Source organism: Diabrotica virgifera, chromosome 4 (assembly GCF_917563875.1).
Source record: "Diabrotica virgifera virgifera chromosome 4, PGI_DIABVI_V3a".
Taxonomy (NCBI): Eukaryota; Metazoa; Arthropoda; class Insecta; order Coleoptera; family Chrysomelidae; genus Diabrotica; species Diabrotica virgifera.
The window spans coordinates 243,582,553-243,851,766 of record NC_065446.1 but is presented as its reverse complement, the minus strand read 5'-3'; the positions used below and the strand labels follow the sequence as shown (position 1 = coordinate 243,851,766).

The 269,214-nt window shown below is 33.2% G+C and overlaps 3 protein-coding genes across 10 annotated transcripts; 1 reads left to right on the top strand and 2 right to left on the bottom strand.

The window, feature by feature from the left end:
* Positions 1-12,792: 12,792 nt before the first annotated feature.
* LOC114347184 (probable cytochrome P450 6a14) lies at positions 12,793-47,611 on the bottom strand. 2 transcript variants are annotated; one of them, XM_050649931.1, is made up of 4 exons: positions 47,524-47,611; positions 38,605-38,927; positions 24,480-24,679; positions 12,943-13,031 (listed from the first exon to the last, which is right to left on the bottom strand). In XM_050649931.1, exons 2-3 carry the CDS (start codon positions 38,914-38,916, stop codon positions 24,482-24,484), a joined length of 510 nt encoding a protein of 169 aa, XP_050505888.1. In that variant the 5' UTR covers positions 38,917-38,927; positions 47,524-47,611; the 3' UTR covers positions 12,943-13,031; positions 24,480-24,481. The 2 variants fall into 2 exon arrangements, with proteins under 2 accessions (XP_050505889.1, XP_050505888.1); XM_050649932.1 differs by lacking the exons at positions 38,605-38,927; positions 47,524-47,611 and adding an exon at positions 17,801-18,052 and having other exon boundaries at positions 12,793-13,031; positions 24,480-24,641.
* Positions 47,612-51,388: 3,777 nt separating this feature from the next.
* On the bottom strand, positions 51,389-203,841 carry LOC114347172 (probable cytochrome P450 6a13). Of its 7 annotated transcripts, XM_050649925.1 has the most exons (9): positions 147,868-147,971; positions 142,508-142,565; positions 138,450-138,772; positions 131,651-131,884; positions 124,088-124,271; positions 123,083-123,252; positions 122,818-123,016; positions 103,909-104,160; positions 100,007-100,246 (listed from the first exon to the last, which is right to left on the bottom strand). In XM_050649925.1, exons 3-9 carry the CDS (start codon positions 138,759-138,761, stop codon positions 100,083-100,085), a joined length of 1,515 nt encoding a protein of 504 aa, XP_050505882.1. In that variant the 5' UTR covers positions 138,762-138,772; positions 142,508-142,565; positions 147,868-147,971; the 3' UTR covers positions 100,007-100,082. The 7 variants fall into 7 exon arrangements, with proteins under 7 accessions (XP_050505886.1, XP_050505887.1, XP_028153987.1 ...); XM_050649929.1 differs by lacking the exons at positions 100,007-100,246; positions 103,909-104,160; positions 122,818-123,016; ... (4 more) ...; positions 142,508-142,565; positions 147,868-147,971 and adding exons at positions 51,389-51,620; positions 54,627-54,878; positions 61,265-61,463; ... (3 more) ...; positions 83,096-83,418; positions 203,565-203,841; XM_050649930.1 differs by lacking the exons at positions 100,007-100,246; positions 103,909-104,160; positions 122,818-123,016; ... (3 more) ...; positions 138,450-138,772; positions 142,508-142,565 and adding exons at positions 51,389-51,620; positions 54,627-54,878; positions 61,265-61,463; ... (2 more) ...; positions 72,308-72,541; positions 83,096-83,418 and having other exon boundaries at positions 147,868-147,978.
* Positions 203,842-215,934: 12,093 nt separating this feature from the next.
* Positions 215,935-265,408, top strand: LOC114347470 (protein spaetzle). The gene is made up of 6 exons (XM_028298172.2): positions 215,935-216,117; positions 227,513-227,582; positions 253,654-253,860; positions 257,353-257,512; positions 261,615-264,830; positions 265,248-265,408. Exons 1-5 carry the CDS (start codon positions 216,067-216,069, stop codon positions 261,808-261,810), a joined length of 684 nt encoding a protein of 227 aa, XP_028153973.1. The 5' UTR covers positions 215,935-216,066; the 3' UTR covers positions 261,811-264,830; positions 265,248-265,408.
* Positions 265,409-269,214: the final 3,806 nt, after the last annotated feature.

Sequence of the window (269,214 nt, the reverse complement as noted above, 5' to 3'; positions counted from 1 at the left end):
TTGATTATACATTTGACGCACTGTTCGTCAACGTGTTAAAATTTTTATGTGTATAAACAAAATTTGTGCAATGCAATACATTTTTACTTTGTCGACAGTGAATGGAAGAGGTCGTAAAATTTTATTACCATCTGTGTGAGATAAGATGAATGCCTGACTAACTGGAATATTTAGTTACGGAGAAACATAATATGTAATTAGTCTATTTTGTGAGGCCGCTTCCGTCTGAAAAAGAATCTGATTTGGTTTCTTTGCGGATTCCTATTCAAAAATGTCCCCTTTAAATAAATCAGAAGGGTGCCGGCGAAATTTTTGGGCAGAAATTGTTTAAAAAATGTTTCTAAACAAATTCACAATATTACCATTTTTTGTCCAGGAAAATATTTTTTCTTGTTTTTTGGGTCATTCTAAGCAAGAAATATATGTCATTTTTCTCAAAAGTTGATAGTTTTCGAGTTAGAGGTGAATTAAAATCTGAAAAATGCGAAAATACACATTTTCGAGGCGTAAAAACTCATATTTAAATTATTATATTTAAGGTTGGCAAGTCCTTAAAGTAAAGTTTAAACATTCATTTTTGAAATTCTGAGTAGTAATCGGGTCTAACTTCAATTTAGACGGTTGTTTTTTAATTGTTAATTATGCGCGTCCATCCGATTTTAATGCCAATGCGGCAGGCTCTATTTCAACCATCTCCTATTTTGCCCTGTAATTTTTTAGGTTTTTTGTCTCCTTCTAAACAAAAAAGATATCTTCTCATTTTTCTGAGAAGTTAACAGTTTTCGAGTTACAAGGGATTTAAAATCTGAAAATTGCGAGAATACACATCGTTTGCTGAGAACATTAGTGACGTAACTTCAAAAACGTAGTTTGTAGCGCCGTAACTGTATCATGTATGGATATTGCACGGAGAATATAATATTATGTTTTAATGTAATACCGCCACATGTTGCGAGTTCTAGGGGTATTTTACAGAAACGTTTGCACAATATTCCGAAGTATGGGAGAGTTGTAGAAGGAAGTAATAGGACAAAGAATTTATGTTTTTATTTAACTATAAACAAATTAAGGAGAAGAGCATGCAAAATATTTTTATGAATACCCTTAATATTGGAAATCGATTTCTTCGAACAAGTTGGGCTGAGTCAAAAGATTATAACATCGTTCAGAAAGATAATAGAGGAAATCATCAAAAACGCACGATAGACGAGAAACTTAAGGAAACCGTCGTAAGAAAACACATAAATAGCTTTGAGCGCGTAGAGTCTCACTATTTAAGAGCTCAAACTCGTAGAGAATTCCTTGATGGATCATTAACCTTAGCTCAGATGTATAGATACTACAAAGAGTAACGAGAAGAAAAGCAGTTGCCATCTGTCAAAACATGTACATATGAAACATTTTCTAACACAGAATGTAATATCTCTTTTTTTAAACCGACGAAAGATCAGCGCGCAACTTATGAGGTGTATAAACAACGCAATCAAGAAGAAAAATACAAAGGCCAAGAACAATACACACGTCACATTCGTAGTAAAGAAAGAAGCCGAGAAGAAAAAGCAAAAGATATTACAAAGCCTACATAAAAAATAATAAACTCATAGTAGCTTGCTTCGATTTGCAAGCAGTATTACCTACGCATTGCGGAGATATTTCTCTCCATTTTTTTATAAGTCCTGCCTCAATTGCTTTAATTTTACGATTTTCGAAGTAGCATCGCAAACGGTTCCTGCTTTTTTGGCACGAAGCCACTGCTATGCGAGGAGCAAATTAAATTGCAACATGCCTCTCTAGCTATTGGAATGAAATGGACGCTGAAGACTTTTTTGACTTCAAGTACCTTTCAAAAATTTTTGGACAAAAATTCACCAAAAATTCGGATAACGAGAAAGTAATATGGAATAATATACAAATTCTTAAAGTAGAAACGTGTTTTCCTACAAAAGTTTTTAACAAAACTAACTTTGACTATACAACCTATAAAACTATTGACCTTTCTACTCGACGTTTTTCTGATAATAATAATATTTTAGAGCAATATAACTTAAAACCAGCCTACGAAAAGCCTCCTACTGTAGAAAACAAAAGAGCATTTACTGGAACTATGCAAAAAAATCTTATTGCAAATGTACACCAATCATTTTATTTCAATTTGTTGAGTTAATTTCTTGTAAGTGATTTTTAATAATATACAATTATAATTATTAGATTTATCTAGTAAACTACCATTTATAACTTTGTCTGTTTTTTCATTGTTAATCTGTATAACCATAACAGTAGCAGTTATGGTTAATGAGTTATTTAAAAAGATAATGCAATACGAATACCGCCATATCTTACAAATATTTATAACGGTTAAATATTACTTGTTTTTGAAAAAAGATATCCATTCGTGTGCTATTGAATTACTAATATTCTAATATTCAATTACTTGTCTTAAAATATCTATTTTGTAGAAGAAGAAACCCGCAGTTGTATCGGTATTGAATGGGATGTGCGATATATTAAGATAAATGATCTTTTAAGCTTCGAAAATGCGTATTATCGCATTTTTCAGATTTTAAATCGCCCCTAACTCGAAAACTATCAACTTTTGAGAAAAATGACAAGATACCTTTCTTTCCAATTTCTGGCCAAAAATTTCGCCCTCAGATTTCCTTCCGCAAAGAAACCGAAACATAATTTTCTTTCAGACGGGAGCGGCCTCATAACATGGACTAAATGTTTCTTGCTATTAACATTGTTATTAGGCGTTGATAAAATTACTGTTTAAACAATTTGGCATCATAGCCAATTGAGCCGATGGGTGTAACGATAAAAAAGTGTTCAGGTTTCTACATATTACTGAGTCATCATGTAGAAATCTACAATTAAGTTGAAAATGTTACCACAATGGCATGCTACAGTAGAGCCATCTCTAGGATCAGAAACAAATTAATTGAGGGTTCATATCAACCTTAATCAGCCGTGTGATGGATGACCAAAGTTATCTTTAACGTTTGAGTTAAAGTTAAGATTACTCTAAGCCAAGCCGCACACCAAAGAAACATGAAACGAAAAACATGAAACGAAAAACATGTTTCATGAAAAGAAAACACTGCTAAAAAAATCTCAAAGTCCGCCTACTAATGAAACGAGTGTGATTCATGCTCATGACACATTTTTATTTTCGGAGAGTCTCATAAATGGCCGGATATATATTTGTTTAGCAGTGGTTTATTTCCATGAAACGTAATTTACGTTTCATGTTTCTTTGATGTGCGGCCGGGCTTAGGTATAACGATGGTCATAACTATTTAGGTAAAATTCAGTGTGATGTATTCTGCACAGTTATGAAATAGTTAGTTCTTCAACGTTATATTAGAAATAACATTTGAGGAACAAAGTCTGAAGTAACAAAGAGAACCTTATGTAGAAATAGTACAAGTTGGAGTGAGTGCGAGAGAGCGATCGGAACATGCTACCGAATGGGTAGATGGGTAAATACCCATCGCCGGCCACTGCCGATGACCGAACAGCAAACAGCTGTTAGGGTTCGGTGGTGTTTCAAACGGTAGATAGAAACAGAGTTGCCAGATTGGAGTATTTTCCCACAATTTTGGGATAATTTGAAAGCATCTAGGGAAATTTTTCTAAGCAGAAATTGTAGTGGGATTTTTTGGGGGCGAAAAATTATGGAGGATTTTAAGGGCTCATGGTAAATTAAATTTGCGAATGTACATAGAACTGTATATTATACTTCCATATAAGAGAAGACGATAGGAACTATGAATTGTTTCCAGGGCCCTCATTGATAAGTAGTATAATTTTGGTTTAATACCTCTTAATTTGACTACTAATTTGTTAAAATGCGGCAAAAATTTAAATTTGGGATATTTGAGCTTCAATTTGAAGGAATTTTAGTTTCTAAGTGGGGGATTTATAAAATATCATCTGGCATTTCTGGATAGAAAGCACAGTAGGTACTTAAAATAAAATTTCGACTTATATCTCTCGATTTAATTTTTGTATAATTTTTAAAATTGTATTACCCTTCTATTCTTAATTATTAAATTATTAGCTTCTAAATTCACTTGATTTCTGTCTAAAAACAAGTCAAAAGATGAACCTAACCTGACATAACTGCAGAGTTATCTCATAACTTGAGGTTTAACGTCGTGTTATAAAGTGACAGTTGATATCAGATTACTCAAGAACTGTCAAGGAATAACGCAAGTAGTTAAGTTAAATATGATACATCACACCAATTCGAGGATTATAACTTACCTACAGGATAACTATGTTAAAGATAACTTCGGTCGTCCATCACACGGCTGATTGTGGAGATTTAGTCAATGAACCACCTAAATAAAGAAATAGAGACAAATTGATGGAAAATATGAAACAAACAAAATGTCGAATATATGCATATAGATGCATTCACTCTACCAAAATGGGATCTATCTATCTAATTAGCCTTCTTCAATCCATCTTTGGGCATAGGCCTCCCAAATCCTTTTACATTCTTATCTGCCTGTCACTACAGTCGTCCACATGCTTCTTGATATCATCTGACCATCTTATTTGGGGCCTTCCTCTGCTTCATTTATGTTCCCCTGGTTTCCAATTTTACAATTTTATTCCATCAGTCTTCTTTTCATCTTATGTTGTGCCCGGCAAATCTCCATTTCAATTTGGCAACTTGGGATATAAAGATAAAAATAGGAGATTTCAAAGCAAATATTGGAAAGGAAGAAAAGGTGTAAGCCTGTAAGACCATGGGTACATAATTCGCAAATATTTTATGGCTATCCCTACTTTTTCTGTCATTACACGGCAAATTATGTGTAGTAAAATTCACACTGGTATGGATATGTAAACATTACTAGAATGTCATTCTACTTGACAATGCCATCAATAACTTTAAAGAGACGGCTGTTGAATGTTCTTGGATAATTGTTATTTGTATAATTGCAAATTATTAATTCAGTTAATAAATGTGATTATTTCATTCATAGGAGATTCTGACCAATAGAAAGCTACAGAAATCTGAATTAAATCGATAATTTTTGATAATCTCCCGTCGTTAAGTATATTACGTCAGATGCCCTTCGTTGCTAGGAAAAAATACATTCAGTGACATTAATGACAATTAATGTTTTAAAAATTATAAAAGTGATGACTTTCAATCGTCAAATATTTATAAAAACTGTGTGTTTAATGGTACTTACATAAATAAATTACAATAACATTTTGGTTTTGAACAGTTTTATTCATGAAATAATCGCAACAAATTGCACTCGACCTCTGAAATTAATATAGAATTTTTGCTCTCGTGACATTTTGACATAATTTCACTCGCCTTCGGCTCGTGAAATTAAAACTGTCAAAGTGTGACTCGGGAAAAATTCAATAATTTCAGTGCTCTTGTGCAATTACTACTGATAATTTTTTCATTAACTATGTATTCAGTGATTGTAATAATTTATATGTACAGCAAAAACTAATACTCAATCGAGAAAAGAGGAAAAGTGTTAGTGATTTTTTAATAATATATTGTTACTATGGAACACCTACAATTTTGAACATCTTTAACAACAAAATACTTGGATCACAGAATATATTATCCTGATGTATTCTCTGCTTGGATCTTCCACAAATAATACACAATAAATAACTTTTTATTAAGTTCATGTCTTAAATAAATTATTTATCAAATACACTATATATTATGTATATCAATATTATTTAATCAACAACTCTATTCGACTGAGTGCGTTGTAAGACAAAGATAGATTTGGAAAATATTACCAGGGACATTGTGTTCATTTTTTTCGAATCCTGAAAAACTTATAAATATTTTTGAAAATTTTAAACGCAGAATGAAAGACTAAATTATTACCGAGGACCGAAAGCCCCTTAGAATAAATAAAAAGTTTATTCAAATCTTGAATGGGTTGCATGTGAGAGTTCATTTTAAATGAAGTAAAAGTCAGACTTACTCTCAATCTTTATTATAACTTCCGACGACCGGTTTCGCGACGACAAAGTTTAAAGAGCGAAACCGGTCGTCGGAAGTTATAATAAAGATTGAGAGTAAGTCTGACTTTTACTTCATTTAAAAAGTTTATTTTGAATGAGATATTTGAAATTAAAATCACACTTAATTTTCTTAGTTTTTCACCCCTGTAACTTATTAAATAGAAGTTCTCAGGGACTTTCGGCCCTCGCTAATAACGTAATCTTTCATTCTGCGTTTAAATTTTTCAAAAATACTTATTAGTTTTTTCAGGATTCGAAAAAAATGAATCCCCCTTTGAATAGCATTGCAGCCGAAAATAAGTACCTATCCCCTTAATAGGCAGTTTTAGTAAACACAAAATTACCAATGATAATGGACAAAGAGACAAAGACTAGTAAACTTAGCAACAACAGAAGGACTGTCTGTTATAAGTACAAAGTTCATCTATGAAGACATCCAGTTCATGTGTGGATCCATAAAAATTTTACCAATTCCAAGAAAATAAATAGATATCAAACCAAGTGGTTTGATACCAAAATGCCAAAAGAAAAGATATGCAAAATAAACATGCTATATAAAGGAGAAGAAGAGCATAAGGCTAAGTATGAAATAGAAAAAAGGAGGATAGGACTAAATAATATGAAATGGGAACAAGAATGACAAAAAGTATCTGTATATCCAGAAAAATAGTTTATTGAAAGAAACAACGAAAGTAGAAATATAATTCATACAGAAAGAAATACTTTAGGAAGTTTGAAATAACGGGAGTGTAATAGGAGAAATAACCCTTTTTATAAATAGGAAAAATGGAGAATTAACATCAGATGAAGCAATGATTGTAAATAGATGTAGGAAGTTATTTTGAGGAAGTAGGTACTAAAGAAAATATAAACAAAATAATCATCCACCTTCTGGAGGAAAAATAAAATAAATTTAAAACGGTAAAAGACCAGGAGAAAATGGAATAAATCCAGATCTTATTAAATATGAAGGAGAAAAATTAGGAGAATGACATGAGCTCATGGAAATTATATGGGAGAGGGAAGAAATGCCGGCATATTGGAACAGATCACTCGATACTGGTATATAAAAAAGCAATGTAAGCATGAAAATTAAAACAACAGAAAACTGTCAGAGAGTGCCGAAACCAACCAAGGTTTAAGCAAGCAGAACCTCGAGTCTAACCTGTATCTAGAATGGGTGCTAAGATACTAGTCCTGTCGCCAGGTGGGGTACAACGGCCTCCTTAATTCAGATGGACTTCAGTTAATCCGGATGTCGATAAGATTGTTATAAACAAAGAACTTGAGGAATTACATAACAGCGATTTTTCGCAAAACAACATTTTTTTTGTATCTTTTGGGTAATGCTAAGCAAAATTTGTCCTTACAAGTTTTTTCGTAGGATGCATAGTTTTCAAAATAAACGCGATTAAACTTTAAAAAAATCGAAAAATTGGAATTTTTGAACCAGAATAACTTTTGATTAAAAAATAAAATAGCAATTTTGCTTGCTGCATTTGAAAGTTAAATTCTATCGGTTTTATTTATTTTCATTGCTAAAAATTAATTTTTTTATTGTTAAACAAAGCTATAAACACATAGTGTTTCCCGTGCCCGATGCATGCGTTTTAATGTACGTAAATCTACTTAGAAATTGTCTGTATGCGCGCCTACTCATTCGATTTTAAAAAATGTGAAATGCATTGAAAACATCATTCAAGCACTATGTGTTTATAGCTTTGTTTAACAATAAAAAATTAATCTTTAACAATGAAAATAATCAAAACCGATAGAATTTGACTTGAACTTTCAAATGCGGTAAGCAGAATTGCTATTTTATTTTTTGATCAAAAGTTATTCGGGTTCAAAAATTGCAATTTTTCGATTTTGAAAGTTCAACCGCGTTTATGTCGAAAACTATGTACCCTACGAAAAAACTTGTAAAAACATTTTTTGCTTAGAATGACCCAAAAAATACAAAAAAAATGTTTTGTTTTGCAAAAAATTGCTGTTATGTGATTCCTCAAGTTCTTTGTTTATAACAATCTTATCGACATCCTGATCAACTGTTACCCAAAAAATTCGTGTTCTACGGGTCAAAATACATAAAAAAACTTGGGTAAGTCCATCTGAATAAAGGAGGCCGTTGTACCCCCCCTGGCGACAGGACTATACAGCAATTTAACAGAACAGGGACTTTAAGAACAAAGCGCTATCAGATATTGGCTTTTGTGGATGATGTGATTCTGGCTAGATCTACAGGTGTATTGAGAGACGTATGCAGTGGATTGCAAACCTTAGTAGAAAAACTCAACTGCATTAATGAAAAGAAATCAATTACATGAAATTTACAGTAGGTACCTCAAACAAGATTAAGAGAACAGGTAATTTTCAACATCAACGAGAATGTAGACATCGTCCTAGAATTAGCAGAACAAGTTGAAAATTTCACTTATCCTAGGAAGGAATTAACTCACATGAGAGAGAAAAAGGTGACTGTGAGCTGGACGCAAGAATACGTAAAGACAATGTTAGGTCAGGCGTTTTACGGTTTTACGCAAAATCCTTACATCTAAAAAAAAATGTGTCGAGACGATCCAAAATACATAATATATACACTAAGCGTCAAAATTAACGCACCACCTTTTAAAAATGGGACATTTTTAATACATATCTCATATTTCCTAAAGCTGTTGTCCGATTTTGGCGATTTTTTTAATATGTTATAGCTTTATTATTCAAGAATATCGATATAATAATTTTGTTGTTAAACAGATAAGTGTCATTGTATACCGGGTGTAACAATGATAGTGTGTTTTTTCCTCAAAGTTTGGAACACCCTGTGGAATATTCTGGCATATATAAAATATTGAAATTAAAACTCAACTGTAGCCTTAGGCTTTCTTAACATTTCGCTTTTTGATTTATTTGATTATGTTGGATAGTAAAAAATTTAGATACTTTAACAACTAGCAACGTTCTTCATCAATACAGGGTGTTTGGGTGTTTCTAAATAAGTGCGACAAACTTTAAGGAGTAATTCTGAATGAAAAAATAATGACCGTTTACTTTATAAACATGTGTCCGCAAATGCTTCGTTTCCGAGATACGGGATGTTGAATTTTTTCTTACAGACTGACGATTTATTTATTGCTCTAAAACCGGTTAAAATATGCAAATTAAATTTTATATTCACCATTCGCGTGCATACGGGTCATATCACCCGTATGCACGCCAATGGTGAATATAAAATTCTTAATTGTATGCCAAAAAATGCCCAATAACTACCTCTTAAATCCTACCAAATTTCATTTGCATATCTCAACCGGTTTTAGAGCAATAATAGCTCGATCAAAGAACAATCTGACCCCAAAAAAATAAAGGAAGGATGAAAATTTGGGAATAGGTAGTTGAAATTGTCTATTATTATTATTATATAAGAAAAAGTTTACAATTCTACATCCCCTCCATTTTACAAAAATGGAGGGGAATACCCCCTCTCGAAGATGAAAAAAATACATTCAAAATAAGACCGGAATTGGATAAAATGACTAATTCTAAACAACTTTTCTTCTATGGATTTTTTCCACTAAGTCAATACTTTTTGAGTTATTTGCGAGTGAATATGTTCATGTTTAACAAAATAAAACATGTTTTTGGACGGTTTTTCGGAGATAACTCAAAAAGTAAGTATTTTAGCGAAAAAAATATTCTTAGTAAAAATATAGCTTATAAAAAATTGAAAAAAATGGTGTATGCGTGAGGTTTGCAGAACTAGCAGAGTTGCAGCTAATGAAATGTAGGTTCTTCTTCGTCAAATTCCAAATCGAATATTTCAATGTGAAATAACCAAAAACCGGAGCACTTTTCGGGGAAAATTCATTACAACTTTTTTAAACTGTTTAAAAAAAGGTTTATTTTTGTTTAAAAAAAAAACTTCTAACATTAAAAGTAAGTGAGTTACGCTCAAAATATTGTTGGTCCCTTTTATTTTTTGGTAAAAAAATCGCGGAAATCACCCCCTAATCTAATTAGCATCACATACATTTTAACATTACCACTTCACAAGTTACTTTGTCTATGTATTATTTCTGATCTGTAAGTTTCATCGGTTCAAAGTGCTTCGTTTTGAAAAGGCAGTAGTTAAATGGCTTGAACGAGTAAGTAATCACGAGTTTAGGCAAATTTTGAACAGCCATAGCATAACCAATTTTTGTCTAACAAGAAAACAAAAAATCAAAAATATTCACAAAAGCAAAACGTACATTTTATTACTCTTTGAGCTTTTTGGTATTCCTAATTGTTTTTAAGTTAATTCCATAAACAATTACGGTTTTTTTCAAAATTAAAAAAAAATGTTTTATTTTAAACCCAATTTTTTTCAAAACTGAACACTTTGAACCAATGAAACTTATAGATAATATAAACAATACATAAGTAAAGTAACTTGTAAAGCGGTAACGATTAATTTTATTTGAGAAGCTAATTAAGGGGTGATTTTCTCCATTTTTTTACCAAAAAATAAAAGGGACCAATAATATTTTGAGCGTAACTCACTTACTTTTAATGTTAGAAGTTTTTTTTAAAACAAAAATAAACCTTTTTTTAAACACTTTAAAAAACTTGTAATGAATTTTCCCCGAAAAGTGCTCCGTTTTTTGGTTATTTCACATTGAAATATTCGATTTGGAATTTGACGAAGAAGAACCTACATTTCATTAGCTGCAACTCTGCTTCTACTGGGTCTGCAGACCTCACGCATACACCATTTTTTTCAATTTTTTATAAGCTATATTTTGACTAAGAATATTGTTTTCGCTAAAATACTTACTTTTTGAGTTATCTCCGAAAAACCGTCCAAAAACATTTTTTTTGGTTAAAAATGAACACATTCACTCGCAAATAACTCGAAAATTATTGACTTAGTAAAAAAACTCTATAGAACAAAAAGTTACTTAAAATTAGTCATTTTATCCAATTCCGGACTTATTTTGAACGTATATTTTTTCACCCCGTATTTTCCAATTTTTGTAAAATGAAGGGGATGTAGAATTGTAAACTTTTCCTTATATAATAATAGACAATTTCAACTACATATTGCCAAATTTTCATCCTTCCTTTATTTTTTTGGAGGTTTTCGTAAAATATTGCGTTCCCTGATCGGGCTATAAATAAATCGTCAGTTTGTAAGAAAAAATTCAACATCCCGTATCTCGGAAACGAAGCATTTGCGGACATATCTTTATAAAGCAAACGGTCATTATTTTTTCATGCAGAATTACCCCTTAAAGTTTGTCGCACTTATTTAGAAACACCCTGTATTGATGAAAAACGTTGCTATTTGTTAAAGTACCTAACTTTTTTATTATCCAACATAAGCGAATGAATCAAAAAGCAAAATGTTTAGATAGCTTAAGGTTGCAGTTGAGTTTTAATTTCAATATTTTATATACGCTAGAATATTCCACAGGGTGTTCCAAACTTTGAGGAAAAAACACACTATCATTGTTACACCCGTTATACAATGACACTCATCTGTTTAGCAACAATATTATTACATCGATATTTCTGAAGAATAAAGCTATAAAATATTAAAAAAATCACTAAAATCGGACAACAGGTTTAGGAAATATGAGGCATTAAAAATGTCCCATTTTTAAGGTGGTGCGTTAATTTTGGCGCTTAGCGTGTACAAAGCAGTTGTGAGACCGACAGTCCGAAAGGAAAATATTAAGCAGAATTTTTGGCGGTATTAAAATGGGGGTGGTATATAGAAGAAGCAATGTCTAGATCATGAGTCTGTTTAAAGAGCCTGCGATACCTATCAGAAGTAATAAAAGCATCAAATGTTGAGATTGTTGGGGCATTTAAAAAAAAGAAAGAATACCTACCAAAAATATTAATAAATACAGAAGAGGAAGGTGTTAGGCATCGGAGAGGAATCTTCTTTAAGGACCGTGTCCAAATTTTAGGCGTGGGTAGCTTCCATGACAATTTGCCGATATCGTTCTCGATCTTGCGCGGCATGTAATAGTTGATCTGCTGATAAGCCAGTCCATTGACGAAGGTTTCGGAGCCATGAATATGTCTTCCTACCAATTCCTCTTTTTCCGTCGATCTTTCCATTGAGTATCTATATTAACTATAGCATCCTTTATCTGCTACCTCTCATTATATGCCCGAGATATTCAAGTTCTCTTGGCCGACGTCTTGTTTGCTAACCACAAACTTTGTCTTTGTTGTATTTATGCTAAGTCCGTTATTTGAGCATTCTCTAGTGACTCGATCTATAAGAAATTGAAGATCTTCGATACTTTCAGCCATGATTGCGGTATCGTCTGCATATCTGATGTTAATAGTTTCTCCCCCGATTCGAGCTCCACATTGCCCTTCCAAGGCTTCGTTAAAAATTATTTCTGAGTATACGTTAAACAAAGTTGGGGATAACACACAACCCTGTCCGACACCTCTTTGAATGCAAATTTTGTCTGTCTCTTTGCCATTTACCAGAATAGAAGCTTCTTCATTAGAATATAGATGTTATAAAAGTCTCAGATCTTTATTATCATTTATTCCAATCATTTCTAGATATTCAAAGAGCCTATCATGTTGAACCCTATCAAACGCCTTCTCAAAATCTATAAAGCAGACGTAAATTGGTTTCTGTACTTCCCATGATAGGAATACGGAGCACAATAAACAATGGAGAATAACTGGTGCATAGACAATTTAAATAGGAATTGTGTGTTATTATTTCATAACTTACCAAAAATAAATGAAACTACTAAGTCTTATAAACTATATTTTATTATTACTAAAATCACAAGCTGATGTTAAAAATCACTAACAAATTGTTTAAATTCATTATATTGGCTCTGCTTGCAGATAAAGGGTTTCTCGTGGCTGTAAGATAAGCAAATCTGTATCAATTTGTATGGGCATTTTGGTACTTGGACTAATTGTCAATTTAAATCTCCGTATAGTCTCTATAATCCCTACTTTGGTTTGCATGTATGCAAATCTTAATCCTATAAAAAAGAAAAGTTAATACATATAGATAAAAATGTTAAATATTTGTAGGCGGGTTTATTTACATATAGCTAAAATCTAATTTTCATTTAATATAAACATTCACTTTGTGCTGAAACAAATCAAAAACGCCAGTAAGTCAAATTAATCAAAGTAAGTTTTACAAAGTTTATATGTGTTACAGTTTAAGTTGATTATCCAGTTGGAGTTGACTTTTCCTAGTTCGAGTCGACTCAAACGGCTGGTTTTAGTAAAAGTTGATTATAAATATAAAATGAAGATTTTTATTCAACATTTACTAGTAAAAGTAGACTCCAACTAGTTAAAGTATACTCTTCGCCAATGCCATTTAGTAAAAGTTGATCCACACAAACAACCAATTCTAGAAATACTGTATATTATGTTCAAATCGTGATATTTATAGTCCGCGCTGTATCGTCGCCCCCTTTAGGTAAATTATTCCAGTTCGATTTTTTTGCACAAACTTACTCAAAAAGAGGTCCTTATAACGAATCCACAGGGTGTCAGGTGGTACCGTAATCAAAAAATTGTACTACATCATTAATTCGGGTCATTCGGAGCAAAAGAGGTCTTTTGTGATTTTTCTGTAAAATTTATTGTTCTCGAGTTATACGCGATTTAAAATTTGAAAAATGCGAAAATGACCATTTTTAAGGCTTCATAACTCAGTTAAACATTATTATTATGAAAGTCAGAAAGTCACCAAATCAAATTTTAACGACCCCCCTACAAGGTACTGAAGAAATATTTGTCATTATTTTATTACTAAGCTGGTATTTTTAATTATTAACAATGAGCGCTAGGATGAGCGTATTGGGGCGGCTGTCAATGTGAGTGCGACTGAGATGCACCATTGGACGGTCGGAATGGAGGATCTTACTCACACTCACATTGACGGCCGCCTCAATACGCTTTTAGCGCTCATTGTTGATAATTAACAATGACAGCTTAGTAATAAAATAATGACAAAAATTTCTTCAGGATCTTGTAGAGGAGGCTTTAAACTTTGATTAGGTGACTTTCTGACTTTCATAATAATAGTTTTTAATCGAGTTATTAAGCCTTAAAAATGGTCATTTCGCATTTTTCAAATTTTAAATCGCGTATAACACGAAAACTATCAATTTTAGAGAAAAATCACGAGACCTTTTTTGCTCCGAATGACCAAAATAATCTAAAAAAATTGTCCGGAGTGAAATACTTAGTTATTTATAAAACAGTTCGTGAAGAATGCTTTTTGCGCACGCACGCGATGTTTAGAGCACGAGCGGACCGAGTGCTATACATCGCCTAAGTGCGCAAAAAGTACTTCACGCACAGTTTCATACAATATTTTATCTACCAAAAAACAAATAAAAAAACTGCAACTCTTCGTCACTGGAATACATTTCTATTATACAATGTTTTAGAACTTTGGCATTTAAAAATTCAAACTTCTGTCAAACCACAAAACTGTCAAAACTTTTTTTGTAATTTATTGCTCACATGTCATCACCATGACAAGGCGAAAGTTAAGGATATTTGATTATATGAAAGTGTGCTAAAAAACAGTGCGAAAAAGTAAATCCCATTTAAAATACATTATTACTTCAGGCACACTTACTTTAAACCCTTCATGTACTGCTATCTATATTTACAATTTTTACACAATAAAAACTTATACATAATATGAGGTAGAGTAGATAAGAATTATTTTTGTGAATTTGGTTAACAAAAATTGGTTAAACAATTTTTCGACCGCGGTACCGTCTGACACTGTGTATTTGTTATAAGGATGTATTTGTTTGAGTAAGTTTGTGCAAAAAATCGAATCAGAATAATTTACCTAACGGGGGCGACGTTACAGCCTGGACTAATAAGTAGTTGAAACGGTCAAAACAAAGAAATGCACACTAATCAAAAATGCACGTGAGATTATACTCGTATAAATTGTATACTTTTACCAACAAGAGTTAGGAAGAGTCAACTTCAACTAGTAAAATTTAAATTTTTCAAATCAACTTTTACTGCTCGTTTCAGTTGGAGTTGACTCGAACTAAGAAAAGTCAACTCTAACTGAGAATCAACTTGAACTGTAACATATGCACCGATTCCTCCAAACATGAAGTCGAAACTTTAACAGCAATCTACTCATCAGGTTGCACAGCAACCTACAAGCTAATGCCTTTATCTGTGATAACCTCCTCTGCTGAACTGTTTGCCATACTAAAAGTACTACTTTCGAATGTTTTGATGATAAACAAAAATAAAAAGAGACATTCAGCCCCTTCTTGGGCTGTGGAAGGACCTCGACGTGGTGAGTAATTGGCTTGATTCCTACTAATGTGAGGCGAGCACGACCGATGAAACCAAGAACGTATATAATAAATATAATAATAATTCCCAATTGCTGCACCTTTCTTTCCAAAAAACTTTCATCTAATTGTACCAATCCCTGACAAAAATTTGAAGGCCCTCAGATCCTCACTGTTACCTTCCAAATCTGGCACAAATCCCATTCACCAAATAGTCAACGACCAAGATATAGAAAGATCTACATTAGACTTGAGTCCGAGTACAATCTGAAAAGTACCACCTACTCCTTATCCATCCTTTATCCTTTCCATTTCCCCACAGTGTAGGGTAAGCAGCTGCAGCTGAAGAACACCAGGCGGTATAGGTGCGTTGCCCGAGAAAAACGTAAACGAGAAAAAACCACGATAATAAAATCTGCAATCCCGGTTCTTGAGCCACCGTGGTAGGCGATGAAATGTTGCCTCCGTGATACCTGACAACCTTCCGGGGTGATAAATGTCTTAGCTGGATAAGGGGCCACTATTCAGCAGGACCTTTGTTCTTCCCGACGACGCGTGGGAACATATATGAATGCGAAACAACCGACTAGTTTTAATAAAACAAAATATAAGGAAAACGATGACGACCTACATGAGGACACGGAGTAGAAACATATTGAAGAACTGGGGGAATCTCTGATCTTGGGAAGGCGAGAGACTCCATAGGAAGTTCACCTACCGAAGGAGAGAACGGGAGGATCGGAAAAAAGTCAGGGACCGAGGAGAAAAAGAATACGGACGACTCGGGGGAGGCGGCTAAGGCTGTAGAAGAGAAGAGAGAAAGAAGAACTAGGCGCGTTGAGAAAGGCGTTGGAAGAGGTCCTAAAGAAATCGAAGGCTAACAAAGGAGCACGTGAAAACCAAGGCTGAAATTAAGACTGCGATAACGGTCCTACACCTGTCAAAGTCACTATACAGACGAAAATGGAGGAGAACTTCATAATGAAGAAACAGTGAAGAAAGAAGACATGAGCGGCCAAGCAGAAAAAGACGATACAGAAAAATATATGGAAAAGAGGGAAAAAACAATAGAGAGGGAGATTGCCGCTTGCGTTCAGCTCCTAAATTTGGTGGTACTCAACTACAGTATAGGCGACCTTTTTCAGAGGAGAAAGTCAAACAAATATCGACGTCACAATGGCAACGATGCCGATAAGTACAAAAGCAACAGTGAATATCAGCAGGGTATACGAGGGTCATGATCAGTGTGTAATAGACAAATTGGTTACAGTATGGCGAAGTAGAGACAGAAGTACAGACGATAGTACAGACCGAAGAAATAAAGAGAAGAATAAGGTTGGCCTGGGCATCATTCGGAAAACTGTCTTATATTCTAAAGAACAGAAAATACCCGCAATACCTAAAAACAAAAGTCTTCAATCAATGTATACTCCCTGTTTTAATATATGGCTCTCAGACATGGACGTTTACAAAAGAGGATATGGAAAAAATAGCAAAGACAGAAAGAGCCATGGAAAGACAAATGCTGAACATTAAATTATCAGACAGGAAAAGAAACGAATAGATCCGTAACAAAACAAAAGTGAAAGACGTCTCTACCCAAGTAGCAAAGCTTAAATGGAAGTTCGCCGGACACACCCTACGGCAGAAGGATGAAAGATGGACTAAGATGGTAATACATTGGAGACCATGGAACCACAAACGAAAAAGGGGAAGGCCACAGATGCGATGGTCAGATGACCTGAAGAAACACACTGGGTCAAAATGGATGCAAATTGCCCAAGATAGAGAGGCATGGAAGAAGGAAGAGGAGGCCTATATCCAAGGATGGATGTTTAGGGCTGATTAGATAGATAGATAGATGGCGAAGTACAACGAAGTGCTTCCAAAGAAGAAAACAAAATCATTCTTTCAAGTTGCCTATACTTGTCTAAATGCCGGATTTACACTCAGCTTTTGCCACTGCCGGACATATTGCCCGAAATACAATATCGACGTGAGAGAAATTTTCACATCAGTCCTCACCAATGTCCTCACAACTCATTTACCGAACGACTCCCAAGGATGGAATGTGATGACAGCATCGTCTTGCTCACTTACTCATTTGCCGCTTTAGTGAGCGAGAGTGGCTGAGTGTGAACATGCACTCAAGCTGGAGCTGCCTGTCCTTTGACTTACGTTCCAAAAAACTGACAATTGAGGGAGCGCTGTGCAATGGCAGCGGCATGAGCAGTGTCAGCGCGAGTGACTTACACACTCATGCTGCACACTTCCCTACTCAATTCCCTGTCCAACTGGACTGCATGAATGTAGTGAAGTCCTAAACTAAGGAGAATCTGTAGAAAACGACCTTAAAAAAGAGTACGTCTAGAATTTATAAGAAAAAGAAAAAATACTAAAGAGAAATTACAGGATTACAACAAAAAATATATTAAAAAATAACATACACTTACCTATGCAGTTTCGAGGTCCATCTCCAAACGGCAAGTTCGAATACGGAACAATATTATTTCTATTTTCAGGACTAAATCTGTCGGGGTCAAAGATCAAAGGATCTTTAAACAATTCAGGATCTCTTTGTATACTAAATACCGGTATTACACAAGTTACACCCTTTTCTACAACCATATTAGTGTTTTTTAACGTGTAGTCTTTTATATACTTCCTCTGAAGACATGAAACTACTGGATACAACCTTAAAGTTTCTGGAAGAAAAATGAAATATTAAATTGGTTACAACCAACTATTGTGATTGGTGGGATATTTGCATACCCTTTGTTGAACAATATATAAAACAACAAAACAACTTCCAACGTCTTGTTTACAGAAAACTTGGAAAACTATTTGAGATTCTTAAATAGATTGACCTTACTTTAATTTACTTTAGCGTGTCCGGATATGCCATTCACAGAATTTCGGCCCAGTATCGGGCTACGTCGGTTCCATATCTTTGTTCATGAGCCACAAAATCTTCGAGGGTACACCGATGAGGATGAGGACAGTTTCTGCATATAAGAAGATGTTTCATATTCTGTATTTCTCCACAGTCACAGATCACATTATCTTGGTCAATTTTAATCCATTTTACCATGTTTGATTTTACTGGAGCGACCCCCGTTCTTATCCTATTCATAGTTTTCCATGTTTTAAAGTCTATATGAGATTGACCGGTCCATTGAACCTATGGGGAAGAAGAAAATATTTAGGCGGTTCATCCTGAACTGTTCCAAGGAAGCTTTTCCTGGATTTTAGGCGTTTTCGTGGTGTTCGAGCTTTGTCTAGGGCATGTCCCTCGTCCGCGATCTGTTTAATTTTCTCTATGTGCTCTCTGAAGCAAAACAACACGCACAGGAGGGAGAGAATTGGACAGAAATAGTCAAACGACTTACATGACGCCACTACATCCTTACGAAGGAGAAAAGATAGAGGAGGAGGAGGCTCTGCAATGCTTCTGCAAATCGAGGGTTCTACAAAACCCGCTGCTTTATATAGATTTTAGAGTGGCGTTGGTTTCATGCACCTCGTTGCTATCCTGCATGTCTTATCTGCCCAAAACGTGGGACGCACGTTCAGCAGTTAAAAACACAGTGCCTGTGACGTTGTTCTTAAGACGCCAGGACATGCACCCCATTTACTTCCCGTTAGCTTTCTCAGTATGCTGTTCCTAGTTGTTACTTTTCCTCTCGTTTTTATGAAATGTCTGTAAGTGAGGGACCGGTCCAGAGTTACTCCAAGATATATAGGTTGGTCTGTGTGTTCTAATCAGTGATATGGGAGAGAGAACCCTCCTCCCTCCCACATCACTGGTTCTAATACTCGATTCTAGATCCTGACCCGTTGCTTAGCGGCGTGTAATTTGTGTTGCCTATATAAACTTGAATCGCGAAATGTGCCTGTTTATTATTCAAAAAATATTACAAATGTATATACAAAGTACCCACATAACAATGATGTTCGCATCATGTTCTAAGCATATCCTACCAACATTCGTCGAAGTATATCCTTTTTAGTATATGCGTAGTACAAGCATAGCATGTACCATAAAAAACATTCTAAATTTCATGTTCTTTGCATGTGCTTCAAAGAATATTCTTGCACCGAATATACTAAGCACATACGTGTACGTAGTATCTCAGAATGTTCGTAAAACTTTATTTTTAGAATATACCTTAATCAAATATTCTTAGTATATGCGTAAGTGTATGGAAAAGTATATGCTTAACACATACTTGTATATACTTTTAAAATATTTTAAAAAGAATATACTGTATGTACCTATAGGAAGAAGAATAATGTTAGCCTATAGATTATCAACTTCGCGTTAAGAATAATTAATAAAATTTAGGTATTTTGGTAGGAACTATACTGAACTATCTAATTCATTTTTTTAAACCGTTTTAATTGTATGGTAAAAAAGTTTAAAATTTAATTCTATTGAAGAAAAATGAGAAATTCTCGTTTCGTTTTCCATTGAAATGAATATACCATTTTTATTTGAGTTTATACCATAAGTATTTTTACCTATAATTTTCGGGAATCCGGAAACGGCCATTCATTGTCATTCTGACCCTTGCATTGCATATTTTATACCTGCACAAGGGAAGGGGGTAGGTAACAAAAGGGCAAAATATGAAAATAGTTTCCAGTCAGTACAGTTCTACAGTTAGGTTAGACATTTATGCCTACGCTGTTAGGACGAAGCGAAGACAAGTATTTCTAGCTACAAGGACTAAAACATTTTTAAGAACATAAAAAGCAGCTTGAAAATAATTCATATTGATACATATGAAAATTCATATTGGTACTTCAATATTTCCTAAATACCTAGTAAGTAAAAGTATGTATAATGTATATAGATACCTATAAATTTTAGTAATTTACATACATATTATATATATTTGGCTATTATATAATATATAAGCAGCATTTTTATTTTGATGTGCACATAATAACTAAATATATTACTTATATTTTATATATTATAGGCTACTTACCCATATAAGTTCGGCAAAGCGACCTCTATTTCTACGCTCTGTACTTTTATTCGCACTTTTAATTATATTGGCCAATTATATTAGTCCTGGTTGCTGGATAATTGTCAAGACCATAGTCCAAAAAAATAATAAGAAGAAAAAATAAGATGCAGGTTATGTTTAGCAAACGTAAACAATTGTATGTAGTAAATAAAATCAGTTATTAAAATGCAGTACTGCAAGCAAAATACAATTAATTAAATTTACCTTTATATAATAATTGCATATCATATCAATATTGTGGAGCAATATATAATTTTTCTGCGTCAATGACAGAAGGTATGAAATATACGTCAATTTGACAATTTCAATTGACAATATGAATTATTTAAGATAGTTGCAATATTTCTCCGCGACTCGCGCACGGTCGTTTCTCGTTTCCCTTTCCAAGTACTTGCACACCGCTACTTTTTACGTAATATTGTAGAATGTAATAACTACATTCTCATATGCAATTAGAATATGTAAATATAATATATTAGTAGAACCTGTAGCATGAGATTGGGTGATGTTGAAAACATACCTCTGAGAAGTATAGCACATCCTTGTAATTTTCTTCCCATATACATACTAAAAATATGTGCGGTAGTACATTCTAAGTATATACATAGAAGATATAGCACTTCCTTGGAATATTCTTCCCATATACTAAAAATATGTGCGATAGTACATTCTAAGTATATAAATAGAAGGTTTATAGCACCTCCTTAGAACCATCTAAAAAGTATGTTCTTGGTATATACTGAAAAGAAGTGCGGTAGTACATTCTAAGTATACAGGGTGTAACAAAAATACAGGTCATAAATTAAATCACATATTCTGGGACCCAAAATAGTTCGAATGAACCTAACTTACCTTAGTACAAATATGCACAGAAAAAAAGTTATAGCCCTTTGAAGTTACAAAATAAAAATCGATTTTTTCGAATATATCGAAAACTATTTGAGATTTTCTATCGAAAATAGATATGTGGCATTCTTATGACAGGATCATCTTAAAGAAAAATTATAGTTCAATTTGTGCTCCCCATAAAAATTTTATGGGGGTTTTGTTCCCTTAAACCCCCCAAACTTTTCTGTACGTTTCAATTAAATTATTATTGTGATACTATTAGTTAAATTAAATATTTTTAAAACTTTTTTGGCTCTTCATATTTTTTCGATAAGGCAGTTTTTATCGAGTTGCAGCTTCTTTTTTAATATGTTTACATACAAATTTTATGGGGGTTTTGTTCCTTTAAACCCCCCAAATGTTTGTGTACGCTCCAATTAAACTATTACTGCGATACCATTAGTTAAACAAAATGTTTTTAAAACTTTTTTGCCTCTTTGTATTTTTTCGAGAAGGCACCTTTTATAATACGGTTCAAAATATACCTAAAAATGTAAATCATATAATAATTTTTCATATTACATATTACCAAGTATCCGTAATCGTACTTAACCATATACAAATATGTGGTGGATTTGACAAATTATTCAAAATATCTCGATAAAAACTGACTTTTCGAAAAAGTACTATAAGAACCAAAAAAGTTTTAGAAATATTGTGTTTAAGTAATGGTACTACAATAATAATTTAATTGGAACGTACACAAAAGTTTGGGGGGTTTAAAGGAACTAAACCCCCATAAAATTTTTATAGGGTGTCCAAATTTCCCTATAATTTTTTCTTGAGATGCTACTGTTATAAGAATGTTATATGTCCATTTTCAATAAAAAAACTTTAATAGTTTTCGATATATTGAAAAAAATCGATTTTCATTTTGTAACTTCAAAGGGTTGTAACTTTTTTTATATGCACATTTGTACTAAGGTAAGCTAGGTTCAATCAAACTATTTTTGGTCCCAGAATATGTGGTTAAATTTATGACCTGTATTTTCGTTACACCCTGTATACATAGAACTTTTTAAGTACTGTAATGTAGTATATACTCAGTATATGCTTTGCACATTCGCAATGGTAATTACGCATATTCTAAGTATATACTTTTTCTGAAAAGTATGTTCTATGAATCTACTAAGAACGTGAAATTGTTATGTACAAAGCAATGTAGCTACTTACTACGTACCACAGCTTTGACCACAGCCACCTTTGTTAAGTAAAGGTGGCTATGCTACTACCTAATAATTATTATAATAACATTTAAAAAATATACATAACTTTAATACAATTTGTTTTTTTTTCTGGTTCATACTGAACTAAATAAGTATTTTAAAGTTCATTATTAATAAAAATAATGTTCATATGGCTGTGGTGTGCAAATATTTCGAAAACTTCTGAGAAATGGGAAAATTCTTGATTTATAGATATTACAAAGAAAAGGTACCTAAAAACGTTTTTGTGCAATTCATGCTGCATGAAAGAATTTTATAAAGAATAAAATTTTGCTATATATGTACCTAGATAACCACTTTAAAAATTCACATTGTACCTATAAGGCATGAATGACACAAATATTTTTTGAATATATATTTTGAATTATGAGTCTATACCTAAATACTTGTTATTTAAATACTTTTTAACATTGGTATTTGTATTTATGATATGTACTTTCCCAAATTTAATAAAATTTGTGATTTTTTTATATTATCTAATCGTTGTTTTATTTAAGTCAAGCATAGCCACAGTTCAATCTTTATAGTAATAACTTTTCAGTAAGTACATCTAAAAAGGTACTACCTACATAATTTAATTTATTCATGCCTTACAAATGTGAATTTTTAAAGTGGTTAGGTAATAGGTATACGCTCTGAGCTTCGCTGGTGGCGCTCCTAGCGGATTACTGGAATTATCTTTCACCGGTAATTTTTAAATTTATTATTTAATTGTTATCGCTTAACATTTGCAACGCAAAAAATTAAATAAATTGTAATCGATTTTTTTAAGATTTTGCTAATCATTTTGACGTTCTATTGATAAAATATGAATTTCTTACTTCGGATACTTTCACAATTATCGTGTAGATGGCGCTAAGATTTTTAGATTAAATTATAATTACATATTACGGAACATTAAAAAAACTTAAATTCAGTATTTAAAACGTAAGTATATTTAAGGTAAAAATATATACCACAGCTTTGACCAACTAATATTTTTTATAATTAATGTTTTTAATTTTAATTTTACATTAATCACTTTGACATTTATGTCAAATTTCCGGTAAACGTTTACAGACTTGCCACTACTGGCGCTCGAGAATTTGTAAATATCCCCTCTACGTACGAGCTCACAGCGGATAGCAAATTTTTATTATTTATAAAATTCTTTCATACAGCATGATAACTTGCTCGAAAACCATTTAGATACATTTTCTTTGTAATATCTATAAATTAATAATTTTCCCATTTCTATTTTATTCCAATTTCTATTTGTATGTAATATTTTTTAAATAACTCAAAAGGCCTATTTCGCCGATTCAAGTTTATATAGGCAACCCAAATTACACGCCGCTAAGCAACGGGTCAGGATTTAGACATAATCTGTTCTATCTTCTATCTAATGTATTAGCATTCCACGCAATTTGGAGCTTTCGCTTGGCTTCCTTTGCGCGAAAGTGGAAGGCGCAAACTTGCGTTTTAGAAGGATTGGGTCTCAGGGAATTCTACAGGTAATACGAGGTCATTGTTTTTAAGGCGGTTTCGAGTTTCTCCTCCACTTCTTCAAAACTATTTCATTGAGCACATATTACGAGATCGTCAGCATCGGGGAAGTGCTTGGTTTCAGTTGACGTGGTTTGGTCGTTTGTATAATATGTTGAAAAGCATTGGTGCTAAAACACTTCCGTGGGGGAGGTCGTTCTTGATGTATGAATGCGGAAGGAGAGTATAGTGATGGGGGAAAATGAAAAATAAAAAAACTGCAAAATAAAGATGTACCAACACCCTTGGAACTTAATTGCCAGATATATGTCGTAGGAGGGCAGTTCTAAGAAACATATCAAGCCAGGATATCTATATACTTAGTGTAGGTATGTCCTGGATAAACAATCCGTCTGTGAGGTTGTTCTTGAAATTTGTAAAAATTTTGAAAGTGAAATTTATTTATGTAAAAGTTTTGAAAGTGAAATTTTGTTATCCTATAAAATATCTGCACTAACCATCAATAACTTGCTGAAGGTACTTCATTTCGTTGATGGACTCGATAAGTTAGTTCTTTTTTATCGTTTAAAACTGTCATAATCTCGTCTCTAAGTCTGTCTTGTAACTCTGGATGTTTTGCTAACTCATATAAAGCAAATGTCATTGTTGACGATGATGCTTCAAAGCCTCCCACGAAGAAGATGCTGACTTGAGCTATCTGTAAAATAAAAATTATTCAATACATACAAATGGATACTTGGATACAGTGGCAGGTCCAGAAATGGGGGGGGGGGGCGTTATGGATCTTGGCGTTATGGGCGTTAAGGTCACTTAGCCTTACCACCCCTATGATAAATGGGTTTTCAATTATTTTTTGGATGAGCCTAAAATTTTTTTTGTTTGACGGCTCTCGGTGTTTTTAGGATTATTTGGATATTTTTTTCATCGGGGGGGGGGGGGGGGGGGGGTGGGTTAGGGGGACGTGACCCCTGTGACACCCCCCTTGGATCCGCCACTGCTTATATAGTTATTCAATTAAGAGGATGGGTACGTATTTTCGGCTGCAATGCTATTCAAATGGGGATTCATTTTTTTCGAATCCTGAGAAAACTAATAAGTATTTTTGAAAAATTTAAACGCAGAATGAAAGATTACGTTATTAGCGAGGGCCGAAAGTCCCTGAGAACTTCTATAATGTTTATTTTAATAAGTTACAGGGGTGAAGAACTAAGAGAAAGTTAGTGTTATTTTTAATTTCAAATATCTCATTCAAAATAAACTTTTTATTTATTTTAAGGGACTTTCGGCCCTCGGTAATAATTTAGTCTTTCATTCTGCGTGCAGATTTTTCAAAAATATTTATTGGTTTTTTCAGGATTCGAAAAAAATGAACACAATGTCCGTGGTAATATTTTCCAAATCTATCTTTGTCATACAACGCACTCAGTCGAATAGAATATTGTCAGCATATTGTCAGTCAGACACTGACAATCAGTGACAATTTTAAATATTTGACATGGATCGGGAATATTTTGAGTTGTTTATTAAATAATATTGATATATAGTGTATTTGATAAATAATTGATTTAAGACGTGAACTTAATAAAAAGTTATTTATTGTTTATTATTTATGGAAGATATAAGTAGAGAATACATCAAGATATATTCTGTGATCCAAGTATTTTGTTGTTAAAGATGTTCAAAATTGTAAGCGTTCCATAGTAACAATATATTATTGAAAAATCACTTTAACACTTTTCCTCTTTTCTCGGTTGAGTATTAGTTTTTGTTGTAGGTACATATAAATTATTACAATCACTGAATACATAGTTAGTGAAAAAATTATGACATTTATTAACTGAATTAATAATTTGCAATTATACAAAAAATAACAGTTATCTAGTTTAGAGTAAGAGACAGGTTTCAGTTTTGCTTGTGTTAGGACGTAAGCCTGGCGTTTTTTATGTTTATGGCAAAATGGGAAATAAGACCTTTTATTTAGGACTAGGTACGTATATCAGAGCAAAAGTCACATAAAAATATATTGTTCTTCTCTGCGGTATGATAAAACGCTTCATATATCTATTTAAAAAATTAATAGGCCAACAAATAAGTAGGTAGATATAACGGGACATAAGAAACTGTATCCCATTTTATCCAACTTATAAGTGTCCCGTTTTGTCCAACTCAGACATTTTTCAAAACAAAAGTGGCTGCTGCCTAAATGTGAAAGTAAAATTAGGTAGACTACACATGAGAATATTCGGTAATGACTGCTTAATTAAATGTAATAGTCACCGGAATTATATTTTTATATATGTAGGCAGTATAATGTAGAAAACAACGCACTTAAAAGTACAATGTATCAAAAAATAGAGTAAAACAATTCTAAATACAACAACTTTTCATCAAATAGTGGCATCGGGGTAAAACGAACTGAGAGTGTTAAAATGACGACTGATAACAAGTTTCCGTCGTTGTCCGATTGATAGCAGCACTAGTTGGGTCTCTAGGCTAGGTATCCCGTTTTATCCAACTTTCCCCTAATGAATTAGTCGAAAAGGGATCTATAATCGCATCCACGACCTGTCGTTCACCGTGATAACAATCTTTAGCGAACTAGTTCCTTTTATACCCACAAAAGTGAATACAAATAAAATGAAAGTAAAGATGATTCAGATTTGATTTCAGAACAGAACCTCTACTACGTGATACGTATTTGGGCTTTAACTTAGCGCTTCATCGGAGCACTTGTGTAGAGACACTAAACTGTAATCAAATCTAGTTAAAGCCGAAATACCTCTAAGCACATATTAGAGGCCCTGGACCTCGATTTTTGACCCTTCGCTTCGTTATCGATCATTCGCTATCTTAGGCCAGGGTCGAAAAATAAAAACGGGAAAAAAATCGATACAGGTATTTGAAGGTGCTAAATCGTAGGGGGGATATAGTTAATTAAAAATACATACAGAGGTACTCGTAAATCGACTTCATTTTTTTATAAACAAAGGCCAAAGTCAGAAAATATTGCTTTTTGCCTATAGCATTTTTAGTATCATATTTACAGCAAAAGTTGTTTTATGAAAGTTGTGTATCATGAAAAAACGATTATTTTGAATTTTTATAAGTTAAAATCCATAAAGAATTAACCGAGATAATTGCAAAAACCACGTTTCTTGCACTATTTTGTAAATGGTAATAACTTTTAACAAATAGGTCGTAAGGAACTTATTATACCTTGATCATGAGGCAAATAAGTGACTTTATTAGTGTACAAAATTTCAAGAAGATCTGTTTGTCAGTTTACGAGTTATGTTAAATGTTTATCCCAGACATCGAATGTTTAAACAATCATTGTTGCCCTAGGAGTATTTTCAGAGCTTTTTGGCAAAGACTAAAAGTACTAAGGAAGTTAAAAAAAATAATATATTTGTTTCTTAGTTGTTGTTGAACAGGTCGATAAAAAAATGGTGAGTTTTTTTCCTTATAAACAATTAGAATATCTTTGTTATTTTTTCCGATAAATAATTATAATTGGTTGTACCAAAATTCTGGTAAAAAACACACAGGAAAAAAGAAAAACAACTTTCTAGGACCAATAATAGCCAAGTTATACTTTTCTTTTTGAAAAATCACATCTCGAGTCCAGTTTCGCTCGTCGAGATTTTGCTATAGAAAGTTCAATTTGGAGCGCTTGAAAAATTGTATAATATCTCAGCTTCCAGAGAACGTACAGCCTTCATTTTTTTTAATTTGGGTAACCCGACGAAAAATAACAACTAGCTAATTTTCATTTACCGGAAAAATCGGAAAATTCTGGAAAATGGACTTTTTTATTCACAATGTTATATTTACAACGTTAACACTAATATATTTTGATAAATATTTCCCTAAAATATTATAAATGTGTAAATAAATATTAAAATATAATTATAGTATATATCTATTTATATACAGGGTGGTTCATTTTATTAGCGTCGGTGTCTGTACGGAAAACGACTTGATTTCAAAAATTTCTTCAGACATAATACAGGGCAATTAATACTACAATCTAAAAATAATGTGAATTATTCTATATAAAAGAGTGGTATATCAAAGATATATTTTTTTATGGAACATCCTACAATTGATGAAATTTTTAAATTGCCTAATTTTTAAAATTTTTAAAAAATAAGCTAGACTATACTTAAGTACAGGGTATTTTGATTCATTTAAATTTTTACAAAAAATGTAAAATTTTAGAAAAAAATAAATATTTACAAATCTAAGAGTCGGTAACAATTTTTTTCTTAGATCTTCATAATAGACTATATCCAAGGCCCTTAGAATAAATAAAAAGTTTCTTTTGAATGAGATATTTGAAATTAAAAATCACACTACATTTTCTCTTAGTTTTTCACCCCTGTATGTAACTTATTAAAATAAACATTATAGAAGTTCTCAGGGACTTTCGGCCCTCGGCAATAACGCAATCTTTCATTCCGCCTTTAAATTTTTCATAAATACTTATTAGTTTTCTCAGGATTCGAAAAAAAAATGAATCCCCATTTGAATAGCATTGCAGCCGAAAATACGTACCATCCCCTTAATAAAATATTAAATGCGTACGGACGCGTTAGCAACATCTATCTAGAGACGGAGAAAATTCTCTATAGGTCGGAATGCAGAAAAATTTAATTGTTGTGATTATCTCACCAACAAAATTAGTCTGGGCTGATTATCGGAGAATAGGCCATTTTTGAGAAAAGTTATTTACCAGCAATTTTATTGCTGGAATCGAATTATAAGATCCTATATATTAATAATATAGGTATGCAAAGTCCTCAGATAGTGTGCTACTTTTTTTATAAACAAAATGGCTCCCGAAAATCGTGTTTTTTTCAATTATTGCTCTATAACTCCGAAGATTTTAACTTTACAACAAAAAAACTCAAATAAAAATTTACCGTGATTAAATTCTGCATAGAGACGTGTTTTTCCTGATCTGCTCCGACGAAAATTTTCCTCGAAAAATGCGGGTTTTCCCAACAAAATCTTTAATTTTCAAAGAAAATTTTAGATAAGTAATTATCTACCAATAATTAAATAATTTGGTGACTTAAAAGCCTTCTTGGTTTAGATTATAGTTCCAGAAGCTGGTAAAAATTAAACGAATATTTTAGCAATAATTCAATTGTTAATTATTAATTTACGGTCGCAATAGTAACCAAAATAATTATGATACACTGATCAAACTTTGAAATCTTATAAAGATGAGATGCCTATTTAACATTTTGTCGACAAAATATAGATTTTTTATTTTTTTGCATAATCTTTAAATGTTTAAAAAAAATAGTTATAAACAAATTAACGTTTCTCAGAAAGTTTTTATTATATTATAATTTTAAAAAATAGCTAAAATGCGCATTTCAAATATCTTGAAAATTAATGCTTTAAAATCTTTTTGCAACCATTTGCAAAAAAGTTATGAAACAGCAAAGTAAACATACGATTACTACGGTGTTAATAATTCTTGAAGTTATACTTCTTTACCGGCGATAGAGGGTAAATTTTTATATGGGAAAACCTAGCGACCGGGCGCATGCGCATTATAACTTTGTTCTGATTGGATGTTCAAATGACATGTCAAAAATTATTCAATATGGTGGCTGTGGCACAGCTGTAGTTAGATTATTTATGGTTGTTGCGTTTTAAAATTTGTGTGAAAAGAAACAACAAACAAAAGTTAGTTAATAGTTATACTGCCTTTTTAAATAGTTTTCATATACCTATATTTTTGGACTTTTGGACTATTTTGGACAAGGAAAACTCATTCTAATTTGGTAAGTACCTAGTTTTTATTATAATCATATTGTAATTATACATTTGGATTAGGTTGAAATACATACATTTATGTTGTTCTGAAGCTATTTCCTTGTGGCATTTTTATGATTAATTATTTATATGGGAAATAAGCCACAATTAAAATGAAAAAATAATTTTATTAACGTTTCGACGCCCAAATCGGGTGCCGTTGTCAAAACGTTGTCGAAACGTTAATAAAATTATTTTTTCATTTTAATTGTGGCTTATTTCCCATATAAATAATTAATCACATACATTTATTTTCTCAAGAATGCGGATTTTAGAGAGAAATCCCAAATTAGGTTCGATTTTTATTTTTAAATTATGATTTTTTGGCGTAGATTTATTTATCTAGTAGGTATGTCATGCTTTGATTTACATACTTAATTTGATTACCAACAAAAGTTCTACCAATCTTCATCTAATATATTGTTTTCTTACTGTTTTGTTATATTTTTATATTTTCTTCCACAAAATTTAAACTACATAATTTTCAAAACAATTGTCAAACAGTAAAACGTTCAGTTACCGTATTTTTCCACATGATAAATAATGTGCGATTGGACGAGTGAGTCTACGCTTCGATTACGAGTCAAAGAGGCACGAAATTCAAGGGTTCAATTCCCGATGCAAGTTTTATTTTTTTATATTTTTATGCATATTATGATTGTAAGTATATTTGTTATATAATTTTTTTTTCAGCAAATACGTATTTAAAATTTTTGCCAACAATTATTATCGTCCAGAAATCATTTTTTCTTTGTGGCATTTTTCAATGTGTTTGTGTGCGTTTTATTCTTTTATTTTTTTAAATTTTTGGTATAGTCTTAAAAATCACATAATATGTAGTAGAAGTATAACTTCTTACGTGCGTACAAAGTACACACACACATTCTTGTTTTTAATTCTTTCAAAGCGTGGAAGTGAGTTTAAAGTACAAGCTAATTATTTATAAAACAATATCGATTATCAGCTTAATGGTTATATTTTAATTAAAGATTATAAATATATTTTTTTGTAATTAACACGCGCGAAAGTAGAATAATACAGTATTGTAGCTAAAATTTTCACTCGGAACGACGACCGGCCGCGCAACGTACACTTTTAATAAATAATGTATGCTGCGTGTCAGTCGCTTCGAGTGAACATTTTAGCTCCGACTCTGTATCAGGCCTACTTTTGCGCTAAAAATTACAAAAAAAAGTTTTTTTAATCTTTGATTAAAATATAACCATTGCACTAATTTTTGACATTCTTTGTGAGTAATTAGTTTGTACCATAGCCTCAGATTTAAGCTTTGAAACAATTAAAACAAATTATACATAACGGAGAAATTGTATATTTACTTTGCTGTTTCATAACTTTTTTGCAAATGGTTGTAAAAATTTTTTAAAGCATTCATTTTCAAGACCTATGAAATACGCATTTTAAGTATTTTTATTGCAAAAGATTATGCAAAAAAATGAAAAAAATTATATTTTGTCGACAAAATATTAAATAGGCATCACACCTTTATAACCTTTCTAAGTTTGATCAATGTCTCATGATTATTTTGGTTGTTATTGCGACTGTAAATTGTTAATTAACAATTGAATTGTTGCTAAAATATTCATTTAATTTTCACCCGCTTCTGAATTTATAATCTATACCAAGAAAGTTTTTATTTCACCAAGCTATATAATTATTGATAAATAATTACTGGCCCAAAAAATTTATTTGAAAATTCGAGATTTTGTTGGGAAAACCCACATTTTCCGAGAAAAATTTTCGTCGGAGAAAATCGGAAAAAACTTGCCCCTATGTAAAATTAAATTGGGGTGAATTTTTATTTGAGTGTTTTTGGTGTAAAGCTAAAATCTTCGGAGTTATAGAGCAATAATTGAAAAAAATACGATTTGTCGACGCCATTTTGTTTATAAAAAAAGTAACACACTATCTGCGGACTTTGCATACCTATATTAATAATATATAGGATCTTATAATTCGATTCCAGCAATAAAATTGCTGGTAAATAACCTTTCTTTGTACTTTACTAATTAGACCAGCGTATTATAACTATTTTTTTTTCAAAATGTAAAGATTATGCAAAAAAAAAGAAAAATTTATATTTTGTCGATAAAATATTAAATAAGCATTTCATCTTTATTATCTTTATAACTTTGATCAATGTATCATTATTATTTTGGTTATTATTGCGATCGTAAATTGTTAATTAACAATTGAATTGTTGCTAAAATATTCGTTTAATTTTCACCGGCTTCTGAATTTATAATCTATACCAAGAAAGTTTTTATTTCACCAAGCTATATAATTATTAATAAATAATTACTGGCCCAAAAAATTTATTTGAAAATTCGAGATTCTGTTGGGAAAACCCACATTTTCCGAGAAAAATTTTCGTCGGAGAAAATCGGGAAAAACTTGCCTCTATGTAAAATTAAATTGGGGTGAATTTTTATTTGAGTGTTTTTGGTGTAAAGCTAAAATCTTCGGAGTTATAGAGCAATAATTGAAAAAAAAAACGATTTGTCGGCGCCATTTTGTTTATAAAAAAAGTAGCACACTATCTGCGGACTTTGCATACCTATATTAATAATATATAGGATCTTATAATTCGATTCCAGCAATAAAATTGCTGGTAAATAACCTTTCTTTGTACTTTACTAATTAGACCAGCGTATTATAACTATCTTTTTTTTTCAAAATTTAAAGAGTATACAAAAAAAAAAAAGAAAAATTTATATTTTTTCGATAAAATATTAAATAGGCATCTCATCTTTATAATCTTTATAAGTTTGATCAATGTATCATTATTATTTTGGTTATAATTTATTGCGATCGTAAATTGTTAATTAACAATTGAATTGTTGTTAAAATATTCGTTTAATTTTCACCGGCTTCTGGAATTACAATCTATACCACGAAAGCTTTGATGTCACTGAGTTATTTAATTATTGATTAATAATTACTTAGGTACCTAAAACTTTATTTGAAAATTAGAGTTTTTTTAGGAAAACCAGCATTTTCCGAAGAAAATTTTCGTCGGAGCAAATCGTGAATAACAGATCTCTATGCAAAATTTAATTGCGGTGAATTTTTATTTGGGTGTTTTTGTTGTAAAGTTAAAATCTTCGGAGTTATAGAGCAATAATTGAAAAAAATACGATTTGTCGGCGCCATTTTGTTTATAAAAAAAGTAGCACACTATCTGCGGACTTTGCATACCTATATTATTAATATATAGGATCTTATAATTCGATTCCAGCAATAAAATTGCTGGTAAATAACTTTTCCATGAATTTTGCTAATTAGCCCAGAGTAAATGCATTATGTAGGTATCATATTTTTCCTCACAAAACTGTAATATCGAAATCTTAACAATAGGTACCTACTTTTAGTACTTATAGTACTTTTAAAACCTATACTTATCTAATTTGAATTTGTGTCAAGAAGGTGCGTTAGTTTAACGGCCATATAACATCAATGTGTTTTAACGTTTTTTTTTCGGGAAAAAGTGTCGTAAATCAAATTTTTGGAGGAAAACTATTATTTCGAATCAAATGTTCTTTTAAAAAATATTTTTCCTCCCTTACTCTACCCTAGTTGTAACAGGTAAAATATTGATATAAAAATTAAAACTAATATACAAAATATATTAGAAAATAATCAAAGCAAATATTTTGTTTTCGCTCTTATGTAAAATTTTAATATTTTGAGTTGCTATGGTTTAGAACGGGATGTGTGATTTACAGGTAGGTACCTGCCTGTAGGCGAGCGGCACATCCCTAATTTGAGGCTTAGAAATCGAAAAAACTACCATGATAGCTGAATGGCAAATGTTGGTCATTCTTTATATTTTCGAGGTCGCTAAATCCCAATATGAAGTTTATTTTTATCTAGAATTGGTGGAACATGTTCAAAAATCAAATTTTATGCAAAAATGCGAAAAATCAATTTTGATGATTTTTCATATTTACGTCGCTGTATCTTTGGTCGCGGTAAATATTTCCTTTTGAAAATTTTACTGTGTCATCTTTGAAGTATTTAGATAACAATGGGCTTTGTCCAAAATGTTAAAACAACTTAAAAGATGAGCATAAAACATAATTTAATTTAATTTTTAAACATTTTATCGTCAGATTTCGTTAGTTTCATGTTTACTGAAAAAAGTTGAGTGACAAACTTTATAGTTTATAATTTTAATCAACACAGCAATAAAATATATAGGCCAGGGTAATAAGACAAAAATATACCCTGTTCGTGACACTCGAGCAGCCAGGGTACTGAAGCGTTTTTTCGACAGGTTATACCTATAAGAGCAAATTGTAACTATTTCCTGCGTAGGATCTGGCAGCCATTTTTATTTATAAACAATTAAGTGTCAAAAAATGGCATTTTTCCCTTTTTTTTTTCAAATCAATGGAAAACAGTGAAACTTATGATTTTTTTAGTACAGATATCTTTGAGATTATGGAAAAAGCTTTAAAATGACATATTACAAAGTTTGATATACTCATTTATTGTTAATATAATTGCGAAAAAAGGTCAGAATTGCAAAAAAAATTATTTTTGCATTAACTGCTGTAAAAATTAGTGTACAGGTTTGAAATTTTTGTCAAATGAGGGTTCTTTGGTGCTTAATATGTGATAAAAATTTCAAAGCGATTCATTCAATTTTTTAAATTTTATTCGAATTGTTTATCTCAGTGAGCATTTTTTTTGCACTAACATAAGTCAGAAAAAAATGACGTTAGAACCATTCCACAGGTGTCAAATGGAAGAGCATGAACTATATTTTCAACTTGGTTTAAAAATGCGAATAAAAAATGCATTTATTAGTAATAAATAATAATGCAAAAGTATCGTAAATATTTCCTTATAAACTTTTTGAATAACTTTTTCCAAAAAAATTAACTTTTTTACCCTGTTTTAAGTGCACAACTACCAAATAATGTTATTTATATCATAATTGATAAAAAATTGTAATAAATATATATAATTTCTTATATAACAAAATAAAAAGTTTATAAGGAAAGATTTACGATACTTTTGCATAATTATTTATTACTAATAAATGCATTTTTTATTCGCTTTTTTTAAACCAAGTTGAAAATATAGAAGTACTCTTTCATTTGACACCTGTGGAATGGCTCTAACGTCATTTTTTTCTGACTTATGTTATTGTAAAAAAAATGCTCTCTGGGATAAACAATTTGAATAAAATTTAAACAATTGAATGAATGGCTTTGAAATTTTTATCACATATTAAGCACCAAAGAACCCTTATATGACAAAAATTTCAAAGCTGTACACTAATTTTTACAATAGATATTGCGAAATTAATTTTTTTTGCAATTCCGACCTTTTCTCGCAATTATATTAACAATAAATGAGTATATCAAACTTTGTAATACGTCATTTTAAAGCTTTTTCCATAATCTCAAAGATATTTTTACTAAAAAAACCATAAGTTTCACTGTTTTCCATTGATTTGAAAAAAAAAAGGGAAAAATGCCATTTTTTGACACTTAGTTGTTTATAAATAAAAATGGCCGCCAGATCCTACGCAGGAAATAGTTACAATTTGCTCTTATAGGTATTACCTGTCGAAAAAACGCTTCAGTACCCTGGCTGCTCGAGTGTCATGGAAAAAACCTTATTACCCTGGACTAATAATTCATGAAGAAGTTTTGTGAAAAATTTTAAGTCAAAACATGCAATAAGAAAAAAGTTATGTGACTTTATAAACGAGTGGCACTCCCCCCCCCCCCCAAAAAAACGCTTATTTCTAGAGATACTGAGCACGGTGTGGTGAATGGCTAATTTTGGTCTTACTTAATGTTTTTGATGATGGTGAAAACGAAAATGAGATTCATTGTGAATTTTAGATGGGGGAACATTATCAAAATCGCAATTTTACCTTAAAAATAATTAAGAGGATCGGTACGTTTTTTCGGCTGCAATGCTATTCAAATGAGGATTCATTTTTTTCGAATCCTGAGAAAACTAGTAAGTATTTTAAAAAAATTTAAACGCAGAATGAAAGATTACGTTATTAGCGAGGGCCGAAAGTCCCTGAAAACTTCTATAATGTTTAGTTTAATAAGTTACAGGGGTGAAAAACTAAGAGAAAATTTAGTGTTATTTTCAATTTCAAATATCTCGTTCAAAATAAACTTTTTATTTATTCTAAGGGACTTTCGGCCCTCGGTAATAATTTAGTCTTTCATTCTGCGTTTAGATTTTTCAAAAATATTTATTGGTTTTTTCAGAATTCGAAAAAAATGAACACAATGTCCGTGGTAATATTTTCCAAATCTATCTTTGTCATACAACGCACTTAGTCGAATAGAATATTGTCAGTCAGACACTGACAATCAGTGACAATTTTAAATAATTATTTGACATGAATCGGGAATATTTTTAGTTGTTGATTAAATAATATTGATATACAGTATATATATTGTATAGTGTATTTCATAAATAATTGATTTAAGAGGTGAATTTTATAAAAAGTTATTTATTGTGTATTATTTATGGAAGATAGAAGCAAAGAATACATCAAGATATATTCTGTGATCCAAGTATTTTGTTGTTAAAGATGTTCAAAATTGTAAGCGTTCCATAGTAAAAATATATTATTAAAAAATCACTTCAACACTGTTCCTCTTTTCTCGATTGAGTATTAGTTTTTGTTGTAGGTACATATAAATTATTACAATCACTGAATACATAGCTAGTGAAAAAATTATCACATTTATTAACTGATTTAATAATTTGCAATTATACAAAAAATAACAGTTATCCAAGAACATTCAAAAGCCATCTCTTTAAGCTAGTTATGACATTGTCAAGTAGAATGACATTCTAGTAATATGTACATATTCATACCAGTGTGAATTTTACTACACGTAATTTGCCATGTAAAGACAGAAAAGGTAGGGATAGCCGTAAAATATTTGCGAATTATGTACCCATAGCCTTAAAATTAAAAGTTGCACCATTTTTTTTCTATAAAACATTTTATTCTCTGTATTTTAACATAAACTTGATTAAAAAGCTAAATTTCAAATTTTGTCACTCAACTTTTGCGATTAAACTTTGGCAATTCAGGAATGTGCACCTTTTACTTTAAACAATTCATAAATTTTATTATAATAAGACAGAACGATTGAAATGGGTACCATTGTCTTCAGAAAGGTAAGAAATATATTATACTAAAAAAATTTCAGAAAAAAATATAAAAATTGAACAGAGTTGTAGCGAGTTAAACGCAAAAAAATGTTATTACTTTTTTTTTTATTTTTAAAGGTAAAATTGCGATTTTGCCAATGTTTCCCCACGTAAAATTCAAAATAATCCTAATGTTAGTATTCAGCACCATCAAAAACATACAGTATTACCAAAATTAGCCATTCACCACACCGTGGTCATCACACCACACAGTATTTCGAGAAATAAGCATTTTTTGGGGTATGCTGCTCGTCTATAAAGTCATATAACTTTTTTCCTATAGCATATATTGACTTAAAATTTTCCAGAAAACTTCTTCATGAATTGTATTTGATTTTTATGTTGGTTAAAATTATAAACTATAAAGTTTGTCACTCAACTTTTTTAAATAAACATGAAACTAACGAAATATAAGGAAAAAATGTTTAAAAATTAACAACTCCTCCTGTAATTTTTTGAAACATTTCGGAAAAAGATCGTTGTTATGTAAATACCTCAAGGATGACTCAGTAAAATTTTCAAAAGAAAATATTTACAGCGACCAAAGATACAGCGAGGTAAACTTGAAAAATCATCGAAACTTGTTTTTTCGCATGTTTGCATACAATTTGATTTTTGAACATGATCCACCCACTCTAGATAAAAATAAAATTCATATTCAGATTCAGCGACCTCGAAAACCTAAAGAATCACCAAAATTGGTCATTCACCTTTAAGTTGAAATTCGTGGTCGGTATAACGTAATTTCAGGGGTTGCTGCCGTTCGCCTACTGGTTCACAATTAAAGAGACATTTGGTATCTAGTTTTCTATGAAATGTCAATAACTGTCACACGCATACTTCACATATTTCCAGTGTAATAACTGTTCGACGTATTAAAGTAAACGTTTAGCGATAATTTACGACTATTTTTATTAAATAAAAACGATTAAATTTTTTTCACAATGGAAAATAAAGTCGAAGAAGAGACAGAACTTATTGAATTGCAAAGAAATTCAGCCGACACCACATATGCAGATATTATTCACAAAATGCATATGTACACCGAAAGAATAAGGGAATTGTATAACGATGTTGTTATGTTGAGGTTCGAAGTTCAAAAATTTAAGGTGGATTACTTTAAGATTCAAAAATTGCTACAAAACAACTGCCGAATTTCAGTGCTAGAAGAGATTTGTGATTCACAAGATGTTCCAAAAGAAGAATCACCAACAGAAGAATTAATGAACAATTGATTGTAGATATTTAATGCATAATGTTTAGTTTAATTAAATAAAGCGTGTAGTTTCACAATACCTTGTTTATTTTTGATGAAAGGCAAATATTCATTGGCACTGGCAGTTTTCTTAACACAAATTAAGCAGTAAACTTAATCATTACAAGCGAGACCACAATTACAAAGCATTCATATTGGAAACATTTTCCAAAAAAAAAATATAAAATATTGTGGTCATAGGTACACTTCTTGAAATTAAAACTATTCGCCAAAGTTAGGCAACTCAACTTACTCTTTTCAGAATATTATACATTATACAATATTACAATAATCTATAAAATTATACTTACCTTTATCAAAATATCTCTAACATATTCAGGATCCAATACTAAAAGTGTCGGCCTGGCGATTGTGAAAAATCCTCCGACTTTCCATACTTTCTCCCTAATTTTTTTGTAGCAGCTGTCTGAAAGTCCTACGGGATACCCTTTACCCTTAACGAAAAGACTAGTACAGTTTCCGTATGGAAACTTTGGCTCTAGATACGGTACTCCCTTTTTAGACCAGTATGTGTAGGAATACAGGAAATATGCGTGGAATGATACTGCTGCCACGAGAAGTAGAGCGATCCCGTTACCCAGGAGGGTAAGAAACAAGCTCATTTTGGTAGGCTCTGGAAAAAGACAGTCGGTGTTATACAGGGTGTCCCGACAAGATTGGTCATAATTTTTTCCACAGATTCTGGGGCCAAAAATAGGTTGATTGAACCTCACTTAACTTTGAAGTTACAACATGAAAATCGATTTTTTTTATATATCGAAAACTTTTAGAGATTTTTTATTGAAAATGGACATGTGGCATTCTTATGGCAGCAACATCTTACAAAAAAAAATTAAAGTGAAATTTGTGCACCCCATAAAAATTTTATGGGGGTTTTGTTCCCTTAAACCCGCCCAAACTTTTGTGTACGTTCGAATTAAATTAATATTGTGTTACCATTAGTTAAACACAATGTTTTTAAAACTTTTTTGCCTCTTAGTACTTTTTCGATAAGCTCGTGTTTATCGAGATATTTTGAATATTTTGTCGAATCCACCACATATTTGTATATGGTTAAGTACGATTATAGAGACCTGTTAATAATCTGAAAAGTCATTTATAATTTACATTTTTATGTATATTTTGAAAAAGAAGCCACATCACGATAAAAGGTGACTTATAAAAAAAAAGACTAAGAGACAAAAAAGTTTTAAAAACACTGTGTTTAACTAATGGTACCACAATAATAGTTTAATTGGAACATACACAAACATTTGGGGGGTTTAAAGGAGCAAAACCCACAGAAAATTTGTATGTAAATATATTAAAAAAGAAGCCGCACCTCGATAAAAACTGGCTTATCGAAAAAATACTAAGAAACAAAAAAGTTTTAAAAACGTTGTGTTTAACTAATTGTACCACAATAATGAATTAATTGGGACGTAGACAAAAGTTTGGGGGGGGGGGGGGTTTAAGGGAACAAAACCCCCATAAAATTTTTATGGGGTGGACAAATTTCACTATAATTTTGTTTTAAGATGTTTCTGACATAAGAATGATACATGTCCGGTTTCAATAAAAAATCTCTAATAGTTTTCGGTATATTGAAAAAAATCGATTTTCATTTTGTAACTTCAAAGGGCTGTAAGTTTTTATGAGCACATTTGTACTAAGGTAAGTTAGGTTCAATCGAACTATTTTTGACCCCAGAATGTGCGGTATAATTTATGACCAATCTTTTCGGGACACAATGTATAACAGAAAAAAAATGCTGTATCGGCCATAATAATAAATAGTGCTGAACATTTAAGGCCGAGTGTCAAGGCAGATGAAAGGCAGAATACCATTGAAGACACTGAATGCCAAACAGACCCCCGATTACCATTGAAGAAGTCACGTCAGCAATTAAAAAAAACTGAAGATGGTAATGCTGTAGGGCTTGACCAGTTTTGTGCAGAATTCCTAAAAGTTATGGATGAACAGGGGATAAAATTGATAACAACTGCAATCAACAAAATATAGGTACGTAACTGGATAAATACCCCATGTGTAAAGTCGACTTTACACTACATGATTTATCATGTGATTTGTCATATGATTTTTCCCATGACGAGCCGCATGACAATGCTTATGACAAAACGAGCCGTATTAACAATGCAAAATCATATAACAAATCACACAGTGTAAACATGTAAATTTCACTCCATGACCAAATCATATGACAAATCACATGATAAATCATGTAATGTAAAGTCGACTTAATATGTATCTCCTTGCATGGAACATGTGTCACTATAATATTGTCTATGTCTAAGTTGTCATCGTCTCATGTCATGTGTCACTAATGGTAATGTCAAGATGTCTTGAAATAAAGTATAAAAATAAGTGTCTATAATTATTGTTTAAATATACAACAAATATAAATTATTATTAAAACATGGCGCAGTGCATAAAGATCTAAATTTGTAGAAGAAAGTATGTGCTTAAGTTTACAAGTATAGTAGAAGTTTATCCAAATAAACTCCAGTGTTCAATATAAGGCATAATGGCTTCTGGCCCAGTAAAATTGCCGCCCGACTTCAATATCCAAGCCCAGAATGTAGAGAAGATAAAGTAGATTTTAGGGAATGTATACTTGAATATAATAATTCTCCTATAATTAATCTTGACGCTTCTCCTGCACAAATTTTGCAAAGTAGAAATTTAAGAAGTCAAATACCAGTAACTCTGAATACCTTAGAACCAGAAATTCAAAAAAACGTAGTAATAAAATAATAATAGTAATAAAATGTAAAAATGATAGAACTTGGATAAAAGCCACTGTAATTGAGAAAGCTTTGGAGCCGAGATCTTATTGGGTGAGAAAAGAGTGTAATAATAAAATTGTTCGTCGTGATACATCTCAAATGAAACTGTCAAAAACTAAGTCTAATTCAATAGCTACTCTTGAACATAACAATTGTAATAACTATAGTAACTCCGCAATTAATTTAAGTAATCATGAAGAACTTATCAGTGAATCTCATAGTGCAGTGAATGTGCATAATAAGAATAGTTCGCCCAACAGAAATGACTGTAATACTCGCTCCCGTTATGGTCGCGTAATAAAGCCCCCCTCTCACTTTGATATATATACGTCTTAAAGGGGAAGGTGTGTAATATGTATCTCCTTGCATGGAACATGTGTCACTATAATATTGTCTATGTCTAAGTTGCCATCGTCTCATGTCATGTGTCACTAATGTTAATGTCAAGATTTCTTGAAATAAAGTATAAAAATAAGTGTTTATAATTGTTTAAGGGCCGGTTGTTCGAACGCTAATCAAAAATGGAATCAACTGATAATTATCAAATATTTAATTACTGTCACCAACTGTCAATGTCAACTTTGTTTGGGTTGCTGAAAACATAATTGATTACAATTATGAGATTTATTAATTAATTATGTTAATAATTGTTATGTTAATTAATAATTAATAATTAATTAATCAATCATAATTAAATTATCATAATGATAATTAACATAATTGATTACAATCAACTGATTGACGTACGAATGAGGGGTGTTTTTATTTGATGGTTGTTAAGGGGACTTAATTATAATCAACTTCTTGATTAGCGTTTGAACAACCGGGCCTTAATATACAAAAAATATAAATTATTATTAAAACACCCCAGAGCTGGTTAAAGTTGACCTTCGTAATTATACCAAAAAAAGTAAATGCCAAAACATGCTAAGAATACAGAACAATTAGCCTAATGAGCCACTTACTTAAAACGTTTTTAAAAGCGATACACGGCAGAATATATAAAAAATGCGAAGAACAAGTATCATGGACACAGTTTGGATTCCGCGATGCCTTAGGCACCCGAGAGGCTCTATTCGCTCCAAATCACACAACACTTTTTTCTATGATTCGCTCTCTAAGTGCTTATGCAAAGATGCAGGGATGTTAACTGTGACGTGTATATTTGTTTTATCGACTAGAAAAAGACATTTGATATAGTAAAACATGACAAAACAAACTCATAAACATCTTGATAGAAGCGAAATTAGATGATAGAGACTTAAGAATCATATATAATTTATATTACAACAAAACTGCCAATACTAAAGTGGATGACCAATTGACCAGAGGCAGTCTCCATAGATAGAGGAATGAGACGAGGATACATTCTGTCCCCGGTGTTGTTTAATATATACTATGAATATATCTTCGAGAAAGCGCTGGGAGTACTAAAGGAAGGTGTATTAGTCAACGAAGTGCATCTAAACAACATTAGATATGCCGACGACGCAGTTGTTTTTGAAGATAGTCTAGATCAGTGGTGGGCAAACTTATTTAATGGAGGGCCACAAGATTCAAGAAATTCTATAGAAGGGCTAGAATTATTAAAAAATGCATTTTTTGTTAAAGCTATATGTATACTATCCGTATGTTGTTGGACCCAGATTAAATACTTTCCCGGGCCGGAGTTGGCCCGAGGCCGTACTTTGCCCATCACTGGTCTAGATGGTTTGCAAAGAATAATGTCGCGCATATTATGTAGATATAAGTAGAGAACACGGACTTGATCTCAATACGAAAAAAACGGAGTACATCGCAGTCAGTAAGCGCGAAAGATAAAATGCACAGCTTTTGGTTAACCAACAACCAATTGGCAGGGTGGACAGCCATACACATACCTTGGTAGGGATGGGAAAACCTACCGGTTATAACCGGAAACCGTTTTTTTTCCTCGGAAATAATCGGTTTTTTCGCTTGTTTTTTGACCCGGTTATAACCGGTTTTTCTTTTTAAAGTTCACCAAACCGGTGAAAAACCAGATAAGTTGAAAAAATACTGAATCCAGAGGAAAAATGGGAAAATTTTTTGCTCCCCGCCGTAAATGAGAAATTTTCAGCTGACTGAAACCGATTTCACAACACTGATGACTGATTTCTATACTGATATAGACTGATATCGATTCGAATGGAGTATCGCAAACTAAAGCGCAATGTAAATGTAACCTATTGAGTATTAGCTATGAATAAAAAAACCGAATACCGGTTTATGGAATAACCGGTTTTTGGCCGGTTATAACCGCCAGGTTAAACCGTAGGTAGAAAAAACCGGTATAACCGAAAACCGGTGTTTTGTCATTTTGTCAATAACCGCCATCCCTATACTTTGGTACCAAGATAAACGCCAATGGAACCACTCAAGTGAAATAAAACAACACATAGTAAAAGCGAGATCAGCGTTAATAATGATGAACTCTCTTTTCAGAAGTCACGATGTACCACTACTTTCTACCAAAATCTGTATTTTGGCAATAAGATGCTATGTATTTTCTACGTTATTATACAGAGTAGAGGCTTGGACACTTTCCGAAACTTCTTTAAGAAAATTCGAGATGTGGACTCATTTTAAGAATTTCGTGGGTGGATCGTGTGACTAATATTGAGGTCCTACGTAAAATAGGCAAGGAATGCGAGATTATTAACACCTTCAAAGAGCGCAAACCAGAATATTTTGGCCATGCTATGACGAATGAACAGAGTTATGGCTTGTTAAACCTCATTCTTCATGGCAAGGTATTTGGGAAGAGAGGACCAGGGAGAAGAAGAATATATTGGCTTCAAAAGCTTAGAAAGTGCTTAATACATCGACAACCGGACTATTCAGAATAGCAGCAAGCAAAGTTTGGATAGCCATGCTAATCGCCAACATCCGGAACGGATAGGCACGTCAGAAGAAGATGTCAAGTCAATGAACCCCTGATGTGAATAACTACATAAGCAGAATACCACAGGCTGTGGGTGAAAAAACGTGATATAATTCAGGAATTTTTGAAACCTATCAGGTGTTGTAAAGGACGATGCCAGGAATAACTTCTACTAAAATGTAACCAAAAATATTGTGCGCTTTTTTTTCTATTGCGATTTTCATTTGTTAAATTTGCAATTTTTAATGATTTTTAATTTTGCAGCTTAGGATATTGATTTTAGAGAAAAACTTTTTAATAGAAAGTTGTAGTAAATTAAAAAATCTACAATTCGAGCTATGGTAAGTTTAATTTCGTTTATTGGTTATTACAAAACAGCCTGCGAAAGGTCCAAAATGGCCGTTTTTTACAATTGCGTTATGTATTGTACAAATAATTTTTTTTGATTGTTTAAAGCTTTAAAATGAAGATCTTTCAATTCCAAACATAAAAAAATTGTAAGGCCGGATTAACGAATTTGTTGCTTAGACATTATAAATTGTTTATCCCAAGAGGTCAAATGTCGAAGGTTATAACTTTTTGAAAAAAAAAATCGTAAAGAGTTGGTGAAACATCCAATCTCCTCCTAAAGAGTTATTTTTTCATATTCTGATGTAAAACATTTTTAAACGTCTAATTTTCGGGTTTGAAAATAAGAGGGCAAATTTCGTTATAAACATTTAGAGCTGAAGCGGCCCTGTACATCCTATGAGTTTATAACTTACAGATTATTGTTGCTGAAGACGAAACGAAGATTTATAAAAAAATAAAAAATTTCTACGACCAACTGAACCCGAGCTAAATGTTGGGTTTGAAAATAAGGGGGCAAATTTCGTTATAAACATTTAGAGCTGAAGCGGCCCTGTACATCCTATGAGTTTCTAACTTACAGATTATTGTTGCTGAAGACAAAACGAAGATTTATAAAAAAATAAAAAAATTTTACAACTAACTGAAGCCGAGAGAATTGTTTCTTTTTTCTTAAATCTTAGTGCCTTTATTTATAACAATTAAGAAATTATTTTACAGTCATTGACTAAAGAAAGACTTATATTATCTTAAAATAAAAATTATTATAAAATATAATTTCATTTAATTATTAAAAATTATTTTTAAATTCGGTGATTTTGCGAGCGGCCGAATTTTGCAAATCGCCCGGCTCGCTTCAAATCCGCGCGCTCGGAAAATTTTTACGTAACTTGTATTACATTTTGACCGAAAACAATTTAATAATATTAATATTACCATTATAATATACAGTGTATTTACCACTGTATTTGTTTTTCTTGATAAACTTTTATATGTGAAATCTCATTTCTGAAGAAATAATATATTGCAAAAATGATACATACATATGAAATATATAACTAGATTTTTAATTTTTTCATTGTTATATAAATACAATAATAATAATGTTACTTCTTATTGTACAATATAGGTGAAACTTTTTCTTCTTGTAGTGACTATCCGTTTTGGATGTTGGCGACCATCATGGCAATTTGGCAAACCCCATTTGGAAACTGAGAACCAGGAAGGCGAAGGACTACCTTGCTAGAAAATTTACGTAAGTCGTTCAACACAACAACTACAAATCTTTTTAGAGCAGCAGTACCGATTTGGTGTGCAAGTACAGATTGTCATGATGGTCGCAAACATCCAAAACGGATAGTCACTACAAGAAGAAAAAGTTTTACCTATATTGTATAATAAGAAGTAACATTATTATTATTATATTTATATAACAATGAAAAAATTAAAAATATAGTTATATATTTCATATATATGTATCATTTTTGCAATATATTATTTCTTCAGAAATGAAATTTCACATATAAAAGTTTATCAAGAAAAACAAATACAGTGGTAAATACACTGTATATTATAATGGTAATATTATTAAATTGTTTTCGGTCAAAATTTAATACAAGTTACGTAAAAATTTTCCGACCGCGCGGATTTGAAGCGAGCCGGGCGATTTGCAAAATTCGGCCGCTCGCAAAATCACCGAATTTAAAAAGAATTTTTAATAATTAAATGAAATTATATTTTATAATAATTTTTATTTTAAGATAATATAAGTCTTTCTTTAGTCAATGACTGTAAAATAATTTCTTAATTGTTATAAATAAAGGCACTACGATTTAAGAAAAAAGAAACAATTATCTCGGCTTCAGTTGGTTGTAGAAAATTTTTATTTGTTTATAAATCTTCGTTTTGTCTTCAGCAACAATAATCTGTAAGTTAGAAATTCATAGGATGTACAGGGCCGCTTCAGCTCTAAATGTTTATAGCGAAATTTGCCCCCTTATTTTCAAACCCAACATTTAGCTCGGCTTCAGTTGGTCGTAGAAATTTTTTATTTTTTTATAAATCTTCGTTTTGTCTTTAACAATAATAATCTGTAAAATAAAAACTCATAGGATGTACAGGGCCGCTTCAGCTCTAAATGTTTTTAACGAAATTTGCCCCCTTATTTTTAAACCCAAAAATTGGAGGTTTAAAAATGTTTTACGCATTTATTTACATCAGAATATGAAAATATAATTCTCTAAAAGGAGATTGGATGTTTCACCAACTCTCTACGATTTTTTTGAAAAAGTTATAGCCTTCGACATTTGACCTCTTGGGATAAACAATTTATAATATCTAAGCAACAAATTCGTTAATCCGGCCTTACAATTTTTTTATGTTTTTAATTGAAAGATCTTCATTTTAAAGCTTTAAAAAATAACAAAAAAAATTTTTGTACAATAAATAACGCAATTGTAAAAAACGGCCATTTTGGACCTTTCGCAGGCTGTTTTGCAATAACCAATAAACGAAAATAAACTGGCCATGGCACAAATTGTAGGTTTTTTAATTTACTACAACTTTCTATTAAAAAGTTTTTCTCTAGAGTCAATATCCTAAGCTGCAAAATTAAAAATCTTTAAAAATTGCAAATTTAACAAATGAAAATCGCAATAAAAAAAGCTCACAATATTTTTGGTCACATTTTAGTAGAAGTTATTCCTGGCATCGTCCTTTACAACACCTGATAGGTTTCACAAATTCCTGAATTATATCCTGAAATCGACCTATTTTTCACCCATAGCCTGGAGTAGAATGGTGGAGACACGTTTGGTCAAAATAGCAAGAGATAAATCACCAATCGGTAGAAGAAGTATCAGACAACCGTGTAAAAGATGGAGTGACAACCTTCCATAGAGCTATCAATCCGCCAATGAACAAGCAGAATTGATTATAAAGAGGAAGAAGAATAAGTTTAAGGCTTTATGAAAAAGGCTGCATATTTAGGGTAAATATTACGGGGAAAACAATATGAGGCAACAATAGGTAAAAAGGTCTAGGGCATAGAACGATGTCATGGCTGCATAATATTAATATTCGCCAGTGGACAGGAAAATATAATGTTATGAAATACTTTGCAATGCTGCAAAAATAGAATAATTTAATTTAATCTTGACTAACTAACATCTCACCTGACAAGACGATGTATGGTTGACTCCTACACGGAAATGCACGGCACCTTGAGGAAAAAGACTAAAAAGCGAAAAAAAGGTTATTTTAAAATTCTTTATATTCTCTTATCTTGGGTAATATGTCCAATCAAATATTTACACTGTTATATTTTTCTAAAATTAAAAAAAATCGTTTACCTATGTTAGACTGTTAATAAAAAAAATATATATAATTAAGACTTAATTACAGAACAAAGTAGGTGCAATGTTTGATAAGTTGATGTCTTAGAATTCAGGAATATTTTTGATTAGATTGTATTTTTTTGTTTTTAAATTGGACGGAAACGTTCATAATATTGCTACAAATTTTTATTTTCAATTTTTTGTTCATTTTTATGAAGGCTATTTTATAAGTTATAAATAATAGCACTTTGAACAGCAAGTGAGAAAAAAGACATATTTCTCACGAGCGTAGAAGTTTGTTGGCACGAGCCGAGGCACGAGGCGAGGGCCGCAAATCAAGCGAGGGAGAAATATGCCATTTTCTCATGTGTTGTACACTGTACTTTTTTATGGATGCGGTTTTGTCAAGAGTTCAAACTTCAAAATTAAATAATTTAGGTGCTTTTAGGTATATTATATGCATAAATTGAAATAAAATACTTATACATGTAGGTATTTAATATTCTTAAAATTTATATAGGTACCTTATTTTTTAAAATTCTAATTAACAGTTTTGAAAGGCAATTCCTGGTAGGTTTTGCTTTAACACATTTATTTGACAACATTAATTGTATTTGTATTGTGCATGTTACCATGTAAACGACGATCATAGTATGGATGACCGTAGGATAACCCGTGAGAAAAAATATTTCTCACTGCAATGGTCGACTTTTCTCACTGCGTGAGGAATTGTTAGTTTTGAATGTATGTAAGTAGTGAGAGAAGTTGCATATTGTATAGAATCCATAGAAAATAGTATATTGCACAACAAGTGAGAAAAAAGACATATTTCTCACGAGCGCAGTAGTTTTTTGGGACGAGCCGAGGCACGAGACGAGAGCAGCAAATCAAGCAAGGGAGAAATATATTGTCATTTTCTCATGTGTTGTACACTCTACTTTTTCTATGGATACTGTTTTGTCAAGAGTTCAAACCTCAAAATTAAATAATTTAGGTGCTTTTAGGTATATTATATGCATAAATTAAAATAAAAAAAAAATACATGTAGGTATTTAATATTCTTAAAATTTACATACCTACCTTATTTTTTAAAATTCTAACCAGCAGTTATATTTGAACAGTTTTGAAAGGTAATTCCTAGTAAGTTTTGCTTTAACACATTTATTTGACAGCATTAATTGTGTTTGTATTGTGCATGCTACCATGGAAACGGCGATCGTAGTCTGGAAGACCGTAGGAGAACCCGTGAGAAAAAATATTTCTCACTGCAATGGCCGACTTTTCTCACTGCGTGAGGAATTATTCGTTTTGGATGTACGTAAGCAGTGAGAGAAGTTGCGTATTGTATAGCATCCATAGAAAAAATTATTTGTTCATATATTTCATATATTTAAGTTCGTTTGACAAAATTTAATATGTTTTAGATGATACATTACTGTCAATAAACGATGGAGGAGCTCGGTAATCAACCTAAAGACAACACCTGCTGCAGACTGTAGTCTTATTCTTTTTCTTTTATATAGGTCTTCAACGGTGCCTTTTATTCTGCCCCTAAAAATTGTCGTTAGATCTTTTCCTTGGGCGTCCTATACTTCTTTTGCCTAACGGTGACTTGTCCCTGGCTATTCTGACCATCCTTGATACAGACATCCTGCTTATGTGTTGATTCCACTCTTCTTTTCTTTACAAAGGTATTTATATTATCAAACCCACATATGCGTCTTTTGATCACTAAACATGAGTTTGAAACATATTGACAAGTAGTATCTGATGAATCTAAGGTCAAGTATGATAACTGAAGCTACTACAGGAATAATTGAGCTTGAAAAACCGTTTTCCCATAAGAAATAGATTTGATCATATTTATGAAGCCTATAACTTAAAAATTAGAATATTCCCGGATATGCGAGGTATACACCGTTAGATCCGCCTAGAGTCCTTCTATAAACGCTCAGTTATTGGCGTAATTCGTAGGTTGAAATTTTGAGCAATTGTCGAAAAACCAAAATTTTCAAAGTTTAGTTTTTCAGTTTTTCGGCTATACTGAGCCGTGTCTATGTCTGATCCTGGCGGTTTAGATACCATTTGAAAGCTTAACTCAATACTATTGTTTTGGTGTATTCTTGGTTCTCCTATCTCTTCTCGAACCGAAGATATATACCCCCAAAAATATGCCATTTTGTACCTACCACGTCCTATAGCTGGCTTATGGGTGGTCAAAAGTCACAAACTACATCGGTTCTGAATCGGCCCTGACCCCCTCTTCAAACACAGAAAAAAAATTCAGATCGGTTTAACTTTTCCACACACATACATGCATACATACATATCGACAAACATTTTCCCTTTTTTAAATAAAAATTGAGTCATATTTCTGAGCTCGGTAACTTTTGAATGGTATAACCGATTTTCAAAATTAGACATGTGTTAGAAACGTAATGATCAGTACTATCAGCAGCCGCAAAGGTCGGAGGTCAAATTTTCGAAGTTTTTAGGAGTTTTGGGGACGAGAACGAAAAACAGACCCTAAATAGGAAGGGCCGTAAAATCCACACCCGTGGACCAAAATGGATGGTTGACATATGAATGGTTGAGTCTTTTCCTGAACATTAAGATGGGAGTTAGCCCAATTTTCAATTCAGTCAGATTTAGAAAATCGAAAATTTCGTATATATATGTATAGTGTTGTAGGGGAGTGTGGATGTGCGCCACTGGCGAGAACTGCCGTTCTCTGGTAATATAACAAAATAAAATGACGTACTGTACCGGACTGACTGCTTGACTTGTAGCATTAGGATTTTATAAGATTAGACATGTAGGTGTATTATTGAGACAGATTATAAAAAATAGTTGGGAGTGATATAAAATGACAGTTTGACTTAAAAAAAAGTGTTTGATAATACCTAATGCCCGTCTTCTTTGTGCGCCATGCTCGTTTTTAAGCGTTGGCTATTATCATATTGACGTGCTGCTAGAATCCTTATGTATATGCCAGGCTAGATGGTAAAGACCTAAGACAAATCGGACTCTATTTTCCAAGAGACTTTAGAAGATATAGAAATAGGAATAAAGCTGCATGGAAAACCTATTAATAATATCCGATATTATGACCACTTGCCGAGGATGAGAAAGAGTTATAATTCCTAATAAATAAAGTCAATAAAAAAAAATGAAAACCATGGATTTACAATAAATTTCTCTCCATAATTCGAGTGGTGTGGGGAACAAGCTGCATTCCAGCGAGCTGGAAGAAAGGTAACATTATTAAGCTTCTAAAAAAAGGGTAGCCTCACATTGTGCAGAAATTAGAGAGGAATAACCTTGCTTCTTCTTCTTCAGGTACCATCTCCGCTACGGAGGTTGGCAATTATCATAACTATTTTAATTTTTGAGGCAGTAGCCCTAAATAGTTGTTTCGAGCTGCATCCAAACCATTCCCTCAGGTTTTTCAGCCATGAAATTCGTCTTCTTCCGATGCTTTTTGCAGCGTGACACAAAAAGGGATCAACAGCGGCGCATTTGACGTACGAATTTGGCGGCAATGGGAAAGTCACGTGGTCGATAAACCCAACGTCATTGGATAAACCTAGCCGATTAGAAAGATATGCCTACCCTAAATACAAACACTTTTCTCTGTCTAACTGGAGGAACAATTTTAAATTGCAGCGCCAGTCTAGGTATTGATGAAATGAAACAAAACTAATAAGTCTTACAAACTATTTTATTATTACTAAAATCATAAACCAATCACTAATAAATTGTTAAAATTCATTATATTGGTTCTGCTTGCAGATAAAGAGTTTCTCGTGACTGTAATATAAATAAATCTGGATCAATTTGTATGGGCATCTTGGTACTTGGACTAATTGTCAATTTAAATCTCCGTATAATCTCGATAATACCTATTTTGCTTTGCATGTATCCAAATCTTAATCCTGTAAAAAAAAAGAAATGTTAATATATGTAGATAAAAATGTTAAATATTTGTACTTTTTTGTTTGTTTTCTATAGTTAAATCGTAAATTTCATTCAAAGTAAACACTTACTTTGCGCTGAAACAAATCAAAAACGCTAGCAATATTAGTCAAATTGACTACAAGTCAAATTAATCAAAGTAAGGTGTACACTTTCAAGTGTAAGTCAAGTCAAAACTGAGACAGCAATCTACTCATCAGATTATACAACAGTCTACAAACTAACTTTATATATATGTAATAATTGCGTCGTCTGCAGAACTGGGTGATACAGTAGCGATCAACAGGTAGGCAAAACGCGTTCCAAGATTGCGGCTGTAATTTTGAATATTTTTTCGAGATATTTGGCACACGTATTCGTAATATAATAAAGAATGGCGGTACAGAGCCTAATTTGAAAAATTTATTAATATGTGGAAATTACTCTGTAATTAAATACAATATTAAAAAAACGAGCCTGTACCGCCATTAAGAAGAACAAAAAAATATACTTTCTTCAAATAAACTTTTTTATCCGATGCCTAGATTTTGTGTTATTTTGGAACTACTAATGAAATAAAAAATTTTAGTAGTTCCAAAATGACACAAAATCTAGGCTTCGGATAAAAAAGTTTATTTGAAGAAAGTGTATTTTTTTGTTCTTCTTAATGTCGGTACAGACTCGATTTTTTAATATTGTATTTAATTACAGAATAATTTCCACATATTAATATATTTTTCAAATTGGGCTCTGTACCGCGATTCTTTATTAGATTACGAATATGTGTGCCAAATATCTCGAAAAAATATTCAAAATTACAGCCGCAATCTTGGAACGCGTTTTCGCTACCTGTTGATCGCTACTGTAAAAAATTAAAAAATATATCATTACAGCTTCCCTCAGCGTAATAATGGCATTAATCCAACTCTTATCCTTCCTGGGCTGTAAATTGACCTCCACGTGGTGGTAGGCTGAATAATTATTGTTCTTAGTCCCTAATAATATGAGGGGAGTACGACCGATGAAACCAAGAACAGTCCAAATAATCCAACTCTTATCCTTCCTGGGGGGTAAATTGACCTCCACGTAGTGGTAGGCCGAATAATTGGTCTTGGTCCCCAATAATATGAGGGGAGTACGACCGATGAAACCAAAAAAATTCCAAATAATCGAACTCTTATCCTTCCTGGGCTGTAAATTGACTTCCACGTGGTGGTAGGCCAAATAATTGGTCTTGGTCTTGGTCTTGGTCACTAATAATATGAGTTGGGCAACGCGGTGGTAGACCTAATAATTGGTCTTGGTCTTGCTCCTTAATAATATAAGGGGAGTACGACCGATAAAACCAAGAAGAGTCCAGATAATCCAACTCTTATCCTTTCTGGGCTGTAAATTGACTTCCACGTAGTGATAGGCCGAATAATTGGCTTTGGTCTTGGTCACCAATAATATGAGTTGGGCAACGTGGTGGTAGACCGAATAATTGGTCTTGGTCTTGCTCCTTAATAATATAAGGGAAGTACAACCAATGTAACCAAAAACAGTCCAAATAATCGAACTCTTATCCTTCCTGCGCTGTAAATTGACTTCCACGTAGTGGTAGGCCAAATAATTGGTCTTGGTCTTGGTCACTAATAATATGAGTTGGGCAACGTGGTGGTAGGCCGAATAATTGGTCTTGGTCTTGCTCCTTAATAATGTAAGGGGAGTACGACCGATAAAACCAAGAACAATCCAGATAATCCAACTCTTATCCTTCCTGGTCTGTAAATTGACCTCCACGTGGTGGTAGGCCGAATAATTGGTCTTGGTCTTGCTCCTTAATAATATGAGGGGAGTATGACCGATGAAACCAAGAGCAGTCCAAATAATCCAACTTTTATCCTTCCTGTGCTGTAAATTGACCTCCAGTTGGTGGTAGGCCGAATAATTGGAATTGGTCCCTAATAATATGAGGGGAGTACGACCGATGAAACCATGAACAGTCCAAATAGCGTCCGGCGTCGGTGCACCGGGTGGCCGCCGGACGCTTAAAGGCGCAGTAATAATTCCCAATTGCTGCGCCTTCCTTCCAAAAAACCCTCTTCTGATTGTACCCTGATATCCTGAAGAAAATTTGAAGGTCTTCAGGTACTCACTGTTATCGAAAGATATATCAGATCTGAATCCAAGTACAATCATCGAAGTAACACCTATTCAATCCATCTTTTATTCTTTTTATTTCCCAACAGTTTATTGTAAGCAGCTACAGCTGAAGAACACCAGGCGGTATACGAGCGTTGCACGAGAAAACCTTGACAAATCAAGAAGGGTACACCATGATAAAAAATTGGCAATACCTTCTTATGAGCCAACGTGGATACCTGGTAACCATTCGGGGTGATAAATGTCTTAGCTGGATAAACTAAAAGCCAAGTCTAAGCTAGACCTTTGTTCTTCCCAACGGGTGGGGACATATATGAATGCGAAACAACAGAGTAGTTTTAATAAAACAAAACACAAGGAAAACGATGACAATCTACACGAGGGCAAGGAGTGGAAATAGGTTAAATAACTGGTGGAATCTCCGATTTTAGGATGGAGAGACTCCGTAGGTAGATCATCTACGAGGACTGAGAGAACGGGAGGATCAGAAAAAAGTAAGGGACCGAGGAGAAAAAGAGGAAGAATATGGATGACTCAGGGGGCCGTTGAAGAGAGGAAATAAAGGGAAGAGCTAGGAGCATTAAGAAAGACGGTGGAAGAGGTCCTAAAGAAATCGAAGGCACTCCTTAACATGACAATAAAAGGAGAACGTGAAAACCAAGGTTGAAATTAGGACTGCTATAACGATCCCACACATGTCAAAGTCACTACCGATGAAAATGGAAAACTACAAGGAAAAAACTGATCCTAAAGAACTGTCCAGAATTTACGAAAAAAGCAAAAATACTAAAGAGAAATTACAGGACTGCTGCAAGAAATATATTAAGATATAATATACTTACCTATACAGTTTCGAGGTCCTTCTCCAAACGGCAAGTTCGAGTACGGAACAATATTATTCTTATTTTCAGGACTAAATCTGTCGGGGTCAAACGTCAGAGGATCTTTAAAGAATTCAGGATCTCTCTGTATACTAAATATCGGTATCACACAAGTTACACCCCTTTCTACAACCATATTCGAGTTTTTAAATGTGTAATCTTTTACACACTTCCTCTGAAGATTTGAAACTACTGGATACAACCTTAAAGTTTCTGGAAATAAAAAGAAAATAATATTAAATTTGCCACAAACTTTCATTCTGATTGGCAACACATTTGCATATGCTATTTCAATTATTATACTTTATTGAACAATATATAGGACAACTTTTAAAGTCTTGTTTACGTGCAAATGGAAAACTATTCTTCCTCTTCTTACTGCCTCCTCTCCTTTCAAAGGTTGGTGACCCAAATGGCAATTGCAGCTTTGGAAACTGCTGCACTAAAGATTTCTGTGTATGAGCTGTCAAACCATCCTCTCATGTCTTTCAGCCACGAGTTCTGGCGTCCACCTACTGACCTTTTGTCCTGCACTTTACCTTCCAATATGATTTAGAGTAATTCATATCATTCACATCTCAACACAAGACCCAAGTATTGTATTTTCCTGTCTTTGATTTCTTCTAAAAGTGCCTATCTTCTGGAGATGTTGGCGACCACATTGACCCATCTTATTGTATTTACGGCAGCTCGAAATAGATCAGTTGACGTTAGACCAGTCCACTTCCTAAGATTGGCCAGCCAGGATATACGTCTACGTCCAGGGCCTCTCCTACCCTCAATCTTGCCTTGTAGAATCAACTATAGCAGTCGGTATTTTTCATTACGCATAATGTGGCCGAAGTAAGCCAATTTTCTGTTCATTACGGTGTTAATTATTTATTTGTCTTTTCTTAGCCTCTGGAGAATAGTTATATTAGTTGTGTGGTGTATATATGAGACCCTCAGCATACGTCGGTAGCACCATATTACAAACGCCTCTAACCGTTTTATGGCATCTTCTGTCAGGCTCCAGCTTTCAACTCCGTAGAGGAGGACACTAAAGACGTAACATCTAAGAATTCTTATGCTTATATTGATACTTAAAGACAAGTTGCACAGAATTTTCCTAAGACTCTTAAAAGAGCTTCTGGCTTTTTCAATATGATTTTTTATTTCGTAGCTATGATCCCGAGTATCCTTAATGTTGCAGCCCAGATAGCATATTTTCTGTACTCTCTCTAGAGATGTATTCTTCTTCTTCTTGACTGGCTTTACAACTCGGGGTGAGTCTTCGCCGCATCCACTATGGCCCTCCATCGTCTGCGATCTTGCGCTTCGATTTGCCATTGTTGTACCTCAATCCTAGATAGATCGGTTTCAACATCATCCTTCCATCTTTTTCTGGGACGGCCCACTGATCTTCTACCGTCTGGTCTCTCGAAGAACACTGCCTTTAGCACTCTGTCTTCCTCTGATCTTACTACATGACCTGCCCATCTTATCCGATTAGCTTTTATATGTCTGACGATGTTTTCAGTACCATATAGAGTCACCAATTCAGCATTGCGGCGCCTTCTCCACTCTCCTGTCAATTCATCTCTTTGAGGACCAAATATCATTCTGAGGACTTTCCTTTCAAATATCAGCAATTTATTTATTTCTCGCTGATGTAGAGTCCATGTTTCACTCCCATATGTAACAACTGGGCGAATAATTGACATGTACAGTCTTAATTTAGATTGTCTTTTCAGCAGCTTAGATCTTAATAATGATGATAGGGAGTATAATGCTCTATTTCCCGCAGCTATTCTTGCTGAGACCTCTTTTTCTATGTGATTGTCCTCTGTGATTACTGCTCCCAGATATTTAAACTCTTTTACTACTTCAAAGTTGTGGTCATTAATAGTTACGTTCTGTCTAACTCTTGGTCTTGGATTTTTGGTCACCAGCATATATTTCGTCTTCTCTTCATTTATTCGAAGGCCCAGGTTACCTGTTTCCTCCTCGAGCTGTGAAAACACCTCTCTTACGTCTCTTGTAGAATGAGCGACTGCATCTAGATCATGAGATGTATTGTTTACGGTAATTTGGACGTTTATGTTGGTGTTTTTACTAACAATAATTATTATTTTTGTCTTCTTAGACATTTGTCTAATTTAGTTTTAGGCCGTATTTGTTACATGTTTCTACAACATTATCCATGACCCTTTGGAGCCCCTGCTAACTATCTGCCAGCAATACTGTATCGTCTGCATATCTAATATTATTTATAAGTTATCCATTTACTGCAATACCGTCTTCTGATTCGTCCAAGGCCTCTGTAAAGATGTTTTCAGAGTATATGTTAAATAATGCTATGTTAAATATGTTAAATAATGCAATTTCAGTAAAGTCAGTCAGTAAAGTGACACTTTATCGAACGAGTCTGATATTACGAGCAGAGGAACAGACGCGTTCGATAAAGAGTATAGAGGTGGTGCGTACAAAATTGTATCGTCAATCATAAAAACATTAACACTTACTTACAACTTTGAGGAAATTTTTTTAATTTTAGACGAAATAAAAATTTCGTATGACAGTAATGACAGTCATCACAGATTGATGACTTTTGCCTGATGGCCGGTTTTGATGTTTAATCGATATTTATCAATATTGTATACTAGGTCTGGATCCCGCGTATGAAAAAAAAGTTGATTAATAGCAAGCTGAAAATTTGTTAATAGTTTAAGGGTGTCTAGTCGGACAAACTTTGATATATGGGAACACTGGAACAGGGAAAGTTTTAATTGTGGAACAGGTTAAAAATTTGGAACGGTCAGACCACGAAAACGGCACATGTATTTTGTCCGACAGAACAGACTTAAACTCTTCGAACAGAGGCTAAACTCTCATGCAAAAATCAGACTGCTATTTATCACCAAATGGGCGTTTTAATGAGTGGAACATGCAGCATATGTCAAATGACAGGAATTATGACAGGTGATAAATAGCAGTCTGATTTTTGCATGAGAGTTTAATCTCTGTTCGGAGAGTTTAAGTCTGTTCTGTCGGACAAAATAAATGTGCCGTTTTCGTGGTGTGACCGTTCCAAATTTTTAACCTGTTCCACAATTAAAACTGCCCCTGTTCCAGGGTTCCCATATATCAAAGTTTATCCGACTAGACACCCTTAAGCTATTAACAAATTTTCAGCTTGCTATTAATAAATTTTTTTTTCATACGCGGGATCCAGACCTATACCTACCTAATTACTAAATCTGTAAAGTTTTGATTTATTTTGTATGAATATAATTGAGAAACACTACAGAATTTTACTTTTTGACATAAATTTGATTAATAATAAGATAAATTTTGTACAATATTTTTCATAATTAAAGTAAATAAATTTTAATTTCACTCAAATAAATAATCGATTGCTGCCATTGACCACTTACATTCAATCTCGGTTAATTTGATTAATTATCGCGGCAGGTAAAGTAACATTCTTCTTTCAATACATCAAAGTGTTACTTTACTGTCGAAAATGAGGGCAAATGAGTACAATAATGAATGATTTTAGTGACGTTTGGCGATAAACAATGATTTTAAACAAATTCGCAAAAATACACACACCGGCAAAATTAGCCGAACACCTTAAAAATGGGACATGTTTGATGTCTCGAGTTTCCTAAACCACTGATCCGATTTTGGTGATTCTAGTATGTTATAGCCTTATTATTTAAGAATATCGTTGTAATAATATTGTTGCTAGACAGGTAAATATCATTTTATACCGAGTGTACAAATCATGCTGTGTTTTTTCTTAAAGTTTGGAACACCCTGTGGAATATTCTAGCACATGTAAAATATTAAAATTAACACTCGATTGTAGATTTAGGTTTTCTCAACATTTTTCTTTTTGATTCATTTACTTATGTGTGATAATAAAAAAGTTATGTGCGTTAATAACTATCCTTGTTTTCATCAATAAATCCTCATAGTAGGGGAGGAAAGTATACTAAATTTGCAGTTACTCGAGCTTTATGGGAACCTATTGGATTGTGAAGAGTATGTGCTAAAATCAGAAAAAGGTTAAATTTTCCATAAAGTGGGGAACTTTTCATTTTTTAATTTAATTTTCCATTTGAAACAATCATTTTTCTCCGATTATAGCGCTATATATCCATAATTAGAAAAAATGTGTCGAATAAAAGTTGCTTATTTTTACGTAAAGAATCCAAATCTGCAATAAAAATTGGGGGCTCCTATTTTAGATTTTAAATTAAATCCCCCACCTCACCTCCGTGGGGGTTCGTGACACGCCACGGTGAGGGGAGGGGGTAAATTAAAAATTTTAAATACGAACCCTGCGATATTTTGCGAAATGAACATCAGATCGTAAAACTGCAAAATACACCTATTCAATATTTTTCAAAAATCTACCGAATGGCACCAAACACGATCCCGACGGAGGTGGGTTGGGGGGTTACTTTAAAATCTTAAATAGGAGACATCTTTACAAACTGCAAATTTAGCATACTTTCCTCCCCTACGATGAGGATTTATTGATAAAAAACATGGCTAGTTGTTAAAGCACATAACTTTTTTATTTTCCAACATAAGCAAGTTAATCAAAAAAGAAAATGTTAAGAAAGCCTACAATCGAGTTTTAATTTTAAAATATTATATATACTAGAATATTCCACAGGGTGTTCCGAACTTTAAGAAAAAAAAGACAGTATTATTGTAACACCCGGTATAAAATGACATGTACCTGTCTAGCAACAGTATTATTACACCGATATTCTTAACTAATAAGGCTATAACTTACTAAAAGAATCACTCAAATCGGACAACAGGTTTAGGAAATTCGAGACATCAAACATGTTCCATTTTTAAGGTGTTCGGCTAATTATGCCGGTGTGTGTAATTTTTTCACTTCGTACAAATTTTTTTTTAGATCCGTTGTGCCTTTTTTTGAAAAACGCCAAAATAACCATTTTCGAGATTTAATAACTCGGTTAAAGATAATTATTGTGAAAGTCGAGCGAGCGGCCGTGGAGTAACGGCATAATCGCTGGCCTCATACGCCAGTGCACGTGGGTTCGAGCCCTGCTAATGACAAACCATTTTCATTTCCAATAATGACACGCGCCGTCTCACCGTGCCTCGGAGAGCACGTTAAGCCGTCGATCCCCCTGGGCTAGTGTACATCGTCACTAGTTACTTGAAACAGGGTTAAAGATGTAATTGGCGCCGGAACTGTCCGAAAGGCAAAAATGCCATACGATATTATATATTATGAAAGTCAGAAACTAAAAAAAAATCAAAGATTAAAGCTACCTCTATAAGATCCTGAAGAAATTTTTGTCATTATTTCATTAATAAGATATTATTTTTAATTATCAACAATGAGCGCTAACCGTGTATTGAGGCGGCCGTCAATGTGAGTGCGAGTGAGATTCACCATTGGACGGCTGGAATGGTGCATCTCTTTAGCACTCACCATTGACGACCGCCTAATACGCACTTAGCGCTCATTGTTAATAATTAAAGATAAAGCTTAGTAATAAAATAGTGACAAAAATTTCTGCTGGATCTTGTAGAGGGGGCTATAAACTTTGATTTGGTCGCTTTCTGACTTTCATAATAATGGATTTTAACCGAGTTATTAAGCCTTAAAAATGGATATTTTCGCATTTTTCAAATTTTAAATCGCGTATAACTCGACAACAATCAATTTTAGAGAAAAATCACAAAATACCTTTTTCGCTCAGAATAACCCAAATGATTTAAAAAAAAATTGTTCGAAGTGAAAAAATTATTTTTGTGAATTTGTCTAAAAAAATTGTTTAAACAATTTATCGATCAAGGTACTGCCTGGCACCCAGTAGATTTGTTATAAGGACCTCTTTTTGAGTAAGTTTGTGCAAAAAATTCGAATCGGAGTAATTTACCTAACGGGGCGACGATACAGTCTAGACTAATTTGAACATATTCAGTAACATTTAATTTCTAGAATCGGCTGTTTGTGAGAATCAGAATCAACTTTTACTAAATGGCATTGGGAAGAGTATACTTTTCCTAGTTGGAGTCTACTTTTACTAGTAAATGTTGAATATAAATCTTCATTTTATATTTATAATCAACTTTTACTGAAACCAGCCGTTACTCCAACTAGTTGGAGTCAACTCCAACTGGATAATCAACTTGAACTGTAACACATACATCATTTTCGACGTCTAATAACAAATAATGAAGTTATGTTCTTTGATATACGGGGTTTAGTTCACGTGAAATGTGTACTAAACATTTCACATTGAAGCATTGCTTATCACATTAGTATAGTGGGAAGGAGGCTATAGTGGTGGGGAAAAAGATAAATTAAAAAAAAGTGCAAAATAAAGATGTTGTACCAACTTGGAACTTAATTGCCAGATATCGTAGGACGATATTCACTCGTCAAGACTCTTGGAACTTAATTGCCAGATATCGTAGGACGACAGCTCAAAGAAACATATCCAGCCAGGATATCTACATAGTTTGTGTCCTGGACCTGCTGTGAGGTTGTTCATGAAGTTTGTAAAAAATTTGAAAGTGGAGATTCGTTACTGTAGGTATAAAACATCTGCACTAACCATCAATGACTTGTTGAAGGTACTTCATTTCGTTGATGGACTCGTAAGTTAGTTCTTTTTTGTCGTTTAAAGCTGTGTTAATTTCGTCTCGAAGTCTGTCTTGCAATTCTGGATGTTTCGCTAACTCATATAAAGCAAATGTCATTGTCGACGATGATGTTTCAAAACCTGCCACAAAGAAGATGCCGACTTGAGCTATCTGTAAAATATAAATAGTCCTGTAGTACCTACATGTATATAAGTAATATATCTATTTCTCTCTTACCACTTGATCGAACGTTAGATGATTTGGACCATCCTCTGGTTGATCTAATAAGTTTATCATCAACTGAAGAAAATCTTCCCTTCTTACGTTATTTTTTCTTCTATAATCAACTGTTGAACCAATTATATTGACGAAAAATTGGCGTTGTTCCTTTTTCACGCCTTGAATTCCTACAACAGAATTGTTTAAGTCCACAAATAAACTCAATCATTTAGTAGCAAAATGTTAGACGACCTTGCAATGCCAGTTTTGCCATTGATTATTCCTCATCTATATTTTATAGTACCTAGTACGCATTAATTAACTTTTTTCTATTATAAAACATTCTGACGTTTTTTTTACAGGTAGCTGTAGCTTCCTCCGTGGATGTATTAGTTCCAGTAACTCTGGAATAGGGATGAACTCGAGCCGAGCCGAGCAGAGGTTTTGACAAGCTTGAGCTCGGCTTGAACTTCGAGCTGCTCGTGTCGGCTCGGCTCGAATATTGCGAGTCGAGCCGAGCCGAATTCGGCTCGAATTGATTCCATAATTTACGGACACGCTGTACCTATATTGTAAATAAATCTTTGTAGTCTGAATTACTTATTCTCAAACAAAAGTATCAGTAGTAGCAGAAATAAATGAATTAGAAAGAGTATTAGAGTATTTGCTAAAATATTGACAAGCTCGTCAAGGAAGGCTTGGCTCGTTTCGAGTTCAGCTCGACTCGGCTCGAAAAAATTTTGATTCGAGCTCGAAGCTCGGTTCGTCAAACCGAGCTAAGCACGAGCTAGTGACCATCCCTACTCTGGAACATCAGAGTCTTTTAACATTTTGCCACAAAATGGACGCATTGCTCCTATAGTGATCCTTTCCCGGATTAATTCTTTCCTATTCTAACTTGGCTGCACCGTACTGATGACGACCATAGTCATAAATACGTATTTACGGATGCCTTCCACCCTTTTTATCTATTTCCCTTTTTATGCACGTTTTGAGTTTTGCCATTAGGTAATTATTCCTTATCTATGTTTATACTAGTACTTACTCGCTTTAACTAAATTCTTTGAATTCCAATACAAATTAAAACATACCTAATTTTAAAGCTAGCTCCGGAGCATAATTCATCACCGATACTTTAGCTGAAAGTAATACATCCTTAAAACTGAAGTACGACTTTCCTATATTTCTGAATTTGCTTTCTTTATCTGTAAAACAGTTACTGTCGAGCCCTAATGCGCAAGATACTATCACATCTGTGGTAAACATGGCCAAACACTGCAAAATTAAAAAAAGGATAAGACATTTAATAAAAATTGGAATATAATGCAGTATTATTATTTTTTTTTATTCAGAACAAAGCTGCATCCTCCCAAAGGATATTAGCGACATAACGGTTATAGTTTACAATGTACCTATACAAATTAGTAATATAACAATAGTAATACCTAGTACTTACATGATTAAATTTTGTACAACATATTGATACAATATATGTAAGTATATGTATAACCTATTAGTTTTCTGTAATCAAAGTTCTTTCCCAGTAACGTTTGCAAGCTGTTCGAGATGACATATAGACGTCTTTTAATAGTATATTTAGGATAATCAATTATGAAATGACCTGTACTGTCTGCTACATTACAAACGGAACATTTTGGAGCTTCGCTGTTTGTAAATAGGTGTGCGTACTATGGCCCAGTCTCAGACGTGTTGAGATTATTTTTGATTTTCTGTTTATTGCTGTCGGTTGCCACGGAGAAATGTCACTTTTAATCAGTGTTAGTTTCGAAACAGAATTTTGCCACTCCCGGTTCCACGCACTTAACACTTTATTTTTGAAAAAGGATTTTAAATCACTTGCCACACTCCGATGTTCGACCTCCGATTCGTCATTACCAATAGCATCGCGAGCACTTACATGTGAATGTTATTTTTTACTTAATTGAGAAGTGTCACTGTCAGAGTCAGAAATTTCTCTACCAAGCTGAGCATACATTTTCTTCTTAATAGACGTTAATTTGCGCTTTATACTTCTATCTTTTAAGTGGGATATACTTTTGTGAAAATATCAGTTAGACTGACGTAATCTTTTGTATATTCTTGAATGATACTCAAGGGATCAGCAGAACCGGTAATGTTAGTTAGAAGCATATCCAGTTGGTTATAATCAAGAACGAAAGATGGAGAATGATTTTCAATAAACGTTTAGCGGGTTCTAGTAGCAGTGATACAGAGTTATGATGTATTCCACGAATATACGACTGTTTTAGATTATCGAGACAACGAATATTTGAGTGGCAACATAAGAAGTACGAAAGTATTTTGATCTAATAATTACTCCAATAAACAACAATATAATTTGCAATTTACTTTCGTTCTTCATATTTTGCACAGTAAAATATTCGTTGTCGCGATAATCCAAGAGTGTCATATATCCGTGGAATGGGGTATACTACTACTTTCTGTTGAAATAGTTTTAGTTTTGATTTTTTGCCGAATTTTAGGCTCAAGGAACAACTTGCATTCTGCTGAAGAAGACTCGATTTCAGGTGAAGTTATATCATCAACGGTGCGCTTATGAGAGTTGGATTCTTGAGCAATGTTTATTATCATGGTTGTTGGGTTTGAATCGTGGGATGCTAACATTGGTTCTTCTAAAAGTTGATATACATGTTGGGAATCTGCATTGCTGGGAACGTGGGAGATTAAAATTGCTTCTGATAGTGTATGTGTTGTTGCGAAACTGCATTATCTAGGCTGGGTAAAGATTTTTCATTATTTAAATGTTGATCTTCTAGAACTGTTGATTCGGAACACTGAGATGCCTTGTGGCCACGCTTCTTGCAATTGTAGCAGACCAAACCATCTTGTGATATGAAAATCCTATCCAGAGGTATTATCAAACTCAAGTAAAAATTATTCCGGAAGTGTTAAATTGTGGGGACTGATGTATATTTGTCTCCTGAATATGGTTACCTGAATATCGTTATATTCAGGTAAGGTGGCACTAATTTTAAGGAATATCATAGGTGAAGCCGGTACTAAACCAATATTTTGTAATTCGTTGATAAGTATTTCATGAGGTATGGAGGGGCATAGGTTGGAGAGGACAATCCTCTCTGCTGGTGTTATTAATTTCCTAGCTCGAACAATTTCGCCTTGAATTTCAATGTATCCTCTGTTGGTCGTGAAATTTTCTACCAGTTGTTTGCTAGATAGGTACATACAGATGCGATTGTTAGACAGTCGAGAGCAGAATATAATATTTTTGGGTTGGATTATATTTCCCAGGGGGATAAGGTATTCTTGGAGTTTGGTGTTGTCTAGTACATCAAAAATGATCGCATGCTCTTTAGACGGAAACTGAAGTTTTGATGTTGTTAAAGAATATGTTTGTGAGACATTTTGTTGATATTGAATATTGGATTGCATTGTGGTAACATTATTTTCCATTGTTAATTAATTTCATTAAACACTCTTTGTCAATAAAAAGGGTCCGACCCTGACCACCTGCAAAAACAGGGTCTGTATCAAGACAGGTGTAATGGCAGCTATGTACGCTTGTACGCATTTGATCCCGCTTGGCGGAGCTAGTGTAGTTGGAGGTCAACGTTTTGACAATTCGTGAAGTTTGTGTATTATGGTGTTTTTGATGACGATTTAACAAATAATAAATTATGGCCGAAAAATACGGATCTTGGGCTGTTTGTGCGTTGAAAAACGAATTGAGGAGAAGAAATGTGAGAGTACTGGAAAAAAGGAAGCCCTTATCGAATGATAAACTATATTAATCATCGTCTCAATGTTTTATTTCTATTGCTGAGGGTATAGATCTGAGGGTATTTATTTGGTATTGACTCACTCCCCCCACTAGTCTAGTGTGTATATGATATCTGCCTTACTTTTTTATCACTTTAAAATTCAAAAATAAGTACGCTCAGCATTAATTTTTGTGTTTATCTCATTTAAAAATGTGATATTTTCAAAATATGGTTTAAACATGGGTTGAGTGCAGTTGATTCTGCAATGTTGCCTTATTTAAAAAAAAAATATAGTTCCTTATAGAAATATATGGGTCTGGATCCCGCGTATGAAACAAAAGTTGATTAATAGCAAGCTGAAAATTTGTTAATAGCTTAAGGGTGTCTAGTCGGATAAACTTTGATATATGGGAACACTGGAACAGGGGCAGTTTTAATTGTGGAACAGGTTAAAAATTTGGAACGGTCAGACCACGAAAACGGCACATTTATTTTGTCCGAACAGAGATTAAACTCTCATGCAAAAATCAGACTGCTATTTATCACCTGTCATAATTCCTGTCATTTGACATATTCTACATATTCCACTCATTAAAACGCCCATTTGGTGAAAAATAGCAGTCTGATTTTTGCATGAGAGTTTAATCTCTGTTCGGAGAGTTTAAGTCTGTTCTGTCGGACAAAATACATGTGCCGTTTTCGTGGTCTGACCGTTCCAAATTTTTAACCTGTTCCACAATTAAAACTTCCCCTGTTCCAGTGTTCCCATATATCAAAGTTATATTGGAAGTAAAATCTTTAGTCGCGCATGGCGACCGCGCAATGTTCTCAGTCGCTTTTGCCCCACTCGCTCATTGCCAGTCGCATAGAAACAGGAAAAACCCGCATCCACCACTGGTGAATTACCAATTGCGTACTGCCGATATTACTTCTTGAGATCAAAGTGCCGACATGGAAGAGGTTTTACTGTCCACTGTCCCTCTTTATACTGTGTCACTGATAACGAGAAATTGTTCATAATATAATTAACAAACTATCCCAATATATTAAATTCATAACGTTTTTAAAAAGAAATTAATTAAATCTTGTACACTTACAGTTATCGACTATAATTAGGCACAAATTCACAATTTATTACTTTGTTTTATCGCTTAAAAATAACAATTTTACGGAGCCCGTGTTAGGAACAACATTACTTATCTCCATGCAGGGCCGAACCGCAGTATTATTTTTACTATGCAGTAAACACCGAGAAAACTAAAGTGATGGTAGTAGTAGTAACAAAAAACAACACAAAAATAAACATTAACATTGAAGGAAATGTAATCGAACAGATAGAAGTATTCAAGTACTTAGGGATAAGTTTGAATAATAAAGGAACACAAGTAGACGAGATTGGTGCCAGTGCCAGAATAAACTCAGCAACTAGAATATATTATATCATGCACTATACAATAACTTCTTGAACAGAAAAGAAATAACAACAAAAACTACAATTATAGTATACCAAACAGTGTACCAACCTGCATTAACCGATACACGACAATTAGACCGAACTCATTAGACCGAAAAGCACTTTACCGAAACCTCACTAGACCGAAATGGTAAATAAATTTAAAAAGTTTGCAGTAAATTATGCTAAGATTTTGTATATCTGTCTTTTTGTTTATTGTATTTTTTGTATTATCTTAAATATAGACTGTGTAAATTTTTACTCTGTACAGTCTGATATGAAATGATTTTTATCCGTTAAACAAATTAGTGAAGGTAAAAATAAATTAAGGGTAGAGTGACGTTAACACCATTTTAATTGTTTATAATAACCATCCAAATAACATTTAGTTGTAATTACATTAGTCTTATCTCTTTTACTGCGACAACTAAAAAGAACTAAGCCGTATTAATCATGGAGCAGAAAACTGGTTAGTTGACGAAAGACAAACAAAGCGACTGCAAGCAAGTGAAATGAAATACTTGAGGAAAGTGATGGGTGTTAGAAGAACAGGCAGAAGAAGAAAAGAAGACATTAGATAAGGACTAGGAACGAAATCACTAAAGGTTAAAGTAGAAGAAAAGAAACTGAAATGGTGGGGACACATTATCAGAATGAACGAAACTAGACAGATGAAGAAGATATAGAAAGCGAGAAAAATAGGGAAAAACCGTAGAGGACGACCAAGAAAACATGGAACAAAAGCATAAACGTGATTCTCGAAGAAAGAGGGAAGACATGGAGTGAGGCAAAGGAACAGGCTAGAGATAGAAAAGAGTGGCGTAAATTTGTAGACAAAATTTAAGAGAGCTTGTACACCTCGACACCTACGGGTATAAGAAGTTTCCGATTATGTATGTATGGTTGGAATCTGAAAAAATTCACGAGGTGGCCCGATTCGATGCTTCGGGGTGAGATAGACAGAGGTTGAAGAGAACGCGCCAAATCCGAAGCGAATTCAGATCAGTTTCACGAAGACCACAGAAACTCAAAAAAGCACGCGGTCCAAACTCAAATATGAGCGTGCTGATGAAAGCGTTGTTTGGTTTAATTTGTTACCCTGGCAATAAAGAATTGTAGTTACCAGATTAGAGTACGGGATTCGTATAATGATTTGTGTTCTTTCGTGACTGGCTAGGGGAAATGGTCCATTTTTGTAAAGGATTTGAAACTGGAGGCTCTTACGACCCAAAACGAATCGAATGTTTGAAGATATAGTAACATGGTTTGAGATGGTTATTATGGCTTCCGGTGTATGCCTAGTCATTCAAGATCTGAAGTAACGCAAAATAGGATACTGTCTTTCCCCCTTATCTGTTCTTCTTCTTTTTCACAACCGTCTTCGCCACTCCTAGCGTAGATTGGAAATCATTATGGCCATTGCGACTTTGTTAGCAGCGTGCCTAAAAAGTTCAATCGAACTACACCCGAACCATTTACGTAGATTTCGAAGCCACGATATTTTTCTTCTTCCCACACTTCTTTCGCCCTTAATTTTGCGCTGCATGATATTTCTTAAAAGTTCGTACTTGTCACCCCTCATAATGCACCCCAAGTATTCCATCTCATTTATAATTTCGCATCTTTTGTCTAAAGTTTGGAGTACTTGCGTGTTAGTGACGTGGTCCATCCATGATATTTTGAGAATGCGCCTATAACACCACATCTCGAATGCTTCGATGTTTTTTATGGTTGACTGTTTTAGTGTCCAAGCCTTATTAACTCCATATAACAGGGTGTAAAAAAGACATAACACCGCAGCATTCGTATTCGTAACTTTATATTGATATCACGATTGCAAAAGAGTTTGCGCATTATATTAAAGACTTATCTAGCAATTTCTATTCTGCATTTAATCTCTTTTGTTTGATCAGTATCGTCTGTGATCCAAGCACCTAGATATTTATAACAGGACACACGCTCAATCGTTGTATTGTCTATTACAAGATTAGCTCTGATGTTCTTTGATTTCGCGATTACCATAAATTTAGTTTTTTTCAAATTAATTTTCAAGCCGTTACTGTTACAGTATATATTGAGACTTTGAACGAGATGTTGTAGTTCTACTAGCGTTCCCGATAGGAGAACCGTATCGTCGGCATACCTTATATTGTTGATCGTCTCACAATTTATTATCAGACCAATATCTTCTTCCGCGAGTGCTTGTTGACAGATGGCTTCACTATACAGATTAAATAAAATAGGCGATAAGATACATCCCTGTCGGACTCCTCACGGATTTGAATTTCTTCTGTTAGCCTACACTCAACCTTCACATTTGCTGTTTGATTCCAATATAGCTCGAATATCTCGGCTGTCTATATTTTTGTTGGACTTGCCTTAGTGGTTCATGCTGTACTTTGTCAAAGGCCTTTTCGAAATCAATAAAACAGGTGTAAATTTCTTGGTTCATGTCTAAGCATCTTTGTGAGAGAACGTTCATTGCAAACAGAGCTTCCCTTGTACCCAGCCCTTTTCTGAATCCTATCTGAGTGTTACTGATGTCTACGTCTAATTTCCTATAGATCCTATTATGGATTATTTTTAAGAATAGTTTCAGAGCGTGACTCATCAAAGCTATCGTACGATATTCGTTGCATTCCTTTGTATTTGCCTTTTTTGGAAGTACATAGTATAAAGGTCGAACGGAGCCATTCCTTAGGTATTATTCCAGTTCTATATATTGTGTTAAATATTTATCAAAAATCCACAAGGAAAAAATTTTCCTGTAGTTGGCTGTATACCATGTAAATCAAAAAATAGTAAATCCTTTATAAAAGGTATATATTTAAAATCCCTAAAAAGGGCTACATCGCAATCACATAACTAGTTTTCGACTGGTTTACCAGTCATCATCAGTGCTTACGTGAAGTTTACATGCTAACCACCAAGATATAGTTTAACAAAACTATGTGGATCAAAGCCCCGTATAAGTGGTCCGTTAAGGAAACATCAGTTAAAAATGCCAATTAAAGCATGGATGTTTAAACTATTTTAATATTATGCCCCAGGTAACATCTGAGCTGTGGTGTGACTTGAGTACATGGTGAAAGTCTGGCAGAAAATTTTGACCCACATATTTTTGTTAAACTATATCTTGGTGGTTAGCATGTAAACTTCACGTAAGCACTGATGATGACTGGTAAACCAGTCGAAAACTAGTTATGTGATTGTGATGTAGCCCTTTTTAGGGATTTTAAATATATACCTTTTATAAAGGTCTTGAATGGGTTGCATGTGAGAGTTCATTTTAAATGAAGTAAAAGTCAGACTTACTCTCAATCTTTATTATAACTTCCGACGACCGGTTTCGCTCTTTAAAATTTGTAGAGCATCTTCAGGTCAAAGGTAACAAGTTACAAAATGCTACAAATAAACAAAAACCAGAGTTAGGACATTGTCTGGTTGTAAAAGATGCTAAAGATCCATAAGATCAAGCCAATGTTGAATAACATACATAAAAGTAGCGAAATAGCATACCAATGCACATGCATGCAATAATGGGGGGTGGTAAAACTTCCCCCAAGCGCACAAACATGTGCAGAAGTATGCTATATATAATCATGCAATTATAACGTGTCGTACTTACATTCGGATACAAGGTGCTACCAACTCAGTATTCATTATCATGATGTTTCTGTTAAAGATATGTTAACGGGATATGGTGGAATAGACGGAGGATGCAGCAAAGGTAAACAAATTTATGGGATTTAGGAATTCTTGAGGGTGATGAGATAGTTGGTGTAAGTCAACCAACAAATCTGTGCCTGTTATAATGTTTGTGTAGATCAAATTAGTGAATGACATATATACAATTTTAATGTGTGTTGATTTTAAAGATTTTGTTTTAATTTTATATATATTTATATATTAAAGAATTCTATTTATTAGTATATGTAAGATTGACAACGTTTGGATCACAAATGTAGCGAGTATTTATTGTGTATGTCAGAACTGGATGCGCAGTTGCAAACTGAATATTTAAGGTCCGTACTTGATCTTTGACGAGTTCTGCTGTAGGATTATTGTTCGCATAAGAGTAGGTAGATCGAAAGCTTCAAATTGTAGTTAAAATGATATATTAGCAGTCATATAATAAAAAGCAATAAAAGTAAAAATGTGAATGTGAATTAAAATGTGAATTAAAACAACAATGTAGGTAAATAAAACATTATAAATTAAAGGGTGGAGAATTGGAATAGAAAGTAAATAGGAATATAAATGTAGTAAGAAGTAATTGGTTGTGAATGGCAACTATGTTTTAAGTTATATAAGCTATGGATAGATATTAATAATCTATAGATATTTAATATCTATCCTTAGCTTATATCACTAGATTAATAATATAGATATAAGGATAGATTATTAATATCTATCCTTAGCTTATATCACTTAAAACATAGTTGCCATTCACAACCAATTACTTCTTACTACATTTATATTCCTATTTACTTTCTATTCCAATTCTCCACCCTTTAATTTATAATGTTTTATTTACCTACATTGTTGTTTTAATTCACATTTTAATTCACATTCACATTTTTACTTTTATTGCTTTTTATTATATGACTGCTAATATAGCATTTTAACTACAATTTGAAGCTTTCGATCTACCTACTCTTATGCGAACAATAATCCTACACGAGCAGTACTCGTCAAAGATCAAGTACGGACCTTAAATATTCAGTTTGCAACTGCACATCCAGTTCTGACATATACAATAAGTACTCGCTACATTTGTGATCCAAACGTTGTCAATTAAAACAAAATCTTTAAAATCAACACACATTAAAATTGTATATATGTCATTCACTAATTTGATCTACACAAACATTATAACAGGCACATATTTGTTGGTTGACTTACACCAACTATCTCATCACCCTCAAGAATTCCTAAATCCCATAAATTTGTTTACCTTTGCTGCATCCTCCGTCTATTCCACCATATCCCGTTAACATAACTTTAAGAGAAACACCATGATAATGAATACTGAGTTGGTAGCACCTTGTATCCGAATGTAAGTACGACACGTTATAATTGCATGATTATATATAGCATACTTCTGCACATGTTTGTGCGCTTGGGGGAAGTCTTACCACCCCCCCATGATTGCATGTATGTGCATTGGTATGCTATTTCGCTACTTTTATGTATGTTATTCAACATTGGCTTGATCTTATGGATCTTTAGCATCTTTTACAACCAGACAATATCCTAACTCTGGTTTTTGTTTATTTGTAGCATTTTGTAACTTGTTACCTTTGACCTGAAGATGCTCTACAAATTTTAAAGAGCGAAACCGGTCGTCGGAAGTTATAATAAAGATTGAGAGTAAGTCTGACTTTTACTTCACTTTTATAAAGGATTTACTATTTTTTTTAATATTTATCAGTTATCAGTTACCTTATCTGTTAGTAGTTACCTATCAATTAGCCCCAACCCCCTTCGGAGTAAGCATCCCTATTGTTACACTACTTATAACAGAAGGTAAAATCATGAAACATATAAAAATGTATAAGAGTTTTATGGATAAGATTAACCTCTCTAATATCGATGTCTTGTTTCTTTTCGGCCAATTGTTCCATGAATTTCGTCATTTGTCCACATGCGTGGGTTATAAGAGGAAACATCATTTTCATTTTTCCTGTCGTGAATGTAGGGGTTAGTTTTGTTCGAATATTTTTCCAATTTGTTTCGTCCACTACGAAGAGACTTTCTGATATCTTATCATGCTTGACGTAATAAAATCCTCTGTCTACGAAGTTACTGAAGTCCTGAAAAAGAAGAAATATTATTACTTAAAATTTAGCGGAAAATTTTTTGAAGTTATACTTCTTTAGGTACGAGGGTAAAAATTTTGATTTTACTGGGCGCATGCGCACACCGACAGTATGGTATAAACGTTATACGGGATCTGATTGGGTGTTAAAATTATCTGTCAATAATTGTTCAATATGGAGATTTTGGATAAACCAATTAATGTTGTGTATATTCATATTAGTTTTTATTGTTGTGATGGCAGAGAAAAAGTTTATAATTGTAGTGACTTTTTAAATAGTTTTTAAAAGCGACAAGTACATAATAATTGTAAATGTTTCAGTATCCTAATAAAAAATTTCATAGGTACCTACACCTAATTAAAAAATTTAAAAAGAACCTACTAAAATACATAGTATGTAATGCTTTGATTTACATAATTTGATTACCATCAAAATTTCTATCAATATTCACCTAATATATTGTTTTCTTCCTCTATGTTTTGTTGTCATCCTCAATGGTGCTATAGCCCTATGAGAGAGCCTCGACCTTCCCAAGTCTATTACGCCAGTCAGTCCTATCCATTGCCAATCATTATCAGTTTGCTGCGCCTATTTTTCTCCCATCCTCATCTACACCATCTTTCCATCTAAGTTTTGGCCTACCCTTGTTTTGTTGTACATATTTTAATATTTCAATTCTAAATAATTTGATTTAATTCAGAACTGTCAAAAGTTTAAATCGTTTAGTTAGTTGAGATTTGCACATGATGACGCATGGTCTCCGTCATTCACGTTTAAGGTGAATGAATTTCAATACTAACTGCGCTGATAAGCGGGTTCGAACCCCAATAGAAACTTTTATTTTTTTATTTTTTGAAGTTATACTTCTTTAGGCGCGATTGGGAGTGAATTTTTATTTTACTGGGCGCATGCGCACACCGACAGTATGGTATTAGTCGTTATACGGGATCTGATTGGGTGTTGAAATGATCTGTCAATAATTGTTCAATATGGAGGTTATCGGTAAACAAAAATGTTGTATATATTAGTTTTTATTGTTGTAAGGACAGAAATAAAATCAAATTTATAATTGTAGTGACTTTTTAAATAGTTTTGAAAAGCCACAGGTACGCAATTCTAAATGTTTCAGTTGTATTGCAATAAAAAATTATCTTTATACCTATTTGGAAAATGTAAAAAAATAATGTACTTACCTATTAGTAGGCAATGCTTTAATTTACATAATCTGATTTCGAACAAACTTTCTACAAATCTTCTACAAATCAAACTAATAATTTGATTAAATTCATATAAATAAACAAAATGTCAAAAAGTGTATGGTGTAAACGTTCAGTTGGTGTATATTCCCATATGACATATAGGTACGCGAAGGTGGCGCAGTGGGAAATCGCTTTGACTTTCGTTCGGCAGGATCGACGGGAAGCGGGTTCGAGCCCCATTGCAAGTCATTATTTTTTTTATTTTTTTTATACATTTTATGATTGTAAGTATATTATTATTTAATTTTTTTCAGAAAATACGTATTTAATTAAAATTTTTGGCAACAATTATTATTCAGAAATCATTTCTTTGTGGCATTTTTCAATGTATTTGTGTGTGTTTTATTCTTTTATTTTTTTAATTTTTGGTATTGTTTTAATAAAAATTTTTGGAAAGTTGTAAGTATTAAAATTAGTTTAATATTTAAATTAAATATAAATAAACTGTTTAAAATATATTGATTTCGTTGAAATCATATAATAGAAGTATAACTTCTTACGTGCGTACAGAGTACACACATTATTTTTTTATACATTTTATGATTGTAAGTATATTTATTATATAATTTTATTTTCAGAAAATACGTATTTAGTTAAAATTATTGTTCAGAAATCATTTGTGGCATTTTTCAATGTGTTTGTGTGTGTTTTATTCTTTTATTCTTTTAATTTTTGGCACTGTTTTAATAAAAAATTTTGAGAAGTAGTAAGTATAAATTAGTTTAATATTTAAATAAAATATAAATCAACTGTTTAAAGTATATTAATTTCGTTGAAATCATATAATAGAAGTATAACTTCTTACGGCGTACAAAGTACACACACATTCTTTTTTTCTATTGAAAACAATTGACCGATACAATAGTGGCGGCTCGTGGCCTTAGAACCAGGGTCGGCAAGATTTTTTTGTCTCCTCATACAGGTATACCATCTAATTAAAAGGCTTAAATCATCATAGGAGATCTTTTTGTTTTTTTTTGTTTGGTTTACTTGACATTCTCTCTTGTGTCATAGTGTTTCGACAATATGTTTTGATTATTTTGAGACAAGAGAAATCCCGTTCATTTGAGGCACAAGTTAGCGGTAATAAGAGAATTTATGAACAGTTTGTTGTAGTGAATTGCAGTACTTACTATATAAAATTATACATATTTGCAGGTCAAAAATTGGCAAATCTTCAAACTTCCAAAAACGAGTATCTATTTGCATAATAGCAGGTATCCAAAATTTCAAAATATAGATACTTGTTTTTCGAGATATGTATCATGCCTTTGGCTTTTTTGGGGTGTTTCGAAAATATCAAGCGAATCCAAAACGTCATTGCGTATATATTGGAAAATAATCATTACGAAAATCTCTGAGATTTTGCAACAGCTTTCTTATTTTATTTTTGGAATAAATAATGACAATTGACTGATTTTGAACAACAATGAATATCAAATGGGTTTGGGTAAACACTTTCTTAAAAATATTTAAAAGAATATTAAAAGAGTAATCATTTAATAAAGTTCTCAAACCGATTGCTTCACGTATCGAGATATCACCGCTTTCAAAATCGTCGCCTTCGATAATAAAATAAAAAACTTCCAAAAAGCTGTTCACGAAAATCTGCTACAGTGAAAACTAACCGAGATTTAAAATTTCATCGCGTCTGACAAACTGTTTGCATTTTTTTCGAAACAAATTGTTCTAAAACAGTAGTTCGTTTAGGCGAGCTAAAATGGTAAGAAAAGACGATATTCTTTAATTTTTTTACACGTATCCTGCAAAACTATATTCATTCTATGCGCATGACAGTGAGTAAATATTCTTTTGCCTGGAGACCATTCAATTCACCGGACATCACGGCAGCGCCGTCGTAAATTTGCCTTACCAATTTATTTTTGATATCCAAAAATTTTAATCTGTCCTTTAAAACACCAAAAATATATTCTGCCTTATTGCTTTTACTGACGTCTGTAAAACCTAAAAACCTCTCATAAATATTACTACGTAACGCCTATCGAGCAACAATTGATAGTTGTGAATGACATGATAATCAGAAGTTTCATCTACTTCTAGCGAAAAGCAAATGGTTTTCAGAATCTCAGATTCAATAACGTTATTCAAAATGTAACTAATTGATTATATTAGTTCATTCTGTACTGTTTTAGACGCCGCTAAATATCTCTGAATCAGAAAAAAAATTGGAAAATTTCAAATCGTATTTCTTAAACAATTTTATTATTTCTCTAAAATTACTTTCATTTAACGAATGCTCCTATTCATCATGTCCCGTAAATGATAATTCCTGACAACTTAAAAAAATTACAATATGTCAATTATTACTGACAACTTAAAGAAATTACAATATGTCAATTAAACAACGTAAAACGGCGTGATTATTTTTTACAATTTCTGCCGATGCTTCGAAATTAAACAGATTTAAATGTGCCGTACCTGCCGCTTAATGCCTACGGAGAGAAAATATACGTTTGGTTGCTCTTCGACTCGTATTTTGTTGAGTTTTAGTTACGTGTAAATCGTCAAGCTCGAGATGAGCTGGGGTCGGCTTGCCGAAAACAGTCAGATAAATGGCTCGGATCATTCATTTTTTGAAAAGTCTCTTATGCGCAGGGATCACTTAACGCTCGGATTGGCCGAATCCTTTAAAAAACCATGAATAAAATTCAGTCTGTATTATCTGACAGATTTTTTTTATTTCACAGATACAAATGACATCAACTCTGATTAAATTAAATATTAAAAAATACATATCTATAAATGTATGGATCGGCACTGCCGACCCTGCCGACTCTGACCGGCGCCACTGAGATACAAACAGCTTGATTAACAAACAAAACAACGCAAATAAGAACAAACTAAGGACTTGAATTTTTCTATAAAAATCATATGTATTGAAATATTACAATAATTATAATTTATTTCGTACATCCCGTTCAAAAATGTATTAACTCAAAAAATTTCATTTTTGTGTTTGCACTTGCATTGGAAAATGTATTATGCCTTTACTTTTTCTAAAGAAAACTGTAATATTGAAGCCTTAAAAATTCTTTAGTAGATGAAGCGAAACGATATGTCACAATTCAAAGACGCCTAGCGGCCAAAGCCGAAACGAGCCGCCTAGCGGCGAGTTTCGTATAAAGTATAGAGTACGAACATCATAATGATAATTAAATGAAAGTTGTATACACGATTTTTTCTATGATCATTCACAACAAAAAATATATTCAAAGGGCCTAGCCGGGTAAGATGATGAAAAGTGCCCCCAACTCGATTTGAATTCCATATAGATCACCGTTTAGCATATATAGTGAAACTAACTTTCTGAAATTTTTAGCCTCCTAGGTGGACATGTGACCCACCTAGAGCCTAATTAGGCTTTTTATGTTTTTATTTTTTATCTCAGCCGCATCGAGAACTAGTGAAAAATTTTAAATCAAAGAGTTGTAAGTTTTAAAAAGTTCTGTCCGAAAAAATTTTTTTTTTAATTTTTGGCGGCAAATTTAAATTTTAGAACGATTTTAAAATTTTAAATGAGTATAAAAAAATAACTAAGACATTCGTTTTCACGAAAAAAATATATAACGTGTATTTTTGCCTAATGTTTCACCCTGAATTTTTTAAAATTTTTAAAATTGGTGAAACGCACCTTTAAAATTAAAAAACCGCATTTTTCGGGTTTTTTTTTTCGTTTTTTGATACAATTTTATACATATTTTTCAAAAAAGTTAACACCGTTACTGGAGTAGGTAAAAAACTGAAAAATAATTGGGGTTTGCTTAATAAAAATTTTTTGTAACGCCATCCATTTTCAATATACAGGTCGTTGAAGAAAACAAAATTTTACACATTTTTTGATTTTGACGAAACTACTGGCAACATTGTAATAAAACTTAACGGGTTTTAAGAGGTAGTTATTGTCCATGTTTTGACATACAATTAAGGATTTGATATTCATCATTGGCGCGCTTAGGGGTAATTGTCTGAACTTTTCAAAGATAAAAGATAGTACGCTACTGCCATATTTCAAATTAACAATCATTTTTAAATTCCTCGTTCAATTTGCGATAAAAAACTATCTTCTCATTTTTTCATACAAGGCGTCGTTTTGCTGCAAATAATAAAATATCTTAACGCTTCCAAAGCATTCGAATATGAAAAAATAGGAAGACAGATTTTTTGTTACAAATTGAATGAGGAATTCAAAAACGATTGTTAATTTGAAATATGTCAGTGGCGTACTATCTTTTTTCTTTAAAAAGTTCAGACCATTACCCCTATGCGCGCCAATGATAAATATAAAATTCTTAATTGCATGTCAAAAAATGCACAACAACTATCTCTTAAAACTTGCCAAATTTTATTACAATGTTGCCAGTAGTTTCGACAAAATCGTAAAAAATGTGTAAAATTTTGTTTTCTTTGAAACTGTTGTATCTTGAAAATGGATGGCATTACAAACATTTTTTATTAAGCCAATCCCAATTATTTTTTAGTTTTTTACATATTCTAGTGACGGTGTTACCTTTTTTGAAAAATATGTATAAAATTGTATCATAAAACGAAAAAAAACCGAAAAAATGAGGTTTTTTATTTGTAAATGTGCGTTTCACCAATTTTAATAATTTGAAAAAATTCAGTGGTAAACACTATGCAAAAATACACGTTATATATTTTTTTCGTGAAAACGAATGTCTTAGCTATTTTTTATACTCATTTAAAATTTTAAAATCGTTTTAAAATTTAAATTTCCCGCCAAAAATTAAAAAAATAAATTTTTTCGAACAGAACATTTTAAAGCTTACAACTTTTTTATTTAAAGTTTTTCGCTAGTTCTGGATTTGGCTGAGATAAAAAATAAAAACATAAAAACCCTAATTAGGCTCTAGGTGGGTCACATGACCACCAAGGGGACTAAAAATTTCAGAAAGTTAGTTTCACTATATATGCTAAACGGTGACCTATATGTAATTCGAATCGAGTTGGGGGCACTTTTCATCATCTTACCCGGCTAGGCCCTTTATTAATTTTGTAACGCAAACAAATGAAGTAGTTTGTCAGTTTGACAGTTTGTTTACATATTGAGAACTGTCAAAGCGTATGTATTTGACTCGCCATTGGCCACTACGCGTGTGCCACCTTATCGCGAATGCCATATCGCGATTCTACTGGTTAAAAATCTGTATCGTAATGAAAATCTGTATCATAATGAAGTTCATTATGATACAGGTAGTGGCATCATAATTATTGATATAGTATGAGAATAGAAAAATAACTATTAAAGCGAAAAGTGGTTAATGTTGAAAAATAAATGACAAAAATAACAAAAATTGTGTCATTACTTAGACTATGTTAAGGTTAAACCTTCGTTATATTATTTAAGATATTGCCTGAGTAATTCATAAAAGTTTACATTGTACGTAATTTGTCTTATATCAAATTGTTTTAATTTATATGATTGACCTTCATCACAATTTTATACATTATATGTAAATAAAAATACTCATGAATATATAAATGCTACAATTGATTTTTAATTGATTTTTTAAGACGTTTTAAGTGCCGATTTTCTCAATTACTGATTTATTTTGTGCTAATAATGACGGTGCATATACTTTAACATTTTTATCAAAAATGATTTAGTAAAATTTGCCTGTATTTATCAATTTCAAAATAACCGCATATAAAGCAAGCAGTGGCAGCCAAAATAGTGAAGTGGTGCAATAAATCGAGAGTTACTCTCCATCCTACCAAAATTCAATTCATTTTATTCAGATATACCATCAGCATCCGGTATGAACATGCAAGGAGTCAGATAGTACTCCTTGGAGAAAAACTCTCCTTCTCCTTCTTCTTCTTTTTCAACCTTATGTAATCCAACTTTGGACATAGGTCGCCGTCATTTCAATCCATTTTCTATTTTGCGCCATTTGCTTCCAGTTGTGTCCTTCAATCTTCTTAATGTCATCAGCCCATCTTATTTGTGGCCTTCCTATGCTTCTCCTTCCTAACCATGGTTTCTATTGTTGTATTTCGTGATACTATTTTTTATCCTTCAGTCAGGTATTGTGTCCGGCTAAGCTCCGTTTTAATTTGGCAGCATGTTCTCCTGCGTCTTTTACTTTGGTTTTGCTTCTAATCCATTTGTTTTGTTTTTTTTTTGGTCGATAAATCTCACCCCAATCATTGATCTTTCCATTGCTCTTTGTGCCTTTACTATCTTATCCATATTGGCCTTAGTGAGTATCCACGAATGTCGGTCATACGTGAGTATAGGAAGGAGACACTGATCGTAAACACTGGTTTTCAAATATTGTTCTCTTTTAGTGCTTTTCAAGTTCCAACTCAGTTTTTCAAATCCTGCCCACGCTAACCATATTCTTCTGGTAATTTCGGCAGCTTGTTTTTCTTTGTTAACTTTCATTATCTGTCCCAGGTAGATGTATTCGCTTGTTGTTTCTAAATTTATGCCGTTCAACGTTATTTTTCTAATGTTCGGTGTATTCGTCATTATTTCTGTTTTTTCGAAGTTCATTTTAAGACATACTTTTTTCCTAGCTTAAAGTAGTTGCGTCATCATGGTCTGTAATTCTTCGAAACTTGTAGCGAATATTACAATGTCGTCAGCGTATCTCAAATGACTCAGTATCCTTCAATTCACATTTATTCCTTTTTCTACCCAGTTAATGTCTTTGAACATGTTTTCAGTTCCAATGTGAATACCTACCTTTGGTGACTTAACGTCTTCCTGGCGAATTGAATCTCCTCTGTTATTTGGTATAGCTTTGGTTTTCTCATCTATCTCTCTCTTACACACATACAAATCGTGCATCAGGTCAGTTATTGAATAAAAGGCATGTCTTTATGCGTGACTAAACAAACGCCAAAATCATTCCATCTTCATTGAAAGAAAAATCTTGAGGAAATGTGAATGGTGTTAGGACCACTTAAATATTTTAGATCCTTCTGTTACTGTTTTTCCGATGCAGCATATATTCTGTTAAATGCCCAAAATTGGCCATTTATATGCAGAATTTCGTTACATCAGAATAACAAGGGTCTATCTTCAATTTTTGTCCAAACTGAGATTTTTTTGTAACGGTTCTATTTTATGTTCTTCACCTTAATACTAGCACCAACAAAAATTAGGTGGCCGAAATACGAAATTTACAAGGTTCTATCTGAGAGAATTTTAAATGTTGATAAGTTAACAAGGTTCTAACTCACATAAAAAACAGTCAACTAAGTACACAAGTTCCTATCTGCAAAAACTAAAAATGTTTAAAAGTTAACAAGACTTTATCAAATAATTTGAAGTTGTTTTATTATATAATAATTGTTAAAAAAGTGATGTGGAAGATAAACCTTTATAGACCAGGGCGCATCTGTAAAAATATTAGTACATTTGGACGTTGAGGGGTGACTCAAATTTTTTTGCAGAAATTGCTTGAAAATAACTCAAATAATAATATTTGAGTTATCCTCCCTCTCAAGAAGATCCGGAAAATTGTTTAAATAATCAAAATGTCAAAAAATTAAGGAAACATTCGATTTTTTTCTTCGTTTTTTGATTATAACTTTAAAAGTATTCATTTCCGAGAAAAGTTGTACTGGTATAATAGTTGCGTAATTAAATTTCCTACAATATAAAATTAGTTAAGAATTTAGGAAATAGTCATCCTTGTTGCAAAATAGCAATAATTGGGAAAAAAACCATACAAAAACAAGTATTCGAATTTTACGTTTTTCAACCATTTATGCTACACTTAGGACCTTCATGTTTCACTCAGAAAACATTACGATCCAATAAAATAATACTGTAAATTTCATTACGAACGGTTCAATAGATTTTGCAGAATAAATTTTGCAATCCAGCTTGCGCAAAAAAAATCATTTTTTTTAAATGTTACAGGACTAAAAATAAAGGAGATAGCAAGTTGAATTTTTTTTTTGCGCATAGAAGTGTATCAGGAATTTACAAAACTAAAATCGATTAACTACCACGGCGTCAGGAATTTTTTTAAATAAACATTAATTATTGGTGCTACGCGCAGGACAACGGATAGTTTGCTCTGATTGGGCATTCCAATGACCTTTGATAATGACTGATACATTTTAATTTTTATTAAATTTCGATATAAATAAATAAATTTGTTTATTGCAAAATTAAAACAAATACTCTATCCTTTGAAATAATAGTTTTTGTAGCAAAAACTTTCTTTGTTCATATATTTTAACTTAGGGAATAAAAGTTTATTATTTTTAAACATATGCAATTGTTTAAACAATATTTCACAAACAATAATAAAATTAGTTTGATTTTTGTGGAATTAAAATATTAAAATACAACAAAATATAGAGTAAGAAAATAATATATTCAATAAAGATTGGAAGAAATTTTGGTGGAAATCAACTTGTGTGAATTGAACCCCGCTGTCCTGCGCGTAGTACCAAAAATTAATGTTTATTTAAATAATTTTCTGACGCCGTGGTAGTTAATCGATTTTAGTTTTGTAAATTCCAAAAGAAAGGTACAGTACACTTCTATAAGCAAAAAAATTTTCAACCTGCTATCTGCTTTATTTTCAGTCCTGCAACATTTAAATAAATGAGTTTTTTTTGCGAAAGCTGGATTGCAAAATTTATTTTGCAAACTCTGTTAAACCGATCTTAATGAAATTTACAGAGCTGTTTTACTATGTCACAAAGTTTTTCTGGGTAAAATATGAGGGTCCTAAGTGTAGCATAAATGGTTGAAAAACGTAAAATGCAGATACTTGTTTGTGTATGGATTTTTTCGCAATTATTGCTATTTTGCAACAAGCGTGACTATTTTATAAATTTTTAATCAATTCTGTATTGTAGAAAATTTTATTACGCAACTTTTATGTCAGTACAACTTTTCTCATAAATGAATAGTTTTAAAGTTATAATCAAAAAACCAATAAAAAATTCGAATTTTTCCTTCATATTTTGACATTTTGATTATTTAAACAATGTTCCGGACCATTTTGAGTGGGAGGATAACTCAAATATTATTATTTGAGTTTTAGGCAATTTCTGCAAAAAAATTTGTCACCTCTCAACGTCCATCTCAAAACAGATGCGCCCTGGACTATTATTAAATAAGTTTAAATCATTTCTCAAATCAGAACTCCTTTGTATTAACTATTGAAGTAACCTTTTACGGTTAATAAAAATATATTAATTTTTTTTTTTGAATTTACATTGTTAACAAGTGTCAAACAAGTTAAAATAAATATTTTTAATATTTAATTATTCTTACCTTTACCAAAATATCTCTAACATATTCAGGATCCAATACCAAGAGTGTCGGTCTGGCTATTGTGAAGAAGCCTCCAACTTTCCATCCTTGCTCCCTCATTTTCTTGTAGCAGCTGTCTACCATTCCTACAGAATATCCTTTCACCTTAGCCAAAAGACTAGTACAGTTTCCGTATGGAAACTTTGGCTCTAGATATGGTACTCCTTTTTTAGACCAGTATGTGTAGGAATACAGGAAATAGGCGTAGAATGATACTGCTGCCACGAGAAGTAGAGCCATCCCGTAACCCAAGAGGGTAAGAAACAAGCTCATTTTGATAGGCTCTGGAAAAAGACAGTCGGTTTAAATGAATAAAATTATAATATCTATAATCTAACAAAAAAACAAACACTGAAAACTTTTGTTTACAAAACTTCCACAAAATTTATATGTAAATTCCACAAAATGTATAACTTAATGTCACTACAGCTGTTTTGGCAGAGTGTATAGTTGTGTCAGTATCGAAATTAATCATCCCATCCTACACAACACAAGTTAGCAGCCTACCATAACATGTTACATAGATTGACAGAAATCCCATGTCAAAATCTAACCTCGAGATATAATTAAACACCATTAAGCAATTAGCAGTAAACAATGGGTACAACGAACAAACAATTAACACAATATTAAACTAAAAGCTCCATAAGAAAGCCCTGAAATTAGACTTTTCACCTCCACAGAAAAAACCCAGTATCTTCTGCTCTATCAGATATACAGGCAATATATCAACAACAAAAATACCTTAAACATAAAAAAAGGAATAACACCAGCTTTCAGAACTAACAACTTAAGCAAATACATAAAGAACAATTGTGGTGTTTACAAACTGACACGAATACTTTAGTGAGGCAAATAAAAAGGGAGCACTGGGCAGAGTTTCTCAAAACAGATGGAACACGACTTCTACGGAACACAAAAAGAAGTATGGAGAATGATCAGTAGGCAAATAAAGGAGATGAACGAATTAATAAAAGCGAAACACATTCAGAAGGAAACATGGGCAGACTACTTCCGATCTCTATTTGCTAAAGGCGACGATAATGAACCACCATCACCTGAAGTTACAACAAACGAAGAAATAAACATCGAGGAGGGAGAGGTAAAGGAAGCATTAAGAAAATTAAAAATAGAAAATCTCCAGGAGAGGACAGAATATCGAACGAACTCCTAAAGTACGGAGGACAAGATCTAACTAAACAACTATTAAAACTAATACAAAAAATAATAGAACAAAACATAATACCACAAGAATGGAGATCAAGCATCCTAATACCTCTCTTCAAAAAAGGAGACAAATCGGACCCGGAGAATTACAGAGGAATTAACTTATTAAACACAACATTAAAATTAACAACCAAAGTGATAACAAACAAATTGAATGAAATTATAACATTAGCAGAAGAACAACAAGGTTTTAGGTTGGGAAGGTCATGCACTGACGCTATATTTATAATGAGGCAAGTTCAAGAGAAATCGTTGGAATGCAACAAACCGGCATATTTATGTTTCGTGGACCTTAAGAAAGCATTTGACAGGGTCACATTAAAGGACGTTATCCATTTGTTATTCGAGAGAGGTACCTCTAGGAATAATTAAAACGATCGAAAACATCTACCAGAATAACACAATAAAAGTAAAAGTGGACGATTAAATAACTGACCCAATTGAAGCCGGTAATGGGATAAGACATGGGGATTCCTTGAATCCTTTATTGTTCAACCTGATCATGGACGAAATAATAAAAAAATTAAGAACTAAAAAAGGATACCAAATGGGAGAAAAACAACTTAAAATAATCTGCTATGCGGACGATGCAATAGTAATCTCTCAAAGTGAAGATGGTTTACAACGTATGCTGCACCAATTCAACATAATCGCCAGAAAATGTAACATGTTAATTTCCTCACCAAAGACAAAATGCATGGTTATATGAATAACAGCAGATCCAATAAGATGTAAATTGGAGCTAGAAGGTCAGATAATAGAATAAGTGATGGACTTTAAATAGCTAGGCATCACACTATCTAGCTACTAAAGGCTCGAAACAGAAGTGGAAGATCAAGTGAATAGAGCAAACAGAGCCGCAGGTTGCCCGAATGACACAATATGGAGAAATAAAAATATCCGAAAAGAAATGAAAGGCAAAATTTACAAAACAGTCATCAGATCAATAATTACATACGCGGCAGAAACACGACCCGACACAGAGAGGACAAAAAGATTGCTCGAAACAGCGGAAATGAAAACCCTTCGAAAAATCCATGGTAAGACTCTATAGGACAGAGCTAGAAGTACAGATATACGACGGAGATGCAAGGTGTATAACATTAACCCGCGAGCAGTCGCGCCGTTAGAAAAAATCTAACATTTTATCCTTTTTCATGATAACTTGATGAACAATTTTGCAACATAACTTTCCACTCGTAAGTGCCTCGAGGAAGGGTGTGGTAATGCGTAGGTTTATTTTTTCTTTTTTTTCTTTTTTCTTCTTCTTTTCTTGGAATTTATGGCTTTGGTGAGAAAAAAATAGCTTTAATAATTGTTAGAAATAATATTTCTAACATTACAAGTAAATAAAAATACTATAACATAAAGATTTGTTGTAAAGGGCCTAGCCGGGTAAGATGATGAAAAGTGCCCCCAACTCGATTCGAATTCAATATAGGTTACCGTTTAACATATATAGTGAAACTAACTTTCTGAAATTTTTAGCCCCCTAGGTGGTCATGTGACCCACCTAGAGCCTAATTAGGGTTTTTATGTTTTTATTTTTTATCTCAGCCGCATCGAGAACTAGCGAAAAACTTTAAATAAACAAGTTGTAAGCTTTAAAAACTTCTGTCCGAAAATTTTTCTTGAAGTTATACTTCTTTACGCGCGATATGAGGGTGAATTTTTATATGTTAAAACCTACGATCCCGGCGCATGCGCATTATAACTTTGTTCTGATTGGATGTTCAAATGACATGTCAAAAATTATCCAATATGGCAGCTGTAGCGCAGCTGTGGTTTGGACCTTAGAATATAAAATAAATCAGGAAGGAGTACAATGCGAAATGACTACGAGCCAGGAAGGAGGTTACAACTGGCGATCAGCTGTCAGATTTGCTTTCTATCTCCAGTGACGTACCTTTGAAAGAGGGAAGAAAAGAAATTCTTAACGATTTTATTACATCTTTGATTTTACAAACAGCTACAGATCAAGAGAAAATACGTATTAATATAATATTTTGTTGAAACGTCAGTTAAATAACATTTTATTATACTAATAACTTCAGTTAATTGATTGCATATACAGGAGCTTTACCAGATGGGACGCCTATGCACACAGCTGATCCAATACACAAACACCTTCTACCTCGTTGACAAAAACTTATGAGTCATCCACAGACGTTCAAGATGGCCGGTTCCGCTAGAAATTTAAGGTGTTGTTGATATATGAAAGACTCCTTCCTGTTTTTTTATATTCTAAGGTTTGGACGGTTGACGGTTTGGTTATGTATGGTTGTTGCGTTTTAAAATTTGTGGGAAGAGAAACAACAAAGGTTAGTTAATAGTTATACTGAATTTTTAAATAGTTTTCATAGTATATTTTTGAAGTTATACTTCAAAATGTTTTAATTTATATATGTATCAGTCCAGAAAAGGTGCGTAAAGAATATATTAGTGTTTTTAAATATATTTTTCTACAAACGTGTTAAAAATGCAACTTTTAGGACTCCATAGGAGCGTTAAAAATGCTACTTTAAGGCACTAGTGCTTTAAAAATTTTAAGGCACTGCAGTTAAAAGTGAATTGTCAAATTGTGAAACGTCAAAATATTTATATTTTATTTATTAACATTAATATTAATAATACAACTTGCGCAATTTGAAAAAGGTGGTTTAAAAGGTTTTTTATTATAATTTTGTGTCTTTGGATTTGTCTTCCTTGGGCGTAAAATAATAAAACATTTATTTTTATATTTCACTTGTCACCGTGATGTATAATTATGTATATCTGAAAGGTAAGTAGCATGCGGCTTGATGGCCTTGTTGGTAGAGCATTGGACCAGAGATCAAAAAATCGCAAGATTGCGGGTTCAAATCCCGGACGATTCATATTTTTTTCTTTTTTTTTTAATATTTGGCATTGTTAAGTTTTGGTTCATTTTTGGTAATTATTGTTAATTTTTTGTATTGTAACTGTTAAGTAGGTATATTTATTTCGTTGAAATTATATTATAATAGAAGTATAACTTCTTACGTGCGTACAAAGTACACACACATTCTTTTTTTTTAATTTTTGGCGGTAAATTTAAATTTTAGAACGATTTTAAAATTTTAAATGAGTATAAAAAAATAACTAAGACATTCGTTTTCACGAAAAAAATATATAACGTGTATTTTTACACATTGTTTCATCCTAAATTTTTCCAAATTTTTAAATTTGGTGAAACGCCCCTTTAAAAATAAAAAACTGCATTTTTTCGGGTTTTTTTTTTTTCGTTTTTTGATATAATTTTATACATATTTTTCAAAAAAGGTAACACCGTCACTAGAATAGGTAAAAACTGAAAAATAATTGGGATTCGCTTAATAAAAATTTTTTGTAACCCCATCCATTTTCAAGATACAGGGCGTTGAAGAAAACCAAATTTTACGCATTTTTTACGATTTTGCCGAAACTACTGGCAACATTGTAATAAAACTTGGCGGGTTTTAAGAGGTAGTTATTGTGCATGTTTTGACATACAATTAAGGATTTGATATTTATCATTGGCGCACATAGGGGTAATGGTGTGAACTTTTCAAAGAAAATAGATAGTACGCCATTGACATATTTCAAATTAACAGTCATTTTTGAATTCCTCGTTCAATTTGCAATAAAAAACTATCTTATCATTTTTTCATACGAAGCGCCGTTTTGCTACAAAAAATAAAATATCTTAACGCTTCCAAAGTACATATTCGAATTAGTTTTTATAATGGATGTACGAGTTTATGTAAGTAGATGTAGAAACTACTAGAAGTTCGAATACTTCGTAAGGGTTAAGATGTTTTATTTTTTTGAATAAAAATGGCGCGTTGTATGAAAAAATAGGATGATAGATTTTTTGTCACAAATTGAACGAGGAATTAAAAAACGATTGTTAATTTGAAATATGTCAGTGGCGTACTTGGTTTTCTTTGAAAAGTTCAGACCATTACCCCTAAGCGCGCCAATGATGAATATCAAATCCTTAATTGTATGTCAAAACATGCACAATAACTACCTCTTAAAATCCGCCAAGTTTTATTACAATGTTGCCAGTAGTTTCGGCAAAATCGTAAAAAATGTGTAAAATTTTGTTTTCTTCAATCTTGAAAATGGATGGTGTTACAAAAAATTTTTATTAAGCAAACCCCAATTCTTTTTAAATTTTTCACCTGCTCCAGTGACGGTTTTACCTTTTTTGAAAAATATGTATAAAATTGTATCAAAAAACGAAAAAAAAACCGAAAAATGCGGTTTTTTATTTTTAAAAGTGCGTTTCACCAATTTTAAAAATTTGAAAAAATTCAGGGTGAAATATTGTGCAAAAATACACGTGATATATTTTTTTCGTGAAAACGAATTTCTTAGTTATTTTTTTATACTCATTTAAAATTTTAAATTCGTTCTAAAATTTAAATTTCCCGCCAAAAACTAAAACAAAAAATTTTTCGGACAGAACTTGTTAAAGCTTACAACTTTTTTATTTAAAGTTTTTGCTAGTACTCGATGCGGCTGAGGTAAAAAATAAAAACATAAAAACCCTAATTAGGCTCTAGGTGGGTCACATGACCACCTGTCCTAGTGGGCTAAAAATTTCAGAAAGTTAGTTTCACTATATACAGGGTGCGCCAAACCTCTGGTCTTCTTTGATTACGGCTAAACTATGAGATATACAAAAAAATGTTTATAACAAAACTAATGTGTATCAAAGAGGTCTATAATTTAAAATTATTTTTAATTATACAGGGTGAGTCAGAACGACGGTATGAACCAAAGTTGTATTTTTTTAAATGGAACACCCTGTATATTAAATCATTTTTGAATATATTATTTAAAAATATGAAAAATTTGTATAAGGTCTTATAGGCCTAAAGTTAATAATTTTCGAAATATTTACATTTCTATTGAGAAAAATGGTAATATTTATAGGGTTGTGGATTATGTTTCCAAGGAAATAAAAATTTAGGTGATAGGTCAAAGTTTTTAAAATATAGTGTTATTTTTAAATAATTTAATATTTTTTACTTTTAGCCATAAAATATACAGTGTGATCACTATTTGCAAATACAAAATTTTCTCATTTTTTTTAAATGGGACACCCTGTATTTTAGTTTTGCGTTTGGTAGTAAATATTACAACCTTTCTTTTGGTATAAGGTTGTATGTACCTAGCATGTTTCGTTTTGTAGATATTTTTAAAAAACTATAGATTTTACGTTTTTGCGGATTTTTTATTTAAAAATTTTTTTGCAAAAAAAATAATTATAATCTGGTTTTAGAAACATACACTAAAATATAAAATATGAAAATAAAAACGTAATTAAAGATTAAAATAAATCGTATGCTAGTACAATTCAATTGAATTTAATAACTAAATTATTTTACAAAAAATATTTTACCTTATTAATGAATACATAAATTAGTTACTAAATTAAATAAACAACCAAATTTTAATTCAATCGTAGTAATTCTTCTACCGCAGCAACTTTCCTGTACCAAATTAATTGTTAGTTAAATTGTATTTAGTTAAACTTTTAAATTTACTTACATACATCTTGAGAATATAAAAATTATTACCCTGTATAATTGAACACAATATATTAACACCCTGTATAATTGAAAATAATTTTAAATTATAGACCTCTTTGATACACATTAGTTTTGTTATAAACATTTTTTTGTATATCTCATAGTTTAGCCGTAATCAAAGAAGACCAGAGGTTTGGCGCACCCTGTATGTTAAACGGTGACCTATATGGAATTCGAATCGAGTTGGGAGCACTTTTCATCATCTTACCCGGCTAGGCCCTTTGCGTCTAAATTCGTATTGTTAGAGAAAATCTAACGCGCGACCGATTACGTGACAGAAAAGAGGGCGACTGTTCCAGGGTTGATAACTGGCTAAGAAACAGAAGAATAGAATGGAATAACCAGCGATAGACGGTTCCCCAATAGGGAGACGATCAGTGGGAAGACCACGAAAACGATGGAACGACAACTTACTAGAGGCACATTGAAAATACAGACAGAATCATGTCTATACAAAAAGAAGAAGAAGAAGAAGAAAAGAAGAAGAAAAAGAAGAAGAAGAAGAAGAAGAAGAAGAAGACAAACTGACATGTGGTTACTGTCCAAAAACTTACATTGGTCAAACTGGCAGAACCTTTGACAAAAAGATAGCAGAACACAAAAGGGCTTTTATCAATAGAGAAACATATTCCACATACGCACTTCACCTTCTAGATAATAATCATTCTTTTGAACAGCTTCAAATTCTTAATATTCAAAATAAAGGCTTTCTCCTAACTTTATTAGCATCTATGGAAGTTAATAAATTAAAAAAAAAAGATATCTATATATAATTCTGAATGACCAACTTGAGACAAACAGCTTTCAACTCCTCAACCTATTCAGTTAGTGACTTTAAAATGCAGACAGATAGTAAAATAAATCACTTGAGAAAGGCACTCTGTCGAAACAGCTGTAGTGAAATTAAGTTATAATAAATTTTGTGGAAGTATTGAAAACAAAAGTTTTCAGTGTTTTATTCTTAGATAAATTTTTTTTTAACTCCTTGACATATCTGCTATCTGCCTATTAGGTAATAAGCGTTTTATCTGACAATGAACTTGATGACATGTAGAGTATTATTCCAATGAATAATCTCCTTTAAATATATCTAAACCTAAATTAAACATTGTTGATATGAATTTACAATCATTTGCCTTAGAAAACTAAACTAAAGTCTATGTGATGTAGATAGATCGGATGGCAGTAGACGTTTTAGCCTACGGATTTCATTGGCATCGCGCACGTTTAGTTAAGGATAAAATGAATTTCTATCAAGTAACTGTAGAATCCATTAATTCTTTTACATAATTTAGACTCTCACTTCCACTCTGAGTCATCTGAGAAACTCTGTGGAAGATTCTGGTAACCAACCTCAATAAGAAATAGGATCAGGGCTAACGAGAGTGGTAGAAATGATCCACCGACGAATAGAAGGTTGGGTTGAAGGTTAACTACATCCATCTAAAAAAACGATGATTTATGATGAATGTTCAAAGAAGAAAAGCTGTGACGACGACCGTGTGAGAAAAAGGAACACGATTTGATAATGTGCCATGGGAAGTGGGCATGTACATATGGAGTGGGAAGAATTCAGAAACATCATAACAGAAGTACAAGAAGAACAAGAACGAATGACTGGTTTGACCAAGACTATCAGATTATTACAGAGAAAAACAGCATATTTACTGATGAAATAGGGCACAGAACTCGACAAATAGAGGAGGAATATAAACACCTACTTAAAGAAGAAAAGACAATCCACCGAAGAAAGAAGAGAGGAAATGTGAACAAGGAACTTCAAAAACTACAAGAATTAAATAATCCAACAGGGACAAGAAAGTTTTACCAGAAACTAAATAAAAGCAGATAAGAATTCAAACCGACAGCAACGATGTATAATAAGGAAGGTAATATATTGATAGAACAGCAAGAAATATTAACAATATGGACAGAACATCAACAACAAATATCTCTCTCTTCAATTCTGACCCCCCCCCCCCCCCGGAGGAAGTGTAGTCGTCGACGTGATGTCGTGTATTGTCCGTCTCCAAAGATCTCTGTCTCTGGTCATTTCTTTTAATTCATGCATAGGTCTTTTGCATATTCCTGTAATCTGATCGATCCATCTTGTTGGGGATCTTCCTCGTGATCTTCGGCCTTCCACCTTTCCTTGTATGATGAGTCTTTCCATGTTTTCTGTGTTGGCTCTCATAACATGTCCAAAGTATTTTAATTGTTGGAGATGGACTTTACTGGAGAGCCGTTGGCTAACTTTTAGCTCTCTTAAAATCGAATTATTTGTTCTATGGTCGGTCCAAGGAATTCGTAGCATTCGTCTCCAACAGAACATTTCAGTGGCGTCTATCTTTCTTCTTTCCGAATTTCTCAGGGTCCAAGATTCACATCCGTAAGTCAGTATTGGGAATATTAAGCAGTTGATCAACCTCATCTTTAACGCTCTTGAAATTTGACAACAACAAATATAGAGAACTGCTAAAGACGTTAAACAACAAAAAATATCTTAATCTGGGACATATCGTGGGGGGAAATCGATATAGAATATTACTTCACTACTATAGCACGTGAAGAAGAAGAAGGATAGAACATTTTAAGGAATAGCTTGAAGGAGATAGGAAGGAGGCGAACGCTGACATACCATTAGACCAAGCAGCCAACAGAGAAAAGAATCCACCAAAAATAGCCGAGATCAGAACAACAGTAGGCAATTTAAAGAACAATAATCTTAACGATACACTTTTCAGCAACTACTGCTAGAAGGAAATATAGAGGTTAAGAGAGGTCCAGGATGTAAAAAGATGTCATGGCTGCTTAATATTCGCCAATAGATAGGAATCCAGAGTTATGAAATGCTTCGTAATGCTGTAAAAATAGAATAATTGAATCCTGATTATCTAACATCTCACCTGACAAGACAATATACGGTGGAACCCTACACAGAAATGTACTGCCGTTGAACAAGAAGACTAAAAAGCGAAAAAAGTTTATTTTACAATTCTTTATACTCTCTTATCTTGTGTAATACATATGTCCAAATAAATATTTACATTGTTAGATTTTTCTAAAATTAAAAAAAGATTCGTTTACCTATGTTAGACTGTCAATAAAAAAGATATATAAATATAATAATTAAGGCTTAATTATAGCCTAAGAGCTGGCAGCGGATTTTCTGCGTGATAAGTAATATGGAAAAACTATATGGGGATATGTTGAATTAGTTGTGTACATGACTTTCACCAACGGCCTGAAACCAGAGTGGGGGCCGAGGGTAGTTATAAGGGGTCAAAGTCGAGGTTTTTATTATTTCTTTTGTAACGCTCATGATCGAGATAGTGCACCAAAATTTGGGAATAAGTAGGTCATGACGTAACTAAGTAAAATCTCCAGGAGTGGAACGCTGCGTGGCCGACAAAAGGGGTGGGGCAGGGGTGAATATAAAAAAATGTAAGGGGTTTTTTGCGACGTTCGTGACTGAGATACTGCACCAAAATTTTGGAATAAGTAGACCATGACATAACTAAGTAATATCCCCAGAGGCGGAACCCAGAGTGACGGACGAGGGTAGTTATAAGGGGTAAAAGTCGCGGTTTTTATTATTTTTTTTGTGGCGTTCATGATCGAGATAGTGCAACAAAATTTGGGAGTAAGTAGGTCATGACGTAACTAAGTAAAATCTCCAGGGGCGGAACGCTGCTTGGGGTACAAAGGGGTGGTAGGCAGGGGTGAGTGTAAAAATGTATGGGGGTTTTTTTGCCGTTCGTGATCGAGATAGTGCACCAAAATTTGGGAATAAGTAGATCATGACATTACTAAGTAAAATCTCTAGGAGAAGAACGCTGCGTGGGGGACAAATGTTGTGCCGGGTCACAAAAAAAAATAATACACATTGAGACTTTGACCCCTTAAAACTACCCTCATCCCCAACTCTGGATTCCGGCTCTGGGGATTTTATTTAGCTAAGTCATGGTTTATTTATTCCCAAATTTTGGTGCACTCTCTCAATCACGAACGTCGCAAAAAACCCCTTATATTTTTTGTATTCACCCCTGCCCCACCCCTGGAGATTTTACTTAGTTACGTCATGACATACTTATTTCCAAATTTTGGTGCACTATCTCGATCATGAGCGTCACAAAAAAAAATAATAAAAACGGCGACTTTTACCCTTATAACTACCCTCGTCCCCCACTCTGGTTTCCGGCTCTGGGGATTTTACTTAGTAATAGCAAGATCTACTTATTCCCAAATGTTGGTCCAATATCTCAATCACGAACGTCGCAAAAACCCCTTTATATGTTTTATATTCACCCCTACCCCCACCCCTTTGTCGGCCACGCAGCGTTCCGCACTTAGAGATTTCACTTAGTTACGCCATGACCTACTTATTCTCAAATTTTGGTTATGAGGATCTCGATCATGAGCGCCACACAAAAAATAATAAAAACCTCGACTTTGACCCCTTATAACTACCCTCGGCCCCCACTCTGGTTTCCGGCCGTTGGTGAAAGTCATGTACACAACTAATTCAACATATCTCCGTATAGTTTTTCCATATTACGTATCACGCACAAAATCCGCTTCTATCTCTCCGACTATTACAGATTACAGCTCAAAATAGGTACAATGTTTTAGAAGTTGATATATTAGATCATTCAGATTCAGGAATACTTTTGATTAGATTTTAATTTTTTTTTAAATTGGACGAAAACGTACATAATATTACTACAAATTTTACGTTTGCTGTTTTAATACGTTATAATAATAGTTATTTTTGATATTAGTTATTTAAGTGTTAAAAGTATACGTTTAAGAGGAAACAGTAGCGATCAACAGGTAGCGAAAACGCGTTCCAAGATTGCGGCTGTAATTTTGAATATTTTTTCGAGATATTTGGCACACGTATTCGTAATATAATAAAGAGTGGCGGTACAGAGCCCAATTTGAAAAATATATTAATATGTGGAAATTACTCTGTAATTAAGTACAATATTAAAAAACGAGCCTCTACCGCCATTAAGAAGAACAAAAAAATACACTTTCTTCAAATAAACTTTTTTATCCGATGCCTAGAATTTGTGTCATTTTGGAACTACTAAAATTTTTTATTTCATTAGTAGTTCCAAAATGACACAAAATCTAGGCATCGGATAAAAAATTTATTTGAAGAAAGTGTATTTTTTTGTTCTTCTTAATGGCGGTACAGGCTCGTTTTTTTAATATTGTATTTAATTACAGAGTATTTTCCACATATTAATATATTTTTCAAATTGGGCTCTGTACCGCCATTCTTTATTATATTACGAATACGTGTGCCAAATATGAATATCATAGATATCAAAGAAAGAATAATAAATCTTGCAGGGACAATTGAAAAAAAAAAATAAAGATAAATTTAGTGACGTTTTAAACAGAAATGAAGGCTGTCATATGTCAGCTTTATTCTTTAACAAGTAAATTGTCATTGTATATCGGATATACCAATCATATTCTGTTTTTTTCTAAAAGTTCGGAACACCCTGCGGAATATTCTTCTTCTTCTTCTTGCAGTACCGTCTCCTATCGGAGTTTGGCTACCATCACAGCAATCTTAACTTTGTTGGCTGCAGCTCTGAACAATTGTATTGAACTGAACCCGTACCACTCCCTTAAATTTGGCAACCAGGAAATCCTCCTACGTCTCACATTTTTTCCAGAGTTTTCCTTGGATTATGAGTCTTAGCAGGGAATACTTTTCTCCTCTCGTTATGTAGCCTAGATATTCCAGTTTTCTCGATTTTGTTATTTTTGTTTTTTGATTCATTCGCATATGTTCTATAATAAAAGAGATATGTCCTTTTATATTACAAATGAGGTTTGCTAGTTGGTCTTTAATAACAATATCATTCCAAATCTCTAGAGCTACTGTTTCTACCTCTTGTAAGGTTCTAGGAGGTGGCAAACGCTGTCGTAGTCTTCTGCCAATTATGTCCCACAAATGTTTGGTTGAGTTAAGATCTGGACTATGCGGTAGCCAATTAAAAATCCGAAGATTTACCTGTTGTAAATTTTCGGTTACAGTTCGTGCAAAGTCGGGTCTTGCAGTATCGTACATTAGCAAAAAAGTGTTACCAATATAAGGAGCCGATAGCATAGTAGCTATGTTCTTCGCTATGTAAGGTGACTGCTTGAACGCACTCATTGCGGGTCAAATTCCTTGTAGCGCGTTCCATTTCCACCAAAACCAAAAAAATTACGGGCATAAATAATAAATCTACTAATTTTTATAACAAACCAGACACTTTTGACTGTTAACAATTTGACATTTATCAAATTGTTCATTTATCATAGCCTACTTTAGGCTCGTTTATTAAACTAAGCAAAAAATAAGGATTTATTTCCGAGAAACATGGCTAGTTGTTAAAATACCTAACTTTTTTATTTTTCAATAAAAGCGAATGAATTAAAAAACAAAATGTTAAGAAAACGTGATTCTATAGTTAGGTTTTAATTTTAGTATTTCATAAATGCTATAATTCTCCACAGGGTGTTGCGAACTTTGAGAAAAAACACCATTTTGATTTGTGCACCCTGTATACAATGACGATTCACCTGTCTAGCAACAATATTATTACAGCGATATTGTTAAAGAGTAACGCTATAACATATCAGAAAAATCACTTAACTCGGACAACAAGTATAGGAAATACGAGACATCAAAAAGTCCCATTTTTAAGGTGGGGCGTTAATTTGGCTACTTAGTGTAGGATGATTTTTATATTTAATGTTTATTAAAAACTTTTGATATACAACGTGTTTTTTCATTGGGCGGGGGTCCGCATCCCAACTGGAACTAGGGCCCGCGGATCTATCAGTACGCTACTGATCCAATATTATGATGACACGGTCCTCCTTGCCAATGATGAGAGAGAGTTATAACTCCTAACAAACAAAATCAATAACATAAATGAAAACCATGAACTTACAATAAATTTGCTGCCAGTGGCGTAACAAACTCCGTCGGGGCCCCCCCGCAGAATTTGAAATGGGGCACCTTTTAACCCGGGAGCAGTCGCGCCGTTAGAAAAAATCCAACTTTTTATCATTTTCCGTGATAACTTAATGAAAAATTTTGCAACATAACTTTCCACTTGTAAGTGCCTCGAAGAAGATTGTAGTAATGCTTAGGATTTTTTTAATTTTTTTTTAATTTCATTTTTATTTTTTTTTGTGGAATTTATGGCTTTGGTGGGAACCAATTAGTTTTAAAATTGTTAGAAGTAGATATTTTTAACATAACAAGCAAAACAAAAATATTATAAAATTGAAATTTGTTTTAAATTCGTATTGTTAGATTTTGTTCAACGCGCGACTGCTTACGTGACAGAAGTGAGCGCGACTGCTCCCGCGTTAAACAATCTGGATCCTGGTCTGGATCCTGGTCCGGATCCCGCGTATGAAAAAAAAGTTGATTAATAGCAAGCTGAAAATTTGTTAATAGCTTAAGGGTGTCTAGTCGGATAAACTTTGATATATGGGAACACTGTAACAGGGGCAGTTTTAATTGTGGAACAGGTTAAAAATTTGGAACGGTCAGACCACGAAAACGGCACATTTATTTTGTCCGACAGAACAGACTTAAACTCTCCGAACAGAGATTAAACTCTCATGCAAATATCAGACTGCTATTTATCACCTGTCATAATTCCTGTCATTTGACATATTCTACATGTTCCACTCATTAAAACGCCTATTTGGTGATAAATAGCAGTCTGATTTTTGCATGAGAGTTTAATCTCTGTTCGGAAAGTTTAAGTCTGTTCTGTTGGACAAAATACATGTGCCGTTTTCGTGGTCTGACCGTTCCAAATTTTTAACCTGTTCCACAATTAAAACTTCCCCTGTTCCAGTGTTCCCATATATTAAAGTTTGTCCGACTAGACACCCTTAAGCTATTAACAAATTTTCAGCTTGCTATTAATCAACTTTTTCTCATACGCGGGATCCAGACCTATTACTAAATACGACTTATTTAACAAAAACTTTTTTGTGTTAGCGTTATCATTCACTGTTCATAACAACTTACATTTCTCATCTTTATTTGTATACAGACCCATTCCAAATAAACAACTTCTTTTGTTGTTTTCTGTACAACTTACCTACAATACATTTAATAACCAGCTTTAAAAATAGTAAATGTTAAAACATTTCTTTCTTGATTTCTTATACAGTGTGTTTGCGTCTCTTGGAACCTATGGGAAACTTTTTTATTGCATATCTATATTACGAAAAAAAGTTATTCTTTATAAAATGCACTGCATGGTATAAAACCTAAGTTGCAATAATCAGATATTAAATTTTATTGATTTTATACGAGGTATATCAAAAAATATTAATTTCGCTCAATAGTATTTATACCACCTTTATATTTTACAATACTGAAAAATTTTATTATAAAAAGTTGTTCGCAATTAAAAACTATGTTTAAATATACAATTATATCATTCCAGTTGAAATATTGTGAATTATAAAGGTACTTAACTCTTAGAGAAAAAATCATATTTTTTCGACATACCTCGTATAAAGTTGGTAAAATGTGATATATTACGATTAAATCTTCATTTTGAGATAATGCAGAGCTTTTTATAAAAAAATAGTTAATAATAAAATTAATAATAAAATAGTTATTATAATTGTAATAAAATGATATGTTGGTTATCGGTAATCTGAGAAATATTTGGAAAAATTAATTTTTATTTACAAGGATGTAATTACATACTAAAATTAAAATCGTATATTGTTAAATATAAAAGTACTTTATCCTTGAGTTAAATTCCTATTTTTTGACTTACCTCGTATAAAATTGATAAGCTTTGATATCTGATGGTTTATCTGGCTTATTTTGTATCAGATTTAAGACCATTCAGAGCATTTCATGAAGAATAACTTTTTTCGTAAAATTGATAATAAAAATGTTTCCCATATGGTTCGAAGCCACGCAGAAATTTTTACGTTTTTAAATTTAAACAGACAACGTAAAAATAATATAAGAATAACAGATTTTTACATAATATCAGATGACAAGATGGGGCCCTTAATCGATTGGGGCCCCCCCGCAAGCTTCATGCTGCGGGGCCCTCTGTTACGCCCCTGTTTGCTGCCCATAATCCGAGAGGTCTAGGAAATAAACCGCATTCCAGCAGGCTGGAAAAAAGGTAACATTATTAAGCTCCCAAAAAAGGGCACCCTCACACTGTGCAGAAATTGGAGAGGAATAACCTTGCTTACCGCCATAAATAAAATTTTCACGACCATCATACTTAAAAGATTAACAAACAAGATTGAATTTCGAGCTAATCAAGCAGGCTTTAGACCAGAATCCTCCTGCATACTGCATAGATAACATTAATAGTGTGAGGGTAATAATGGAACAATCGGTTGAATGTAACACATCCCTATACATGTTTTTTTGTTGATTTCTAACGTGCCTTTTGTTGAGTGAATCGCTAAAAACCTCCTAGTTACATTCTGTGTCATACAGGCTATTTTTTGGTGAATGTCAATTGACATGTAAATAAAAGATAGAAGATTTGTATTGTATATGAAAGATGTAAATGTAAAAGTTTGATTTAAATAAATGTAGTAAATAGGAAGAAGATATTATTTGCTCCAGCTAATCCCAAGAGGAAATACTACAGATATCAAAACCTTTGACAGCTTATCTCATGCTGCTATATGGAAAATTTTAGAGCTAAGAAACTTCCCTCAAAATAAAATAATTTCCATTATAAAGCCACTGTATACTAAGGCGAAATGCAGCGTGACACACAATGGGATTAATAGTAGGTAATGAATTTGGCGGCAGTGGGAAAGTCACGTTGTCGATAAACCCGACGTCATTGGATAAACCCCAATAGAAAGAGATGTCTACACTAAATACAATCACTTTTCTCTGTCGCACTGGAGAAACAATTTTAGATTGCAGTGCGCAGTCAAGGTATTGTGTGCCTATAAGGTTTACATACGTAACATATCCAAATTCTAACAAACATAAATAAAACATAACTAATAGGTCTACAAACTATTTTATTATTACTAAAATTAAAAACTAATGTTAAGAATCACTAAAAAATTTTTAAAATTCATTATATTGGTGCTGCTTGCAAATAAAGAGTTTCTCGTGACTGTAATATAAAGTAATCAGGGTCTATTTGTATGGGCATCTTGGTACTTGGACTAATTGTCAATTTAAATCTCCGTATAATCTCTATAATACCAATTTTGCTTTGCATGTATCCAAATCTTAATCCTGTAAAAAAATAAATGTTAATATAGATAAAAAATGTTAAATATTTGTACTTTTGTGTTTGTTTCTTACAGTTAAATCGTAATAATCGAAACTAAGGCAGCAATCTACTCATTAGATCATACAATAGTGTACAAACTAACTTCATCTGCAATTGCGTCTTCTCCTGACCTGTTTGCCATACTAATTAAAGTACTAAATCTGATAGTAAACAAAAATAGAAAAAGAAATATCATTACAGCTTCCCTCAGCTTAATAATGGTATCAATCCAATTATTACTCTTCCTGGGCTGTAAATTGACCTCCACGTGTTGATAGACCGAATGATTGGTCTTGGTCCCTAATAATGTGAGGGAAGTACCACCGATGAAACTTCGGACAGTCCTAATAGCGTCCGGCGTCGGTTAGGGTGGGTCGGTTCTCTAGTTTTTTTATGCCTGTAGTGAAGAAAGTTGCCAAATGGTCTAGAATGAATCGTGATATTTTTATTTTTTTTATTTTAATGCTTAGCCGACCCCCCCCCCCCGCCCCCGCCCGACCATTAAAAAAATTAAAAATTAAATTCTTACATCAATAAAACCTGATGCTTCAAACGACTAAAAAGAGCTTCAGTTGAACTTAAAAAAAATTTTAATTTAAACAACCTTAAACCCCACCGCCCGCCCGGTAAATTTGTCCAGGTCCAGAAGGACCCCAAATACCCCTAAGCACTCTACACCTACACCGCCTACCTTTGACTGCAATAGACCGAACTGGATTATCGAGTAGAAAAGGAGCAATGATCGCTAGTGCAGTTCTTGAAGATATTGGATTGATATCCAAAAATGACACGTATATGTAATAGACAAGTCTAAATTAGATCGACAAGGAAAAGGGCAACGACTTGATTTACGAAAAAAAAAAAAACATAAAGGATGACGCTAGTCTGCAAGCTCTCTATTTTGTTGGTCGCAACCAATCAAACCCTTCACATTCAAGAACAGGGAGAATCGAGTTGACTGCTGTTGGCTGCGGTGGTACTGTCGTTAACACTGGACTCCAAGGAATTGCGAGTACGTCATAAACGACCCTTGCAATGGAAAATATGTCAACTACATACAAACGAATTGCCACTTTTGGTTAGCTATCTGGACGGAAATACCACAGGACCTCTATCATTCTCTGTTCTATCGGCAAACTTATTGAAACTTATAAGCGATTATCTGTTGTGTGCTACGAAAAATTCAAAGTTGAGTTACCTAAGGTAAATTTAAAAGAACTAAGCACCAATCAAAAATATCTTTTATACCAGATGTGCACTGCCATATCTTCCGAAAACTGTCCAAATAATTTAGCGAAAAACCCTCTTGGCAAATTATCTCATGGAAGATGGCTAACTACGGCGAATCGTATCTTGAGGGCTTACATTGCAGTAAAGAATCCGCCGCCTAGTTTAAAAATTTTAACAGAGTATATTCTGCGAGTATATGCTAAGGTTTGGTTTTTAATAAAAACTGTACCAGTGTGTACATTTGGAACTCTTCACATTTGGAAGCTAATTGAATATTCCAGATATTTAAGTGACGAACTAAAAGCTGTAGTTGACACTGTGATCCAACGAAATGGCTTTTATGGCCATCCTGAAAATATTTTACTAACGATGATCTTTGACTCATGTTGTCATATAAGAAAATTAGGATACAAAAGCATATTAAAGTGCAGATCGAAAGCGAAATAAAATCTTATAAATTTGAATAACACTGCGAGAAAAAACACTGCGAGAAAATTGGAAATTTCTAAGTTCAATAATTTTGAAGCGGAATCCTAAATTGATTGAATAAATTAGCAAGAGTCCAGATAATCGGAGCCGCCAATGACGAAAAATCTGGCTGATGAAGACATTCAAGAATTTATTAAAACTGGTAGCTATCCAGAAGGAGATTTATGGAAGTTATCCTGCCATACACTGGCTGGTCTAAGAGGTGTCAAATTAGTGACGGAGCCATCTTTGGCCCTATGCTGGTTTACTAATAGGGATGGTTGGATACGTACAACTATAGCATCTAGAAGCAACATGCCAAAGTTTAATAGCAAATCAGACTATGAAGTAGGAAATTAAAAATTGCTCATATGGTTGGGTGGATGGGTGGGCAGGGATGGAACTCGATGGCAGTTACCTCCCCGTGGTGAGTTCTAGGTTATTTTATATATTTTAAACCACAAAATAAGCGAAACCTGCTCCAAAGTGGAAAAGTACTTGATCGTTTTTAGCCAAAGCTTGCCACATACGGGGAGCTATAGTATAATGTTCATATATTATAGTATATCATATCGCTCACTATAGTAATGAGTAAGCTTACATACACGGAAGCAGTAGTTCCATGTATGCAGCCTCACTCATTACTATGAGAGCGATATTGTATAATATACTATTATATTATAGTATAGGTCCCCGTGCTTAACAAGCTTAAAGGGCTGGCGGGGGGCCTAAATATATCTAAAAATTAAAAATATTTTTTTTAGGTAGTAAGAGAACCATATTGCATTATTTCATAATACAGGGAAATTAATTTGTTGATTTAATTTTTTTTGTTTTTTGAGGGGGCTGGCGGGGGGCTCAAATAGTGACGAAAATTTTTTTAAAAAATTTGTATGAGATAATTTTACTAATAGCAACTTTTTCAACTACAGGCGTCTTGAAATTTAAAAAAAATATAAAAACGACCCACCCTAGCGTCGGTGTCTTCCTTTCCAAAAAACCTTCATCTGATTGTACCAATCCCTGACGAAAATTTGGAAGTCTTCAGTTCCTCACTATTATCGAAATGTACATCAGATCTGAATCTTAATACAATCCTAGAAGTATCACCTATTCATTATCCATCCTTTATTCTTTCAATTTCCCAACAGTGTACGGCAACAGCTACAGCTGAAGAACACCAGGCGGTATACGAGCGTTGCACGAGAAAACCGCGACAAATCAAAAAGAGTACACCACGATAACAAATCGACAATACCTTTTCGTGAGCCACCGTGATCAAGGGATGAATGACTGCGTGGAAAGCAGTCGCAAATGGTGCCCCAGGATACCTGATAACCTTCCGGGGTGATAAATGTCTTAGCTGGATAAACTAAGCTATGTTTAAGCTAGACCTTTATTCTTCTCAACACGTGGGGACATATATAAATGCGAAATAGCTGACTAGTTTTAATAAAGCAAAACACAAGGAAACGATGACAACCTACACAAGGACACGGAGTGGAAACAGCTTAAATAACTGGCTGAATCTCTGATCTTAAGATGGAGAGACTCCATAGGTAGATTACCTACGAGGACTGAGAGAACGAGAAAATCAGAAAAAAGTAAGGGGCCGAGCAGAAAAAGAATATGGACGACTCAGTGGGCCGCAGAAGAGAGAAGAGAAAGAGAAGAGCTAAGAGCGTTGAGAAAGACGGCGAAATAGGTCCTAAAGAAGTCGAAGACACTCCTCAACACGACAATAAAAGGAGTACGTGAAAACCAGGTTGAAATCAGGACTGCTATAACGATCCTACACATGTCAAAGTCACTACAGACGAAAATGGAAAACTACAAAGAAAAAACTGATGAGGTCCTCCAGAACTCTCCAGAATTTACGAGAAAAAGCAAAAATACTAAAAAATATATTAATAAACAATATACTCACCTATACAGTTTCGAGGTCCTTCTCCAAACGGTAAATTCGAATACGGAACAATATTATTTTTATTTTCAGGACTAAATCTGTCGGGGTCAAACGTCAGAGGATCTTTAAAGAATTCAGGATCTCTCTGTATACTAAATATCGGTATCACACAAGTTACACCCTTTTCTACGACCATATTCGAGTTTTTAAATGTGTAATCTTTCACACACTTCCTCTGAAGATTTGAAACCACTGGATACAACCTTAAAGTTTCTGGAAATAAAAAGGAAATAATATTAAATTCGCCACAAACTTTCATTTTGATTGGCAAGACATTTGCATATGCTATTTGAATTATTATACTTTATTGAACAATATATAGGACAACTTTTAAAGTCTTGTTTACATGCAAATGGAAAACTATTCTTCCTCTTCTTATTGCCTCCTCTCCTTTCAAAGGTTGGTGACCCAAATGGCAATTGCAGCTTTGGAAACTGCTGTACTAAAGATTTCTGTGTAAGAGCTGTCAAACCATCCTCTCATGTCTTTCAGCCACGAGTTCTGGCATCCACCTACTGACCTTTTGTCCTGCACTTAGCTTCCAATATGTTTTAGAGTAATTCATATCTTTCACATCTCAACACAAGACCCAAGTATTGTATCTTCCTGTCTTGGATTTCTTCTAAAAGTGCCTACCTTCTGGAGATGTTGGCGACCACATTGACCCATCTTATTCTATTTACGGCAGCTCGAAATAGATCAGTTGACGTTAGACCAGTCCACTTTCTAAGATTGACCAGCCAGGATATACGTCTACGTCCAGGGCCTCTCCTGCCCTTAATCTTGCCTTGTAGAATCAACTGTAGCAGTCGGTATTTTTCATTACGCATAATGTGGTCGAAGTAAGCCAATTTTCTGTTCTTTACGGTGTTAATTATTTCTTTGTCTTTTCTTAGCCTCTGGAGAACAGTTATATTAGTTGTGTGGTGTATATATATATATTTATTTTTAGCATCTCATGACGTCCCCCCATGTTAAACCGTAGTCTCTCGTGGCTTCCAGGTCTTCGTGAACTCCGATATACGGTTGCCACGAGGACTTTCCCTAAAATGTATCGCAAATGAAAGGTACCACTTCCTACAATGCTTACACAAAATATTGGCCGGACGTCCTCAGTCACGTTATCTGTATAATAATATACACATTACTTGGAGCAATTGCCGTCAGGCGCGCCATGTTCGCTTGCTGTATATCTAAAATCACTTTAACGGTTTTGATGGCATCCAAATATATATTTATTCAGTTTGCGGTTGTGGTGGTCTCCGTATATTTGAGTTTATGTCCTCATGGCTTCCACTGCGCTGTTGCCACCTTAAATGTTGGAATTTAGACTTCGGATATTTTTATAATTGATTATTGTAGTATGTTGAAAAAAATATTGTTGTGATATATTAATGATATTTTTTTGTATAATTAACAATGTATTTTTTTCACTGCAAAAATAAAAAATTAAAAAGTATGTTGCCGAATCTGCTGGTCTAATTGCTCAATTGTAACATATTATAGAAGTGTTAAAATTGAATTCTTAATTTTTTATTACAAAATTTTTACCTCGACAGCGTAGGGTACAAGAGGACGGCTTAAGTAAAGTAAGTACAAAATTTTTAATAATATATTTTGTTCAACTAATAGGTGCAAAGGTGTCTGGAAAATAATAAAAATGTTTAAAACATTGCTTACTTATTTCATACACTCAATGTATTTTTTTATGTAAGGATATAGAAAATAATATTTTGAAAAATATTTAAAATATAGTAAGTAAGTCTTAAATTTTACATTACATAAAGTAGTTAAGTCTGCTAGTCTACAAAATTAAAAACAAATAGAATACTTAAAAAAAATTAAAGCACTCATGCCATACCAAACGAACTACATTCTTACATATTTTAAAAAGAAAAATATTTAATTTTGCCCACCCCGACTAAACTATCGGCAGGTAAAAAGTCTGCAGTATGCGGGGGCCCTACTATTGAAATAAATTAGAAAATTAAAATAAACTTATCTACCATTATGAAATTCTAATTTGACACAAAAAACTGTATCCTGGATTAAGAACAAGTGTGTAGAATACTCTCGTGAATTAAGAAGCGTTTCTACTGTAGGGTGACCATATCATAAATTTGAAAAAAACGGGACACATCCAAGCAGCAGTAGCGCACCTATAATTTTTCTCTGGGGGGAAGGGGGTTGGCTTGGGCGTCGAAATTTTTTTCTATATTTTGTGAAAGACAAGTTACATTTTCCTGCTATTATTTATATATTTTTCATATGCCCTGGGGGAAAGGGGGTTTAACTCCCAAACCCCCCCTGGGTGCGCTACTGCCAAGAAGGGTTTGGAGCGATACCCAAACAGGGATTGAAACACTGTCTTTTAGCTAATTTGGAACCTATAAATCCTTTTCAATTTTAAATGTGTAATTTACGTACGATCAAGACTGCGAAACACGCAGAAAACTAAAAAACTACGCTAGAATGACGTGGATAAACAACCAATCCGTCAAAACAAAACAGGGAAGAATAAAAAATAGCGAGAAACACAGCAAACTCAACAAATAAAAAGAAGAAAAATGACGGGTTTCGCTGGAGGACATTAAAAAAGACAGAGAAAACAATCAAATATATCAATTTTACAAAATAGTCAGATAAAAAAATACGTCCAGCATTAAAACAAGAGTACTAAAAAACAAAAAAAAAGGGAAACCCTGTTTGAAGACAAACAGATCAGCAGAATATGAGAAGAATATTACGAAAAAATACTATTCGGTATGAAGGAAACAGATGAAGAAGAACAAGATAACAACGAAGTAGAAATATTCACAGAAGAAAACGTACAAAAACAAATATTAAAAACATAGAAAACGGAAAAGCAGCAGAAGAAAATGAAATAACAGTGGAATAAAATACAGAGGAAGAGAATTACATAAGGAAATATACCAGCTAATACAACAAAAAATATGAACAAAACAGACTACCAGCCGATTGGAACGCAGATATTATAGTAGGTACCTATATACAGTAAAGCCCCGCAAATCCTAATTGGGGGGACAGCCTGTTCCGATTCCGAAAAGTTGGGATTATCCGAAAGTTAGCCTAACTAATAATTAAAAGTTTACTTTGTCGTTGATTTTGAGTCGCTGTGCCTGTCTCTCTCCCTCTTCCACCCATCTCAGATTGATGTTACTGATGCAGAGCCAGTGTCATCATTTGTGCTTAGTCGTTAACTCCATGGCTTGATTTCTAATTTGAATAAGCTCCATTTTTCCCCGTTCCCCTATACAAGATGGATGAGAAAACCAAGAAGAAAGTGTAATTACAGAATGGATTGAAGCTGACGACAAATGGAGCGAAGAATTTACGGATGAATACATTGTAGACTTGGTTTAACCACAAGGCAACCCTAATGACTAATGAAGATGAAGAAAGCGAGGAAGAAGTTTCCCTGTCATATTGGGCGTCACACGCAGATGCCACTAAAGCTCTGGGTTACGTGGAGCATAACTCTGCTGCGTTACCAGTAGATGTAATGTTTATGTGTAAATAGTTTATCATCACTGCGTCAATTCGCTACACTTCCATGCGTCAGAAGAAAGTTACGGAGTCAAAGACCTGTTAAACGTAGATTGTGCAATTTTCTGGTTTTACTCTGTATAATAAACATGTTTCTAAGTTTTTGTCTTGAATTTTTTTCACTTGCCGTTGGTCCGGATTTGCCGAACGTTAGGATTAGCGGGGTTCTGATTTGCGGGGTTCTACTGTATATAAAAAAGGAGATCGGAAGGAGTGCGAGAATTACAGAGCAAGCACTTTATTTAACACCACATATAACATTCTAGCAAACATACTAAACATAAGACTTGAATCATGCGCTAAACGAATATTAGAAGAATACCAGAACGGGTTCAGACCGGGAAGGTCGATGATTAGTTCCATACATACAGTGGAGCAAATAGGTAATTCAAAAATCGAGAGAATAAAACAGAGAAATACACCTAATATTCATGGATTTCAAAAGTGCTTTGATACAATCAATCGGAAGAAAATGATGGGGGAGCTAGAGAATGTTGGAATCCCAGAAAAATTAAGACATGCTAACAGTGAGCCTAAAGAATACCAGAGCAAGGATCAGTTTCAACGGAACAACTTCTAAGAAGATTAATGAAAACAAAGGTGTGAAACAAGATGACTCTATCTCGCTACGACATGATTTAATCTTATATTGAAAGTAATCATGAGAAGGACAAACTGTGCAAAAAAACATTACAGATCAACTTTAACTAGTAGCATAATGCAGATGATGTAGTCATAATAGAGAAGGCAAAGATGACACTTTCAAAAGCACTTGGAAAATTATATAAGGAAGCGAAGAGAATAGGACTAGAGATAAACAAGCAAAAACAAAATACATGACGGTAGGGAAGGATGACACAATAATTCAGAAATATCTAATAACACAGAATGAGAATAATACTGGGCCACAAAGTAGCAACAGAGAGAGAAATACGAATGAAAACAAATGCCGCAATTGAAGAAAAATTAAAGAGAGAAAATATGGTCAGTTACAAAAAATCAACCAAAAGCAAACATTTGGGACATTTAGGCGTCCCGAGAGACTTTTTCGGGACCCCGGGACAAATCGTTAAAAAACGGGACAATCCCTTTTTTACGGGATGTTTGGTCACCCTATTCTACTGTTATAACGTCCTTCACTTAATCGTAATTGAAAAGTATTTGAAAAAGTTATTTAAAGTGGGTCCTTGTTTTGGTTCTTTATTTAAATTTGGTTCTATTCTTGTAATGTTTTCTAAATTTATAATGAGAAGTTTATAACTTTATTAGATAATACCAAATAATAAAATAAAATGAAGGCTGATAATGTGATTGTACGAGGTTGTTACCTTTTCTTAACAAAAAAATGATGACAAGTGAATATTTTGACTTTATGAACCTAATATCATCAATCTTCAAATATTTTTTTTCTCAAAATCATATTCGCACCGTTAACCATAAATCATCGTAGACTAAACAACTAAATTCTTAATTATGTCACCAACTCTGTGTCGGCATGTATTAAAGATATAATGTGTTCTCGATTACTCAGCGGTGCGACGTCGACGCCCTGGTCAAATTATTTATCTACAATCTACAGACACGTCTTCAAATCAGTATTTGAATTGAAATTGTTTATGATAATGAAAACATTTTATATTTATTCGTATATTTACTACTTAAATAATTAAACATTAATTATTATTTTTATATAATATTTTATGTATAAATGGAGACTAGTTGCAAAACTAAACAACGTAGTAGATAGAAACGCAGAAGCGATATACGAGGAGGTAAAGAAAGCCATTCATGGAGCAGCAGAAGAAGGGCTAGGAAAAAAGGAAAACATAAAAAGAGAATACCCAGAATAGTGGTCACAAGATCTAGAATCCTTGACAGAAAACAAAAAGAAAGTTTACCAGACATGGTTAGTTTCACAAGACGGTGAAGATAGAAAGATATATTATGCCCGGTTAAACAGAGAAGTGAAAAGGAAAGTTGCAGAAAGAAAAAACGAAATGTGGTAAATGAAATGCGCTGAATTGAATAGATATATATGAGAGGAACGAAAGTATCTGAAGTTTGGCAAACCCTTAGAAATTTAAGAACAAACGAAAAGCATAATACTAACGTACATTTAATTAAAATGGATCAATGGAAAGAGCATTATAAAATGTTACTAACAGAGGATAGACCGGAATTTATAGAAAACACTGAGTCTGATCAAGAAGAAATAACTACAAATATAGAAATGATCACTAAAGAAGAAGTTAGGAAAGCTATGAAACTATGAAAAATGGGAAAACAACGGGACCTGGAGGCATACCTATTTATAGAACTGGTGAAATATTGCTCAGATTTGCTAATAGAGAAAATTACAGATATTTTCAATAGCTGTCTTATAAAGGGATATAATATCCCGAAAGATTGGGAAATGGCTTTTATAAGCTCAGTACATAAGAAGGGATGTAAAAGAACATGTAGCAATTATAGGGGTATTAGTGTAACCAGTTCTGGGGGAAAGCTGTATGGTAGAGTTTTAAAAATAAGAATCGAGATGTTTTTCCCAGACATCGAAGAGCAAAGTCGATTTCGCGCAGGATGATCCTATTTAGGCAATACCTTTGTATTACAGCAATTGGTAGAAAAGATAATGAAAAGAAATTTGACAACTCATCTAATGTTTGTAGATCTGGAAAATGCTTACGACAGTGTGCCAATAAACAGGATGTTTAAAGTGCTCCAAGAATCTGGTTTAGATAACACGTATGTAAATGCTCTTTATAACATATACAAAAATTCGATTAGTAGGATAAAAATAGGAGACAATTTATCAAAACCCTTTAAAACATCTAAAGGTCTACGACAGGAATGTTGCCTCTCTCCTACGCTGTTCAAAATTTACATCCAAAAAGCGCCACAACTACGGATTAAAAAGTGCTCAAGAATGGGAATAGAAATTGGAGAGGACTGCCTGTATACTTTGCTATTTGCAGATTCCAGTTGAAGACGGTATTATAAACAGCTGTAAAGAATATAAATATTTAGGAACCGTTATTGACGAAGATGGTAGCACAGAAAAGGATATCTATAAAAGAATAATTCAAGGACGAACGGCTATCCAAAAATTAAATTCTGTATTATGGTCAAAAAATATCAGGATGACAACAAAGATAAATCTCTATCACAGTATAGTAGAACCAATCACAACATATGGCGCAGAATGTTGGCAGATATCACAAAGAAACAGAGACAAACTGAAAGCACTAGAAATGGACTTTCTATGAAGATCGTGCAGAATCTCTCGATTGGACCACATAAGAAACGAAGTAGTTAGGGAACGAGCAAAGGTTAAGCGTAGCATTGACAACAGAATTGAATTCCGGCAACTGATTTGGTATTGATACGTTAAACGAACGAACAATAAACGATTGCCAAGAAAGATCCAAGCTTAGACTACTCCAACAACTAGACGAAGACGAGGCAGACCTCGTAAATCTTGGAAACAAGGAATAATGGATGTCATGCGAAAAAGAGAAATAGAAGAAGAGGATTGGCAGGAGAGACAAAACTGGAGATTGAAGTGCAGGAAGCAGCCAGAGCTGTAGGGCCCTCGCTATATATAATATATTAATATTTTTGCACGGCTTGCGGGCCTCATAGCTACGCGCGCCCACCTATTCCGACTAATAGTTAATCCGGCACTGTATATTATATAACTAAAGCTGTTTAAAATTTAGAGACACGCAAGAAATAGCTACTTGGCATTACCTAGTAGTTACCTACCAACTAAAATTTTAATAACCTTAAAAGTTTACCGTAAATAGAAAATAATTAATAAGGTGTAATAACAATATAAGCAATAACAATGTAAGCAATAACATAATAACCACTATAAAAATCTGATACTGATATAGCAAAGACCAGAATTCAGCATTGATGGAAACGAACAAAAAATAATGATCACAGAGGAAGAAAAAATAGTCATAACAGACAAAGAGATGAAACCAGCAATAAATTCCATGAAAAACAATAAAGCGGAAGGACCAGGAGGAATTGTAGCGGAACTCATAGGCGTAACCAGGGTGGGTTTGGGGGCTATAACCCCCCCATTTGGATGGACTTTGAGCTCTATACGCTAAACACCATACCCCTCAGAGACCTTCCAGTAGTTGTAACCCCCCCCCTTTCCAGTAGTTTTAACCCCCCTTAGCATCATCCCGATTACGCCTATGGTGGAACAAATCAAATATGGAACAGAGAAATTAAGAAGAATGATATGCCGAATCATGGAAAGAACAATAAATGGAGAGGACATCCCTAAACAATGATAAGAATCCTACATAACATCAATATACAAAAAGGGAACAGAAAAGATTGCGAAAATTACAGGAGGATAAGCGTCATCACTACAATGGGAAGACTGTATGGCAGGATCCTCAGGAACAAAATAGATAAAAATATAGAACGTAAAATCGGAGAAGATCAAGCAGGTTTCACAGCAGGGAAATCATGTCTAGATCATATCCATACATATAATACAACAGACAATAGAGAGAAAAAAAGAAGAGCTAAGAACAAAGATTTACACATGGTGTTTATAGACCTTAGGAAGACATACGACACTGTGCCAAGGAAAGAACTGTACAAAGCAATGACTAAAATAGGGATACCACTTAACCTAACACAAGCATCAAGAACATGTACAGTGGAAATGAAGTAAATATAAAAATAGAAAACAAGGTAGTTGCTATCTTCAAAACAACAAGAGGATTACTACACGGCTGCCCAATTCCCAACGTTACTAACTGTATTTAAAATATTTTTAGAACACGCACTAACAACTTGGAAAACAAAATGTAGGGGTATGGGAATGGGAATACCGATAAGAGACGATTACCTCTACACATTGTATTTCGCAGACGATCAGGTGGTTATGTCTCAAGATAAAGAGGATATCAGTTGCATGTTGCAGAGGATATCAGTTGCAGAAAACTAAAAGAGGAATACAAAAGGTGGGCCTGGAAATTTATGTGAAGAAAACGGAATACTTAGCAATATCGGAAGAAGACGTCAAAAACTTAGAAATAGAAGAACAAGTAGAAATAAAAGGAACGAAGAATTTTAAATATTCGGGCTTTATAATGTCGAAAAACGGAACAACAGAAGCAGAAATAAAAAATAGATTGGGACAAACAAGATCTTGCATCAGACAACTCCATAATGTAATCTGAAATAAGAACATTAAGGGAAATAAAAAAAATGATATACCAAACAATAGTAAGAAGCATCATAACATATGCCGCAGAAATTTGGGTCATAAACAAAAAAGCCCAAAAGAGCATTCTGGCAACCGAAATGAAATACTGGAGAAGATGCTGTGGTCTCACCAGAAGAGACAGAATAAAAAATGAGGAGATAAGGAGAAGAATGCAAGTGGAAAAAGATGCCCTGCAATATATAGAAGAGAGAAGACTAAAATAGTACGGCCACGTACAAGTACGGCCACGTACAAGTACGGCCACGTACCGTACGGCCACGTACGCAGAGTAGAAAATACTTGGATAAACAAGGTTGCAGAAGCTATTATAAGAAGACCTTAGGATAGAAGAAGATTTTTTGAACTTAAATACAGTCGGAAAAATGAAACAATACCCATGAACGATCACATCAATCACTTATTGTGTATTTGCTATCTTTTTCTATTACTAACGTTTGTTATTTATAGAAAAAGACAGCAAATACAAAATAAGTGAATGAGGTGATCGCTCATGGGTATTCTTTCATTTTTCCGACTGTATTTAAGGTCAAAAAATATTCTTCTTTTTTCTCAAAATGTTATTTTATGCAATTTTACAGTGATTTGGTGTTTATTTAACCAAATTTGCATTTTCTATCGTAAAGTATCAATGGAAAACATTGTTAAAAAGAAATTGTAATATGTAATTGTAAATAGTTTCAATAGTAATTGTAAATAGTAAATAGTAAATAGTAAAATTAATAGGAACAGTTTCAGTTTCTACCATTTTTGTCGAAAAGTTAAAAATTGAGATATTGAGCAAAACAGGTTCTCGTTTAAAATCAAGATGGCGGCTAACGTAAAGAAGGAATTCATTCGTGATTTTAAATTTAGGCTACTATTGACTCCCCTAAAGGTTAGAAAAATAAAATTTTGGGCAGCTCGGCATGCAAGGTCAAATGCTATTACGACTGGACTAATATACTTTTGAGTTTGATATTACTGCATGTAACTTTTTTGGTATTGCAATATAATTCAAATCCTTCCAACTATGTAAAGTCCTATATTTTGGCTATCTGTGAGCAAATTTTCAGCCAAATCGATGACGATGTATTTTGGGAATGGAGAAAAATGTAAAAAACGGTATTTTAACGTTTTCTACACTATAAAATTTGATCAAAACCTTGTTTTGAATCAAAATAACGTGTTATAATGCCATATGATGACAGTTTTGAGTCCCTTCTATTAAAATATTATGTTTTTCATTGATACTTTGTCACAGAAATTTGTATTTGCAAATTTGTTTAAATAAACACCAAATCACTGTAAAATCGCATAAAATAACATTTTGAGAAAAAAAGAAGAAGATTTTTTGACCTTAAATATCTTATTTTTACGTCACGCAGAAGCTATATACCAATTTTCAGACAAATCGGAGATCCAAAATTTTTTGCCTGATTGATTTGACATGGAATGTACCTTACATAATCTTCTATTCTCCATATTATTTGTTTTTAGTGTAACATTGGCCATTACCATTAAAAATCTAATTCTATTAAACCGTTTGATGATGCAAATACAAACTTTGTGAAACCGGTCAAGCAAAATACAACTACCTAATTATAAAATTATAATTTTTCCTGTTCATTCACATACAGAGCAAGTGTTTAAAGAAAAAATTTAGGATTCTAAAAGATTTTTATATATAAAACCGATTTTCTATGACAAAACGCCAAAATAGCAAAAGATATAAATAGAATTTGTCTGGGTTCTTTAACTAAATTCTCACGTAAACACGACCAAGGTTAAATATTTTACCGGATACCATAAGTTCATTGTTGCCAGTATAACGGATGCCAAAACGAGCGCGAAGTGTATAGTATTATTCTTTGTATTCTGTCTTCATGCATTCTTTGTACGTGACCAAACCATCGTAGTTGTATTTCGTTAATTTCATCATTTATTGTATGTGTGACGTTCATTATTTCTCGTATCCGTTAATTGGTGACATGTTCTCTTCTTGATCTTCCTGCAGCCCTTCTCCAGAAATCCATTTCGGTGACCTCTAACATTCATTTTGATTTTTCCTTCATATGGCATACTTCGCAGCTGTATGTTATAATGCTTTTCACTACTGCGTTATAGATCTTTTTCTTGTTTTGGTTGTTTATCTTCTTGTCCCAGAGTACTGAGTTTAGGAGCGTAATTGCTTTCCTGCCCTGAGTATTTCGTTCTTTAACGGCTCCGTCCAGTGTTCCATCATTCGTGATTTTCATATTCATACCCAGGTATTTATATTCGTTACATTTACTGATTGTTTCTCCTCCTTCTATAGTCGAGGAAATGAAGCATTTTGACTCGCAATTTTTTTGTCCAGCATGGAATTACTTGAAATTTTCACAGAAGGTAGGGAATAGTCCAAGGATCATTTTCTATATCATGCCGCTGTATAAAAAAATTTAATACATTCCTCACTTTAAGAACTAAACTAATGTTATATCAAAGTTATTAAAGAGTTATTGGCAATTTAATGTGTATTTTTTTCGACGTGTACTCAAATCTAAGTATTCAAGCTTAAATAACGGGAAAACGATGCAATCTATAAAATGTACCTGCTAAACATTTGTCAAAGTACTTCAGAATACCTATCAAATGAGCTTCGAAGCAAGTTAAAAGCGTTAAAATTAAGCAAGTTATGATGAAAATAAGAGAACCCTTTGGAATTTTTTAAGAAAAAGTGAAAAATCAATCATACGCGATTTCCACAAAAAATAAAATCTATAATAATCCTTATAAGAACTTCTTCATATTAGCATAAGTAATGATTTCAATAATTTTGACCGGTTTAAAATGCATATTTTTGAAAAAAAGGTATAATTTAAAAAAATTATAATTTTTAAAATTATTGTTATTTTTATATTCTTTTGATAATAACTCCAAAAATATTCAATACACGTAAAAATAATATATAACCAAATTTTAGATTTTTTTGTGACAAATACTTTACCTGTTTTATTATTTCTACAGGGTAAAAAATAACCGAGATAGAAACGTTTAAATCTTAAATTTTGCTGTGAGAACCATGCAACCGGGGCCATTTAACGTTTTATTTTTAAAAAAGTAAGGAGTTTAAGAGATTAAGTTTAACTTGGTGAAATAGCTCTTGAAATTAGCTTTTAAACGGTTTTCAGATGAACCTGACATCGTAAAAATGAACGGAGTTATTAAAAAAAAACCGTAACATTTTTTGGAGACATTTTTAAAAGATAAATTTTGAAAACATTTTGGAGCATAAATTTTAATGCTATCAACATGTTCGGGGTCTCATTTGATATATATTTTTAAGTACTTTGACAAATGTTTAATAAGTTTATGTTATAAAATGCATCATTTTCCCGTGATTTCAGTTTGAATACGTAGATTTTTTTACTCGCCGAAAAAAATATACATTCAATTACCTATAACTCACTTTTAGTTAACACTAAAAGGTTTTTCTAGTAAGGAGTTTATTTCATTTTTTATAGCTTCAATTTTAGTAATAATAACTTTTTTTGTAAAAACTTATAGTTTTTGAGTTATTGATGAAGAATCGGTTTAAACATGCATTTTTCTCAAGAAATATTAAAATCTTTGATCTTTAATAACTCAAAAAGTTTTGATTTATTTTAATAACTTTATATAATAAATTTTGCTTAGAATTTGCTTCTCTATCGAATTATGGGGTTATTTTTAATAAAATAATTTTCACCCCCGAGAAGGGGTGGCATCCAACCCCAGGGGAAAAGCGCAAGTTGGCACCATGTCACCTTTGTTCCTTGAGATAGCCTCTAACCACTCACCAATTTTCATACAAATCGATGGAGGTTCAATGAAATCGGAGGTAATAGCTCATATCCACCTTCAGTGACTCCACTATAGAGGGTTTTTTGAGAATACCTCGAAAAATATGCATTTAATCAAAAAAACTGTAGATATCAAAAATGCATCTTTTAGTAACACAAATTAAATTAAACTTAAATAATCTTTTTAAGTATAATGATAGACCTTTCAAAAAATAATAATATCAAGCTCCTAGCATGAAAATTAAGCGACTTATGATCAAAAAATGTCGGTACCTGCTATTCTCTATGAAAAAATCAGTGAAAACAACCCCCTAACTACCCTACTGATTAAAAATTGGTCTTCACCTTTCTGTAATTCCCTTTATATTCGTATTATCAATACACCCAAGAAGTTTGACCTATTTAAAAGGCCCAATTTTAGAAAAAGTGGAGTTTAAAGAAAAATTGACTTTTTGCAATTTCCTATTTGTCACCTTTTACTTCAAAATATCTCCGAAAATACTGGAGATACGAAAAAAAATATGGACTACTAAATTGTAGCTTATTATTTAATAAGTAAAATTCCCTTGTGCATAGATTTTCATTACAGTGAACAGTTAGCGAGATAAAGCTATTTAGTAGATCAGATGTAGAAAAAAGGATAGTAAAGGCACAATATGCACTCATTATATAATCATAATGCATTAAGGAAAAACTGGAACACACGCGATATATCAGAATTAACCAAAATCAAATTATTTACAGGAAGAGACAACTAGCAAAAAATTACAAACCTTTATAAAAAATCGTTGAGGAAAATCCTAAAAATATACTGGCCAGATAAAATAAAAAACATAGATCTACGGAGAAGAACAAAACAAGAGAAAATAACAGTCACGATTAAAAATAGGAAATGGAAATGGATTATACGGACTCTGAGGAAGGATCGAAATAATATAACCAAACAAGCACTTAAATACCAACCAGACGAAAGAAGAAGAAGAGGAAGACCTGATAATAGCTGAAGAAGAACTGTAATAAGAGATCATGAAAGAATTGGCCTGAGATGGAGAGAAGTCCAACAGAGAGCGAGAAACAGAGAGCAATGGAAAATACTTGTATAGCAAATTTCGAAAGAATAAAACAGAAAAGGATGCGCTGGGAAGGGATTACAGGAAGAGATAGAGAGAGAGAGGGAGAGAGAGAGAGAGAGAGAGAGAGAGAGAAACAATACCGATTATTTATCAAAATAAAATTTAATAATATACCTAACCTAACCTATCGAAAGGCTCATCAAACAATTATTAACTTTAAAAAATAAACAGTTGTCAAGGGTATATAGTGGTATTGCTAAGTATATTACATTATAACTTATTCCATCGAAATCTTCCGAAATCCATAATCTTCTTCCATCGAAATAAAATAGAAAATTTAAAAGTTTAGAAAATACATCTTTCATAACTACACCCAAGAAATACGTTTTTCTAACCTGATTTAAGAGTATAAAAAAACGAAAACAAACAATTTACAGCAAATCCTTATCGTATATCCGAGCAAAACCACCTAATTGGCAAAAGTTATAAATAGAATTTGTCTGGGTTCTACAACTAAATTTGCACATAAACACGACCAAGGTTAAATATTTTACTTGATATTATAAGTACATTGTTGCCAGTATAACGGATGCCAAAGCGAGCGCTAACTGTATGAAATTATTCTTGTTAATATACACGCTGTATATTGATCGGAAGTCACGAAGAGTCAAAACTATACAGAAGCCACGAGGGACGCAAATGCAATATATATATATATATATATATATATATATATATATATATATATATATATATATATATATATATATATATATATATATATGACGCCCTCAACATACGTCGGTAGCACCACATTTCAAACGCCTCTAACCGTTTTATGGCATCTTCTGTCAGGCTCCAACTTTCAACTCAGTAGAGGAAGACACTAAAGACGTAACATTTAAGAATTCTTATGCGTATATTGATACTTAAACAAGTTGCACATAATTTTCCTAAGACTGTTAAAAGAGCTTCTGGCTTTTTCAATACGATTTTTTATTTCGTAGCTATGATCCCGAGTATCCTTAATGTTGCAGCCCAGATAGCATATTTTCTGTACTCTCTCTAGAGGTGTATTGTTTACGGTAATTTGAGCGTTTATGTTGGTGTTTTTACTAATGATAATTATTTTTGTCTTCTTACAATGTAGTTTTAGGCCGTACTTGTTACATGCTTCTACAACATTATCCATGATCTTTTGGAGCACCTGCGCACTATCTGCCAGCAATACTGTATCGTCTGCATATCTAATATTATTTATAAGTTGTCCATTTACTGCAATACCGTCTTCTGATTCATCCAAGACTTCTCTAAAGATGTTTTCAGAGTATATATTAAATAATACTGGTTACAGTATGCAACCCTGTCTAACTCCTTTTTCGACTGTGAAGATTTCGGACAGTTCATTTTCGAATCGAATTGTTGCTTTTTGTTGGAGATATAAGTTTGAGACGAGTCTTATATCCTTACCATCGAGTCCTGATGTTTTTAGGATATCGATTAGTTTTCCATGTGAGCCTTTATCAAATGCCTTCTGGAAATCTATGAAACATGCATACACATCGCAGTTGACATCCCTGGCTCTCTGTATTAGAACTTACAAGCTGAAAAGTGCTTCCCTCGTTCCGAGTCCCGCTCTGAATCCAAATTGAACTTTACTCAGCTGTTCTTCTAATTTGGTGTATTTTAGATCTACAGATATTATATCGAGTATTGAATTTATGCTGTGATCAGACCCATAATCATCACCATCACATAGCATGTAGCGTCCATTGTTGAACATATAATATACTTCCTTCAGTTGTCTCCGGTGCTACTGGTCTTGCTTGCCGTGTAAATGTAGTTAGTGGTACTATTTGTCAAATATAGTTTGAGACTTGATCTTTTTGATGTTTGCGACAAAAAATATTCTTTTTTCTTTTACCTGAGTTGGAAGAGCTGTTATTGTGATTGATTTGAATTTTAAATTAGTAACATGGATTTTCAATCAAGACTAGAGGGTAAATTCTTGTCTGGACAAACGAAAGAGGTAATATCAAATGTAATTGTTTTTATACAGCGAAAAGCGGTATAGTACTACAATATTTCTAAGAGACTCATTAATACATTCAGCTCAGCGGAGTGATTTTCTTCGAAGTATGGAATTCCATAAACAAGAGATCTATCTATTTTAAGGAATGATTCATTGTTTATGGAATTTAATACCACAAATAATAACACACATAGAGGTATAAATCTACTGAACACCGCACTTAAACTAACCACAAAAGTCCTAACCAACAAAATCAATAAACTAATAACTTTATCAGATGAACAACAAGAATTCAGATCCGAAAGATCCTGCGTAGACGCCGTATTTGTACTGAGACAAATCACAGAAAAGGCCATTGAGTACAATAAACCAGCATATCTATGTTATATAGACCTGACAAAGGCTTTCGAGCGCATTCAAGTCGAATACGTCTTACATTTACTGTATAGAAGAAACATACCAATCAATATTATACAAACCATCGAAAATATCTACTTTCATAATCGAATACAGGCAAAGATAAATGGAAAACTAACGCAGTTTATACCAGTACAAAGTCGAGTCAGACAAGGGTCTTTAATATAATAATGGACGTAATAATAGAAGTAGTACGTAAACGCATGCAGACGACGCCGCAATAATCACTGAGACAGAAGACGACCTCCAAAGATTAACACACATCTTCAATACAACAGCCAAGAAATACAACATGATAATATCAGCAGAAAAAACCAAATATATGACAACATCTAAATACCCACTATGATGTAAAATCGAAATTGATGGGAAAATAATAAAGCAGGAAGCAAGGTTTAGATATCTGGAAATAGATATAACAAAGCTGAAAAGCAAGTAAAGCGGCGGGATCTCTTAATGACACAATCTGGAAAAACAAACACCTAAGACAAGACACAAAAGCAAGGATCTATAAAGCAGCAATTAGACCTATATTGACATACACGGCGGAGACAAGACCTGACACATCTAAAACGAGACGACTACTAGAAACAACAGAGATAAAAATACTCCGACGAATATCAGGGAAAAGTCTGTTGGATAGGGAGAGAAGCGAAAACATAAGAAGATCATGCAATGTAGAAGACATAAATAGATGGGTGACAAAACGGAAACAGGAGAGGAACGAACACATTAGTAGAATATGGCAGAGGATAGGATAGTACGAATAGCCCGAGATAAGTCACCAAATGGACGAAGAAGTATTGGCTTGGCAGACCAAGAGAAAGTTGGTGCGATAATTTAAACAATTTAGAAGGCTAATATTGAAGAAGAAACAGGCTTTAAAGCCTACATATAATAAGGAAGGAGAAGAACAATAACACTCCACTGAGTGGAGTGTTACATCATAATTTACATACATTATTTTCGACGTCTAATAACAAATAATGAAGTTATATTTTATTGTGTTTTCAATTTATCAATCAAAGGCAAAATGAAAATTAAAATAAATTTTTTTATTTTATAACGCGGGCACATAAATTTGATACACCCTGTATATTGAGCTGTAAATATTTATTAGAATTTAGTTTGGATGTAAGTGGATTTCTCTTTTAATGAGCTTTCCGATGAACCATTAAAGACTTTTGTGAATATTTAAAGTGAAAAGGACGATGTATTTAGGTTTAAAATGGAGAAAGTTTGTTTACTACGGAAACTATAGAATCCACAGCTGGATGTAATTATCATTTTCAAGAAAAGTGGTTTTAAAAGAAAGTTTGGAATTTTAATGTCTTTGTTTCAAACCGAGTAAATATTGTAGGTTTCTCCGAAAGTAATTAGGATGGTCGGAATAATTTTGAAAAAGACTGTTTGTTTGTCGAATGGAAAAGATTGTTTATGATTCTTGGCAAGTTGGAAGGGGAAAAGTGGTTTGAATGATTGAGAGAGTTTGAAAAAGAAGTCATTATGTTTTTGGCATCGCTGATGAGCAGTTCGACGTTTTCGTGGATAAGCAGTTAGCAAGTACCAGTGGTTGTTTGATAGTGGAGAATAGTGTTGAAAAGTGGAACGAGAGACAGATCAAATTGAGACGAAATACCTCTTTGATTCTGTATTATTGTGAGAAGGAGAGCAGAGAATTTTTGGAGTTTTGTTTGAATCGAGTACGTGTCAAAAGAGGCCCGGCTTGTTGGAGAATTGGTGCTGGTATGCTGATAGTTTTAAAGCTGGAGAACGGAGAGGGCTTTGATGAGTAGCCTTTAACATAGACAACGAGGGAGAGCTGTTTTTGGGTCACGAGAAGACATCAGAGTGAGTGAAGAAAAAGGTCAGTCAACTTATGTGAAAGATATTTTTATGTTCGGAAACTATAATTTTGAGTAAAATGCATATGAATTAAAATTCCAATAATTCTAAAAGTATAGCTAATCTCGCGAATACATAAATTTGTTTTGTTTAGTTTGTTTTACCAAAGTCATCGGGAACAAACCGATTAATTGTTTTTTTAACTATAATAAATTTAAGTGGTAAAAATTTCATTCGGACATCTGTGTCCACAGGTTTTAGATTTGATAGATTTTAGAGTATTGCTTTTGATAAATAAAAGACAATTCTGTATTTTTATTTTAATATTTTGCTTTATTACTTTTCCCTATTTTATCCCGATTAGGATCAACTAAGAGATACTGAACCCACGAGAGAAGATAAGTATAACGTGAGATAATTTAGATTTTCTTTTAATAGTATAAAAAGGCACCCTGAGATTTTTTATTCATTTTTATGTATGATTTGCGACAATTAAATAATCAATCAAATAAATAATAATATAAAATTAATAAGAAGCAGATCATAACAATATGTTCTTCGATATACGGGGTTTAGTTCACGTAAAATTGATACTAAACATTTCACATTGCAGCATTGCTTATCACAGTAGTATATTGGAAAGGAGACTATAGTGATGGGGGAAACAGGAAAATTAAAAAAAAGTGCAAAATAAAGATGTGGTGCCAACACTCTTGGAGCTTAATTGCCAGATCTCGTAGGAGGACAGTTCAAAGAAACATATCCAGCCAGGATATCTACAATGTGTATGTCCTGGACCTGCTGTGAGGTTGTTCATGAAGTTTGTAAAAATTTTGAAAGTGGAGTTTCGTTACTGTATAAAATATCTGCACTAACCATCAATAACTTGTTGAAGGTACTTCATTTCGTTGATGGACTCGTAAGTTAGTTCTTTTTTGTCGTTTAAAGCTGTGTTAATTTCGTCTCGAAGTCTGTCTTGTAGTTCTGGATGTTTCGCTAACTCATATAAAGCAAATGTCATTGTTGACGATGATGTTTCAAAACCTGCCACGAAGAAGATGCCGACTTGAGCTATCTGTAAAATATAAATAGTCCTGTAGTACCTACATGTATATAAGTAATATATGTATTTCTCTCTTACCACTTGATCGAACGTTAGATGATTTGGAGCATCCTTTGGTTGATCTAATAAGTTGATCATCAATTGAAGAAAATCTTCCCTTCTTACGTTATTTTTTCTTCTATAATCGATTGTCGAACCAATTATATTGACGAAAAATTGGCGTTGTTCCTTTTTCATACTTGGAATTCCTACAACAGAATTGTTTAAATCCACAAATAAATTCAGTCATTTAGTGGCAAAATGTTAAAAGACCTTGAAATGCCAGTCTTACCATTGATTATATTATTCCTCATCTATATTTTATAGTAGACGCATTAATTAACTCTTTTTTATTATAAAACGTTCTGACGTTTTTTTACAGGTAGCTGTAGCTTCCTCCGTGGATGTCTAGTTCCAGTAACTCTGGAATAGGGATGGACTCGAGCCGAGCCGAGCAGAGGTTTTGACAAGCTTGAGCTCGGCTTGAACTTCGAGCTGCGGGTTGAGCTCGTGTCGGCTCGGCCCGAATATTGCGAGTCGAGCCGAGCCGAATCCGGCTCGAATTTATTCCATAATTTACGGACACTTAAACGGACACGGACAATTAAATGAATTAGAAAGTGTATTAGAGTATTTGCTAAAATATTGACAAGCTGGTCAAGGAAGGCTTGGCTCGTTTCGACTCCAGCTCTGATTCAGCTCAAAAACTTTGATTCGAGCTCGAAGCTCGGCTGGCAAGAAACAAACCGGCTTGAGTTCGAAGATCGGCTTGTCAAACCAAGCTAAGCTCGAGCTAGTGACCATCCCTACTCTGGAACTTTAGAGTCTTCGAACATTTTGCCAGAAAATGGTCGCATTTCTCCTATAGCGATCCTTTCCCGGGTTAATTCTTTTCTATTCTAACTTGACTGCACCGTACTGATGATGACCATAGTCATAAATACGTATTTGAGTTTTACCATTAGGTAATTATTCCTTATCTATGTTTATACTTGTACTCGCATTAACTAACTTCTTTGAATTCCAAAACAAATTAAAACATACCTAATTGTAAAGCTAGCTCCGGAGCATAATTCATCAACGATACTTTAGCTGCAAGTAATACATCCTTAAAACTGAAGAACGACTTGCCTATATTTCTGAATTTGTTTTCTTTATCTGTAAAACAGTTACTGTTGAGCCCGAATGCGCAAGATACTATCACATCTGTGGTAAACATAGCCAAACACTGCAAAATTAAAAAAGGATAAGACATTTAATAAAAATTGGCGGTAGGTAAGTTGGAATATAATGCGGTATTATTTTTACTATGCAGTAAACACTGAGAAAACTAAAGTGATGGTAGTAACCAGTGCTGTTTTTGTGACGGTACGCGCCGGTACGCCGTACCGGCACCTTTTGGGACAAAAAATAAAAAAACAACCAAATTATAAACAAATTCTTGAATCTCTTCCTTGCTTCCAAATAGCTTTAAAACGCCCTTATTGAGGCTAAATTTAAAAAGTTTTCCCGGGGGCAGACCCCCTTTATGAACCCTCCCCAGACCCCCCGAAACATTGCGTACCGGAACCTTTATTGTTACAAAAACAGCACTGGTAGTAACAAAAAACAACACAAAAATAAACATTAACATTGAAGGAAATGTAATCGAACAGATAGAAGTATTCAAGTACTTAGGGATAAGTTTGAATAATAAAGGAACACAAGAAGACGAGATTGGTGCAGTGGCGTAGCGTAGTGGGGGCGGCAGGGGCGGCCCGCCCCGTGCAGCACTTTTTAGGGGACGGTCAAATTTAATAATAAAAATAATAAAAATATTTTGTAAATATTTGAACCATTTTATATCTTTATCGCAACTACAAATTCGGACCGATTAAAAGGAGCACGGAATTTTTCATTACTTACTTTCATTACTTTCGGACTTCCTTTTCTTTGAATGATATTTTGTAGCGACTGGCAACAACGTATTATACTGCTTGTGGGAATTACCCGTGTATGACTGACAATCAGCGAGAATAACTTATATTACATACATCAGCAATTATTTTACTACCTTATACGTTATTCAGTGTGATTTTGGACAAGATTCAAGCTGATGGCCTAGATATGAGCAACTGCAGAGGCCAAGCGTATGATATTCCTGCTGTTATGGCTGGAAAGTATTCAGGAGTTCAGCAAAGAATTCAAGAAATAAACCCTAAAGCTGAATTCGTACCTTACTCAAATAATTCGTTAAACCTAGTTTGTTTACACGCTGCCTCAGTTGAGGTGGATTCAGTAACTTTTTTCGGCACTTTAGAACGTTGCTATTCTTTTTTTCCTCATCGACACATCGTTGCGAAGTTCTGATAGCAGCTACAGGGAAAAGCTTAAAAAGGGTTCAAGACACGCGGTGGAGTGCAAAAGGACATGCCGTAAATGTGACATGGCATCATTACAAAGACATTCCGTCACTTTGGAAAAATTGACAGAGGCAGGTGACAACTTAAACACTAGGACAGATGCAGGTGCTTTACTAGTTTCGATGCAGTCATTTTCCTTTCTTTGTTGTTTGGGCCTGTGACAACCGGTGCTACATGAAGTGAACGATACACAAAAATATTTACAAACAAGGGGACTTGACATAAGATTGTGCACTCAGAAACTAAATGCTTTGCAGATGATATTGACAGAGAAAAGAGAGGAATGGGCAAATGGCGCTATAGGTTATGCAAAAAATATGTGTGAAGTGCTTAGAATTTCCATAAAACCTCGGAGGCGCATAACAAGAAAGCATATTTTTGATGACGGAACTAGAGATGCTAACTTGTCTTGTGAAAATGAGTTGAGACAAAAGCTGTTTTCTTCATCAGATAGAGTTATTGTAGAAATTCGTGAGCATTTTCAACAACTACAGAATTTAACGGATAAGTTTGCTTATCTAACGGCGGCTATATTATTAGATCCAGACAACACTGAATGTAATCTAGACTACGCATCTGACGAAATTGATGAGCAGGATTTCAAGCTGGAAAGACTTCGACTGTGGACTCTCGTTGCTGCTACAGGCAACAAAAATAAATTGAATAATGCAGACTCACTTGAATTATTTAAATTTATTGTTAAATCCAAGCTGAAAGATACTCTGTTCAATATTTTAATAATGTTCCGAATATTTTTCACAGTTGCTATAAGCAATGCCAGCTATGAGACAAGTTTTTCAAAATTGAAGTTGATTAAAAATTATTTAAGATCGACAATAAGTACAATAAGACTTACTAATTTGTCTATTTTTTCTATTGAACAAGAGGTGTGTGATGCGATAGACATTGACGGTGCAATAAAATACTTTACTCTTAAAAAAAGTAGACGTATAAATTTTTAATTGAAGACAGAAGTTTTGTTTTTAATTCTAACAAATACTCATATTATTTTTCAATAAAATTAAAAATATAACATTATAGTATCGTTCTAGTTCCAATTAAAAATTAATTTTATTTAAGCTTGTCGATGGACAAGGTGTACCTACCGAATCTTAACTGATAGGTACCTAAATTAAATCAATGTGTCTAATTGGTTAAAGTAAAAGAATTTTTGTATTAATAAACTTTATTGTAAAACTTTTTTATTTAAAATCTAACCTGTATAATGCAAAATAATGATGACTGTTCTCGACGAAAAGTTCTCTATGATTGATGTATGTAATGTATAGTATATATACATTAAGGGGAACGGAGCAAAATGCAAAATTTTGACGCATCTCAAATTTTTCAATGTGTTTTAAATGTAACTCATTCTGAGAATCCTGAGAAAACTAATAAATATTTTTGAAAAATTTAAACGCAGAATGAAAGATAACATTATTACTAGAGTTGCACAAGTTTGACTTGAATGTTTGAACTGGACTTGAGTTTGACTTAATTTCAAGTCAAACTCAAGTCAATCCTTCTGACAAATAATTCACGTCAAGTCAAATTGGTCAATCGTACAGGTTTGAAAATTCAAACTTTTTGTCAAACTAGTTTGAAAGTGTTTGAAAAATAATTTATTTAGTAGATATACTTTTTTGTCGAGATTGACATGTTAGTTGCCAATTAAGATAAGAAAATTAATAATTACAATGAGTGCCACATAAAAGTATCTTGATACAGGAAGCGATTATAATCAAAATAGGGTAAATTTTTTGAAAATAATTCCGGCATACTTAGAATTGCTTGCTGGCAAGTTTCGTTTTATCGATATAACTTTTTTATATTTGAGTGTTACTAGATTAAAACAAAGAATTCGTTGGATAGTTTTTTTTTTATCATACCAAGTGTAATTTAATCTATTTTGGAAGCTTTCCTGTATTACTTAACGCAAGTTGGGGGGAGGGTGGGCCATGTAAAACGTTACGGCACGTTATACGGGTGGGGGGGGAGGGGGTTCGAACAGCGCGATACGTAACATTGTTTTTTAACTTAAATAAAAAAACTACGGAATCACAATCTCCTTTTCCAATCTCCAATCAACTTTTCAACTTTCGTTTATAGTTTACATAGAACCCCTGGATTGTATTATATTGTCCCTTCACGCTCCGCTCATGTTACAATAGGACAATAGTATTCAAATGAAAAAATCTTAAAATTTGTATTAACCAGATCAAGCACAGTAACACGTGTTTGCAATAAATAGCTGGACCTTTCTTCACAACAAAAGATGAAAAGATACAGATGGGATAAAGAGGATATAAGAGCTTCAAAAATTGGGTTTCGTAATACTTGAACGACCCCTTTAACAAAAATTTATGAAGGAATCACAAAATATTATATTTTTGATAGAGTAGCTTTAATGAATTTTTTGCGACTTTGCAATGTCGTCTTAAAGAATTAGTTCACTATTTGTCATTTTATAACGCTGTTCTTTATTTTTACATAATACAAGTATGCAGATTTTTTCTCTTAATTTTTGCACTGGAAATACCTTCAAAATCAGACTCAATTTAATCTGGTACTTATTCTGAGCCAAAAAATATTCAGGTTCAGATATTATTTCACAAAGCACACACTTCAAAGCGAACGTAATAAACAAGCCAAGCATATACTTCTTAATAATATGAACTACAAACTAATTTGCAAAGTAGCAGATTCAGACCTATCAAAATAAGTCAAAACAAAAGTCGGTACGCTCTCAATTAGAATTGGAAATAAACAGGTTGCGCAATATGATATTCAAACTTCAAACTGTTTGAAGAAGTTTGATTTCAAATCAAGCCATAAAGATATTGAAATCAAGTCAAGTCAAACTTTCAAAAAAGTTTGGTTTTCAAGTCAAGTTAAGTTTGTTGAATAAAATCAAACTAGTTTGACTTGATGCATCTCTAATTATTATCGAGGGCCGAAAGTCCCTCAAAACTTCTATAAGGCTTATTTGAATAAGTTACGGGGGTGAAAATAAAAGAAAAAAATTTGTGTGATTTTTAATTGCCAATATTTCATTCAAGAGAAACTATTTATTTGTTCTAAGGGACTTTCGCCCCTCGGTAATAAAGTAGTCTTTCATTCTGCGTTTAAGTTTTTCAAAAATACTTATTAGTTTTCTCAGCATTCGAAAAAAACTAATACATTTAAAACACATTGAAAATTTTGACATGCGCCAAAATTTTGCATTTTGCTCCGTTCCCCCTAAATTAAAATACCTAAATAAGAAGGCGTCAAAATTGTCTTCCGCCCCGGGCAGCCGACACTCACGCAACGCCACTGGATTGGTGCCAAAATAAACTGAGCAACTAGAATACATTATATCATGCACTTTACAAAAACTTCTTGAACAGAAAAGAAATAACAACAAAAACTAAAATGATCGTATACGAAACAGTGTACCAACCTGTATTAACCTATGGGGCAGAAAACTCTGTAGTTGGCGAAAAACAAACAAAGCGACTGCAAGCAAGTGAAATGAAATATTTGAGGAAAGTGATGGGTGTTAGAAGAACAGACAGAAGAAGAAACGAAGACATTAGTTAAGAACTAGGAACGAAATCACTAAACGTTAAAGTAGAAGAAAAGAAACTGAAATGGTGAGGACACATTATCAGAATGAACGAAACTAGACAGGTGAAGAAGATATGAGAAGCGAGAAAAATAGGGAAAACCGTAGAGGACGACCAAGAAAAACATGGAACAAAAGCATAAACGTGATTCTCGAAGAAAGAGGGAAGACATGGAGTGAGGCAAAGGCACAAGCTAGAGACAGAAAAGAGTGGCGTAAATTTGTAGACAAAATTTAAGAGAGCTTGTACACCTCGACACCTACGGGTATAAGAGGTTTCCAATTATGTATGTATGGTTGGAATCTGAAAAAATTCACGAGGTGGCCCGATTCGATGCTTCGGGGTGAGATAGACAGAGGTTGAAGAGGACGCGCCAAATCCGAAGCGAATTCAGATCAGTTTCACGAAGACCACAAAACTCAAAAAAGCACGCGGTCCAAACTCAAATATGAGCGTGCTGATGAAAGCGTTGTTTGGTTTGATTTGTTACCCTGGCAATAAAGAATTGTAGTTACCAGATTAGAGTACGGGATTCTTATAATGATTTGTGTTCTTTCGTGACTGGCTAGGGACAATGGTCCATTTTTGTAAAGGATTTGAAAGTGGAGGTTCTTACGACCCAAAACGAATCGACTGTTTGAAGATATAGTAACATGGTTTGAGATGGTTATTATGGCTTCCGGTGTATGCCTGGTCATTCGAGATCTGAAGTCCCGCAAAATAGGATATTGTCTTTCCCCCTTATCTGTTCTTCTTCTTCTTCACAACCTTCTCCGCCACTCCTAGCGTAGATTGGAAATCATCATGGCCACTAAGACTTTATTAGCAGCGTGCCTAAAAAGTTCAATCGAACTACACCCGAACCATTCACGTAGATTTCGAAGCCACGATATTTTTATTCTTCCCACACTTCTTTTGCACTGCATGATATTTCTTAAAAGTTCGTACTTTTCACCCCTCATAATGCACCCCAAGTATTCCATCTTTCTAGTTTTTATCTCATTTATAATTTCGCATCTTTTGTCTAAAGTTTGGAGTACTTGCGTGTTAGTGACGTGGTCCATCCATATTTTAAGAATGCGTATATAACACCACATCTCGAATGCTTCGATGTTTTTTATGGTTGACTGTTTTAGTGTCCAAGCCATATAACAGGGTGGAAAAGACATAACACCGCAGCATTCGTATTCGTAACTTTATGTTGATATTGCGATTGCAAAAGAGTTTGCGCATTCTATTAAATATTGAGCTAGCAATTTCTATTCTTTATTTAATCTCTTTTGTTTGATCAGTATCGTGTGTGATCCAAGCCCCTAGATATTTATAACAGGACACACTCTCAGTCGCTGTATTGTCTATTACAGGCCCCGGGCTTAGATGACTGGCGCCCTGGGCAAATGGTCTACTGGCGCCCCCTTTATTACTATAATGTAAAAGCAAATAATGATCTACGTTACTTATATTTTATGAAGTAAAGTAAATAACAAGAAAACACGTCTGTCATACACAAAACTGTAGACATATATTTCTACATAATTCACACTTCCAGCAAAGATTACAACTTAAAATTATACTTTTAAGATCCTACTTTGTACAAAGCATTTTAAGTGACAGATTTTTTTCTAGACTTCAGATATTTTTTAGTGGATAATTTGTTTCTCTAATTTATTTTTATTATCTCTTTTATTTTGCGCCCCCAAAAATTTGGCGCCCTGGGCAAATGCCCACTCTGCCCATTTATAACCAGGGGCCTGGTCTATTATAAGATTAGCTCTGATGTTCTTTGATTTCGCGATTACCATAAATTTAGTTTTTTTCAAATTAATTTTCGAGTCGTATCGTCAGCATAACTTATATTGTTGATCGTCTCAATTTATTTTCAGACCAATATCTTCTTCCGCGAGTGCTTGTTGACAGATGGCTTCACTATATAGATTAAATAAAAGTGGCAATAAGATACATTCCTATCGGACTCCTCGACGGATTTGAATTTCTTCTGTTAGCCTACCCTCAACCTTCACATTTGCTGTTTGATTCCAATATAGCTCGAATATCTCAGCTGTCTATACTTTCGTTTATTAGAACTTGCCTTAGTGGTTCATGCTGTATTTTGTCAAAGGCCTTTTCGAAATCAATGAAACAGGTGTAAATTTCTTGGTTCATATCTAAGCATCTTTGTGAGAGAACGTTCATTGCAAACAGAGCTTCCCTTGTATCCAGCCCTTTTCTGAATCCCATCTGAGTGTTACTGATGTCTACGTCTAATTTCCTATAGATCCTATTATGGATTATTTTTAAGAATAGTTTCAGAGCGTGACTCATCAAAAGCTATCGTACGATATTCGTTGCCTTCCTTTGTATTTGCCTTTTTTGGAAGTAGTATAAAAGTCGAACGGAGCCATTCCTTAGGTATTATTCCAGTTCTATATATTGTGTTAAATATTTATCAGTTATCAGTTACCTTATCTGTTAGTAGGTACCTATCAATTAGCCCCCAACCCCCTTCGGAGTAAGCATCCCTATTGTTACACTACTTATAACAGAAGGTAAAATCATGAAACATAAAAATGTATAAGAGTTATATGGATAAGATTTACCTCTCTAAGATCGATGTCTTGTTTCTTTTCGACCAATTGTTCCATGAATTTCGTCATTTGTCCACATGCGTGGGTTATAAGCGGAAACATCATTTTCATTTTTCCTGTCGTGAATGTAGGGGTTAGTTTTATTCGAATATTTTTCCAATTTGTTTCGTCCATTACGAAGAGATTTTCTGATATCTTATCATGCTTGAAGTAATAAAATCCTCTGTCTACGAAGTTACTGAAGTCCTGAAAAAGAAGAAATATTATTACTTAAAGTTTAGCAGAAATTTTTTTTTATTGAAAACAGTTGACAGATACATACAGTGGCGTAGCTGACAGGCCCGCAGGGCCCGCATGGCGGGGGGCCCCGACGTTAGGAGGGGCCCCTTAAAGCCTTCAAGCTTAACACATTAACCGCCACATTAAAATTTTTTGTTTGTGCCTTCAGGTTATACGTTCAGAATCTCAATGTTAATGTGAATAATATTTAACTCACTGAGCGCCTGGGTCAAACAAGGCGTGAGTTAAATAGAACTCGCGTGGCGTTCGCTGTGTTAATACTTCTACTTTCTTTAAATTGGGGACCAAAACATATTTTCCTAATATGCATCAAAATAGGGAATTTGGAAGGAAATAATGAAGCGGGTAATTGACGTAACTCTTATTCTTTTCGGGTGCAATTTAGCGTTTCATACTTTCGTAGACATGTTGGTAGTTTAGATGAAAGTGAATCCCAAAAAGGTAATTTTTTGTCGGTGGTTCTTTTACTAGCTAAATATGATCGTATTTTAGCTAAATTAATCGATAAAAACAATAACTTAAAAAAAAACCAATTACTTGAGCCCCCAAATACAAAACGAAGTTATAAATTTGCTGGCTCAAGAAACTGAAAACAAATTGATTAATTTAATTAAAAAAAATGATTTTTATTCAATAATTCTTGATACCTCTCAAGATATTTCGAAACACGATCAGCTTAGTTTTATTTTCCAGTATGCAACTTGCGACGAAAATAATTTATCTTCTAAAGCAGAAGTTGTTGAAAGTTTTTTGGTATTTATTCGCATGTTAGACTAAAGTGCAGAAGGTCTTGTAAATGAAATTTTAAAGTTTATACAATCAATGCACCTTTCCGTACATAACTGCGGAGGAAAGGCGTATGATGGGGCAAAGGTTATGAGTGGTGTATATTCAGGCGTACAAAGGCGTATAATTGACATTGAAAAAACATCTTCCTATGTTCATTGTGCATCCCATAATCTAACCTAGTGTTGAATGATGTCATTGTTGGTGTACAGGAGTTGTTTTTTTTAGGATATAATTAAAAATGTTGTTTGTTTAGTGCAAGTATTAAAAGATAGGATGTAATGAAATCTTTAACGAAAATTGCATTGCTATCTAAAAACGATGAAAAATTAGAAGTTAATGCATTATTAGAGCATTGAATTTGTCGTCAACATTACTATTCAATCTAAAATACTTAACTTTATTAATCTAACATAAACACTTTTGCAATCTGAAACGGCAGAGTTAACGGTCGCCCTTAAATTTTTTGAAAAAACTTGTGATAATCTTCTAGAAATGAGAAATTCGTTTTCCGAAACTTTAGCAAAAGCAGCAGGAATAGCAGAATAGCGGGGTATTACACCGGAATTTAAAAATAGACGGATAAAACGTATAAAAAAAAATTTACGACGAGCTCATAGCTACGACGAAAAAATAGCTCTTAGCAAAAAAAGTTTTGTAGTTAATGTTTTCAATGTAAATTTAGATATAATATTGCAACAACTTACTGATAGGTTTGTAGTAAAGTATTAGTTTTGTTATATTTATACGTATTTCACTTAAATGATTATATTTGTTTCTTTTAAGTAGTTTATGAGTAATTTAAATATTTCCATTTTATGACAACTTAGTAGATATTCTATACTAATTGGAAAATGAACTTGTGTTTGTCGTAAATTGTAATATAATTGATTTATATATCTCTCGTTAATTTTGCATTCCAAGAAAATATGGTTTAAATCTCTAATCGAAACATTATCACAAAAACATACTGATGAATTAATTATTCCTAATTTGTGCAGATGTGCCTCATATTTCCCGTGTCGAGTTTTTAATCTGACGATAGTAGAAATATATTGCTTTGGCAGGTTATATTTAAATATGTATTCAGGTGGCGGAGGAAGTTCTTGATGTAAAGAAAAATATAAATTTTTTGACATGCTTGTAATATTTTTCCATTCTTTTTTCCATATTTTATTTATTCTAACTTTCCATATTTTATTTTCCATATTTTATTTGTAGTTTTAAGATGTCTATTCATAAACTAATGAAGACTTATTAAAGGACGGCCAAATATTGTCATTTACACATATTTTAGTAATTATACTGTTATTAGTTGTCGTTATGTTTATAATACGGGGGCCCACAAAAATGGTCGCGGGGGCCCCGCAATCTTCAGCTACGCCACTGGATACAAACTACTTGATTAACAAACAAAACAAAACAAAACAAACCAAATAAGAACTAACTAAGAATTTGAATTTTTCTATAAAAATTATATGTATTGAAATTACAATCATTATAATTTATTTCGTACATCCCGTTTAAAAGTGTCTTAACTCAAAAAATTCATTTTTGTGTTTGCACTTGCATTGGAAAATGCATTATGCATTTTCTTTTTCTAAAGAAAACTATAATATTGAAGCCTTAAAAATAGTTTAGTAGATGAAGCGAAAAGATATGTTACAATTCAAAGCCGCCTAGCGACTAGTTTCGCATAGAGTACGAGCTTCATAATGATAATTAAATGCAAGTTGTATACACGATTTTTTCTATGATCATTCACAACAAAAAATATAATTCAAATTTATTAATTTTGTAACGCAAACAAATGAAGTAGTTTGTCAGTTTGACAGTTTGTTTACATATTGAGAACTGTCAAAGCGTATGTATTTGACTCACCATTGGTCACTACGCGTGTGCCACCTTTATCGCGAATGCCATATCGCGATTCTATTGGTTAAAAATGTGTATCGTAATGAAAATCTGTATCATAATGAAGTTCATTATGATACAGGTAGTGACATCATAATTGATATATTATAGTATGAGAATAGAAAAACAACTAAATAGCGAAAAGTTGAAAAATAAATGACAAAAATAACAAAAATTGTGTCATTACTTTTACTATGTTAAGGTTAAACTTTCGTTATATTATTTAAAATATTGCCTGAATAATTCATAGAAGTTTACATTGTAGGTAATTTGTCTTATATCAAATTGTTTTAATTTATATGATTGACCTTCATCACAATTTTATACATTATTATATTTAAATAAAAATACTTATGAATGTATACCTACATAAATGCTACAATTGATTTTTTAAGATATTTTAAGTGCTGATTTTTTCAATTACTGATTTATTTTGTGCTAATAATGACAGTGCATATAAACTGCTCGTCAAAAGTTAGGGATATAGAAAATTCTGCTGAATTTTTATAGCAGATTTTTTTGTGAACAGATTAACGGATTCCGCTAATTTTTTTTATTATTTTAGACTTTTCTTTAGTATTTACACAGTTATGCAAAGGTTTACTCAAACTTTTTTTTTGTACTTATACCGGGTGGAAGAAAAGAAATGTTTTTCTATGTTAAGTTTGAGATGCCCTGTAGGAAGGACGAGGTACAAATGGGAGTATATATCGAAATTGTATTGTAGTCTTATGTTTTGTGAACATTTTGTTTTTTGAATGTCCCTGATATCTTTAGAAATAAAAAAAAATAGACGGTTTGGTAATTTAACATGTGTTTTAACCAAAACAAAAGTTTGAGACACCTTGTAGGGGGAGAAAAACGCACAAAGGTGAGTATACCTCGATATTTTGTTGTAGTCTCATATTTTGTGAATATTTTATTTTTTTAATTTCTCTGATATCTTTAATAATAAAGAAACTAGACGATATTATTCTTTAATATGTGTTTTAACTGACGACATGCGTCACATCACACATGTGAAACATAGAAAAACATATTAAAGAGTAATACCGTCTAGTTTCTTTGTTATCGCGATTATCAAGAAGATATCAAAGAAATTAAAAAAATAAAATATTCAAAAAATATGACACTACAACATAATATCGGGGTATACTCACCTTTGTGCCTTTTCTCCCTACAAGGTGTCTCAAACTTTTGTTTCGGTTCAGCATGTTCACAAAACTAAGACTACAGTATTATTCTGATGTATACTCACATTTGTACCTCGTTCTCCCCTTACTTAATTTGAAGGCTAAACATTCAGGTTCAAAATTTTATGAAGAGTGGTCGCGTCTAACTTTAATTTATACCGTTGTTTTGTAATTGTTAAATATGCATGTTTATCCGATTTTTATGCCGGTGCGGCGTGCTCCATTTCAAAAATCTCCTATTTTTCTCCGAAAAATAGTTTTTGTAGATTCTTTGGAATATTCTAAATAAAATAAGTTTATTGACATTTTTCTTAAAAGTTAATAGTTTTAAAGTTATACGCGATTTAAAAACCGAAAATACGTTTTTTTTGTCATTTTTCGGATTTTAAATCCCTTATAACTTTAAAACTTTTGAGAAAAATGTCAAGAAACTTATTTTATTTAGAATATCCAAAAGAATCTAGAAAAAATATTTTTCGGAGGAAATTAGGAGATTTTTGAAATAGAGCGCGCCGCACAGGCAAAAAAATCGGATAAACATGTATATTTAACAATTAAAAAGCAACGGTATAAATTAAAGTTAGACGCGATCACTCTTCAGAATTTTGAAGCTGAATGTTTAACCTTAAAATTAAGTGTCTGGCAACCTTAAAAATACTAATCTAAGTATGGGTTTTTAAGCCTCAAAAATGCGTATTTTCGCATTTTTCCGATTTCAAATCGCTTATAACTCGAAAACTATCAATTTTTGAGAAAAATTAAAAGATACCTTTCTTGTTTAGACAGGCCCAAAAATCCTAAAAATATATATTTAAGAGCAAGAAAACGTGATCTTTTGTATTTGTTTAAAAAAATTGTTTAAACAATTTCTGCCCAAAAATTCCGCCCGGCACCCTTCAGATTTATTTAGAGAGGACATTTTTGAATAGGAATCCACAAAGAAACTGAATCAGAATTTTTTTCAGACATGAGCGGTCTCACCACATGGACTATTATCAATTTCAAAATAACCGCATATAAAGCAAGCAGTGACAGCCAAAATCGTGAAGTAGTGCAATAAATGGAGAGTTACTCCCCACCCTCCCAAAACTCAATTCATTTTATTCAGATATCCCATCAGCATCCGGTATGAACATGAAAGGAATCAGATACTACTCCTTGGAAAAAAACTCTCCTTTTCCTTCTTCTTCTTTTTCAGCCTTATGTAATCCAACTTTAAACATAGGCCCCATTTCAATCCATTTTCTATTTTGCACCACTTGCTTCCAGTTGTGTCCTTCAATCTTCTTAATGTCATCAGCCCATGTCATTTGTGGCTTTACTCTGCTTCTCCATCCTAACCATGGTCTCCATTGTTGTATTTCGTGATACTATTTTTTATTATTCAGTCAGGTATTGTATCCTGCTAAGCTCCGTTTTAATTTGGCAGCATGTTCTACTGCGTTTTTTACTTTGGTTTTGCTTCTAATTCATTTGTTTGTTTTTTTTTGTCCATAACTCTCACCGAAATCATTCATCTTTCCATTGCTCTTTGTGCCTTTACTATCTTATCCATATTGGCCTTAGTTAGTATCCACGTCTGTCAGCCATACGTGAGTAAAGGAAGGAGACACTGATCGTAAACACTGGTTTTCAAATATTGTTCTCATTTAGTGCTTTTCAAGATCCAACTCAGTTATTCAAATCCTGTCCACGCTAACCATATTCTTCTGGCAATTTCGGCAGTTTGATTTTTTTTGTTAACTTTCATTATCTGTCCCAGGTAGATGTATTTGCTTGCTGTTTCTAAATTTATGCCGTTCAGCGTTATTTTTCTAATGTTCGGTGTATTCGTAATTTTTTTTTGTTCCAAGTTCATCTTAAGACATACTTTTTTCGAAGCTTAAAATAGTTGCGTCATCATGGTCTGTAATTCTTCGAAACATGTAGCGAATATTACAATGTCGTCAGCATATCTCAAATGACTCAGTATCCTTCAATTCACATTTGTTCCTTTTTCTACACAGTTAATGTCTTTGAACATGTTTTTCAGTTCCAATGTGAATACCTACCTTTGGTGACTTAACGTCTCCCTGGCGAACTCCTCTGTTGATTGGTATAGCTTTGGTTTTCTCATCTATCTCTCTCCTACACACCTACAAATCGTGCATTAAGTCAGTTATTGAATAAAAGGCATGTCTTTATGCGTCACTAAACAAAGGCCAAAATCATTCCATCTTCAATGAAAGAAAAATCTTGAGGAAATGTGAATGGTGTTAGGACCACCCATATATTTTAGAACCTTCTGTTACAGTTTTGTAGATGCAGCATATATCCTATTAAAGGCCAAAATTGACCATTGGTATGCAGAATGTGGTAAAAACAATTTTATTACAACCGTTGATTTTACCTAACATAAAGAGATAGGAATATGGTCCACTTGGTATTTGTTAAAGTTTAAAACATTAATTTTTGTTTTTGTCGCTGGTGCACCTAATATACCTAGATAACCAACATTTTGTTACTATATCATACGAGGTATCACAGATATCTTTATGTTTCCATACTTTATTCGCGGTACTGTTTAACAAGTGTCAAACAAGTTAAAAGAAATGTTTTTAATATTTAATTATTCTTACCTTTACCAAAACATCTCTAACATATTCAGGATCCAATACCAAGAGTGTTGGTCTGGCTATTGTAAAGAATCCTCCAACTTTCCATCCTTGCTCCCTCATTTTCTTGTAGCAGCTGTCTACCACACCTACAGAATATCCTCTCACCTTAGCGAAAAGACTAGTACAGTTTCCATATGGAAACTTTGGCTCTAGATACGGTACTCCCTTTTTAGACCAGTATGTGTAGGAATACAGGAAATATGCGTAGAAAGATACTGCTGCTACAAGAAGTAGAGCAGTCCCGTAACTCAAGAGGGTAAGAAACAAGCTCATTTTGATAGGCTCTGGAAAAAGACAGTCGGTTTAAATTAATAAAATTATAATATCTATAATCTAACAATAAAACACTGAAAACTTTTGTGTTCAAAACTTCCACAAAATGTATTATAACTTAATGTCACTACATACAGCTGTTTCGGCAGAGTGTATAGTTGTGTAAAGGAACCACTACCAGATGTGAAAACTACCGCACACTGTCAATAATAACACATGCTAGTAAAATCTTGTTGCATATAATCAAAAACAGATTAAAAACCTATTTATATTACCAAATATCTCAGGAACAAGCGGGGTTTGTAAAGGGTAAAGGTACAAGGGAACAAATCCTGAACCTGAGACAACTCATTCAAAAGTCTAGAGAATTTCAAGTACCTATGATTATATGCTTCGTTGACTACCAAAAGGCATTTGACTGTATAAGCTGGATAAATCTGTGGTCAATTTTAATAGAAATGGGCGCACCAATGCACCTGGTGACACTTATTAAAAATCTGTACCAGTCTAATATAGCGACGGCGACGGTACGACTAGATCAGAAGTTCTCAAACCAATTCAAGACCGAGAGAGGTGTTAGACAAGGATGCATGTTGTCAACTGACTTATTTAGCATTTAGCATTTATGGTGAACATGTCATGAGGATGGTTTTAGAAGGGTGGGCCGGTGGAGTAACAGTAGCTAATAGGATAATCTCCAATTTAAGATTTGCTGATGACACTACACTTATAGCAGCAAATGAGCAAGAAATGTTTGATCTTCTGCGAAGAGTTGAGTACGAAAACAATAAAGTTGGTCTGAAAATCAATAAAGCTAAGACAAAAATAATGGTGGTCGACAGATTCGACACTATCAACTAACATGTTACAGGAATACCAGATAGTAAACACCTTTATCTATCTCGGGTCTAGTATAACTAACGATGGTAACTGTGAAGCAGAAGTTCGGAGACGTATTGGTATGGCAAAAAATGCGATGAGTCGCCTAACTAAAGTTTGGAAAGACAGATCTATCTCTCAAAATATCAAGATGAGACTGGTGAATGCCCTTGTATTCTCAATATTTCTATACGGAGCAGAGACTTGGACTCTTCGCGCATGCGAGCGCCAAAAAATTGATGCCTTTGAGATGTGCAAAGGTGCTGGAGAAGAATGTTGCGCATACCTTGGACAGCTCATAGGACAAACGTTTCCATTCTAAACCAACTCAATATTAAAAAAAGGCTGTCCACAATAGATCTGCAACGAATTCTACAATTCTTTGGTCACGTGGTTCGCAGAGGTGACGACAGTTTGGAGGGATTAATTGTTTCTGAAAACGTTCCGGGGAGAAGATCAAGAGGACGATCACCAACTAGATGGTCTGACCAAATAAAGCATTCAGCTGGAAACTCATTCTGCGAAGCTCTTAGAGCAGCTGAAGATACGAGACCAATGGAGAAACATTGTTAGGAATATTGGAAGAAATCACGATCCTCAGTAATGGGGAAACGACAAGAGAGAGAGAGAGAGAGAGAGAGAAAGATAGTTGTGTCAATATCGAAATTAATCATCCCATCCTACACAACACAAGTTAGCAGCCTACCATAGCATGTTACATAGATTGACAGAAATCCAATGTCAAAATCTAACCTCGAGATATAATTAAACACCATTAAGCAATTATCAGGAAACAATGGGTACAACGAACAAAAAATTAACACAATTTTAAACTAAAAACTCCATAAGAAAGCCCTGAAATTAGTCTTTCCACCTCCACAGAAAAAAACCCAGTATCTTCTGCTCTATCAGATATACAGGCAATATATCAACAACAAAAATACCAAAACATAGAAAAAAAAAGGAATAACACTATCTTTCAGAACTAACAACTTAAGCAAATATATAAAGAACAATTTTATGGTGTTTAAAAACTGACATGTGGTGACTATATCCAAAAACTTACATTGGTCAAACTGGCAGAACCTTTGACAAAAGGATAGCAGAACACAAAAGTGCTTTTAACAATAGAAAAACAGATTCCACGTACGCACTTCATCTTCTAGATAATAATCATGCTTTTAATGAGCAGTTTCAAATTCTTAATATTCAAAATAAAGACCCTGAGCTATTTTTATTAGTATCTTTGGAAGTTAATAATTTAAAAAATATGGATATAATTCTGAATGACCAACTTGAGATAAACAGCTCTTAACTCCTCAACCTATTCAGTTAGTGACTTTAAAATTCAGACAGACAGTAAAATAAATCACTTGAGAAAGGCACTCTGCCGAAACAGCTGTAGTGACATTAAGTTATAATAAATTTTTTGAAAGTTTTGAAAACTAAAGTTTAAACATTGTTGGTATGAATTTACAATCATTTGCCTTAGCTTAGAAAACTAAACTAAAGTCTATGTGATGTAGATAGATCGGATGGCAGTAGACGTTTTAGCCTAAGGATTTCATTGGCATCGCGCACGTTTAGTTAAGCTTTGATAAAATGAATTTCTATCAAGTAACTGTAGAATCTATTAATTCTTCTACATAATTTAGACTCTCACTTCCACTCTGAGTAATCTGAGAAACTCTGTGGAAGATTCTGGTAACCAACCTCAGTAAGAAACAGGATCAGAGCTAACGAAAGTGGTAGAAATGATCCACCGACGAATAGAAGGTTGGGTTGAAGGTTAACTACCTCCACCTAGAAAAACGTGGATTTATGAATGTTCAAAGAAGAAAAGCTGGACTGATTAATTAGGGCTTGTCCATATGTGGGCAGTTTGCCAACGTCAACTGCGCGGTTTACCTGTTTTACTTGATGCCCGCATATGGACAAGCCCTAAGGAACACGATTTGATCATGTGCCATGGAAAGTGGACATGTACATGTAGTGGGAAGAGTTCAGAAACATCATAACAGAAGTAGTTAAAGAAGTACTACGCATGGAAGGTAAACAAAGAAGAACAAGAACGAATGATTGGTTTGACCAAGACTATCAGATTATTACAGATTATTACAGAGAAAAAACAGCATATTTACTGATGAAATAGGGCACAGAACCCGACAAGTAGAGGGGGAATATAAACACCTACCTAAAGAAGAAAAGACAATCCAGCGAAGAAACAAGAGAGAAAATATGAACAAAGAACTTCAAAAACTACAAGAATTAAATAAGCCAACAGGGACAAGAAAATTTTACCAGAAATTGAATAAAAGCAGATAAGAATTCAAACCGACAGCAACGATGTATAATAAGGAAGGTAATATATTATTGATAGAACAGCAAGAAAAGAAATATTAATAATATGGACAGAATATCAGCAACAAATATAGAGAACTGCTAAAGACGTTAAACAACAAAAAATGTCTTAATCTGGGACATATTTATATCGAGGGGAAATCGATATTACTTCACTACTATAGCACGTGAAGAAGAAGGATAGAACATTTTAAGGAAAAGCTTAAAGAAGACAGGAAGGAGGGGAACGCTGACATACCATTAGATCAAGCAGACAACAGAGAAAAGAATCCACCAAAAATAGCCGAGATCAGAACAACAGTAGACAATTTAAAGAACAATAATCTTAACGATACACTTTTCAGCAACTACTGCTAGAAGGAAATATAGAGGGTAAGAGAGGTCTAGGATGTAAAAAGATGTCATGGCTGCGTAATATTCGCCAATGGACAATAATCCACAGTTATGAAATACTTCGTAATGCTGCAAAAATAGAATAATTTAATCCTGATTATCTAACATCTCACCTGACAAGATAATGTACGGTTGACCCCTACACAGAAATGCACGGCTTGAAGAAGAAGACTGAAAAGCGAAAAAAAAAGGTTATTTTAAAATTCTTTATACTATCTTATCTTGTGTAATATGTCCAAATAAATATTTACATTGTTAGATTTTTCTAAAATTAAAAAAAGATTCGTTTACCTATGTTATAATTTAATTAGATTAATAATAAATAATAATAATAATAATTAATACATTAGACTGTCAATAATAAAGATATATAAATATAATTAAGGCTTAATTACAGATTACAGCTCAAAATAGGTTCAATGTTTTAGAAGTTTTTTTTATTGGCTTTAGGATTAGACCATGCGACCAGAAACAAAGTAAGTAGTACATACATAAATATAATATATCTTATCTAAACTATCTAATTAGTAATATAAGTTAAGGTTATCTAAGCCTGACCGACCTTTTTGTTAAGAATAAATATAATAAATATTTTTTTTCAAAGTTAATTTTTGTTAAATTAATCTTAATAAAAAATTTGGGGATAAGGTCAAGGGTCACACTTTTCTCATCCAAGGGTTTTTTTACCACATTTTTATTAATGATTGATTACCTATATACCCACCCCACACGGTAAGGCAGGCATGTAGGCAATCAAAAGGAAAGACGTTTAAGGTTATTAGCCTAATCTAGTCATTCTATAATTAATTAATTTTACAGTCATATAGGAAAAACAAAATAAAATCAAAAATACGTTTATCACTCAGTGCCAAAAGATACATAACATTATAGGGACCGTAAACGTTTAAACTGTTTTAGAAGTTGATATATTAGATGATTCAGATTCAAGAATACTTTTGATTAGATTGTATTTTTGTTTAAATTGGACGAAAACGTACATAATAGGTATTGCTACAAATTTTTATTTGCGATTTTTCGTTCATTTTTGTGCAGGCTGTTTTAATAGGTTATAAATAAAGTTATTTACTTTAGTTATTTAAAAATATTGTACACAATTTGCGATATTATCAATTAAATGTATGTACGTCAAAAAGTGAAATTATGTAGTATTTTGCAATTATATCTATATAAAATAAATTAAATCTTTACCGATTTAGTAATTATTCAATATTGATCACTATCGATTAAAAATCGAAAGCAACCATCTTGCAAAAGTTATCTGTCATCACTGTCATGAAATTATTATGACGTTTAAAATTTAAAAAGTTCTTAAATTGTAAATTGTAAGTACCTAAGTGTTAAAACCAATAAAAAATGCGATAAAATTTTGTATGCACCACGTCAGCATAGATTCTTTATCGAACTCGTCTGTTACTCGCCTCGCTCGTTCGGCTCATAATATCAGACTCGTTCAATAAAGAGTAACTTTACTGACTTGGTACATAAATAAGTATTATTGACATATTTAAGTCCGTGTGACAAAATTTAATATGTTTTAGCTGATACATTATTGTCGATAAACGGTGGAGGAGCTCAGTAATCAACGTCAAGACAACTGCTGCAGACTGTGGTCGTCTTCTTCTTCTCTTTCTTTTCTTTAATATAGGCAGTACCTACTGCATATTTTTCTGCACTTGTCACTTGCGGTGCCTTTTATTCTGCCCCTAGATTGTCGTTCAATCTTTTTCTTGGGTGTCCTATATTTCTTAAGCCTAAAGATGACTTTTTGTCCCTGACTATTCTTACTATCCTTGATTCAGACATCCTGCTTATGTGTTAATTCCATTCTTCTTTTCTGTTCTTTACCCATGTATTTATATTGTCTACCTCACATATGCGTCCTGGAGTTCTTTTCCAACAATCCTTCTTAAGATCTTCATTTCGTTGCTCTCCAGATGCCTTTGTGTTTCGCTTGTGTCTGGCCTTGTTTCGGCCGTGTAAGTCATAACTGACCTAGTAACTGATTTATATATTCAGGCCTTTGTTCAGGCCTGAATTTATATATTCAGGCCTCTTAGGTGTTTGTTTTTTCAAATTGTGTCGTTTAGGCATCCGGCCAGTTCTACTGGCTTTAATTATTTGATCTTTTACCGCTTCTTCGATATTGTTGTCGGCTGATAGATTAATTCCCAGGTTTTTGAAAGTCATTACTTGCTGTATAATTTGATTGTCTAATTACAATTTGCGTTATTCATATTCATTTCTTTTGCATTAATGTTGAATTCGTGCAGTAATTTTTGTAGGTTCTCTTCGCACTCTTCTACTAAGACGGTCTCATCAGCGTAACAGAGTATTTTTATCTCTCTATCGCCCATTTTGTACCCTCTTTTTTTCTTCACTTATTTTATTGTTTTATTATTGCATCCAACATTATGTTAAACAGTAGAGAGGGCTTAGTGAATCCCCTTGCCTGATTCCTGTGTTTGCTTCTATGCACTAGTACGGCCTAGTATAAACATTATAGTATACCTACAAAGCCAAAATAAATAGATAAACTGAATAAAATACTGTGTAGATGGAAAATAATCATTTTTATTAAAGCGATAATGATTTGTCCTTAAAACTAATGGACAATTGGTAATACAAACAATCATATTATAAAAAATATTCACTGTTTTTTATAAAAGCAATAGTTATACCTCAATTGCAAAAATTACTTATTTTTCTATGGAGTGTTTTGGTGACACTTAGAATTGCGGAATAAAATTGCCTTTTTGCACTTGCATCTGTTTGTGTAACAGTTTTTGTTCCAGCTGCCTTTGACAAAACCTTGTTCGATCCAACTGGATCTCTCGTAGCTGTAACCCTTAGCGTTGTTTTAGAGATAATTTATCAACTTTTTGGGATATTAATGTTTCTGTCCCTTTCAATGAGAATTCGACATTTGCCATCAAGTTTTTTTAGAGGTAGTAGATATAAACTAAGGATCTGAAATATCGGGTTGCAGCTATCGACGAAGTGCTCTCGACCAACTTTCCTAGACCCGATTATTTGAATTACCAATTGTCCATAATTTTAACGACGAGTCATTATCTTTTAATAAAAATGAATATTTTCCTGTTACAGAGTATCTATTTTATTCAGTTTATCTATTTATTTTGGTTTTGTAGGAATATTATAAAGGCCTTACTAGTTTTCCTGCAGTGTCCGTATTAATATTAGGATAAATTAGTTTTAGTCCAGAAAGCCACTGCGCATCCGCTAGGAAAAATATTCTGATTCCGATTTTTTGCACAATCTTACTCAAAAAGGACTCCTTTTAACAAATTTGCATGTTGCCAGGACCAAAAGGTGGTCAAAAATTTTTTAAACGTTTTTTTTTTGTTTTTTTCCTAAAATTATTATTTTTTGCATGGAAAAAGTGTTTTTTCATGGATCATTCCATTTTCTCTAAAAATGATAGTTTTTGACAGATTATTATAAGCGAATAAAAATTTAAAAATTGCGAAATCGGCCATTTTTAACCCTAAAAACTATGTGAAAAACTGAAAATTTGAATGTTGCCAAGGTAGGTAGATATTCTTAAAACATCGATTGATGAAATCCCGAAGAGTTTTTTGCAATACAATATTTAAAACTCCTTTGTTTTTTAATTGCTAATCAAGCGTGCGCGACACTATTTTCCACCGACAGTATTGTGCAAATGAAAGGAATAATTTCGTTATTTCGTAAACCGGCGACTTTAAGGAAAAATCCCGAAACAGGTCGATTTTATTTTTAAGTTATGATATTGTGGCATATATGGTATACTAGTGACGTTATCCATCTGGACGTGATGACGTAATCGATGATTTTTTAAATGAGAATAGGGATCGTGTGCTAGCTCATTTGAAAGGTTCTTGAATTCTCTATTCAGTAATATAAACATTTACATAAATATTTATACAGGGTGTCCTTCTACTTCTTTTTTTGTCAAATAATTTAATTTAATAAAATTTTTTTGGACACCCTGTATAAATAATTATGTAAATGTTTATATTACTGAATAGAGAATTCAAGAACCTTTCAAATGAGCTAGCACACGATCCCTATTCTCATTTAAAAAAATCATCGATTACGTCATCACGTCCAGATGGATAACGTCACTAGTATACCATATATGCCACAATATCATAACTTAAAAATAAAATCGACCTGTTTCGGGATTTTTCCTTAAAGTCGCCGGTTTACGAAATAACGAATTTATTCCTTTCATTTGCACCATACTGTCGGTGGAAAATAGTGTCGCGCACGCTTGATTAGCAATTAAAAAACACAGGAGTTTTGAATATTGTATTGCAAAAAACTCTTCGGGATTTCATCAACCGATGTTTAAATAATATCTACATCTGACAACAACCTACCTTGGCAACATTCAAATTTTCAGTTTTTCACATAGTTTTTAAGTGTTAAAAATGGCTGATTTCGCAATTTTTCAATTTTTAATCGCTTATAAATATATGTCAAAAACTATCATTTTTAGAGAAAGTCACTAAAGACCTTTTCTGTTTGGAATGATCCAAAAAACCTAAAAACACTTTGTTGCATGTGTTGCATGCAAAAAATAATAATTTTAGGAAAAAAACAAAAAAAAAACGTTTAAAAAATTTTTGACCACCTTTTGATCCTGGCAACATGCAAATTTGTTAAAAGGAGTCCTTTTTGAGTAAGATTGTGAAAAAAATCCGAATCAGAATATTTTTCCTAGCGGATGCGCAGTGGCTTTCTGGACTATTTATTATCCTAACGCGTTTAGGACAAACTAGTTTGCCCTGAAATCGGGTTTTGCCGGTAACATGACATTGTGTATATAAAAATATCATCATGTGATCATGTGTATATAAAAATCGACGGGTCTCAACGTTTCTTATAGTTTTTTCCAAACAAGGCCAGAAAAATTTTTATTCCATAAGTATATACACAGTATACAGTCTGCTCCAACGAAAATTTGACCCTCCCAGAAATTCAGAAACCAAGAGCTTCTTTAAAATTTAAAAAAATACGGCAATTTATATTGGGAGGGGAACGAATTTTCATGCAAAATTCATGCCATCAAATGTAACCCCCTACTGCCTCGCGTCAACCCCCACTTTTTTTTAAATATCAAGTGTGCTCGAGTGGTACATCATTTGAAAGGTAATTTTTTCTCTACACGACACTCTATTTTTTAAATTTAAGTAATAAATATAAAGATAATTTTGGAATTAACAGATTTATTATAAATTAGTTAAATCCAAAATTATCTTTATATTTGCCATGTAAATTAAAAAAAAAAAATAGAGGGTCGTATAGAGAAAAAATTACCTTTCAAATGTGCCACACGACTACAACATTTGCTATTAAAAAAAACTTGTGGTTGATGCGGGGCAGTAGTGGGTTACATTCGAGGGCATGAAATTTGCATGAAAATTCGTAAAAAAATAAACGTATTTACCTATAGTCACAGCATCCGTCACACAATGTAAGTTACCACTCTCTTATTTCAGATCATTATTACCTAAACATAATATACTAAACTTGTCCTTATCAACACGTCTTTTTTTAATCTTTTTGATTAGGTGTCTTGATACGCTATACTCGAAAATCTTAATTATGGTTATATTTCTTTTGTCTAGCTAATTACAACAGTGTCTCGCATAATATTTTTTAAATTTTTTTAGAGAAAAAAAGAATTGAAGTTTTTATCATAAATATGTATATTTATATAAATATGAAAGTATATTATATTATATTATACATATTATTATGCTCTGTATTTTCTCTCTGTTATGAGATTGATCACCATCTCATTAATTCGATTAATTAATTAATTATTTTAATTGCTACTCATGAAAACAAAACCAAATTTAATAAAACAATAAAACATATTCTCAGGGCTAATTTATTTTAATGTGGCTTCTAGTATTTCTCGTTGCTTACTTTATCCAGGACAAAACAGGGAAAATAAATATACTCAAAATCATAAAAATTGTATAACTATTATTTATTTATATACTATACCATAAATATAAGATTCAAAAAGTATGCTGGACCTTAATTCTGTTGTAAAAATTTCTTATCTAATAAAAAAACTTTAATTCTACTATTTCTTTTTTTTACCAAAATTCATTTAAATTGTTCGATAGACTGTTCTTATTATTATATATAAAAAAAAATTTAATTTTCACTTTTTAAATAGATTACTTATATCTTCTATGAATTTATGAATGAATAAATTATGCTGTAAAACTGTTAAGTTGACAAAAAACAAGTATGGTATGTAATATAAAACAACTCTCTCTTTTCACAAATAATCTGACTAACCTTTTCTATCTTCTTTACTTCTTCTCATGGATTGTGTTGTCCTCGGTTCTCCCACAACGTGTTCCTCTGATGCTGCGACTGTCCTTCTCCTTCAAACTGTTTCACAAATAAAAACAGCACTCGGTCGAATTCTCTCCTCAATTAAATCTCTGACTCGATACAAACAATATCAATCTTTATAATGCCAAGATTTCTTCTCTCAGCTCGATATCTCGTGCAAATTGATATAAACCGGCTACTCGTTCCAGACACAAACTGGAATTTATTCGGACACAAGGAGTTTGTACTTCTCGACTTGATCACGATTTCATCTCAAACACAAATCTGCTTCTACGGCCACCAAATTAACCACTTTGCGCAAAAATACCACTTTCGAACTGGACTGGTTACTTCCGATCTCAATTACACAGTGAATTCTTTGTCCCTTATAAATTCGAAAATCAACCACTCTATTCTCCCTCCATCGGTCTCCTTGCCAATCACAACCATTCTCCATAGATCATTTCCCTACTTTTTTTCTTAAGAACAAATTGTATACAAATTTTATGTCTTGTCAATTTCCAGGAGATATTATAATTAAATTTACTTACAATCTAGAAAAACCCTCTTTCCTAACTAAACAAAATTGTTTACGATCCTCTCTTTCTAGGAAACCATTTACAAACATTGTATATTGTCCATATATTGTCGGTCTAGACGGTCTAGTTAGCTGAGACGCAATCGATCGACAAGTTTAGTGGATTTGCTATCGCTGGTTCGAGCCTCAGCTAGGTCATGAAATTAATAAAAGGCCAACGCCGTAGTATAAAACTCAATAGAGAGTCTACGACTTGGTCTGGAAAAAACTGGCGTCTGATCGGCCTATGGAGGAGCGGTACGGCAAGGGATATAAGGGCTTGCGGCTTGGTGATACTCCTCCATAGATCCCTAACGAATGGCGGTGACGCCTAAGAACGGTGTATATATTGTCCATTCCAAAGCGGCATATTAACTTTCTAAAACTACCGTTTTCTAGTTTATTGTTTTGAAATGTATTAATCCGTTCGTAGTTGCCTAGTTGCCGCTAGGGCATCCCTGCCATTTCGTTTGTTGCGATCCGTGACTGCACGCCGGGGTTTGTCCTAGTTGGGTCAGAGAGAGCAGCATATGTGCCTCCTGATGAGAAACTAATGAGTTTCGAAACCGGTAGAGGTGCTTGCTGTACTCTCTGATTGAACTAAAATGATGATGCGGCTGTAGTTTCGTGTTGCAACGAAATTGAAAATGGTTATTCATTTTTGATTTACATGTTTACTCCGATTGGAGTACGAATGGGGAACCATTCTCGTTGGAACTTTACCGCGCTGAGCAGATGGGACGTGAATTATAAATTGTAAAATTCCCTCATCTTCCTTAGTCTCAGCATCCGTTATAGCTTGCAAATTGTAAAAGCCTCGGAGGTGTTACCAGAGAAGGTTCCCATTGTTTTTAGTCTGGTAGGACGTAGAATAACATTTTGGATGTTGTTTTATGTGCTATTAGATTGAAAACTTAGTTTTTTTGATAGCAGTTGCCGCTAGGGCATCCCTGCCATTTCGTTCGTTGCGATCCGTGACTGCACGCCGGGGTTTGTCCTAGTTGGGTCAGAGAGAGCAGCATATGTGCCTCCTGATGAGAGACTAATAAGTTTCGAAACCGGTAGAGGTGCTTGTTGCAGTCTCTGATTGAACTAAAATAATGATGCGGCTGTAGTTTCGTGTTGCAATGAAATTGAAAATGGTTATTCATTTTTGACAAACACTTTTCTCTGTCGCACTGGAGGAACAATTTTAGATTTCAGTGCGCAGTCAAAGTATTATCAGCCTATAAGGTTTACATAAGTAATATATCCAAATTCTAACAAATATAAATAAAACACAACTAATAAGTCTACAAACTATTTTATTATTCAAATGTTGAATGGGTTGCATGTGAGAGTTTTACTTCTCTATGTGAGGGTTTTACTTTATTATTTTATTATTACTAAAATTAAAAACTAATGTTAAGAATTACTAACAAATTTTTAAAATTCATTATATTGGTGCTGCTTGCAAATAAAGAGTTTCTAGTGGCTGTAATATAAAGAAATCAGGGTCTATTTGTATGGGCATCTTGGTACTTGGACTAATTGTCAATTTAAATCTCCGTATAATCTCTATAATACCTATTTTGCTTTGCATGTATCCAAATCTTAATCCTGTAAAAAAAGAAATGTTAATATAGATAAAAACAATGTTAAATATTTGTACTTCGCGGCAATCTACTCATTAGATCATACAATAGTGTACAAACTAACTGAAAAAGAAATATCATTACATCTTCCCTCAGCTTAATAATGGTATCAATCCAATTCTTACTCTTCCTGGGATGTAAATTGACCTCCACGTGTTGATAGGCCGGATGATTGGTCTTGGTCCCTAATAATGTGAGGGGAGTACGACCGATGAAACCCAGAACAGTCTAAATAGCGTCCGGCGTCGGTGTCTTCCATACCAAAAAACCTTCATCTGATTGTACCAATCCCTGACGAAAATTTGGAGGTCTTCAGTTCCTCACTATTATCGAAATATACATCAGATCTGAATCCGATTACAATACTAGAAGTATTACCTATTCATTATCCATCCTTTATTCTTTCAATTTCCCCAACAGTGTAGGACAAGAGCTACAGTTGAAGAACACAGGCAGTATGCGGACGTTGTACGAGAAAACCATGACTAATCAAGAAGAGTACACCACGATAACAAATCGGCAATACCTTTTCGTGAGCACCGTAATCAGGGGATGAAAGGCTGCGTGGAAAGCAGTCGCAAATGGTGCCCCAGAATACCTGATAACCTTCCGGGGTGATAAATGTCTTAGCTGGATAAACTAATCTAAGTCTAAGCTAGACCTTTATTCTTCTCAAAACGTGGGGACATATATAAATGCGAAACAGCTGACTAGTTTTAATAAAGCAAAACACAAGGAAAACGATGACAATCTACACAAGGACACGGAGTGGAAACAGCTTAAATAACTGACTGAATCTCTGATCTTAAGATGGAGAGACTCCATAGGTAGATTACCTACGAGGACTGAGAGAAAGGGAAAATCAGAAAAAAGTAAGGGACCGAGCAGAAAAGGAGAAAGAATATGGACGATTCAGTGGGCCGCAGAAGAGAGAAGAGAAAGATAAGAGCTAAGAGCGTTGAGAAAGACGGTGAAAGAGGTCCTAAAGAAGTCGAAGGCACTCCTTAACACGACACTAAAGGACTACGTGAAAACCAAGGTTGAAATCAGGACTGCTATAACACATGTCAAAGTCACTACAGACGAAAATGGAAAACTACAAAGAAAAGACTGATAAGATCCTCCAGAAGTGTCCAGAATTTACGAGAAAAAGCAAAAATACTAAAGAGAAATTACAGGACTGCAACAAAAAATATATTAATAAATAATATACTCACCTATACAGTTTCGAGGTCCTTCTCCAAACGGTAAATTCGAATACGGAACAATATTATTTTTATTTTCAGGACTAAATCGGTCGGGGTCAAACATCAGAGGATCTTTAAAGAATTCAGGATCTCTCTGTATACTAAATATCGGTATCACACAAGTTACACCCTTTTCTACGACCATATTCGAGTTTTTAAATGTGTAATCTTGCACACACTTCCTCTGAAGATTTGAAACTACTGGATACAACCTTAAAGTTTCTGGAAATAAAAAGGAAATAATATTAAATTCTTCACAAACTTTTATTCTTATTGACAAGACATTTGCATATGCTACTTCAATTATTATACTTTTTTGAACAATATATAGGACAACTTCTAAGGTCTTGTTTACATGCAAATGAAAAACTGTTCTTCCTCTTCTTACTGCCTGCTCTCCTTTCAAAGATTTGTGACCCAAATGGCAATTGCAGCTTTGGAAACTGCTACACTAAAGATTTCTGTGTAAGAGCTGTCAAACCATCCTCTCATGTCTTTCAGCCACGAGTTCTAGCGTCCACCTACTGACCTTTTGTCCTGCACTTTAGCTTCCAATATGTTTTAGAGTAATTCATAACTTTCAGATCTCAACACAAGACTCATGTATTGTATTTTCCTGTCTTTGATTTCTGCTAAAGGTGCCTATCTTCTGGAGATGTTAGCGACCACATTGACCCATCTTGTTCTATTTACGGCAGCTCGAAATAGATCAGTTGACGTTAGACCAGTCCACTTCATAAGATTGGCCAGCCAGGATATACGTCTACGTCCAGGGCCTCTCCTGCCCTCAATCTTGCCTTGTAGAATCAACTGTAGCAGTCGGTATTTTTCATTACGCATTATGTGGCCGAAATAAGCCAATTTTCTGTTCTTTACGGTGTTAATTATTTCTTTGTCTTTTCTTAGCCTCTGGAGAACAGTTTTATTAGTTGTGTGGTGTATACATAAGACCCTCAACATACGTCGGTAGCACCACATTTCAAACGCCTCTAACCGTTTTATGGCATCTTCTGTCAGGCTCCAGCTTTCAACTCAGTAGAGGAGGACACTAAAGACGTAACATCTAAGAATTCTTATGCGTATATTGATACTTAAACAAGTTGCACAGAATTTTCCTAAGACTGTTAAAGGAGCTTTTGGCTTTTCAATACGAGTTTTTATTTCGTAGCTATGATCCCAAGTTCCTTAATGTTGCAGCCCAGATAGCATATTTTCTGTACTCTCTCTAAAGGTGTATTGTTTACGGTAATTTGGGCGTTTATGTTGGTGTTTTTACTAATGATCATTATTTTTGTCTTCTTACAATGTAGTTTTAGGCCGTATTTGTTACATGCTTCTACAACATTATCCATGATCCTTTGGAGCCCCTGCGTACTATCTGCCAGCAGTACTGTATCGTCTGCATATCTAATATTATTTATAAGTTGTCCATTTACTGTAAAAACGTCTTCTGATTCGTCCAAGGCCTCTCTAAAGATGTTTTCAGAGTATATGTTAAATAATACTGGTGACAGTATGCAACCTTGTCTAACTCCTTTTTCGACTGTGAAGATTTCGGACAGTTCATTTTCGAATCGAACTGTTGCTTTTTGTTGGAGATATAAGTTTGAGCCGAGTCTTATATCCTTACCATCGAGTCCTGATGTTTTTAGGATATCGATTAGTTTTCCATGTGGGACTTTATCAAAGGCCTTCTGGAAATCTATGAAACATGCATACACATCGCAGTTGACATCCCTGGCTCTCTGTATGAGACATTGCAAGCTGAAAAGTGCTTCCCTCGTTCCGAGTCCTGCTCTGAATCCAAATTGAACTTTACTCAGCTGTTCTTCTAATTTGGTGTATATGCGCGAATGAATGATAGTAAGGAGTACTTTAAGTACATGTCTCATCAAACTAATTAAACTATGTACTTCACATTTTCTAGCGTTGGCTTTTTTGGGAAGTGGAATGAATATTGATATTAGTCAGTCTTTTGGTAAGTAACAAGTCTCATATATGTTAGTTAGTCTTTGATTATTCTTAGTAATTGTTTATACCTACCTATTAGAAAACTGTTAATAATATGTTAATGATATTATTAAATAAATTGACCTAGACCTAGATTGTACCGATCTACAGATATTATATCGAATATTGAATTTGTGCTGTGATCAGACCATCACCATCATCGTCACATAGCATATAGCGTCCATTGTTGAACATAATATACTTCATACTTCCTTCAGTTGTCTCCGGTGCTACTGGTTTTGCTTGCCGTGTAAATGTAGTTGGTGGTACTATTTGTCAAATAAAGCTTGAGACTTGATCTTTTTGATGTTTGCGACAAAAAATATTGTTTTTTCTTTTACCCGTGTTGAAAGAGCTGTTATTGTGATTGATTTGAATTTTAAATTAGTAACATGGATTTTCAATCAAGATTAGAGGACAAATTCTTGTCTGGACAAACGAAGGAGGTAGGTAATATTAAATGTAACTTTTTATGCAGCGTGAAGCGGTATAGTACTACAATATTTCTAAGAGACTCATTAATATATTCAGCTCAGCGGAGTGCTTTGGTTCGAGGTGTGAAATTCCATAAACAAGAGATCTATCTATTTTAAGAAATGATTCCTTGTTTATAGAATTAAATACCACGAATAATAACATACATAGAGGTATAAATCTACTGAACACCGCACTTAAGCTAACCACAAAAGTCCTAACCAACAAAATTAATAAACTAATAACTTTATGAGATGAACAATAAGGATTCAGATCCGGAAGATCCTGCGTAGACGCCGTATTTGTACTGAGACGAATCACAGAAAAGGCCATTGAGTACAATAAACCAGCATATCTATGTGTTATAGACCTGACAAAGGCTTTCGATCGCATCCAAGTCGAAGACGTCTTACATTTACTGTATAAAAGAAACATACCAATCAATATTATACAAACCATCGAAAACATATATTTTCATAATCGAATACAGGCAAAGATAAATGGAAAACTAACGCCGTTTATACCAGTACAAAGCGGAGTCAGACAAGGTGACTCGTCAGACAAGCCCACTGCTCTTTAATAGAATAATGGACGAAATAATACAAGCAGTATGTAAAGGTCATGGTTACAGAATGGGGAACAAAGAAATCCAAATATTATTATGCAGACGACGCAGCAATAATCGCCGAGACAGAAGACGATCTCCAAAGATTAACACACATCTTCAAGACAACAGCCAAGAAATACAATATGATAATATCAGCAGAAAAAAGAAAATATATGACAAGATCTAAATACCCACAACGATGTAAAATCGAAATTGATGGGAAATAATAAAGCAGGAAGCAAGGTTTACATATCTGGGAATAGATATAACCAGCTAGGGAGATGTTGAAGAGGAAGTCGACAACAAAGCTTAAAAACAAGTAAATCTGCGGGATCTCTTAATGACACAATCTGGAAGAACAAACAGGTTTTTGCCTAAAGACAAGACACAAAAGCAAGAATCTATAAAGCAGCAATTAGACCTATATTGACATACACGGCGGAGACAAGACCTGACACATCTAAAACGAGACGACTACTAGAAACAACAGAGATGACAATACTCCGACGAATATCAGGGAAAAGTCTGTTGGATAGGGAGAGAAGCAAAAACATAAGAAGATCATGCAATGTAGAAGACATAAATGGATGGGTGACAAAACGGAAACAGGAATGGAACGAGCACATTAGTAGAATGGCAGAGGACAGAATAGTACGAATAGCCCGAGATACATCATAATTTACATACATCATTTTCGACGTCTAATAAAAAATAATGAAGTTATGTTCTTCGATATAAGGGGTTTAGTTCACGTGAAATGGATACTAAACATTTCACATTGCAGCATTGCTTATCACAGTAGTATAGTAACACTATAGTGGTGGGGGAAAAAGAAAAATTAAAAAAAAGTGCAAAATTGTTGTACCAACACTCTTGGAACTTAAATGCCAGATCTCGTAGGAGGACAGTTCAAAGAAACATATCCAGCCAGGATAACTACATAGTGTATGTCCTGGGCCTGCTGTGAGGTTGTTCTTGAAGTTTGTAAAAATTTTGAAAGTGGAGTTTCGTTACTGTATAAAATATCTGCACTAACCATCAATAACTTGTTGAAGGTACTGCATTTCGTTGATGGACTCGTAAGTTAGTTCTTTTTTGTCGTTTAAAGCTGTGTTAATTTCGTCTCGAAGTCTGTCTTGTAATTCTTGATGTTTCGCTAACTCATATAAAGCAAATGTCATTGTCGAAGATGATGTTTCAAAACCTGCCACGAAGAAGATGCTGACTTGAGCTATCTGTAAAATATAAATAGTTCTGTACTACCTACATGTATATAAGTAATATATTTATTTCTCTCTTACCACTTGATCGAACGTTAGATGATTTGGAGCATCCTTTGGTTGATCTAATAAGTTGATCATCAACTGAAGAAAATCTTCCCTTCTTACGTTATTTTTTCTTCTATAATCGACTGTTGAACCAATTATATTGACGAAAAATTGGCGTTGCTCCTTTTTCAGGCTTGGAATTCCTACAACAGAATTGTTTAAATCCACAAATAAATTCAATCATTTAGTGGAAAAATGTTAGAAGACCTTGAAATGCCAGTTTTGTCATTGATTTATTCCTCATCTATATTTATAGTGGTACGCATAAATTGACTTTTTTATTATAAAACATTCTGACGCTTTTTTACAGGTAGCTGTAGCTTCCTCCGTGGATGTATTAGTTCCAGTAACTCTGGAATAGTTGAGCTCGTGACTCGTGTCGGCTCGAATATTGCGAGTCGAGCCGAGCCGAGTCTAAATCCCTTATTCTCAAACAAAAGTATCAGTGTTAGCAGAAATAAATGAATTAGAAAGAGTGTTAAAGTATTTGCTAAAATATTGACAAGCTCGTCAAGGAAGGCTTGGCTCTTTTCGAATTCAGCTCGGTTCGGCTCGAATAAACTTTGATTCCAGCTCGAAGCTCGGCTGGCAAGAAACAAACCGGATTGAGCTGGAAGTTCGGCTCGTTTGACGAGCTAAGCTCGAGCTAGTGACCATCCCTTACTTTGGAACTTTAGAGTCTTCGAACATTTTGCCACAAAATGGTCGCATTGCTCGTATAGTGATCCTTTCCCGGGTTAATTATTTCCTATTCTAACTTGCCTGTACCCAGGGCCCCCGCTACCATATGTGCAAAGTGTGCAATGCACACGGACGCCATCCTTTAGGGGCGCCAAAACACAGGGTCAAAAATTGCAAAAAATTTGAAAAAAAAAACAAACAAAAATTAATTTTAAAATAAAAGTTGAACAATTAAATAGGATTACGTATAAATAGAAGAAAATAAATAGAAGAATACTTCGGCCATATAATAATTAGAGGACCTAAATTCCGTCTACTTTGCCTTATAATATAAGAAAAAGTGGAGGGAAAGAGATGGATTGGTCGAAATTAACTTTCCTGGTTGTGAAATATTAGATAAAGAAGAAATACACACAAAAATTTTATTAGTAGGTACCTATATCATCCAGTTACTGCTGATTCCTATATGCAAGACTATGTCGGAAGTTAGGCATTTTAATTTATTTTGTTATGATTTTATTATGTTTGTTTCATTTTGATATTTTAGTCTACAAATAATAGTCCATTTACTCACGGTTTTTGTTGTGAATTTTAAAGAACCGCTTGCATTGACATGAAATACACATTGGCATACACATAATACACATAGCTAACAAGTCAAAGAAAAAAAGTGATATTGTGCCGACGTATGCTTTTGCACTGGGGGTGGGTTTCACCCCTTTTCGGGGGTGAAAAACATACGTTCAAAATAAGCCTGGAATTGAATAAACTGAGTAATTCTAAGGAACTTTGTTTCTATAGAATTTTTTCACTAAGTTAATACTTTTCGAGTTATTTGCGAGTGAATATGTTCATTTTTTAACAAAAACCCTGTTTTTAGACGGTTTTTCCCAAATAACTCAAAAAGTAAGTATTTTATCGAAAAAAAAAAATGCTCTTATCAAAAAAATAGCTTACAAAAAGTTTAAAAATAAAAAAATATGAAAAAAATTTTTAAGAAACGCTTTTCTTTAGTTACGAGTGACTAAAATTAAAAATATTATAAAAAAATCCACAAAAAAGACAAGAATGTGTGTGTACTTTGTACGCACGTAAGAAGTTATACTTCTACTACATATTATGTGATTTTTAAGACAATACCAAAAATTAAAAAAAATAAAAGAATAAAACGCACACAAGCACATTGAAAAATGCCACAAAGAAAAAATGATTTCTGAACGATAATAATTGTTGGCAAAAATTTTAAATACGCATTTTCTGAAAAAAAAATTATATAACAAATATACTTACAATCATAACATGCATAAAAAAATAAAAAAATAAAACTTGCATCGGGAATTGAACCCGTGAATTTCGTGCCGCTTTGACTCGTAATCGAAGCGTAGACTCACTCGTCCAATCGCACATTATTTATCATGTGGAAAAATACGGTAACTAAACGTTTTACTGTTTGACAGTTGTTTTGAAAATTAAATTATGTAGTTTAAATTTTGTGGAAGAAAATATAAAAATATAACAAAACACTAAGAAAACAATATATTAGATGAAGATTGGTAGAACTTTTGTTGGTAATCAAATTAAGTATGTAAATCAAAGCATTACATACCTACTAGATAAATAAATCTACTCCAAAAAATCATAATTTAAAAATAAAAATCGAACCTAATTTGGGATTTCTCTCTAAAATCCGCATTCTTGAGAAAATAAATGTATGTATTTCAACCTAATCCAAATGTATAATTACAATATGATTATAATAAAAACTACTTACCAAATTAGAATGAGTTTTCCTTGTCCAAAAGTCCAAAAATATAGGTATATGAAAACTATTTAAAAAGGCAGTATAACTATTAACTAACTTTTGTTTGTTGTTTCTTTTCACACAAATTTTAAAACGTAACAACCATAAATAATCTAACTACAGCTGTGCCACAGCCGCCATATTGAATAATTTTTGACATGTCATTTGAACATCCAATCAGAACAAAGTTATAATGCGCATGCGCCCGGTCGCTAGGTTTTCCCATATAAAAATTTATCCTCTATCGCCGGTAAAGAAGTATAACTTCAAAAAAATAAAAAAAAAATTGAAAAAATCTAACACATCCGTCAAAGAAAAGCGTGGCGCGTGTTCATCGAATAAACGGTTTTCGCCCCACGCTTTTCTTTAACGAATGTGTTAGATTTTTCCAATTTTTTTTTTTATTTTTTCTTTTTTGTGGATTTTTTTATAATATTTTTAATTTTAGTCACTCGTAACTAAAGAAAAGCGTTTCTTAAAACTTTTTTTTCATATTTTTTTATTTTTTACTTTTTAGAGTCTTACACTTTTCAAACATTAAAATATATCGTCAAGTTGATTAAAATATGTATAAAACATATTATGATGTACTAACATGGAAAGTAGTCGGAATCGGCAAAAAATTTGAAACTTAATTGTTTATTAATGAAGCATAACGTAAACAATTAACGTAAAAAGTGAAATTATGTATCGTTCATATCATTAGCTATACAATCCGTAAAAGTTTCAAGTTTTTACATTGTAAAAAACAAGAGAATATAAGCGTTTTCTATTAAAATCGTTTTTTTTTATGTAAACAATTAATAAACATGAAAAAATTTTTTTTATTGATTATTCGTGTATTGTTCCCGCGAATGCATATGTCTACAAATTTTCATTCATTTGTATTGAAGAAAAGGCAGTCAAATTAACGTCTAAAGATTTGACGCAAACTATTGAACTAAATAAAAGCGTTTAAAAAAATGGCTGACATATGAGGTCTGTACACCCAGTAGAAGCACAGTTGTAGCTAATGAAAAGTAGGTTCTTATTCATCGAATTCCATATCGCATATTTCAACGTGAAATACCCAAAAAATGAAGCACTTTTCGGCGACAACTCATTAAAACTTCTTTAAAGTGTTTAAAACAAGCTGTATATTTGTTCTTTAAAAAAGTTTCTAGCATCAAATGTAAGTAAGTTATGCTCAAAATAAAGTTGGTCCCTTTTTTGGTAAAAGAAATCTTTTGGACAATTTTTTTTATCTTGAAAAAAATTGCTTTTTTTAAAATAACTTAAAAATTATTGGTGGTACCAAAAATTTCAAACAGTAAAAAATGCAAGTTTTTCTATTCTGAATATTTTGGATTTTTTGTTTTCCTGTAAAACAAAAATTTGTTAAGATATGGCTGTTCAAAATTTGCATACACACGTGATTAACGACGCGTTCAAGCCCTTTTAACTAGAACAGCCTTTTCAAAAAAGCACTTTGAACCGATGAAACTTCAGATCATATAAACAATACATAAGTAACTTGTAGTGAAGCGGTACGATTAATTTCATTTGGGACGCTAATTAGGGATTTTCATGATTTTTTTTATCAAAAAAGGAACCATCATTATTTTTAGCGTAACTTACTTACTTTTGAAGTTAGAAACTTAAAAATAATGTTTCACTTTCACTTTTTTATAAGCTTTATTTTTGGTAAGAACATTTTGTTCGATAAAATACTTACTGAACTTATTGAAAAAGCTCTATGGAACAAAAGTTGCTTAAAATGAGTAATTTTATCCAAATCCTTTTTTGAGCGTTTCTAAGTTTTTTACCCCCGAGAAGGGGTGAAACTCACATCCAGGGCAAAAGCATACATCCTCACAATAACACTTTTTTATTTGACATGTTAGGTATGTGTATACCAAATTTCATGTCAATGCAAGCCATTCTTTAAAAAATCTCGAATTGAATCAAAACGAAAACGATTATTTTCTTTTCTTTTTCATACCTTACTCGGTTTAGAGTACAAAATGACCACGTTTCGTTAAAGTATTCTGAGACGCATTATTGGAGTGCTCCTCCTAGCGGCGCCGCTTGGTACTATCGTATCTCGGTTAACAGAATCCTGACTCTTGGTCGAAATTTATTTTTATTTATCTTGTCATTCCCCGTTAGAGGACAGTCTAACCAAACTATGCTGCAGATATTTTAATATATGCAGTTCTTCTTCGTTTCGAGTTGATTCAATTCAGTCTACTTGCATAGCCTCTTTGATAAGGGGTACAGACCCCGAAACACGGTGTCAGAGGATGGCAAGAGACTCGAATTGGACATTATTTTCTTTTCTCATTCTTTAAAATTCGTAGGTTTTGCAATATTTTACCGTGAGTGACTGGACTATAAATATGACTTCTAAAGTTCAGTTTTTTGCTTTATTTCAAGCACCTACCTAACTACCTACCTTCAAAAAATAAATAGAAAAACATGATCCAAAATGCCTTAGGGGCGCCAAAATCCTTTTTTGCACACAGGCGCCAGTTATCCTTACGGGGGCCCTGACTGTACCGTACTGATGACGACCAAATAGTCATAAATGGACGGTATTATGCAGAAAGGAACCAAACCATAAATAGGTATTTTTCCTATTAACAGTCTCAAAGTTGTAAAATACCCCGTAGATACTTGTGCAGAAAAGAACCAAGCCACATACGATATATACCGTCCTCTAGTAGCGAAAGAACTAACCAACATTATCGTTGCAGCATGACAGCGTTCTGCAGAACATATACATGTGGGTTGGTTCCTTTATGCAAATTTACTTAAGTTATTTTGCAGAAGGGAACCAAGCCTCAAAAGTGGATTTTCTTAAAATAACTGTTTTGTTGAATCAAACAGTCTATGCTAAATCAAAGCTAATGCATACATTGACGATTTTAATGTTAAACCATGAGTATTTTTAATAGAGAATTTTAAATTTTACCGTAAAGTTTTTGGCTAATATCTCAGTTTTAACAAAGTGTGGTTTGGATCCATTCTGCAAAATCCTGTCTAAATACGTATTTACGGTTGCCTTCCATGTTGCCATTAGGTGATTATTTCTTATTTATGTTTATACTAATACTCGCATTAACTAACTTCTTTGAATTCCAAAACAAATTAAAACATACCTAATTGTACAGCTAGCTCCGGAGCATAATTCATCAACGATACTTTAGCTGCAAGTAATACATCCTTAAAACTGAAGTACGACTTTCCTATATTTCTGAATTTGCTTTCTTTATCTGTAAAACAGTTACTATCGAGCCCTAATGCGCAAGATACTATCACATCTGTGGTAAACATGGCCAAACACTGCAAAATTAAAAAAGGAAAAGCCATTTAATAAAGGAATAGATATAATGCAGTACTGTTTTTACTGCTCTGTAACATATTTTCATTATGACAAAAAATTAACTTTCGTTAAATGTCTTTTAAACATTTTATTACCTCAAAAATCAGACCATTTTGTATATTCCAAGAAATATTATTTACATGATCTAAAATACATATCGTTCTAAAAAACAAATCTTTCTCTGTCTTTTTGCGTCAAATTATCTTAAGGTCAGACGTCTGTCTTTTGCGACATGTAAAAGTTCGCCAATGTTAGTTATGCCTGTACAGTTCTTTTTCTTTCGCAGCCACAACATTTGTGTGCGACCTACTCCTCTCTTAGCCTAAATTTTTCTTTGGATGAGCAGTTGAGGGATTGCGTATTTTTCCCCTCTCAGGATATTGCCCAGGGATCCAATTTTTCGTGCCTTGGTCAAGTTGAGCAATTCTCTCTCAGTATTTGCTCTTCTTAAGACTCAATATTGCCTCACAAAAGCAGAAAAATTCTATGCGGGGACTTCAACATAAATTATGCTGCTGCTTGTGCTACCCAAATGTTCTTGGTCAACATATTTGAATCATATGGTCTCTCAATGCACGTTAATTCTCCTACAAGGATTACAAAAACTACATCTGCCAAAATCGATTATACTGTCTCCGATTTCTGACCCCTTGATGTCTGCTCTACAGTTATTAATGCGGAACTATCGGATCATGAAGCAGTAGAGAGAGAGAAGAGAGGCTCATAAAAACCCGACTTATGTCCTTTCTCTTTGATAACAATATTTTATCACAAAATCAGTTCGGCTTTTTAACTAATAAATGTACTACTGATGTCATGTTTTTTGTACTTCACGAGGTTTACCAAGCACTAAACCAAAATCTTTATACTGCCACTGTTTTCTGTGACTAGGCCAAAGCTTTTGATTGTGTAAATCACATTTTGATTAAAAAACTAAATTTCTATGGAATTCGAGGTATTTCTTTAAATTGGTTTAAATCTTACTTAGATAATAGGAAACAACTGGTTAGAGCAAATGATACTGACTCTAGTCTCAAAAACATTGTATGTGGAGTACCACAAGGTTCAGTATTGGGTACTCTACTTTTCCTTATCTTTATAAATGACATCACTTATTTAAAAATCGATGAAATTTTTTTTCGTTTTGCTGATGATACCAGTATCACTTGGAGCAACTCAACTATTGCAACTCTTCATGCAACTATAACTTTTAATCTTCTTACGATAAAAACCTGGTCTGATCTAATTTACTCTCCATTAACGTGGATAGAACGGTAGCATTATCATATAAAGGTGCTCTTCAACCCATGCTTGTGAATAACAGCCAGATCTCTACCATTGATTCTGTAAAATTTCTTGGTATTCTTTTAGACAGCAACCTCATGGTCCCTTCATATCGATTTGTTAAGGAGGAAACTCGTCTCAGCCTGCTACGCCATAAGATCTGATTCGAAGAAACTCAATTTAACATCTTCTAAAATAACATGTTTTTCTTTGTTCGAGTCTCATCTTCGATATGGTCTTCCTTTTTGGGGGTCTAGTAAAACTGCCCAATTTGATGTTATTTTCAAATTACAAAAAAGAGCAATAAGATATCTGTTTGGCCTCAGAAGAACAACCCATTGCAGAAGTTACTTTAAAGATCACGAAATTTTAACCCTTCCATCTTTGTATATTTTAGAAACTGTTTGCTTAATTCGTAAACACCTGCATGTCTTTCCAGCAAGGCCTCATCATGACTACTCCCCCAGAAATTTAACTTTTGATGTCTATTTACCGATCCCGTCTTCTGAGTTAGTAAAGAAATCTATACTATATTCCGCATAAAAAACTATACAACCATCTCCCTTTACAACTTAAATCTGCAACAACTTTCCTCAAGTTCCGTAAAATGACAAAAGCTCATTTATCTAAAAGACCATATTATTCAGTAGAAGAGTTTCTTAATGAATAACTAAGAAATTACAGAAATGTACAAATAACTAAAGTATATTTATCTATATTTGGGTGTCACATACAGCAGCTTAAACTTATTAGTAAACTTGTTGGTTCCTTTGTTTGTGTTTTATTATATGTTGTATGTTCAATTTTGCAATTTATAGTAATTTTGAAATATATTGGTTTTGTTCTTTGCTTCACTTTTTTAACTTGTTTATATTTTTTTATTGACGATTTATCTAATTTCAGAAAATTGTATTTGTTATTGTTATATATAACTCTAACTATAACTATAACTATTATATATTTTTTGTGACTCTATGTTAAGTTTTGTCCATAACATTGTATAATTTTCAGTGACAATAAAGCATATTTCTCTTTTCGCACCCTTTCTGTCCATGTCCATGTCCATGCGGAACATGGTCCTTGTCTCCATGCCGTATAACAATATGGACCATACATAGCACTTAACCATTCTGTAATTGAAATTGAAGGGAATATTGCGGTTATAAAGTAATGGTTTAAATTTAATAAAAACTTGTCTTGCTTGTTCGATAGAGCATTTTATTTCTTGTTGAGGATCTCATTGGTCATTCACCATCATTTCCAAGTATTTGACTGTTTTCACTTGCTCGATTGGAGCACTATCGACTTGCAGTTGTACTCTGAAAAGTGGGCCCTTTCTTATTACCATGCATTTGGTTTTTCCAGCAATTATCTTCAAGCCATACGTTTTTCCTGCGGTATTTATTTTATTTAGCATCAACTGCATATCATCCCAGGCAACCAAGTGACGTCAATAACGTCGAGGAAACGTCAGTTTTTGGTTTAATATATACACATGTTTGAACATTACGTCGTAGAAACGTCTTTTGTAGGTGATTTTAAATACGGAAGACTAATGACGTTAAAATACGTTTAAAAACACGTTTTCATTTGATAGCCTAAGTCTGACGTCACAAAATTGGGAGGAGCTTAAAGACTTAGTAATGCTTATGACTCCAAACAATTTCCATAAGAAATTTTTCATTTATTGTTTACATGCTTTGTGCGGTAAAATAAGACTTTTCATTTAGATATTTAGTTGAAGAAACGTGTTAATTAAGAGGTTTTTGTTCGTTTTTCTCAAGTGAGTTAGTTCAATGCAATAGTTTTTCTTGAAAACTGTTTGAGGCTATGTTATTTGTTTTGTTTTAGTGTTTTCTGTTTTCTGTTAATGAACTAATTATGTGTTATCGAGTTTAATTAAATTAATTTGTTAATAAATTATTTATTAGTTTATATGTTGTTTCAGTTTTGACACAGTAAGTACACCTATATAAAAAGTGAAAATTCCATATTTGTTGCATTAAGAGTATTATAATTCTATACATTTTAGATAGTCTTCCATTTGGTTTTACTTTCAGCCTGTGAGCTAAATTTAAAACAGTTAAATGAAAAATTGCAATACCAATAATACCCATATGAATAATTGTTGTGTGTTTTTAAAACCATAAAATGAAAAATAATCTAAACACGACATAAAAACTACGTTATTGATATCACATAGGTTAAAACGTGATAAAAATCACGTCAATTGTGGTGGGACAAATTTACGTGACTTTCGACGTCGAATAAACGTGATATGACGTGGTTTGGTGATAATTATGACGTCTTTTCAACGCTTCGTAAACGTTATTTGGTTGCCTGGGATGTTCGTTATCTGTGATTATCGCTGTGTCGTCGGCGTAACGAATGTTATTTATCGGGTACCAATATTTGTTATTTGTCGTTGACCTTTATACCATAGTCAGTGCCTTCAAGTGCCTCTCTCCACATAGAGATTGAACAGCACAGGAGAGAAAATACACCCCTGTCGCACCCCTCTTAAAATTTCAAAATTTCAAATTCCTCTGTGTTCGTTGATTTGTTCAGCCTCACTCGTGCTTTTTGATTCCAATAGAGATTCTGGACAACTCTTATATATTTCTTAAATCTTTCTACACACCATGTATTGGTTATAGTTTATTACTTCTTACTATAGGCGAGGCAACGAAGCATTAAACCTAGGAATTTTGTGCAGTAAGATGAATCGTCATGCAACTTTTTGCATTCGATTCGACAGAGTGTCAGGCAATTTTGTGAACTAAATTGATCTACGGCAGAAATCTTTGTCCATACGAAAATGCAGTTTCAAATTACATCTCGAAGGGATAGAAAATGAAAAATTTAGAACTCAGGAAATATTGACGGAAATGAGTTCAATTTTTATACCTGGGGGTTTTGGAGGTCTCTTAACACGAATTTCATGACGACGATGGTCTCCGAGGTACCTGGTGCCCAGGGTAGGACTTGTCGCCTGGGACGACCGAATAATTCGCGGAACGATCGAATAATTCGCGAAATGAAGATTGAATCGAAAAACTGAAAAATGTGTTCAATATTTTTCTAAAATCTATCGAATGACACTAAACAGGAACCCACACTCCACCCCTTGGAGGTGGTGGGGTGGGGGTAACTTTAAAATCTTAAATGGAAGCCCCAATTGGTTATTGCAGATTTAGATTGCTTGCGTAAAAATAAGCAAATTTTATTCGAGACATTTTTCCGAATTGTGGATAGATGAGGCTATAATCGGAAAAACGATTTATCGTGATACCATAAGTAAATTATAGAAACGGTCTAATATCCCGAGAAGTACACTTCCAAATAAAAAACCAAAAAATACGTGTTTAATATTTTCAAACGCCTATCGAGTAATATCAAACATGATCCTCCCCTCCACCCCCTGGAGGTGGGGTGGGGGTAACTTTAAAATCTTAAAAAGGAGCTCCCCTTTTTTATTTCAGGTTTGGATTCCTTACGTAAAAATAAGTAACTTTTATCAAGACTTTTTTCGAATTATGGATAGATGGCGCTATAATCGGAAAAACACTATTTATTAGCGACATCTATCAATAATTCTAAAAAATGTTTCGAATAAATGTTACTTATTTTTTAATGAGGAATCCAAACCTGCAATAAAACATGGAGATTCCTATTTGATTTTAAAGTTACACCCCACCCCACCTCCAGGGGGTGGAGTACAGGGGCGTGCTTGATGTTATTCGATAGGCTCTTAAACAATATTAAACACGTATTTTTGGTTTTTTATTTGGAAGTGTATTTCTCGGGATATTAGACCGTTTATATAATTTACCTATGGTATCACGATAAATCGTTTTTTCCGATTATAGCGCCATCTATCCACAATTCGAAAACATGTCTCGAATAAAAGTTGCTTATTTTTACGTAGACAATCCAAACTGCAATAACAAATGGGGGTTTCCATTTAAGATTTTAAAGTTACCCCCACCCCACCTCCAGGGGTTGGAGTGGGCGGTCGTGTTTAGTGTCATTAGATAGATTTTTGAAAAATATTGAACACGTATTTTTCAGTTTTTCGACAGCAGGTACCTTGGAGACCATAGTCGTCACAAAATTCGTGTTTGGTGACCTCCAAAACCCCCAAGAAAGGCCTAGCCGGGTAAGATGGTGAAAAGTGCCCCCAACTCAATTTAAATTCCATATAGGCCACTTTTTAGCACATATACAGGAACTCACTTTCTGAAATTTTGAGCCCCCTAGGTGGTCACTTGACCCCCCTAGAGGCTAATTAGGCTTTTTATGTTTTTATTTTTTATCTCCGCCGCGTCAAGAGCTAGCCAAAAACTTTATTTAAAAAGTTGTAAGCTTCAAAAAGATCTATACGAAAAAAATTTTGTTTAATTTTTTGGCGGGAAATTCGAATTTTTAGAACAATTTTAAACTTTTAAATAACTCTCAAAAAAAACTAAGACACACTTTTAAAAAAATCAATTATAATGTGTATTTTTGCACAATATTTTACCCTGAATTTTTTCAGATTTTTAAAATTGGTGAAACGTACCTTTAAAAATAAAAAACCGCATTTTTTCGGTTTTCTTTTTCGTTTTTTGATACAATTTTATACATATTTTTCAAAAAAGGTAACACCGTCACTAGAATAGGTAAAAAACTGAAAAATAATTGGGGTTTGCTTAATAAAAATTTTTTGTAACGCCATCCATTTTCAAGATACAGGGCGTTGAAGAAAACAAAATTTTACACATTTTTTACGATTTTGCCGAAACTACTAGCAACATTGTAATAAAACTTGGCGGGTTTCAAGATGTAAGTATTGTGCATGTTTTGACATACAATTAAGGATTTGATATTTATCATTGGCTCGCATAGGGGTAATGGTCTGAAATTTTCAAAGAAAAAAAGATAGTACGCCACTGACATATTTCAACTTAACAATCATTTTTGAATTCCTCGTTAAATTTGCAATAAAAAATCTATCTTCTCATTTTTTCATACGACGCGCCGTTTTGTTGCAAAAAATAAAATATCTTAACGCTTCCAAAGTATTCGAATTAATTTTTATAAAGGATGTAAGAGTTTATGTATGCAGATGTAGAACCTACTAGAAGTTCGAATACTTTGTGAGGGTTAAGATCTTTTATTTTTTGAATACAAATGGCGCGTAATGTGAAAAAATAGGAAGAAAGATTTTTTGTCACAAATTGAACGGGGAATTAAAAAATGATTGTTAATTTGAAATATGTCAGTGGCGTACTATCTTTATTCTTTAAAAAGTTCAGACCATTACCCCTATGCGCGCCAATGATGAATATCAAATCCTTAGTTGTATGTCAAAACATGCACAATACTTGCACAATAACTATCTCTTAAAACCCGGCAAGTTTTATTACAGTGTTGCCAGTAGTTTCAGCAAAATCGTAAAAAATGTGTAAAATTTTGTTTTCTTCAACGCCCTGTATCTTGAAAATGGATGGCGTTACAAAAAATTTTTATTAAGCAAACCCCAATTATTTTTCAGTTTTTTACCTATTCTAGTGACGGTATTACCTTTTTTGAAAAACATGTATAAAATTGTATCAAAAAACGAAAAAAAAAACGAAATTTTTTTTTATTTTTAAAGGTACGTTTCACCAATTTTAAAAATCTGAAAAAATTCAGGGTGAAAGATTGTGCAAAAATACACATTATAATTGATTTTCGTAAAAACGAGTGTCTTAGTTTATTTTTCAGAGTTATTTAAAAGTTTAAAATTGTTCTAAAAATTCGAATTTCCCGCCAAAAAATAAAAAAAAAATTTTCATTTAGATATTTTTGAAACTTACAACTTTTTTAAATCAAGTTTTTGGCTGGCTCTTGATGCGGCTGAGATAAAAAATAAAAACATAAAAAGCCTAATTAGCCTCTAGGGGGGTCACGTGACCACCTAGGGGCTAAAAATTTCAGAAAGTGAGTTCCTCTATAGGTGCTAAAAAGTGGCCTATATGGAATTTAAATCGAGTTGGGGGCACTTTTCACCATCTTACCCGGCAGGCCAATTGAACTCATTTCCGTCAATATTTCCCGAGTTCTAAATTTTTCATTTTTCATCTCTTCGAGATGCACTTTTAAAATGCATTTACTTATGCACAAAATTTTTTGCCGGAGATCAATTTAGTTCACAAGATTGCCTGACACATTCACGAATCGAATGCAAAAAGTTGCATGACGATTCATCTTACTGCACAAAATTCCTAGGTTTTGGGCTTTTTAGTTCGTTGCTTCGTCTACTAAAAGGGTTTTTAACAGTCGGCGGTAAAAATTTTTATAGCTTTTCGATTTTATAAAACTAGAAATCCATAAAAAGGTAGTAAAATTTCCTCTTGCTTAAATATCACTATAAAATCTCGTTTTCTGCCCACGATAAGATACAGCCATAGAGCCGGAACTTATGTTGGACAATAGGTTGGAAAGAGTAGGTACTGTGTCAATTAGTAACGAAGAATCGAATAGAGTCAATATAGAACTATATACTTATAAAAGAAGAAGTAAAAGGTAAAATCATGAGAACATAGAAATGTTAAAGAGTTATATGGATAAGATTTACCTCTCTGATATCGATGTCTTGTTTCTTTTCGGCCAATTGTTCCATGAATTTCGTCATTTGTCCACATGCGTGGGTTATAAGCGGAAACATCATTTTCATTTTTCCTGTCGTGAATGTCGGGGTTAGTTTTGTTCTAATATTTTTCCAATTTATTTCGTCCACTACGAAGAGATTTTCTGTTGTTTTATCATGCTTTACGTAATAAAATCCTCTGTCTACGAAGTTACTAAAGTCCTGAAAAGGAGAAATATTATTAAGTTAAAATTTAGGAGAAGAAAAAATTATTTACTTATTTAAAACAGTTGATAGAACCAAACTGCCTGAAATGCACTGAAACGAAGCAAAACCAAACAAATAAAAACAAACTAAGGACTGCAATTTTTCTACAAAAATAATATATGCAGTATGGTATAGTTAGACCCAAACCCAGACATCCAAAGTGAAAGTTATCCTCCAACACCAAATTGTTCTATATGGTCCACATAATGTTCAGAAAAAAATCACACCATTTTGAGCGTCGGGTTTGGGGGGGTGAGGGGGAGAATTGTTTCTTTTGTATTGTTTCTTTTTTTGTCAATAACTCCGTTAATTTTTAAGATATCAGGTTTACCTAAAAACTAGTTAAAAGTTAATTTCAAGAGCTATTAAAAACGTCGAAATTAGTCTTTTAAACCTCTTAATTTTTTAAAAATAAAAGTTTAAATGGTTTATTGGTTTTAAAGGAACCCGGTTACATGGTTCTCGCAGCAAAATTGAAATTTTAAACGTTTCTCGCTCGGTTAGATTTTACTATACGGAAATAGTAAAATGGGTAAAGTATTTGGAACAGAAAAAACTAAAATTTAGTTATATATCATTTTTTACGTATATTGAGTATTTTTGGAGTTATTTTCAAAAGAAAATGAAAAGTACGATAATTTTAAAAATTCTGATTTTTTTTAAATAATATCCTTTTTTTCAAAAATATGCATTCTAAACCGGTCAAAATTGTTGAAATCATGTGAAAACTATGTTAACGTAAAAAAATTCTTGTAAGGGTTACTACAAATTTTAATTTTTGTGGAAATGGCGTATGTTTTATTTTTCACTTTTTCCTAAAAAAATTGAAAGGGTTCTCTTATTTTCATCGTAACTGGCTTAATTTTGATGGTATTAACTTCTACTGGAGCTCATTTGATAGGTACTTTGAAGTACTTTGACAAGTGCTTGAGTACTTGTCGAAAAAAATATACATTCAATTACCCATAACTCACTTTGAAATAACATTAGATTAGTTTTTTGAGTGGGGAATGTATTAAATTTTTTATTATCTTTAATTTGTGTAATAATAGCTTTTTTACAAAAGCTTATAGTTTTTGAGTAATACGTGAAAAACAGCTTTAAAACATGCATTATTTTTAAGAAAAAATAAAATCTTTGATATTTAATAACTCAAAAAGTATTGATTTATGTTAATAACTTTATATAACAAATTTTGCTTAGAAGTAGCCCCTCTATCGATTTCTTGTATTATTTTTAATAAAAAACATTTCACCCAAAGCGCAAATTGTAATCATGTCACCTTTGTTCCTTGAATTATCTTCTAACTACGAAGTTTCAACGAAATCGGAGGTGAAAACCTTCAGTGACTCCACTAATACCGTCTAAACAGTAATCAATTTGATCTGTCACAGTAAGTTTAAATTATATTTAAAATTTGTCATAGCAAATTTAAATTTTTTTGAAGTTATACTTCTTTAGGCGCGATTGAGAGTAAAATTTTTCATAAATCTGCGCGCATGCGCACACAGGCAGTATGACGTTTAGTTGCTAATCTTTCAAATTATGTATCAGCGCAAATAAGCTATTAAAATAATATATTAGTGTTTTTTAGTAAATGTATTATTTATTATAACTTTGTGTCTTTGGATTTTTCTTCCTTGGGCGTAAAATAATAAAACATCTATTTTTATATTTCACTTGTCACCGTGATGTGTAACTATGTATATCTGAAACGTCAGTAACATGCGCCTTGAAGGCCTGGTTGGTAGAGCATTGGACCAGAGATCGAAAAATCGCGAGATTGCGGGTTCAAATCCAGGACGATTCATACTTTTTTCTCTTTTTTTATTATTTGGCATTGTTAAGTTTTGGTTAATTTTTGGTAATTATTGTTAATTTTTTGTATTGTAACTGTTAAGTATATTTATTTCGTTAAAATTATATAATAGAAATAGAAGTATAACTTCTTACGTGCGTACAAAGTACACACACATTCTTTTTTTTTAATTCTTCCGTATTTAAGGGAACTTCAATAAATGGCCTAGCCGGGTAAGATGATGAAAAGTGCCCTCAACTCGATTCGAATTCCATATAGGTCAACGTTTAGCATATATAGTAAAACTAACTTTCTGAAATTTTTAGCCCCCTAGGTGGTCATGTGACCCACCTAGAGCCTAATTAGGGTTTTTATGTTTTTATTTTTTATCTCAGCCGCATCGAGAACTAGCGAAAAACTTTAAATAAAGAAGTTGTAAGCCTTAAAAAGTTCTGTCCGAATTTTTTTTAATTTTTGGCGGGAAATTTAAATTTTAGAACGATTTTAAAATTTTAAATGAATATTATAATAACGTGTATTTTTGCATAATATTTCACCCTGAATTTTTTCAAATTTTTAAAATTGGTGAAACGCACCTTTAAAAATAAAAATCGCATTTTTTGTTATTATATTAAGTATTCGAACTTCTATGAAATAAAATACTACTATTAGTAGTTTCTACATCTACATAAACTCGCACATCCATTATAAAAACTAATTCGAATACTTTGGAAGCGTTAAGATATTTTATTTTTTGCAGCAAAACGGCGCATAAACATAGTTTTTTATCGCAAACTGAACGAGGAATTCAAAAATGATTGTTAATTTGAAATATGTCAGTGGCGTACTATCTTTTTTTCTTTGAAAATTTCAGATCATTACCCCTAAGCGCGCCAATGATGAATATCAAATCCTTAATAATTATAATTGTATGTCAAAACATGCACAATAACTACCTCTTAAAACCCGACAAGTTTTATTACAATGTTGCCAGTAGTTTCGGCAAAATCGTAAAAAATGTGTAAAATTTTGTTTTCTTCAACGCCCTGTATCTTAAAAATGGATGGCGTTACAAAAAATGTTTATTAAGTGACCCCCGTTTATTTTTCAGTTTTTTACCTACTCCAGTAACGGTGTTACCTTTTTTGAAAAATATGTATAGAATTGCATCAAAAAACGAAAAAAAAAAACCGAAGAAATGCGGTTTTTTATTTTTAAAGGTGCGTTTGACCAATTTTAAAAATTTGAAAAAATTCAGGGTGAAACATTATGCAAAAATACACGTTATATATTTTTTTCGTAAAAACGAATGTCTTAGTAATTTTTTTATACTCATTTAAAATTTTAAAATCGTTCTAAAATTTAAATTTCTCGCCAAAAATTAAAAAAAAAATTTTCGAACAGAACTATTTAAAGCTTACTTTTTTATTTAAAGTTTTTCGCTAGTTCTCGATGCCGCTGAGATAAAGAATAAAAACATAAAAACCCTAATTAGGCTCTAGGTGGGTCACATGACCACCTAGGGGGCTAAAAATTTCAGAAAGTTAGTTTTACTATATATGCTAAACGGTGACCTATATGGAATTCGAATCGAGTTGGGGGCACTTTTAATCATCTTACCCGGCTAGGCCCTTTAATAAATATGTGTTTGCAAACAGACGAATCATTGAAGTTTGAACGTAATATACAAAAAGTTTCAAACAAGCCAAAATAAATATTTTTAATATTTAATTTAATTATACTTACCTTTACCAAAATATCTCTAACATATTCAGGATCTAACACCAAGAGTGTCGGCCTGGCGACTGTGAAGAATCCTCCAACTTTCCATCCTTGCTCCCTCATTTTCTTGTAGCAGCTGTCTACCATTCCTACGGAATATCCTTTCGCCTTAGCGAAAAGACTAGTACAGTTTCCATATGGAAACTTTGGCTCTAGATATGGTACTCCTTTTTTAGACCAGTATGTGTAGGAATACAGGAAATATGCGTAGAAAGATACTGCTGCTACAAGAAGTAGAGCAGTCCCGTAACTCAAGAGGGTAAGAAACAAGCTCATTTTGATAGGCTCTGGAAGAAGACAGTCGGTTTAAATTAATATGAATGGTAAAAGCAGTTAAGATTTAATTACGATGCAGAGACCACTACTTACCATCTGTCAATGGTCCATTTCACTGGGTACCTCATGGTCTCATTGCCTCTCTGGGTATCTTTAGGACAGCCTGTAGTGGATCGCTGAATCGAAATTAAATTTTTTCGCCCCGAATGCCAATTACAATAAAATAATTAACAAATAGACGCAACAGCGGCATCTAATAAAGGAAAGGCGAAACCCAAGATACTCCATTTTCAAACAAATAAATATTTGAAAATAAAATATTTTAGATTTATTAAGTCAGAAACAAATTCTTACTTATACCTATACCATACCCTATCCTTCTAAAATTTGCAAGGAAAAAGGACGATAAATGCATAGACGTGGGGAATCTATAATATGCATTCCACAACACATCAATTTATAAAGCTAAAGATCAACAAATCTGCTTCCTAGTAGTCAATATGTGAGTAAAAACGTAAGTAGGTAAAGGCAGTTAAGCTAATAATAACCTAATATAATAATATTTAATAAGTAATGGTGTAACGATTTAAACTAAGAGTGTCTTAAATAACAGGGTTCAAATGAGATAATGATTTACAAAATATGACGCTACATTCAGTTAGCGTCACTAGCCTCTTCTACATAATCTAACAATAAAACACTGAAAACTTTAGATTTCAAAACTTCCACAAAATTTATTATAACTTAAGACTTGTTTACACGGGTAGAGTAATGATGCAAGTACTTGATAGAGTAGAGTAACTCTACCCGTAAAAACGCTCAGCACAGTAGAGTAGCAAGTAGAGTGTATAGTAGGTGGTACAGTAGAGTAACTAGCACCATGTGGCAAAGTAACTCTACTCTACTACCACCACCACCACCGCCAAATGCCCACTCGTCTGCAGTCTCTACCCATGGAACGCACTCAAATCTGGTAGAAGCGGTAGAGTAGAGTAAGTAGGAGAGTACATAGGGACGCTGTCATTCCGGCTGGAATTGTGTTTTGTGTAAATAGTGAAAATGAAGTTCACCGAAGATGAAACTTTAAAACTTGTAGATCTGCATGGCGAATACCAGTGTTTATGGAATTTAGGTAGTGTACACTACAGAAATAAAAGTATGAGGCAAGCTGCGGAGTATGAAATCGTCGAAAGAATGGCAAAGGTGGCTTTGGAGTAAACGAGCTCAAGCAAAAAATTAAGAATTTAAGGTGCACTTATAATCAATAGTGTTTAAAAATACAAAAATAAAAAAAATCGGGTTCACTATACTAGCATCAGTATCAGTACTATACTTGTACTCTCCTCGTGTGAACGGTATCAAGCCATTTTTGGTAGAGCAGCGAGTAGAGTCTACTCTCCTCGCTACTCTACTCTCCTCAAAACTCTAGCCGTGTAAACAAGTCTTTAATGTCACTACATACAGCTGTTTTGACAGAGTGTATAGTTGTGTCAATATCGAAATCCATCATCCCACCCTACACAACACAAGTTAGCAGCCTACCATAGCATGTTACATAGATTGACAGAAATCCCATGTCAAAATCTAACCTCTAGATATAATTAAACACCATTAAAGCAATAGATATAATTAAGCACCATTAAAGATATAAGCAATTAGCAGTAAACAATGGGTACAACGAACAAACAATTATCACAATTTTAAACTAAAAACTCCATAATAAAGCCTTGAAATTATTAGTCTTTTAGTATGGTATAACTAGACCCAAACCCAGACATCCAAAGTGAATGTTATCCTCCAAAACCAAATTATTTTATATGGTCCACATAATGTTCAGAAAAAAGTCACACCATTTTGAGCGTCGGGTTTGGGGGGGAGAGGGGGAGAAATCGGTAAATTCGTAGTTTTCTAGGGTTTTCGTCAATATTTCTAAAACTGTGCGGTTTAGCATGAACAACCTTCTATACAAAACTGTTCTACATTAAATTTGAAATAAAAAGGCCCTATGCATAATTCTTCTAAAATGAACGGTTCCAAAATTACGGAGGTAGTATAGTATAATTGGTCCAAAAGAAAACCTAACCCGGACATCCAAAGTAAAAGTTTTCCTTCAACTCCAAATTGTTCTATATGGTCCACATAATATGTGGACAATATTACAATATTAACAATATTATTGTTCAGTGAAAAGTTACACCATTTTGAGCATCCGGTTGGGGTGGGGGAGGGAGATGGGGGAAAAGTCGGTAAGTTAGTAGTTTTTTTAAGTTTTTCGTCAATATTTCTAAAACTATACTTTAGCGTAAACAATGTTCTATACAAAAATGTTCTACAGGGAATTTAAAACAAAAAAGATCCTATACATAATTGTTATCAAATCAACGGTTCCAGACTTACAAAGGGTGAAAAATGGAGGTTTTCGATACTTTTTATATTCTTTGGGCAATTTATAGAAATTTTCTTTAACAGGATTGGGTTTTGTAAATAAAATTTGCTATTTCAGTAGCCGATGGTATGTTAGTGATAAGCCCTTGAAGATACGTCAACCTCACCACCTAAAATCATCATTAATTTCCCAAATAATTTAAAAAGTATCGAAAACCTCCACTTTTCACCCTCCGTAACTCTGGAACCGTTGATTCCATAACAATTATGTATATGACCTTTTTTGTTTTAAATTTTATGTAGAACATTTTTGTATAGAACATTCTTTACGCTTAAGCATAGTTTTAGAAATATTGACGAAAAACTTAAAAAAACTAGTAATTTACCGACTTCTCCCCCATCTCCCCCCAAACCGGACTCTCAAAAGGGTGTAACTTTGTACTAAACAATATGTGGACCATATAGAACAATTTTGTGTTGAAGGAAAAATTTTACTTTGGATGTCTGGGTTAGGCCTTTTTTGGACCAATTATACTATACTACCTCCGTAACTTTGGAACCGTTCATTTTAGAAGGATTATGCGTAGGATCTTATTTATTTCAAATTTAATGTAGAACATTTTTGTATAGAAGGTTGTTCATGCTAAACCGCATAGTTTTAGAAATATTGACGAAAAACCTAAAAAACTACGAATTTACCGATTTCTCCTCCCTCTCCCCCCAAACCCGACGCTCAAAATGGTGTGACTTTTTTCTGAACATTATGTGGACCATTTAGAACAATTTGGTGTTGGAGGATAACTTTCACTTTGGATGTCTGGGTTATGCCAGTATTTGGATCAATTTTATCATACTAAGAAAAAAAACCAGTATCTTCTGCTCTGTCAGATATACAGACAATATATCAACAACAAAAATACCTAAACATATAAAAAAAGGAATAGCACCATCTTTTAGAACTAACAACTTAAGCAAATATACAGGGTGTCCCGAAAAGATTGGTCATAAATTATACCACACATTATGGAGTCAAAAATAGTTCGATTGAACCTAACTTACCTTAGTACAAATATGCCCATAAAAAAAGAGTTATAGCCCTTTGAAGTTACAAAATGAAAATCGATTTTTTTCAATATATCGAAAACTATTCGAGATTTTTTATTGAAAATGGGCATGTATTATTCTTATGGCAGGAAGATCTTAAAACAAAATTATAGTGAGATTTGTCCACCCCATAAAAATTTTATGGGGGTTTTGTTCCCTTAAACCCCCCAAACTTTTGTGTACGTGCCAATTAATTCATTATTGAGATACCATTAGTTAAACACAACGTTTTTAAAAATTTTTTGCCTCTTACTATTTTTTCAATAAGCGAGTTTTTATCGAGATGCGGCTTCTTTTTTAATATATTTACATAAAAAATTTATGGGGGTTTTGTTCTTTTAAACCACCCAAATGCTTGTGTACGTTCCAATTAAACTAGTATTGTGGTACCATTAGTTAAACACAGTGTTTTTAAAACTTTTTGCCTCTTATTCTTTTTTTGATAAGTCACCTTTTATCGTGATGTGGCTTCTTTTTCAAAATATACCTAAAAATGTAAAATTATAAATAAATTTTCAGATTATTAACAGGTCTCTATAATCGTACTTACCATATACAAATATGTGGTGGATTCGACAAATATTCAAAATATCTCGATAAAAACTGACTTATCCAAAAAGTACTAAGAGGCAAAAAAGTTTTAAAAACACTGTGCTTAACTAATGCACAATAATAATTTAATTGGAACGTACACAAAAGTTTGGGCGGTTTAAGGGAACAAAACCCCCATAAAACTTTTATGGGGTGCACAAATGTCACCTAATTTTTTTTTTTCTAAGATGTTGCTGGCATAAGAATGCCACATGTTAATTTTCAATCAAACATCTCTAAGAGTTTTCGATATATGAAAAAAAATCGATTTTCATTTTGTAACTTCAAAGAGCAGTAACTTTTTTTGTGTGCACTATTGTATATAGGTAAGTGAGGTTCAATCAACCTATTTTTAACCACAGAATCGGTGGTATAATTTATGACCAATCTTTTCGGGACACCCTGTATAAAGAACTATTTTATGGTGTTTACAAACTGACATGTGGAGACTGTCCAAAAACTTACATTGGTCAAACTGGCAGAACCTTTGACAAGAGGATGGCAGAACACAAAAGTACTTTTAACAATGGAAAAACAGATTCCACTTACGCACTTCACCTTCTAGATAATAATAATTCTTTTAATGAACAGTGTCAAATTCTTAATATTCAAAATAAATACCTTAAGCTATCTTTATTAGCATCTATGGAAGTTAATAAATTAAAAAAATATAGATATAATTCTGAATAACCAACTTGAGACAAACAGGGCCGCGTTTCCGCCCTTCAAACATGTACCATTTTTGCGAAAAAAAAATGCAGAAATTTTTATTTAAATAAGAATACACTAAAAATGTATTTAAACTACGATGTTTATATACCTACAATAGAAAAAATTGTCATTCCAATTCGATCACATCAGAGACTTCTTTAAAAAAAAAAAAAATTGTTCTTGATAAAATCGACAAATTCTTAAAACTTTCTTGCGTCATACTTTACGGGAAATTATTTTTTATTCTTGACATTTTCGAAAATGCAATGCCAAAATTAAGGAAAATATCTTTAAATCCACTTAGTGCAGTCACTGAAGGTTTTCACCTCTCGATTTTGTTGAACCTCCATCGATTTTCATGAAAATTGGTGAGTAGTTAGAAAATACCTCAAGGAATAAAGGTGACATGATGCCAACTTGCGCTTTCACCGTGGTGGTGAAAACTACCACTTTACGTGGGGGTGAAAAAAATAATACCATAAATCGATCGAGAGACAAATTCTGAGCAAAATTTGTTATATAAAGTTATTAATATAAATCAATACTTTTTGAGTCATTAAAGATCAAAGATTTAATTTTTTCGATGTGTCTTAAATAACGGGAAAACGATGTATTTTATAAAATATACCTGCTAAGCACTTGTCAAAGTACTTCGGAGTACCTATCAAATGAGCTCCAGTAGAAGTTAATAGCATCACAATTAAGCAAGTTATGATGAAAATAAGAGAACCCTTTAGAACATTTTAGGAAAAAGTGAAAAATAAAACATACGTCATTTCCACAAAAATCAAAGTTTATAGTAATCCTTAGAAGAATTTCGGTATATTAGCATAAGTAATGATTGCAACAATTTTGACCAGTTTAGAATGCATATTTTTGAAAAAAAGATGTAATTTGTTTAATAAGGTTATGTTATAAAATGCATCATTTCCCGTTATTTAAGCTTGAATACTTAGATTTGTAGTACCCGCCGAAAAAAATATACATTCAGTTACTCACTTTTAGTTAAAATTAAAAGGTTTTTAGACTAAGGAGTTTATTTCGTTTTCTATTAGCTTTAATTTTGGTAATAATAACTTTTTTGTAAAATCTTATAGTTTTTGAGTTATTTATGAAAAATCGGTAAAAAAAATGCATTTTTCTCACGAAAAATTAAAATCTTTAATCTTTAATAACTTAACAAGTATTAATTTATTTTAATAACTTTATGTAACAAATTATGCTTAGAATTTGTCCCTCTATTGAATTCTGGGGATATTTCTAATAAAATAATTTTCAGCCCCGAGAAGAGGTAGCATCCATCCCCAGGGTAAAAGCGCAAGTTGACACCATGTCACCTTTTTTCCTTGAGATATCCTCTAACCACTCACCAATTTTCATGCAAATCGATGGAGGTTCAACGAAATCGGAGGTAATAGCTCATATCCACCTTCAGTGACTAGACTACCTTTCCTTTAAATATTAAGATATGTCAATTGGTAATTGGCGATTTTATTGTGGTATCCAAATGACCCTTTAAGTGAATGCACCCATATGTATGAATGAAGATATGTATCTTGGTCGTCTTTATTTTGTATCAGATTTTCAGCTTCTTTAATAACTTCTTCATTGAATAATTTTGGCAAATCTGTTAATAACACGAAAACGTTGATAAATAAGTCGATAAGATTCCAGACGTCTATTCAGGTCTCTTATCAGAGTGTCGATTATAACATAGAATGTGTGGATTTTCATCTCATCACTAGCTGAAAAGTTTAGTTGATCATCGGCCCCCTCGTCAAATTGAATTTCTGTTTCTTATTTCTTTGTATGTTTTATTTGGGCACAATTTTTTGGCTTCTTTGCGGTAAAGTAATTTGAAAGGGCTTCATATTCTTTAATGACAGAACTTAGATCCACAATGTTTATATATTATATACAAATATTTTTTGTACAGTATTTTTGCCGCCCTCTCATAATGTGCCGCCCTAGGCAACTGCCTATATTGCCTAATGGATAAAGTGGCCCTGGAGACAAACAGCTTTCAGCTCCTCAACCTATTCAGTTAGTGACTTTAAAATGCAGACATATAGTTAAATAAATCACTTGAGAAAGGCACTCTGCCGAAACAGCTGTAGTGACATTAGTTATAATAAATTTTGTGGGAGTATTGAAAATAAAAGTTTTCAGTGTTTTATTCTTAGATACATTTTTTTTAAGTTATACCTCTTTAGGCACGAGGGTGAATTTTTACATTCCCTGGCGCATGCGCACACCGACAGTATGTTGTTAGTTGCTAAATCATCCAAGTTATGTATGTATCAGCGCAACTAAGGTTTGAAAATAATATATGTATTAGTGTTTTTAGTAAATATATCTATTATAATTTTGTGTCTTTGGATTTTTCTTCCTTGGGAGTAAGATAATAAGTATTTTAAACATTTTTATATTTAATACTTCACTTGATCTACTTGTCACCGTCGTTTGTAATTACGTTCCAGAAGCCGTAAAAACAAAACCCTGATGGGTTATTGGTAGAGCATTCGACTACATAACGCGAAGGTCCCGGGTTCAAATCCTGACACGGACGATTGTTATCCTGTTTTTTTTTTAATTTTTGGAATTGTTTTAATAAAAAAAATTTTGAAAGTGGTAATATCAAAATTAGTTTATTAAATAAATAAAATAGAAATAAACTTTTAAGTATATTTATTTCGTTGAAATCATATAATAGAAGTATAACTTCTTACGTGCGTAGAAAGTACACACACATTCTTTTTTTTATTAAGTCCTTGAGAGATCTGCAATCTGCCTGTAGGGCTTTTCATCGATTGTCATTTGTTTCGAGCTTCTGTCATAAATATGTTGTATATTCTGTGTATATTATAATACACGGATTATTCGACATATGATAGAAGCTCGAAACAAATGACTGTGAATGAAAAGTCCTATTAGGCAATAAGCGTTTTTTCTGACAATGAACTGATAATATGTAGGGTATTATTCCAATGAATAATCTCTCTTAAATATATCTAAACCTGTTAAACATTGTTGGTATGAATTTACAATCATTTGCCTCAGAAAACTAAACTAAAGTCTATGTGATGTAGATAGATCGGATGGCAGTAGACGTTTTAGCCTACGGATTTCATTGGCATCGCGCACGTTTAGGGTACACATTGGGCTTAGATAAAATGAATTTCTATCAAGTAACTATAGAATCCATCAATTCTTCTACATAATTTAGACTCTCGCTTCCACTCTAAGTCATCTGAGACACTCTGTGGAAGATTCGGGTAACCAACCTCAGTAACAAACAGGCTCAGGACTACCGAGAGTGAGTGGTAGAAATGATCCACCGACGAATAGAAGGTTGGGTTGAAGGTTAACTACCTCCACCTAGAAAAAGATTTATGAATGTTCAAAGAAGAAAAGCTGGACTGATTAATTAGGGCTTGTCCATATGTAAGTGGTTTGCCAATGTCGACTGCGCGGTTTACCTGTTTTATTTGATCTCACCCTAATGCCGCCTTTGAAGTTTCACCTTAATACCAAGAAAAACAGGGGGGAAACAGGTAAACCGCGCAGCCGACGTTGGCAAACCGCCCGCATATGGACAAGCCCTAAGAAAAACGATTTGATCATGTGCCATGGGAAGTGGACACGCACATGTAGTGAGAAGAGTTCAGAAACATCATAACAGAGGTAGTTAAAGAATTACTACGCATGGAAGGTAAAGAAAGAAGAACAAGAACGAATGACTGATTTGACCAAGACTATTAGACTATTACAAAGAAAAAACAGCATATTTACTGATGAAATAGGGCACAGAACCCTACAAGTAGAGGGGGAATATAAACACCTACGTAAAGAAGAAAAGACAGTCCACCGAAGAAAAAAGAGAGAAAATATGAACAAAGAACTTCAAAAACTACAAGAATTAAATAAGACAACAGGAACAGGGACAAAAAACTTTTACTAGAAACTGAATAAAAGCAGATAAGAATTCACACCAACAGCAACGATGTATAATAAGGAAGGTAATATATTGATAGAACAGCAAGAAATATTAATAATATGGACAGAACATCAGCAACAAATATAGAGAACTGCTAAAGACGTTAAACAACAAAAAATATCTTAATCTGGGACATATCGTGGGGGGAAATCGATATAGAATATTACTTTACTACTATAGCACGTGAAGAAGAAGAAGGATAGAACGTTTTAAGGAAAAGCTTGAAGGAGATAGGAAGGAGGCGGACGCTGACATACCATTAGACCAAGCAGACAACAGAGAAAAGAATCCACCAAAAATAGCCGAGATCAGAACAACAGTAAACAATTTAAAGAACAATAATCTTAACGATACACTTTTCAGCAACTACTGCTAGAAGGAAATATAGAGGGTAAGAGAGGTCTAGGACGTAAAAAGATGTCATGGCTGCGTAATATTCGCCAATGGACAATAATCCACAGTTATGAAATACTTCGTAATGCTGCAAAAATAGAATAATTTAATCCTGACTAGACAATCTAATATCTCACCAGACAAGACAATATATGGTGGACGCCTACGTAGAAATTGTACCTTTAGAAGAAGAAGAAAACACTAAAAATCGAAAAAAAAAAAACGTTGTTTAAAAGTGTTTTTATATGTATTATCTTATCTTCTTTATTTTGTCCAATCAAACATTAACGCGGTTATATCAAATAAATAAAAAAATGCATTTATGTTAATCTGACATTGAAATAGATAGTATATAATTAAGACTAATTACAGCACAAAGTACATATTCTAGAAATTGGTGTATTACATCATTCAGGAATATTTTTGATTAAATTGAAACTAATTTTTAAATTGGACAAAAATTAGCATAATATTGCTACAGATTTTTATTTCCGATTTTTTTTTTGTTCGGTATGCGATACATTCTTTTTACTAAACAATTAGATGAAGGAGCTCAGTAATCAATATACAGGGTGATTCATTAAGAATGTCTAATCTTTGAGTTGTAGATGATAGACCGCAAAATATTGAGGTTTAACCCAAATCACTAATAAAATGTGGCTCGTTACTGAGTTACAGGGTTTTATTTAAAAATTTAATAACTATTTTTGCCCAGTGCTTTAAAACTATTTGACATATCCTTGTCATACTTGGCAGAAAATGTAGACACTGTACATCCTACTAAATTACGATAAATAAATATTTCTGGCTACTACCAGAGACGTACATACGACAGGGGTCAGTAAATGGATTATCCTTCCCAAATTCTACGCCACTGCCGGAATTGCTATTTTTTCGGAATATTTCGATTCTCCAATACTTTCTATGTAAATAATATACTCTTCATTCGTAACGTTAAATTCATTATTTTTCGAGATATTTGAAGTTGAAGGTGAAACGGCACATCTATTTTGATTTTTGATTAATGTATTGTGCCCCTTCATTTTTAACTTCAAATATCTCGAAAACCAATGATTTTATCGGCACGAAAGAAGTATATTATTTACATAAAGTATTGGAGAACGAACAATTGCACTAAAATAGTAATACCGCCAGTGGCGTAGAATGTGGGAAGGGTCAACCATTCACTTTCCCCTGTCGCACGACTCTGGTAGTAACCAGAATGATTTATTTAACATATTTTAGTAAGGTGCACAGTACAGTACCAACACTTTCTGCCAAGTATGATAAGAATATGTCGAATATTTCTAAAGTACTGGATACAAATAGTTAATATTTATGTAATAAAGATTTTGATTTAAAGATTTAAAAATTATTTGTACCTAGTACTTTAAAAGTATTTTATAGTTTTCGAGATATTTGAAGTTAAAAATGAAAGAACGCAATACATTAATCAAAATAGCTGAGCCGTTTCGTTTTCAACTTCAAATACATATCTCGAAAACTAATGACTTTATCGTTACGAATAAAGAGTACAATATTTACCTATAAACTATTGGGGAATCGAAATATTGTGGTAAAATAGCAATTCCGCCAGTGGCGTAGAATTTGGGTCTAGTTAACCATTCAGTATCCCCTGTCGTACGCCTCTGATAGTTGCCAGAAAGGTTTATTTATCATAATTTAGTAGGGAGTAAGGCAACTACATGCTCTGCCAAGTATGACATAGATTTGTTAAATAGTTTTAAAGTACTGGGTAAAAATAGTTATTAAATTTTTAAATAAAACATCCTGTAACTCAGTAACGGGGAACATTTTATTTAAGTGATTAGGGTTAAATCTTAATATTTTGAAGTCTAGAATCTACAACTCAGAGATTGGACATTCTTAATGAATCACCCTGTATAGGGCTTTTCATTCACAGTCATTTGTTTCGAGCTTCTGTCACATTTCGTATAATCCGTATATATTAATATTATACACAGATTATACAACATATGACAGAAGCTCGAAACAAATGACAATCGATGAAAAGCCCTATAAACAAACCCAGCAGTAAACTCTGATTGCGATCACAAAAGGTTACAAGCAGAGTTGGGCGTTAGGCTACAGAGTAAGACAGTTATAAATATGCAGAAGACAAAAACCGGTTCCAAAACACCCAGAAAATTTTGGAGAAGCGTTAGCAAACGCTGATTTACCAGTGACTACCGGGGACCCTGACGAAACGCGGGAACTCTGAAAGAAGTAGTAGATCATTGAAGCCATCAACAATACAAACCGCAAAGAAAAAATAGATAGGAAAAAACATTGGATGACTGAATAGACTCTAAAACTTGTAGACGAAAGACGAAAACTTAGAAACGGCTCACCAAATTCAATACAAATAGAATTAGAGATAGACTGGTATTGACTACATATTATGTACACAGCTAAAAGAACATGCTGACTTGCTGACCGCCAAGAATCTAGAGAATTTTTCTCAAAAGTGAAATTAAAGATACCTACTTAATAGTGGACATGCCATAACAAACCCAGAAGGTATCATAGCGGTGTGGAAACAATATTGCGAAATACTGTTCTCTAATAAAAACCCAGATAATAATAGAGAACAAAGAACCACAAATACTGAAATCAGATATTGAGGAGGCGATGAAAAAGCTAAAATTGAGAAAAGCAGAAGAGGAAGATGAAATAATAGCCGAGACATTCGAATAAATGAATAATACTAAATAAATAAGAGGCCTATTAATATTCCACTTAGCGGGGTATGAAATTACATACGAGTAATCACAGAGCCCCGCAAGGCTGAGCGGCGCCACGTGCTGAATATATTTTGGCGCCCTTTAAATCTACCTATATCCAACTATGAAATAAATCTATAATTTTTTATTTTTTACTCCTTTTACAACAGAAATTGCAAGAACTCAATTCTTTTTGTAACTAATTTACTGATAATGTCAAAAAACAAATAAGACTTTAATATGTATATTGGTTAAGGGCGTAGGCGTAAAATTTCGGGCCAATGTGTTTGCATTCACTTTTTTCGAATCCTGATAAAACTAATATGTAAGAATTTTTGAAAAATTTTTAACGCAGAATGAAAGATTTCATTATTACCGAGGGCCGAAGCCCCTTAGAATGGGGTTCAATTATTCTAAAAAAAATAATATTTTAAACGCGGTTTTTGGATCTTCAAATATCTCGTTTCTATGTTCATAATTGAAAAATTTGGGTTTATATTTTCGTTTCACGATATTTAACGAAGGAAAACCTCGTTCATCAGCTGCCAAGTTTCCCACTTGGGCAATTATTTCCTCAACAACGTTTTCATCTCTGTAATTTTTTTGGCCATTGGCATGATACAGTTGATTTCACATTCAGATTATAGTGTAATGTGTAGTGTGTGTGTTGAGTAAATGTCTTGTTATATAGTAAAGTCTAATTCATTGTCTTTGCAAAGAGACGCTAATTGTATCCAAACGTCTCCCTTCACCGATCCCACAAGGATAGAAATTATTTCTATTAACTGATTTTTAACACAGAAAAATTTGATACTCAGCTGGGATTCATAAAAACTTACAAAACCCTTTGATCTCAATGTCGGCTCTCTTACCATTGAGCCACACAGGGCCGGCGATAACGGGCCTGAAAGTGATGCTGCACTGCAGGCGGGCGCCCCTATTTGGTGGGCGCCAAAATAACTTTTTGGTGCTAGTGTTATACAAAATACATACTAATTTTAGAAACCTAAGGGACATTATGCTAGTTTTGCAGGCGGGTACCTTATACCTTAGCAGCGGGAACCACAGAAGGGAGCGACTGTAATTTTTAAAATGATCAACTAGATTCTTTAAATAGTTTTGACATACTTTAATGTCAATTATTGTATCATTTTGCTTATAATATTAATCTGAAATAAACATGATACCAAATAATCATTATAATCTCTATAAAAAATCTAAATGATTGGATATTTAATAGTAAAGCACTTGCTTTATGTCTACTTACTACCAGAATTTCAAAAACGGTAGTTTAGAAATAAATATAATGGTACATATTATTTTTATATTACTATCTATGCCTTTTTATAGCATGTATTATTAATTTATCCAGTTGGGTGTTTCTATTAAAATATTAAAAAATCTATTTAACCCAAAACTCAAGCTATCCACCGTTAAAATTTATTTTTCAAAATTAGAATTCCCCGTCTCAAAAAACCCCAATGCCCAATTTTTATGAAATTATTTTAATTTCAAAAATCCACGAAAGTTTCAAATCCGGACAGAATATTACAACCCAAGTTTTGACCTCTAAACAAATTTTTACGATCGACGGATAAGTACTGCAAAATAGGTATTCCGATATTATACCGTTTTAAAAAAATACAATAATATATAGTAGTAAATTATTTAACACCAAATATAAAATATTTTTTTATTAATAAACAATATTTTTTTTATTTTTGAAATTTCTCCAAATGTTCGTTAAAAATGTAAAATTAAAATTGTATAAAAAATGAATATCTCGTTAAAATAAATATTTATTTGCCAAACCTTCGGTTTGGCGCCTTTTTCGGGCTGCGCCCGCGTGCAATAGCACCCTACTGAGCTGAATATTAAAGAGTCCCTTTGAAATATGATAGTATGATATAGTACTATAATGGAGGAAGATCATGAAAAATATGGAGTATCTAAAAAAATTATATTCAAACGTTAACTAGTAAATAGGTCCCCACCTGTTTAATTTTGTTATGGATGTACTGGCAGAGAAAGTAAGGGGGCCTTCTTGGCCAATGCTTTTTGTTGATGATATCGTGTTAGTAGAGGAAAGCGAAAATATATTGTGAGAAAAAGTTAAAGTTGTAACAAAATAAACCTTGTTGTTATTTAGAAAAGCAGACTTACGATTTAGATAATGATAATTATGAAAATATAACCATATGTTTGGCTTAAATTGTATAAAAATAGTTACCTATAGTTGTAGTTCCTTCACACAATATAAGCTACCACTATACCTATATACTATTATTTCAGATCATTAATAAACATATACACGTCCTTATCAGCACGTCTTTTTATTTTATTATTTTGATTATGTAATTTGAGAGGCGCATCTTAATGATGAGTATAGTTCGTTTGTCTAGCTAATTACCAGTGTCTCACCTAATATTTTTGTTTAATTTTTTTAATGCAGATAAGTGTATTATTAAGACAGATTATAAAAATACTATATTATCATAATCAGACTGGCATGGCACTGGCATGGGCGGCATTTGAAAAACTAAGATACTTCCTTAAAAACAAAAGATATCCACATCTTAAGACCAAGGTATACAATCAATGCATACTCCCTGTTCTCACTTAGGTTCCCAAACGTGGACGTTTACAAAAGAAAACATGGACAAAATCATAAAAACCCACAAGCAATGGAATAGTTGAACATAAGACTAATACTCCGGTCAACTTACGCATCCGAGGCTACAAAAATTACCATCAAGCTGAAAATTGGCAGGATTGTTCAAAATACCATCATAAATGAAATCTAAAAAGTCCTCATAAATCCGACCCGTGCTAAAAATTTTACGCGGGGTCAAAGGTCACCAAATGTGGTTTTTAGCGATTTTCAGCAAAACGGTAAGTTTTATCGTATAATTAGTTCTAACAAAAAATGTAGACTAGATAATTATCTATAAAAAATGCCTGTTTACTTTTTTCCTAAGAGCCACCGTTTTTGAGATATAACGATTAAAAAAGTGGTAATCGTCATAATATGCGCACACGTTTCCACACCACCTTTCAAGTAGTGTACTTAGCGCGATTTTTTAACGTGGTTTCCGCAGTAGGCCTATTCCACGGATCTGTTATGATTCTGTTTAATTTAAAGCTATTTAATAATTGATATTGGCAAGGGTTAAAAATGATAAAAGTTATATAAAGCGGTAGGTATAAATTAAAAAAAGGGAAATTTATCAAACTGGTTCACAATTTTCTAATACTTCTGCTTCCCTTGTTCTTCTTCTCATTGTTCTTCTTCCTCTTCTTCATCTTCTAGTTCTTCTTCTTCTTCTTCTTCTTCTTGTTCATCCTGGGTGCAAGCAAATTGTCCCAATAATGACACATCGCATGGCTCCTCGATAGAATCAAATGAATCCTCAATTGTTGGTGATTCAACATTGGAGCACGACCGGTTTTGACAATTAGTGCATGCTACCGAACAAAACAGTCCAACTTTTTTCAACCACATTTAGCGCTACATCCCTTTTTACAGTTGCAAAAAATTGTTTTCAGGAGTTTTTCCGGCGCAGGGGAGAGTAAAATTTGAATTGGTTCTAATGAACTGTCGACTAATTTCCATCCCCAGTCTTTTGGATCAAGCTGATAACCAAGCCACACTTGAACTTGGTAATATACCCGAAAAAGATGTTGATGAGCAGCCGCTGAGGTTGGAGGAAGACAAGATAACTGCACTTGTTTTTTGTTTCGAGTACTTTTAAAAAAACATGCATATCGAAACTTATCTAAGCACGTAGTTTTCTTAGGCGCTCCATACATAGAGAGAAGAAAGCTAATTCCGTTGGAAATAACTTCTTGTGGAGTTGAATTAGTTATTGCGTGTAACAATAGTATAGTCTGTTCGCTAAACTCAGACACAACTGGCTAGTGATTTTAGTGGGTAATTTTTTTGTTTTTGGCCAATTTTGCCAAACTTGGTAAAATTACTAACTATTTAGTAATTATTAACTATTTAGTAATTATTTGTTTACCAATTTTATCAAATTGGCAAAATTATTTTCTAAAATTACTAGCCAATTGTGTCTGAGTTTAGCGAACGGACTATATATGATTTTGACATTTTGCAAAAGTAGATAAACTTTTCGATGAATATATTTGCGATTGGTGTTGAGCTTTTCCAGGTTTTAAAAAAAAGATAATTTTTTCGATTGGAGTTCTACCAGTGAGTAATACGAGCAAGTCTACATCTTCATCTACAACAATAGTTGTATTTGTTAAATGGAATTGCTCAATGGCTGTTTCAATTATCATTACGTCAGCATCATTATTAGCTTGTTTTACCGATATATTTTTAGCAATAAACTTATCTTTCAGCATTGAAATGAACCGAGATTGGTTGTGAGTATTTGCAAGAAATTTCTGTTGAGTGGTAGATACTGTCATAGATTGATCAAATAAAATATTAGAAGATGAAGATGTTGCTGAAGTTCTACGACGTTGTTCTGCAGCTTTAATGTTTCTCGTAAAATTATTATAGCCATCAAATACGACAGTAACTCTGGGACCAAAATGACACCGTACAGACTGAACGTATTTATCTAAGATAACGTTGAATGTTTCTTCGCTATCCCACACAATGCGATGTAATAGATATCCTCCATCAATGATGTATGTCGCTTTTATGTTGTTAATATTAATATTAACCTTCTGAAAATAATCGTAAATGGCAGACTTTTGTGTTTTACGCATTCCAATGTCGTCAAACAATGATAAGGGGTATGGAGCCAATTCATAGCCAAAATATTCTTCAATTTCATTTTGAAATGCCGCAGTAATACTCATTCGTTGAAACAATAATACAGATACATTGTTCAAACCCTTCTGAGAAAAGAATAGGTAGGGTGATTAGATTAGCCGACGAACGTGTTTATTCCGACAAAACCCATCTTTACAAATTGAACTAAGGCGCATAAACAAAAAGAATTATTATAAGTTAATACTTTTTCATATCAATTTACTATTTTTGTTGGGATAAAGCCGTAAAATTCAAATAATTCTTATTATTTTCGCGTTACATTCACTTTGTAAAGATTTTTTTGTTGGCACCGTAATATAATACAGCTTATACATTGCATCCCTCGGTAGACCGCAAGCTGTATAGTAGAAACATTATCATATTTATAATCTTATATTATTATGTGTAATATAAGTTAAGTTGACCGATAGAATATTATGTTTACTTGTATTACAGCTTCAGTGATGTATATACCTGGTGTACTAATACATAATATATATTATGACGATTAGAAGTCTTTCAACTCTTTGAATCGTTGTATCTCAAAAACAGTGGCTCTTAGGAAAAAACTATCAAGATATTTTGTATAGATGATTATCTAACCTACATTTTTTGTTACAGCTAATTTTACAATAAAACTTACCGTTTCGCTGAAAATCGCTAAAAACCATATTTGGTGACCTTTGACCCCGCGTAAATTTTTTAGCACGGGTCGGATTTATGAGGACTTTTTAGATTTCATTTATGATGGTATTTTGAACAATCCTGCCAATTTTCAGCTTGATGGTAATTATTGTAGCCTCACTCCTATTTTTAAGTCTAACTAGACCGGTCTATAATGGATAAAAAGAGAAACGAGTGGATAAGAGAGATAACCAAAGTTAGAGATGTTAGACAAATTGCAAAATTGAAATGGAGATTTGCCGGACACAATATAAGATAAAAGAAGACCGATGGAACAAAATTCTTATAAATTGGAGACCGTGTGAATATAAACGAAGCAGAGTAAGGCCCCAAATGAGATGGGCAGATGACATCAAGAAGCACGTGGGCTCTTGGCGGATAACTGTAGCGACAGAGAGAGAAGAATAGAAAAGGATTGGGGAGGCTTATGTCAAAAAATGGATCGTAGAAGGCTAATTAGATAGATAGATATTATCATAGGTAATTATAACGCCAAAATGTAATAATAAATAGTAATAGTAAATAGTAAATTGTCTCCCGTTTTATACCGCTGTGGCTTTGGGAGTATAGCAGGGTAGTCTGCTATATCTAGGGCCTACGGTATACAAGGAAGGTAACAGGGCCAGTGCTACGCTTCAACCGCCTATTATTACCCCTGATTTTACCCAAGGTACTCATTTTATTCAGGCTCAGTCGACCTGGGGCCCATAAACATTTTAAAAATGCATAGTTGTTCTTGCCGGCTGTAGGATTTGAACTCCGGCACGCGAGCCAAGCACACTACCACTTAGCTACGCCGACGCCAAAATGTACAATCGAAGATATTGTGGGAACATAAGATCTTGGCACAGGCCCAGTGCCGGATTAACCAATTAGGCAGTTGCCTAGGTGCCTCGGCCTCAAAAAGGGACATCGCAGGGCCCAAAATGAAAAAATAATAATTAAATTTAAATAAAAATTATAGATCATGTTATTCTTATGTTGAAAAATTCAAATATAGCGCAATACCATAAAGGTGATGGTGGGCGTATAAAACATCATTAGAATGCATACTTTTGTTTACATAGAAAGCCTGTGATGTGAGAATAAGTCGGTAATGAATACCGTTTGGTAGAAAGAACACCTACTGCCTATCAGTCTGCACAGTTTCTTAGAAAAGTAGTAAGAGCAAGAGTAAGAAATGAGTCAACGCCCCCTCGCTATCCTCTCCTTCATTACCCACGCATTTCGCTACATGCTAGGCAAATACAATGGTCTCCAGGTTTATTCATCTAAGATTAACAAATTAACTATTTACATTTTTTTACTCGCTTTAGTTGGAGTAAGTGCTGCTAAAAGTTGCGTTGGACCCGTATTTTGGATTTTGGAGTAATACCGTATTTTGGATTTGTTTAGTCCGTGTACAACTTTTTTTCAGCCTCGACCCACCTTTAGGAAGTTACTTAAGAAATCTTAAATGAAACTCAACTAAACGATCTCATTCGCCACGATCTAAACCTTGTCCTTAAAGGAACAAGCAGCACTTGATGGACTGCAAGGGCTGATGCGACAAGAGCTGTGTCTAAAGTCTAAAGGTTATAACGCCTTCAAATCTGCTGTTCATACTCTCGCTGAAGACCCTAATCAGAAAGCTGAAACAGTTAATGAGGCTAAGTGTTTGTTAGTTTGTTGAAAGAAATGTCAAAACAGAAACATTCATAACGAATGAGTTTTGGACAACAATTTTAAAACTCATTAACGCTGTCTACAGGGTGGAGAAAAGTTAAAGGTTGAAACGAATCTACCAATTTTGGATAAGCTAGTTATTGAGCTGAGTCATCAGTTGACATCTTATGAGTCAGTAACTCCAGTATTTGGTGTTTTATGTGTTTTTTTTTCAAAACTGAGTGATACTCAAATAAAGGAGTGTGCTTCAAAACTACATGAAAACTAATGCAGTTCAAATATTTTATAGTCCATCTTCTGGAATTGTAGCAAAAACAATTTATTCCTGCTTCATAGTATTTTTGGGTTATTTGGGCTATAGGAGAACAAATTAATTAGAATCGAAGTTTCGAAATTTGTCAGTAGCTTGTAAGGTTTATCTTAGGCTAATGATTACAAATGCAACAGGCGAACGGTCTGATGATGTGCTCGAAAATTTGGAAGTTGAAGATATTTTAAGTAGTTTTGTTTCTATGAAACTTAGATATGTTGCTTTATACTAATTATAAGGTTTTGAAAACTTAAACTAAATTGAATCCATAAGTATTTATTATTCCATAATTACGTAATAAGTAAAAGTATATTATTCAACGAGAATGTAATGATGGGTATTACTCACGATGATGAAGTTTGCGACACGAGCCGAAGGCAAGTGTCGTTATTTATCAGAGTGAGTAATAGCCAGTACATATGAGTAGAATACTATACTTTTTCTACGACCTTCTTCGTTTTTTTTTCATTATTAGAAAAATTATTACACCTACTTTAAAATGAATCGTTCGTTTATTGATAACTTTAACAATATATTTTTTTATTACGAGGAAAACGAAAAGCCCTAGATACAAAGTTTACTACTTTTTAAACAATTAGAATAATTGAAATAAAAATATAATAAACAATATTTTAAATCCAAGACTTTTCGTTAATAAACTGCTTTCTGGCTGCATCCCATATCTCCGGATTTTACAATATATAATCACATAGAGACGACGAAATAGGAGAAAGCAAATAGAGGACACTTAGGCCACGCATTTACCTTCTCTTCGTCTAGGAAAAGGACCGAAAGACAGTTTCTAAATACTCACAAATTGAGTAAAAATGAAAAAGATAAAAAAGGGTTCAAGGCAGGTTTTGTTTATATTCGATTCAGAGTTGGACTACCATCTCCATATAGTAACTATTTCAGCATCCTTATGCATCATCAGTGAAGATTATGCAGTCACAACTCTGAAGGGAATACAAACATTCTGCCTCTTTTAAAGCAAACCATCGCGATGCGATGAACCCGCCTTTTGAGACGCAATACAGCGACATCTCTCGTATTACGAGGAAAACGAAAAGCCCTAGATACAAAGTTTACTACTTTTTAAACAATTAGAATAATTGAAATAAAAATATAATAAACAATATTTTCAGCATAAGGATGCTGAAATAGTTACTATATGGAGATGGTAGTCCAACTCTGAATCGAATATAAACAAAACCTGCCTTGAACCCTTTTTTATCTTTTTCATTTTTACTCAATTTGTGAGTATTTAGAAACTGTCTTTCGGTCCTTTTCCTAGACGAAGAGAAGGTAAATGCGTGGCCTAAGTGTCCTCTATTTGCTTTCTCCTATTTCGTCGTCTCTATGTGATTATATATTGTAAAATCCGGAGATATGGGATGCAGCCAGAAAGCAGTTTATTAACGAAAAGTCTTGGATTTAAAATATTGTTTATTATATTTTTATTTCAATTATTCTAATTGTTTAAAAAGTAGTAAACTTTGTATCTAGGGCTTTTCGTTTTCCTCGTAATACGAGAGATGTCGCTGTATTGCGTCTCAAAAGGCGGGTTCATCGCATCGCGATGGTTTGCTTTAAAAGAGGCAGAATGTTTGTATTCCCTTCAGAGTTGTGACTGCATAATCTTCACTGATGATGCATAAGGATGCTGAAATAGTTACTATATGGAGATGGTAGTCCAACTCTGAATCGAATATAAACAAAACCTGCCTTGAACCCTTTTTTATCTTAATATATTTTTTATTGCAAAATTTAAGCAAAATTATAAACATTATATATAGAAATATATTTCTTTGTTTTATCTCTTCAAGCAACAAATGAAACAAAAATTTAAGTTTAAATCTACAAAATGTCCACTAGTATATTAAAGGAATACCGCTCGGAGATGGATGAGATATCCGAGGTTTTGGAGGGAAAAGACAAAAGTTTCTTAAGGGTCCTCCTACTTTGGGTTACCTAGGGGCCTCAAGATTCTTAATCCGGGACTGCACAGGCCACGAAAGAAAAGAAATGCTGATTCTCTTCTGCCAAGAGAAGAATATGATTGTAATGAATATAACTGAACATATTTAACTGAAACCCTCAAGGTCACTTGCACCGCATTAACAAACATCGTTTAATTAAAATTTTAAAAATCCAAATGGATTACATAAATGTGTTCAAAACGTTTTCGGATCTATCAGTCCATAATCAGTGAACTCTTGTACTTGCTTAATAGCCCCAGAACCAAACAGTGGTTAAACTTAAACTTCAATTTACATTGTTAAATTGTAAAATTGGAAAGGCTTAAAGCCGATGTTAATGGATACTCTTCGGGAACATGAAGAATCCCTACACGAAAATTTAAACAACCATCCTGGTCTAGTGACGTCTGCAAAGTGAAAGTCAGTGTTACTGCACAACTGCACAGTGCAGTTAAAGTACAGTGAAAATCTGACACAGTAGCGTACCGATAAATCTGCGAGCCCTCGTTCCATTGTATATCAAAAGTTTTTAATGAACATTAAATATTGTTCTGAAGCTATTTACTTGTGGCATTTCTATAATGAACTATTTTAAATGGGAAATAAGCCACAATTTTACCAAAAAAAACCCGACTTGGGCGTCGAAACGTTAATAAATTCATTTTTTTGGTAAAATTGTGGCTTATTTCCCATTTAAAATAGTTCAACATTAAATATAAATCATCATATATTTATAAAAACTCAAACTTATTTAAAATAGTAAATTAATATTAATCCTATCGTTTTTCATACTGACATGACTGATCACTTTACTCCAGCTGTTTTTATAAACAATAATGAAACTCAAAAATTTTCTACATCTAAATTTCCAGTCATAATTAAAAACCTTAATATCGTAAAACTAAAACAGCTTTTAACAAATGAACAAAATAGATTCTCAAATTGCATATACATATTATGTATGATACATTTATAAATAAGTTAGATCATTTGTTAAAAGGGATTTTCGGCCCTCGGTAATGATGTAGTCGTTTATTGTGCGTTAAAATTTTTCAAGAATATTAACTAGTTTTTTCAGGGTTTCGAAAAAAAAGGGACACACATCTGCGTCAAGGGACGCACAAGAACATTTCTCCAATGTTCCTTTTCTTCTAAATATTTTTCCATTAATGACACAATTTGCCCTGCTTCCTGCTGTACTTACTTCTCTTGACTAACGTACCAATTGAGGAAATATGCTCGCAGATCGCTCATGTTGAATAACGGTCCTATTGACATTTTTCAGTCATTATACCCATAGGAAGGTCGGAAGTTAGAAGAACAATTTTCGTATAAAACAGTTTACAAACGTAACAATAAACACGGCAACATTTACACTAACACTAACATATACAGTAACCACTCGCGAACAATTTTTCCCCATTAGCTTTCTTTTTATAAAACATCGCACTTTGCCAATGTCTGGTTTTATTATTATCTAATTGTGTCCTAATTATTATCTAATGACTAATTGTGTCTATAATATCCCCATTATCTAATGACTAATTGTGTGTATAACACACTCACCAATTTTATCAATATTTTGATTCGGTCGATTATTTATAAAATATTGTTGAAATTCAAGATTTGAATGTTTTGGCCAATTCCCTAATCGCTAGGAAAAGAGTTACTTACATTATTGTTGTCTATAGCAGATGACGGAGATGTACATGTACCAGGTGAAGTCACTTGAAAATTAACAGTGGAGTCATCATTTTCATTGATTGCAACTCGCCCTTCATCACATAATTTATTTTCACTATCACTTTTACTAGTCACTATAAATTGATCAGCAACAGGATGGGAGGACGAACTTCCTTTTTGAGCACTGTTGTGGGATGTAAACTATGATAATATTGCATCTTTTTGTGCATGCCGTTCTTGTTCTCTTAGTTTTTGCTTTTCCGTTTTTCACTGCCACTTAAATGTTTGTAACTCATGATAATAACGAAACGATTAATATAGCAAAGAAAAATAAGTTTTTTAAGAAATTCAATAAAACGACTAAATGATTAATGGATAGATTAACTGACCTAACTTAAAAATCACAGGACTGAAAAATAACACGAGCAAGCAATACTATATCTTTGCGGAAAACTGCATTAAAATATAACTATTTATTAAATTTAAAAGTTCATTTTGAATAAATATTATGACAAAACGTGACAATACCTATTATTAATCTTACCTCTTGTTAATCCTTCGGAGTGGTGTCTAACAAATTTACTTATTGATAATTATGCCGACATTGCCGACAAGGCAATCTACCTACCCTTATTGCAGTTTTATGATAAGAACATTTTTATGGTTTATGCATATAACTCTTATTGTTCATTTCATGTATATCATTTCCTGTTCGTAAAATGAAATAATTTTAAAAATTTATTTTGGTTTCGCAATAAAATTTTTCTTTTGATGATCTTTTCGGGCCCTATTAAAATGCGGGTCTGAGGAAGGGGCCTCAAGGGCCTAGTGGTAAATAGGCCCTGATTCTTAGTTTTTATTTATAAGTATTGTACCTACACAAAAATAAAAATATATTAAGCAGTTACATTTTCTAGTATTATACATTTGTGTAGTTCAAAATGTTCCCATCAAATTAGAAAAAAGGAGCAAAAATTGGGTTAGAGCCCACGGAACCATGCTCAGTACGCCACTGGTCTGACAAGTGACTTTCACTTTGCAGACGTCAGAAGACCAATGATTGTTTAAGTTTTCGTGTAGGGATTCTTCATGTTCCAGGAAAGTATCCATTTATATCGGCTTTAAGCCCTTTCACTTTTACAATTTAATATAAATTGAAGTCTAAATTTAACCACTGTTTGGTTCTGGGGCTATTAAGCAAGTACAAGAGTTCACTGATGATGGACTGATAGGTCCGAAAACTTTTTAAACACATTTTTGTAATCCATTTCGATTTTTAAAATTTTACTTAACGTCGAACCCGCTTATTGGAATAGCCTTTGTGCAAGGCAAAAATATTCTTATAACCGGGATATTCTAATAACCGATCATTGGTGGCTAGTCGAAATAAGTGTTACCGAATATACGTAATAATATTATTTACATACTATGCCAATGTGTAGTTTTACATACTATGCCAATATGTAGTTTTATTACATACTATGCCAATATGTATATCATATATGTACGTACATAATCAGTGTATGTAAATTGTTTTAGGTCTTTTTACGTCAATAATACAGTAGTGTAACTAGTACTTATCTATGTATGTGTTAAATACCAAATTACATTATATGTATGTGAATGAATACATTAGGTAATTAATATGAAATGTATGTGTTACAGTTCAAGTTGATTCTCAGTTAGAGTCGACTCCAACTAGTTGGAGTCAACTCCAACTGAAACGAGCAGTAAAAGTTGATTTTAAAAATTTAAATCAACTTGTACTAGTTGGAGTTGACTCCTCCTGGATCGATTCAGTAAATGTTGATTATACGAGAATCTCAAGTGCATTTTTGATGAGTCTGCGTTTCTTTGTCTTGACCGTTTTAACTACTTATTAGTAGAGTCTGTAACGTCGTCCCCGTTAGGTTAATTATTCTGATTCGATTTTTTGCACAAACTTACTCAAAGAAATACATCCGTATAACAATCCTTATAACAAATACACAGGGTGTCACGCGGTACCGCGGTCGACAAATTGTTTAACCAATTTTTGTTAAATTTAAAAAAATAATTTTTATCTACTTTATCTCATATTTTGTAAGTAAAGGTTTTATTGTGTGAAAATTGTAAATATAGATAGCAGTACATGAAGGGCTTAAAGTGTGTCTGAAGTAACAATGTATTTTAAATGGCTTTTAATTTTTCGCATTGTTTTTTAGCACACTTTCATATAATTAAACATCCTTAACTTTCGCCTTCGGGAGGAAATCCGACTCGCCCTTGCAACGGCAACTGAAATGCTCACAAAACAGCAACCACGGAAGCAAAGATGGATGACAGAGGAAATATTGGATTTAATGGATAAAAGAAGAAAATTCAAACAGCACAAAGCAATGTACAAAGCATTAAATAGAACCATTAAACAAAAAATAAAAATTGCAAAAAAAATGGATAACAGAACAATGTGAAGAAATCGAAAACTTATATAAAAAACATGATGACTTCCATCTGTATAAGAAACTCAAGAATTCACAGGCACGACATATTTACAAGGACTAAATAATCTAATCAAGGCAAACTGATTTCAAGCCCTGAAGAACAAATAAACATGTGGGAAGACTATATAAAGGAACTCTTCTATCACATCAGAGAACCTCCTACATTAAATACCGAAAACGATGAAGGTCTTCCAATACTGAAGTCCGAACTGAAATATGTTTTACGTCAACTAAAAAACAACAAATCTGTAGGATAAAAAACCAGCTGAGCTGTTGAAGTTAATCAACGAGAAAACTTAGACCTTCTTCTTGGACTATTTAATAATGTTTACAATACAGGAACTATCCCTAAAACATGGCTTGAATCAGTCTTCATACCACTACCTAAAAAGAATAATGCCAAATTATGCCAGGACTTCCGCCTTATAAGTCTATTAAATAACATTCTAAAGCTTTTCTTGCAGATCATACAGAACAGAATATACAGTAGAGTCTCGGTTATCCGCCCTTCATTTATCCGCCGTTCCGTTTTATCCGCCGCTCCATTTAAGTAATAATTTTTTTTTTCAAATTTATATAACTTTGAAAATATTAAGCGAGCGGCCGTGGAGTAACGGCATAATCGCTGGCCTCATACGCCAGTGCACGTGGGTTCGAGCCCTGCCAAAGACAAACCATTTTCATTTCCAATAATGACACGAGCCCACTCACCGTGCCTCGGAGAGCACGTTAAGCCGTCGGGCCCCCTGGGCTAGTGTACATCGACATTAGTTACTTGAAACAGGGTTAAATATGTAATTGGCGCCGGAACTGTCCGAAAAGCAAAAAGTTATACGATATTATACAGTGAGCACGTAAAGGTTGGAATAAATTCATTTTCTCGAGAATTGACGATTTTGGAAAAAAATCCCGAAACAGGTCCATTTTTATTTTTATATTGCGCCTTTTTGGCATATATATCATACTAGTGACGTCACCCGTCTGGGCGTGATGACGTCATCTACGTTTTTTTAAATGAGAATAGGGGTCATGTGATAGCTCATTTAAAAGGTAATTCAATTTTCTATTCAGTAATATAAACATTAACATTATTATTTATACAGGGTGTCCAAAAAAATATTTTTTTTGAATTAAATTTTTTGACAAAAAGAAGAATGTGTGTAATTTATTTCACTCATAATACTTTTTACTCCTATCAGAAAACAGGAAATAATGTGCATTTGACAAATAAAAATATTGTTTTTTGCTTAAATTCAGTATTAAAGCAGCCACCCACCTTCCTCTTGACAGTTTGAACATTTAATTTAAGCGAAAAGCAATGATTATTTTTCAAATAAACATTTTATTCTGTTTTATAAGAGCAGTAAAATGTATTTTGAATTAAATAAATTACTTGCATTCTTCTTTTTATGTCAGTAAATTTAATCAAAAAAATAAAAAAAATTGGGCACCTGTATAAAAAATTATGTTATTAGGTATATTATTGAATAGAGAATTGAATTACCTTTCAAATGAGCTATCACAAAACCCCTATTCCCATTTAAAAAAATCATCGATGACGTCATCACGCCCAGATGGGTGACGTCAGTAGTATGGTATATATGCCAAAAAGTCGTAATTTAAAAATAAAAATTGACCTGTTTCGGGATTTCTTTCTAAAATCGTCCATTCGCGAGAAAATGAATTTATTCCAACCTTTACGTGCTCACTGTATATTATGAAAGTCAGAAACTAAAAAAAATCAAAGATTAAAGCTACCTCTATAAGATCCTGAAGAAATTTTTGTCATTATTTCATTAATGAGATATTATTTCTAATTATCAACAATGAGCGCTAAGCGCGTATTGAGGCGGCCGTCAATGTGAGTGCGAGTGAGATTCACCATTGGACGGCCCAAATGGTGCATCTCTTTAGCACTCACCATTGTCGGCCGCCTAATACGCACTTAGCGCTCATTGTTAATAATTAAAGATAAAGCTTAGTAATAAAATAGTGACAAAAATTTCTGATGGATCTTGTATAGGGGGCTATAAACTTTGATTTGGTCACTTTCTGACTTTCATAATAATGGATTTTAACCGAGTTATTAAGCCTTGAAAATGGCTATTTTTGCATTTTTCAAATTTTAAATCGCGTATAACTCGACAACAATCAATTTTAGAGAAAAATCACAAAATACCTTTTTTTGCTCAGAATAACTCAAATGATCTAAAAAAAATTGTTCGAAGTGAAAAAATTATTTTTGTAAATTTGTCTAAAAAAATTGTTTAAACAATTTATCGATCAAGGTACTGCCTGGCACCCAGTAGATTTGTTATAAGGACCTCTTTTTGAGTAAGTTTGTGCAAAAAATTCGAATCGGAGTAATTTCACTAACGGGGACGACGACACCGTCTAGACTAATTTGAACATATTCAGTAACATTAATTTAATTTCTAGAATCGGCTGTTTGTGTGAATCAGAATCAACTTTTACTAAATGGCATTGGGAAGAGTATACTTTTCCTAGTTGGAGTCTACTTTTACTAGTAAATGTTGAATATAAATCTTCATTTTATATTTATAATCAACTTTTACTGAAACCAGAGTCGACTCCAACTAGTTGGAGTCAACTCCAACTGGATAATCAACTTGAACTGTAACATATGCAATATGTAGATATGTAGATATGTAAAATTACTTTTTTTTTTCTTGAGAAATTATTGGTAATTATAGCTTTTTCGTTGTTAATCCGTGTGGTCATCCTTAATCCTTAATCCATTGGTTGAATAGAAGTTTTATTGGCGTCAAGAAATGGATTGTTACATTCTTGTTCTTTTCCCTTCTTTTCGAATTTAACAAAGCCATAAGTCGCATCTTGTAAACAAGTAGCCTACTCTCTGAGTGAATTCTAAATAAACTGCTTCTAACAATTTTATAACAGGTAACAGTGCCTTTGTGTAGACAAATAAAAATTATTTTATGACCCATGCATTTGTCGGCCATGCTAAAGATCGAATTGGTATTCGTAACAAAGTAATAAATATTTATTACCCTAATAATATCTAATCCAGCACTACCGGCCGTTGACGACAAACCATAATACCAAACATAATTTAAATTTTTACTAAATTGTAAAAAAAATATTCTTTGACCTGCAAAATATGCTAATAAGCGGTATTATCTAGTTAGATCCTATTCCAATAAACAGATAAATTTATTAAGGAGTAAATAGAAATGTTTCGGGAACTTGAATTTATATTCCATAAACCGGGATATTCCTATAACAGGGATTCTAATAAGCGGGTTCGACTGTACCTACTACTAAGTAGTTTTTTGCTTCGATATTAGAGTTTATACAATCAACTCCCGGGGACTATCTCGTTTTAAAACTATTCTGCTATTATGATTAAGTTAGTTGTATATCTAGGCACAATTTACAGTAAACAAGTATACTTATCTCTAGTTCCTTGCGTCAACTATTATTAAATTGAACTATAAATATTTTTTATGAATTTCCTTATCTTACAATTTTAACAACCTTTATACTTACAGCTCAGTTAAATCCACACCAGCTTCATTTAAATTCTACACTATGTACCTTGTACCGTTTTGGAGATGTTATGTTAAAAACTTTCAAATTTCGCGTGTTCTAACGAATTTTACGCATCGTCAACACTATTTTTTTATAATCTTGAAGGAATTGTTTGTGAATGTGAGATTTGTTGTGACAATGTAATAATATTAGCGTTTTCCTAGGTCACAATTTGTTGTTCGTAACAGATTCAAGGATACATCCACTTATAAGTGAGATTGATTCAAATGTACGTCCTTATACCGGTTATTTACAGAGTGGCCCAGAGATATGAACTCGGTAACACAAGTTATGTATTTCCAGTGGCGGCTGGTCAGAGGAGGCAAGGGAGGCTTAGCCTCCCCATAAATTGTTTACACATGCTACACTGTTTTGTTTACTTTGCTATTTTGCTTCGCGTTAGAGATATCGGAAAAAGTTATTTGAACAAGTTGTTCCAAATAATGTTCTAACCCTACATACCAAAATTCATCACAAAATTCGCACTTTTAGTTTTTTCATTATTTGTAGTCAGGATCCTAAAACTGGAGCGGAGGCTGCTGGCAGGAAAATCTCAATTTCTACTGCTCCGCGCAGCCCAGCAGCGTTTACGGAGACCTGGTCTCCTTATACCTAGTGTGACCAACTAGCCCGAAAAATCCGGGATTACGAAGTCGTGTCGGGCGTCCCGGACAAGGCTTCCGGGCCATCCCAATTTTCAAGTTTTTGGTAAAATTCTATTTTGAAATTTTGAATACGCTATTCTTCTAAGAACTCACATGAAACTGAATTGGTGGGACGAAAAACTTCATGGTGGGTCACCGTCATTGTTATAAAGCAAATTTCATTGCAAGACAAATTGTATATTTTAAGAAACAAGCAATGTAAACAATGAATATATTTTGTTCGTTGGGGTCAATTTAAAATATGAATGGATTGCTTTTTAAAGGTTTTCTTATCATTTTTAAGTAAATTTAATCGTTCGACAAATATGATAGTAAGAAGTAATCAGCATAATGATGTTCTGAAGCTGTTTTCTTGTGGCATGTTTGACAATTATATTTTTGATGGGATTAAGCCACAATTGGTTGTAATGATGATTACATTTTTATATTCACCTCAATTTATATTTACATAGAAATCCAACATCAGCTGATTTTCTAATTTTTCTTTTTTTGAGAACGATTTTCCGATTGGAAGTTGAAACATCAAAAACTAACAAAAATGTAATAATTACCATTACAACCAATTGTGGCTTAATCCCATAAAAATATCATTGTCAACATAAAAATGTTAAATAATCAATAAAACCATGATATTAAGTTTCTATATTAAAAAATGGCCCGATTTTCATTGAAAAGTCCCGGATTTCAGGTATTTTTTTAGGCCTTGTCCCGGATTGGACTGAATTGGAGTTGGTCACACTACTTATACCCCAGGCTGTGGGTGAAGAAACGTGATATAATTCAGGAATTTTTGAAACCTATCAGGTGTTGTAAAGGACGATGCCATATTGTGCGCATTTTTTTATTGTGATTTTCATTTGTTAAATTTGCAATTTTTAATGATTTTTAATTTTGTACCTTAGGATATTAATTTTAGAGAAAAACTTTTTAATAGAAAGTTGTAGTAAATTAAAAAACCTACAATTTGAGCTATAGTATGTTTAATTTCGTTAATTGGTTATTGCAAAACAGCCTGCGAAAAGTCCAAAATGGCCGTTTTTTACAATTGCATTATTTATTGTACAAATAATTTTTTTTTATTTTTTAAAGCTTTAAAATGAAGATCTTTTAATTCCAAACATAAAAAAAATTGTACAGCCAGATTAACGAATTTGTTGCTTAGATATTATAAATTGTTTATCCCAAGAGGTCAAATGTCGAAGGCTATAACTTTTTGAAAAAAAAAATCGTAGAGAGTTAGTGAAACATCTAATCTCCTTTTAAAGAGTCATATTTTCATATTCTGATGTAAATAAATGCGTAAAACATTTTTAAACCTCTAATTTTTGGGTTTGAAAATAACGGGGCAAATTTCGTTATAAACATTTAGAGCTGAAGCGGCCCTGTACATCCTATGAGTTTTTAACTTACAGATTATTGTTGCTGAAGATGAAACGAAGATTTATAAAAAAATAAAAAATTTCTACGACCAACTGAAGCCGAGATAATTTTTGGGTTTGAAAATAAGGCGGCAAATTTCGTTATTATTACAAAGGTTAATATAATTGCGAAAAAGGTCGAAATTGCAAAAAAAAATTATTTTGCATAACTTGTAAAAATGAATGTACAGCTTTGAAATTACTGTCAAATGAGGGTTCTTTGGTGCTTAATATGTAACAAAAATTTCAAAGCGATTCATTCAATTGTTTAAATTTTATTCAAATTGTTTTTCCCAGAGAGCATTTTTTTGCAATAACATGTCAGAAAAAAATTATGTTAGAACCAATCCACAATGAAAGAGCAAGAGCTATATTTTCAACTTGGTTTAAAAAAAGTAAATAAAAAATGCATTTATTAGTCATAAATAATTATGCAAAAGTATCATCAATATTTCCTTATAAACTTTATTTTTTATAGAATAAATTATATATATATATTTATTACAATTTTTTATCAATTATATATAAATAATATTATTAGTTGTGCATCTAAAACAGAGTAAAAAAATAGATTTTTTAAAAAAGTTATTCAAAAAGTTTATAAGGAAAAATTGACGATACCTTTGCATAATTATTTATTACTAATAAATGCATTTTTTGTTCACTGTTTTTAAACCAATTTGAAAGTCTAGCTCATGCTCTTTCATTTGACACCTGTAAAATTTTTATCACCAATCAAGCACCAAGGAACCCTCATTTGACAAAAATTTTAAAGCTGTACACTAATTTTTATAATAGTTATTGTGAAATTAATTTTTTTGCAATTTCGACTTTTTTCGCAATTATATTAACAATAATTAACTATTTAGATGGGAAATAAGCCACAATTAAATTGAAAAAATAATTGTGGCTTATTTTTATATTTTATTATAATAATATAAAAATTAATTTATTAACAATAAATGAGCATATCAAACTTTGTAATATGCCATTTTAAAGCTTTTTCCATGCTCTCGAAGATGTTTATATTAGAAAAACCATATTTTCTATTGATTTGAAAAAAAGGAAAAAAGGCCGTTTCTTCCAACGAACGTCCAAATAAAAAAATCATATTTTTTTCAAAAATATTCATTCTAAACCCGTCAAAATATTTGAGGTTCTTACTAATGCTAAAGTAAAAAAAGTCTTATAGGATTTACTATAAATTTTAATTTTTGTGGAAATAACGATGTTTTATTTTTCACTTTTTTCTAAAAAAATTGACAAGTGTTTAATAAGTATATTTTTTTATAAAATACATCATGTTTCCGATATTTAAGCTTGAATATGTACCTACAATCCGTTTGAAAATTATTGATTGTACAGTTTTTACGACGCAGGTCATTTGTACCTATTTACGGACAATAGATTTAAGTACTTAAGTATTTAAGCAGGAAAAAAATAGACTTTCAATTAACTATAACTTACTTTGAATTAATATTATTATTAAAAGGTTTTTAATTAAGGAATTTATATTGTATTTTTTATTAGTTCCAATTTTGGTAATAATAACTTTAAAACCGATTTAAAACATGTATTTTTTTCACAAAAAATTAAAATCTTTGATCTTTTTCAAAATAACTTTAAAAAAATGTTTTTTTTTCAAAATAACTTAAAAATTATTAGAGATACCTAAAATCTCAAACCATAAAAAAGTAACTTTTTCTTAAGGGGCCTCATAGCTTTTGTTGCCTAGGGGCCTCAAGATTAATCCGGCACTGTGTCAGACAATTGTCTATTTGATCGATGCCATTTGGTCCTAATATAGGTAAGGCCCTTATTAAGGGCCACAGTGTTATGGTATATAGGTACCTAGCACGGTGAGTTAGGATTTCTATGAGTTCTGTATGTTTTACTCGATCAAACGCTTTTCGTAGTCGATAAAACAGAGAAACACGTAATATCTGGAGGCCAAATAATGCGTCCCTCGTACTAAGCCCCATACGAAATCCAAACTGATTGTGGCTTCGGTTTCCCTCGCATTCTCTGTATCTACGTTCACGTACAATTTTGAGTAAAATTTCAGAAAATTGCAAAATCAGTCTAATTAATCTGAACTGTGAGCATCTGTTTGCTTTAGTTTTCTTGAGTATAGATATAAATGTCGATCTAAGCCAGTCTTCTGGGAAGATTCCAGTGGTATTTATTTTGTTAAATAGTAATGTTAAGGTCTGAAGATTTTCTTCATTGATAAATTTTGTCATCTCTACATATATCTCATCTGTACCTGAGGCCTTTCGTGGACATTTACGTATTTTCGGCTGCAATGGTATTTAAATGGGGATTCATTTTTATCGAATCCTCAGAAAACTAATAAATATTTTTGAAAAATGAAAATGAAAAACGCAGAATGAAAGATTGCGGCCCGGCCCTAAGGGCCGGTTGTTCGAACGCTAATCAAAAATGATCATTATCAAATATTTAATTATTGTCACCAACTGTCAATGTCAACTTTGTTTGGGTTGCTGAAAACATAATTATGGATTACAATTATGAAATTAGTTAATCAATTATGTTAATAATTATTATGTTAATTATTTAACTAATCTTATAATTATAATCAATTATGTTTTCAGCAACCCAATAAAAGTTGACATTGATAGTTTTGGTGACAGTAATTAAATATTTGATAATTATCATTGTTGATTAGCGTTCGAACAACCGGCCCTTAGGGGCCCTTAGGGCCGGTTGTTCGAACGCTAATTAACAATTATCACTATCAAATATTTAATTACTGTCACAACTGTCAATGTCAACTTTGGTTGGGTTGCTCAAAACATAATTGATAATGATTATGAGATTAGTTAAATAATTAACATAATAATTATTAACATCATTGATTAACAAATTTCATAATTGTAATCCATAATTATGTTTTCAGCAACCCAAACAAAGTTGACATTGACAGTTGGTGACAGTAATTAAATATTTGATAATTATCATTTTTGATTAGCGTTCGAACAACCGGCCCTAAGTGTATTTATGTGATTAAGGGCCAGTTGTTCGAACGCTAATCAAAAATGATCATTATCAAATATTTAATTACAATTATATTTGATTAAGCGTACTTCTGACAGATGTCACATTTTGAGGTTATGTTGACATTGTTGACTGATTTATTTTATTATTTTGGTTTTAATCTAAAACAAACCATAATGAAACTCTTTCTGATGTTAATTTCTTGTTTTTACTTACAAATCAATAATAATAATAGCAATTTTTAATAATTTAACAGCTGCGGCTATATTTTAATTACTGCTTTAAATACAATCAATGAACGATTAGTGTTTTACATGTATTTTTGATGTCTCGATTTGATTCCTATCAAGAAAATTGATTACAATAAACTGATTGATTATAATCAACTTCTTGATTAGCGTTCGAACAACCGGCCCTGAGTGTATTTAATAAATAATTGATTTAAGACGTGAACTTAATAAAAAGTTATTTATTGTTTATTATTTATGGAAAATCCAAGCAGAGAATACATCAGGATATATTCTGTGATCCAAGTATTTTGTTTAGACGTTTAGACCTTTCTCACATTTAGACGTATCGGACGAGTTTCAGAAATGCTACTGTCACAGTGACAGTTTTAGTTGAAATACTCGTCTGATACGTCTAAAGGTGGGAAACAATCAATATAATGTCAGTTTATATGTTAATATCGCTAAAGTTAACATCTCTAGTAGTTTTATTTTTTTATCTTACAATTTAATACGTTTTCCATATTTTGGGCTATTTTGCCGGTTATTAGCGCGCTCATCACTGTATATAATTTTAAATAATACATTATAAACGTCAGTAAAAAATACAGTTATGTGACGTTAAAAGTGTTTTTGATCGTTTGAACTATTCATAGAAAATTTGTACTTTTACAAAATGGTTTTATTTTCAATAGTAAACCTTCTTTCCTTTCCTTCAAAACTGTATCAAACTCCAATCTCAACAAACTGGTATATATTATTACAACGACATACGATAAATGTCATATTTTTCCTTTATTCCCCGACAACGAGCTGGGCAAATACCCAAGTAGGTGGAGGCTAATAAACTAAAGAAGAAGAAGAAGAATATACGTAAATATAACCATAAACGGAACCACATAGTTAAACTCTGTGACATCACGGGTCTTTTGAACTATTTTAAAATAAATAAGACTTTAACGTGAAATTTTAGAAATCTCATTTTTATACAAAACTGAACATTATTATGTAATAAAAAAATGTGCAAGTTCCCTATTCTATAGTGCTGAAGGCCCGATATTCATGAAAAACTGAGCTCCAAAATTCAAACAGTTTATCCTTGTCGTCTTGAAGCTTTAGGCTGGAATCACAGGACAATTCTATCAGTTGGTCTTCTTCCTCTGTTCAAAGTATCGATGGTGTGGGCGACTGGAAAGGGTTTCGATTCCATATGCAAAGTTCTTGATTTTTATCTCTGATGTTCCCCTGTTGATCTCGCAGTTTGCTAGCTGTCTTAGATTTCTGAAGACCAGGTGCTTGTTTAACCTTTTTATAAACGTATTTTTATTAAACGTATCATATTTTTATTTCAACAACTCTGTCAATTACGATAATAACAATAAATGAATAAATTTTGTAATTTGTTGACTGGACTCTCAATAAAAAAATTACTCAATATTTCCCAACCTGTTGGTCTTCACGCGTGGCCTAGAAAATCAAGTGATAATTAAATAAGTAGTAAAACAACTCGTTACATTCATTGGAGGTGGTAATGACCAGGACTTGTTAATGATAGAAGACAGGATCGGAAAAACATTAAGATTCCTGTGTTGCTCATTTTTTACCTTTAATGAATTGTAAAATAAACATCATAGATCACTTCGGCTGCGAAGAAAAAAACAGAGAAGAATTCCAATAGCAAATCAGTAGAATTTCAGAAGCAACATTATCAACTGAATACGGCAAAAGAAGTTCTAGGAAAAAGACAACGAAAAGAAGAAAAATGATTCTATGAAGAATGGAAACAAGCGATTGAGGAACGAAATGAAGCACATAAGAGTTTACACGAGCCAGTGAGAAGAAAACAGCTAAAATAGCACTTGTTTGCCAGATTTATTCTTCGTTTGATTTGTCATTGGTCATCAATTATAAACATTCAATAGTGCCAAAATAAACGTAGCCAACTTAATAGTCAACAGGAGAGAGTCGAGGAGACAAATCGGACCCGGAGAATTACAGAGAAATTAACTTATTAAACACAACATTAAAATTAACAACAAAAGTAATAACAAACAAACTGAATTAAGAACAACATTACAATTTTTTTTTGACATCCATTTTATTGCAATCTTTTTTATAAAAAATAATAAACAATACATATGAGCGTTAAGAGTGTGACACAGTCTGTATTCACCCAGTGCAGTGGTGAATACCTGTAAGAGTACAATAATAATTGAATTAGTACAGTTATTAATAAATTAATTGAATTAATTTGAATAGTACAATAGTAATAAGTGGGAATGATTAGTTAGTGTTGAGGTCAAGAGTGTCTGTCCTTTTTAGTCTTCTGTTCTGTAGGGGTGTCAGGAGATTGGTGACCAATATGTTTGGGTGAACCTGTAGTCTATTGTGGTACTTGGAGCACAGAGAGACAATTTCTTCTTTGACGGTTTGGACTTGGATATCCCTATGTATATTATCGTTGGAAATGTACCAAGGAGCATGGCACAGTTGCCTTAAAACTTTTGATTGAAAGCGCTGTATCTTGAGTAAATTTGTTTCACTGGAAGTTCCCCAGATTTGGATGCCATACGTCCAGATGGGTTTCAGTACACATTTGTAGATCAGAAGTTTATTGTCTAGACTTAGGCGTGATTTTTGATTCATGAACCAGTACATCTTTCTATAAACGAGTCCCAGTTGAAGTCGTTTGTTCCAAATATGCTTTTGCCATGTTAGGCGGCTGTCTAGGTGAATCCCCAAGTATTTGACGTCACTTCTTATTGGCAGTGGTGTGTTGTTATGTTAAAGGTTACAGCTGGATTGATCCCCTTCCTTAGTGTAAACGTAATGTGTGTTGACTTGGAGCTATTAACTTTGACTCTCCACAGTTTAAACCATATTTCAAGTCTATTTAAGTGACTTTGTAGTATCTGTGAAGCTAGGGTCGGATTTTCGTGGCAAGCCATTAGGACAGTGTCATCGGCATATGTTGCAATTGTTGTACGATCTGAAGTATCTGCTGTCAATCGGAGGTACAGTGTGGGACACTTCCTTGGGGTACGCCAGAGTGGATTTGATGTAGAGTAGTGAGGGCCTCCCCTAGTTTTATCTGATACGATCTGCCGGTGAGGTATAATTTTAGGAGCATGCAGAATGGATGAGGCAGTTGTCTTTTAAGTTTTGATATTAGACCTTTATGCCATACCTTGTCGAAGGCTTGGGAGACATCCAAAAAGGCTGCTGTACAATATTTCTTGTTCTCGAGTGCATCTCTTGCGGTTCTGACTACCCCATGAACCTGTTCAATTGTGCCATGTTGTTGTCGAAATCCGAATGGGTAATGAGGTATTAGGTTTTTTTCTGTAATGACAGTGTCTATTCTTTTCAGGAGAAGCCTCTCAAACACTTTGGAGGGTAAAGGCAGAAGGCTAATAGGACGATAGGATTAAGGTTGGGTTGTGTCTTCGTTAGGTTTATGAATTAGAATGATTTGTGCTACCTTCCATTGGGAGGGGAAGTAGCACAATCTTAGGACAGCATTGTATATGTACATTAGTAGCTTTATTGCTTCTTCAGGTAGTTCTTGGAGGATTAGTCCTGTTTTCAGGTCGTATCCAGGTGCTTTTTTTTGTATTTAGGTTTTTGATTACTTCTTCAATTTCGGTAATTTTGCCTTTTCTGGTGGGAAGACACATCTGGTAGGGTTCATCTGCTATATCTGTAATAAATTTCTCTTCGTTCTCTGGTACCTCTCTCTTGTGCGATTGGAAAACTGACTGAAGATGTTCAGCGAAGGTGTTAGCCCTCTCTTCGTCACTTCGAGACCAGGTGCCATCATTTTTTCTTATCGGTGCTTTAGTTTGTGATTGTGTTTTGAGTTTTTTAGACAATTTCCATAACGAGTAGTTCTTTTCTTCAGGGCTAGACAGATTCTCTAGAAAATAGTTTATTTCTTGTTCTTTGTGTTTCTGTAGGACCTTTTTTAATTGACGGGTTGCTCTGTTGTATTTGGTTGTGTCTTCTGGAGCACGGGTGGTCTGCCATCTTTTTCTTAATTGTCTTTTCTCGTATATCATGGTTTTATATAGAGCGGGTATGAGCCCGGTCATTACAATGAAGAACAACTTATAACATAAGCAGAAGAACAACAAGGTTTTAGGTCGAGAATATCATGCACCGATGCTATCTTTCTAATGAGGCAAGTTCAAGAGAAATCGTTAGAATACAACAAACCGGCATATTTACGTTTCGTGGACCTTAAGAAAGCATTTGACAGGGTCAAATTAAAGGACGTTATCCATTTGTTTTACTCAATCAGTTACCTCTAGGAATAATTAAAACGATCGAACACATCTACCAGAATAACACAATAAAAATAAAAGTAGAAGATGAACTATCTGACCCAATTGAAGCTGACAAAGGAATTTCTTGAGTCCTCTACTGTTCAACCTGATCATGGATGAAATAATAAAAAAGTAAGAACTAAAAAAGGATGCCAAATGGGAGAAAAACAACTTGAAAAATCTGCTATGCAGACAATGATGCAATACTAATACTTATCTCAAAGTGAAGATGATTTACAACGTATGCTGCACCAATTTAATATATCTGCCTGAAAATTTAACATGTAAGCTCGAAACAGAAGTGGAAGATCAAGTGAATAGAGCAAACAGAGAGTCGCAGGTTGCCTGAATGACACAATATGGAAAAAATATCGGAAAAGAAATGAAAGGCAGAATTTACAAAACAGTAATCAGACCAATAATGACATGCGTGGCAGAAACACGACCGGACACAGACCGAAGTCGTAAAGTATGAAATAAGCCAAAATAAGACAAAAAGATTGCTCGAAACAGCGGAGATGAAAAACCTTCGAAAAATCTATGGTAAGACTCTATGGGACAGAGCTAGAAGTACAGATATACGACGGAGATGCAAGGTAGACAACATTAATAACTGGTTAAGAAACAAAAGAGTAGAATGGAGTGACCACATAAGCCGAATGACAATAAATAGAGTAGTAAGGACAGCGAGAGACAGCTCTCCAATAGGAAGACGATCAGTGGGAAGACCACGAAAACGATGGAACGACAACTTACTAGAGCAGCGGTGCTCAAAGGGTCGAACGCGATCGACCGGTCGATCGGTGTAAAGTTTTTAAAGTCGATCGCGACTCACGGACAAAATAAAAATGGAAAAGGTATTATGTCTGCTGCCAAAGAAGTCCAGTTGTAATGTCCAACGATTACTAGACGTATCGAAGTCATGGACAAAGTTTGGGAAAGCATAGTTAAAAGTGATTTTATGAAGTGTATATACTTTTCTTTGCAACTTGACGAGTCAACCGATATGCCTGGTACCGCCCAGTTATGTATTTTCATTTGGATGGTATTTTCTGATATGTTGGCTAAAGAAGAATTGTTAACAATGCTGCCTCTGAAAGAAAAAACTCGCGGAGAAGATAACAACGTTTTTTTTTAAGTTTTGTAAAACAATACGAGCTACCGATTTACAAACTAGTGTGTATTACAACTAATGGTGCACCATCCATGACTGGCATTAACAATAATTGATGTGTTGCATTATGTCGAGCTAACGATGACTTTCCATCTTTTTTTTTTCATTTCATTGCATCATTCACCAGCAGGTTTTGTGTTCCAAAATTTTAAATATGGACGACGTCATGAAGATGACAACAAAATTTGTGAATTCAATCAGAGCGCGAAGCTTGGAACTACGTCTTTTTAAAAGCTCAATTGGAAGCTGGCGACTCTGCGGGACACACCTATTGACTTCTGCATACAGCTGTGAGGTGGTTGAGCCGTAGAAAATTTTTAGATAGGTTTCAGGAGTTACTTCCCGAACTAAATTCTTTTCTAGAAGAACGAGGAACGGTGCTCATTTACTTCAAAACGAAAAATGGCTCTTATCTGTGATCTGCCTTTCGTATCAGATTTAGCAAATTATTTGAACCTCCTTAATTTGGAACTACAGAATAAAAATAAAACAATTTTCGATATGATGAGCGCAGTACATTATTTTGTCAACAAACAAATTGAAATTATTGATTAATCAAATGCACAGAAAGGATTTAAACAACTTTCCATCGTTGAAACAAAGTGTAACCACTCATTTGCAAGACGCTTCATGTCGACGCATTTATGTCTAATATATTTTCTTGTGAAGAGACATAAAAATTGCCACCGACATATCCATTACTTTCAACATGCAGATTATTTCCGTCCAAAATGAGCTACTGAAAATTTCGGATTTCCACCTTAAATCCAGAGCGATCGATACGAAATTTTGGTCTTTCATATCATCTAACAAATATCCGTCTTTGAGGCAAGTAGCTCTGCAGCAAACAGTATTCTTTGGATCAACATAATTGTGAGTATGCATTTTCCCAATTGAAGGTAGTGATATCAAAGTATCGTAATCGGCTAACTGACGAACATCTCTCATCATGCTTGCGTTTGGCCATCGGTAATTACCAGTATGTATCATCATATGACAAACTTGTGGATGATGATGATATGCAGTGCCATGCATCAACATCCAAATAAAATTAAGATGAAAAACATTACTTTAATTACAACTCTCTGTAGTTACCACTTTTTATCAAATTGAAATGTGCAATTAAGTTTTTTATTTTCAAAATTTTTTTTTACTAGCAGTCGATCGCTGGACGCTTGCAGTTTATTTGGTAGATCCCACGCAGTATAAGTCTGAGCACCATTGTACTAGAGGCACATTGAAAAAACTGACAGAGTCATGTCTATACAAATAGAAGAAGAAGAACTTAATAGTAGAAAATCTATAAAAACAACCTTTACTTCGGCGTTTTCAACATTTCGTCCCACTGTGACCGGGTTTTTTGATATTTCTAGTAGCACCTACACACAATTTTGTTGCGTATAAGCGGCTAACACCGTCCCTGGCTAATAAACAATAATTGCACTTGCAGGTAAAAAAATAGTACCGGCCGGGGAAGAAATTAATGTGAGCGTTTTTATTACTAATTAGGGTCCACGGCAACCAAATAATTGAAATGTTGCAAGTAGAAAGTTTTTATCGCAAGCTTGATCAGTCCGCAAGAAAGTTCGTCAGGTTCAAGTTGTATTCGTGATACGTGCTGTGTGAAATAATAATGTTGTTTAAATATTTGTGTTCTGTTGTGATGTTTATAGTTTTTTATCTGGTAAGTACAAAAGACATTTTAAAATTGTTTTATATCTTTCACTACCTATTTCAAATGTCATATCTACAAAATATCGGTAAAATTATTAAAATGTATTAAATGGTATCTAACTACATTATAATTGGCCAAAAATGTATTTTTATTGTATAAGTACTGATATTCATCAATACTATTGTAAATTTCTGACTTTTTGAGGTTTTAATATGTTTTTTTGGATACTTCTTCTCATTGCGCCGTCTCTTTTCGAAGGTTGGCGGTCCAAAAGACAATTGTAGATAGCTTTGGAAATTATTGCACCATAGATAAAGAATAATATATACTACTCAACTATTGCACGAACGATTTTTAGCCTGATCAAATAAAATCAAAATTTAATCCCATACATGTCCTATCGCGCGTAGGTCAAACTAGTTTATCCTGAGATAAAGACGCACACTTCAGACTAAACTAGTTTATCCTGAACTGTATGTTTTTATACATATCAGGATAAACTAGTTCAGCCTAGTCCCTAGTCTAAACCAATTTTATCTAGACGAAAGTAGGTACAGAATTGATTACAGATCGGTTGCTGATTTAAACGTGAGTTTAGAAAACACTATTAAGAGTTGTCACCGGATGGGAAAAGTGACGGAAGTCGTCAGAACAGTTAAAATCAAATACTTTAATATTTTGGCCATTTATGCGACACCCAGAGAGATATAATATACTCCATTTAATAATACAAGGCAAGGTAGACGTAAGAAGAGAGCCAGGTCGAAGAAGAACGTCATGGCTTAAAAACCTGGGAGAATGGTATAACAGATCCTCTGTATCCCTTTTCCGAGCTGCCGTTAACAAAATTGCTATAGCCAATTTGATAGCCAACGTTCGATAATCAAGCACGGCAGATGAAGAAATAAAATATAAAATAAAGCACACGAAAGGTTAATAAAAATCATTTTTAATAATATTGTGGCTTATTTCCCATTATAAATAGTTAAAATTGTAAAAATGCCACAAGAAAATAGTTTCAGAACAACATGAAGAAGAAGATTAAGAGTTGTAAAAACAAGCCACGAAAGCACTCGATGGAGTGATATGGAAGAACACTCTAACTAAAGAAAACAAAAAAGGATTTTTAGGGCATAGTGCGGACTATTACCCTACAAGAGCGGAAGAATGGCCAGTGACAACAATAATACGAAATAAAATACGAACAGTTGAATTGGAGTTTATGAGAAGGTGTCTACAAATTACCAGGTAGGATAGAATAAGAACAGAGGAAATATGAAACATAATAGAAGTAGAATGCTCAATTACAAAAAAGTTGTGGTAGTAAAAGTAGAGCCCTGAAATGGTACGGGCATGTACAAAGAATGCCGGAGCACAGGTGGCCGAAAAATTACTGGACTAGGACCCGCGGGGAGGAAGATGGAGAGGAAGACCTGCTGTGAGATGGAAAACTCACATAGGATATGCAATGATATATATAGAGACCTCAGAGATGGCGACTGGAAGAATAGAGCTATGGAAGACGAAAACGGCAAACTTATAATGGGAAAAAGCCAAGAAGAAGAAAGTAATTTAGCGAACTAATACGGCTTAATATAAATAATAAATTGAATAAAATACTTTGTTCTTGGAAAAATAATCATTTTTATTAAAATTATAATTATTCGTAACAAACAAACAATAATATTGAGTTATATTCACGATCGGACGGACAGACAGCCCAGGTCAAATTTCTCACCTTTAGTACACTTCGCGTCATATAAAACTGGTACACTTTTTTTCCCAATGTAAACCTGCGTTCAGACTGACAATTATTGTTCGTGAATCACTTCATTGTTGCCATCGCAGATAACGGAATTGCACTAAATCTAAATACAAAAAAATAACGTTTAAAATGTATATTTTGAATTGTAATACATACATATAAATATTTAAATTACACACTTGTTCACTGTAAAAGTTATTCATTTTGTATTAATTTCAAATTAAATTTTTAATTTTTCCAGTGTGTTTTATTTATTCTGCACAACTTAATGCAGTTTTGTTCTACAATTTACGAGAAACCAATCACACCCCTCGATTTGACATTAAACATAATAATTTAAAGTCATGTCAAGATTTATTATCTATCATTATTTTTGAATTGAAATATTTTCATAAATTATAATAAAACACGAATCAATGTATGGATACTTAATTGAGATGACGGAAAATTACAATTGTTTTAGTTTTTAGTATATTAAAAAATGCGGTCTGTCGCACAGCTCCGTTTTTACCTAGTTTGATATCGTTGAACTGGCAACGTTGCCCTAGAAATTGGAATGACACTTGTGACAAGATCAACTTACACAACTTGAAAAACACGATTTTCGGTTATAAGAGTTGTACCAGTTTTTTTTGACGCGAAGTGTACCATCCATCATCACATTGTTTGATTTGCTTGTCTAGAAAATGCTTAGAAGAAATGCGTGCAATGTGCTTCCCCGTTTAGGATTTTGTCCTCTTCAGGGTTTGAGGTGAATGTTTTGTGTTGGCAGCAAAAGCAAACAGTCCGAAAAACACACTGGGGCAATCGCCGTGTCCTGGTGTTCTTGGATCCTAGGTTATGCCGGACGGTGGTGTCCAGAAGGCTAAGAAGTCAACAGAGAAGAAAGTTTGATGGATTGTTGTTGGTTCCATAGACATTTACGTGTACTGTCCGTGCTTTGCTCTCGACCAGTCTCCCTAGAAACCATTGTACAACGACAGGCGAACCTGCGTCCCTCGTCGGCGGTCAGGAGGTGGCTTTGAGCGCAGCGTGGACAGTGTGCGTTCGAGTGGAGAAAATAGTTGCGGCTATTTTCTTGGGACGAACAGGTATAATTGTGCAATGAAGTTGGGAAACCGCAAAAAACCAACTTCTCCCTGTTCGGGGTGTACCATCCTTGGATTATAAGCTTTTATTTGACACCTCATTTGTCATTCTACCTGGTATAATGACATAGGAGTTGAGTTCACGGACAGACGGACGGACAGACGGACGTGGATAATTCAACAGTTTTTCAAAATTGGTGAAAGCAATATTAATTCGCACTCGATTTTATTCGTAAGTGTATCTTTTCTTTTAATTTTTGATATATTGATAATATATTGATTTATAGCATGTATCAATATCTTCATTCGATGTATCATATGATACAATATATCGATGTATATTTTTTTTGCCATCCCTGTTGGGACGTGATTTGGGAATTCCCCGCATGTAGTCCTTATATGTTCGCTAAATTACTTTCGACTCGACTAAATTGGTTTAGACTAAGCCGTACTCGTTTATCCTGAAGTGTGAGTCTTTATTATATCAGGATAATGTATGTAGATAAGGACACACCATTAAACTTGATAAAAATAATAAACTTAAAGATAAAACCTATAACTAAATTAAAAATCATGGTGACGTTTCAATTATTACTTTAATCATCGTCAGAATAATAAGTTTCTTGAGCGGATGCTTTAAAATAATTTTAAAGGAACAAACAATAATTAATGAAAACGTAAAAATGACATTGACAATCATTGGGTAAAGTCAATAATTTCAAACACGCCATGTCTTGTTGCGTGTTTAAGGGTGGCTTCAAAAGAAATATGGATAATGCCTCCTTGATGCTGAGTTCCGTTGGAGAACTTGCATGACCAATGATTGAGAACTCCTTACGACTAATAGGGTGGTCAGAATCAGTCATATGTTGGAATACCGCTGAATTTGGAATTGTTCTTGATCGTCTTCCTAAGTGAGAAGTGACACCTAAGTGTTCGCAACATCTGACATTAAAGTGACGTCGAGTCTTCCCGACGTACGTAGCTGCACAGCTACTACATTTGAATTGGTATATAATGTTAGATGCGAGATCACTAGGAATCATGTCTTTCACATGGAAACGAGATCCTATTCTTTCCAAAGTCGTGAAAGCAAATCTTAATTCTATAGAGGGAAATACTTTTTTAATTGTTCTACGGATGTTGCGTCGGATTTGTAAGCTGTGGTAACCAGTATATAGAAGTTTGATATAGATCTTTCCTTTGATTTCTTCTACTTCGCTGTTTGGTTGGAATTTGTTATTGAAAAAACGTCTGATGTATCTTTCTAAGAAGTTCAACGAAAAACCATTTTTACTTAAAATCACCTTTATGTTTTCTAACTCTTCATGTAGAAATTGCCAGGTTGAACAGATAGTGAAAGCGCGGTGAACAAGTATATTGATTAAACTTGTTTTGTATTTGTTGGGAATGAAGCTATCTGCGTTTATATACAGGCCGGTGAAGGTTGATTTTCTATATATTGAAGTGGAAAAACCTGAAGGTGATCTGAAGATGTTAATTCCTAAGAAGGGCAGATTTCCATTTAAGCAGATTTATAGACGATACGTGGATGATATTTTTCTCATCTTCAAACATACCGATCACATGCAACATTTTTGAGATTATCTCAACCAGAAACACCACAATATGAAATTTACTAGTGAAATTGAAGTCAATGGAAATCTGCCCTTCTTAGGAATTAATATCTTCAGATCACCTTCAGGTTTTTCCACTTCAATATATAGAAAACCAACCTTCACCGGCCTGTATATAAACGCAGATAGCTTCATTCCCAACAAATACAAAACAAGTTTAATCAATATACTTGTTCACCGCGCTTTCACTATCTGTTCAACCTGGCAATTCTTACATGAAGAGTTAGAAAACATAAAGGTGATCTTAAGTAAAAATGGTTTTTCGTTGAACTTCTTAGAAAGATACATCAGACGTTTTTTCAATAACAAATTCCAACCAAACAGCAAAGTAGAAGAAATCAAAGAAAAGATCTATATCAAACTTCCATATACTGATTACCACAGCTTACAAATCCGACGCAACATCCGTAGAACAATTAAAAAAGCATTTCCCTCTATAGAATTAAGATTTGCTTTCACGACTTTGGAAAGAATAGGATCTCGTTTCCATGTGAAAACATGATTCCTAGTGATCTCAAATGTAGTAGCTGTGCAGCTACGTACGTCGGGAAGACTCGACGTCACTTTAATGTCAGATGTTGCGAACACTTAGGTGTCACTCCTCACTTAGGAAGATGATCAAGAACAATTCTAAATTCAGCGGTATTCCAACATATGACTGATTCTGACCACCTTACTAGTCGTAAGGACTTCTCAATCATTGGCCATGCAAGTTCTCCAACGGAACTCAGCATCAAGGAGGCATTATCCATATTTCTTTTGAAGCCACCCTTAAACACGCAACAAGACATGGCGTGTTTGAAATTATTGACTTAACCCAATGATTGTCAATGTCATTTTTACGTTTTCATTAATTATTGTTTGTTCCTTTAAAATTATTTTAAAGCATCCGCTCAAGAAACTTATTATTCTGACGATGATTAAAGTAATAATTGAAACGTCACCATGAATTTTAATTTAGTTATGGGTTTTATCTTTAAGTTTATTATTTATATCAGGATAAACTAGTTTGGCCTGAAGTGTTTGTATTTATATCAGGAAAAACTACTTTGGCCTAGGACAAACTAGTTTGGCCTAAACGCGATAGGACAAAATAGTTTGGCCTAAGCCATACTAGTTTATCCTAACGCGCTTAAGACAAACTAGTTTGGCCTAGGCCAAACTAGTACATTGTAAATCATGATTTTGGGAGTGCTCCTTGTAACATTCAACATGTCTTGGTTTGTTTATTTCTAGTGCATCTTTATTGTGATTTTAGTATAGGTGAAAACAAAAGATATTTTCAAGATAATAATATGATTTATATAACGGGATCATTGTTTCAATAAAGAAAAATTGGTCAATTTTGCACACAGTTTAGGTAGTACTTTTTAACTGATGCCGTAATTCATGTTTTTATGAAGATTTTTACGATATTTGTCTGCAAAATTTATAGTCCAAGGCGCATCTGTTTTGAGATGGACGTTGAGAGGTGACTCATATTTTTTTTCAGAAATTGCTTGGAATTAACTCATATAATAATAATTGAGTTATAATCCCACTCCGAAAGGTCCGGAACATTGTTTGAATAATCAAAATGTCAAAATATGAAGGAAAAATTAGATTTTTTTTCATCGTTTTTTGATTATAACTTTTAAAGTGTTCACTTCCGAGAAAAGTTGCACTGACATAAAAGTTGCATAATTAAATTGCCTATAGCACAGGATTGGTGAAAATTTTTAAAAATTGTCACCCTTGTTGCAAAATAGCAATAATTGCGAAAAAATACCATACAAAAACAAGTAATCGCATTTTACGTTTTTCACCCATTTATGCTACACTTAGGACCTTCATATTTTACACAAAAAAACTTTATGATATAGTCAAACAATAATGTAAATTTGATAAAGATCGGTTTAAAATGTTTTGCAAACTAAAATTTTGCAATCCAGCTTTCGCAAAAAAAATTCATTTTTTCAAAATGTTGCAGGACTGAAAATAAAGCAGATAGCAAGTTGACTTTTTTTTACATATAGAAGAATACTGTACCTTTCATTTGGAATTTGCAAAATTAAAATCGATTAACTAGCACGGCGCCAGGAATTTTTTTAAGTAAACATTAATTTTTGGTGTACGCGCAGGACAGCGGTGTTCGATTCACACAAGTTGATTTCCACCAAAATTTATTCCAATATTTATGTAATATATTATTTTCTTACTCTATATTTTGTTGTATTTTAATATGTTATTTCCACAAAAATCAAACTAATTTGATTATTGTTTGTGAAATATTGTTTAAACAATTACAGGTGTTTAAAAATAATAAACTTTTATTATATAAGTTAAAATATATGAACAAAGAAATTTTTTGCTAAAAGTGGATTAACATTGATATGACCCAAGATAGAATTGTGTGGAGAAATGCAATTAGGGAAGCCGACCCCGCATAAGGATAAGGCAAAGAGAATGATGATGATGATGTTTCCCACCTTTATACTACTAGACCAGTAAGGATCTGTGAAAAAACGTCTATTTTTGTATGTGAGAGGTGGCATTCGGATTTTTGCAGATAAAGTTAGGTGACACCTTCAGTAATAATAATTGACTTATGCTCCTTCTTAAAATAAATATGCCCGGAACATTAATAAAATAATTGATGGATTCGACCGTTACTTGATGGAAGTTCATTCTATCTAACAATAAAACACTGAAAACGTTTGTTTTCTATACTTCCACAAAATTTATTATATCTAAGTGACTACAGCTGTTTCGGCGGAGTGCCTTATATTACTTGAGAAAGGCACTCCGCCGAAACAGCTGTAGTCACTTAGATATAATAAATTTTGTGGAAGTATAGAAAACAAACGTTTTCAGTGTTTTATTGTTAGATTAATAAAATAATTAAAATATTTAAAAATTTCGAAAAACGTGGATTTGTTTCTGCTTTCTTTGCTTATAACTTTAAAACGATTCGTTTTGGAACAAAGTCGTAGAGAAATAAAATAAAGATAATTGAATTTTGTATGATATACGACTGGTCAAAAATGTCTTAACGTATTACCTTTTCTGCAATATAGCAATAAATACAAAATAAGAAGGCAAAATACGCCTGTTGTTATTCAATGTTTTTAACCACTTTGGTGGCACTTAGAACCTTAGTAATTCGCTTAGGAAATTCTTTGTAACATACTTAAACCGTGTACCAAATTTCATTAAAATCCACCTAATTGATTTTGCATAATAAATTTGCAATCTAAATGTTTTTAAAACGGTTCAAATTTTTTAAAATCTTTCTGACAGAATTAAAATCGGATTATTTAAGGGGCCTCAGCAATGTTTTAAACTTATAAACAATTTTTTGGCTTATAAACAAATAGCTTTGTTTAATAATAAAAAAATTAATTTTAAGCAATGCAAATAATCAAAACCGGTATAATTTGACTTAAACTTTTAAATGCTGTCAGCAGAATTGCTATTTTATTTTTTAATCAAAAATTATTCGCGTTCATAAATTGCAATTTTTCGATTTTTGAAAGTTCCACTGCGTTTATCTCGAAAACTGTGCATCCTACGAAAAAACTTGTAAGAACATTTTTTGCTTAGAATTACCCAAGAAATAGGTACAAAAAAATATATTATTTTGCGAAAAATCGATGTTATGTAATTCCTCAAGTTCTTTGTTTATAACAATCTTATCGACATCCAGATCAACTGTTATCCAAAAAAAAAAAAAAATCGTGTTCTACGGGTCAAAAAATGCATAAAAATCTTGGGTAAGTCCATCTAAATAAAGGAGCCCGTAGCACACCCTCCTGGCCACAGCACTAATTTGTTTATAAGCCAAAAAATTATTTATAACTTTAAAACATTGCTGAGGCTGCTTAAATAATCCGATTTCAATTCTGTAAAGTGTATTAGATAGGTGGAGTGCTTCTTTATGTGTAAAAAAATTAGCAAATCTTTGTATGTTCTAGTTTTTGTTGTGCAAGATTTTAAAAATTTCAATTTCTTAAAAAAAGTTTAGATTGCAAAATTATTATTCAAAATTTAGTAAGTCAATTTTAATGAAATTTGGTGTACGGTTTTAGCACATTACAAAAATTTTCTAAGCGAATTAGGAAGGTTCCAAGTGTAACCTAAGTGATGGAAAATCATTGAATAAGGACAGACTTGTTTTGTCCCCTTATTTTATATTTATTGCTATTCTGCAGCAAGGGTGATAAATTAAGACATTTTTAACCAATCGCATCTGATAGAAAATTTAATTATCTTTGTTTTATTCCTATACGACTTTTTCCAAAATAAATCGTTTTAAAGTTATAAGCAAAAAAAGTAGAAAAAAACGAAATTTTTTGAAATTTTTAAATATTTATTTTTTTTATTAATGTTCCGGGCATATTTGAGAAGGAGCATAAATCAATTATTATTAACGAAGTTATCACCTAACTTTATCCGCAAAAATCTGAATGCCACCTCTCTGATCCACCTAAAAACAGATCCTTACTGGTCTATACACGTATCAGAGGAGTATGTCAACTAAAACTGTCACTGTGACAGTGGCAGTTGCTAAACTCGTCCGATACGTCTAAAGGTGGGAAACAATCAATATAATGTAAATTTTAGGTTAATATCGCTAGATTTCCCAGCTTAGTCTAGTCGCAACATAGGGGGCCCCGTGGGCACTTTTAGGTTGCCGCGATTTGATGGTGGTATTCTAGGTTTTTTGGGTCGCTGAATCCAATGGAAGAGGTCTGGAAGCCCAAATATAGTGCGTTTAATTGGTATTAACAAATTATGGTAAAATTAGGTGTTTTTCAGGAATTATTAAAAGCCCTGTAAATAAATTGATAGTGTTAAGGTCGTCTATGGTGTATTTTGAGATGTGGTGCTATAGACGCATGTTGAGGATTTCCTGGATAGACCAGGAAGATTTACCAACGAAGAAGTTCTACATAGAATGGGTAAAGAGCGCGAACTAGTCGTAACCATAAAACGTCGCAAACTGGAATACCTGGGCCATATAATGCGCAATGAACAACGATATGACCTACTTCGGACCATACTTCAAGGTAAAGTGCATGGGAAAAGAGGTCCAGGACGAGGAAGAATATCCTGGCTGCACAACCTGCGAAAATGGTTTAACTTAACCACTACCGTACTTTTCAGGGCAGCAGTCAACAAAGTCAGAATAGCCATGTTAGTGTCCAACATCCGTAACGGATAGGCACCATAAGAAGAAGATGGTGTATTTTTGGTCGCTAAATTGAATGCGACTAATCGCGATTACTCAAAATGTGTTCTTATTTTGTTAATAACAAAATAATTGTTTATTCGCCGGAAAGCTCGAAATGCGTTATCTACAGCAAGTTTGTAGTCTTTTTCATAGTATTTTTATACGCAAAATCGATTGTCACTAGTCGTGATAGCTAAAACCACTTTCCGACTTTGTGATTAATAAATTATTGCAAAAATAATGGTTTATAGTACGTTTACTCACGGTTTTTGCTCTAAACTAAAAAAAAACACCTGGAATGACATGAAATTTGTCATGCACGTAGCTAACATGTCAAATTATTGTTATTGATATTATGCCGGTGTGTGATTTTACCCTGGGGGTGAGTTTCACCCCGTTTCGGGGGTGAAAAAAGAAACCTTTAAAATAAGTCCGGAATTGGATAAACCAAGTCAATACTTTTCGAGTTATTTACGAGTGAGTAATATGTTCATTTTTCAACAAAAAAACAAAAATAACGCGAAAAGTATTGACTTAGTGAAAAAACTGTATAGAACAAGAGTTGCTTAGAATTCATCAGTTTATCGACTTCCGGACTTATTTTAAAGGTTTCTTTTTTCATCCCCGAAAAGGGGCGAAACTCACCCCCAGGGTAAAAGCAGATATCGGCACAATATTACTTGTTTTGTTTGACATGTTAGCTACGTGTATGCTAATTTCATGTCAATCCAATTGGTTTTTTAAAATCTAGAGCAAAAATCGTGAGTGAACGTACTATAAACCGTTATTTTTGCAATAATTTATTAATAACAAAGTCGGAACGTGGTTTAAGCTATCACGACTAGTGGAAATCGATTTAGCGTATAAACTTACTATGAAAGAGACTATAAACTTGCTGTAGATAGCGCATTTCGAGCTTTTCGGCGAATAAACAATTATTTTGTTATTAACAAAATAAGAACATATTTTGAGTAATTGCGACTAATCGCATTCGATTCAGCGACCAAAAATACACCATAGAAGACCTTAACACTATCAATTTTGTTTACAGGGCTTCTAATATTTCCTGAAAAACACCTAATTTTACCGTAATTTGTTAATAACAATTAAACGCACCACATTTGGGCTTCCAGACATCTTTCATTGGATTCAGCGACCCAAAAAACCTATAATACCACCATCAAATCGCGGCGACCTAAAAGTGCCCACGGGACCACCTATGTTGCGATTAGACTAGGTCGACTAGTGTTATTTCTTTTTATCTCACAAGTTAATACGTTTTCCATCTTTTGTGCTATTTTGCCGGTCTTAGCTATTAGCGCTCTAATCACCGTATATACTTTTATAAGGTCTAATTTTTTTTATTTTTATGTATATTTTCGACAAATAATTGCATTGAAAAATCAAAATTTAAATTGAACATTTTGAACTGAAAAATCAAAATTAAACAATTCTGTGCAAAAAAGACCCACTTTTCATTATTTAGAATTTAGACAACGATCCTGTTATACAGATCATAATGCACTTTCTTGAAAATACCTTTTGTTTTAACTGTATCTATGTAAATACATACATTTAAACAAAAATTAACTCTTTTCTTATGCTGACCATCGTAATTCAATAAAGAAAACTATTTTTCATATTGTTGTATTTTATAGAATAACATTGATATAAAAATATTGAAATTAATTGTTTGCTTCAGGTATCTTCTAAAATTGCAAAACCAGTTGATAGTACTATTGAGGTCGCAGCATCAAACGAAACCAGTAAAAGTAAGTGTGATATAAGAAGTCAAGTATTACTAGTCATTGGTGATAGGAGTGTAAGTGGTTTTTTATTTGCGGTCATGGTTACTTAATTTCTCTCACTCACGTGAATCCCTAAATTGACTCACGCTCACGAACGACTGGTCCCAAGTCTTTTTCTTCTTGTACCTAGTGCCTATCTGTTTCGGATGTTGGCGACCATCATGGCAATCTGTAATTTGCACACTGCTGCTCTGAAAAGATTTGTAGTGGTTGTGTTGAACCACGTACGTAGATTTCTCAGCCAGGAAATCTTCGCCTTCCTGGTCCGCGTTTTGCTTCTACTTTCCCCTGCAAGATTAGTTGCAGCAGTCTCGCTGTTTTTATTGTGGTTAATAGCTTTCATCTTTTTTTCCTTACATTACGCATCAACCACGCAGGGTTATTAGCGTGTATGGATTGTGTTACAAAATTATAAATTAGAAGTAGATTTTAAACATAACAATAGGAAATTATAAAAAGCCCTAAATCTATACAAAGTAAAGTAAAATACTATATTTTTGGTAAGAGGTTGCATGCAGTCTTTGAGGAATGTGAAGATGCTTTTTGTATCACTGTCTTTTACGAGTGCACTATTTAATGTTGGTGGTATGTTGTACTTTTTTCGTTGCACTTTATACTTCGGACACTGCAATAAACAACGTTTTACGGTAAGGACACTTCTACACAAATTACACACACGTTGATCGGCACGTTGGAGTATGTAGTCATGGGTTAATCGAGTATGCCCAATCCGGAGACGAGTGAAGATTGCTTGTTCTCTTCTGTTTTTGAATTGTGGAATTTGATTGTGGTTATCCATTCAATTTGATTGCGGTTATTTGATTGATGGAGTCCCTCCATGTATCCTGCCATATTTTAAAAGTATTTTCTTTGAAGTATGCTTTTAAGTCGGTGTGTAGGGTTTTCATGTTCTCTTCTGCGTTTGGGTCATTAGGTGCATTCTTTGCTATTTTGTCTACAACATCGTTACCTTCGATTCCAGTATGAGATGGTACTCAAATAAAATTAACTTTAATATTCATAAATTGAAGAGTCTCAGATGCAGAATTCACCATTAAAAATGGTAAATAGTTATTTAAATCTGAGACTTTTCTTGTTAAAAGTTCTTTCTGGTACATCCTTAATCTGCGACTTTAACAATTTATAAGACCGCAGACGACGAATATAGAAAACAAAAAGGATTCCTTGCAATCACATTCTGTTTTCATTCGTCTAGTAAAAGGACAGAAGAGGAAATTTCTAGTACTCAAATCTGAGTAAAGATAGAAAAGTAAAAGATGGATTTGCTTGTTTTTGATTCAGAGGGACGCACAATCGCCGGACAGCTGTTTCCACCGTTTCAGGCTTTTTTCGATTGTGCGTCCCTCTGAATCAAAAACAAGCAAAACCATCTTTTACTTTTCTATCTTTATTCAGATTTGAGTACTAGAAAGTTCCTCTTATGTCCTTTTCCTAGACGAATTAAAACAGAATGTGATTGCAAGGAATCCTTTTTTTTTTCTTATAAATTGTTAAAGTCGCTGATTAAGGATGTACCAGAAAGAACTTTCAACACGAAAAGTCTCAGATTTAAATAACTATTTACCATTTTTAATGGTGAATTCTGCATCTGAGACTCTTCAATTTGTTAAGAGATGTCACTGGATCGCGTCCCAATGGGAATTTGAATGATCTTTCAAATTCCCCTTAAATTGATGGTTGAGCAGTTTTTCGATTTGCCGCTGTCAGGTTTCACGTGGGAATGGTATTCTCGTGAAACACGGAATACCGCACACCACACACACATTCCCACAAAATTTTCGTCCACCTGATGTGGACTTCCTGGCAATTGACGTGCATATCCCCAATAACGAAACCCTCACGATAGTCTCTTACTACAAACACCCGGGTCAGCCACTCAGCAGGCACTTGCTTGAGTATTTTTCAACGCTTAGCAAGGCCGTGCTGATGGGTGACCTAAATTGTAGACACACTCAGTTTGGTGATCACCGTTTAAACCCAGAAGGCATCCGCCTCACGGATTATCTACTAGACCTTCCCATTTCAAGAATCACCAACACTGAATTCACGTTTTTGAACGCCAATGGGGCCTCTATTGTCGACCACATCCTAGTTACTAGTAACATTCTGGATCGGTTCGGGGATAGATGCCACATAGGCGATTCAATAACGTCAGACCACTTACCTCTTCTTGTCGACACCGACATACTAATTCCAAAACAACCAAACCCTCCAAGATCTATAAGAGACTATCGTCACGCTAACTGGACTGAATTCCAAAACTTCATCACACAAAATCTCCCTATGTTAGGCGAACTCGATACTAACGATAGTATCGACACCAGTGCAACCGAAATCGAGAACCTCATCACTGAGGCGATCACGCACGCAATTCCACTCAAACAAATAACCTATACATCACCGGCACTTCCACAATACATCATTGCCAAAATCCAACAAAAACGACGTCTTCTACGTCAATACAAGGCCAACAGAAACCCACTAATCAAAACAGAGTACAACCGGATCTGTGCCAGGATAAAGAGGGAGATATCTGTCCTAACGGCTCGCCGGTGGGAAGATGCTACCTCAAAACTGGACTACAGAGACGGAGGTAAATTCTGGCAAAAATTCAAAGTCCTAACAAAACAAAAACTATCTCAACCATCCCATCTGTTGGTCAACAATCACATAGTCAATTCCCCAGAAGGGAAAGCCGAAGCATTCAGAAATTCGCTTCAAAACAATTTTCAAACTCCAGATAACCCGAACTTTGATCGCATATTTAAATTCAACACAGAATACATTGTAAATGTTACTCTCAACCACTACATTCCAGTCTATGATCCTATCATGGACCCCCTCACAGACAGGGAAACGGAGAGCTTTTGCCAAATCGGCAAAAACAGCGCTCCCGGACCTGATGGCATCAACCGAAGGTGCCTCAAAAAACTTCCAGAGAGTATCATTCCTCTTCTAACTAAAATATTCAATGCATGTCTCAAAAACAGCCACTTTCCTACTCCTTGGAAGGTGGCCAACACCATCATGCTTTTGAAAAAAGGCAAACCCCCAACCGACGTGGAATCCTATAGACCAATTTCATTAATCAATACTCTGGGTAAAGTTCTTGAGCTAATCCTAAAAGAGAGGCTCAATGACTTTCTCGAAAACCACAATATCATACCAAAATTCCAATACGGATTCCAGTCAGGTAAATCTACTAAACATGCATTAATAGATTTCACTACCAAAGTTACTCAAACCATCAACGATGGTTCATTCGCCATAGCCACATTTCTGGATGCGCAGAAGGCTTTCGACCAGGTCTGGCACGACGGGCTTGTTCGGAAACTTCTGGACATCGGGCTACCATTGCAATTTACCAAAATTGTACACTCCTACCTCCACAACCGTACTGTCAGAGTTAAAATAGGCGATCAAAAGTCCACCCCCTTCACTCCACAAGCTGGAGTTCCCCAGGGTTCAGTCCTAGCACCGCTGTTGTACATCATCTATAACAGCGACATCACTAACCAAAATATCCCAGGTACTCGGCTGTTTCTCTATGCAGACGACACGACTCTGCTCTCAACAACCTCTCGATACAACCCAAGACTCCTCTTCAGAAGAGCCCAGGCTCTGTTGGACGGCGTCGGCGAATGGTGTTTTAAGTGGAGAGTCACGCTGAACGCGAACAAAACAACAACAATTGTGTTTCGCGCCCCTTCTGTGTCAAATAGAATCATACGCAATGAAGACGACCAATATCCACTGAGACTGTTGGGAGAAAGGCTTGTTGTTAGCCCGACTGCGAACTATTTGGGAGTACTGTTCACCAGGACTCTCAACTGGGACGCAGATCTAAAGGCAACTTTAGATAGGGTAAGGAACAGGGCCAGACTTCTCAACGCTCTCTCGGGAAAAATTGGCAAGACACACAAGAAGACTCTCATTCACACTTACAAGACCTGTATTCGACCCGTCATGGAGTACAAATCATGTATCTACTCTCTTTGTTCAAGACAAAAACAAGAGAGGTTGTTGAGAACAGAACGTAGAATCTTGCGTAGATGCAACTATGAGCACTGGCGATATCCCTCAAACGAAATCCATAACATCTCGAACACCCCCAAAATCACCGAGAGAATAAACTCTCTGAACAGGAACTTCACAATCAAAGTAATCAACGGCCCCCCTTCCGACACACAAGATTCTCTCAAATGTTCCTGTTCATCTTCCGGCCACGTACTCCACCGAAAGCCCAAACGCAAAAAGATTCATGTACCGTCCGCTCTAATGCAAACATGCATTGACGAACTCCCGGTGGAGTACGAAAACATCCTTGAGGCTACCCCGTTAGCCTACCGTACCCACCTCTAACATTTCCTCTTCCCTACCCCGAACAGGGAGAAGTTGGTTTTTTGCGGTTTCCCAACTTCATTGCACAATTATACCTGTTCGTCCCAAGAAAATAGCCGCAACTATTTTCTCCACTCGAACGTACACTGTCCACGCTGCACTCAAAGCCACCTCCTGACCGCCGACGAGGGACGCAGGTTCGCCTGTCGTTGTACAATGGTTTCTAGGGAGACTAGTCGAGAGCAAAGCACGGACAGTACACGTAAATGTCTATGGAACCAACAACAATCCATCAAACTTTCTTCTCTGTTGACTTCTTAGCCTTCTGGACACCACCGTCCGGCATAACCCAGGATCCAAGAACACCAGGACACGGCGCTTGCCCCAGTGTGTTTTTCGGACTGTTTGCTTTTGCTGCCAACACAATACATTCACCTCAAACCCTGAAGAGGACAAAATCCTAAACGGGGAAGCACATTGAACGCATTTCTTCTAAACATTATCTAGACAAGCAAATCAAACAATGTGGCTGGCTGTTCTTCGATTCAGAGGAGTGCACGCTAGCGCTGTTGAAAAAGCTGAAACGGTGAAAACAGCTGTCCGGCGATTGTGCATCCCTCTTAATCAAAAACAAGCAAAACCATCTTTTACTTTTCTATCTTTACTCAGATTTGAGTACTAGAAAGTTCCTCTTATGTCCTTTTCCTAGACGAATGAAAACAGAATGTGATTGCAAGGAATCCTTTTTGTTTTCTATATTCGTCGTCTGCGGTCTTATAAATTGTTAAAGTCGCTGATTAAGGATGTACCAGAAAGAACTTTCAGCATGAAAAGTCTCAGATTTAAATAACTATTTACCATTTTTTGGTGGATTCTGCATCTGAGACTCTTCAATTTGTTAAGAGGTGTCGCTGGATCGCGTCCCAATGGGAATTTGAATGATCTTTCAAATTCCCTTAAATTGATGGTAGAGCAGTTTTTCGATTCAGAGGAGTGCACGCTAGCGTTGTAGAAAAAGCCTGAAATGGTGGAAACAGCTGTCCGGCGATTATGCATCCCTCTGAATCAAAAACAAGCAAAACCATCTTTTACTTTTTTATCTTTACTCAGATTTGAGTACTAGAAAGTTCCTCTTCTGTTCTTTTCCTAGACCAATGAAAACAGAATGTGATTGTAAGGAATCCTTTTTGTTTTCTATATTCGTCGTCTGCGGTCTTATAAATTGTTAAAGTCGCAGATTAAGGATGTACCAGAAAGAACTTTCAACACGAAAAGTCTCAGATTTAAATAACTATTTACCATTTTTAATGGTGAATTCTGCATCTGAGACTCTTCAATTTGTTAAGAGGTGTCGCTGGATCGCGTCCCAATGGGAATTTGAATGATCTTTCAAATTCCCTTAAATTGATGGTAGATAGTGTTGCCCACAATCGGTCTTGGTCTTGAAGTCTTGGTCTTGTTCTTGCGTTTTCGCAAGACCAAGACCAAGACCGCCTAATTTTAGCAAGACCAAGACCAAGACTTACCGTGCAAGACTTGAGCAAGAACAAGACTAAGCCTGCGAGACTCTTGCGTCTTGCAGTTAGAACTGAGGGTCGTTTTAGGGAGTATATAAGTTCGGCTATATTCTTAGATACTCTATGAGAAACAAAAAAAATTGTATCAAAAATTTTGAAAATTGGACTTATGCGCATTACGAACAATACCATAAACATACATAGAGAATCAAAATATCCATTAAAAGAACACTCGACACATTTGACATGTACTGAGAGGTCATTATTATAATGTAAAAATAAAAATTTTTAGTCATACATTCTTTCTCAGCAGCAGTGGCGTAGCTAGCCCCACAGGGGCCCCGTATCAAAGATTTTCGCGGGGCCCTTTTCAAGAACTGATATAAGGTAGTGCTAGAAAATGTTCGAAGGAACACCGTACTTATGTGAATGTGTACTCTTTTGTATGGTGTCTAAGGTTAGACTTTAACGGATACCCTTCTCAAAAACCTGGAAGCCTTTGAAACCTTGGTGTATCGGAGGATCCTACGAATAAGTTGGGTGGATAGAGTTCGTAACGAAGTTGTTATACATTGGAGGGGAAAAATTACGGGAAGTCGTCAGAACAGTAAAAACTCGCAAACTTGAATATTTTTTTGGCCATGCTATGAGGTGCTATGTGATATCCGTATATCTACGGGATAGAAGCGTGGACACTGAAGAAAATTGACGTGAGAAGACCGGAGACATTCGAGATGTGGGTGTACCGAAGAGTGCTGAAGATCTCATGGGTAAATAAAATAACCAACGTAGAGGTAATGAGACAGACGTATGCATAAGGAAAGAGAAGTACTTCTAACAATTAAGAGAAGAAAACTTAGATATATGGGACATGTGATGAGAGGAGATAAATATCTAATACTCCACTTCGTTATGTAAGTAAAATCCAGGAAAAAGATTTATAGGAAGCTGATAGCTGATTTAAGAGGAAACAGTAGCGATCAACAGGTAGCGAAAACGCGTTCCAAGATTACGGCTGTAATTTTGAATATTTTTTCGAGATATTTGGCACACGTATTCGTAATATAATAAAGAATGGCGGTACAGAGCCCAATTTGAAAAATATATTAATATGTGGAAATTACTCTGTAATTAAATAAAATATTTAAAAAACGAGCCTGTACCGCCATTAAAAAGAACAAAAAAATACACTTTCTTCAAATAAACTTTTTTATCCGATGCCTAGATTTTGTGTCATTTTGGAACTACTAAAATTTTTTATTTCATTAGTAGTTCCAAAATGACAGAAAATATAGGCATCTGATAAAAAAGTTTATTTGAAGAAAGTGTATTTTTTTGTTCTTCTTAGTGGCGGTACAGGCTCGTTTTTTTAATATTGTATTTAATTACAGAGTAATTTCCACATATTAATATATTTTTCAAATTGTGCTCTGTACCGCCATTCTTTATTATATTACAAATACGTGTGCCAAATATCTCTAAAAAATATTCAAAATTACAGCCGCAATCTTGCAACGCGTTTTGGCTACCTGTTGATCGCTACTGTATCACCTTAACTCATGGCTGAAGAATCTTAGGGCATAGTTTGGATGTAGTAACAACGAATTATTTAGAGCCGCACTCTCAAAAGTAAAAATTGCTTTGATGATTGCCAACCTTCGAAGCGGAGACGGCACCTAGAGAAGAATGCGCCACCCAGAGAATTATAATATACTCCATTTAATAATAAAAGGCAAAGGAGACGGAAGAAAAGGGCCAGGTCGAAGAAAAACGACATGGCTTAGAAACTTAAGAGAGTGGTTTGGGAAACTCCAGCTTCCATTTTCCGAGCTGCCGCCAACAAAATTACTATAGCCAATTTGATAGCCAACACTCGATAATCGAGCACGGCACATGAAGAAGAAGACATGTGTGAATAATTTTATTCCACTCTAAAATTCCTGAAATTCAATTACTCATCAGTACCAACTAACCAGCATCTGAAAGAATTACTAAGAAGTGCTGTCACCATTTATTCACTAAGATTTAAAGAATTATCAAAAGAAGTAAAATAAATTTATAATATTTAAATTTAGTACAAATAGGTTGTACTTTTATTTACACGTGTTCAATAAATATTCTGTACAAAATTATGTAAAAAAATTTTCAACACCTCTTTTGCATAACTTTTTAATACGCATTTAATGACGGCTTCTAAAAAATTTCAAATTTCTATCAAAGAATATCAAGGACCTTGGCCACTCCTGTTACAGACGACAATTAGATAAGAATTAATTATTGTTTCATTAGTAGATAGATCTAGTACTTACCATTGCAATCTAAATCACTTTGAGAATCTGGTTGATGGAAAAATGAAGAAATTTTGGGTATTATCTTCTTCAAAACTTCTTCCTTTTTTTGTTTCATTTTTCTTTTCATCGCTCCACTCAGCTACACTCTTTTTATTTCACTAATTTTTTTCACTTCACAATATTTTCAGAATTTAAAATTTAAACTTTCTGAATCGACTGCACAAATTGAACCTAATAAACCTAATAAACTCTAATAAACCAAACTCAAAAAATAGATTTGAAAACAGATTCAGTTTTTTCAACAACACTTGTTATATAAGCCAAGGGTGACTGGACAATGAAAAAATGGGCTAAACAATAAATAGATTAAGTACACGCAAATATACCCAAAACAATACATATACACACTGTTCCGAATCGTCAAGGATTAAGCGATAACAAAAATTGCAATTTGGCCATTTTACAGTGTGTCACCGCCAACGGTAAATGAACCATGAAAAGTACCTAACTTGAAAACAAAAACAAAGCTTCTTTGTTGTTATGGAATAGGGCGGCAAATGGATATATGTATTATGATTTACAATACAATATTATAGATAAAGATTCCATTATATGAAAAGGTCGACATCCAAACAATACACTGTTTCAAAGCATTTTATTAGGGAAATTGTAGAATATTTTGGTCAATTTTTTCAATGGAAGTTTTGTTTCGACATTCAGCGCCAAGGCCCCGTATAATATGCCGGATATCGTGTAGACATAATACCGAAATATTATTTTAACGATATAGGTACACTTCTCCAAGAAATTAACGCACCACCCATCTTTATTTATACGTCCATGGCACCACCTTAAAGGTCATTTTTAATTTCTCAAATTTCCTAAACCTGTTGTTATTTAAATTTAAGTGATTTTTTTTAATATTTGGTCTTATTCTATTCTTTATAAATATCGCAGTAATAATAGATATTGTTGCTAGACAGGTCAATTTTGTCAGTGTATACCGGGTGTTCCAATCAAACTGTGTTTTTTCTCACTCTGTGGAATATTCTAGCATTATGCTAACTTATTATTCTAGCATGCAATAGTAGCATACTGAAATTAAAGTCCAACTAAAGCCTCATATTTTCTTAACATTATGTTTTTTTATTCATTCACTTATATTGGATAATAAAAAAGTTAGGTACTTTTTTAACTATCCATGTTTTTCATCAATACAGAATGTTTTTAAATAAGTATGGCAAACTTTAATGGGTAATTCTGCACGAAAACCTAATGACAGTTTACTTCATAAACGTTTACTTCATAAACGTTTACTTTATAAATGCTTTGTTTACCAAATATGGAGGGGTTGAAATTTTTCTTACAAACTGACGATTTATTTATTGCTCTAAAATCGGCTGAAATACGTAAATAAAATTTTGTGGGTTTTAAGAGGTAGTTTTAACATTAGTTAGTTAGAACATAACAGCGATCACTTTAGATCGTGGGTTCAAACCCCACCCGGTGTCAGTTGTTTAGATATTTATTAATTTGGCTAGTCTTTACTCTGGCTATGATATTCAAGCTTAAAATGTACTTCTCTGTTACGTTGTTCTAAGATATGCAATAGGCTAATGGGCAACTGCGAGACTTGCAAGACTCTTGCTGCAAGACCAAGACCAAGACTGGGAGCGCAATACCAAGACCAAGACCAAGACCAGGTGTACTGCCGCAAGACCAAGACCAAGACTGTCTAAGTCTCGTCTTGGTCTTGCATTTGGGCAACACTAATGGTGGAGCAGTTTTTCGATTCAGAGGAGTGCACGCTAGCGTTGTAGAAAAAGCCTGAAATGGTGGAAACAGCTTTCCGGCGATTGTGCATCCCTCTGAATCAAAAACAAGCAAAACCATCTTTTACTTTTTTATCTTTACTCAGATTTGAGTACTAGAAAGTTCCTCTTCTGTTCTTTTCCTAGACCAATGAAAACAGAATGTGATTGCAAGGAATCCTTTTTGTTTTCTATATTCGTCGTCTGCGGTCTTATAAATTGTTAAAGTCGCTGATTAAGGATGTACCAGAAAGAACTTTCAGCACGAAAAGTCTCAGATTTAAATAACTATTTACCATTTTAATGGTGGATTCTGCATCTGAGACTCTTCAATTTGTTAAGAGGTGTCGCTGGATCGCGTCCCAATGGGAATTTGAATGATCTTTCAAATTCCCCTTAAATTGATGGTTGAGCAGTTTTTCGATTCAGAGGAGTGCACGCTAGCGCTGTTGATAAAGCCTGAAATGGTGGAAACAGCTGTCCGGCGATTGTGCATTCCTCTGAATCAAAAACAAGCAAAACCATCTTTTACTTTAATATTCATATTTTCTGCATGTTTTAGTTCCTTTTTAATGAAAAGTAGTAGTGGATGAACAGAATAGAGTTGTTTTAATGCCCATATTGAGCTGAGAGAATCTGTAATAATGATGTTTCTGTTTTTATTTTTGTTAACTATCAGAGCTAATGTTTTTAGAATAGCAAACAGTTCAGCGGAGGGCGTTGTTGTGTATGAAGGTAATTTATATGCTGCTGTGTAATCTGATGAGTAGATTGCTGCGTCAGTTCCGTCTTCGTTTTTGGAGGCATCGGTGTAAAATTTGAAGCAGCTACCATATTTGCTTAATATTTTAAGAAATTCTTGATTGATTAGACTTCGTTTCTGATTTGTTTAGTCGCAATAAGCTGGTATCAGTAGAGGGAAGGCGAATTGTCCAAGGAGGAAGGGTTTGGACTGCGGAAATATCGTAGGTGTCTGGAAAATGAATACCAATGTTGGATAAGTAAGTTTGTATGCGGTAATAGAAAGGTTGATCAGTTCGATTTGAGTTTTGGAAACAACTTTTAAAGCGGTCAGCGAATACGTTGTGTATAACTGGATTATCTTGACATCTTGATTAGAGGATAGTGCACTGGCATAAGAAAGACTTAGATATTGTCTTCTAAACATGAGTGGAATCTCTCCAGTCTCCCAGTATAGAGTAGGGATGGCGGTTTTTGACAAAACACCGGTTTTCGGTTATACCGGTTTTTTTTGCTTACGGTTTAACCTGGCGGTTATACCCGGCCAAAAAAACCGGTTTTTGAAAAAATCGGTTTTCGGTTTTTTTAATCCAATAGGTTACAAAGTTAAATTTGCAATATACTTTAGTTTGACATACTCCATTCGACTCGATATCAATATGATCAAGATTAGTACTATCGAAAGAACATGTATTACTTTTAACACGTTTGTATATTTGTAGAATAGGTACATTTTAACTCATTTAATACTTCCTGTATGAGAGTATCGTTTTGAAAACGTAGCGAAATTCTTGGAGATTCGTATTCTTAATCAGTAATTCGATATTCATAGTCAGAGCATTATTTTTGGTAATCAGGAAAAGTCATTCACCCACTTTCAATGTCAAGAGTTAAGTGTGAAAAGTAGATGATGTTTGCGTCTAATTCAACCAGATCACTTCTTATGTAAATATTATGATTACAAATACCTTTTCAAGGAAATATTATAATAAAACTTAATAATTGTTTCTGGCTGATATGATATTGCACTTTCAGTTTGCTTCTCTATTTTATAAAATAAAATAAAATTTGAATTATGGTTTTGTTTGGAATAATTACCTGAAAATAATATTTATGATTGGGATCCACAATAATACCTAACCTAATCCTAATCACCGTAAAAACCTAATAACCGGTTTTTACTTTAAAAAGAAAAAACCGGTTATAACCGGGGCAAAAAAACAGCCGGTAAAACCGGTTATTGCGAAGTAAAAAAACCGGTTTTAGGTTTAAACCGGTAGGTTTTTCCCATCCCTAGTATAGAATTTGTATTGGACTTGTGTGGTGTGCTCCTAAGGAAATTTGAAGACCTGTATTTTGAATCACATTTATTGTTTTTAAATGCGTCTTTTTTGAGGAGTTGTAAACGATTGAGCCATAGTCAAGTTTGGAACGTACTAGGGCCTTGTAGAGGAGTCGGCGCCCCATTTTTTGTTTGCAAGTGATCGTAAAAAATTTATTCCAGGCTGACATGTCTTTTTTAAAAATTCTAAATATGTTTTCCAAGTTAGTTTTTGATCAAATATCATACCGAGAAATTTAACTTCGTCTACACATTTAATTTGTCCTCCATTTAAGTATAAGTTCTTCAGTTGTATTTGGTGACTTTTTGTAAAACACATTGCTTTGATTTTAAGGGTATTAAACTGAAGTCCACTTGTGAATGACTATTCTTCAATATGATTTATGGCTTTTTGGACATGGTTATGGATGGTTGTTGGGTTCTTTCCTCTACAAAGTATAACCAAATCATCTGCATAATATAGCCTAGCTTTTACAGGATGTTAAATTTTTGCGGTAATCTTTTTCTTTTTGTATTCTTAATAAAACACTTTGATTAATAAAATTGACTGAAATATAACAGACAAAAATTTAAATCTGGCCTATAGCCTAGCATCACAAATATAAGATAACCATTGGGATTTCTTACCAAATTGTATTTACCAATTGACAAATTAAGTTTAGGCCCTGTTGACGCATCTGACATTTTACAATTACTTATAGGTATTAAATATGTACAAACCAAACAGATGGACAACTTATAGTATTAGTGGAATAAGCCAGGGAGACTCATTGCATCCTATGCTCTTTAATTTAGTCATGGATGAGATCATCAAAAACGTCAGAAAAGAAAGAATGGAAAACAAAGAGTTAAAAGTACTCTGTTATGCAGACGACGTAATATTGATAGTCCAAGATGAAGATAGTCTGCAAAGATTAGTCCACAGATTTAACATACGAGCAAAATAATTCTATATCACAACTTCATCTCTGAAAAGTAAAACATTAGTAATCAGTAAAGAACCAATGAGATGTAAAATAGAAATTGATGGTATCAGTATTGAATAAGTAGTAATGGAAAAAAAAACCTTGGAATTACATTGTCCAAGCTACGGAGACCTGTACAAACAAGTGAGAAGACAAAGTACAAGAAGCAGGATATCTCAATAACACTATATTTATGACGAAACAGACATATATTAACACTAATATGAAGTCAAGAATTTATAAAACCAGTGTAAGGCCAATAATGACATATATGTACTTACATCAGAAACAATACCCGATACAGCCACAACACAAAGACTACTGGAAACGGCAGAGATGAGAATACTGAGAAGAATTACAGGAAATACTCTGAGAGATCGAAAGATGAGTGAGGCCATTAGAAGACAATATAACGTAAAGTGTATAAACGAATGTACTAAATAGAAAAAATAATGGAATAACCACATAACCAGAATGGGGGAGAAATGTGTGGTCAAAATGACAAGAGATAAATCATCAATCGGTAGAGGAAGTATAGGTCGACCGCGCAGAAGATGGAGTGACAACCTTCCATAGAGGTATCTATCCGCCAATGAACAAGCAGAATTGCATATATGGAGGAAGAAGAAGAAGACATATATACAAGATTTTCTTAATTGATTCCTTTTGTGAGATATACCTAATAGTCCTGTCGCCAGGGGGGGTACAACGGCCTTCTTAATTCAGATGGACTTATCCAAGTTATTTTTATGTATTTTGACCCGTAGAACACGAATTTTTTGGGTAACAGTTGATCCGGATGTCGATAAGATTGTTATAAACAAAGAAGTTGAGGAATTACATAACAGCGATTTCTCGCAAAACAAAACATTTTTTTGTATTTTTTGGGTCATTCTAACCAAAAAATGTTCCTACAAGTTTTTTCGTAGGATGCATAGTTTTCGAGATAAACGCGGTTGAACTTTCAAAAAATGGAAAAATTGCAATTTTTGAACCCGAATAACGTTTGAATAAAAAATAAAATAGCAATTCTGCTTACCGCCTTTAAAAGTTTAAGTCAAATTATATCTGTTTTGAATATTTGCATTGCTAAAAATTTATTTTTTGATTGTTAAAAAAAGCTATAAACACATACTGTTTCCCGTGCCTAATACATGCGTTTTAATGCATGCTACTTAGAAATAGCCCCGCTTGCACTTTTACCTCCTCTACGTACTCGTTCGATTTTAAATGAGAAATCATTGAAACATCACTCAAGCACTAGGTGTTTATAGCTTTGTTTTAACAATAAAATAATACATTTTTGGCAATACAAATAATTAAAACCGATATAATTTGACTTGAACTTTCAAATGCGGTAAGCAGAATTGCTATTTTATTTTTCAATCAAAAGTTTTTCGGGTTCAAAAATTCCAATTTTTCGATTTTTTGAAAGTTCAACCGCGTATATCTCGAAAACTATGCATCCTACGAAAAAAATTGTAGGAACATTTTTCGGTTAAAATGGACCAAAAAATACAAAAAAATGTTTTGTTTTGCGAGAAATCGCTGTTATGTGATTCCTCAACTTCTTGGTTTATAACAATCTTATCGACATCCGGATCAACTGTTACCCAAAAAACTCGTGTTCTACAGGTCAAAATACATAAAAAAAACTTGGGTAAGTCCATCTGAATACAGGAGGCCGTTGTACCCCCCCTGGCGACAGGACTATAAATTTTATTTCCAATTTTACGTATCTATAAACTAAAAAGTAATTATACAATTATTATAAGTTGTCTAGAAAAAAATGATGGACACTATTTTCCAGAAATTAACCATAGTAAATGATTCGTTGTAAGTGCATAATAATTATTATTACAGCAATTACATTAGCAGTCAGCAATTTTCATCTCTATTTTTTTATTAATAATTAAAATAAAATTAGTTAAAATCGCCATGTTTTGTTTAATGATAAGTAGAAACAATTAACAATAATTTTTATAATGATTTTAATATTGTTGTTTTCGTTTTGAATTTACCTCTACGAAAATTAAAAAGATACAGTGATAAAATAGTATAGGAAGTATTGAAAGTATGTATATAAGAAAAAAAGTTATAATCAGAAATTTAAAAAATAGTTCTAAAAGTTAGCAAAAATCGTTGCAAAAGTATTACACTTTGATGAACCATATTTTGGTTATTGTTGGCCCTAGAAGCTTCTACAATACGCCATTTTAAAGGTAATTGATTTTTCTTTCTATTAAATGTACCATCGCGTATAGATAAAATCGCTATAAAAAACTTATAGCACATTGCGAAAAAATAAGGAAAATTAACCAAAGATGGTGTGAGTGGAAAACTTTGAAAAATCGTGTCTCGGATACTATGAATCTATCAAACGTCATTTTAAAGAGAAAAGATAGTTTTTTCTGTGAATTAATTTCTGCATCTATGCCCCCGTGAAAAAAGTTACGAGGCACAAAGGACTAATATTTTTCGTGAGGCATTTCCATAGGAAATTTAATTTCGAAATTTTTTTTTGTAGATTTATATATACAAAAAGTGCATAGGATTCACCCTAATGCACCCTTGTGCATAAGGACTAATTCACTAATTTCTTAAAAATTCACTCCTTTAAATGGTTGCACGCCGCGGTTTTTTTTTTATATCGAAGGCCTTTAAATGGGGAGCTCATATGAGACAATAATTAAACTCCTTTAACCACTTAAGGCACACATCAATTTCGAGATAACATATCCATCTAAAATCATACATAATGACCAAAATTTTGATAAATATTTTGTTTTCATTTTGAGTCCAATCAACAGCCATTTTCTCGTGGAATTTTGAGAACCAAAGTCGATTTACTTGAACATTTGGATTTAGCTAGTAATTATAACCTTTGTCAAAATCTATCCTATGCCGAACTGCGCCTTTTGCCCTGGGGGTGAAAACAACCCATCTAGGGGATGTAAATTCCTTAATCAAAATAACTATGGAAATCGATAAAGTGACCAATTCTGAGTAAATTTTGTTCTATCAATTTTTTTGCAACATTGACACTTTTCAAGTTAGTTGCGATTGAAACTAGTCATTTTTCATTAAAAAAACTCACGTTTTGTAACCGCTTTTTATGAATAACTTAAGAAAATTTAATTTTGTAGAAAAAATGATTAAGAACAAAATTGTAGCTAATAAAAAAACAAAGAGACTAGCTCTGAAAGACCTATATAAACCCAATAACGACTGAGTTATTGTTCTTTAAAAGATGGTTATTTTTGAAGAACATCGAAAAGGAGAACCTTTAATCTCAAATAACTCGAAGTGCATTAAAAAACCTTTCAAATAAGCTCTGACAAATGTTTTTTTCGTAAGAACTGACTGACTTATGACAAAAATAACGTCGCTCTCTGTTTTTTTCTTTTTGAAATGTAAAAATTAAACCCTCGTCGTTACAATCCTAATAGAAATGAACAGCTTCCCACTTGAAATTAACTTCATTTAGGTATAATTGATATGATCCATGTGATTTGACCGGTTTGGAATGCTTAGTTTAGACAAAATAGTTGATTACATCAAAAAATGACATTTTAAAATTAAAAAAAGTGCACTTTTCTTAAATAAATCTAAAAGTATAAGTTTTCACTCTAATGGCATATAACATATCCCACCAGAATGAAAACAATGGGAACCTTCTCTGGTTACACCTCCGAGGCTTCTACAATTTGCAAGCCATACGGATGCTGAGACTAAGGAAGATGAGGGAATTCTACAATTTACAATTCACGTCACATCTGCTCAGCGCGGTAAAGTTCCAACGAGACTGGTTCACATTTTCAATTTCGTTGCAAAACGAAAATACAGCCGAGCCATATTCCAGTCCAATCAGAGAGTGCTGCAAGCACCTCTACCGGTTTCGAAACTTATTAGTCTCTCATCAGGAGGCACATATGCTGCTCTCCCTGATCCAACCAAAACAAACCCCAGCGTGCAGTCCCGAATTGCAACGAACGAAATGGCATAGATGCCCTAGCGGCAACTGCTAGCAAAAGACTAAGTTTTCACTCTAATGGCATATAACATATCCCACCAGAATGAAAACAATGGGAACCTTCTCTGGTTACACCTCCGAGGCTTCTACAATTTGCAAGCCATACGGATGCTGAGACTAAGGAAGATGAGGGAATTCTACAATTTACAATTCACGTCACATCTGCTCAGCGCGGTAAAGTTCCAACGAAATCTAAAAGTATTCATAATATGAAAAAATGTTTCAAATATTATTTGTAGAGTTTCTTTTACTGAAAATTTTAATTTTTTTGTTTTTGTATCATGAATACTTTTAGCTTTATTTAAGAAAAATATACTTTTTTTTTAATTATAATAATGTCATTTTCGAATTATTCAACTATTTTACTCAACTAGGCATTCCAAACCGGTCGAATCACATGGATCGTATCAATTATACCTAAATAAAGTTAATTTCAAGTGGGAAGCTACTAATTTCTATTAGGATTGTAACGACGAGGGTTTAATCTTTACATTTCAAAAAAAAAGCATAGAGCGACTTTATTTTCATCGTAAGTCAGTCAGTTCTTATGCAAAAAACTTTTGTTAAAGCTTATTTGAAATATTTTTTAATAAGCTTTAAAAGATGTCTCTTAAGTTTTCCCAAAAAATCGATCCTTTAAAGAGCAATAACTCAGTCGTTATTGGGTTGACCTAGGTCTCTACGACGCGAGTCTCTTTGTTTTTTTAATTTTTAATACATTTTTTCTTAATTATTTTTTCTGTAAAATTAAATTTGTTTTAAGTTATTCATGAAAAACGGTTATAAAACGTGAGTTTTTTCAATGAAAAATGCATAGTTTTAATCGCAAATAACTTGGAAAGTGTCAATTTTGCAAAACAATTTTTTTAGAACAAAATTTACTTAGAATTGGTCACTCTCCATTTCCATATTATTTTGATTAAAAAATTTTCATCCCCTAGATGGGGTTGTTTTTACCCGCAGGGCAAAAGCTCAGTTCGGCATAGGGTAGATTTTAAAGAAGAGTGTCAACAGAGTTTAAACCTAAATTTTCATTAAAATCGGTGTTAATTCTCAAAATTCCACGGTTTTACAGTTTTTAACCGCTGATGATACTATTCAGAATAGCAGCGAGCAAATTTAGGATAGCCATGCTGATCGCCAACATCCGAAACGGATAGGCACCTTAAGAAGAAGAACCGCTGATGAGTGGTCTATTTGGTCAGTTAGACGGACCACTTAGAAATGATTAATCCATATTAACATAATAGGACCTGATATTTACTTAAACAAACAATAAACTAATTCTTATAAATGGAAGATATTCTACCTGATTTTTAACTTCCACTTGAGAATAATCTATTTTTTCCAAAGAATTTATTGTTCTTAAAACAAAAACACAAAAGAGATTAAGATTAGGTACCTCCTATACCACAAGGTGGATTCAAACAAAATAATAAATATATAAATAATGGTCATTCACATTATCAGTATTGTCGTATTGTCTTGTACTACCTGCTTTAACATTTTGAATAGCTTATCAGACGACAAATACAATACAATGATTGACAATAACTTTACAAGAAATTTTAATAACAACTCTGGATTCATTTTATTTGAACACGACAAGACTATGCCTTATTAGTTTGTATGAACTCAAATTGAGGTGGTTTATCTAAACAAAGAAAAGGTTGATTCATAGAGGCAGTGGCGTAGCTGAAGATTGCGGGGGCTCCGCGACAATTTTTGTGGGCCCCCGTATTATAAACATAACGACAACTAATAACAGTATAATTACTAAAATATGTGTAAATGACAATATTTGGCCTTTCTTTAATAAGTCTTTATTAGTTAGTGTTAATAGATGTTTTGGGAATAGACATGAAAACTTATTATACATGTATCTTAATCCGACAAACCTATTAGTAAGTTGTTGCAATATTATATCTTTTACATTGGAAACATTAACTACAAAACTTTTTTTGCTAAAAGTTATTTTTTCGTCTCAGCTGAGGTAATCGTAAAACTGTTTTATACGTTGTATCCGTGTATTTTTAAATTCCGGTATAATACCCCACTATTCTGCTATTCCTGCTGCTTTTGCTAAAGTTTCGGAAAACGAATTTCTCATTTCTAGAAGATTATCAAAAGTTTTTTCAAAAAGTTGAAGGGCGACCGTTAATTCTGCCGTTTCAGATTGCAAAAGTGTTTATGTTAGATTAATAAAGTTATTAAGAGGAAAGGAATATTTTGACGCCTGTCAAAATTTTCAATGTACCTATTTTAAATGTAATCATTTTTTGCAAATCCTGAGAAAACTAATAAGTATTTTTGAAAAATTTAAACGCAAAATGAAAGACTACTTTATTACCGACGGTCGAAAGTCCCATATAATGAATAAAAAGTTTCTTTTAAATGAGATATTTGAAATTAAAAATCACACTAAATTTTCTATTAGTTTTTCACCACTGTAACTTATTAAAATAAACAATATAGAAGTTTTCAGGGATTATCAGCACTCGGTAATAACGTAATCTTTCATTCTGCGTTTAAATTTTTCAGCAATACTTATTAGTTTTCTTAGGACTCAAGAAAAATGAATCCCATTTAAATAGCATTGAAGCCGAAAGTTCGTACCCATCCCCTTAACGACAAATTCAAAATTATTCATATGCGCTAATAATGCATTAACTTATATTTTTTCATCGTTTTTTAGATAGCAACGAAATTTTCGTTAAAGATTTCATTGTCAGCATCAAACAGCATCATGTCTGGATTACCACCGGGTTTCACATATAACCTTTTAAGTGTTGGCCAACGCGATGGATCCAAAGTCATAATAGTACATAGTAATAGTACAACCTATCTTTTAATACTTGTACTAAAAAAACATAATCTTTTAATTATATCCTAAAAAACCAGCTCCTGTACACCAGCAACGGCATCATTCAACACTAGGTTCAGGTTGTGTACGGAAAGGTGCTTTGATTGTATAAATTTTATAATTCCATTTACAAGACCTTCTGCACTTTGGTCTAACATACGAATAATTCCCAAAAAACTTTCAACAACTTCTGCTTTAGAAGATAAATTATTTTCATCTCAAGTTACATACCGGAAAATCAAATTAAGCTGATCGTGTTTCGAAATATCTTGAGTGGTATCAATTATTGAATAAAAACATTTTTTTTTTAAATTAATCAATTTTGTTTTCAGTTTCTTGAGCCAGCAAATTTATAACTTCGTTTTGTATTTGGGGGCCTAAGTAGGTAATTTGTTTTTTTAAGTAATTGTCTTTATCGATTAATTTAGCTAAAACAGGATCATATTTAGCTAGTAAAAGAACCACCGACAAAAAATTACCTTTTTGGAATTCACTTTCATCTAATCTACCAACATGTCCACGAAAGTACGAAACGCTAAATTGCACCCGAAAAGAGTAAGAGTTACGTCAATTACCCGCTTCATTATTTCCTTCCAAATTCCCTATTTTGATGCTTATTAGGAAAATATGTTTTGGTAATTTAAAGATAGTAGAAGTATTAAGCTTAAAAGCTTAAGGGGCCCCTCTTAACGTCGCCCCCCCGCCTTGCGGGCCTGCCAGCTACGCCATGCGCCACTGCATACAGGCCATCAGTTTAGTAGAGTGGTCTAATATTCTTATACTGCTTGTAATTTACTTTTTAATAATATAATGTACATATTAATAATAATTATTATTGATTGATTTAATAGTATTAAACAATTTTGCAAGGAAATCTAAATTTTCATCTTCTAAGAGTTTTACAATTTCAGTGTGAATCGACCAGACATGCTTTTCCAGTTTTTATATTTCTCAATGCATTTTACTATTCTAATTGGGAAATAAGCCACAATTTGAGTTGAAAAATTATTTTATTGACATTTCGACTTTCACTTTCCAAGACGACCTCCGAAGTGGAAGTCGAAACGGCAATAAAATGATTGTTCAACTCAAATTGTGGCTTATTTCCCAATTAGAATAGTAAATTACATAAATGCCATAAAGAAATAACTTCGGAACAATATTTCAATGCATATTTATGTCTAGACGGTCTAGTTTTAGTTGAGGCGCAGTCGATCGACAAGTTTAGTGGATTTGCGATTTGCGATCGCTGGTTCGAGCCTCAACTAGGTCATGAAATTAATAAAAGGCCAACGCCGTAGTATAAAACTCAATAGAGTCTACGGCATGATCTGAAATAAACTGGCGTCTGATCGACCTATGGAGGAGCGGTACGGCAAGGGATAAGGACTTGCGGTGATACTCCTCCATAGATCCCTACCGAAAGGCGTTGACTCCTAAGAACGGTGTGTATATATATTTATTTCTGATGTTAGTCATGTTAAAATACGTACATTTTTATGTATCACTGTTTAAACTTCTGTTGATATATTGTTCCCTGTAGTCTGAGAATAGATTTTTTATACAGAGTGTCCCGGAAAGTAGTGCTTCCTTAAAGGTATAGGTATAAAGCACCATGTAAAACAAAAAACTCCTATAACAATTTTTTCTAAATGCAACCATTTGACCAAAAAATAAAAATACATTTTGGCATGTAAATTAAAATCTGGCAACTGTGTCAGGTACGAAAATTTAAACAGTAGACAGTCCCATTATGTTTATTGTTTAGTTTAGTTTAGAAGAATCCTGTTTAGTGTCAATGCCGAAAATGTTTTCGAATCGTGAGTTCATTACCTATTATGTTGATTATTTATGGCAGATCACAATGGTGAGAAATATACTACTATGGTTTCTTTCAAAATGTTTTGCCGGTATAATATTTCTCGTTGTATGAATGTACTTGTTCGTGAAAGTGGGATAATTTAAACATTTTTTTATTAGGTATAATAATTATATTTAAGTAAATACAACAATTATTTTAGTTCACAAGTAAACAAATTACTGATACATTATCAGATAATGTATCACTATCAGAACGATAGCTTCCAGTGGAAATTAAATACACCAGAATCTGGTGTATTTAATTTCCATCTTAAGAGCTATCGTTCTTCAGTTAAAACCCTCAAAATTCAACACATTTAAAGACTACAGTCGGAAAAATGAAAGAATACCCATGAACGATCACATAAATCACTTATTTTGTATTTGCTGTCTTTTTCTATAAATATCAAACGTTTGTTAAATATTTCATCAATCATCCAGGGTTTTTTGCCTGTTGGTTTTTGTTTTTTTTAGATTGTCTTCAGTTTGTTTAATTATTGTTTCTTTATTGTCTTAAGGCGATTTCCACGTATGTTCTCTGTTAGCTAGTAGTTTGAACCATGTAGTAATCATAATCATGTCCTGTTATTGTCAGCACTGAAGTAGTATATCGCCTCTTTCATTCCGTAGTCCCAGTCCACGTCATTCCGTAGACACCCAAGCCTATGGCATAGGCTTGGGTGTCAATTAGCCAGTCACAACTTTTTTTCCTATTCATACATAAAGAAGGCAATCAGGTTCTTAGAGTTCCATAGCAAACTCTTCCACAGACTATCCAAGTTGCTCACCACATTTTTCCATTATACATCCTTTTCTCCTTCGCTTTTCATACGTACATATATTAAATTATCAGGATTAATAAGTTTAGAGGTTAATTTTAGTTTCACAGATAAATTTCATTAAACAATCATATATATTGCTGTTCAGAGACAATAGATAGGATATACTGAAAGGTGGAAAAACATTACATTTTATTAAATCTTCGATTAAATTATAGGTGTATGGAATGTATTTTGAGCACTCAAAGAAAGTGTGATTCAATTGATTCAAATCACCCACCTTCTGACATTCAGTACAAAGATTTGAATCAAAAACTTTAATTCTTGCTAGATGTAGAGGGAAATATGCATGCCCAAACTTCAATCTGATTAATGTTCACGTTCACCAATAATGTTTTCAACTTTGCTATTTCCTACTTTTGTATTGAGATTTCCCATTATTATCGTTATTTCATGTTTTCTAGTGCGTTAAATGAAGACTTATAGATCTCTATAGAACTGTTTAATCTCATTCTCGGGTTATTCGTTAAAAAATTCTGTGCAGATGACGCATTTCTGATCGCGGAAAATGAAAACGATATATTAAGAATGTTAGAGGAAAGTAACCAAATATAGAATAGTGCCCTAATATGGAATTCCTTGATTTCTTCGAAAATATAAGTTGGAAGCGCACTACAAGACCGTCCTCTATTTCAGTCGCTCTCTTTATTATCGTATTCACACCTCTGTGTCAGATGCGCGAACGATACGTGTCTGACAGGCGCGTTTTGTTTTATCGTCTCGCATAAAATTTCAAAGGTAAATATATTTAACGAGTATTATTGGTTATTATGCATGAATACAGACTTGCTATGCTATTGCCTATATCAATAGTACCTTTATTTTGATATTTTATGACCTGTAATTAAAACATAATTAAAACCATGCTTGACCTAACTTTGAGATTTGAGAGACAGAATACGAAATGATGAGTTACGGCGAAGAACTGGAGTGGAAGACATCATAAAGCGCATTACGAAGTTGAAGTGGAAATAGTCAGGACACGTCGCAAGACAAAGAGACAACAGATAGACAAGGAAGATCTTGGAGTGGAGGCCAAGGGCGGACAAACGAAGTCGTGGAAGACCACCTACCAGATGGACCGACGATATCAAGAGAATAGCGACAAACTGGATTGCAGCTGTCCAGGACAGAGAAGGGTGGAGACATCTTGAGGAGGCCTATGTCCGACAGTGGACAAATTTGGTTGTGTGATGATGATGATGATGAATTAAAACATTACGACTTAAAAAAATGTTGATACTAGTTTGAACTAATGTACAAATCCAAATATGGACAGTCGTTGGTGCCTAATTATGGAACAGTGGATTAAGTGTAAGCGGGCTCATTATGATTGTGCCGGTCCAGAGTTTCATACATTGATCTGTGATGTCTGCAAGTCAATTAAGCTACTTCTTTCATTTTTCACAATTTTCTTATTTAAATTTATTTGATGTTGTTCTGAAGCTATTTTCTTGTGGCATTTTTATAATCAAGTATATTCAAATGGGAAATAAGCCACAATTTTACCTAAAAATGATTTTATTAACGTTTCGACGCCCAATTCGGGTGTCGTTGTCAAAATACAAAATAATACTAAATAAATAAAAATGTTGTTGCTTACTAAAAAATTCTTCTAATAATTTATTTAATCTGACTCATTTATATCGGCAATTCAGACACGTATTATACATTTTAAAGTAGACGACTTTAAAATGATATTGCCAATATTGATGAGTTGCGTTCCTGGGACGACTTTACTAAAAGATAGTTCATTCATTGTTCTAACGAAAATTCATTTTTAGAAGAAAAACAATTGTTAACATCTGTTTTATTAAAAAATGATTATCCCATATCGTTTATAAATAAGGAATTGTCAAGATTGGATCGAATGGAACAGAACAACTTAGAACGGGATCCTACAACATTCACAAGAAATAATACGAGGAAAATATCAATACCATATGTAAAAGGACTATCCGAGAAACTTAAAACAATAGGAAATAAATTCAACATATCAACATCATTCAAAACAACAAACACATTGAGATCTATTCTATCTAAAACTAAACCTAACAGTGAACAAGAAAGAACAAAGAATTGTATTTATAAAATACCTTGTGAATGCGAACAATTTTATATAGGTGAAACGTCAAGACCATTAGACGTTAGAGTAAATGAACATCAGTCTTATATAAAAAATAGAGAATTTGATAGATCTCAAATATGTCAACACGCATGGGATAATGAACATAGAGTTCAGTGGAGAGATTCAAGTATAGTCCTAAAAGAAGCAGATAGTAAAAAGAGAAAAATCAAAGAAGCGGCTCTAATTATGCTAAATGAAACCAATTGTGTCGCAAATTCCTCGGTAGAATGCAGTAGGATGTGGTTACCCATATTAAAGGAGGAAGTCAATAGAAAGAAAATAAAATACCGCAATTAGTAATTCAGTAACATATCGAGTTAATACATATTTAAAATTTAAAATATCAAGTCAGAATTTTGTATTAGTTTTGAGAGTAAACTAAATGTAAACCCAAATACTTACGATGTCGGGATAGTATCACGAGGTTTTTCCTGGTTTTCCCTCGTGATTTACTATGGAATCTCTAACGCGAGAATTTCAGTACCACCGTTGCATTTGGTTGTCTTTTTAAAGACAGATCACATGCTATGATTTTTTGTGGCGGATATTCTTGAGTTGGGATTGATTTCATGTAATCGAATGAACTATCTTTTAGTAAAGTCGTCCCAGGAACGCAACTCATCAATATTGGCAATATCATTTTAAAGTCGTCTACTTTAAAATGTATAATACGTGTCTGAATTTCCGATATAAACGAGTCAGATTAAATAAATTATTAGAAGAATTTTTTACTAAGCAACAACATTTTTATTTATTTAGTATTATTTTGTATTTTGACAACGACACCCGACTTGGGCGTCGAAACGTTAATAAAATCATTTTTAGGTAAAATTGTGGCTTATTTCCCATTTGAATATACTTGATTAAATTTATTTGATCTCAGATGTTTATGTCTAGTTTTGTTATTGATATGTTGGTTTATGCCTATATTCCATATATGGGTACCTATTCCATATTTGGTTACTCATTTGGGATTTTGTTTTTTTGTTCGAATTTTTTTTGTTAATTAAGATATTTAATAGAAGGCTTTTAATTACTATATAAAAATGTATGACTGAAGTGTCATAACATTAAATTGTTTTCATTTCTATAAAGGTATTATTTTATATCCCCAAAACAAAATGGTATTCCATAATTGACGACTTTCCTCTACCAGCAATAGTAAGGCTAAAGAATTCAACATCAAAATATCGTCACAAAAAATCAACAAAAGATAACTCAAGTAATCAAGAATCAAAAGTCATATTCAGACTAATCAAGTAACTTATTTAATTTATTTCTAGGGTACCAAAGATCTGGAGCCATAATCTTCCCTGATGACGATTTCAACCCAGAAGTACTTCCACGGTTAAAAGGGGCTCCTAAATGTGCCAAGGGTTCAACATTTTGCGAGCATTTTGAGGACTATCCGCATTTACTATTAAAAAATATTCTCAAGGAACATAGTGTAAATAAAGACCTTTTTGGAACCGACATAGTGCCACAATTTGGTAAGTAAAACTTCGTTTTTTTGTAAAATCTTTCAACAGTAATACTTTGTATCACATTGTCAGTAATTTTACTTACGTTATAACTTGCTCTTGGTTTTTCTTTAATACTATCAGAATAGTCTATCATACAGTTTCATGCTATAGTAGCTATCAAGATATTTTAGAAAACCGTATCTCAATCCTATTACAAAGTCATTTGTTTTTGAGTAGTATTGTTAAATTTCGGGAGGTGAACATTGAGAATAGCATGTATAATAAAATTAAAAGTAATACAATAGATTCAAATTTATTAATTTCTACCTGGGACGAAAACTTAAGCACGCCATTCAAATGACTTTGTAATAAGCTTAAGATTAAAGTTTTCTAAAATATCTTGACATGTACCCTCTGTAATATTTACCGGTGTTGAGCTGGCCCCCCCCCCACTTGCAAAAATTAAAAAACAAATAGCCCTGATTTATGAGCTATTTATGAGCTCTCATATTCCGCAAACTAAAAATTTTGAGCTCGTTCCACTGAGCAGGAATTTAATACCCTAGTGGGGGGGGGGGGGGGGGCGAGTCAGCCCCCCCCCCCCCACTACTTAAAAATAGGAATATTGAATCGGTTTTTGCGGCAGAATTACGAGCTATTTATGAGCTCTTGAAATTATATAGTTTCGATTTTTGAGCTCATCCCCTTCACCCCCAAACAAACCTTTAATTGATTTAACTTAAGAGAAAGATGCTGAGAAAACTTAAAATATATCGTATTGCGGATATAATTCCTATAGCTTATATACTCTAAGAATAAACTATTAAATCAAGGGCATTTCGATTATTGAGCTACAACCCCTTCGCAAGAAAACCACCCTATCTTCCCGGCTTAAGAGAAAGTTATACTTAAAATGCGTTAAACTAATTATTTGGCGACTACATATCATTTAATAATTTATAAGCTTCCAAATTACGCGCATTTAGATCAGTAAATTGCAATTTATTTTGTATAGTGCAGTCACTGAAGGTAAAAATCAACGATTACCTTCAAGTTCGGTGAACCTTCATTGATTTTCACGAAAATTGGTCAGTGGTTAGAGGATACGTCAAGAAACAAAGGTGACATGGTACCACCTTGCGCCTTTACCCTGAGGGTGGATACCGCCCCTTCTCGGGGGTGAAAATTATTTTATAAAAAATAACTGCACAAATCAATAAAAGAACAAATTAAAAGCTAAATTTATTATATAAAGTTAATAAAATAAGTCAATACTTTTTAAGTTATTAAAGATCAAAGATTTTAATTATTTGTGAAAAAATGCATATTTTGAAGAGGTTTTTTGTAAATCACTGAAAAACTGTAAGTTTTTACAAAAAAGTGAATAGTAGTTTAATTCGTATAGCTTATATTCTAAGAATAAACTCTAAAATCACGCGCCTTTTGATTATTGAACTCCAACCCCTTCGCAAGAAAACCATCCCATATTCCCGGCTTAAGAGAGGGTTGTACTTAAAATAATTTAAATTAATTATTTGTCGACTATATATTGTTTAATAATTTATGAGCTCGCAAAATATACGCATCTCAATTATTGAATTGCCATTTTCTTGCTATAGTGCAGTGACTGAAGGTAAAAATCAACTATGACCTTCGATTTCGGTAAATCTCCATTCATTTTCACGAAAATTGGTGAGCGGATTTTGATACTATCAACTTTTTCTGGATCTTATTTTTGATGGGTATTTCTAAGTACTTTGACAAGTATTTAGTACCTAAGTGTTATAAAATGCATCTTTTTCCCGTTATTTAAGCTTGAACCCTTAGATTTGGACAGTCGCGGAAAAAAATATACATTTAATTACCAATAACTTACTTTAAATTAACATTAAAGGTTTTTCAAGTAAGCAGTTTATTATATTTTTTATTAGCTTCAATTTTAGTGATGAAAACTTTTTTGTAAAAACTTACAGTTTTTAAGCCATTTATGAAAAATCGCTCTAAAGCATGCATTTTCTTTCCAAAAATTAAAATATTTGATCTTTAATAACTCAAAAAGTATTGATTTATTTTAATAACATTATATAACAAATTTTGCATACAATTTGTCCCTCTCTCGATTTGTGGGGTTATTTTTGATAAAGTAATTTTCACTTCCGAGAAGGGGTGACATATACCCCAGGCTAAAACCCCAAGTTGTTATTGCCAATTCGTGAAAATAAATGGAGATTTACCGAAATCGAAAGTAATAGTTGATTTTTACCTTCAGTGACTGCACTATAGAAAGAAAATGGCAATTCAATAATTGAGATGCGTATATTTTGCAAGCTAATAAATTATTAAACGATATGTAGTCGCCAAATAATCAATTTAAATTATTTTAAGAACAACTCTCTCTTAAGCCGGGAAAATGGGGTCGTTTTCTTGCGAAGAGGTTGTAGCTATATAATCGAAAGGTGCGTGATTTAAGAGTTTATTCTTAGAATATAAGCTATACGAATTAAACTACTATTAACTTTTTTGTAAAAACTTACAGTTTTTCAGTGATTTACAAAAAACCTCTTCAAAACATGCATTTTTTTCACAAATAATTAAAATCTTTGATCTTTAATAACTTAAAAAGTATTGACTTATTTTATTAACTTTATATAATAAATTTTGCTTTTAATTTGTTCTTTTATTGATTTGTGCAGTTATTTTTTATAAAATAATTTTCACCCCCGAGAAGGGGCGGTATCCACCCTCAGGGTAAAGGCGCAAGGTGGTACCATGTCACCTTTGTTTCTTGACGTATCCTCTAACCACTGACCAATTTTCGTGAAAATCGATGAAGGTTCACCGAACTTGGAGGTAATCGTTGATTTTTACCTTCAGTGACTACACTATACAAAATAAATTGCAATTTACTGATCTAAATGCGCGTAATTTGGAAGCTTATAAATTATTAAATGATATGTAGTCGCCAAATAATTAGTTTAACGCATTTTAAGTACAACTTTCTCTTAAGCCGGGAAGATAGGGTGGTTTTCTTGCAAAGGGGTTGTAGCTCAATAATCGAAATGCCCTTGATTTAATATTTTATTCTTAGAGTATATAAGCTATAGGAATTATATCCGCAATACGATATATTTTAAGTTTTCTCAGCATCTTTCTCTTAAGTTAAATCAATTAAAGGGTTGTTTGGGGGTGAATGGGATGAGCTCAAAAATCGAAACTATATAATTTCAAGAGCTCATAAATAGCTCGTAATTCTGCCGCAAAAACCGATTCAATATTCCTATTTTTAAGTAGTGGGGGGGGGGCTGACTTAGCCCCCCCCACTAGGGTATTAAATTCCTGCTCAGTGGAACGAGCTCAAAATTTTTAGTTTGCGGAATATGAGAGCTCATAAATAGCTCATAAATCAGGGCTATTTGTTTTTTAATTTTTGCAAGTGGGGGGGGGGGGGGCAGCTCAACACGGGTGTAATATTTTGACGATATTAAGATTAAGTAACAAAATTATTTGTCTGTTTTTTAGAAGCAAGAGACGGTTCAAATGATCTGTTCGTTTGTCAATCGAAAGTGATGACAATATTTCCGAAAGTGGCTAAAAATGTTAACAATGATTGGAGGATTATTATTAACCAGGGAGAAAAAGAAGGATACATCCAAGGTGTAGTAATAGAGACATGTATGGGGTGAGTTGCTTTATTCAAAGAAATAATTATTCTAGGTATTTAAAATGATATATAAAACTTTCGTAATAGGCGCATTGTTGACAATTATTTGGTTAGGGCCAACGCATTGTTTACTAACCACAAGTAACTTTGTCTTTGATATATTTCTGCCAAGTCCGTTATTGGAGCATTGTCTAGTGACTTGATATATAAGAAATTGGATATTTTCATTACTTTCAACCATGATCGCTGTGTCATCTGCATATCTGATGTAGTTAATAGTTTCGCCCCAATTCGAACTCCACATTGCCCGTCTAAGGCTTCGTTGAATATTATTTCCGAGTACACGTTAAGCAAAGTGGGGATAGCATACAATCCTGTCTGACTCGTCTTTGAATGAAACTTTTGTCTGGTTCTTTGCCGTCTACCAGAATAGAAGCTCCTTGATTCAAATGTAGATGTTGTAATAGTCTCAGATCTTTTTCATCTATTCCAATCATTTTTGGATACTTACAGTTGGAAAATGAAAGAATACCCATGAACGATCATATCAATCACATATTTTGTATTTGCTGATTTTTTTCCTAAATAACAAACGAGAGAGATAGATTATTAATAATCTGAATAATATGTGATTGATGTGATCGTTCATGGGTATTCTTTCATTTTTCCGACTGTATAAGCCTATCATGTGGGATTATAAGAAAAACCTTTTCAAAACCTATAAAGCAGACTTAAATTTATTTCTGCACTTTCCATGATTTTTGAAGTAATGTTAGCATGAAAGAACAAACTTCCCTTGTTCCCAATCCTTCTCTAGAGACCGAATTGTTTGTCTCCCATTATTTAGTCAAATGTCTGCTTAATTTTGTTAAAAATTATCTTTGAAGTAGTTTGAGAAAGCGACTCAGGAGACTAATTAGTCCAAAGTCTTTACATGACGAGGTATTATGTTTTTTTGGGAGTGGGATAAATGTAGATTCCAAATGAGTGTGATAAATGTAGATTTGGTCAGGGCCTGGAGATTTTCCATTTTTGCTTTGTTTGATTTTCTTCTCTACTTCCACTTTTAAAATACTAGCACCAGTATTCGTATACTTTGAGGTGTTAAGTGAGGTGCTTATAATATTATAAATAATATATTAGATCTTCTTTTTCTTCTTCTTTTTGTGTAGACATGACTGTGTCTGTTTTTTAATGTGCCTCCAGTAAGTTCCTATTGGGGACCGTCTCTCGGCCGTCCTTATAGACTAAGAGCCGCTATAGGTGAAAATTCTTAATCATTTTAGGCACGACGGGACCCTATAACTTAAATAGTAGAACCTAAAAGAAAACGTTTGAGCACTGTGCCGTCACTTTTCAGTGGCACATGCATCTACAGTGGCGCATCAAACTTTCCACTTATGGACGGGATACATAAATTAAAAAATACCCTCCCTAATTACCAGAATTTAATTTTTTTAATTTTTTAAGTTTTATGTGATTAAGACATAAGATTCATCGTAATTTTAACCCACCACCCCCTTTTCCCTGCCCCCCACCATCAAAAACTTTATTTTTCGATTTTATTTTTTTTTGGTGGGATGCAATCAATTTTAAAATTTCAAAAAATTTACACGCATAGTTAAGGCTTTTATAAAACACGTCTATTTTTTATAGACCTGTAAGTTGAGTGTACATAACCTCAAAAAAATTTTAAATTTTTTTTTTTGAAAAAAAGTATATAACTTTTTTTTGGGGATAGCTGCAGATCTAGTTTTTTCTTAGTCTTGTGTATTTTATCAAACACTATATTTCTGATTTTTTTCAGATTTTTCTGTAACGTTGGTCATCTTCAAAAATCCAAAAAACTGTTTTTTAAGGGGGTTTTGGGGGGTTTGAACGTGTTTTTCTGATTTTTAAATATTCTAAAGAACTCAGTTACTTCAAGTTACATATAACCTATAAAAACAAAATTGATTTGATATATTATGAAGTCTATAAAATAGGGAAAATCCCCCAAAACCCCCCAAAAAACAGTTTTTCGGATTTTTGAAGGTGGGGAGACTTACGGAAAAATCTGAAAAAAATTAAAAATATAGTGTTCGATAAAACACACAAGATTAAGCAAAAATTTAACCTGCAGCTATTCCTCAAAAAAAATTATACGCTTTTTTGAAAAAAAATTTTTTAAAATTTTTGAGGTTATGTACACTCTACCTATGGGTCTATAAAAAATAGGCATGTTTTATAAAAGCCTCAACTTTGCGTGTGAATTTTTTGAAATTTTAAAATTGATTGCATCCCACCAAAAAAAAATAAAAACGAAAAATGAAGTTTTTGATGGTGGAGGCAGGGGGAAGGGGGGTGGTGGGTTAAAATCACGATGAATCCTATGTGTTAATCACATAGAACTCAAAAAATAAAAAAAAATTAATTCTGTTAGTAAGTTCTGTTAACTTTTAATTTATTTATCCCGTCCATAAGTGGAAAGTTTGATGCGCCACTGTCGACGCATGTGCCACTGAAAAGTGACGGCACAGTGTTCAAACGTTTTCTTTTAGGTTCTACTATTTAAGTTATAGGGTCCCATCGTGCCTAAAGTGATTAAGAAATTTCACCTATAGCGGCTCTTAGTCTATTACTACATACTCTATTTGTTGTCAATCAGCTTATGTGGTCGTTCTATTCTACTCTTCTGGTTTTCACTCAGTTATTAATATTGTTTTCTATTTCTGTTTTGAGCTTTCCGTAGTTAGATAGTGTGATGCATAGACATTTAACTCCATGACTTGTTCTATTATCTGACCCTCCAGATCTAACTTACACCTTATTAGATTTGCTGTTATAACATTTAGTCTTTTTTGGGGAAATTAACCTGTTAAATTTTCTAGCGGTTATATTAAATTGGTGTAGCATACGTTGTAAATAATCTTCACTTTGAGAGATTAGTATTGCGTCGTCTGCATAGCAGATTATTTTAAGTTGTTTTTCTCCATTTGGTATCCTTTTTTTGTTTTTACTTTTTTATTATTTCATCCATGATTAGGTTGAACAATAGAGGACTCAATGAGTCTCTCTGTCTTATTCCATTGCCAGCTTCAATTGGGTCAGTTAGTTCTTCATCTACTTTTACTTTTATTGTGTTGTTCTGGTAGATATTTCCGATCGTTTTGATTATTCCTAAAGGTACCTCTCTTTCCCTTGCGTACAATAAATATTTAACGTCCTTTCATTTGACCCTGTCAAATACCTTCTTAAGGTCCACGAAACATAAGTATACCGGTTTGTTATATCCTAGCGATTTCTCTTGAACCTGTCTCATTATAAATAAAGCGTGGGTGCATGATCTTCCCAACCTAAAACCTTGTTGCTCTTCTGCTAATGTTATAATTTTATTCAGTTTGTTTGTTATCACTTTGGTCATTAATTTTAATGTTGTGTTTAATAAATTAATTCCTCTGTAATTCTCTGAGTCCGATTTTTCTCAATTATGATGTAGGGTATTAAGATGCTTAATCTCCATTCTTCTGGTATTCTGTTTTGTTCTTATATTTTTTGGATTAGTTTTAATAATTGTTTGGTCAGATCTTGTCATCCGTACTTTAGGAGTTCATTCGATATTCTGTCCTCTCCTGGTGATTCTCTATTTTTAATTTCCTTAATGCTTCCGTTACATCTGCTTCTTCAATGTTTATTTCTTCGTTTGTTGTCACTTCAGGTGTTAATGGTTCGTTATCGTCACCTTTTTAGTAAACAGTGTTTCCTTTTTGCTTGTCTGAATAAAGTGTTCGTTTCCTTTCTAATTCGTTTATAGTGGTTGTATGCCTGTTGTGTTTGTTTTGTTCTGTAATGTAAAAATACTTTCTTTTTTTCTTCACATTTTATCTTCATTTCCACTCCAAACTAGGGGGGTTTTCTTTTTTGATATGTTAGTATTCGTTACTTTCTTCTCTCCAAGTGATTCCGTTGCTGCGTTAATTATGTTACTTTTGATTTTTTCCCAGCTTTCATTGATGTTAAATTTTTCTTATATTCCATTCTGAGCAATCTTCTCTGATATTCTTTTTCCGTATAAGTATTCCGTGGATTCCGTTGATATATAAAAGGTGTTGACTGTGTACTGATTATGATTTTGTTTTAGGAGAGACAGACAATGCGATATCTTAGGAGACATCATGGACGATTTCGTAACAACTTGCAAACAGAAATACATCTACAGACGTCTTCTTTCCCTAAACGACGCAGGAAAACCGGTCCAAGATACATTCAGACTCCCATCTGCTTGCTGCTGCTCTTACAGAAAAAATTTTGACTTTTTGGCCGGACTCGACACTTGAACATTTCTTTTATGTCATATTACCGCACCCTGATATTTAGGATACAGCCATTCTTCAAAGCACTAGGTTTTATTTCATACATTATAATATACAACACGTGAATTTAATCGGCTAAAACAGTACTGAAGATTATATTGTGATATTAGATACTATTTGATGGCTCTGGAAGTGGAGATAAGTTGAATGTTGAACACTCAATGTTCTAGAAGAGATATTATGTACTTCTGCTTTCTGAAAAGTACTACCTATGTACATATTACTCTGTTGTTTTGCGAATGATAACAGACAACGCTCTTCTATAGGAACCTACCTCTACCAATACAGTACTACAAACTCTAGTACCTCATAATAGTACTATATTTATACAATTTATATAGTTAAAGATTCTTCTGCTCTTCATGCCTTCCTCTGTTTTGACTTTTTGGCTGGACTCGTTACTTACTTGAACATTTGTTTTAGCGACATATTATACTGTACCTCGATATTTAGGATACTGAATTTGCTTGGCTAAAACAGTACCGAAGTTTATATTGCGATATTAGATACAATTTTATGGCTCTGGGAGTGGAGATAAGTGAATGTTGAACACTCAATGCCCTAGAAGAGGTGTATGTACTTCTGATTCCCGAAAAGTACTATGTACCTACTACTACTCGGTTATTTTGAGAATGAGAATAGGATCGCAGTAATATGCAATACCACAATCACCGCTCTTCTATAAGTACCTACCTCTACCAATACAGTACTACAAATACTAGTAATAGTACTATTACATTTAAATAATTTATATAGTTAATGATTCTTCTGCTCTTCATGCCTTCCTCTTTTTCAGTTTTTGCCAGTATCTAACGAATAACTTGTCATTGTTTCATTGTAAGGGTTTTTCCCAGGCCCATATCATCAGCTACTGTATCTACCGATCGTTTTTGTTTTTCACGTCACATCATCATCATCATCAGGGCTTTTCATTCCGGGTGGAATGTTTGCCGCTCTTACTCTGATTCGCTTATTGCGGTGAATCACTCCGCATTCCACTTGTATGTTGTCAAAGTTTATTGTATGACTTGGCTTTCGCTACAATTTTCTTCCACTCATTTCGAGTTCATTCCAGTTTCTCACTTTTAGAATTTTGGATCTCCCATCTCTCTCTGGGTTTTCCCCTTGGTCTTTCAGTTTTTGGTTTCCATCTGGTGATCTTCTTAATCAGTAGGTCGTTTTTCCTCTTCTCTATGTGTCCCAGCCATCTCAGCCTCTGTGCTTTAATAAATCTAACTATATCTTCTCCCTTCATTATTTTTCTTAGTTCATGGTTCATTCTTATTCTCATTTCTCCGTTGTCTATTATTTTAGGTCCCATAATCCGTCTGAGGATTTTCCTTTCGTATATTCTCAATTTTTCTTCATCTTTTTCCGTGAGGCACATTGTCTCAGCTGCGTACGTAATTACTGGTCTGATTGCAACTCTATATTTTCAGTTTTGTATTTCTGGATAAATTCTTGTCCTTCATAAGCCTGTGATATCTCCAGTATGTTTTGTTGCCTGCTAGTATTCGTTCCGTTACTTCTTCACTTCTCTTGTTTTGGCCATTCACTATTACTCCCAAATATTTAAATTGTTGGACTCTTTAAAAAGTGTAGTTTTCTATTTTGATTTCGTTCGTCCTGTTATCTTCTCTTCTAGAGCAGAGTAGATATTTTGTTTTTCCTTCGTTAATTTCTACTTACTGTTAAGTAATTGTTACTGCTTCTTTTAATCTTTCCTTGTCTCTTCCCATAAGAACTAAATCATCTGCATATACAACTATTTGTGTTGAGGCGTGGGCTATAGTCACATAAGCCAAGAAAATCTCCGCCCGCAGAACTGTTGCCGGTGCCGGTCCTAAGCCCGGATAAAGGAGGAGGGGTTCTACAACCAGGTTGGCACCCTACTGGTAGATGTTAAAATTCATTACGACGACTAACATGAGAAATAGGACAACCAATTTATGGAAAGTTAGAAATATACTTCGCATTGGTATTTGGAACGTGAAGTCTCTAAACACAAGAGAGCAGAAAATTACAAAAGAGCTTGTAGAAAAAATATAGGCATATGTGCACTACAAGAGACGAAGAAAGAAGAAAATACTCAAATTATGCCTGGATGACTTTCTCGTGATTTATAGTGGTTGCGAAAGAATAGTAATAATATAATAACAGTCTCCCGTTTTATACCGCTAACGCGGCTTTGGGATTATAGCAGGGTAGTCTGCTATGTCTATAGGGCCTACTGTATACAAGGAAGGTCACAGGGGCAGTGCTACGCTTCAACCGCCAATTATTACCCCTGGTTTTACCCATGGTACTCATTTATATTCAGGCTGAGTCGACCTGGGGCCTGTAGACAGTTTAAAAAATGTCTAGATGTGCCGGCGCTGGGTTTCGAACCCCGACCTACCAGCATGCGAGTGAAACATCCTACCACCTGAGCTATCTGGACCCTACGAAAGAAAGAAACCATAGCCAAAGAAGAAGACACAGTTAGTAGGTACACAGAAAATTTGTACCCCAAGTACAAGAATTTAAATATACTTACTGAAAGTAAAATATAAATATACTTACTGAAAGAATACTTGGTGTAGAAGTCAACCTGGATGTCAAACTTCTGAATGTGGTAGCAATCTATGCACCTGAGATCAATAAAGATACCACCACAAGAGGAAACTTCTATAAATACCACAGATTAACATAACGTTATGTGTGAATACCTTCAGATTCTAATAAACGAGACCCCAAATGACGAATTTATATTCTCTTTTTCCTACAAAATTTCAGTTTTTTTTCCGTTTCATATCATATAATATTGAGTTATTTATAAGTTGCCTTTTATGAAGAGTAAGGAAGAGAGCAAAAGAAATATTTTTATACTTTATTACATATTACAAATGAAACTAGATGCAGAATGAGGGATGTTTGTAGAAACAAAGGGCTACTTAATAAGAATGTTGAAGTAAGAAGATGCATATTCATCGGTTATGAATCAGGTAAGTTTCGCATTATATCTTCTGCTTCTTCTTCTTCATCTTCCTCTTTATAAGCAATTCGCTTATTCATTGGCGGATTGATAACTCTATGGAAGGTTTTCACTCCGTCTTTTCCGCTTGTCCTATGAGGCTCCTGCCTCATAGGACAAGCCGCCACTACTTTGGCTATCAATATTGCGTCGTCTGCGTAACAGAGTACTCTTACTTATTTGTTTCCCATTCTGTATTCTTTTCCTTTATTGCTGCTTTTGATGATTTCATAGATGATTAAATTGAAGAGCATAGATCTCAAGATGGTGTTTAGTAGGCTATACAAATTATTAGTTCTAAATTCTAAATATTTTTTCCCATTTATTATTAGAAATTGTGTATCCGCACCTACATTAATAAATTTCATATATTTTTTTTTATTTTTAGATGAAATCGGAAGTCATAGTTGTCCTAAATTTATAATAAAGTTTACAAAAATATTACTTTTCTACACAAATTATTGTAATGTTCCTTGTAAATATTGTATTGTATTATATTGTAATATAAGTACTTACCTATTAAATGTAATATATTAGATCTTGGGAAAATGTTATTCTTTTTAACCTGAATTGCCTATTATTTATATTTCAAAGTACTGCCTGATAGCAGTACCTACATGGCAGTATATAACTAGCCTAATGGTAGGAAATGACCAATTACCCTGGCTGACAGACCAGTCGTTACAATGGAAATCTTGGTGTAATGTGAATGTAAGCGAGTGCGGAGTAAGTACTATTTTATGTTGGTTGAATTGTTATTGAGAAAAATAGTAAGAACTATACAGGGTGAAGCAGATAAAGGGCCTATTAGAAATATCTCGAGAACTAAAGGTAAGAGAATCATGAAAATTTGAATATAGAGATTTTGAGGTATGAGCTATTTAATGAAAATATTTTGGTCTCTTTTCTACTTCCGGTTATACAGGAAGTTGATTGTAACTTCGTTTTTTTTTTAAATGGGATACCCTGTATATTTTTACATCTTTGGATTGTGCTTGATGTCTTCTTTCTTAAAATATGAGGTTTTGTAATATTATACAGGGTAGTTTAAAAGATAATTACGGTTTTTATAAATTTTGTAGCAAACTTCACACCCTGTAGAATTGTACTGATTTGATATCAAAAACTCCATTTATGTTCAAATGATTTTTAATATAGTCTATTATTATTAAAAATTAATAATATATCGAAATGTTTATTTTAGTATACAGGGTTGGTCGAAACTCGGAATGAGTATTTTCTGTGTTTTCTTAAATGGAACACCCTGTATTTATGTATTGTAATGAAATGATATTTTATAGTACTTTTTTATTTCTTAAGCATTCTCTATGCCTAACTGCTTTAGTTTGTAAATGCTTTAGTTATTCGTAATTCTTTAAGCCAAACATTAATTGCAACAAAAATTACATGAAATTTTATTAGGTTTGCCGTGAAAATATTCAATCGTAAATAATTTTTCGAAAATAAACACATATTATTCTCGATTGACCCTTCTTTTATTAATACTGGTTGATATATCAAAATACCTACACGTAGCTAAGATTGTTGGTCGGTTAAATATTAATAAAAACATACAATATTCTATCTACTTGGCTATGATTTTGACACTATGTAAATTCTTAAACTATTTGCTTTGCTACCATTACTAATATGAATTTTTCTAATGAGGAACTGATTCAGATGTTCTTTTGTTCTAGGAGAGTATAACAAATAAAAATGTGCTACTAGCAATAAGAATTTATCATCAGCAATTTCATGATAGATGACAACCAACCACTTCACAACCATTCACTTTATCATGGCGCCTCAGAAGAACGGTCGTGTTTACGACTCGGAAGTTAAGTGTTGTAAAAAGTGTTATAAAGTTGCACAAAGTGGTCTATTATGTGCGAATTGTGGAACGTTATCCCATAGTGGCTGTCTGAAGCAACCACAGACTATATATACTTATAGACGTTTCACGACCATGTTAATCTTTCGGATCGAATTAACGCCATCTCTTGATTGGAATGGGAACTAAATTGACAAATTTTAGTTACGTGGGAATTTCAACTTATAAATTTTGCGGGATTTTTGATGAAATTTCGCAGGAAATTAAAACAACAGAAAGACAATTCAATGTTTTATTCAATATTTTACTGAAAACTTCAAATATTCCAATTTGTTTTCAAAATGCTAAACACTACTGCCATGTGTCACGTGAAAGCACTGATGTGTAATATTGAGTTGAATGAAAATTTTTGAAAAAATCTTGTAGGATGATTGTTTAGATAAATATTACCTTATAATCTTTTACAAACTTCCAAAAATATATAGGCCAGAAATGTTGATGACACACTTGTCTATTGGAATAAACTGTTTTAGGATCTATTATATTATTTTTTTAAATGTGGAGAAACAACACGGGATGATCAATGTAAACTAAAAATTCTACTCATAAAAACGGATGGTTAATAAAATTGATTAATATTGTGATTAAATCTAATTAAAAACGTAACACCACTATAATAAAATAATTAAACCACAAACTGTAAAATAAAAAGTAAATAACAAATTAATTTAATTGTCAACTGTCAGTTGTTAAATATGACAAGAAAATTGACTGACAGCGACATCTCTGGATTGGAATGGTAACTAATTTGCTGTCTTGACCTTGACAATTTACGTGAAACGTCTATGAGTATGTATGGTTTGTGGAAGCAACTAAAATCAATCAAATAGGGTAACGGGTACAGTGATTGGCCACTTAAGGGATTTCCAATTGAATTAAAATTGTAAATTGGTATATTTTAATGTGAAATATTTTGTAAGGGTTTTTTAATAACAATGAAACATCAAATTTTATAAAAACTCATTGTATTTTAGTAAAAAGAATAATGTACATAAAAAATTAACACAAATTTAAAAACATACAAAATTACACAGTTATTGGCCATGCAAACATAGTTATTGGCATATAGAATTACAGTTATTGGCCACTCATAAAATTCCTAATTTTCTTTTTTTATTTGTGCAGTTAGGGCACACAAAACTATTTAGATATTCAATTTCTTGTTGTTTTTTAACACAACTACCAATATGGGAGCCTCTGACACAAAATAAACATTTTATTCCAACTTTTGATTTAGTAATATTTTAGGAACAAGAATAGCACAATCCTGTATACAAAAGATTATTATTTACAGACATGTTGGTGTTGTCTGATTGTTTCACCAATATATCTTAGAGAATTAATTATTTATATGGGAAATAAGCCACAATTAAAATGAAAAAATAATTTTATTAACGTTTCGACGCCCAAATCGGGTGCCGTTGTCAAAATACAAAATATTGCTGTAATATTTTGTATTTTGACAACGGCACCCGATTTGGGCGTCGAAACGTTAATAAAATTATTTTTTCATTTTAATTGTGGCTTATTTCCCATATAAATAATTAATCATAAAAATGCCACAAGGAAATAGCTTCAGAACAAAATCTTAGAGAATTTGTATTTTTTCATGTTCTGGATATCCCTCTGTTTCGAAAAACAACTTTCTTTTAGCCGACTCACCAGCACGTTTTTCTTTGCTGGTTTCCAAATTTGTACATTTGCTTTGGGAAGTAGTCCTCAAATTTGATGAATTCTTATTGTTGGAGACATCAAAATATACGTTATCAATTGAGGGCAGAATAGCGTTTTCCTCTACAGAATCAGGAAATTGGTTCCGTGGCAGTTCGTGGTTTTCTTTGGCGTTAATCACTTCTGGTATATGTACTCTAACTCCACTTCTCAAAGTAGTGCTTTTAATTGTATGATCAAGAAGTGTGTCTGATTTAAAAGTGTTTGTATCTACAATATCACCTGTATTTAGTGTAACATTTTCTTTATTCTTCACAACATTTTGACATTTTTTGCTCTCGGAATTGGCTCTTGTGGAAATTTTTTTTATTGCCTTCGTCTTGGTTTCTTTGTTTTGTTTACCTTTATTGTTTGCTTTTGCGTCAATTCGCTTTTGTTTTCGTTCTAATTTTATTTTTTCTTGTTCGTGTTTCTCTTCAATTTTACGCCTCTCTGCATTTTGAAGATCTGAAGAAGTGAGCACGAAAGGCAACTGTTCTGTTTGCTTTTTACCCTTTCTTTCTGGGGTTTTTGGCCAAAAAAGAGTGTCAATTGAGGTGTCAATTTCTTTATATAATGAGTTGTCTTGATTTACTAAAGGCAGATTATCGGATGTCGATTGAATATCTAAAGTCATTGTATCTTCTGTGACAATAGTATCTTTTTGTTTGGGTTTTCTCGTCTAAACTTTAATACTGCCCGGTTCCAATTTGCCTTTAATGGTTTTAATGCAGCAACATCTGCAGGCTGTATA

What these genes read in the sequence shown, in the direction of transcription:
- LOC114347172 (XM_050649929.1), bottom strand. Translation starts at nt 83,407, where the DNA reads ATGAGCTTGTTTCTTACCCTCTTGGGTTACGGGATGGCTCTACTTCTC. An exon ending in ATCTAACGTTCGATCAAGTG is followed by an intron (nt 61,464 to 61,529) that starts GTAAGAGAGAAA and finishes TATATTTTACAG; the next exon opens with ATAGCTCAAGTCGGCATCTT. An exon ending in AGGACCTCGAAACTGTATAG is followed by an intron (nt 51,621 to 54,626) that starts GTAAGTATATTA and finishes TTTTTTTTACAG; the next exon opens with GATTAAGATTTGGATACATG.
- LOC114347470 (XM_028298172.2), top strand. Translation starts at nt 216,067, where the DNA reads ATGTTGTTTAAATATTTGTGTTCTGTTGTGATGTTTATAGTTTTTTAT. An exon ending in CGACATAGTGCCACAATTTG is followed by an intron (nt 253,861 to 257,352) that starts GTAAGTAAAACT and finishes TCTGTTTTTTAG; the next exon opens with AAGCAAGAGACGGTTCAAAT. An exon ending in GTAATAGAGACATGTATGGG is followed by an intron (nt 257,513 to 261,614) that starts GTGAGTTGCTTT and finishes ATTTTGTTTTAG; the next exon opens with GAGAGACAGACAATGCGATA.
- LOC114347184 (XM_050649931.1), bottom strand. Translation starts at nt 38,916, where the DNA reads ATGAGCTTGTTTCTTACCCTCCTGGGTAACGGGATCGCTCTACTTCTC. An exon ending in TTAGAGATATTTTGATAAAG is followed by an intron (nt 24,680 to 38,604) that starts GTAAGTATAATT and finishes TTTATTTTACAG; the next exon opens with ATAGCTCAAGTCAGCATCTT.